Below are 288,358 nucleotides of genomic sequence, written 5' to 3'. Positions count from 1 at the left end.
CTTCTCCAACATGTGGAGGAGTTGTCTATTCCCCCCAATGCCCTCCTGGTGGAAGCCCTTTATAGCTCCATCCCCCACCGGCAGGGCATTGGAGTAAGACATACTCTGTCACAGTCTCTTCTGTCACAGTCCCATAGAGACAATTGGACGTTTGACGATTTCATGGTCTCGGCTCTGGAATAATGTCTTAACACGTAATGTGTTCTTTCGATGGTTCCCACTACCTCCAGGTACAAGGCGTAGCGATGGGGACTTCATGTGCCCCATCCTACGCCAATTGTACCTGGGGGAGTGGGAAGAAGGGTTCCTGTCCGAGAAGACTTTTTTTACAACTGACCATATTATCAACTGGAGTCCTTACATCGACGACATCTTTATGGTCTGGACGGGTGCCCCTGAAACGTTGCTGTCCTGCCTTGCAGCCATGAACAACAATACGTACAACTTAAAATTTACAATGACGTATAGTGATGTCTCAACTTTCTAGATGTGACCATTCTAAAAGACAAGAGTGGCAAACTTACAAGTGCACTTTATAGAAAAGATACAGCATGCAATTCCATACTACATGCAGAAAGTGCACATCCGATGCCTTTAATTAAATCCATCCCCTTTGGCCAATATTTGCGGCTACGCCGCAACTGTGCGTTAGATACCTTCCAAAGGGAAGCCAACGCACTCAGAGATCGTCTTTTGAAACGTGGCTACTCTCCAACATGCTTTAAAAAGGCCTTTAGAAGAGCCACTGTCAAACCGAGAAGTGAATTGTTGATTAAAAAGCAACAACCCAATAAAGCATTGACTGATGCAGGCTTAAGTGCTCTACAGATCATTACTAGATTCAATAGACAGCGCAAACATATTAGCAGGATTATTTCCAAGCATTGGCACCTGCTGAGTGTCGACCCATCACTTGCTCCCTATGTACCATCCAAACCCTTAATTACTTATCGCAAGACGAGATCACTCAAAGATAGCCTAACTCAAAGTGAATATATGGGAGAATCCTGTATGGACCCCTGTAAAAGACCTGGCACCTTTAGATGTGGTGGCTGTAATCTTTGCCAATATATGAATATTGAGAATAATATCTTATTGCCAAATGGTAAACCCTTTAGACCAACTCATTTTGCAAACTGCAAAACAGCGGGAGTGGTCTACCTACTCTCCTGCCACTGCGGGGCTTTTTATATTGGCAAGACCAAACAGCCATTTCACAAGAGGGCTTCCAGACACATCACCTGTATGAAAAAAGCAGATCCTAATCTTCCGTTGGGTCGCCACATTTGTGACGCCCACAGAAATAAGATTCCAAAAATTAAATTCCTAATTCTTAATAGAATACATCCAACAACAGAGGAGGAGATTGGAACAGAACCCTGTTACAAAGAGAAACGAGATGGATAGCCACCCTTAACGCTACCATAAAGCCTGGACTGAATGAAATGATCAGTTACCGCCCCCTTCCTACAGGGTTTCTCCTCTGGGGGGTGGGAGGAATAGCATTTGTGTATCCATGTTTGCCATACATTTATGGCTCCTCTACTACATTGGGTTGGATGACCATTTGTCTCAGCTTGACATGCTGATAAACAATATACTTTTCCTGTATCACTGGTTTGGATATTTTAGCTTCCACCCGACGCACGGGGGGGGGGGCATGCACACCATCAGATATCTGATGTCGGGGGTGTGTAATGCTCCCCTTATTTAATGTAGTTTTTCTACACTCATGCGTCGGCGCACACTCTATGCCGACCGCAGTCACTTTGGGGCAGCGTTCGACATTGTCTGCGAAGGGCCTCTCCCTCCCCCCCTTTTTCCATTCCCTCTTCCCCCCCCCTTTTTTTTTTTACAAATCGTCACTTAATGCTCTATTGCTAGATTAACTTTGGGGCACCTGTCCCGTGTATCTTATTTATTTAGCCGCTGCTGTTCTGCCATTCAACCACATTGGCAACTATATTGTGGCTTAAGTGGTTTGGTCTGCACTTGTACCTATTTTTTTTTTTTTTTTCGCATTGAGCAAAGTTTTTCCAGTTCAAGGATATTTTTTATGTCAGGATTGTTGTCACCACAAATATATATGTCTATTCCAGAGATCACTGCGATAGTGAAGATAACCTACTTCCCTGTGTCAGAGGATTACTGTGAAGGCTGTTTATATCTCAGTGATACCCTCTTTGGAACTTCTTTTTGGTATCCCACGTTGAATTTCCTTTCGTGGTAGGTTATTTGAGATAATTTTCTCTTGGCTACTTTCTGGACTGCGGGAGGAGCGTGCTCTTACCTCCCGTGACATCCTTAATGACGTCATCCAGTGAGGCTCCAAATAGCCTCCCTCCCCGGAAATGGCAAATCCACTAGGGCCTTCTTAGAAGTCTGGTCTGCGGACCAGCATTTTATCCAGATCAGGTGCCGCAAAACCAACCATGAATACCGAGGCTCTGGAAATCAAAGGAGCTGCATTGCAGACATATTTGAGGCCATGCACCAACTGGTCAGCTAGTTCCACACAGCCCAGGAGGACATGATGCTCCTCCAATTTCCGCTGCAATAACTTTGCCCACTCTGTCAAAGTCTGATGCTAGTGCCGTGGCCAAAATGGGCCGCAATGCCAATCCCAGCATGGTGAATATGGACTGACCCAGTGGCTCAGATTTATCAGCAGGGTCCTTAAATGCAGGGGTCCCCTCTACTGGAATCGTAGTTACTTTGTTTAACCTAGACACCAGGGGGTTCACGACCAGGGAGATGCCCATTTTTTTCAGCAGGCTCTCCTCAAAAGGGTAACGCACCGCCATGCGTTTAGGGACCGAAAAGTTCCTCTGCGGTCGCTCCCATTACTCGTCTGTGAACTTATCAAAATAAGTCGCATAAGAAAAACACCTTAGCAGTGCAGGTCGGCTTGTGGGACCCAAAAGGGACCGACGCCTGTGCATATCTGCGCCAAAGTGCGGCTACAAGAGAATGGCCACCAGCCGTTTTTACAACAGCAGCGCGGCTACAAGAAAATGGCGCAGTTTCAAATGGAAAAACAGCACCGAGAGAAGAGGCGGACGAGAAGGCCAAAAATGCAGTGGCCCCCCAGAGAGCAGACTCAAGACACCCCTGCAGCCCCCAGCCAGGACACTGAAAAAACCCCAGTACACCAGGTCAGTAACGGCGGGCCCATGCATGGGGAGGGAAGGGACAGGGGAGAGTATAAAAGACCCCTAAATCGACCCCTCCTAGGAAAGCTCAGCTGATCCATCATGCCAAGACAGGAGGAAAAGTACGTACCCGTCCCTACGAGGACTACTGGCGCGTTCCTGACAGACCCACTTTCGAGCAGTACGGAGTAGCCGTCGGCCACGACTCGCTGTGACAGACAGCAGTAGCTCGGTCATATGCGAGCACCGGAGCATTAGCTCACCGGCCACCTCTGGAGCAAAACGGGGTATGACGTGGCCAGCCCAGCACGTGGCTAAGGCTTGCTCTCGCTCAATGGGCGTACTGGGGAGACTACCAGGATCTATATTATCCAGCCCGTCACCCAGCCGGCAGTTGATAGAAGATCTCAGGATCAAAAAATAAATAAAAATTCTGTAGGACCATGGGCCCAAAGGGAGCCGGGTCCTTCTCTACTGGGCATAAAAAAAAACTAAGCTGCTCACTGCAGTGAGAGGGGTTATGACCAGACGGACCGCCCCCTGGGCAGGGCTATTCAGCTTTGCCATTAACATGTCTGCCTAGTCCTCTCCTGATAGACGGAATATAACCCTACAGTCAAGAGTATAAGGAAGCAGTGTCCGTCCATGGACAAAAGGGGGTTTCACTTACCCGTCCAGGCGCAGGGCAGCTTAGAAACCAAGAGCCCAATCTTCACCCTTCATGGTGGGTTCCTGTTAAGTGGACCGTCAAGGACTGTGTACCCTTTTCATGTTTAGGGTCAAGTCCCTTGGACCTGTACAGCAGGAAATGCCTTAGCGCTGTAGTGTCCAGGATTTCCACTCTGCAGGGTCCAGCACCTGGAGGCCACATTACATGCAACACCTTGCACGATCTCAAATCTTTGCAAGGCTCGGGTGCCATTTATCCAAGCATAAAAGCCTGTGTTCAAATGGATCCCATCAGTCAATCCATTGATTTTTTTTGGAACCGTTCATGGGAATAGAGACCTGGAGCTCAGAGCGCACACCATGCCATTCACCTTGCAGACACTGGTAAACTGATGTGCTTCCTGTATGGAAAGTTGTTATATAGGGGATCACTTTTTGTCTAACGACCTTTGGTCTACCAATGTCTATTCACCTGGAGTATTACCCAGCATGTAATGATTAGTTTGATTTTCCCATGATGTATGAAAAAAAATATGGTTTTGAGGGGGTAGGGAGCCTTTTACAAACTCTGAAACCTGTAAGTGAAACTCAAACCTCCAGATTTTTAAATACATTTTTGCATATTTTCAATTTCCACCATTTTGCAGAAAAGGCACAATTCAAAATGTACAAAATGTTTAACTACGATTACTTTTATATTTAGCAGGAATTTTGTAAAAATCAGTATCTGCCAATGCTTAGTGCGTTTTTAGCGAAAATATTGTTTTGATAAACATTTGCGCAAATATAAAAACAATTGCATTTTTCTTCTACAGGTAATGAATGCGCTTTCAGAAAAAAAAACAAAGGCTTCTGGGGTCTTTTGCAAACTGAAAGCTGTAAGGGGAGAAAAAAAAAAAATGGAAAAATTGCAAAAATGGTCTGGCCATTTAGAAAGGGCACAGAGCCTGGCAGCAAAAAAGTTAAGGCTTAAATGCACGTAATTAAAACAGCAATATTTAAAAGAAAAAGAAGAAAAAAAAAAAAGGACCAGTCACTTACTGCTTCAAAGTGTTTATTATGTGCCAAAACAAAAAAAACAAAAAACAAAGAAAACACCACATCTGTAGGATAAGTGCATTTTTCTGCTTGCATAACTACAATGAGGTAGAGACTTTACACACAGCTTTACAGAAAATACCCGCACAGGGCAGCTAGTGCAGAATTAGCTCAGCATGTACTGGAAAGAGGGAACATTACAGACAGTGGAATCTTTGGCACAGAGCTTCCAAAAAGGAGGGGACAGAAATAAAACACATGGACATAGTTCAAAACGGCTAGCAATAGTTTTCATAGGTCAGCTTCTTCCTATAACAAAACTCAACCTAAGAGCATGGGCATATCCCCTCCAGGAGAAAGGTCTCATCTCTCTAGCCTCTACCCCATTCTTAAAAAGAAAATATACATTACAGCCCTTTACTGTCCAGCCAAATATTAAGTGTTTAAAAACTACCATCCCCTGAAGTGCAAATTAAAAAAGTGCATAAACATCCTTAAAACTATATACACACACACACACACAAAGTCATCATCTGTTTCAGCCAAGGCCTCAAGTCTGTCTTTTGTTGGAAGTTCAGTTGTACAAATATATTCATGTTTAATCTCTTAAACTAGCAGCTCCCAGAAACAGAAAAGTTGCAATAATGTTAAAAGCTGCCAGGAAAAAAAAATTGACTTAAAAACCATCTAAGAGTGTAAAAAGGAACCGGTAAAAATCCCACAGAGGGTAAAATATGAAATATGATTTGATTTTAAATAAAGAGCAGATACTGCCATTGTTGTTCCAGTAAAAATTCCAACTGAACAACCAGTTTATGCAGTTCAGATGGGAGATTAAAGAAATTGGAAGGCATCGAAAGGCACTGTATGGCGACGGCAAAAAACTGGGCAACTGTCAATGAATACCTGCAGTATTTGCAAGGAATGTAAAAGAAGCGCCTGCAATAAAAAAAAAACCCAAAAAAACTGAGGCATTAATAGTCAAACCTTCAGACAACTGTCCCCACACTGCTTACATTCAGCAAGTGTTGGAGGACTAGAATGGGAACTGCAAAACATTAGGAGGCAAAATATGCACCTCCTTAACCATAAAAGAAAATCCTCTATCCCTGGCAAGACCTCACTGTGCACAAGTGCAAAAATTACAATGTACAGCAAGTGCCAAAACACTATCACGTGACTTCCCCACTATCCACTGACTCCTGTCAACAAAAAGTTATAAGTGCTCCATGTGCTGCCTAGAGGGGCACAGGACCTAATCCTCTCTTCAGCATATTTGCTCTGAAGCATATTTTCTATTGGCACGATTAGCTGGAATCACGGCTCTTCTGGTTGCGCATGAGCGGGCGGTGATGACGGAGGATCTCCATTGAGTGCTGCCAGTGCCAGCAGGAACGGCAGAAATACTTGAAGCAAACCTTGAAGAAAAGGGTAAAGATTACATTTGGCACCACTGGAATCTTAAGAGTCTTTACCTGCAAACAAATGTGCTTTTTTTTTTTTTAAACAGTGCTGTGGTAGTTCATAAACTACAAGCCAACAGCCTCTAAGGATATTGGGGCTTGTAGTTCATTCAGACAGCTGTATGAATGACACAGCTGTGTGGGCCGAGTATGGAGGCTTTCCCACAAACTTCAAAAAAAAGCAGATGATTATGAATAGAAAACACACTGATGTGCATTATTAAATAGCATGTGCTGTACCACTAAAGTAGAAAAAGGGCATGTCTAGAATGCTCAGCCATTCCACCCTGTCCCAGCACAGGACTAGTACAGATGTTTTTATTTCCCCCTTTAAAATAAGGCCATAATACTTAAATTTTCAAGACAGACAAAATGACAGAAGTATTATGTAATTTTAAGAGATCAATTCCAGACATTGGCACATAGTTACGTAAAGCTTGGACCAAGACAGACCAACATAACCATGTACGACATACTGGCCGATTCCATGGCATAATTACTAAAGCAGATACTGCTACTTCAGTGATCTAGACTTTCTTCTGGGTCCTGTGCTGAGCGGCCAGTCTGACACCTTTTGAATACAGGAGGCAAGCCCAGGCACCATTCAGAGAATGCTTTGCATTTTCTAAAATTAATGCAAAGTGCCCTGTTTGGATGAGGTGGATAGGTAAGGCAGTGTCCTTGCTCTCCACCGCGCCCAATCAGAAAACGCTTACCAGTCATAAGTCTCTACCTGCAGCATACTATATAAAATGCGTTTAATTTCTGGTCGCTTATCTATACTGTATTATCAGTTCCTACCATATGGGAACATCTAAACTTGTAACGCATGCATGAATAACATTTGTCAATTGAATGTGAAAGTTCACCCCCACTAAATCACTTCTATAAACTTGGGGGGGCGACTGATCCGATTCATGTCCGAACTGACAGTTCGCACTGCAATATGCGAACCAATTATTTTATTAACACATGCAGCAGTTTGCATATGGCAGTGTGAACTGCCTGCAAGTCGAGCGCGATGCAGGAACCCGTGCTCGATTCTCATCACACCAGAGTGAATCGAGCCTTACACCATTTTTCTTTTATCAGCCAACATTTTAACAGCCCAAGGGTATGGATACATGCACTTTGGCTATACATTTGGCTCAGCAAGGCTCTAAAGACAAAGCCTGCCAGGCCTTGTGGCCCTCCCACCACCCAGTTATGCAGTCGGAACCTCCAGCTCACCCTCCCCGCTGCGACTTGTAAACAAAGAAGCCTTCTGTGTTTAGGGGACATTTGCTCACCATCTTCTGGATCCAACTGATCCCTCTGCATGTGCTCACGGCAGAAACAAATCTCCAGAGAGAACCTACCTACAACTGTGTGACATCTACACAAAGAGGCAACTAAATTCAGGCCACTAGTACCTCCCTGGAGGTACTAGAGCACTGAACAAACAATGCAGGTCCAAACAAATCTAGTGGATTTAGAATTACCTGGTCTCTGCAGAAAAATGGACCAGGCTGAGAATTGCAAGCCTGGCACACCGAATCTTCAAGATAAGGATCAATCTGAACCTAGAAAGAAAAAAAGGAATTCCACTATAACATGAAAACAATCATGGCAACAATGCTCGACCAATTCCAGAATCATCTACTGTGGACAATCTCAGTCTTGCCTGAAGCTGACAAGAGCCATGGTCTGAAAAGGTTTGCTGCGCCACATTTCAGACCTTTGGACATGCAGTACCAAGTTGTTTCCAAAGAGAAGGCAAATTTATTAAAGGAGTTGAGAATCTACATTTAATTTTAATTGAGTGAAGACCAGGGCTTTCTGCTGAGGACATTATGTAGATCAGGTTCAATGGATTACCAATACATGCTACTGCATGCTGGTGTACACAGCCAGTCCTTCAAAACACTGCATCCTTACAGACCTTCCATGTTTTCTAGCAAGTTATATACTCTAGGTGTGCCTATTCGGCACTAGGATCATTTATGAAAGAGCAAGAACTTCAGTTAGTGTCTCAGAACATTTCATGCTAGTTACCCCAAAGGACCCCCTTACTGGGAAGGATAAAGTTAAAGGCCGATGTCAGGCCATAGGCTTTTTTGCAGCAAGCCCATTTATGCAATGTAGCACTTATGATAGTTACACCTGGGGATACAGACTTAATTTGCACGCTATGGGCAAGGACTCTTTGCAGACATGATGGAATTTGAGGCCAATCTTATTTAAAATCCTAGGCTTTATATCACCTCAGAGCACTTTCCCCAAGAGGAAAGTGCAACACTTACCTTCTTGGTAAACTTGGCAGTTTTTATTTCCACAAAAGCTGCACTCACAGCCTTTAGGTAACTGCGTTGGTTGTTGAAAGTGACGCGCCCAGAACCTGTAGAAGCAAAAAAAAGGAAGAGTACAAGACATATGCAAAAAAAGTAGTCAGCCCAGATTTGCTGTTTATACAATATAAAAATAGTTGTCTTAGAAGGGTACGGTACAAACTGACAAGTTAATTTTTATCTATGCTGGTGAACAGCACTGTTGCCTGAGTTTATGAGTAATCTCCATTAGCAACTGGGGAAACATATATATATATACACATATATATATATATACACATATATATATATATATATACACATATATATATATACACACATATATATATATACACACACATACACACATATACACACACACACACACACATACACACACATTTAGGATAAGAAATGTGTATATAAAAATTGCTTCTGTAAGGATTAACTTGACCAAGTTAATTCCTGCATACGACAGGCTATGCCCATCATACAATCTATTTAACAGTCCCCTTTTTACATGGAGGGATGCTGTTGACTAAGGTGTTGTGGAGACGCTCCGTCTGTGTTCCTAACTTAAGGGTTGTAAAGGTAAAACATTCTCCTAAATAGCCTTTTTTATCTTAGTGCGGTCCTCCTTCACTTAACATTTCGTCTGAGAAATCCTCACATCCTGTTCTGTCTAACTCCACACAGTAATGCAAGGCTTTCTCCCTGGTGTGGAGTGTCGCGCATGCCCCCTCCTTTGAGGGGGAGGGGCGAGCAGGAGAGTCAGGACGCCGACTAACACAGCTCCTTTCTCCATCTGCAATGTAGAGAGTGTCCTGACTCTCCTGCTCACCCCCTCAAGGGAGGGGGCGAGCACGACACTCCACACCAGGGAGAAAGCCTTGCATTACTGTGTGGAGTTACAGACAGAACAGAAAGTGAGTATTTCTCAGAAGAAATGAGGACATTTAAAAGCAAAATCGATGGAGGTAAGTTAAGAAAGACTGCACTAAGGTAAAGGAAGCTATTTAGGGAAAACATTTACCTTTACAACCCCTTTAATATTCAAAACGGCCAGAAAGATCACATCTGAATGTGTAGTCAGTATGAGGGGCCGCCTTCATTAGCTAAAGTCTATTGTATTCTTCCAAGATAACAAACCAGATACCCATTCAAGAGACAATTTGCCTCAGCTAGTTCCATGCATAGCCAAGTGTCCCATTCAAGAGATGTTAACGACCTTCGGTTTAATTTCTCTTCAAATCGAATTACTAACCCAAGTAGGAAGGGGCTAGTGAAGGGGGGGGGGGGGGGGGGGGGGGAGTTAATAAAGGAGATTGCCCATATTTGGAAGAGATACGCCCAGAGGGAGGAGAGAGCCAACAGAAAAAACAGTCATAGTGGCCCTGTGTTTGTCAATGAGAGAGGGTTCTATATCAGGAGAGCTCCAATCAGTAGTCAGAGATGAGATGACCTGGGCCCGGAGTCATTACAATTATCAGACCATCTCCCAGCACTAAAGTATACTTGCGTTGTCATATGTTTGATATTTGTAGTGTGATGTACATACTTTGTATTTGAAACTAATATTTACTTCCTTGCTTAAGACTATAAATGTTTGCAGTGTATTAGACCAATAACAATTCTCTAATAAATGATTATATTGAAGCTTTCACTTCTGGTCAAAATAACCCTTATTTAACCCATATCATATGTTTGGGGACAGTCTGACCCTTTCCCCACACTAAAGCAAAAGTCAGTCAGAATGTTCAGTTAATAAATATTGTTGCTTACCAATTGGGTACTTGTGCTTATCGGTATCAATGCCAGCGTAGACCACACCACCGAAAAGGTCATTCATTATGGAGGCAAGGGCTTCAGCATTTAGCATGCCATGCAAAGCACCAACAAATACAGTCTTACTGGGATCCAGGCGCTGTGAAGGACTGCGTACAAAGTTGCTGTCTGCAAGCACCCAAGGAATGACCTGCACCTAGAGTTTACACAAATACAGTCTGAATAAAATTGGCACAACAGTAAAAATAAGATTTTTTTGTACTCTCCATAAAATTATTTTCTCTGACGTCCATGGACGGACACAGCTCCTTAAGTCTTGACAAGTGTTTACAGGAGAGCACTAGGCAAACAGGTTTGTTAATGTAACATGTATTTAATGATCTGAGTTGAACAGCCCCGCCCAGGGGGTGGTCCCTCTAAACATAACCCTCCTCACTGCAGCTGCAACCTCAGTTCGTAACAAGCAGTACAAACCTAAAAAGGAGGGATGGGAGCGGTGTCCGTCCATTGACGTCAGAGAAAAGGATTTTACGGTGAGTACAAAAAATCCTATTTTCTCTTATCGTCCATGGAAGGACACATCTCCTTAAGTCTTGACAAGTGGGACTTCCCCAAGCAGTGTCAAAATGAGGGGTGGGAAATATCAGTAAAACCAATCTTAACTTCACCCCAAAACAAGCAGCGCTCTTGAAAAGAGGTGAAACTTTAAACAGCCGCCTGCAAAAACCTAGCGGCCGAAAGAAGCATCAGAAGATGCACTCACAGCAACCATGTAAATTCTGGAAAGAATGTGAACGGATGACCAAGTCGCCGCCTCGCACACCTGAGACCGACGCGTGCTGTCGGACCGGAAAAGGGGGACCCGCCCCTTAAGAACATAGGTCTGTATGACAGCCTACCTGATCCACCGAGAAATGGTGGGCAACGAGATTGCCAGTCCCTTTTGTGGACCAGACACCGACACAAAAGAGTCAGATCTTCCGAAAACAGAGCCGTAGCAGGCTGGTACACCCGCAAAGCGTGTACCACGCCTAAAGTATGAAAGACAACCTCCGTAGGATGCGGCAGCCGAGGACAGAAAAATGTGAGAAACAATGTCCTTATTCCGGCGAAAAAGCCAAAACCACCTTCGGAAGAAGGAAGGTTGCGGACACACCACCTAAGGCTCAAACATGGCGGCTTGAAAGACAAGAGCACCAACTCAGAGACCCCAATAACAGAGGTAAAGGCCACTTAAAGGGGCCACTTCTGAGATGGTGTCAAGAGAAAATCTGTTTCCAAAAAGGAAGATTCCTGAAGAACCGAGGAGTCAAAACTCATGGGGGAAGAGATGGGCACCTTTTTTGTGGAGGGGGCTTGTCCTATACCCCCCCCCCTTTGACCCACCAGGTAACGGCCGCAAAAAGGCCACTGAAAGAACACAGCCAAGGCTGAAATCTGCCACCAAACGGTGCTTTAAGCTAATTTTTGATCCACCAAGCTGTAAAAACAGCAGGCCGATGGACCCCGAGTACGTCACTCCATCTCTTCGCACCAAGAGATGTAGGTCCGCCAGACGCGACGGTAGGTCCACCGGAAGTAGACTACCGTGCCCTCAGTATTGTTGAGGTGACCGAGTTGGACAGACCCTGGTCCCTTAAAGTCTGGCTTCCAATAGCCCTGTTGAGCGACTGTACAACAGGAGGAAGTATGGGACCTCGAGACAGAAGGACCTCGTGCCCTGGCAAACGCCAGGGTACCTCCGCCTCCAGGCGCCCGAAATCGGCGCACCAAGGATCTGGAGCTATTAAAATAATCGGGATTCCTCAGCCTCCACTCTGTGGAGCAGCCGGGGAAGCCACTACAATGGGGGAAAGGCATAAAGTAGCCGAGACAGACCACACAGGGCCACCAGCGCAAGTTGCGCGTCTGTACCAGATCGCTAGATCTGGCCACGAACCTTGAAACCCCTGCGGCTGAGACGAGTGGCTAGGAGATCCATGCCCTGCGAGGCTCACCTCCTGCAAGGGAGTTGACTCCGTGTGACAAGACCAGTTGTCCTGGTTCAACATCAGGCGACTCCAGCAGCCCACCGGTATACCTGATGGTAGCCCGAAGCCACCGGCGTGGCGTTGTCAGATTGAATCAAGATCGGACAACCTTGCAACTCCCTCGACCACGAGGAGAGGCATAGCCTGACCGCCCACAGTACTAGGGCAAGTAACGGTAGACAAGGTCTACGGCACCTGGTATTTCCAGGCAGACTCCCACCCAGGTACTAACCAGGCCTGAGCTTGGGTAGTTACCGAGATCCGACGAGAACGAGCGCATATAGGGCTGTGTGGCCGTAGGTCCACTCAAGTCCAGCGACTCTGGACCGACCGGACCCCCCAGGCGCCCTCACAACCCTAGAGGTTGGCGTCCGTTGTAATCTCCACAGAAAGGAAGAAACCACCTCCCGAACCGAAAAGTCAGGGATCTCAGCCACCAATTCAGAGAGACACTGACAAGGTGACGAATCTGATGATTCAGAGACCAGAGATTCGTACCACTCGGACAGCATTTCCCTCTGGAAAAAAACACGAACGTGGAACTGGGTATACGGTACCGCCTCGGAGGAGGCTACCCACAGACCTAGAATTTGCTTGCAAACGGAGAGACCGATTGCGTGATGTCAATAATCACCGCCGACTGAAGAGTCTGCAAGTTCTCCAGGGGGAAAAAAAGACCTTCGCCACCGAGGAGTCCGGAAGTCGTAGGTACTCCAAACTGAGTCGGAACCAGGACCGACTCCAAATGTTTAACACCCACCCGAATTCACGAAGGGTACAAAAAGCCAGACACAACCTCTGAGTCAGGAAGTCGCCTAAGTAGCCACGATGGCAAAGCCTCGCTGTCGCGACAAGGTTAGGATAAGTGCAAAACTCCTTGGGTGAAAACCATTGGTGCTGGCGCCAGTTCAAAAAGGACCACAACTGACCGTGGGCATCCCCATCGCGAGGCACAGAAAACCTGTGACTTGCGCAAAGTGCAACATGCATGCATCCTTAATGTCTAAGGACGCCAGAAAGTCCCCCGGATGGAGCGCAGCTAAAAGCTATACAGGTAGCAGCCCCATGGTGGTTCGTACCTATGACCTTCTGCACCGAAGTGCAAGTGGCTACCCCATCGAAGGAATGGATTCCGTGTGGACCTACTTCTCATTCACAAAAGCCTTTTAGGCCCTTGAAGCCCAAAATCAGATGAACCATGCCCATCCTTGGAACCGAGAGCAGATTTGGATAGAATCCCTCAAACCACTAGTCCTGCGGAAAAGATAAAATCACACCACAGCTTAGCAAGTCCCACACTGCCCAAAGGCAGACACTGTTCGGTGGATCGGAAGGGACCCTATCTAGTACTCTGAAGATACCACCTCGCAGACCCACTGTCGGAGAGCAGGGAGGTTCCCTGAGCTGTTAACAGCAAAGGCGACCCCCCACCTCAGAGACGGGCAAGGGGAAGCTACATACATTGGCGGGTTCGGGTGCCGGAGCGATTGGCTTATGCACCCAGGGACGGATCAGCCCCCAGCTGAGCCCTTGACGGCCCGGGAGGTTCGCACGCGGACCCCGATTGACGAAAAGAGACCGCTTTGGTGTGGAAAAAGGACCCGGCCCACGGCGGGGCCCCTTCCCCCTGGAGGCCTGAGGGAGGAGAGCGCTCTTCCCTCCAGTGACATCCTTGATAATGTCGTCCAGCGAGAACCCAAAGGTCTCCCACCCAAAAAGGGTAAATCTGTCAGGGCGTATGTTAGAGGCCTGGCCAGCAGACCAGCATTCCAACCAGAGAAGGCGCCATCTCTGAAACCAAAGCCCTGGATATCAAGGGCGCAGCATCCAGTAAAACATCAGACATATACAAGGCCCTGGACCCGCAGGTCCGTTAGCCTAATAACTTCGGGAGAGAGTCGGCGCTCCTCCACTTTATGGTGCAACATGCTTACTCTGAGCGACTGGGATTCCAGAGTAGTGGCCACAATAGACCGCAAAACAGACCCCAGCATGATAGACATGGAACGGGTCAGAACTTTGGATCTTCTCAGTCAAATGCATACAAGCAGGGGTGTCCCGCAATAGGGAGGGTTGTCACCTATACATGACCCACGGAGGGTCCACCACCGCAGGAGAAGCCCACTCTTTTAAAAAGGCTCCCCTCTACAAAAGCCCTCAGTGGCTTTTCTCAATCCGCATCTTAAAATTTAGCAAGGAAGGGCACAGAAGGAAAACCTACACAGAGCGTTCCGATTTGTGTGATCCCAAAAAAGACTGAGCTTTCAGCGGAAACCCAGCTACACTAACCAGCTACAGGGAGTCCTGTACAGCAGTAAGAAGCGCACCTCTAAGTGCCTTATCCTGCACCCCCAGGTATCTGGTCCATGCTCCATTTTGAGAGCATTCCCCAGGGGATAACGGGGGGCACTGCTTTGACCCCCGCCCGTCCGCAGTCCTCCACCCTGGCACCAAGGTGTCCAGGACAAACAGTAAAAAAAAAAAAAAAAAAAAACACATCTGTGGGGTCCCAGGTATTAGGCACCCGCTGCCATCACAAATATGTAGGGGGAAGGACCAGATAGTGACCCCAAATAGAGCAACACATACACCTAGTGTGTATGTATAAAACGAAATTGTGTTTTACCACAAAACAGAAGCTCCAATGCCCTATTCAGGGCAACTCACCCATCATTGCGCTGGTCGGGGTATCCCAGGGGACTCACCGAGGAGGAGACGGCACAGCGCGCCATCCGCCCACAGCACACGGAGTGTGGGGAGAAAAACACTGAGGAGACATGTGGCATCCGAGGGACCTGTGTGCACCGTAGGATTCAGCACTAGGGGTCAGCCAAGATGGGCGCCGAACGTCCTCGGAGCACGGCTATGGCAAAATGGCCACCAATGGGAGTTTAATGCAATTGAAAACCACCCCAAAAATGGCGGCAAAACGCAGCATTTAAACAGCAAAAGCCTAAGGCTTTTTTACTTTTAAAAGAACAAACAGAAACCTCACAAAAAAACTTAGGCCAGACAGTCGCCTCAGGCCTGAGCCCCCCCCCCCCCCCCCAACAGCGGCAAATGTTTGCAATGCAGCAGAGGGAAAGGGGCAGGGAAGGGAGGAGAAGAGGACCCCCAAACCCCAGCTGTACCAACCCACCTAAGCGGGAGGGACTGTAGTTACCTGCGAGCGAGGACTCGCTGACGCATTCCTGACAGACCTACAACCGCAATGGAGGTAGCGGTTGGCCCGGTCCACTGTGAGTGAAACACCACAGCCCAGTCATATGTGGACCTCAGAGCAAAGCTCACCGGCCCCCCCAAGGAGTCATGGGGTATGGCGTGGCAGACCAAGCCTCTTTGCAAAGGTGTGCCCACGCTTGCTGGTCGGACTGAGAAGACTACAAGGATCTAAAATATCCAGCCTGTCTCAGACAGTTGAAAAAGATTTAAGAAAACATTTAAAGAAAATAAAATTTCTCCTGTGGCGCTGGGCCCAAAGGGAGCCATACGTCCGTCTCCTTTGCTAGGCAGAACGAAGCTGAAGCTGCAGTGAGGAGGGTTATGTCTCGAGGGACCGCCCCCTGGGCGGGGCTGTTTAACATGTATTTAATGATCCAACATGTTTCTGCCTAGTCCTCTCCTGTAAACAGGGAACATAACCCACTTGTCAAGACTTAAGGAGCTGTGTCTGTCCATGGATAAGAGAAAGGCATTTTTAAGCTTCAAGAATTGTCACTTTAACCACTTCCGGCCAAGGCACGTCATGACATCCTGGACTTCGAGTGGGGATATTTGAATGCCTGCAGCTACAGGCATCATCCAGATATCTTTCAGTCAGCGATTCTGTGCAAACAGTTCAGCCGTTTGATCGTTTTTACAGACAGTCGCCCCATGTGATCGGCGAACCAGAAAATGAACCAGTTGCTGCCAGATGGTCCCCAGACATCCATGACCCTTGGAGGCCCAGGTGCGACGTTATGTCACATCCGGGCTGGCAGATGTAAAAGCAGATTATGCAGCTGCAAAGACCCAGAGATTGTTTTTATATCTCAACCTTTCTAGCCTGGAGGAGAGATGTGGGATCTTCTTGACCCAACATCTCTCCATGAAGAGGACCTGTCACACACTCCCTTTTACAAGGGATGTTTACATTCCTTGTTATAGGAATAAAAGTGATAAAAAATAAATTTGATCAAGAGAAAGTGTAAAAATAGGATTCTTGCATCATACTTTCCTGTAAAATCCTTTTAAGTACCATCATGGACAGTCAGGCCAATATCCATTACCTGCCGAGTTATACTTCATCAGGTGAATGAACGCTGGTAGATCAAAGTCTTTAGACAGGAAGTGCCCATCCCTTTATAACCCCTACCATACAGGAAGCAAATCAGTTTTGTAACAAGCATGGAGTCCTCATAAAAAGAGGGGAGGGACCTGTGTCTCATGATGTACTGAAAAAAAGGATTTTAGGCAAATATGATGTAAAAAAATCACTTATTTTCCCCATACACCACAGGACAGTCAAGCTAATATTCATTACCTGCTGGGACGTCCTAGAGCAATAGCCTTGAGGGGGAAGGATACACCCTGCCAAAATAATAGCCATCAGAACTTTATACGGCAGCCTGCAGTACACTGCGGCCGAAAGCCAAATCCTTGGCTGCTTGAACATCCACTTGATAAAATATTGTGAACATAACCAATGACCAGGTAGCAGCCTTACAAATCTGAGACAGATACCTGATGGCAAAAAGCCCAGGGAGGTTCCTACACCCCTGGTAGAATGAGCCCTCACCCTAAAGGGAGGAGCTTTATGTTTCACCCAGTAGGCCTGAATGACCAATTGACGGCCTCAATTGCCAATGGAAGCTGCCTGGCCCTTCTTGGGTCCCTTTGGTAAAAACAAACAAAAAAATGCATATCTAGATAAATATACCTTGACTGCCTGGACAACATCCAAAGAATGCAGTAGTCTCTTCTGCCGAACAAGGCCGAGAGGAAAAAAAGGCAAAATAATGTCTCAATTTAAAATAAAAGGGCGACACCACTTTTGGCAAAAAGGATGGAACGGTTCGTAACACGACCCCATCGTGGTGAAGGATCAAATATGGTTCCCGGCACGAAAGGGCCGCCAACTCAGACACCCTTCTAGCCAAGGCGATAGCCACCAGGAAGGCTAGCTTGCTTGACCGCAAGTCTGATGGAATTTCTTTAATAGGTTCAAATGGTTGTTTTTGCAACACAGACAGCACCAAAGTCCCAAGGACACATAGGTGACCTAATAGGGGGAAGCAATAGAGTTGCCCTCTGCATAAAGGTTTGGATCAGTGAATGGGAGGCTAAAGGCCTTTGAAAGAATACTATAGGGCTGAAACTTGACCTCCGATTGTACTCAAAGCCAATTTGATTTCTACAGCCGACTGTAGAAAAGAGAATTCTCCCAATCAAGTACTTCCATGGATGCCATTTTTGGCTTCACACCAAGCAATACAAGTCTTTCAGACTTTGATAGATCTCTCTAGTGACAGCTTTTCTAGCATTCACGTGAAGACACTACTGGTCCCGAGATGCCTTGGTCCTTTAACATCTTGGCTTCAATAACCATGCCATCAAATTTAGAGATCGCAAATTGGGGTGGAATATAGGACCTTGAAAAGTAGATATGGGCAATGTGGAAGCGTCCATGGCCCATCTATTGATAGTCTCATTACCTCCGGGAACCAGGGCCTTCTGGGCCCCCCTCTTTTCGAATCCTTCGCAACAAGTGTGGGAGGAGAAGGATCGGAAGGAAAGCATAAACCAGGGAGTACTGGCTCCATGGAACCATCAGAGCATCTTCAATTGCCAGAGGATCTCTTGTTCGAGAGACAAACTGCTGTAGTTTGTTGAACCTGGATGCCAGTTGGTTGACCTTTGGCCATCCCCAACGTTGGCAAATTTCCTGGAACACCTCTGGGTGTAGGGACCATTCCCCCAGGCAGATCTGCTGGTGGCTGAGATAATCTGCCTTCCAGTTCTCTACTCCCGGGATATGGACAGGCGATATAATTGGCACATATTTTTCTGCCCAGGCAAGTATGCAGTTCACCTCTTACAGAGCTGGACTCCTGGTACCGCCTTGGTGGTTTATATAGGCCACTGCTATGGCATTGTCAACTGGTCCCTGATAGGGTAGTCCTGAAGCTCTACCATCCAGGAGTGTAGGGCCAGACATACTGCCTGTAAATCCAGGACATTGATGGGCAGGATCTGTTCTATTCCTGACCATCTTCCCTGGGCTGAGAGCCTGTCTAGGGTCGCTCCCCAGCCAAAGACTGGCATCTGTGGTCAGTACTCTCCAAGTTACTGGGAGAAAGGATTTTCCTTTTCGCAGCTTCTGTTCCTGCAGCCACCAATTTAGGCTTAAGTACGCCTGAGGTGATAAGCACATTGGATAATCCAGGGCTTTTCTTCCCGTTCCAAGCCAAGATGGGTTGAAAGGGCCTGGAATGGAACTGGCATAGGGCACCGCCTCGAAGGATGATACCATCATCCCTAGAAGGCTCATACAGAGCCGAATGGAGGGTTGTCTGGTGCCCCTTATCTAACACACCTAATCCCTCAGGACACAAATCCTTATGGGTGGCATGAAAAAAACTCTTGCTTTGACTGGGTTTAGGATCAACCTAGATACTTTAGACTTTGAGCTGGATTTAAAGCCGATTTTGGCATTTATGATTTAGCCCAAGCTTTTCAGATACTATACTGTGTATATTATGCTCTGTTCTAGAGCCTGAACTGAGTGATCTGAGCAGGAGGTTGTCCAGATGCCTGAGCACCAGAATCTCTTGGGCCCTTAAAAGACCCAGTACTGGTGCTAGAACCTTCGTGAACACCCGGGAAGCTGTAGCTAGCCCGAAGGGTAGAGCCACAAACAGAATGAAGTTCCTCTACTGCAAAACGTAGGAACCTCCGATGAGGCTGAAAGAAAAATGGATGTATGTAAATATGGGGTTTTTATATTGGAGGCTAGAGAGTCTCCCCTCTGGAGTGAGGTTACTACTGAGCAGACAGACTCCATTCAAAGGACTTGCTAGATACTTGTTCAGGGATCTTTAGGTCCAAAATGGGCCTGGTGTCCGTTTCTGTACTGTAAACAGGAGCAAAACCCTGAGCCCCTTTCGAGTATCGGAACCTTTACAATTACTTTGATGCACTAGATCAGTAATGGCGAACCTTGGCACCCCAGATGTTTTGGAACTATATTTCCCATTATGCTCAACTACACTGCAGAGTGCATCATCATGGGAAATTTAGCTCCAAAACATCCTGGGTGCCAATTTTCACCATCACTGCACTAGACGTAGTGTTTGAAGCAATATGTTTTTTAGAGGATCTGAGGGAATGCTGGATCTTAACCTCTGGGGGGGGGGGGGCATTCCCTGCGACTCCAGCCTTTAACTGCAATATAACTGAGGTGACCCATTCGTCCTTCCTGAATAATTGTTTTTTTCAAATTCGCGCAAAGTGCAGCAACCTTCCCCAGCAAGCCAATGGCGTGGAGGCATCCCCTCAAGAGGAGGGCTTGGTTTAACAATTTTGAACCCAGGGCCTTTAGTGACCCTGCAAGTTTTCCACGGGCCCTAGCATCCTGTTGGCAGCAGAACCGCCTTGATGCCGAGACATTTGGGGGAAGTAGTCCGAGGTTTTATACAAGGGACGTCTGGTGCTTTACTTCACAGAAAGTAGAGAACTACTCTCTCTAGAAATCTTTTGGGTATATTTATTCAAATAATCACAGAACAAACATTCCCCATAAGTGGAACCTGCCAATAACTTTATAAGGAATCTCAGCTGACCAGTTCTTAAAGGGGTTGTAAAGGTTTGTTTTTTATTTTCTAAATCGGTTCTTTTAACCACTTAACCCCCGGACCATATTGCTGCCCAAAGACCAGAGTACTTTTTGTGATTCTGGACTGCGTTCCTTTTAACTGACAATTGCGCGGTCGTGCGACGTGGCTCCCAAACAAAATTGGCGTCCTTTTTTTCCCACAAATAGAGCTTTCTTTTGGTGGTATTTGATCACCTCTGCGGTTTTTATTTTTTGCGCTATAAACAAAAATAGAGCGACAATTTTGAAAAAAAAAAATATTTTTTACTTTTTGCTGTAATAAATATCCCCCAAAAATATATAAAAAAACATTTTTTTTCCTCAGTTTAGGCCGATACGTATTCTACCTATTTTTCGTAAAAAAAATCGCAATAAGCGTTTATTGATTGGTTTGCGCAAAAGTTATAGCGTTTACAAAATAGGGGGTATTTATGTAATTTTTCTTAATATATTTTTTTTACTAGTAATGGCGGCGATCAGCGATTTTTTTTCGGTACTGCGACATTATGGCGGACACTTGAGACATTTTTGGGGCCATTGGCATTTTTATAGCGATCAGTGCTATAAAAATGCATTGTATTACTATAAAAATGCCACTGGCAGGGAAGGGGTTAACACTAGGGGGCGGGGAAGGGGTTAAGTATGTTCCCTCTGTGTGTTCTTACTGTAGGGTGGGGGGGGACTCACTAGGGGAAACACTGATCCTCGGTTCATACATTGTATGAACGGAAGATCAGCATTTCCCCCGCTGACAGGACCGGGAGCTGTGTGTTTACACACACAGCTCCCGTTCCCTGCTCTGTACCGAGCGATCGCATGTGCCCGGCGGCGATCGCGCCCGCCGGGCACACGCACGGGAGTCGGGGGCGAGCAGGGGGCGCGCGCCTCCGGTGGCGCGCACGCGCCCCCTAGTGGCGGCTAAAAGAGAGGACGTATAGCTACGGGCTCTCGCCTAGGAGAGCCGACCTGCCGCCGTATAATGACGGTGGCTGGTCGGCTAGTAGTTAAGCTAGTTGACTCACTTACCTTTTTCTTTCAATTTCGCTTCTAAACTTTTTTTTTTTTGTCTGAATTTCTCACTTCCTGTTTGAGGAAGAAGCAGAAGTGATAAATTCAAAGGAACACACACACACACACACACGAAACAGGAAGAGCCGCTGACCGGCTCTTCCTCACTCTCGCCTGACAGACGCGTGTAAAGAGCCGATTGGCGGCTTTCCTGACGGGGTGGGGGGGGTTTTGGGGTTCACGCCGTTTATCAGCGCAGCCCCCCCTCGGATGCCCACACTGGACCACCAGGGAAGGGGGCAACATGTGGATGGCCGGGGGCAACATGTGGATGGCCAGGTACATCCCCCATGGCCATCCACATGTAAAAAAAGCACAATAGATGCCAATCAGTGCCCACAAACAGGCACCGACTCATAAATTAGTAAACAAGTGATGCCCATTAGTGCCACCCATGAGTGCCGCATACCAGTGCCACGTCGGTGCTTATCAGTGCGACAGTGCCTGGTATGGAAGTGGTTAAAAAGGAACCCATTTATTTAGAAAAATTAATAAAATAAAAAACCACCTTTACAACCCTTTTAAGCCAAAAGTCTGTATATGTACAGACGAGAGCCAACAAGAGACCTGCTGTGTTGACGCCTTAAAAAGGATTTAATAGCAACACGCAGCGCTCAAGGAATAAGTCTTTATTTCAGGCAGACCATCCTCTTGGTTTAGGCCCATCAGGCCGTTTAACCTGATCCTTTATGGAGTGGAAAATACCAATTGCTGCAACAGCTGGCTGGCTGAACTGGCCAAACAAAAAGGGAGCCTTTAATAACTAAAATTTCTTGTCCACCGGGTCTTTTATAGGCCCTGTGCGTCATTTACCAGACAAGTTCTTATTTAAGGAAGAGACAGCTGCATCCACGGCTGGCCTGCTCCGTTTAACAACCTTTTGATCCATTGGATAAAAAAAGGCAAACCCTCTTCAGAGGAACAAAAGGTTACCAGGATATTCCCAATCCGCATACACTGCCTGTTCCAACAGGGGGTGTAGGGGGAAAGACATTGCGGCCTGAAAAAGGCCTCAGTGGTCTTAGAGGACCAGGGGGGCTCTGTTTTTTTACAGAGGCAACTTAAAGGCAGAACAAACCATTTTGGTCAAGATCTGGATGAAAGGCCTCTGCGACAGAGGCAGACATCAGCTGGATGTCTTGTCCAGATTGCTTGGAAGGAGACTCATCTGCCGGACACTCCACCAAATCCTGAGCTTTATGCTCTTACCCATTCTTGACCCATTCCTGCTCCAAACTTGGAGGCTCCAGGGAGAGGGATCTGTCACGCCACCCTGCGGGATGGTGGCAATCCTGTGCCCTTAACCCAATAGGGCAGAGGACAGTTAATCCTTTGTGAAAAAGGGTGGAACAGCAGCATTGACTGTAGGCACAATATTAGATAGGCGCAGCAGCTCAGATTGCCTGGAAGCCTCTGGCTATCAGGGGGATACAACACTAGGGAGATGACCAAGTTCAACAGGAACTACTGATGTGATATGTTTGCCCCTTCATTGTAGTGTTTAGTCCCACTCCTTTTTGGACGACATTTAGTCCACAAAGTACTTTGGGGTGTGTATAAAAAAATAACACCCTTTTTTAGAAGGGAGACCCTTTAATAGGGCTCACCAAGCCCCTATGCAACAATCCTGCCAAGCACCTTTAGCCTGGCAACACCTGGCGAGTCATGTGACCCAGGTAAGAAATTAATCACTGCAAGTGTTTGTTCAGAGCCTGCTGTGTCCCACAGCTTCATTCTGGAAGCACCACATGCTTGGCTTACACAGCTTAAATGAGCTGGGTGTGCACCAGAATTGATGCGTACGTATTCACGTACGACGCAAATCTTTGTTCGCCTGAATAAAAGACCACTGCGCATTTGCGGCGAAGTCGCGTGCTCCATGGCCGCCAAACTGTAGACTACTGCGGTGCACCATGGTGACCCAGGCAAAAAAGTGCACCTCATGTGCCATCATAAAGGTAAATATCAGACAAGCAGAGAGGAAAAAAAACTAACAAAAAAAACAAAAACTTTGCAACACAGTTAGCCCAAAACTCCCAGGTGTCCAGCCCTTATCTAGCTTGACTAATTGTTACAATTATTGGGACACCCCAAAATAAAATCACTTACCCATCCAGGCGCAGGGCCACTTAGAAACCAAGGGCCTAATCTTCACCCTTAATGGTGGGTTCCTGTCACAGGGGACCTTTAAGGACTGGGTACCCTTTCATGTTTAGGGTCCACTCCCTTGGACTTGTAGAGCACCCTGCAGGAAATACCTTAGCCTTGTAGTGTCCAGGATTTCCACTCCACAGGGTTCGAGGCACGGAGGCTGCATTACAGGCAAAACCTTGCAGGATCTTGAGTAATACGTTTTTAATCCCTTTTGCAAGGCTCGAGTACCATTTATTCAAGCCTAAAATCTTGTGTTAAATGGATCCGGTCAATCCCTCGATTCTTTTTTGGAACCGTTTGTGGGACTATAGACCTGGAGCTCAGAGCTCAAACAAACCTTGTAGACACTGGTGAAAAATTGAAGGGCTTCCTGTATGGGAGGGGCACTTCCTGTTTAAAGACTTTGATCTACCATTGTGCTTTTACCTGATGAAGTATAATCCAGCAGGTAATTAGCCCGACTGTCCCATAATGTATGAAGAATAAAATAAAGTGTGCTCACACGCAGAAGCAAACGCAAGTCACGTCCACATATGTAAACGGCATTCAAATCACACGTCAGGTATCTATATACGTTAGCGCAAAAAGAAACCATTCTAGCCCAAGGAAAGAGAAAGTGTGGGGTGGATCCGTGCAGCGGAGTTCAAACACAAGACAGAAAATAAAAAGATAAAGATGCTGGTGAAAAAAGAAGAACTGCTGCCCCTACTATTTACTACCACTAGGTGGAGTAAAAGGATGAGGAGAGAAGGGAGTGTAGGTATAGCGCTGTTCTAGTGGGAGGAGAGTCAGCCCAAAGCTGACAGTGCAACAAAGTCAAAAATGACTGCAAACAAAAATGGTGTTACCCCCAGCTGGGTATAGGCTGTGAGAAACTTCAATAAGAGATGTGAAGCGTGAGATGTAAATAACTTAAATGATATTGGTCCCTCGGCCGGGTGTTTGCTTCTATAAAGTGCCCTCAACCGGGTCCTAAAATAAAATGGTGCTAGTTAAAAGTGAAACATCAACCTTAGTGGACAGAGTACAACATAAAACCAGTCAATAAATGCCCCGGTCGGGTGTTTATTATTGCACTCTCGGCCGGGTGTTAGATAAGTGAAAAAAAATTGTATTCAAATGAAGAAAACATGAAAAAAACACAAAGTCCATGGGAAAACCATAAACAGAAATAAAAGTAGTAATAGGTGACTTTTGTGCTTAAAACTTCAACGTTGCTGGCTGAAATTTTCAGTTCTTGCTCTGTGCGTGACAACCCATGCTCTTTACAAAAATGCACTCGCCAGATACTTCTTCCCCTCCAGGGGTATGGCGCGATCACAGTATAAGTGCCCGGTGTAGCAACCCGAGGACAGATGGGGCCAGCTCCAGACACCGATTGCGATCCTCCAAGGCGTTTTATGCAGGAGAAGAAAGGATGCCCATAGTGTGAATCCGTTTAAAATAAAGTTTAATGTGAAAGACGTTTGAATACTCACATTGACATGAACAAATTTAGGCAAAATAAGAAAACAAGCTGGCGCTGCACACCCGGTCTGGGCTGTACACACTGAATGTGCAGCGCCAGCTTGTTTTCTTATTTTGCCTAAATTTGTTCATGTCAATGTGAGTATTCAAACGTCTTTCACATTAAACTTTATTTTAAATGGATTCACACTATGGGCATCCTTTCTTCTCCTGCATAAAACGCCTTGGAAGATCGCAATCGGTGTCTGGAGCTGGCCCCATCTGTCCTCAGGTTGCTACACCGTGGCACTTATACTGTGATCGCGCCATACCCCTGGAGGGGAAGTAGTATACGGCGAGTGCATTTTTGTAAAGAGCATGGGTTGTCACGCAAGAACAATTTCAGCCAGCAACGTTGAAGTTTTAAGCACAAAAGTCACCCATTACTACTTTTATTTCTATTTATGGTTTTCCCATGGACTTTACATGGACTTGATTTATGTGTTTTTTCATGTTTTCTTCACATTTAAATACAAGTTTTTTTCACTTATCCAACACCCGGCAGAGAGTGCAATAGTAAACACCCGACCGGGGGTTTATTTATTTACTGTGGTTTGATGTTATACTCTGTCCACTAAGGTTGATGTTTCACTTTTAACTAGCACCATTTTATTTTAGAACCCACTTATACCTGGTTGAGGGCATGTTATAGTAGCAAACACCCGGCCGAGGGTATTTCTGCATCAGCAAACACCCGGCCGAGGGACCATCATTTAAGTTATTTACATCTCACGCTTCACATCTTATTGAAGTTTCTCACTGCCTATACCCAGCTGGGGGTAACACCATTTTTGTTTGCCGTGATTTCTGACTTTGTTGCACTGTCAGCGTCAGGCCGACTCTCCTCCCACTAGAACAGCGCCATATTTACACTCCCTTCTCTCCTCATTCTAGCTCAAGACCTCTGACTAAAAAATGTAACCTGTAAAAGGAAAAAAAAAACTGCAAATACTGTGACATAAAATTTGCAACTGCCATTTTATTCCCCATGGTTGCTGCTAAAAAAAAAAAAAAAAAAAAAAAAAAAAAAAATATATAGGAGTAAAGTGCTATAATTGTCCTGGACAGGAAGTAGTTAACCCACTGGTACTTCTATCATAATAAATTAATCGGCCGTTACCTCCTTGCAGCGCATTCTGCGACTTGACATTTTGAAGTAGTGTTCACTTAGTCCATCTTGATTTAGTAAATCCTGTGTGCAGGCCTGGAGTAGTGCGCGCACCGACTTCTCAGACTCAAAAACCAGATATACATAGCCTAAAATATTGGGACAACACATTACAGGTATGCATTCAGACAGATATTTACATCATTTTGGCATTCATTTAAATATTTGAGTGACTAACTGAAAAACATGCAAACCCGAAATTGTGATTTCATGGACATTCTAGACTGCATGCAACCCGAGTCACATGACTCACAGCTTTGAGGCCAGAGACAGCAAGGCAATGAGCACTCAACATGATAAACATCAGCAGCCTCAGTACAGTAGAACCTTGGTTTGCGAGCATAATGTGTTCCAGAAACATGCTTGCAATCCAAAGCACTTCTATACCCTGTGTAAAAAAAAAAAAAATAAGAAAAAAAAGTTTTGATATATGAGCGGCACCTTCAAGTGTGCAGAATACTTTATTATGACAGGACGTCATATGACGTCCTGTCATTTAAAGCCTCTAGGGGGGGCGCGCGCACCCGTTGTGTCACTGGGAACACAATGCGCGTGCACGGCGGCCGCGATGGCTGCCGGGCACCCGCGATTGCCCAGTAACTGAGCAGGGACGTGGAGCTCTGTGTGTAAACAGAGCTCCATGTCCTGTCAGGGAGAGAGGAGACCGAAGTGTCCTTTGTACATAGGGACACAGATCGGTCACCCCCCTACAGTTAGAACACTCAATAGGCTACACATTTAACCCCTTCCCTGCCCCCTAGTGGTTAACCCCTTCCCTGCCAGTCACATGTATACAGTAATCATGCATATTTATAGCACTGTTCACTGTATAAATGTGAATGGTACCAAAAATGTGTCAAAAGTGTCCGATGTGTCCGCTATGTTGCAGTCCCGAAAAAAAACGCAGATCGCCGCCAATCCTAGTAAAAAATAAATAAATAAAAACATTGTCCTCTATTTTGTAGGCAATATAACTTTTGTTTTTTTTACAAAAATATGTAGAATACGTATCAGCCTAAACTGAGAAAAATATATATATATTTTTTAAAAAAATGGGATATTATAGCAAAAAGCAAAATAGTGTTTTTTTTAAATTTACGCTCTTAATTTATAGCTCAAAAAATTAGAAACCGCACAGGCGATCAAACGCCACCAAAAGAAAGCTCTATTTGTGGGGGGGGGGGGGGAAAAACGTCTATTTTGTTTGGGAGCCACGTTGCACGACCGCGCAATTGTCAGTTAAAGCGACGCAGTGCCGGAAGCTAAAATCTCGTCTGGGCAGGAAAGGGGTGTATGTGCACTGTAGGCAAGTGGTTAAAGATTCCTAGCTGTGTTTACCCAGGAGACACTTTATTTCAGCATTTTCATCATGTATATCCCTGCATTAGTGAATTTCTCTTTTGTCGTTATGTATTCCAATTGGATGCATTTAGTACAAATTTTGTATATATGTATTAAAATCCTTGTTATTTAAGTGGTGCCTATAAAGTCATTTTTTTCCTCGATCCTCCATGTACCTTCATTAAATTTAACTATATTGCTACACTTGGAGGCACCTTTTATACTCGGTTGTGACATGACGCTACTCTTATATCAAGATAACGCATGTATATAAAGGCAAAATGTATGAAAACATTTTGTTTGTCTTGCAAAACGCTCCCAAACCAAGTTACACTGTATTTTAGTACAGTTCTTACTACATACACATTTGTATTGATAACCCAACTACCACTCAGCTGTTAAAGTCTTTACAAATACAGTATTGCATAATTAATTCTGTGGTCCTTTAACCTATGGGTAGCATAACTTATTTTTTATCCCAAACAACCTTTAATATAGTAGAGAGCAGGACAAGCATGTGGCTTGCCAAAGATGCTGGAAGAAAATTGGAACACTAATGTATAAAATGGATTAAGTTAAAACCCTTATTCCTTTCTACTTTAAAGGGGGGGGGGGGTGGAGTTCAGCTCCCCTTCATATATTTACCTGACCCAGATTGCAATTAGCACTGTGCCCGAGTGCGCCTCTTCCCAGTGGAGCCATTGGCTACAGCCAACCACTGCCAGTGAGAAGGGCTGACCCGTCAATGGGCCGCACAGGCTCAGGGTCGAGCCCTCTTAGCAAGCCGCTTTCTATAGGGGCACTCAGAAGGGGAGGAGCCAGGAGCACTGGTAAGGGACCATTGCACAGGAAAAGTGTAACGTCATGTTAAAAAAAAAAAAAAAAAAAAAAAAAAATCACAGCACAAGAGTACTGTAGATGTAAACTTGTGCAATTGGCTCTTGTGTAAAGCTCCCAGTGTTTCCAACATGCTAAATCCCCCCCCAAAAAAAATCATGTTTGAGAAATGCAAGGGTTAAACACACACACACACACACACACACACACACACACACACACACACACACTAAAGAGCATCAGCATTTAGACAGGTAAAAATTGCATGACCTCTACAGCCATAAACCCGTAGCTTACTTGGCAGGTGAAAATGAAGAGTTTTACATTAGAGCCCTTTGCCTGCAAACATCTGTGTGCATGTACCCCAATACCAAACGTATTTACAATATGCAGTACAACTGTTGTATATGCCCTAAAATGATCCAACCACTTTTGTCAAATGTCAGAAAGCACACCAAGTCCACACCACTGCTTGTACACACCTACTCAAAATTCTGGCTTCAATTATTAACCAACAATCACAGCCCATTTGTAGGACAAGCATATCTAGTCTATTGCTAGAGGTTGACTAAATTGTGGCTTTTAAAAAATAAAAAATCTTTAGCATTAATAACACCTTCCAGCTGTGTTCAGGTTAGAGGTTACGTTTAAATCCTTTACAAGTGCTGTAGGATTTGAATTTAGCCAAGTGGCGATGCCATGAGTGGTTTAGTAAAATTACCGATTTGCTACTGAAGACAATAAAACTGGTGGCTAAAAACACTAAAAAGCTGATTTTATTGGTTAATATTGAAAACGTAATCCCATCACCGTGTCCTAGAGGTTCCATATGTGAACTCTTGTGCAGCACCACAATGTGCTCAAATAAAGTAAGCTCCTACCGCTTTGGCATTACCTTTAGGCATATTACCTTTAGGAGGACAACGTGGATGCTTTCCATCCTTACCAGGCCACTCAACACTCAGAGCACCAAACACTCGGAATGTGTTTATCAGGCCAGCTGTGAAGAAAAGAGGCAAGACATCAAACACAATCTAAAGGGCAATTTTTCCATCTAGGCTTGAAAGAATGGTTAATATTTTAGGAAAAGCTTTTTTCATTAACAATTTACATTAGAATAGGAGGATGTTGACCTAGGCCAGCATCCCAATTGCCACAAAACCGCTTTGCATAAAGTACATGATTTAATTCTCGTCTTGTACAGGTGAATTATGCTCCACGTCCTGTTTGAAGGCAACAAGAGAAAATCTTTACATTGGGGAGTAATCGCCCTATGACATGCTTAATAAGTGCACTCTTCACCTCTTAGCCAGTGCCAATTTAAATTTTTGCATGCCCATCACTTTGGCTTAGGGATGCTGGTTACAGGGCAAAAATGGTATGACTATTTCTCAGCAAGGATCAATGGCCAGAGATATCAAGTCTGACAAATGGGATCCAACCCTTCCATACTCCATCCAAAACGAGAAAGTATTTACAGTTGTGCTCACAAGATTACATACCCTGGCAGAATATATGATTTCTTGGCCATTTTTCAGGGAATATGTACACAAACATTTTGCTCATGGTTAGTGTTTGGCTGAAGCAATTATCAACAGTTTATGCTTTTTAAATCATAACAGACTACCCAAATGACCCTGATCAAAAGTTTCCATACCCTAGTTCATAATGCCATGTATTACCCCCTTTAACATAAATGATAGCTTAAAGTCTTTGTGGATGAGGCTCTTTAGCTACTCAAATGGTAAAGTTGCCCATTACACTTGGCAAAAAGCCTCCAGTTCCTGCAAATTCTAGGGCAGTCTTGCATGAACTGCACATTTGAGATCTCCCCAGAGAGAATCGATATTGAGGTCAGGACACAGGTAGCCACTCCAAAACCTTCACCTTATTCTGCTGCAGCAAATGACAGATGTTGCGTTTTGGAACATTGTACGTCCCATGCGCAGCTTCCCGGCCGATAAATGCAAATGTTCCTCCAGTATTTTGAGAACATACTGCATTCATCTTGCCATAAATCTTGCCATAAATTTGACCAAGTTTCCTGTGCCTTTGTAGCTCACACATCCTTGCTCCCCTTTTTATCCAAACTCCTTGAACGTCTAGTCTACAACCAACTGAGCGTCCACCTTGCTCATAATAACCTCCTTGATCCCCTTCAGTCTGAATTTCGTCCTCAACATTCCACAGAAACTGCTCTCCTAAAACTAACGGCCAAAACTAAGGGACACTATTCTGTGCTCTACTCCTAGACCTCTCTCCCACCTTCAATACGGTTGACCACCCACTCCTCAAAAAAAAACTTCACTATTTGACTGTACTCTTCGCTGGTTTTCTACCTACTTATCCAACCGCACCTTCAGCGTTGCTTACAACTCTTCCTCCTCTCCCATTCTCTGTTGGGGTCCCCCAAGGTTCTTGTACCTCTCCTATTTTCTATCTACACCTCCTCCCTGGGTCAGCCGATAGCCTCCCACGGATTCCAATACCATCTTTACGCTGATGACACTCAAATCTATTTCTCTACCCCTCAACTCACTCCTTCATTCTCCTCGCGTATCACTAATTTACTATCAGATATATCAGTTTGGATGTCGCACCACTTTCTCAAACTCAATCTATCCAAAACGGAACTTATAATTTTCCCTCCCCCACGTGCCTCTACCCTTGATCTGACAAAATTAATGGCACAACTATCAGCCCATCCCCACATGTCAAGATCCCAGGAGTAGTCCTGGACTCTGAACTGTCCTTTAAGCCTCATGTTCAATCACTGTCCAAATCCTGTCGCCGCAACCTTCGCAACATCTCCAAAATACACCCCTTTCTATGTGGAGCTGCGGTGGCTCAACGCGATTGGCACTGCTCTGACAAGCCATTCACCTCTGCAGCTAGGGGTTCGGATCACGCTCTCGGCTACATGTGAATTGAGTTTGGTGGTCTCAGCCCGGCTCCCGGTGGGTGTGCTATGCGAGGTAAGCCTGCGCTTAGTACGCCCACCCCCCTCCCACAAAAACCACCGCACTTACACGCACTCGAAATTGGGTTAACATCACGCACTTTGACCACGCGTTCTCTAAAAAGAGAGGAGAAGGACCAACGGGGCTGGTTGAGCGGGCTAATCCTCACTCCCTTATAGGGAGTCCCTATGCCCCGTTGGGCTTCAAAGCGGAGCAGGTAGGGCGGGCTGTGTGGGAGGACCCCCTCACACACCTGCCATTGCCACCCGGGGCATGGAGAAAGGTGGCAGATTGCCTCTGGGGGAGGCCTGCCTACTCCCAACTCCTGCAGTCCGGCTCCTCTCTCGAGTACACGCACAAAATACACTTAAAAAAAAAAAAAAAAAAAAACACACCCCTTTCTAACCAATGACACCACAAAACTCTTAATTCACTTCCTGGTCATCTCTCGCCTCGATTACTGCAACTCCCTCATTGGCTTACCTCTGCACACTCTAACCCCCCTTCAGTCCATCATGAATGCTGCTGCCAGACTCATCCACCTTACCAATCGTTGTGTCTGCTACTCCCCTCTGTCAATCCCTCCACTGGCTTCCGCTCACCCAACAAATTAAATTCGAACTACTAACAATTACCTACAAAGCCATCCATAACTCTTCCCCCAGCTACATCAATGACCTAGTTTCTAAATACCAACCTAATCGTTTTTTGTTCGTCTCAAGACCTCCTACTCTCTAGCTCCATCACCTGCTCCCATGCTAGTCTCCAGGACTTTTCCAGAGCCTCTCCAAGCCTATGGAATTCCTTACCCCAACCTCTCCGTCCTTCTCATAAGCTTTTAGAGGATCCCTGAAAACCCTCCTATTCAGAGAAGCCTATCCTACCCACACCTAACCATTTGAGTCCATATGGTCAGCCCCCACAGCCAACTACCCTTTGTTCCACTTGACCCTTCCTTCTAGATTGTAAGCTCTAACGAGCAGGGCCCTCTTATCCCTCCTGTATTGATTTGTATTGTGACTGTACTGTCTTCCCTGATGTAAAGCGCTGCGCAAACTGTTGGCGCTATATAAATCCTGTATAATAATAATACTAATACAACACATATGCGATCCACCTCCGTGTTTTACAATAGCAATGTGCAACTTTTTATCATAAGCCTTGTTGACTCTTTAAATGTAGCGTTTATGGTTGTGGCCAAAAAGCTCAATTTTGGTCACATCACTCAAAATTACTTTGTGGCAGGTTTGAGGCTTGTCCGTGCTGTTTGGCATATTGTGGCATTTGCGTAGTAATGGCTTTCTAGCAACTTGACCATGCAGCCCATCTTTCTTCAAGTGCCTCCTCATTGTGCATCTTGAAACAGCCACACCACATGTTTTCAGAGAGTCCTGTATTTCATCTGAACAGTTTTTATGGCAGTTGTGGCTGAAATTTTAGTTTGTCTACCCGACTGGGGTTTAGTTTCAACAGAACCCCTCATTTTTAACTTTATTAGAGTTTGAACACTAGAGATTGGAATTTAATTCCTTGGATATTTTTATATCCTTTCCTTTTATACAGTCCAACTACTTTTCTGCAGATCCTTTGGCAATTCTTTTGCTTGCCCCATGACTCAATCCAGAAACCTCAGGGCAGCACTGACTGAAAGCCACTCACTTTTACAGTCTGGAAGCCCCCCTGCAGCCTTGGAGGTTTTAGATAAAACCCCACCCAAAACTTCTGCAACATTACTGCCACTACAAATCCATGTGTTGGTTAGCCCATGCAAGAAAAAAACATTAAGTATTGCTAAATTTGGCATTTAACCATTACTGAAAATAAGGGTTTGATGAATCATTGCACTAATGTAAAAACATTTTGGTTTAACTGTAAAATAATTTTCTAGGATTACATCACAAGACACAGGGGAAGCTTTAAATCCATTATGATGGTGTTGTGCTGCCATCTTCAGATCTTCAGATGACTGGACACTGGTGAAGAGATCGTGTTTCATTAAAAAAAAAAAAATCCTACCTGCCTGGAGTTTGTTCTCCCTGTGCGAGTTTCCTCCAGGTACTCAAATTTTCTTCCCAAAGACATGCTGGTAGGTTAATTGGATCCTGTCCAAATTGGCCCAGTATGTGGATGAATGAGTTAGGGGACCTTAGATTGTAAGCTCCTTGAGGGCAGGGACTGATGTGAATGTACATTTATACAGTCCAGATCAAAAGTTTAAGACCACTTGAAAAATGGCAAAAAAATCATATTTTACATTGTTGGATTTTAACAAGGTTCCAAGTAGAGCTTCAACATGCAAAAAGAAGAAACGAGAGTGAGACAAAACATGTTTTTTGAGCATTAAATTTAATGAAAACGAATAAACTGAAACAGGCTTTTTTCAGCTGATCAAAAGTTAGGACCACATGCCTTTAACCACTTAAGGACCGCCTTCTGCACATTTACGTCGGCAGAATGGCACATGCATGTACAGGTACTCGCTCCTGCGACCCAGTCCGAAGCTGCGGGACCCGATCGCCGCTTGAGTCCCGCGATTGGTCCCCGGAGCTGAAGAACGGGGGGGGGGGAGCTGTGTGTAAACACAGCTTCCCTGTTCTTCACTGTGGCGGTGTCATCGATTGTGTATCCCTATAAAAGGGAACACACAATCGATGACATCACACCTACAGTTAGAAACACATATTAGGTCATACATAACCCCTTCAGCACCCCCTTGTGGTCAACTCCCAAAAATGTGTCAAAATTGTCCAAAGTGTCTGCCATAATGTCGCAGTCACGAAAAAAAAAAAAAAAAGCTGATCGCCTATTAGTAAAAAAATTTTTTTTATAAAAATGCAATAAAAACTATCCCCTATTTTGTAAAAGCTATAAATTTTGCGCAAACCAACCGCTAAATGCTTATTGCGATTTTTACCAAAAATAGGTAGAAGAATATGTATCGGCCTAAACAGAAAGAAAAAAAAAAAAAAAAAAAAAAAAAACATTTTTGGGGGATATTATAGCAAAAAAAAAAAAACATTTTTCAAAATTGCTCTACTTTTGTTTATAGCGCAAAAAATAAAAACCGCAGAGGTGATCAAATGCCACCAAAAGAAAGCTCTATTTATGGGAAAAAAGCACGCCAATTTTGTTTGGGAGCCACGTCGCACGACCGCGCAATTGTCTGTTAAACCGACGCAGTGCCGAATCGCAAAACCTGGCCGGGTCCTTTAGCTGCCTAAAGGTCCGGGTCTTAAGTGGTTAAAAGGTTAAATCTGTGCAAAGATGTGGATTCATTGTCATTTTCTGTCAGGTAGTCACACGTTGTGATGGCAAAGACAAAAAAACTCTACCCTTTTTGAACGTGGTCGGGTTGCTGAACTGCATAAGCAGGGTCTCAGCAAGACACTGTGGAGGATCCTCGACCCAAATTAAGGCCCTTACTGGTGCTGACTGCAGCCCCATAACCATCAGACGGCATCTGAGACTGAAGGGCTTCATAAAAAAAAAAAAAAAAAAAAAAAAAGTTTTCAAACACACCTCGTCTCCTTGAATGCCACAGAACTGCTTGTTTGGACTTTGCAAGGGAGCACCAAACATGGGACATTCAAAAAGGTGGAAGAAAGTTTTATTCTACGATGAGAAAAAAATGTAACCTTGATGGTCCTGATGGTTTCCAACATTACTGGCATGACAAGCAGATCCCACCCGAGATGTTTTCTACGCGCCACAGTGGAGGGGGCGCCATAATGGTCTGGGGTGCTTTTCCTTCAGTGGAACAATGGAGCTTCCGGAAGTTGCAGGGGCGTCAAACGGCCGCTGGCTGTGTCCAGATGTTGCAGAGAGCATTCCTCATGACTGAGGGCCCTCGTCTGTGTGGTAACGACTGGGTTTTTCAACAGGACAGCGCTACAGTACACAATGCCCGCAGGACAAGGGACTTCTTCCAGGAGAACAACATCACTCTTTTGGCCCATCCTGCGTGTTCCCCTGATCTAAATCCAATTGAGAACCTTTGGGGGATGGATGGCAAGGGAAGTTTACAAAAATGAACAGTTCCAGACAGTAGATGGCCTTCGTGCGGCTGCCTTACCACTTGGAGAAATGTTCCCACCACTCACCTCATGGAAACGCTTGCATCAAGCATGCTAACATTTTTTTTTGAAGTGATCAACAATATTGGCGGAGCTACTCATTACCGAGTTCATGTTTGGAAGTTGGATTTCTGTTTTGGGGGGGTGGGGTTCGTTTTTTGGAGGTGTGGTCCTACACTTTTGATCAGCTGAAAAACAGTTTCAGTTTATTCGTTGTTTTCATTAAATTGAATGCTCAAAAAATGTTTTGTCTCACTCTCATTTCTTCTTGTTGCATGTTGAAGTTCTACTTGGAACCTTGTTAAAGCGGGAGTTCACCCTTAAAAAAATTTACCCTTAGATTGATGCCCATTTTGTCTAGGGGAATCGGCTTTTTTTTCCCTTAAATCGAAGCTGTACTTACCGTTTTAGAGAGCGATCTTCTCCGCCGCTTCCGGGTATGGTATTCGGGACTGGGCGTTCCTATTTTGATTGACAGTCTTCCGACAGGCTTCCGACGGTCGCATCCATCGCGTTACGAGTAGCCGAAAGAAGCCGAACGTCGGTGCGGCGAACCGCCCACTCCACCCCCCAAAAAATGACATGCCAAATGTGGCATGCAAGGGGGGCAAAGAGTGCTAAAACAGAAGTTCTACTTTCAAAGGCTTTCATTATGGTAGATGTACATGGGTCAAGCAATTTGTTTTCCCATTCCTCAATTGTGCCAATACTATGACATTTCTGTAAATACATATTTTCCCAAAGAATACATTTCAGTGACTCCTGTAACCCAATCACTTAACAGCCTTCCATACTTCACCATTAAAAAGGAGTAGGGCATTTCTGCCTCCATTTGGGTTTGATGTCTGGTACATGTCAGCATATCCCTACAGAGATCAATACCCGCCACCGATTCACACTTCCTACAGCGCTGTAGCTGCACAGCAAGAGCAACTCCATGTGTGGTAAAACAAGCCAATCCCATATTCCTTGGCAATTGTAAAGTACATGACATATTCTGGCCAAGCCCTTCCACACCAACGCCCTAAACCTTGTATCCATCTTCTGAAACCACCGTTTGGGAATAGATATTAGTGACTTGTGCAACACGATACAAAAGATATGGCATCCAGATCCTTCAAGTCGCACAGCCTACAACTGATAGTGTACAATCAAAGGTTAGATTTTGGCCACCAGGTCAGACTGGTCAGCTAGACTAGAGAAATGCTTGTATGCAGCAATGACAGGGGTGAGGTCCCCAAACCTCAGACCAGGCTAAAGACTTTAAAGTCCTATGGTAAACCTTGAAGTCGCCTTTCTAGCCTTCGGCAGGGTAGAAAAGACCAAAGCAGACATTGATCTCTGCAACCGAATGGAAGATTGGACCTCGCAACAGGAGATCAGGTTGATCCGCAGTCAAGTTCACAATGTCCTCCTGGACCAGGCTGAACTAATCAAAGGATTCATGTGGAAGACATGCTGAAGACTCTGAAGTAAAAGCTGTAGCAAGGGTATAAGTTAGGGAGCATTGATACAGCATCCACTGTTAATGCTCAGGGGGTGGCTAGTCCTAGTGTGAAATCTGTCCAGCTTCTCATTGACCCTGGATGACAGAAGATCCAAAACCTTGGTTGCTTACCTTCTGTGGCGTTCCTAGAAACATGGGTAAAGAGCCCACTCCACTAGAGTAACAACTAAAAATCTAACTATGGACTACTCTAGGGAGAAGTGCACTATTCAACCAGATATAAGCAATGGACACTGCAGCAGGTTTGTGTAACCACTGCAGGACCATGTGGGGGTCATGAAATTACCCTCTGGAAAGGATGAAATCTGCTTCATAAGCAGCCCAACTTCTTGTGCCTCCAAAATTGATATTAGCCACAGCTGACTGAAACTTTACCAAGGCCCTCTAGCTGTACTGACCAATGCAGTAGGGCAAGGCAAATCTCCCTCTATTGCAGCATGTTGATGGGCAAAATCCTCTTAAGTGGCCAAGGTACCTGGACCGAGAGACTGTTCAGAATGTGACCACAGCCTCCCCCCCCCCCCCAACAGAAGACAGCTGCATAACCATATCTTAATGGATATGAAAAGGTGCCCTGGGACATTTTGCTAAAGAACCAAGTCCAGCATTACAGCTAGTTTCAAAAGCCACATAGAAATACATGTACTGTAATATAACAAAATTATGTGAAGTAGTGATCGCTCTAACCTCTACTGGGCATTTTTTTATTTTACACACAATCTGTTTTAGGAGCAATTACTTTAAAACCCCACATATTGAAAGTGATTTATAGGTCACATTTCAGAGAATATCATATTTGCTCTTGAGGGTGAGATCAGAAAAATAGGATTTTTGTACTCATTGTAAAATCCATTTCTCCGAGTTCATGGACGGACACAGCAGCATTGACCTTGGGGTTATATACCTTCCTTTCAGGAGAGACTAGGCCGAAAAACAGCACTTTAAGTGTTAAAAACACTAAGTACAGCACCTCCCAGGGGGCGTGTCCCCCGGGTACATCCCACCCTCTGGAACATCCAGCCTCAGTTCGTAGACCAGCAGTACAAAGGAGGGGTGGGTGCCATGTCCGTCTGAACTCAGAGAAAGATTTTACGGTGAGTACAAAAATCCTATTTTCTCTTCCGTTCAGCATTGACCTTAGGGACGTCCCCAAGCAGTGTCAGGGGTGGGAAAAACACAGCAAACCAAGCTTCACCCCAAACAAACCAGAGTTCCTCAACAGAGGAACTTCAACCTTAAACTGCCACCTGTAAAACCTTGCGGCCAAAGGAGGCATCCGAAGATGCACTCATATCCCCCTTGTAAAATTTTGAGAAGGTGTAGATTGACGACCAGGTCGCCGCCTTACATACCTGCAAGACAGACGCTTGATGGCGGAAAGCCCAAGAGGCACCAATCGCCCTGGTCGAGTGCGCCGTAACCGTAAAGGGAGGCGCCCGCCATTTTAGGGCATAGGCCTGGAGCACGACCTGTCTGATCCACCTAGATGGTGGCCGATGAGACAGCCAGACCTTTCTTAGGACCAGTCACCGACACGAACAGCGAGTCCGACTTCCAAAACGGAGCCGTAGCAGACAAGTACACCCGTAGGGCCCGAACCACGTTTAAGGAATGCAAAGTGGCCTCCTTCGGGTTTTTTGGCCGAGGACATAAGAATGACAAAACTATGTCCTCATTAATGTGAAAAGCCGAAACAACCTTTGGAAGGAATGATGGCTGCGGCCGCAGCACCAGTTCAGATACCTGTCTGACCGAAGTAATTGCCACCAGAAAAACCACCTTCTGGGACAAAGTCAACAAAGGAATCTTCCGAATGTCCTCAAACGGAGCTTCTTGAAGCACCGAAAGAACTAAATTCAAGTCCCATGAAGGCAGTAGAGGAGGCACAGAAGGGGCCACATGCCGGACCCCCTGCACAAACGTACGCACCAAGGAGTGCGCCGCCAAGGGTCGCTGAATGTAGACAGTTAGAGACGAAATCTGACTCTAAACCATATTTAAGGCGGGAGCCTGATCCACTCCACGCTGCAAAAACAGCAGAATCCGTGACATCACGTGCCATTTCATCTCTTCACACAGATGTAGGCCTTCCACGTACGATGGTAAATCTTTCGTGAAGTGGACTTCCGACAGGCCTGGCTCTCAGCCACGCCGTTAAAGCCAGCGACTGTAAAGCAGGGTGAAAGATAGGACCTTGCAAAAGAAGGTCTTCTCTCAGGGGTAGACGCCAGGGGACGTCTGCCACCAGGTCCGCGTACCAGGGACGGTGCGGCCAATCCGGAGGGATCAGGATTGTTGGTATCCCCTCGGCTTCCACCCTGCGCAGCAGGCGAGGAAGAAGCTGCAGGGGAGGGAAGGCGTACATTAGGCGATAGTGTCCCCAGCGTCCGACGCTGCCGCAGCAGGGCGAGCACCTTGGTGAAAACCCGCAGTGCTGAGGCCAGGCCGAACGGGAGGGCCACAAATTGAAAGTGGTCCTCTCCGACTGCAAAACGCAGAAACCTCTGGTGTTTTGCGCATATGGGGATATGCAGGTACGCGTCCTTGATATCCAAGGATGCTAGGAAATCCCCCTGATGGAGCGCTGCTATTACTGAGCGAATCGACTCCATCCTGAAATTTTGCACTTTGACAAAGCAATTGAGGGCCTTGAGGTCCAGGATTGGACGGACCCCATCCTTCTTGGGGACTACAGATTGGAGTAAAACCCCTGAAACCGTTCCGTTGAGGGAACCGGCACAATCACTCCCCTGACCAGAAGATCTTGGACAGCCCCCGACAGATCCTTCAGGTGATCCGGAGGTTGGAGGGAAAAAAATCTGTTTGGTGGACAAGAGAGAAATTCTATCTTGTACCCCGAGGAAACTACTTCGCAAACCCAACGGTCGGAAAGAAGAGACCTCCAGCGATCCGCGAAGCCGGCCCCCCACCCGAGATGTGGGCGGGGCAGACCTTCATGCAGAGGCAGGCTTGAGGTACCAGGGGCGCTTTTGCCCTTCAGTGGACGCTTTAGCTCCCTGAAAACATTTCCCTGGCGGGCGAAAAAAACGCTTGGGGGTAGTAAATGAGGGCCCTTGCTTACAGCGAGGCTCCTTACCCTTCCCAGATTGCGGGAGCAGAGTGCTATTACCGCCTGTGGCATCTTTTATGATGTCATCCAGGGACGCCCCAAAAAGCCGTTCACCCTTAAAGGGTAAGTCCACCAGGGCCTTCTTGGAGGACTGGTCCGCAGACCAACACTTTAGCCACACAAGGCGGCGTAGTACCACCGCGGAGGCCCTGGAGAGCAAGGGAAGCGTATCCAGGGCCAACTCACAGGCAAATTTTAGGCCTTGCACCAACTGGTCGGCCAGGTCCATGCAGGTCTCGGAAGAATTCTGCGCCTCCAGCTCCTGCACCAGGGACTTAGCCGTTCGGTAAGTGTCTGCGACACCAGAGCCCCGGCCAAAACCGGTCTCACTGCTGACCCCACCACTGAATATGGAGCGGGCCACAGCCTCAGCTCTCCTATCTGCGGGGTCCTTAAATGCAGGAGCCCCTTCCACAGGCAACTAGATGGCCTTGTTTAGCCTGAACACCAGAGGGTCCACTGACGGAGGAAAAGCCCACTTTTTTAGGAAATCCTCCCCAAACGGGTAACGGACCGCAAAGTATTTTGGTACTGCAAAAACTTTCTGCGGCTGTTCCCATTCCTTGTATAACAGTTTGTCCAGATATGGGAACACAAGGAAACACTTTCGCGATGCGGCTTGCGGAACCCAAAAGGGACCGGCGTGTCTGATGCCTCCGCCAAATCCTCAAGTTTTTGAGTGTCCCGCACGCAAGTGATAAGAGCTCCAACAAATTCCTTATCATGCTTTGACCCTGAAGCAGAGTCATCCTCACTGTCTGTGTGGGCCAAGTCTGCATCTGACATGACAACCAGGGCCAGATGCAGTAGCGGGGCCCGATTCCGCGTCAGACATCCCCAGAAGCAGGCGCAGGGAGGGGGCGCTTTTTACCCCCCTTCTTGCCACTTGCAAACGCCTCAAGGACTGCCGTCATCCGAGGTCGCAGGGGCACTAAGGGTTAACTCTGGCATGGTTGGGGTAGAAGCCTCTGGTTCAGACTCCATGCTGACCCACCTATATATGCCGCCTTAGTACTGCAGAAAACAGGACCCACAGGCCACCCTCCCGGCTGTCACAGAGCAGGCGACCCCCAGGGGACTCACCACCCAAAAACAGGCTGTACTACTGTGCAGAGCTGAGAGCGCTGTCCGTGCTGTGCCATCCCTCAGGAAGAATGCTGCGGCTTTGGCGCCGTTATTCCAGACACTAGAGGCCAAAACGTTTCCAAGATGGCCGCCGACATGCAGAAAAACAGCATGTGGGCTACAAGAAAATGGCCGCCGATATATAGAACCGCGTCACTGGTAAAATGGCAGCCGTTCACGCGTTTAAAAACCCAGCAACACAGCAGACACTGTCCAGCATACACAGCACATAAGCACAATAAAAAAACAGCACCCCACAGCAGCACAGCCCCCCCCCCCCCCGGTGGACCCCCCACCTCACAGCCACCACCCAGAACGGGGGAGGGAGAGAGGAAAGCAAGGCGGACCCTCAATCGACCTCCCCAGGAATGCACCAGCCGAACCACCCTGCCGAGGCAAGGGGATACTACTTACCCATCCTGCGACCACCGGCTGGAGGCATTCCAGACAAACCCAACGTCCGCAGGTAGATACGACATGGCTGTCGGCCCGGCACACTGTGACAAAGCCATAGAGACCGGTCATATGTGCGCCCTGTAGCATACAGCTCACCGGCCGCCCCTGGAGCAACGGGGCATGTAGTGGACGGCCTAGCTAAAGGCCGGCACACGCTCGATGGCCGAACATGGGGGTACTACAAGGATCAAGATCCAGCCTTTCACCCAGTCGGCAGTTGATGGTAGATCCCAGTATCCAACAATGCAGGGGAAAAAAAAAGTCAAATAAAGGCAAAAAAAATAAAAATAAAAAAAAAAAAAAGCAAAAAAATCTCCAGAGCACATGGGCTCCAGAAAGGCAATGTCTTCTAACGCTAGGCAGAAAAAACTGGGGCTGGATGTTCCAGAGAGTGGGATGTACCCAGGGGACACACCCCCTGGGAGGTGCTGTACTGAGAGAAGTGTTTTAAACACTTAAAGTGCTGTTTTTTCTGCCTAGTCTCTCCTGAAAGGAAGGTATATAACCCTAAGGTCAATGCTGCTGTGTCCGTCCATGAACGGAAGAGAAATAGTTTTCCCCCCCTGCTGAAGCAAAACAGTACTGCTCATCACTGCATGGGGATCATGGAGATCTCCTGTCGTGACAGCTTCGATCTGAAATGCCGGCCGCTTGCAGAGTCCTGCCTCCTGAACTGGCCTCTATGATGGACATCACATTAAGCTTTTAAGCAATGGACCAGTGTGCTGTTGGAACTGGTCCAGGACTTTAGCGGCTGGCGTTTACAGATCCAAGCTGTCACAGCAGGAAATTTTGAGGGAGGGTATAGGATTGTGTATAGAGGTTTTCAATCTGCTTTTTTTCTGTGGGGTTAACTATATGGACTTGCCAGATTAACTATGTAACAAAGACAATTTATGTTGCACAATAGTTGCAGAGTCATTAAAATAGAGTAAAAGGAACCATTAAAATAGAGTAAAAGGGATTGCCTTGAGTAGAACCGAGCGCAAAAATGTCAGGTCTTAACTTCAAAAATCTTGGTACCCAGGTCCCCATAGATGGCGCTTTAAAAGCATTTGCAGGTCATTAGTTTAGCATTAATGCAGCACCAAAGGCAACATTTTTCCTTATTTTGGATAGTGCAAGTGTTATGGGAAAAAACAGTAAAGCTCATGCTAAACTTGTAAAGCATAGCACTACACAAATCCCTGAAAGTGTAGTAAAGTCTTACTATGGATAGGATTTTAGGCACTAAAAATTAAACATTATAAACTTTGATGCAAAACAGTTAAACACAAATGCATCTCATTAAGGGTGGGTTCATACTGCGTTCCTTACTGCACTGAATCCTGCACTTGCAATCACACTGCTCTGGCAAGATGCGCAAGGCTGCCACACATCTCAGCCAGCAGTGCATTTATGGGTACTGCAGGGAAACTGCAAGGTCAAAGACCATGCGGGTTTCCCAGCAGACAGGATTTTAAAAAGGCGCATGCACTTTGTGCAGTTCACAAAGCGCAGCAGCATTTTCAAATAAATGGGCTGCAGTGTCCAAGCAAACACAGAACACAGCCTGCACCAATGTGAACCCAAACTAAAATTCAGACCAGACCGCTTATCTTGTAGTAATGACAAATGGCATATACAAAAGTTTCTCCGCCAACTGCATATCCCTGGTATAGAGCATGAAGCTCCCGACATGTTTCAAATCAAAAGCCTTCATCAGGGACAAACCTGTTGAATGCCAAAATCCAATCATAGGATCAAAGATTAGTATACACAAATTGCATGAAATATTTCATAATATATAATCATAGAAATAGTGAAGACAAATGAAACCAGAGCTCTCAAAGGCCACCCCCCACAGAATATTCTGATATAAATGCATTTATATCAGTATACGATGTGAGGGGGCCTCCTTTGGAGGAGCTCTGGTTTCATTTGTTTTCAACAATTTAGATTATTATAAGAGGTTTCATGCAATTTGTGTACTCATCTTTGATGCTACACTTACATATTTTAGAATGTAACATGTTTGTCCGATGAGGACAAAGTTTACAGGAGTTGGGACCTTCATGCTCTAAACAAATTGTTATAAATGCCATGATTTTTGTCATAGGACTACAAATTTAGTGGTCAGATATAGCAAATGATACATCTGATTAAAATCTGTTTAATTGCCTTGCATCAATAAAATGAAAGGATTTGTTGGTTTTGGTGCCCAAGAAAAATGCCATCCAAATTTAAGAATTTACTGCAAGAGGGTTATACAACCCTGGTTAGTTGTGCCATTTGAGTCCAATTGAGGACATTTCCCTTCATTTCCCATCCATTAGCCAAAACAGGAGGAAACACCAAACCCCCCCCCTTCAAAAGTGAGGGAATTCCAGGGCGTCACCAGAATTGTCCACATTGATGGACTTTACTGTCAATCCAAACATGGGTTTTTAACTTTCAAATAACTAAACTGGACAAAATCAAGGCAAATCTCCCTAATAGACCAATAAAATTGACAAGTTTTCTAAACCCTCTACTCTCAAATCACAAAAGTTGTGCCTTTAGGTATACGTAAACCATTGTGACCCTAGAATCATTGCTCTCATTCAGAACCGCAATACCTCACATGCATAGCACAATTTAGGTTTATGTACACTGCAATTTTTTGAATTGGGGTGGTCTTAGGAGGGTGCTTCTAAAATGTAACTTTATTGGATCTTATGTGATTGAATAGTCAGGTGACAAGCAGTGGTAATTTTGGCAAATGTCAATATCGTTTTAATCATTTGGTAGACTAAAATGTCCAGTACATTTTATTTGACTAAAATCTAACAAATTTTGTGTCCAATGCATTTACACATTTATCTAGAATTTTTTAACTCGTATGCTCCTGAACAAATCTAATGAGGAGCTCAGAGGAGGCCTGTACTGCTTGCACACAGTGCCAAGCACACCAGTTGCTTTCTGGGAGGATAAACTCACTGGCTTTACAGGCAGAGCTTTAAAGGAACACTAAAAGGTACAATTTTTTTTTTTTTTAAATAACATACATGTTATACTTACCTCCACTGTGCAGATCGTTTTGCACAGAGTGACCCGGATCCGTGTCTTCTGGGGTCCCTCGGCGGCTGTCTCGGCTCCTCCTCGCAAAAGCTTTCCACGTTCATGCGAGCTCCCTCGCATGGTGGAAAGCTTTTGCGAGCGCGCTCCCGTGATACAGCAGCGGCCATAGCCGCCGACTGTATCACTCGGCCCCGCCCCCCGGCGCGCCGCTTCATCCGCTGTGATTGACAGCAGCGCCAGCCAATGGCTGCGCTGCTATCAATCCGCCCAGCCAATCAACGGCCAGGCTGGGAACCGAGCAGGATGACAAGCACGCGCCCGGGACTTTCGAACGGTGAGGTAAGTAAAACGGGGGCTCGGGGGGGGGCGGTGCTGTCAGATGTTTTTTTACCTTAATGCATAGGATGCATTAAGGTAAAAAAACTTTTACCTTTACAAACCCTTTAAGAAAAGCAGAAATTCACATGGGTAAACATCCCTCCCTAACATTTGTTCCCCAACACTTGTTCCATTCATTGATGAAAATGGAAGGTGTCAGTTTGTCACTGAAAATATGCCGCTGAGGAAAATGAAAGTAAACACTGGCGAAAGGCCCTCTTTATGGAAAGATCAGGTGTCCATTAGAAAAAAAAGTCCGAAATCTTGCTTTCATCATAAGGATTTTGTACATGACAAAGTCAATGTACACATAGGTTTTAAGCAGTTAGGAGCTGCCGTGGTTAGGGGAGTCTCAACCTCCTGAATGCTTAATTGCATTCAGGATAGAAATATTTAAACCGCCGGCCATGGGAAACGCAAACCACAGCTAATCCGTGCCATTTAGCCGCGATCAATGAAAGCAGGGTGTCCATGGAGCCTTTTTTTTCCTGCGGTCCCAAGCTCCCTGGAGAACACAAGAGCCCAGAAGTCTCTGGGCAATGGGGGTACTGTACCCTTTACAGTACCACAAGCAGGGCTGTGGAGTCGGTAGATAAATGTTCCGACTCAGACTCCTCAGTTTTATGTACTTCCGACTCCTCCTCTGTATTAATATGCGAATGTATTTTATACATTCCTTGAGGGAAAGAAACGCAACCTACCACCAGTGTCATCTTAAGAGCATTATAGGCCCCCGGGCAATACAGTGCACTGGGGCCCTGTCTACACAATTACGCACGAGAATTACTGACAAAAATCATAACATTTACTGGCAGAGCCACATTTTTTACTGCCACTGCAAAAAAAGTACCTAAAATTACAGTTTTCAGTGCCCAACAATGCAAATGTCAGTATTTAAACATATAGCTAGTGCTATTAGAAATGTGTTTAAGTTAAACAAAAGTAAAAAAAAAAAAAAATGTCTTCATTGACATGAAGGTCAGGTTACTATAACCCAGCCAGCACAGAGTTTCCTCTTACATCAGAGTCTGCAGGATTCCCCCTTACAGTGAAAGGGAACTCTTATGTAAAGGGGAACGCTGCAGATCATGATCTAAGGGGGGAACTCCGATGTGGAGGGGGGCTATGGTGACCAGACAACCTTATATCAGAGTCCACTGCTTTCTCTTTCCCACTTACATCAGGGTCCGCAGACTGAGTTCCCCCTTGCATTGTAAGGGGGGATCCTGCAGACTCTGATGTGGGGGGTACTCTGGTGACCAGAGACCACCTTCCTTAGATTAAATACACGAAGGTAAGGGGGGGTCACCAATATAGGAGGGGAACCTTTATATCAGTTCCCCCTTACATTTTTGCATTCACTCCCCCCTTACATCAGCAACCCCCCGCACTCGTGGAGGACCGGATCTTCTCTGTGATTTCCGCGAACTGGGCATGGGCAGTTCTAACCCGTCACTCTCCATAATTTTTTACTGGGGTTGCTGGGCAGCCGGTGGGGCCCCCCAGGCAAGCGGGGCCCCCGGGCAACTGCCCAGCGTGCCCAATGGAAAAGATGGCCCTGCCTACCACAGGACTACTGGCTGGGAAGCCAACAGTCTACTGTATTGCACAGTTTAAGCAAAAGACAAACACAATGAAAACAACGTTTTATAAAAAATATTAATCAAGTGGCTGGATAGTAGCAGCAGGCATAAACATCAGGAACAGGATCTTTACCAGTTCAAAAATACAAACCACATTATTTGGTTGTTTTAGAACAAAGCTTATCTATAATGAACCAAAAACAAAATCTGTAAAACCTAGAAATGGTTTATATTAATCTTGAAATGTAGTTATAGGCTTAGCAAATGCAAATCAATTCAATGTAGAGTTCTAAGGAAGAGAATTTCCTCTGCCAGATCCTCTTTCATAGAGGCTCTTAAGTCAGACTTTATTATTTTTAGGGCTGAAAATAATCTTTCGACACCGACTTGGGTGGGTGGCATTGCAGTAACTATTCTGGCCACATCACTAACGATCTCTGGATAAACAAGGATGGCTTCAACAGTAAGTTTTGATGAGCGATCATACTTTTCAACTTCTTTTAGTGCTTTATAAAACTCCTGTTGGAATTTTTTTTTTAATTCCAATCTAAATTTAGTAGGAGTCGGAGCATTGTTTGCCGACTCCAGGTACCCAAAATTTCCCCCGACTCCACAGCCCTGACCACAAGTGTGATCAGATGGCTCTAGAGCCATCCTGATCATTTGTATCTGAAAGCCCATCACTGGTTTTAAAGCTGTTAAAAAGCTCATATGCGCAGGAGCAGCCATGAGCTTGCTGTTACCCCTTGAATACCGAGATTTATAAACATAACTTTGTACAAAAATGGCTCTGGCAGCAAAAAGGTTATAGCTACAAATGTGAAAACCAAGTCTGGAAACAAAAAAAACTGCATACACCAAGAATATAAGTGAAAAGAACATTTGGTACTCACTTTCTGTGATATCCCAGGGAACGCCACCTAAAAAAACCTTGCAGGAATAAACTGGATTCTTGTAGTTTCGGGGAGGCAGCTGACCACTCCATGTGCAAGTTGCTTCATTTACAGCTGATAAAATGAGCAGATATGGCATTAGCTCCTGCCTTAAAAAACACCCAAGTGCTAAAACTTATGGACAATGACAGAATTCAATATTAAGCTTTTGACATGCATGCAAAACTAGTGCAAAGTAAGGTACCTCTTTTGCAAACAACCAGTCTGGCAAGTGGAGATCCATCCTATACGCACTACACCCCTGGAGGGGTGATTGGATCTGGTGAGTGGGGACCCGTGGGGGAGCACCGCTAACACTTCAAGAGCACCTGTATTCACCTCAAGATCACTTGCTGCGTTTCACTATTAATTTGCATTGTGAGACTTTCACTGGCTTTTGGATATTGACGAAAGGAATCCCAAAAGTGTGACTATATACACCCGTGATGGGACTTTCACTTATATTTTTTACTTTGTTCACACATTTTTTTTATAGACATTTTTTTTATACATCTTTGCTTTATATACTTGATTCACGTGCACATATATGACCATAACATTGTTTCAACCACTTGAGGCACTAGTCAGCAGCTTTGGTCATATTTATTTTATTCTCATTCTATTTATTCACCATATTCTAAGGAGGCATGACCAGAGATCTCACTCTTTATGAATACTAAATAGACATTCAGGCACCCCAGTATTTAGTTATACAGGTGCACATTTGGTCCCTGGTATCTATTCACACGGATGGTGAGGGATCATCACTTAAGCTTAGGACACAGCACGGTTAACCCTTTGTAGGTCCCCGTAGCTATTGTGTACCGGTTAGGCAGCGCCACTACCCCCACTTACCCTTTCCTTCTATCACAGGTTCCCCTTTGTATGAAAGGCTGCTGCCCCCCTATTAAAATTCCCCAAACATCTTAAGCGCAGGACACAAATTTTTTTATACACTCCATGTGCAAGTTGCTTCATTTATAGCTGATAAAATGAGCAGATATGGCATTAGCTCCTGCCTTAAAAACCATCCAAGTGCTAAAACTTATGGACAGTGACATAATTCAATATTAAAGGGGTGGTTCCCCCTAAAACAAAATTCTAACAATACATTCGGATGTCTGCTTACACTGCGGGTAGGCTGGCTTTTGTTTTTTTGTTTTAGTACATACCTCGATATCGCCGTTTCCTCGCTTGGCGGTGGGCGTTCCTAGTTGATTGACGTTCCTCAGACGGGCGCATACTGCGCGTCACGACTTTCCGACAGAAGCCGAACGTCATTGCGCAGGCGCCGTATAGAGTCGGCTCTATACGGCGCCTGCGCAGCGACGTTCGGCTTCTTTCGGAAAGTCGTGACGCGCAGTATGCGCCCGTCTGAGGAACGTCAATCAACTAGGAACACCCACCGCCAAACGAGGAAACGGCGATATCGAGGTATGTACTAAAACAAAAAAACAAAAGCCAGCCTACCCGCAGTGTAAGCAGACATCCGAATGTATTGTTAGAATTTTGTTTTAGGGGGAACCACCCCTTTAAGCTTTTGACATGCATGCAATTAGTGCAAAGTAATGTGATAAACATGCACTGTCCTAGAACAGCAACATGGAAATAGTGCCAACCATACTATAACTGCCACCTTGTCTCACTGAAAAGCCAATGCGCCCCAATGCTCCTGGCACAACACTCCTCAGCTCTCTCATTCCTCTTCTAAAGAAACAAGCAACCAGCTTTGCTAGCTGAAACTTGCACTAGAATTTTTTTTTTTTTATATAATATTAAGGCATGATTGTTTGGATTGCAAAGGATTCCAGAGTCAGTCATTGGAACCTTACAGCAAGTTTGGGAGCTTGAAAGAATCCACTCTGAGACTAGACAGAAGAGATCTATATACTATTGGAAGCTGAATCTGGTACATAGACTGATCAGAATGGTCAATAAAAAATTAAGACCCTTAAACAGTTTTGCAGATTTTTCAGACAGGACTGTATGCAATATGTTATGGATGACAGACTTTGACGTCAGGCAGGTGCCTGCCATCATTAAAACATTGGGTAGCAGCATGCTTTTCATATTACCTGCAACGTTGGGGCTAAAAACAAAATAGCCCTTTACAACAAACAGCAGCTAGACAGGGGTATTTTAAAAGCCACTTGCCAACCAGCCGCCGTTAATGCGAACAGTCGTAGCTGTAAGGACTGTACAGTGGGATAACAGGTGCGCCGCTGAAGGCGTGCACGCCTGCTTGCATCACAGGGGTGCCAATGCTAGTGACTGGTGGTCGCAAGCAATCGTGGGCACGTGCGTGTAAACACAAATCCCTGTTTTGAGATGACAGATTGAGTTTTAAAATGCTAGGAACCATGATCTGTCATTTCCTCTAGGTCAGACCCCTCCACCCACAGTTAGAACACACTAGGGAACAGTTAACCCCTTGATTGCCCCCTAGTGTTAACCCCTTGCCTGCCAGTGAAATTCTTACAGCACTGATCGCTGTCAATGGTCCAAGTGTCAAAAGTGTATAATGTATCCGCCATAATGTTGCAGTCCCAATTAAAAAAAAAAAAAAAAAAAAAGCCTAGTTAGACTTACCGGTGACGGTATTTCTAAGAGCCTTTCAGGACAACCCTGGAGAGAGCGCAGCTCCGCCTCTTTTTCAGGAAGCACATGTGATCCTTTAAAGTCCCTCTTCCACCATGGCCTCAGTTATTGTGGTCTCCGACAAACTGGAAAACAAAGCACAGAAGAACCACAATAAACCATGAAGACATTTAAAACATACTTAAAATACCTAGGGAGGGAAAATATCGGTTGTCCTGAAAGGCTCTTAGAAATACCGTCAACGGTAAGTCTAACTAGGCCTTTCTTAAATCGCCTTTCAGGACAACCCTGGAGAGGATAACCGAGTAACTTACCCTAGGGTGGGACCACTGCCTGCAGTACCTTCCTGCCGAAGGCTTGCTCTGCAGCGGATAGTAAATCTAATCTGTAATGCCGAAGAAAAGTTGAATAGCTGGACCATGTGGCAGCCTTACAAATCTGGTCAGGCATGGCACCGGCCCTTTTGGCCCAGGAAACTGCCGTTGCTCTCGTTGAATGGTAAACACCTGAAGGAGGCACTTTTCCTTTAGCTTGATAGCTTTCCATAATGGCTTGTCTTAACCATCTACCTAATGTACTCTTGGAAGCCTTCTCCCCCTTACGGGGCCCTGAGAATACTATGAACAGGGTGTTCGATTCCTAAATTCTTTAGTGACTGGATGTGAGAAGATGTTTACTTAATTTCCTTTCAGAGTATGGAAGGCTTCCTTTCCTGCGTTAGAAGGCATTGATGAAAAAGGTAGGAAGAATTATCTCCTGAGACCGATGGAAAGTCGAAGAAACTTTTGGTAAAAAGGCTGAATCCATACGGAGGACTATCCTATCTGGAAAAAGTCTCAGAAAAGGCTCCGATTGCCAGTGCTTGAAGCTCGCTGACTCTTCTTGCCGTTGTGATAGCCACTAAGAAAATAGTTTTGAGCACCAAATTTTTCAAAGAAATGTCTTGCAAGGGTTCAAACGGAGCTCCCGTGAGACCCTGCAACACAATGGATAAGTCCCAACTGGGAAAAACTTTAAGGGCTACAGGTCTACTTCGAACAAGTGCCCTAAAAAACCTTGAAATTAAATCTTCTCTGAATAGAGGTTTTTTAAGTAAACTGAAAGAGCCGCCACCTGTGTTTTCAGGGTGCTGGCTGCCAACCCTTTCTCCATGCCTGCATGGAAAAATTTTAAAACAAATGACATTTTTGACCTGAAGACTTTTGGAAGAGCACCAGGAGTTGTATTTTTTCCAAACCTTGAGGTAAATGGCCCTAGTTACCCCCATTTCTGCTAGATAGTAGGGTCTTTACCACCTTATCAGAAAGTCCTTTGGCTTTTTAGAGATCTTCAGAAAACAGGCTGTTAAGTGTAACCTGACCGCTTCCGGATGGTTCACAGGACCCTGAGAAAGAAGGTCTTTCCTGAAAGGTAGTTTCCACTGTGGTTTTGTGGCTAAATTTAGAAGTATCGCAAACCAAGGTCTTTTTGGCCAGTAGGGAGTGACTAGGATCAGGTTGGTTCTTTCTTCCCTGAACTTCCTCAGAACTAATGGAATTAGTGAAAAGGGGGAAAAGCGTAGCACAGCTGGTAACGCCATGGGTGTGCCAGCGCATCTATGCCCACCACCTGATCCTCCCTGTGAAGAGAGAAGAACTCCTGAACTTTTGCATTTTCCTGACTGGCAAACAGATCTATTTGTGGTCACCCCCATTCCTGGGAGATTGCTGTGAAGACTTCCTGATTCAAGCTCCACTCTGCCTCCACTATGCTTCTGCTTAAGAGGTCTGCCAAAAGGTTCTGAGACCCTTTCAGATGGACTGCTGACAGAGATGCTACGTTCAGTTCTGCCCAGGACAACAGGTGATTGGCTAACTCCATGAGGCCTTTGCTCCTGGTTCCCCCTTGTTTGAGAACATGCGCCACTGCTGTCGTGTTGTCCATTAGGATTTGTATGTGGCGACCCCTTACTGCTTTTTGGAAAGCAAGGAGACCCAGGAAGATGGCTTTTAATTCCCTCCAGTTCAATGACTTCCTGGCTTCTGATTTGGACCAGGTGCCCTGCGCGGTCTGACAGTCTAGATGGGCTCCCCAGCCCCAGGAGCTTGTGTCTGTTAGACGTTTGTCTATAGGAAAGACCCAGGGAAGACCTTTTGTCAGGTTGTTTGGGTTTCTCCACATTAGTCTGAAGCGTTTTTTTAGCGACTCTTGGTGCGACCAGGTCTGAAGGATGTTTATCTGAAGAGGACGGGAATGCAACCTTTCCCATTGGACTGCCGGGATCGAGGCCGTGAGCAGACCTAACACTGCCATAGCTGACCTGACAGAAATCCAGAGACTTGTCTGAACCTGAGCTACAGCGGAGACTACCTTCTCTATTTTTTCCTGAGGAAGAACCGAGTTTATGGTGTAACCCAGAAACTTTGTTTCCTGTGTTGGATCTAGCTTTGATTTTTCCAGATTTAACAACCAGCCTAGATTCCTGAGATGAGCCTGCGATACTTGAAGGTTCGTCGCTCCCTGGAATCCGCAAAAAACAGCAGGTCGTACAAATATGGAATAACCAAGATCCCTTCAGTTTCAGAGGTTCCAATGCCTCTGCCATGATCTTTGTAAAGAGTGCTAGCCCCTTCATCCCCAGAGTCCCCTTCCGTTTGCCTAGATACGGAGACTCTTGGGCTGGTTGGTGGTTGCTGAGGCTCTGCTTGACTTACAGGACCTTGTGTCAGAAAGGTTTTAACTGAGCTTAAAGAACTTGTGAGTTCCTGCACTGAGGAAAATAAGTCCTTGTACTGCTGTGAGGTTTCCTCTTCAACCAAACTCTTAATGCAAGACCTGCACATCGCCTTATGCCATGAATCTCTCAAAGGATTCTTGCAGGAAGGACACTTTCTTGGTGGTTCTAGGTGCTTAGATTTGCCTACAGATTTTTCCTGCAACGAGATAAAAAAACATTTTTTTTTTTTTATCTATTAACACCCTGTGACTTAAACCACCACCAGAAAGTGTCCAAACAACCGCCCCTTTAAGGTTATCAGGACTGAAGATATAGGCCTCTGTCCGGTACCACAGGCTCCCTCAGGGAGGATCAAGAAAAACAAAACAAGCCCATAAGGTATAGAATAAAGGCACCGCTGTACCACTCTTACCTGGGCCTGACCGGTGCTTGCAGCGCCTGTATCCGCCATCGCTGTCTGTCTCTTCCATATTGCAGAGCATGCAGCTCCAGAAAAACGCTGGGTTTTTAAATTTTCCCGGTCCCTGCGTCATCGACGAGGGCCGGAAACGGAAGCGCCGGTCGAAAGACCCGCCCCCTGGTCGCTGCGTTCCAGGCGATGGGAACCACTAGCGCCACGCCCCCACAGTAAGCCGCGTCACCGTGCGTGAAGTTCCCCGCCAGCCGGGACCCGGAAGCCGACATGCGGAGTAAGCCGCTGACCTGCAGCGCCCACCGCGGCTTCCAGGCGCTCAGAAGCGGCTACCTGAGGGTCCATAGCTCCACTGAGCAGGAACGACTGGGGACTCCGGAGCACCCCCTCCACGGCTGAGAGAGGCTGGGATGGTCGCTGCACTCCAATCAGAAATAAAGGTAAGCCCAATCCCTCCACCCTGGAGAGAGCTCAGCTCCTTGGTTCCTCATGCTGCTTCCACCATGGCGGAGGAAACAATAACTGATGCCATGGTGGAAGAGGGACTTTAAAGGATCACATGTGTTTCCTGAAAAGAGGCGGAGCTGCGCTCTCTCCAGGGTTGTCCTGAAAGGCGATTTGAGAAAAAGTTGCCATTAGTAAAAAAAAAATCTGCTAGACTTACCAGCAACTATTTCCAGGACAGCTATGAGAGACGATTGCTCTGCCCTCTACAGGAAACACAAATCAGATACACATTAATAGGCCCCTCCCTTTCCTGATCCTCCGATCAAGTAAACCACCAAAAGTGCACTCGGCAGAGGAAAAAAACAAAAACACAGAAACTCATAAAAACCACCAGGTAAACAAAGTCGACCAGTGAAAAACAGAATAGGGTGGGAATATAGACACCGTCCTGGAAATAGCCATTACTGGCAAGTTTAACGGGGGTTTTCCCCCTTACCTTGCAGGACAGCTACTTATAAGATTCTATACCTTAAGATTCTATACCTTAAGAAGGGATGACAGCCTGAAGCACTTTCCTAACAAAGGAGAGGTCCTGGCTGGAAAGCATCTGAACTCTATGAGAGAGTCGGACCAGACTGCAGTTTTAGAAATTTCTTCCCATGTGGCCATGGATCTCAAATGAGCCCAAACGCTTTGTATGCTTCACAAATGGCTCCCCTAATCCACCTAGCAATAGAACTGACGCTTTGGACCCTTTCTTGGTGCCACTGAACACCAACAGTTGGGAGGAACTACTAAAACCACTGGATTTTTCTAGATAAAGCAGAAGACATCTCAACGTCTAAGGAGACTAAACCTTTCCTCCACATTCTTGGGAGAGGTACAGAAACTAGGAAGGACTACTTCCCAGGACCTATGAAAGCACGAAGATACTTCGGGTAAATAGAAAGGATCAGGCCCAATCTCTACCCTGCCCTCTAGAATCCTTAGGAATGGGGGATATACAGTACAGACTATCAAAAATTCTTCTCCCTGCCGTAATAGCCAAAAGGAAATAAATTAATTTTAGGGAAGCCTCACGCAAAGGTTCAAAAGGAGCCCTTGTTAGAGCATTTAAACACCAATGACAGATCCTAGGGAGGAACATGTTTGATGACCTTGGGAGCATGTCTAGATCTGACTGAAATGAACCTCCTGACTAAAGGATCTTCTGCTAGTCTTTCTAGAAACAAAGATAGGGCAGTAACCTGAAGCCTAAGGATGCTGACAGTCCTTTTCTACTCTGCAAAAAGTCCAATATACAGGGAGTGGAAAAAAAAACCTAAACCAGTTTCCTTAAACAGAAAATAAAGTTTTTCCGAACTTTCCCCATAGATTCTTCTTGTGACCAACTTACGACTGTCCAGGATAGTTTGAATAACCCTCTGAACCCCCCCTCAACTGAAGGATGCACAGCTCAGCCTCCAGGCCATCAAATGGAAGGTCTGAGGGTTTGGATACAACACTGGTCCCTGATGGAGCAGATCCTTCCGATCTGGTAGGGGCCATTGAGGATCTACAGAGGGTCTTCAGAGAGGAAAACCAACTCCTCCTGGCCCCCCTTGGCAGCTGTACCAGCTAATCTATAGAATTCTTCCTGCAATCCCAATGGAGTAAAAAATGCCTAAAGGGGTCTGGTGTGTAATTGGGTCCAAGGCAACCCTGGCATAGCCACACTCAACCCTAATAACTGCATGATCCACCAAAGGAAGGTCTGCATGGAGAGAATCATTTTCAAAATCTTTAAGAAAAATCTAAGTCTATTAGATAACCCAGGAAAAGTATGCTCTGGGAGGGCACCAGGCACAACTTTTGCCGTTTGATTTTTTCCACCCCAGTTTCTGAAAGGTCCTTAAAACGGCAGATCCTGAACAAGGGTCTCTGTCTCGAACAAAGATCAAAAAATAGTCTAGATATGGGACAATCGATACACACTATCTGAAAAAAGGCCAAGACTGAAAAGATTCTGGGTGCTGTCGAGACCAAAAAGGGCATTGAAACGCCAATGACTTGGCCCATTTTTCAAGAGAATCGCAAATCTGAGGAACCTTCAGTGACTGCCAGAATGGTACATGAAGATAAGCGTCCTGGAGATCCAGGGTTATCATGAAGTCCCCTAGCAACAGATTCCAGAAACATCTGTAGACTGAATTTTTCAGGATGCTTCAATTGATGACCATACAAAAGCCGCCAGAAGCTTTTCTGACCAGAAAGACGTGTGAATAATAACCCCGGAATTTTTGAATTTACGGCACAGGAGAACTCTGGTTTCCCCACAGAAATTGGATCCATCATAGCTTGCCGTCTCTTGCATGGGCAAGAAAAAATAAATCTTGCCTACCCCAATTCTGGCGTCACTGGGGATTTTTGGAAAGGGCTGAAAGAGCAAAGAGTCCCCCTTTTGCTTGCCTTTGTTAAAAGACCACTTCACATGTTGCCTGTTGGTTTTAAAATTAACCTAGTTTTGGAAGCTGTGAAAATGCCTCTTATTCTGGGGCTTAGTCCTTTGGGAGGGGGGACCATTTACTCTTCTCAGAGGAATGAGCTAGGACGTCCACCAAGGAGGAACCGAAGAGCTTACCTTCAAAGGGTATGCCGCAGAGTTTCTTGGAGGCAAGATCACCTTTCCAAGATTTAAGCCACATAGCGTGCCTAGCTGAATTAATGAGAGCAGAAGACCTGGCTGCAGCTTTCATAGAAACTGTTGCTGCATCAGCTAAAAAGGCAACCGACTTGGCAATGAGTGGGAGAGACTCCGGTACCTCCTCTTTGGGGGTGTCGGATGAAAGATCATTTCCCATACGTCCAAATTCCTAGCTACACAGGTGGATGCTACCGCCAGACCCAAAGAAAAAGCTGAAGCATCCCAGGCCTTACGTAGCAATACGTCATCTTTTCTGTTCATTTGATCCTTAAGGACCCCCAGAGTCTTCAAAAGATCTGATCTCTTGGACACCTGCGACATAGGGGCATCTAATCAAGGACACGCAAAAAAAAAAAAAAACCCTCCTCGAACTCAGACTGAAAAATTAAACCTTTTGTGCCCTCTAGACTGGAGCCACCTTTTTTCAGGTTCGTTCCACTAAGAATCATGTCCTTAAAGTGACTGGTGTACCGGAAAAGATCGACTTCCGCCCTGTAGACCTAAACATTTTATCCTGTACAGAAGGGGCTTGCTGTGGCATCTTAATCTGCTCCGAGCTACCCGTATCTTCCTCTGATGCAGATTCCTCATCAAAGAATCAGGTTTCTCACCTTCCAGATCAGAAGAATTGCATAAATTAATAGTCTCAGACACCAGAGGAAGGGATCTAGCCAAGGCTGAAGGCTCTTGAGCTATGGGTCTAGACGAGGAAGGCCCCAGTACAGCTACTGTCATTAAAGGACCGAAAGGAGACCACTACCTCCTTCATAGAAGACATCAACTCCTTAAAAAAAAAAAAAAGAAGGGGGGGAAGTCTCTGAATTAGCTCTGGATGGAATACAATCCTCAAAATTGTTATAACTATCAGAAAGTATGGCCCTACAGTTTCCACATTTCTGCACCGGCTTGGCCTAGGGGAAAAAAAAAATTAAATAAAAAAAAAAAAAGCAGCAGAACCATAAACAAAAAAAACATACAAAAAGTCCCTTGCTGTAGAAGCTATCCACAGACAAAGGCTTACCTTGGGGCAGTATGGGATGTGGATGCTGCCGCTGGTTCAATCCGAGCAGGCACTCCCTCCCCAGATCTGTTCTCAAGCTCCATAAGGCAAGTGGAGATCGGCTGCTGCTGTACCGCTAAATGCACCTGTCCAGTGTTCAGCAGACTGTTCCCCTAGGCAGCATGTCCTCAGTGTATGACATTGTGCTTCCATTAAAAACGGCACCTGGAAGTGCATCACATGACTTCCAGCGCCATTTTGCCGCGTCACCAGAAAAGGGGGGGGTCCAACCAGTTACCAGACCCAAGAAAACAAACATGTCAGTGCTCCTGGAGGGTCTGGAAACACAAAACAGGGTCAGAGGAGAGGGACCTTTTAACTTGTATCCGATTTGTGTTTCCTGTAGAGGAAAGAGCCAATCTCTAGTAGCTGCCCTGGAAGGGGACAAGCTAAAAGATCTATCCCCTATTTTGTAGATGCTATAACTTTTGCACAAACCAAATATACACTTATTGCAAGATTACCAAAAATATGTAGAAGCATATTGGCCTAAACTGAGAAAAAAAAGCAGTACACAAGTTTACTGCATGAAGGTGAAAGCCTTTACAACCACTTTAAGTTACAGAAAACACAAACTGGACCATACTAGTTGTAACTGGGAGATATTGCTAAAAAGTGTAAAAACTGTCTCCCATTTAGGAAATGGATCTGGTGACTGCTTCAGAATGGAAATGGTTAGGAAAGCAAAGATGGGGCAGCTCTGTGCAAAGAGCAGGATTTTTTTAATGTTTACAATCGATTTAAGGGCTCTGTGCAGGCAAAAAATCAGCATCTGAATCCAGAGAAGATGGAGACCGACAGACTAAAGGTAATCAAGTCATTACAATAAAATTTCAAGTTTAACAGTATTGTGCATTATATCCATGTAAAAAAGCTGTAGCTGCTGACTTAATATTCAGAAACGTACCCGTCAAGGGAGTCCACAATGTTGGCTCTTGGTTTCTGCTGCCAAGTGGCATCCGTTAACCCCCCCCCCCCACCAGTGCCACATTTGCTGCCTTTTAGGTGAGGGGGGAGAAAGGAACCACTTTTGGGTGGAACTGAACTTTAATGTCCGACAGTAACAGGGAGCTTGAAATCCAGCTACCAGCCTATGACAAGGGAGTCTGTCATGCACATTACATACAACCCTGTCTGAAAATCTGCAAAATAATGTTTGATTTTTTTAATGTTTGATTTGAGCAATATGCAGCAGATTAAACATTTATATATTTTGTCATTAAGTGGATTAAGCTTTTTTGTTCACCAACCATATAGCTGATTTAGATTACTATATATAAACGTTCAAGAATTCTTAAGCTTTACATAAAATTAAAGCACATATTTTCTCTCATGTAAACCATAAATCTCAAATGAAAAATGGTTGCAGTCCAAGTGATTATAACTACAGAGCTTAGACCACAAGTTTTGTTCCATTGGCTTACTCCTTGGAGCTGGTGCCTCCTGGCCCTTTAAGGGATTTAGGATGCCGGGGCTTTGCTTATGATCATGTGACCATGATTGGCAGTCACATGATCAGAAAGCTCCTGATCTCAGCACATTGTATTCCACCAATTCCCTTAAATATGCAACCACTTGGCACCAAGGCCTACCCCGCTGAGAGGCTGCATATCTGCACGCGGCCGGCACCAACGGGTTAATGCCAGGACTGATGCAATGCTACCACATGAAATTTCTGCTGCCAAAGACACTAAATTTTCAGTGTAAACATACAGCAGTAAGCCTCAACTATGGAAAGGGCACAGACAACTTGACATAAACATGAATAACCAAGGGCATTTTGAAAACTGCATATCAAAACCAGGTCCAGAATTAGACTAGCTGTAGATTACTGAAGTGGGCGTCTTGTCAGTTTAATATGTTCCTAGTCTATGCCAACTCTTGAACCTCCCCCATTTCAGGCTACCTACCACAAACCAACCAAGAGGCTTTTGTAAGCCTGACTTGATTTAGTTTCGTGCTCCTACTGTAGCAAAACTAGTAACAAGGGATAAAATACTTCCTACACATGCACCATGACTGGATTTTCTCAGCACCCCAGTAATTTAGTCTTTACCAAAATGGTATTTACAGCATGGCACAGCCCATACATTTCTTACCTGCAGCCTGTCTATGCAGCCGAGCCTCCCTTTCAATGGAAAATGGATCTTCTGCAGATTCTAAAAGGTCCCAGGAGGGCCAGACTGAAGCACCCGGCCATCTCTTGGACATCCCCATGGGGGAAGCTGTTGCAGCTGCTAAAGCAGCATGATCTGGATCCAGTCTTGAGCCAATGCCCAACTTCAAGGGGTCTCGAGACATGCCACCTCCCAAAGATAGAAATGGTAGGGGAGGAGAAATCCGCAGACTAGACTGGGGTGACAAACATCCAATTAGTGAACTTATCAAAAATATAGCAAGCAACACTTTAACAGGTCATGACCAGTAAAATTAGATTTTAACTAGGGTTGTACCAATACCACTTTGACACCGAGGACAAGTACCAATACTTTCTCATGTGACAGCAACACTAAACTGTAGCACCGATGGAGGCGTTAGCCATCAGGAAAACACCATTTTGAAAAAAAAAAAAAAAAAAAGTATGTATGCATGTATATATATTATATTATTATATATTACACACACAAAATTTTCCTTCCCCCCCCCTCAACCCTGTTGAGGGCGTTGCACTAAAGATTATGTACCGATGAGCCTCCGTCTCCTGTCCATTAAACGGAAGCATCGTAAACAGTTTACGATGCTCAGTTATGCATGGACTGTCAGATAACCGTCTACATTCAGAAAAGGATCCACTCCATCCTGACAGATCTGGGGAGCGGAGGAGGACATGGACAGGAAGGGAAGGAGTGCAGGAGGACACGGAGTGGAGGGAGACCAGATGGGGACTGGAAAAGGACCACAAGAGCACAGAGGAGAAGGACATAGGAGACAGTTAGGGATGATTGGTGCGGCGAGTTACAAGCTCCAATCTCAGAGTATTGATTTCAGTAAAGCTGCTGAAAGCCAAGGGGGGTGTGGCTGTCAGGCTTTACTGAAATCTACACAGGGAGATTCAGTGCTTGCAACTCCCACCGATCATCCGTGACTGCCCAGATAGATTAGATCAGAGCATTTGCACGGGTACAAGTATTAATGCAAATGCTCAGGGGGCCATTTACTAAAATTGGAGTACCGAATCTGGTGCAGCTATGCATAAACCAATAAGCTTCCAAGTTTTATCAAAGCTTAGCTGATGTTATAAGCCGATTGGCTAACATACACAGCTGCACTAGATCGAGAGCTCCAGGGGTTTAATAAATCCCCCCCTCTGATGTTTAGCATCGATACAACCCCAATTTTAACTTGCCAGTAAAATCAGTTTTCTGGAGTACAGTATAGGACACCAGCCAGCTTGACATTAAAGAAGCCCTACAGAACAGCCAAGTGATTCTTCCCCTCCCCAACAAAACTACAAGATTCCTCCATCCACCCTATACAGGGTGGATGGAGGAATCTCCTGTTGTGGCTGTGTTTAACAGTTGGCATCTGATTGGATGATTTTAATCCTTTTTTTAGAGGGGCTGTGGTGCAAGAAACAGACAGGACCACTCGTGAAGTTGGAACAGTATGACCAGCTTACAACTGGGTTATATGCAGCTACAGTCATGTGACTGGACACTCAAAAAAAAAAAATCTGCCCAGACATTTTCTATAACCCAACTAGCCTCAGTTTTGTAGCAAACACGCAGGGAAATCAAGGTGGAGGGTCCTGTGACCTGCACTCCAGGAAATTGCTTTTGCCGGCAAGTCAGAAATCCTATTTTCCTGATCATAGTGCAGGTCACAGGCTACTAATCCTTACAGCTATGGCCAAAAGCATGCCAACTAAAGGGTAAGCAACATGGCAAATACTGTTAACAGGTCCACACAAGCCTGAGAAAGCTCAGACCACCACAGTCTAGCTCTAGCACCTTATGCCTGAAACTTAAGCACTGTCAGATCTGAAAGATAAACACTCCTATAGCCACATCTGTATAAAGTATTGTATAAAGAAAAAAAGAATAAACCAATGACAGACTTTTGTCTCCACTGCTCATTGTGTCTTTACAGTCGTTCGTATTGAATTTAATTATTCAAAGTACAAAACACAGGAGAATTAAAAAGGGTATGTATAAATTACAATAAATAGAAGTCCCTGCGCGTCAACGCATTTCACTGTTAAGCTTCATCAGGACACATGCAGGGATCATTGGAAATTGAAAACCGGTCTCAGTCTTGTCCTATCCTTGAACAAGTCCCTGGTGAAACATGTCCGATTTGGCATTACGACAGAGATGCCCTATGCATCTTGGATGCTGCATCTCATTGTGCATGCGCAGTAGATTGAAGCCATTGGCGATCATCTCGGCTGAGACAAGCAGACTGTGGCCCAGAGGACCTGGCACCTATATAGCGCTGACAGCAAACTGCCCACTGGAGCCCCACGAACCTCGCTCAAATGGAACATACAGGACGGCACATACAGCCCCCCGGACTGTAGAAAGATAGTACAGGACTGTGAATATATTGCTCCATGTATGGTCGGGTGAGCGGACCATAAGTCCTTTAACTGCCTCTTAGTTTCCTACCTCTCAGCCAGCTTAACAGCGTCATTGAGCTATTGTTTTTCCAACAGTTAAACATTAATGCATGCAATTCCACTCTGGGAAAACTGTATATCTGTGCCTCTGGACTGGATACTAACTGGACTATCACCTCTCCACACTGACGGCCATGCTCCGTCTGTGGGATTAGCAATTTGACTCAACCACCCCTAACAGGGGACTGGTTTTGCAAAAAGAGGTTTCCAATTAAACCTAGTGACAGGATGGACTTTATGTATGGTATATGCCACTGAGATCAGAAGTCTAATACGCAAATATTACCTACGCTTTATTAACAATAGCCTTGTTATAAGTGTGTGCATGCATGGTTTGAGCATGATGCAGCTGCTCTTAGACAACATTGTCTACATTTAATATGATCTTGGTGGTGGGTACTTGGCCCCCTTTTTGTAGAAATACATTTCTAATAAAATGTATCCCTTATTAAGCAGCATGGTCCACCTGTCTCTTCAGTGGGAATCTTTCCCCTGTAACACCTCTTTAGTATTTAGGCACAGAGACAGCACCCATTACTGGCGAGTCTGCAAATTTTGGTACACCACACAGGTATACGGCACACCTAGTATGGTGGTAAATAGTGAGTATTGATCTCCAACTAATTTTTCTCACAGTCTTGTAACAGAATGGAGTCCATGGGAGGGGGGGTTTATCTTATCCATAAAATTTAGATTGTATATCAAAAATGCTGGGTGTTCAATGAGCCAGCTATTGGCTCAGGTGCCCCATATAACACAATTTTGGAATAATCTTAACACAATTTTGTTATATGTGGTGCCTGAGCCAATAGCTGGCTCCTTGAACACCCAGAATTTGATATACTATCTACATTTTATGGGTAAGACTATCACCCCCCCCCCCCCCCCGAACTTCTGTCACAAGGCAGATCAGTTTTCCCTTTTAACGATCCCTGAATGTGTCATGACGAAGCTTAATAGCAATATGCATTGACACAGGGGCTCACTTATGTATTCACCTTTTTTTGTGTTTTGTACTGTGTATTGTATTTTATAATTATTCTAACAAGTCTATATTCTCCACTGCCAATTGTGCCTTTGAAGTCCAGCATTGGGCTATTCTTGTCTTTTTTCTATATACAAACACTGTCACATCTTGAGGAATGTGCCCCTACAGGGAAAGGAAACCTATCCTTCAGAACATAGGCCTTGCCAACTCCTCTAACCCAGGGTTCCCCAACCCCCGGCCCACTGCCGGGCCGTGAAGGCTGCACTGTGAGAGGTGCAGCGGCGGGCAAACAGACGACGTCTCACCGCCCGGATCCTGCCACTTCCACCCACACAGCGGGGCTGCTACACTGGTGAGGCGTGGGAGCAGAGAGATGAGAACTCTTGCCGCCCGCCCCGCATTACTGCTGTTCTCACTGGCCTGTGCTGTCAGTGGCAGGTGGCAAACCACATCAGGTGATGTGGCAATCCACACCTGGTGGCAGGTGACATGGCAAGCAGCAATCCACACCTGGTGGCAGGTTATTTAAAAATGCAATGACACATAATGCACTTCAATCATCCCAACACCGTATCAGCCATTGTTCTGTGATGTTTGAAGCACCAACACCAGCCATTTCACCGACAAATTGCATGCCAAAAGCTACATAACAACCCACCCCGCCCCCCCTTTGGGCCTTGACCGGAATCTATTCACCACGCCGTCCACGGTGCCAAAAAAGGTTGGGGATCACTGCTCCAACCCACCTAGATGCAAGAGACCTTTGCGTGGGCCCTCAGGCAGAACAAAGGGAATAACAGTAGTGGAAAGGCAAAGCCACAGATCACCCACATCTAGGCAGCAAGGCAGTGTAGGGCTAGATCTGTTGGATAATTGGAGGCCAGACATAAGGACAATACCCTGCATAATGTGGAAAGCAGAATCTTAAGAGGCCATGGCTCCAAAACAACTTGTCACAGTTGCCAAGAAAGGTTCTTTACAACAAAGGGCTGCAAATTCAGAGACTCTCCTTGAAGGCGTGGTAGCAACCAGAAAGGCCACCTTGCATGAAAGATGGAATATCCTGGATAGTGACTTATTGTAAACACATTTTCGGGTGGTGCCGTTCTGAAAGACTCCTGGAAAAGACGCTACAGGTACAAAACTGATTTTCCCTAATCATCTTTCAGGACAGCCACTTTTCAGAGGATAAAACAAGCACTACACCTTAGGGTGGGACCACCACTTGCAGGACCCTCCCCCCTAAAGGCCTGATCCTTAGATAACAGGTTCAACATGTAGTGTTTGACAAAGGCGCTGCGACCTTTTAACATCCAACTTATGAAAATTACATTCCTGGTCACCCAAAAGATTCTAACAAAGTTGGCAAAATAATTTATTGGTCTTTGAAACTTAAAAGCTGGGACAGTCTTAAAAATCGCCTGGTGCGGAAATATTTGTAGAAAGGTGGAGCCTGATTGAGAGCCTGGTAGAAGCAGTGGGTTTCCTCCTTCCTGCTACTTTGCAGCACCACCAACCGATCCAAGACAATCTTGCTATTTAGTCATTCTTCCTTGGAAGCCACGCCGCTGGGGACAGCAGAACGGACCAAGAAGGTCCTTCCGGATTGGCAGACTCCAGGGAGGTTAAGCGTCAGATCCTTCTGGAGCACGCACAATGGCCTCCTGGGCTAATGCAGTGCAATGAGAATAAAAGACCCAACCTTGGTTTGAAGACAAATAGGAGCAGCTCGTCCAGATTAAAATGCCCAAGTCGCAATACATTGACCTTGGTAAAATTGCAGGGAGGAAATAGGATAGGACAAAAGGGGAGGGCCTGAAACTGGTTCTACTGCAAAGCCAGGAGAAACTTTTGAAGTCTCCATGGTGGGACTGTGCAAATAAGCATCCCTCAGGTCTATGAATGTCATTAAGCAGTTTGGGGGCCCCTTACTGAGAAGGCTGAGTCCATACAGTGCCTCTGCAAGTTCTGTTCCCCCAGGCCCTGGTACCTCTGATCATGGAGTAATAGCCGCTTTTCCTGGATTCCCAGGGTGGTATAGATAGCTTCCAAGAAATCTTTCTCTGGGGAAAGCTTGCAACAAGAGGGTCTAGAGGACTTGCTGTCCAATCCCTCTACCTCCGACTCCACCTGGGAGCCTAAAGTGCCAACTGGCTACTCCCCTTAAGACACCTTTCACACTTTCAGGCACTTTGGTGTTAAAAGAGCCTGTATAGCCTCATCTGCAATCCCAATGTGAAAGCCTGCGTGCTTTCAGAGCACTTTCACACTGCCAGCGCCCAAAAAACACTGGTAAAGCGCCGCTAAGACACCTTTCACACTGGGGCATCTTTCCGTCACTTTGGCATTAAAGCTCCCTCAATGGGAAGGGGGCTTTAGGAGCAGTGTATTCAACGCTCCTAAAGCGCTGCAAAGAAGCTGCTTGCGGAGCAGCCGAGGAAGCAACTTCAATGGGGGAAGGCATAAATCAGCTAATCCTGACCCCACAGGGCCACCAATGCGTCTGCCCAGGGATCTCTGGACCTGGCCACAAACGTCTTACCTTGCAGTTGAGATGCAAGGCCAGGAGTGCCCCACCTCTGCCTGCAAAGGAGTTGAAACACCTCCAGATGCAACAACCATTCTCCCTGGTCCAGCATCTGGCGACTCAGGTAGTCTGCCTGCCAGTTTTCCACACCCAGAATGTAGACGACCGACAGAGCTGGCACGCTTCTTCCCGCCCACCTTAGGATGTGAACGACCTCGGACACTGCAGCAGAGCTCTGCGATCCCCCATGAAAGGAATGGTTTCCTCTCCAGATCTTGCTATTCTTTGATGGCTTCCATCAGAACTTCATGGACCAGCAACACCTTCTGTTCCTCAGGCCATGATGCATCTGGCCATGGAGTGATAGTGGCTTCTCCTGGGTGGTATGGATGGCTCCCAAGAGCGCCTCCACCTTGTCCAGGGAAAGCTTGTAGCAAGAGGGTCTAGAGCAGTGTTTCTCAACTCCAGTCCTCGGGGCGCACCAACAGGTCATGTTTTCAGGATTTCCCTCAGATCAAACTGCTGTGGTAATTACTAAGGCAGTGAAACTGATAAAATCACCTGTGCACAATAATGGAAAGCCTGAAAACATGACCTGTTGGTGCGCCCCGAGGACTGGAGTTGAGAAACACTGGTCTAGAGGACTCTTTGTCCAAACCTGCTCCCTCCAACTCTACCCGAGAGCCTGAAAACTGGCTCCTCAGGTTCTCACTAGTGCCCTCCCCAGGGTCCCTCCATTAGCACAGGGTACAGTGGCTGGTGCAATACTTTGCTAGCTGAGGGCTAGCCTGGGGCTGCGGATCTGAAGGGTTATGAAACTTCACACATTTAAGACAAACCCGCTCTGAGAGGTCATCTAGGTGATAAGAGTTCTTCATATAAAATGCACATCATGTCAATGACAATGACCATTAAAGCCCCACTTTGGGAATGAACACTTCTTAGGACAACCTAGTAGCCCCAGGTTTCCCTGAAGCCACCATATTATACTGAACTTGGTGTTGACACTCCCAACAGTGCAGGATAGACCAGAACTCCTGGACTCAATTCAACAGCCTCAGAATTAGCTGGGATTACAGACACCATGGTACTCATCCCTCAGGCTTGTTTGGAGGCCCTGGATATCTGCAGAGTTTAGTAGACAATAGGTGGCCTACTGTGCTAGAAGGTGCCTTCACTGCACCAAGTCTACCCTTGACATACTCTCACCAGGGCTTTTGACCCCTGTGAATGCTCCTACACCTGTCCAAATAGCTGGCTGTGCTCCTATGTGGAAGACACCTGCATATTTTTATTTTTTTGGATCACCTGCATATTTGATGCAAGAACCTGCGACTATGAATGAGCTGTAGAAAGTTTGTACAATGGACTTAAATACGCATGGATGAGTTTCATGCTCACTATATACTTAGATTTTTATAGAATTTTCCTCTATTAATCTCCTGAAGCAGTAATAGTAACAACATTTGTTTAGTCAAGGTCCCCCATTAGTATCTGGAAGCAGATACAAATATGCCTTTAAGTAGCTATAAAACAGATATATTGATATGTTGGGGATGCTTGTGATTGAGGATATGCATTATGTTCAACTTGAGAATGTACATCTTTTGGATGCTCCTTGACAAGTTCCACATTTTTAAAGCTTATGGACTGTAAAATATTTTTAAGTGTATATTTTATGATTTCAGATGTGGCACCCTGTCAAAATGGTTAAAATATATAGTAGCACCACAAGCATGACTAGCCCATGGCCTCAATATGGCCCAAAAACACCTTCCATTAACTCTTTACAAGCAGTTAGAAAGGGAGGGAGAAGGCAGAACAGTCCTGCAGAATTACCCAAGGAAGGCTGGGGAAAAAGGGTGCAGCCATCTCGAGAGGGTACCAGGACCCTGACACCTCAAAAGGGAGTCAAGGCTGAGCCTGAACTGCCAAGACCCTTGTATCTGATTATAACCTGCCATGCCTGCACAGAATTGCCCCCAAGGGGCACTCATGATCCACAGCCCTAGTGGAGTAAAAAGGTAATCCCTCAAATGCTACACCTGTAGGCCACCATCCAGGCTAGGATTGTCACCACTACTAGGCGATGCTTCCTGGTCAGCATCCTTCCTGGTCCGCATCCAGCATACAAAGGCAGATCTAGGCTGTGCAACAGTCTCCAAATTGAGAAGGCGTGTGTGGCATAGGCTAGGCATGTGCAGTGGTGCCCTGGCACACTAGAGTGCCATGGTGAAATAGGCAGAACCATGCTATATTGAAGTATATTCAAGCACCAATACATGAACGCAAAATCTCACCAACAAATGTATATAAAACCCAATAGTGTATACATGACTGGGTTAAAACAGCTACATCAGGGTTTCATGTTGGGGTGGTGTGCAATAGATTGTCCCCCTCCATTATTGAAACAGTGCTTTTGTGCTACTACAAGTATTCTTTGGAACTACACCCTTCTGGATAAAGGGAACCAAAAGCACCCAATTTCTGTCATAATTCACCTGCCAGAAACAACCCCAAAAGAAAAAAAATGCACAGAACATCCAGGGGGGGGGGGGGGGGGGGGGATTAAAGGGCTTACACTCTACACTGTCAGATGCAGAAACAACCCCTTTCCTGGCTTTGCTCTACCAGATAGGCATACCCTGCAGTGGTTTCCAGAACTTGGGCTCCATAGAGCACCCTGTGAGCTTACTCTGCATGTTGCACGGTTGTGTAAAGGGATCACTCACAGCAGGATTCAGGGCAGACACACAGTGCTGCAGGGCTCCAGGTAGGGTCCAATGGACCAGCTGATAAGTCAGCCAATGCAGAGGCTTTAGGAAAAGCAGCAGCTATGGTGCAGCCACATTACAAGAAGATTCAGTAAATGGAAAGCAAAAATCTTTATGAAAAGGTTTAGATATTTCAGTGCCATTTTCACTTGTGTCCGATCACCACACCTGAAGGTAGCTGCATATAACAGTTGTAAGGATAAAGAAATCTGTCAATACGTTTCAAATACTTAAACCTTGCTTCTGGAGATACAGTTTTAATGGTCAGGAGAAGCAAAAAATATGCACATTCAGTAAGCTTGGTTCTATCTGAGAAGAAAGAAAAGTTTGTTACCAGGAAAGCTACTGTCAACTTACAATCAAATCAGAAAGGTGATCCGAACCAGAGCTGAATCCACTAGTATCAGAATCTGAGGGGCTGCTGGAACGGGAGTCTAAAATCGAACGGCTATCCAGTCGGGAGCCACGCAGCAGGGGGGAGGGATATTTCTCTACAAAATCTGAGCCAATGGGATCCAGTGGCAAGAAGCCAAGAGGTGGTGGTTTTCCAAGAGGGTTGTTGAGCATGTTGAAAACTAAGAAAAAAAAAAGCCACATTAGGTTAGGACTAAAAACATTAACACAATCCAATGGCAAAACCACAAAATCATGTTTTTTTTCAATAAACAGCATTATATTAAAATTGTCAAATCAAAAACTGTCAATACATGCTATATTACATTGTGTTCATACACCAAGACCCCTTTCACACCGAGTGAGTTTTGCAGGCGCTATAGTGTTAATGGCGCCTGCAATCCGCCCTTAAACAGATGCTCCTCACACCAATGTGAAAGCCCGAGGGCTTTCACACTGGAACGGTGCGCTGGCAGGGCGTCAGAAATTCCTGCCAGCAGCTTCTTTGGAGCGCATTAGCAGCAGTGAACTCACCGCTGCCAATGCGCTCCTGCCCGTGATACACACCTGGCCCTGGGACATGCTTGACGTCTTACCAGAGCGCAAGCTGCTTAACAATCTCTGCTGCTAACACATGCTAATCTGTCATCCACAGTTTCCTGTGCAGCCTTGATCATTTGCTGCCATTTGCCATTAAGGTCCCAGGGCCCCCCTTACTTTAAATTAATATAATAATTTCACACAGCCAATACAGGTTTCCCATTGTCGCTGGGCCCCCTCTTTTTCCATCTCGATGTGCCCCCTCGTGTGAGATTTCTCCCCGATGGGCCCTTGGCTGCTCAGCAAGTGGCTTCTCCTGTACAGAAATTCTCTTGACGAAGCAACCATCGTTGCGAAACTAGTAGAGATCTGACTTGTATGACCCCCTTCATCTCACCGCCATTCCTTGTTTAGGGTCTACACCATCTCGCTGACTCGGACGGCTGGTCATACAAATGCCCACTATTTTATACTAGTGCTTTTGATGCATTTTGTATGTTTTAATCATTTGTGTCTCCTATTTGCTGATATTTTGTTAAATTGTTCCAATTTTTACCTCTACTACATTCTTCTTAAATTTCTCTACCTAGTACCGCTTTAGTCCCTTTGCCCCTATTTGCTACAAGGGTTATTTTTGGGCCTTGGGGTCCCATTAACCCTTATTCTATCTAAAATCGATTGTTAGGATGGTACTATAATTTTATGTCTACGCTTTATACTAAGAGGCTTTCATAAAAATCATCCTTCCCATTGAAATCAATGGGCAGTGCTGCTGTACCGCCGGCAATACGCCGCTGTAGCGGTGCATTGTGTATATACAGCCTGCTTGCATTACAGTAAACCATCAAGTGTTACATGGGCTGCAAATTAAGTGACAAATTAAATCCAACCAAAAACAGTATTGTTACAGCAAATTTGACTGGATAAAAGGGTTTTGAACAGCCGACTGCTCTAAGCACTCCCCACAGCATTACATGGCTTGTTCCAACCTGTAGCCATCGATTCAATGATACCACTTATCTGCATATGTGGAGGCAAGTTATCCAGCCTGCACTCATTAAAAACAATTGATACTGAATTCAAACTACAGTGCAGTTCCATATGTATCTGCATAATTCTCTTCAGTTTTGCAGATTTCACGAACTGAAACAGTTTAGGTCTATTGAAAATGTATTACTCGCTGTTCTCTTCTGGTCTACGGTTTAATCCAGGGAGCTCTGGAGCTGGGCATAAAAGGTAGTCGGAGATGGAGGCACTTCTTTATGCTATAAAGTACCATACATTTGTGTTTACATAATGTAGATTATAGCGGTCAACTGTTTGTACTGGCTTTTGATAGGTTTATGCTCCAATAAACAATTACTATTACATAAAAAGTTTGACAGTACCGCCCTTTACCCCATGACAGTTTGATCCCATTTGGGTGTCTGGAAGTGCCAGGTGGTAGCCCTGCTACAACATCAGAATTGATACTATATTCAATGCATACAATCCTTAGTTATTGGTCACTTGTTATAATGAACCGAATGCTTAATGTTTGCCATTTCTTTTTGAATTTTTTTTACAAATAAAATATTTTTGCACATTTTATTTTGCATTCTTTATATGAGACACTTAGTGTCCTTATACGTTATATTACTGGCCCAAATTTCACCTAGATTTGCATATATTAGGTGTTTGACACCCAGTGGTCACACTTGTTACAGCTGACCCTCACAATTGGGAGGCCAGCTTCCATTTATATGCACATACACTTCTTACAAGTGTGAGTCTTGGTTGTTTTGTACCTAGTCTGTTTATACACACTTATTTACTGTTGAGTTTTAGTTAGCACCACTAGCCCATTCATTTTTATATTGCTTTTATGTTTGTAATAAAATATTTTACCACTAATAATGCACAAGGTCCCTCTTATTTCTAAAGAATAACCATTGTTCCAAGGAGGGCTGCAAGACTATAGGCTTTGCCTAAATCCAAAGAGTGGATCACACCACCCTTGTATAGCCAAAACACTGCAGGAGATTGATATTGTTTTGATGCTGTATTGATGCTGTATATGAAACCGCTGAATATTTTCATACCTCCCACCAACATTTCTGAACCTCATTAATGTTGGACAGAAGTGCTTTATCTCCATCAGTCAAAGGCTCACTTTAATGCAGATCCTTAGCACTTACAGATGAGGACACCATTCCATAAAGGAAAAAGCCATTCTTGGAGCAAACAACCTGTTTTGTGCATCCCAGAATAAGCACCCTTATCAAAAAACTTTAGAACCCTAGACATTTAACTGAAATTCATATTTTTGACATATTCATATGAAATTTCTATTTAGATGTACCAATGCAAATGACATCTGGTTTAGGCTGAAAACCAAGACAGACCCTGAGACAGAACTGCATCCCTTATTTCCCTGCAATATCTATTTTAGAACTTGGCACATAAGACAGAGCATGGGGTGCATTCTGCTGAATCACACCCTTTATTGCAGAAGTATATGCAGGGATCAGATCCAGGACCAGTCAATCTTTTAAAGAACACAGCCTCCTGTTATTAGAAGCATCCCTGGAACACAGCAGACTTGGTTGTAGCAATTAAAATTAACACCAATAATCACTAAATGAGTACAGTTGAAGACTCAATAGGATTTGTTTTAACAAATTTAAAATTAACTAAAATGGAAACAAAATGAATCTGCTTTTGTAGGCAAGGGAAGCAACTTTGCAGAACACTAGTAAACTGCAAAAACCCCAAACTAGGCTCTGCAAAGCTCAGACAGACAATACTTGAAGCAGCATTAACCACTTCCATACCAGGTACTTACGCAGCTTCCCGCCCAAGCCAATTTTCAGCTTTCAGCACTGTCGCACTTTGAATGGCAATTGCGCGGTCATGCTACACTGTACCCAAACAAAATTGGCGTCCTTTTTTCCCCACAAATAGAGCTTTCTTTTGGTGGTATTCGATCACCTCTGCGATTTTTTTTTTTTGCGCAACAACTAAAAAAAGGCTGAAAATTTGGAAAAAAAATTACGTTTTTATTTTTTTCTGTTAATTTTTTTGTAAATAAGTTTTCTCTTTCAATTACGGGCACTGATATGGCGGCACTAATGGGCACTGATGAGATGGCACTGACGGGCACAGATGAGATGGCACTGACGGGCACAGATGAGGTGGCACTGATTGGCGGCGCTGGTATGCGACACTGATGGGCACACATAGGCGGCACTGATGGGCACACATAGGCGGCACTGATGGGCACACATAGGCGGCACTGATGGGCACACATAGGCGGCACTGATGGGCACACATAGGCGGCACTGATGGGCACACATAGGCGGCACTGATGGGCACACATAGGCGGCACTGATGGGCACACATAGGCGGCACTGATGGGCACACATAGGCGGCACTGATGGGCACACATAGGCGGCACTGATGGGCACACATAGGCGGCACTGATGGATACTTATGGGTGGCACAGATGGGCACTGGGCATGGATGGGCACTGTGGGGTGGCACTGGGGTGGCACTGATGGACACTGGGGTGGCGCTGATGGACACTGGGGTGGCAGCACTGATTTTTGCCAGGTTGCCAGTCAGTGCCCATTTGTGGGCACTGACTGGCATCTTTTTTTTTTTCTTTATGCTTTTTTTTTTTTTTTTTCTGTCATTTTTTTTTGTCATTTTTTTTTTTTTGCCCACCCTGGTGCTCCAGGGTGGGCATCCCTGGTGGTCCAGTGTGGCGATCCGAGGGGGGGCTGCGCTGATAAACAATCAGCGCTAACCCCCCCTGTCAGGAGAGCCGCCGATCGGCTATCCTCTCCTCGCGTCTGTCAGACGCGAGTGAGGAAGAGCCATCGGCGGCTCTTCCTGTTTACATCGTGATCAGCCGTGGTTGGACACGGCTGATCACGTGGTAAAGAGTCTCCGCCGGAGGCTCTTTACCGAGATCGGAGATGCAGGGTGTCAGACTGACACCCCGCATCACCGATCGCCGCGATGCGCGCCCCCACGGGCGCGCGCGGCATGAAATCCTGCAGGACGTTCTGGAACGTCCTGTCAGGATTTCATAACCACTTCCCGGACGTAAATCGGCCATAGGCCGGGCGGGAAGTGGTTAAAAGCCTGAAGTGTAATTTATTGCACCTTACCAATCATGTGGTGGCTGTATTTGTTCTTGGGCCTCAGTTTTCGTCTGGTGATCTGGCCAGAAACACCTCCCTTTATTAGAGTGCCATTACTCTGGATGAAAGCACAGAGGTGCCTTTGGACAGAAGCATGGTCAGTAGGGAGGGGAATGCAAGGATGGTCATACACTACAATTTTCCTTTAGATTTACCAAAACCATAAAATTAGGTCAAATCTAAACACTTTCAATGGGTATGCAATCAGGCAGGCCCTTGCACTACATAGTTGAAGGTAAACAGGATGAATTTGATTTAACTCAAGTCGATTTAAATCGCTAGTAAAAACTGCTGGATTTAAATTAATTTTTAAAGAGCAAACGTCATCTATTCCGCAGCAGCTCCTTGACCCACCGACAGTCCCATTCACTTTAATGGGACAGCTGGTGATGCAGCAGTGGCAAGGTGAGGGATGTGGCGGCAGCAGAGGATGCCTGCCAACAGGCACTGCCATAAAGGATTTTAAATGACAGGTGCTCTTTAACCCTCACTGCCAAGTCTGTACAGACCTACAGAAGTGCCTGCTGATGGCCAAGTCAGTACGGATCCAATTTCTCTCCTATAAGCTTATGGTTACTTTAAAGAGGAGTTCCACCCAAAAATGGAACTTCCTTTTAACCCACTCCTCTCCCCCTTACATGCCACATTTGGCATGTAATTTTTTTTTTGGGGGGGGGGGGGGGGGGGGGGGGGGGGAGGGTTGGGGGCTTCAGGAGAAGGGGACTTCCTGTCCCACTTCCTCCTTCCGCCGAGGGGCTGCAAAGGCGATACATCATATCGCCTTTTGGCAGCCCCTCTCTGTAGGCGATCGCCTGGGACACGTGACAGGTCCCAGGCGATTGCCTGTCCAATCAAATGGCGCAGCGCCGGGCCGCGCCTGCGCAGTGGGTGCCCGGCCGTGAAGCCGAAAGCTGTCACGGCCGGGTGCCCACAGTGACAATGAAGACGCCGTCCGGGAGGGGAGGAGAGGAGCGGACCCCCGGCCGGCGCGTCGCTGGAGCAGTTAAGTGTCAGTTTATTAAAAGCCAGCAGCTACACTTTTTGTAGCTGCTGACTTTTAATAAACTTAAAAAATGGGTGGAAAACCCCTTTAATGACTATAAGCCTATATCAGAATTCAGCAGACTGAACAATTCTATAACTGATTGGTGACTTGCAACCCGCTGATCAGAGTTAAACCCCTAATGCCACTGTCTATTTCCCCCAGCACCCCCCACACAGTGGCTGCTTTCCTGTGGCACTCCACTGCTGCAAAATTTTACTTGAGGAAAAAACTGCCCCCTCCCATTCCGACCATCACGCAGCCATCATAATTAGCTGGCATTCCTCCACTGACGAAAGCTTCAGGTGCTGCTTGGGGCAGGGGGGACCCATCTGGGTCCCACCCAGCTGTCAGATCTCCCACCAACTGCCACCCCAGCAGAAAAATCACTACTATATGACAGCTGATCATTGTAACTGCGAGTGTTACAATGTATCACTCATTTTCTGAGTGAAACCTCTATACAGATTACTCATTCAAGTAAAGTGCTACAGAGGGGAGAAAAAAAAAAAAAAAAAAAATGGATCTTCAGTCCATCCATCTCAGAAATAGAGATTAGCGGTCTGTTTAGATTTGATATCTCAAAGAATTTTGTAAAATTAGATGTGTTTATCTGCCAATAATAGTTTGTGGTTTTTTTTTAACATACATATTGGTTTGACAAATATTCGCGCAAAAAACGCGGGGTCTAAAGAGAAAATAAAAATGAATTCGTAGCACCTATTTTAGAGGTCATAAACATTAATGGGGGTCTTTCACTAATTCTTGAAGCTATAAGGGAAAACATTTTTTACACGTTCGCATCTGTTCAATTTTCATTTCGCAAAAAGACTCAATTTAGAAAATATTTGTTATTCTGCCTGGCAGAAAAAAGGGTTAAATGCAAGGACTTCTTGCTGGTAGTTAAAAATCTAATATTTGCAAGCAAAATAAGGTTTCCCCATTTAGAATAAGCTGTCAGGTTAGTAAAACAGTTTTCAGAAGCAGTTTTAGATTAACATAGTTGGAGAGCTACTCAAATTTCTTTATATTAACACATTACATATTCTTGTATTTGCTTAAACAATGTTTAGTAACTGAAGTGCAAACAAAATATCTTTGAACACACACAACTTAAAAGCGGAGTTCCACCCAAAAATGGAACTCGCTTTTCAGAATCCTCCCCCCCTCTGGTGTCACATTTGGCAACTTTCAGGGGGGAGGGGAGCAGATACCTGTCTAATACAGGTAGTTTGCTCCCACTTCCGGGCATAGAAAGCCGAGCCACCCACATCAATGCCTTGTCTGGTGCCTCAACTTTGCCCCCCCACCCGTGCTGTCTTCTGGGAGACAGGTCCCAGAACACAGCAGGGACTAGTGGGGTCGCGCAGTAGGGAACCATAAAGTAAAGCCGCAAGGCTTCCCTTAGCGAAAATGGCGGCGCCTCCACCCAATGTCAGGTGCCAACATTGCGGGTGCCCTGGACAGGCAAGTGTTCTCATTTTAAAAGTCGGCAGCTGCAGTATTTATAGCTGCTGGGTCACCATCACAACACGTCTTGTCATGATTTAAATTTCAGGCCATGCATCAAATGGGATCCAGATGGGATAGTGCAGGGTTTGACAAATTTGCTCGGAATCTAGGAGCCAGCAAAAAAAAGTTAGGAGCCAGAAAACGCAACCCCGTCCCGCCAAACTCGCGCGCAGAAGCGAACACATACTTGAGTAGCGCCCGCATATGTAAACAGTATTCAAGCCACACAAGCGAGGTATCGCCGCGATTGTTAGAGCAATAATTTTAGCTCTAGGCCTTCTCTAACTCAAAACATGCAACCTGTAGAATTTTTTAAAAGTCGCCTATGAAGATTTTAAAGGGTAAAAGTTTGTCGGCATTCCATGAGCGGATGCAATTTTGAAGCGTGACAGCTTGGGTATCAATTTACTTGGCGTAACTATCTTTCACACTATAAAAAAAATTGGGAGAGAGATAAATGTTTGGGGGTTCTGATTAGAGGGAGTGAAAACACATTAGAACTGCCGTTTTACTTGTAATGCCAACGGCCACCACCAGATGGCGCCAGGTCACAGAAGGATGCTTGGGCCTTCACAAGGCGGCCGCCGCGATCTCGCACGGAGACACAGGATGCTGTGCCTCTGTGCGCACCCACCTCTGCCGCGCGATGGCGGCCGGGAATTGAGGCCGCGGCTTTGTAGGCTACAAAGCAGTGGCCTCAATTACCGGCGAGTGCCAGGTCACAATTTGTCGTAATTGCGACCTGGCGCCTGGATTTTGTTGAGCCCTGGGCTAGTGGAATGGCTCTGTAGGCATGCTTAATATTGGAATACAGCCAATGTATTTTCACCTTTAGTAGCACATTTTACGAACTGATGTCGTTTTGGTTGCTTTATTGAAATCACCTGAAACTAGCAAAACCCCATCAGGATGTGCAGGTTGATGTTTGCCTATGGCCGCTTTCACACTGGGGTTGTGCCAGTGGTAAAGCACCATTAAGGTCATTTTTGGAGGTGTTCGGCCGCAAGCCGGGCGCTTTTAACCCTCTTAAGAAAAGGGTCACAACCACCCTGAAAAGTGCTGCAGCAGCATTTTTTAGCCTGAAACATCCGTGTGAAAGGGGTCTACGAGATTGACAATATCCAGAGCCACTGCAGTATCCGCATCTGGCGGCATACACACACCAATAATGACCACCACTTAATTCTCTGGGTAAATAAAAGTCTACACATGATTCACCAGCATAAATTCCAAATCTGGTGAATAAGGGTCCTGAAGTTTACCATCAGAACACCACTCTTTTAAAAAACGCCTCCTTTGCCCTTCCCCGATCTGCCTTTTCTATCCTGGCGATACAGTGCAGTCAGATATATGCATAATAGTGTGGTACAAGAGGCTGAATCCACATTTCAGCTAACAGACAGCACTTTAAAGTGGATGTAAACCCTCCATACACCCAGTGAAGTGAGCAGCCTCAGATACAAATCTCCCTACATAGGTTTTACATGTATATCTGCTGTCTTCACATTTATATACCGATTGGAAAGCTCAGATCATTTTAGGAAATCCTCTTCTTTTTAACACTAAAAAATTGCCGATTGGAGGAAAGGCACACAGCCCCTGACATAGGCAGAGACTCTCAGGAGGCGTTTTGCAATAGGGCCAGCTCCCTATTCATTTTAGCAACCTACCCTGACAGGAATTTCAGGCTGCTTTTATCTTCTGTGTCAGAATTTGTCAGGAGTTATCAGGCTGATAATAGAACAGTTCAGGAGAGAGCTAAAGGACTTTAAAGAGAGATCGCAAAATACTGCAGCTGTCTGCCCGGCCTAAATTTCATGAATTTGGTTTACATCCACTTTAACCAAACTGCATGTAGCGATCGGCAACTCATCCATTTTAGGGATTTTGAAGCTAGCATTGGTTAGAAAGGCTGGGCAGTGGGGGTCTGTGGGCCTGCCTTGTCAGCACACCTGCCCGAAAGCCTCGCTTGAGCTTCCTTTCCGCCTTTTATGAAATGTGCCAATTAAAGGGATCCTAGATTTGGGATCTCATAACCCCCAGGGGGTACATTCCTATCTAATGTGCAATAAGTATTTTCCACTATATAGCAGTTTAGCATCTGCTTCAAGTGTCACAAGAACCAATCCAAAAACCACCACATTAAAATAAAGTAACACTATTTAAACAGACCATCGTATTTGCCGGCGTATAAGACGACCCCCAACTAAAATGTTGGCTTTGGGATATACTCACCGTATAAGACGACCCCCCACTGTGCCATTACTACATGCCCCACTGTGCCATTACTACATGCCCCACTGTGCCATTACTACATGCCCCACTGTGCCATTACTACATGCCCCACTGTGCCATTACTACATGCCCCACTGTGCCATTACTACATGCCCCACTGTGCCATTGTCGACCTCACTGCCATTCCATTCACTGCCTCGACTATCTCCCTACCTTCTGTTTGCAGAGCATGTCAGACGGCGGCCATCCATTATTCAAAAGCCACGCTGCCTCCTCAGGTGTTCCGTGATAGGCGGAACACTAATTTTCCCAGCAGAGTCTCTGTTCAGTGTTCCGCCTATAATGGATGTCCTCTCATCTGAGGATGAGAAGGCATCCGTGATAGGCGGAACACTGAACAGAGGCTCTGCTGGGAAAATCAGTGTTCCGCCTATCACAGAAAAGCCTGAAGAGGTGCAGCTTTTGAATAATGGATGGCCGCCGTCTGACACACAGGTACCCGGCGTATAAGACGACCCCCGACTTTTGGGGCATTTTAGATGCAAAAGGTCGTCTTATACGGCGGAAAATACGGCAGTTCTGCAAAACACATTGTGGCCGTTTACCACAGACAATCCAGGACCTATGCTGTAATAACAGATTTAGGCTCAGTCAATAATCAGTTTTTTAAATGCAGATTTCCTCATCCTTTGTCAACAATGCTTGGAGCCACTTACCAGGGACAATTGCCGAACTGAGGTTCTGGTCAATGACCAAAAGTACCGAAGACCGCTAGCATTTCAGGGTCAAAAAAGGCAAACCTGTATATTACCATCGTAACAGGTTCACTAATACTCCCACAATTCAGGCATCGATGGGGCCATTGATCGCACATTGATCATTATTGCATTGCAAGATCACTTTAACTTGTGTCGATATGCAAGTAATATACTAGCAAACATTTTACTGAAGCATAATGAAGTCACAGAAAGTGCAATTTTTTCTAGAAACACGTCCTTGAGTCCTGTAATTCCAAACATTGAACTTTTGATCATTACACTTCAGCGAGTTTTCCACTAGGCCACTCACTGGTTGCTATAGACCAGGGGTATTGAATTATAACTCGTAGGTCCAGTCAGTAAAAAGTTTCTTCCAACAAACTCACATTTATGCCAAGAGTCAGATCCTTCACATCACAGCCTCCCTCTCAGTGCAATATAAAAAAATAAAAAAAAACTGAATCAAGCCTTAATCGTATTCTTGCATCAGCATCCAGTTTGTTCTGCACTCCTGTGACTTGCATCACAGAGCCAGTTGAGGCTCAGAAAAGATTCAGAAGCCTGGACCAGCAGATGCTCAGGCTCTCAGCAAGCTGAGAGCCAGCAGCTCCCACCCTCGCAACAGCTCAGCGCTCCAGTGAGTGCTGGAGAGCCAGCGATTGACAAGTCACCAGCTCCCTGCTCACGGAACACTGAGAATTGAGTGTTTAGCAGTCTGACGGCTCAGTTTGATTTTAGAGCTGGTAAGCAGCCATGCAGTATACTCCTGCATCTACCCAGATTATAATTTTATCCCATACTTTTAAAGTCAATTTATACATTTAAACTGCATTTACCTGTAATGCTTTTCATGTGCATCATTGATTTGCTGCAAGCCAAACTTCCTAATGGCTTAATATTGTATCACATCAACCATGTTCAGCTGTCATTTTCAAATATTCAGATGTTTGAGAGACATGAGATAAACCTTAACATTGATTCTCCAGGAGGCCCTAGGCACTAAAGGTGTACGATTTGAAAGGTACCATTTTAACACCTGTGTATGGCCAGTTAACATGCACGGTGCAAATTTCGGCCTCCGTTTTCACCGCAAAATTTCCTAAGCAGCTGTTCAGGGACGATTTAGATGGCAATTTTTGGAGCTGGCAACCACTTACATCTTTAACATTAGCTAGTTAAGGATTAGCCACCATGTCCTTAATGGATGACTCAGGGTTCCCTGCTGACAACCAAATGTAAAAACATCACTGGCAATATAACTGAGTAAATGTCCATTTCGGGTCGGATTTTGAGGGGAACCCAACTTTAGAAAAATGTTAAAACCAGTGTGATTCTCCCCCATATCTATGACATATCAGGCCCTTCTATAATCATGCAGCTTGGCACACCAGAGAGGGGGGCAATCTCATACCAGGCCATGTGCCCTCAATATGGGTGTGCTCTGCCATGTAACACTTAAATAGCCCAGCAGGCAAAGTACCACCCTATGCTGGGTTTCCAACATCTGGTGGCACTGCCTGTGACATTGGGTGCTCCCACCCCTTAGCTATCCGTCACAGTGGACCAGGAAGATGGCAGGAGCCTTTGGTGGAGGCAGAGCTTTATTTCTTTTCAGGTCTGGCGGTGGGCATCATGATTCACGATGGATCTACACCAGGGGACATTTTTTTAAAAACTTGTTAAACGGGTTTTATTCTTTTGGTGAATGGGTAGGGGTTACCATGTAGTCCATTACTCATTCACATATTGGGGCCAGGATTTGGGGACTCCCTTGTTCCAGATTCCGATAAGCTCCCTGGCAGCAGGTTCCCCCCCCCCCCCACACAACCACTGGCCAAAGTTGTGTGGAAGAGGCCCTTGTTTTAAACAACATGGGATAAGGTGCTTTTGGGTTGGAGGGCAGAGCACCGCCCCCACATTGAAGGCATGTGGCCTGGTATGGTTCAGTAGGGGGCATGAATCTCCTGGCCTGTCAGGCTGCATGCTTGGATAAAAGTCTGGTATGAACTTTGGGGGGACCCACACCAAAAAATGTTTTATGGTGTGGAGTTACCCTTAAAATCTGTACCAGACCCGCAAGGGCCTGGTATGAATTGTGAGACCCTCACTTTTTTCAGATCAAATTGGTGTTCACAACTGACATGTGCAATTCAGATGAGTTGCTATAGAAGGCAATAGCTAGCGATACGCATCTGAACCGCACCAGTGCTCAGAAATTCAGAAGTTGTACAGGACTTTCAATTCGCAGCAAATTTGCACTGCTGCTGCATTGCATATATGTGAACCAGCTCTATAGAGAAGGCTGCTGGTTCAGGTCATACAAATTGGATGCAGTTCAAAACACTTTCCCTTCCAATATATGGGAATTGGGTCTTAAGCATTCAGAACAAGATCATAATCCTACTATAAATTAAGAGACTAAACAGCTTTGGTAGGCCAACATTTTGCCTTAATTATAGCCAACACATAACAGATACTTAGTGTTAAACTGGCATGTTAAGTCACAATCCTGCAAACTTTTGACTGGTCCTTTCAAGAGCTGCCTTTCTGGCCTGAACAGGCTATGGCCTGTTCAAAGCACAGGAACCACACAAGCTGAGTCACATTCAAAGCTGCACAAGCAGTTTATGCCGATATTCAAGATGGCACGAATATTTGTGCGGATAGAACACAAACTTAGCAACTTGCTTTAAATCAAATTTCCCTTAACCTCATAGGCGACAGAAAACACACATCAAGCATCGCAACAGTGTAAGCTGCAAAAGTTTTTTATTTTAATACACAGACCCGACATCTCTTCACATGCCTTTGGTATCAATATACTTAAATACATTCTGTAATACCTTATGCAATATTAAAATTTGCTATGTGATCAAGATTAGAACACAAAAGTTATGGTTACCAAGTCTAACAACTCACAAACCATTAGGGTAATCATGCATTTGAGCAGCCCACCCAACCTGATCCTAGTTCAAGCTGCCCAAGCCAACAGCATTTGGTCAAGCTAGCATGGACAGGTGCAAGTCCTCACAATGAGACTCAAAAGCACAGCCAGCCTGGCATAGGCCAAAATTATCAAAAATACAATTTCTTGCACAGTTTGTAGCATTACAATTCTCTAGATTAAGCCGAATTATGAGCACTTACCTTTTCTTAATATAGAGGTTTTACAGCAGCCTGCCTCCAAAGCAGCGCTACTATACACCGTCAGCCTCATACAAGTATTTTGCCAACCACCTACAGATTGTTAGGCCATCAGGGTCCCTGAAACAGGGAAATGGATGGCAATACACTTTTCACCCCACTCTAGAAATTTCTAGAGCATTTTAATACAATGCTGCAAACAGCATCAGCTGCACTGTTGCAAACACTAGGGAGAGGAAAATTGGACCGGCTAACTGGCTTTATCTTTTTTTTTTTTTTTTTTTAAACAGCCTACAGTCAGTTTTCAGTTTTACAATAAATGCAGGGAACAAAAGATACGTTTTAGAATATAATGCCTAAGTTCAGTGTCACTTATACAGACAACATCTTACCTGACTGGGCTGCCGATTGTGTGCTAGACTGCCCGGAAACATCAGAGTCCTGAGTGCTCCACGGTCTGTCCCAGCCAGTCAGGCTGAGAGACTGCAGACCAAGGCACAAGTCGTTTGTGTCAGGAAGGCCACGAGGGTATGGATCATGGGATGTAGGGAAAAGCATCCTGCTTGCTGTAGCTCCCTCTGTATCTGGGTAGTCTGTTTAGAAAGGAAGAATATAAATCAGAATTCTTCAGGATGATTCTAGTAAACATAAGAAATCTTCACCTGCAGCAGGTAGCATCCACTGTCATGCAACGGAATCAATACCCACACCCTGGTGTTCTGCCTTGCCTGCTATGGTGAGAGCTCAGCAATCATTGTCTTATATTATGCGATCCTGAGGCTAGGAGAAGGAAAACTTTCATAGATTTTTGCAGCTATCCGAGTAATAAGCAGTCTCCTGCGCACATAAACGCAGACACTTTGCTTCAAGTGGCCCTGCCTTCATCCCTCTCCCCAGCACCCCTCCCACACATTGTTCTGGATTGACTCCAAGCCTGAATCAGCAGCAGTAATGCTGGGCTTCATCATTGTGCTAGCATAATCTGTTTGCTTGGAATACAGACAGGAACTTGGTGTATGTAGCACTGTTTACCAGGGAATAGCAAGGCAAGCCTTTACAGAAATACTCAAATTCAATCAGATGGTCCACCATTAATACTTATTTTAAAGCAAAAGATTTACTATGTCAGCTCCCATGCATGGTCTGAATATTTTATCTACCCCACTTCTGCTGTAAACTCTGAATATCTAGTCCCAGCTTGTCTAGACAGCCCCTTATGTTAAAATTTAAGCACAAATATTCCTTTCCACTCTGCTCATGGTCAGCACAAGATCTGACACAACTGGACTGTCAATTGAAATTACTTTATTTAGAAGCTGCCCAGGGGTCCCTTTACTGACAGAGTGGCAAGAGCTGGTGAAAATATATTGGAGCAATTTATCCTGTAGCCATAGCCTTCATTTTCTAGGCCAAAATTCTAAGAGAAATGGAGAAGTCAAGGTCAATGACAGTCAGCCTGAAGTCAAAAAATGAATTGCTTTGGCAATGAAACACTAGAGATAATCAAATGTGCAAGTAGACCTGTTGGGGTCCTTTCACATAGGAGTCAAGTCACAGTTTTTACATAAAGATTCAGTTCACATCAGTCTAAATCTGTTTATGCATCCGTTTTAGTTATTGCAGGAACCATTTGCATGCAAAGTATACACAAATGACCATTAAGAATGGGGTGGATTCTAACTTTGTAGTTCTGGCCTGTGCCGGATCAGCTCTACTGTAACTGGGTCACAGGCGTGCAAAATGAACTGCACTCCTGTGATCCAAAGGACAGGTACAACCAAAGCATTGGCTGTACTTCAGATCTAGGTAGATGTAAACAGACTATCAAATTTGCATCTGCCCATGGGCATACTTTAAGGGGTTGTAAAGTAAAAAAAAAAAAAAAAATCCTAAATAGTTTCATTTACCTTAGTGCAGTCCTTCACTTAGCTCATCCTTCGATCTTGCTTTTAAATGTCCTTATTTCTTCTGAGAAATCCTCACTTCCTGTTCTGTCTAACTCCACACAATAATGTGAGGCACCCTTGTGTGGAGTGTCGTGCTCGCCCCCTCCCTTGAACAGGAGAGTCAGGACGCCCACTAACCGCTCCTTTATCTGCAATGTAGAGCGTCCCGACTCTCCTGTATTCCAAGGGAGGGGGCGAGCACGACACTCCACACCAAGGAGAAAGCCTTGCATTACTGTGTAGAGTTACAGACAGAACAGGAAGTGTGGATTTCTCAGAAGAAATAAGGACATTTAACAGCAAAATCAAAAGATTAAGTGAAGGACTGCACTAAGGTAAAGGAAGCTATTTAGGAAAAACATTTACTTTACAACCTATTTTAGTCTGGATCCATCTGAAAAAGCTGACAGGCAGATCTAGACTGAATGCCCGTGTGAAAGGGCCCTAAAAACATTTGATGTTCATGGCCATCTTGAAATAGGACTTTTGCACTCACCGTAAAATCCATTTCTCTGAGTTCATGGACGGACACAGCAGCCTTTGACTGTAGGGTTATGCACCTTCCTTCCAGGAGAGTTTAGGCAGAATTACAGAATTACAGCACTTAAAGCGTTAACCTCTTTAGTGCAGCTCCTCGGGCACAACTCACACCCTGCTCTAGAAGCCTCAGTTTGTAACAAGCAGTACAAACAAAAGGGGGGTGGGTGCTGTGTCTGTCCATGAAGAGTACAAAAATCCTATTTTCTCTTCCGTTCATGGATGGACACAGCAGCCTTGGACTGTAGTGACGTCCCCAAGCAGTGTCAAAAACTTCGAGGGGTGGGAGAAAAACACAGCAAACCAAGCTTCACCCCCAAACAAAACAGGAGTTACTCAACGGAGGAACTCCAACCTTAAACTGCCGCCTGTAACACCCTGCGGCCGAAGGAGGCATCAGAAGATGCACTCACATCCACCTTGTAAAACTTGGAAAAAGTGTGGACCGACAACCAGGTCGCTGCCTTACACACCTGTAACAGAGGCTTGATGTCGGTCGAATGCGCCGTGACCCGAAAAGGAGGCGCCCGTCCAGGGCATAGGCCTGAAGCACAACCTGTCGGATCCACCTGGAAATGGTGGCCGACGAGACTGCCAGGCCCTTTCTGGGACCAGACATGACAAAGGGAGTCCGACTTCCGGAACGGAGCAGTCGCCGATAAGTATACTCTAAGGGCCCGAACCACATCCAGGGAATGCAAAATGGCCTCCTTCGGGTTCTTCGGCTGAGGACATAAGGATGGAAGAACAATGTCCTCATTAATGTGAAAGGCCGAAACAACCTTAGGAAGAAAAGAAGGCTGCGGACGCAGCACCACCTTATCCTGATGGATGACCAAGTAGGGGGCTTTGCAGGACAAGGCCGCCAGTTCAGACACCCGTCCGAGGTAATAGCTACCAGAAAAAACACCTTTTGTGACAGTCAACAAAGGGAGCTTGTTGAAGCACCAAGAGGACCAAATTCAAGTCCCATGTGGGCAGTGGACAGGGATGGACTGGCCATCAGGACTACCGGGAGTTTCCCGATGGGCCGATGGCTCAGTGGGCTGGTTTGAGCGACAACCTGTCAAAGTAATGGCTGCGCGGCTTGCACAGCCATTACTTTGAGCACCGCTGTACTGCCCAGGGAGGGACTGACCACTTGGATGGTGATGTTCTCAATGAATTGCGGTGAAGGAATCGGAAGTTTTCCCCCACTCAGAGAAGCACACCTACAGTACCCTCCGGCGGTCTCGCTCCTCTCCGATCTGTGTGCTCGGCGCTGCGGCACAGCACGTTGTGCCCTGTGTCTGTCCGCTCACTGCGATTAGAAGCAGTGGGAGTGGAGCGGGTTGTGGCAGTGCCCGGGTCTATGGAGGCAGCTTAGAGTTCGTTCTGGGACAGGACAACGGATGTGTGGAGGGAGGTGAGCCGGCCGCTTTGTGGGAAAACTTGTGTGTCGGGACTTGAGATTGGGGAGGGGGAAGTCAGTGAGAGCCGTGTCTGCAGCAAGGTGGGAAACCAATTCTGATGCTGTGCTGCGAACTTCAGTTGTTCCATACATGTCACTGCAAGGTGGTCTCTGCCGTGATGGAGCAAAAAATTAGGCTCATTCACACCATATACCACTTTTCTACCATGTGCACCCCTCTCACATACATACTACCCCCCACTATACACTCCGCACCCCTCTCATATACATACTAACCCCTACACTCCACACCCCTCATATACATACTACCCCCCACTATACACTCCGCACCCCTCTCATATACATACTAACCCCCACTATACACTCCACACCCCTCTCATATACATACTACCCCCCACCCCTCATATACATAATACCCCCCACCCTACACTCCGCACCCCTCTCACATACATACCCCCACAATACACTCCGCACCCCTCATACATACTACCCCCACACCCCTCTCATACATACTACCCCACACCCTTCTCATATACATACTACCCCCCCCCCCACAATACACTCCGGACCCCACTCATACATATTACCCCCCCCACAATACACTCCGCACCCCTCTCATATACATACTACCCCCACACCTCATACATACTACGCCCCCCACACCCTTCTCATATGCATACTACCCCCCCACTATACACTCCGCACCCCTCTCATATACATACTACCCCCACACCTCATACATACTACGCCCCCCACACCCTTCTCATATACATACTACCCCCCCACTATACACTCCGCACCCCTCATATACATACTACCCCCACTATACACTCCGCACCCCTCATATACATACTACCCCCACTATACACTCCGCACCCCTCATATACATACTACCCCCACTATACACTCCGCACCCCTCATATACATACTACCCCCACTATACACTCCGCACCCCTCATATACATACTACCCCCACTATACACTCCGCACCCCTCTCATATACATACTACCCCCACACCCCTCATACATACTACCCGCACACCCCTCATACATACTACCCGCACACCCCTCATACATACTACCCGCACACCCCTCATACATACTACCCGCACACCCCTCATACATACTACCCGCACACCCCTCATACATACTACCCGCACACCCCTCATACATACTACCCGCACACCCCTCATACATACTACCCGCACACCCCTCATACATACTACCCGCACACCCCTCATACATACTACCCGCACACCCCTCATACATACTACCCGCACACCCCTCATACATACTACCCGCACACCCCTCATACATACTACCCGCACACCCCTCATACATACTACCCGCACACCCCTCATACATACTACCCCCACCCTACACACCCCTCTCATATACATAATACCCCCCGACCCTCCACACCTCTCATATACATTCTTCCCCCCCCCACCCTACACTCCACACCTCACTCATGTACATACCACCATACACCTGTACATCCCCATGCTTCTAACATGGCCTTCACACTTTAGTACATACCATGTGAATGAGGCCTTAGTAGAAATGTAATGTTTGTACACTGTTTTTGTGCGTGTTTCCAAAATAAAGTGGGCCGGTCTGGATGAAGTCCAGGGCCAAGTTTTTGTCCCAGTCCAGCCCTGGCAGTGGAGGGCACACCGGAGGAGCCACATGGCGGACCCCCTGCACAAACGTGCGTATCAAGGAGTGTGCTGCCAAGGGACGCTGAAAGTAAACAGCCAGAACAGATATCTGGCTCTTGACCGTGCTCAAGGCGAGAGCCTGATCTACTCCCCGCTGTAACCGCAGAATCTGGGACACCACGTATGTACGAGGGTGCCACTTCATCTCACAGAGATGTAGGCTTTCCACGTACAATGTTAAATATTTCGTGAAGTAGAATTCTGTGCACGTAGCATGGTAGAGATCACCGAGCCCGACATGCCCCGGTCCTTCAGTATCTGGCTCTCAACTCCCAAAAGCCAGCGACTAAAGCAGGATGGAAGATCGGACCCTGCGACAGAATCTCTCTCAGGGGTAGACGCCAGGTGACGTCTGCCACCAGGTCCGTGTACCAGGAGCGGCGCGGCCAATCTGGGCTGATCAGGATTGTTGGGATCCCATCGGCTTCCACTCTGCGCAGAAGGCGAGGAAGAAGCTTCAGAGGGAAGGCGTAAATTAGGCTATAGTGACCAAGGGGCCACCAACGCGTCCGCCCACGGGTCTCTCGACCTGGCCACGAACCGTGGCACCTTCCGCTTGAGGCGGGACGCTAGAAGGTCCATGTCTGGAGTGCCCCATTTTCGGCACAGACCCTAAAAATACCTCCGGGTGGAGAGACCACTCCCCTTAATCCAGAGTTGTGCGACTTAGGAAGTTGGCTTGCCAATTCTGAACTCCTGGAATGTACACGGCCGACAGAGCCGGAACGGACCTTTCAGTCCACCGAAGGATGTGTGCAACCTCCGTCGCTGCAGCCGAGCTCCTTGTGCCTCCCTGATGATTGACGTACGCCACGGCCGTGGTGTTGTCGGACTGGATCCTGACCGGTCGGCCATGCAGCTCCAGGGACCACCTGGCAAGGCACAGCTTGATTGCTCGAAGTTCCAGAATATTGATCGGCAGACGGGACTCCTCCGAGTCCAGCGCCCCAAACGCCCCAGCCGGAGAGGCAGACATCCGTCGTGACCACCGTCCAGCGGCACGGCAGAAAAGACTTCCCGGTCTGAAGCACCGGAGACGTCAGCCACCACACCAGGGAAGACTCGACCAAATGGCTCAACTGAATCTGGTAATCCAGATAAGACGGGAGCTTGTCCCAACGTGACAGAATCTCCTTCTGTAGTTCCCTGGTGTGGAATTGGGCATACGGAACCGCCTCGAAGGAGGCCACCATCAGACCCAGAAGCCTCATGCAGAAGCGAAGAGACGACCACTTCTGGGTCGACAACTGCTTCACTGCAGATTGCAGGGTCTTCAGTTTCTCCGTCAGGAGGAACTCTCACCTCCGGAGTCCAGGACTAGTCCCAGGTATTCCAGCCTCTGGGACGGAACACTGACTGACTGACTGAGCCTGAGGAAGCTCTCAGGAGAAGGTCATCCAGATGTCCCACGATATCGATCCCTCGCTGCCTCAGCAGGGCTAGTATTGGGGCGAGCACCTTGGTGAAAACCCGCGGTGCCAAGCCGAACGGAAGGGCCACAAATTGAAAGTGATCCTCCCCGAACGTAAAGCGCAGAAACCACTGGTGCTTTGTGCATATGGAAACATGTAGGTATGCGTCCATGATATCCAAGGACGCCAAGAAGTCCCCCTGATGGAGTGCCGCCATCACCAAGCAGATCGACGTCCATCCTGAATTTTTTCACCTTGACAAAGCAATTGAGGGCCTTGAGGTCCAGGATAGGGTGGACCCCGTCCTTGGGGACCACGAACAGATTGGAGTAAAACCCCTGAAACCGTTCCTGCGAGGGAACTGGCACAATCACCCCCATGTACAGTAGATCCTGGACAGCCCCTGACAGGGCCTGCCGGCAAACCGGAGGAAGGAAAAAAATCTGTTTGGGGACAAGAGAGAAACTCTTGTACCCCGAGGCAACCACTTCGCAAACCCAACGGTCGGACAGAAGAGACCTCCACCGAGCTGCGAAGCCGGCCCCCCACCCGAGACCCGGGCGGGGGCAGACCTTAATGCGGAAGCAGGTTTGTCCGCAGGCTTGCGGTACCAGGTGTGCTTCTGCCCCACAGCGGGGGCTTTAGCACCTTGCGAACCTTTTCCCGCCACGCTGGGCGCACGGAAAAAACGCTTTGGGGGAGTAAAGGAGGGTCCTTGCTTGCGGCGAGGCTCCTTAACTCTTCCCAGACTGTGGGATCAGCGTGCTCTTACCACGTGGCATCCTTGATGTCATCCAGGGACGCCCCAAAAAGCCGTTTACCCTTAAAGGGCAAACCCACCAAAGCCTTCTTAGACTGGTCAGCCGACCTGCATTTAAGCCACACAATGCGGCTCAATACCACCGCATAGGCGGAAGCCCTGGAAAGCAGGGCCGACTCAGACAAATTTTAGACCCTGAACCAATTGTTCAGGCCAGGTCCTTACAGGACTCGGAAGCGTCCCGTTCCTCCAGCTCCGTGGTGGCCTTGCTCAGTCTGGACACAGGAGGGTCCACCAACGGAGGAGAGACCCACTTTTTTTTTTTAAAAAGTCCTCCTCAAGGGCCCCCTGCAGTGAACTCAGCCCCCCCTACGCACACAGGCCCAGGTGTAATAAGACCCCAGAAAGCCCCCCCCTCACAGCCGCTACCCAAATGGGAAAGGAGAGAGAGGAAATAAGGGAGAGGAAAGCAGGGCAAGCTCTCAGTCGACCTTCCAGGGGAAAATTCCAGCTATACCACCTTACCTGAGCAAGGGGCCACTACTTACCCGTCCTGCGACCACCGGCTGAAGGTATCCCAGACAGATCCAACGTCCGCTAAAGGGCATGGCTGTCGGCCAGACACTCACAAAGCCATAAAAGACCGGTCATGTGTGCCCTAGAGCAAGATGTTCCCCGGCCGCCCCTAGAGCAACGGGGCCTGTCGTGGACGTCCCAAAGCTGAGCTGAGGGCCGGCACACGCTCGATGACCGAACATGGAGGGACTACAAGAGTAAAGACCCAGCCTGTCACCCAGTCGGCTGTTGATAGAAGAATCACAGGATTCAAAATAATAAAAAGCGAGAAAAATCGCAAGAAGAAAATGCTTGACCTCTCCTGTCGTTAGGCAGAGAAAAAAAAACTGAGGCTGCTAGAGCAGGGTGTGAGTTATGCCCGGGGAACCACGCCCCCTGAGAGGAGCTGCACTAAAGAAAGGTTGTTAACACTTTAAGTGCTGCAATTCTGCCTAAACTCTCCTGGAAGGAAGGTGCATAACCCTACAGTCAAAGGCTGCTGTGTCCGTCCATGAATGGAAGAGAAATAACCCTAGTTACCCAGTTGTGTGTGCGTACATTGTATGAAGTCTGGTATAAAGGTGCAGGAACAAGACACTTTGTGATCAGAACCAAGGACCACCACTTTATCTTCAATTCCTTGTTTTGTGCTAGTTTAAATTTATAACCTTTTATTCATTTGTCACCAACCCAAACAGCTGGATCGCAGCAATGCAATTAAAAAACTTTAACTTGTAAACAAATCTCATAAAGGAGGCTCAGTCCTTAAGTGGTTAAAGTGATATACAATGGTTGCTTTGATATATAAAAAAAAAAAATCTTACCTGCTCTGTGCAAAAACATTGCAGAGTAGACTATTACTTCTTTGGTGGCTCATTGCTGGCACCGAGCCCTCCTTCAGCTGTTCCCCTTAGAACAAGCTGGGTTTTAATGGTGCACCTATGCATGTGCTCCCAAGCTAGGATGTGTGCACCCATAGACCGAAGAGTTAAGCCACACTTGCTACCTCCCCACAGGCGTTTGACAGCAGCAGGAGCCCAAGCAAGGCTTGTGGAGTTTGTGGTGTTTAGAGATTGGGTGGGTATTCAATGCAGAGAATGTTTTAAAGTGATAAAAAATAAATAAATTGTATACCTACCTGCTCTGTGCAAAATGTTTTGAACTGAGCAGCCCTGAATCTTTTCTGGTTTCCCCGTCTGTCCTCCTGGCTCCTCCCTGCCAAGTGCCCCCTTGCAAAGCCACTTGAAATGGGGCACGTGTGCAGGCTCAATTCTGAGCTGGGCTGTGTGAGGCTACTTAGTACGGTACAGCCCCAGCTGACACGTTTTGACTTACAGCACCAATTGAGAGGGAAGTCTACCATTAAAACCACTTTAAAGGAGTTGTAAAGGAAAATGTTTTCACCTTAATGCAATCTATGCATTAAGGTGAAAACATCTGCTGCTACCGGCCCCCCTGAGACCCTGTTATAATTACCTGACCCCTCGAAAGTCCCGATATCCTCTTCGCCGCTCAGCCTGGCCGCTGATTGGCTAGAGCGGATGGATTGAGAGCAGCGCAGCCATTGGCTGGCGCTGCTGTCAATCACATTCAGTGATGCGGCGAGGGGCGGGGCCGAGTGATACAGTGAGCGGCTATGGCCGCTCACTATCACGGGAGCGTGCCCGCAATTAGTGACCACCATGCAAGCTCTTGCATGACTGTGGTGACCAATTGCAGGGAGGACCAGAGACAGCCGCCGAGGGACCCCAAAAGACATGGATCGGGGCACTCTGTGCAAAACAAACTGCACAGTGGAAGTATAACATGTTTGTTATTTTAAAAGAAGAAAAATTTCCTTTAGTAACCCTTTAAGGCAACACATTGACTTTAGAACTACTTTGAAATAACCACTTAAGTTTGTCTCAAGCCCAGTTTTAAAGCAAGCCTGTGTGCCGACAATAGCTTTTGCCCCGAGAACATACAGCGAGTATAATCAAGAATAAAATCTGCACTCCTGAATTGCTGCTGGCATTTTGAGGTCCAATATGATAGCCCTTGTATTTTCAGTACATGTTCCCATTAAAGCTGCACTTCAAAGCATTTTTTTTTATAGAAAAATAAATAAATTGCAGCTCAACATCCAGTTAGGTGTAAACACTTAAGTTCAGAAACTGGCAAATTTTGATAAAGTTAATGATTGATCTTTTCTAAATGTGTCCGTCCAAAATGCCATCAGAGTGGAAATTTTCCTGGCAGTGGGAGTAATCGCCACTTTTTTTATTTTATTTTATTTTTTGGGGGGGGGGGGGTTGTGTCCCATTGTCAGAATATGGTCTTTGGGCACTATTCTTGACACTGGTACAAAGGGACAGATAAAGCCAAGCAAAGGGTTGCATCTGGTCCCTGGGCTGCAGTTTGAGACCACTGCTTTAGAGCATTAGCAGTACCTACTTAAATCTGAAGTGCTATACAACTTCTACTGCAATCTTTCAATTAAAAATAAAAAGACAACACCTTGTTACGCAGAAAATTGGCAGCACCAAAACCTTCACTGCTCCAGTCTTCAAGTGAAAAAGAACCCTCAAACCCCACTGGCAGACAACCCATACTGAAGTATTTCGGGGGCTGATCCTTTGCACACAATACAGGCATACCCCACTTTTAAGTACACAATGGGACCAGAGCATGTATGTAAAACGAAAATGTACTTAAAGTGAAACAATACATTTTTTCACTTCTAGGGTGTAGTGGGGGGCCAGAGACTGTAGTGGGGGTGTCAGGAGCTGTAGTTGAGGTCTCAGGGGCTGTAGTGAGGGTGTCAGGGGCACACTGGAACAGGGCGGGCTATGCTCTCTGAGCTTCAGCTCCTTCTACTGCGACTGCAAAATCTCTGTACAGTACTTGTAAGGCACTTTACATACACTCGCAGCAGGTATGTCCTTACTCGCGAGTGTATGTAAAGTGAGTGTACTTAAAGCGGGGTATGCCTGTAGTCACTTTACATGGCATATCTAGGTTTTATATTACATCCACACGTACGGAAGCAGAGCAGTAATACCCACATAAAAGTGTACCTTGCAGGTGGTCACATTTACCCTTGGCATTGGGAGTGGTACAAACACCAGTGAAGTCTAGAGAGTTGTCCAACATGGCATTTATCCTTCTGAAAATATCAGCGTTGCTGCATGTAGAAAGTGCTGGCGTGTCAGAAGGGCATCCCCAACAATCCTTTGTTCTTCCTAGATCATCCTTCTGCAAGTAAAAAAAAAAGCTTTAATATGCCAAACCATATGGGAAATTAAACTCCTCTACAGTCAATGCACCTTACTCTTTAACATTGTGCTCTCATAAGAATTTAACCCCAGTCTAGAAACACTAACCCTAGTAAATATAAAGCAGCAAAAGGGATTCGCATCAGGCTGTAAATTGTGCAAACGGTTTAGGTTTATATATGAAAACGGTGCTGGTTTAATTTTGATACTTTCCAAACCTCATGGGATTAGTGCAATTAGAAGAGACTAGACAGGCACTGGAAGGCAACACAAAAACAAGTTTTTTATTTAGGCACCCTTCACAGGCATGATGTTTATGCATACAAAACAAGATTGAGTTTACATCAGTTTCTCATTCCTGCTGTCAGCAGGGATTACCCACTGACAGCAGAACATAAGGATTTAAAATAAAAATCCTGCATGCAGGTCTGAGTGGTATGAATTTTAACAACCTGAAGACCAGGCCCATTTCTGACATGTGTTGCTTACAAGTTAAACTCAGTATTTACTAAACAATTACCTAGAAGCCCCAAACTTAGCAGAGACCCTAGAGAATAAAATTGTGGTCGTTAAAATATTGTGTCACTATTTACGCAGCGGACTTTCAAACACAATTTTGGAAAAAAAAAACTTCAACAGGAAAGTTAGCCCAATTTGTGTGAAAAATTAGCCTAGCAAATAGATACCCAATATGTCATGCTTTGAAATTGCACTCGTGTAATGGCGACAAAAGCTACTTAAAATTATTTTTAAAGCCTCGCCTATGGAGATGGCTTCCTGATGACGCAATTATGTTTGTGAAACATGTAGAGGCTGCTGGGAGACAATTTACGCCACTTCCTGACAAAACGAGAGCGAGGCCTGGAACGCATGCCAACATACAGGGGCATACACAGCTGGATTAGCTTGGTGCCGGTTTAGGGGCACATAAAAAAATGAGTGCAATAGTCTTATTTTTCATAATTTTGAAGAGTAGAGATACTACATGGATGGCTATCCATTTTCTACGAGCACTGATATAGCAAGAGAAACTAAATAGCATTTTCTGCTTGGAAAGGCTACAGTCTGACCCATTGAACAGGAGTAGTTATCCAAAATTAATGAACCAAGGGCGCATATAAAGTTGTATCTGGTGAGTGGCCATTTTGTAAGGTGGTGTAGTCACGAAAACTGAAAATTGGTGCACTTTAAACCAGGGGTTGACAAATTTGCTTGGAATCTAGGAGCCAGGTAAAAAAGTTAGGAGCCAGAAAACGCGCCCCGTCCCGACGAGCTTGCGCGCAGAAGCGAACACATACGTGAGCAGCGCCCGCATATGTAAACGGTGTTCAAACCACATGTGAGGTATCGCTGCGATTGGTAGAGCGAGAGCAATAATTCTAGCCCTAGACCTCCTCTGTAACTCAAAACATGCAAACTGTAGATTTTTTTTAAACGTTGCCTATGAAGATTTTAAAGGGTAAAAGTTTGTCGGCATTCCACGAGCGGACGCAATTTTGAAGCGTGACATGTTGGGTATGAATTTACTCGGCGCAACATTATCTTTCATAATATAAAAAAAAAATGGGGATAACTTTACTGGTGTCTTTTTTTAATTAAATTTTAAATTGTAATTTTTTCACAAAAAAAGTGCGCTTGTAAGACCGCTGCTCAAATACGGCGTGACAGAAAGTATTGCAACGATTGCCATTTTATTCTCTAGGGTGTTAGGATAAAAAATATATATAATGTTTGGGGGTTCTAATTCGAGGGAAGAAGATGGCAGTGAAAAACAACATTAGAATTGCTGTTTAACTTGTAATGCTTAACTTGTAATACCAACGGCCACCACCAGATGGCGCCAGCTCACATCTGGTGGTAATAACTTGTAATACCAACGGCTCACCACCAGATGGCCCCAGCTCAAAAAAAAAAAAAAATTATTTTTTTTGCCCCCTTCCAATTCAAGTCGCCAGGACCCTATTTCTAGTCGCCATGGCGACCTGGCGCCCGGGATTTGTCGAGCCCTGCTTTAAACCATGGATAAGGAACGAAATGATCACTCACTGGGACCATTATGATTTTTTTTTTTTTTTGCAGCTGCACTTTGATTTATGAACTTATGTACAAGTCAATCGACTTATTCTAATATCAGCATTTGCACTTTTTCCATTGGGACTTGTTTAATATTTGGATCTAGGCCTGAAACAACTAATCGATTAATCGACAACTAATCGATTATGACAGGGTTTGACAAATTTGCTTGGCATCTAGGAGCCAGCTAAAAAAGTTAGGAGAAAACGTGCCCCCGTCCCGACGAGCTCGCGCGCAGAAGCGAACACATACGTGAGTAGCGCCCGCATATGTAAACGGTATTTAAACCACACATGTGAGCATCGCCGCGATCGTTAAGCGAGAGCAATAATTCTAGCTCTAGACCTCCTCTGTAACTCAAAACATGCAACCTGTAGAATTTTTAAAACGTCGCCTATGGAGATTTTAAAGGGTAAAAGTTTGTCGGCATTCCACGAGCGGACGCAATTTTGAAGTGTGACATGTTGGGTATCAATTTACTCGGCATAACATTATCTTTCACAATATAAATTAAAATTGGGATAACTTTACTGTAGTCTTATTTAATTAAAAAAAATATTTTTCCCCCAAAAAAGTGCACTTGTAAGACCACTGTGCAAATACTGTGTGACAGAAAGTATTGCAACGATGTTTCGGGGTTCGAATTAGAGGGAAGGAGATGGCAGTGAAAACATTGGAAAATTACACATTAGAATTGCTTTTTTTCTTGTAATGCCAACGGCCACCACCAGATGGCGCCAGGCCACAAAAGGAAGCTTGGTACTTCACAAGGCTGCAGAGCCGCGGCCTCAATTACTGGCCATCGCACGGTGGGGGCGCACGGAGACACAGGATCCTGTGCCTCCGTGCACCCCCACCTCGCGATCGCGGCGGGTCCACGACGGCCGGTAATTGAGGCAGCGGCTTTGCAGGCCGCAAAGCCGCGGCCTCAATTACCGGCGGGCGCCAGGTCACAATTTCTTGTCGCAATTGCGACCTGGTGCCCGGATTTTGTCAAGCCCTGGATTATGAAAATAGTTGTCAACTATTTTCATAATCGATTAATCGGCCAGTTGATTAGTTGGCCTGCATATAGAATGCATTATTTGTTTACATATCAGGAAATACAGTGCAGCACACATACAGCTCAGTACACCATCCATACATGTCACTAAGTGCCTGAGAATATGTGAAAGTGTGAGGAGCAATGCCTCATGGGACATGTAGTCCTGGGCAGGAAGTGAGTGGTTCTAAAAGGCAGAAGTTTTTTTACCTTGCTATAGCGGGCGCTCTATACTATACTTTGCAGCTTGCTATTGAGGCACTCTGAAGGCAGGAGGAGCCAGAAGCATCAATGAGGGACCCCAGAAGTGGAGGATCTGGGCTGCCCTGTGCAAAACCATTACACAGAGCAGGTAAGTATAACAAGTTTGTTTTAAAAAAATAATAAAAATCACTTTAAAGACTCTGTGCAGGGAAGATCAGCATCTGAACCCAGAGAAAGTGGAGGTAATAGAAGGCATTACAATTACTGTAGATGGTTATTTATATTTACTACTGCATATGGATATTTAAGAATAAATTGCCTTTTCTTTTTTATTCACATATTAACTAAATTGTACACCACACTTTAAGATTATCCGATTAGTCGATTAATCGAAACAATCGGGCAACTAATCGATTATGAAAATAATCGTTAGTTGCAGCCCTATTTGGATCATTTGCTTAACTATATCTACACAAATAACCTGTATATCTATGGATATTAACAGTTACTTGTTTAGTAAAGTTACAGGTGGTTTTATACTAGAATTATTGCTTATTGCTCCATTGATAGCAGCAATACCCCATGTGGTTTGAAGACTTTACATTTGCAGGCATGACTTACGTATGCATTTACCTTGGTGTGTGATCAGAGGTATGGGGCGCTTTACATTTTTAAACTGTCCCTTTATTTTGATCCCTTATGGCAGCAGCAATGTACACATCCCTAATGGCAGCAGCAATGTACACATCCCTTATGGCAGCAGCAATGTACACATCCCTTATGGCAGCAGCAATGTACACATCCCTTATGGCAGCAGCAATGTACACATCCCTTATGGCAGCAGCAATGTACACATCCCTTATGGCAGCAGCAATGTACACATCCCTTATGGCAGCAGCAATGTACACATCCCTTATGGCAGCAGCAATGTACACATCAGGTATTTGTTTTGATTACTGACTTAAAAATCTGGTGCCTTTAAGCCAGGGCTCTTTAAAATCCGGGCGCCCGGTCGCAACTGCGACAAGAAATTGTGACCTGGCGCCCAGGGAAACTTAAGCCTGCAGAAGGCCGCAAAGCCGTGGCCTCATTTACCGGCTGGCAATTGAGGCCGCGGCTTTGCAGCCTTCTGCAGGCCTAAGCTTCCTTCTGTGATCTGGTGCCATCTTGTGGTGGCTGTTGGAATTACTAGTAGTAATATTACAAGTAGAAAATTAGCAGTTCTAATGTGTTTTTCACTGTTTTCACTGCCATCTCCTTCCCTCCAATTAGAACGCAGAAACATATATATATTTTTTATTCCAACACCCTAGAGAATAAAATGGCGGTCGTTGCAATACTCTGTCACACCATAATTGCGCAGCGGTCTTACAAGCGCACTTTTTTTGGGGGGAAAAAAAAAATATATGATTTTTTGTACTTGGAAAAACCTTTTCTCTGACGTCCATGGACAGACACAGCTCCCTAAATCTTGACAAGTGGGTTATGTTCCCTGTTTACAGGAGAGGACTAGGCAGAAACATGTTAGATAATTAAATACATGTTACATTAACAGAGTTGAACAGCCCCGCCCAGGGGGCGGTGCCCTGCACACCTGTGAGACCAAAGCATGATGTCGGAAAAAAAAAACAGGAAGCACCAATTACCCTGGTCGAAAGTGCCGTGACCGGAAAGGGGGGCCCGCCCCTTAAGAGCATAGGCCTGTATGATGGCCTGCCTGATCCATCGAGAAATGGTGGCTGACGAGACCGCCAGGCCTTTTTGTGGACCAGACACCGACACAAAAAGAGTCAGAACTCTGAAACGGAGCCGTAGTAGGCTGGTACACCCGCAAAGCATGTACAATGCCTAAAGTATGAAAGGCTTACCTCCTTCGGAGGAAGGGAAGTCGCACCATCATCTAATCCTTATGGAGGATCAAGCATGGAGGATCAAGCATGGCGGCTTGCAAGACAGGACCGCCAACTCAAACCCCTCTAACAGAGGTAAAGGCCACTAAAGGGGCCACCTTCTGAGATGGTGTCAAGAGAAAATCTGAGGTTTCCAAAAGGAAGGTTCCTGAAGAACCAAGAGCACCAGAGTCAAAACGCATGGGGGAAGAGATGGGCCAAGAGGGGAACGTATATGACAAACCCCCTGCATACAAAAAAGGGGCCCACCAGGGAACAGGCCGCAAAAAGGCCACTGAAAGAACACAGCCAAGGCTGAAATCTGCCCCTAAACGGTGCTTTAAGCAATTTTTAGATCCACTCCAAGCTTTAAAAACAGCAGGACCATGGCTACCGAGTATGTCCGTGGACGTCAATCCATCCCTTCGCACCAAGAGATGTAGGCCTGCCAGGTGTGACGGTAGATCCTCCGGAAGACTACGGTGCCCTCAGCATTGTTATGACCGAGTCAGACAGACCCCGGTCACCTAAAGTCTGGCTTCCAATTACCATGTTGAGCAAGTCAGTGACTGTACAACAGGAGGAAGTATGGGACCTCAAGACAGAGGGACCTCCTGCCCTGGCAAACGCCAGGGTACCTCCGCTACCACCCGCCCGATATCGGCATACCAAGGACACTGAGGTCAATCTGGAGCGATTAGAATCATCAGGATCCCCTCAGCCTCCACTCTGGAGCAGCTGAGGAAGCAACTACCATGGAGGAACGGCAAAAAGTAGCCGATACAGACCCCACAGGGCCACCAGCGCGACTGATGCGTCTGTACCAGATCACTAGACTTGGCCACCAACTTTGACACCCTTGCGGCAGAGACGAGCGGCCAGGAGATCCATGCCCTGTGAGGCTCACCTCCTGCAAGGGAGCCGAAACACCCCAAGCACAAAGACCAGTCGCCCTGGTCCAGCATCTGGAGACTCCAGTAGTCCGTCTGCCGGTATACCTGATGGTAGACCGAAGCCACGGCCGTGGCGTTGTCCAGCTGAAACCAGATCAGTCGACCACGAGGAGAAGCATAGCCTGATCACCTAAAATATGAACAGTAGATAGCACCTGGTATTCCCAGGCGGTCTCCCACCCAGGCACTAGCCAGGCCCGACCCTGGGTAGCTACCGAGACCAGACACTCAGGGAGGTGTGGCCGTAGGTCCACGCAAGTGCAGCGACTGGACCCCCAGGTTTATGAACCCCCCGGTTCACAACCCGTGAGCTGGCATCCGTCGTAAACACCGACCACTGGAAGGAAGAAAACCTCCTGGACCAAAGAGTCGGGATCTCCGTCACCAACTCAGAGAGACCGACTAGGTGGCGCACCAGAATCTGATGATTTCAGAGACAAGAGATTTTTTACCACCTGGACAGTATTTCCCCTAGAAAACCAGAGTGTGGAACTGGACATACAGTACCGCCTTGGAGGCTACCCACAGGCCCCGAACCAGCGGGCGCCCAGAGTCAAGATTGCTTGCATGATGCCAATACCTTCACCGCAGACTGAAGAGTCTGCAATTTCTCCAGGGGAAGGACCTTCGCCACCAAGGAGTCTGGATCAACACTAGATACTCCAACGCTGAGCCGGAACCTAGCATGCCCAGGATTTGAACCCTGGGTTGCACACATGGAGGGTAGGCTTGCTGCCACTGATCTACACCTTCTGTCCTAAACGTTTAACACCCACCCAAATCTTCGGAGAGTCTGAATGGGAATAACACATCCACTAGGTCGGAGACAGAAGCTGCTCTCAAAAGAAAGTTGTCCAAGTAGCCAATGAGGCAAAGCCTCGCTGTCCCAACAAAGTTAGGATAAGTGCGAGCTCCTAGCTGAAAACCCATGGTGATGACGCCAGATCAAAAGGGAGGGCCACAGGCTGACAGAGACCCTCTCTCATCACGAAGCACAGAAAAAAACACTGACATGCGCAAAACGGGACATGCATGTATGCGTCCCTAATGTCCGATGACGCCAGGTCGTCCCCCGGATGGAGTGCAGCTACCACCGAACAAATGGATTCCATGCGGAACTACCCAACGTTCAAAGGTATTTAGGACCTGAGGCCCATAGAAAACCCCAAACCTCTCGTCCTGCAGGAAAGGTAAAATTACACCGCAGCTTAGCAAATCCCACACTGCCCAAGGCAGACCGACGGGAGAGGAAGACACGAGGAAAGAACTTTGTTCTGTGGATAGGAGGAAACCCTATCTAGTACTCCGAAGAGACCACCTCGCAGACCAACTGGTCGGAGAGCAGGGAGGTTTCACCGAATTGTGAACCTGCAAGCCGCCCCTCCCACCTAGAGACAGGGAGGGAAGGCTACATACATTGGCAGGATTTGGGTGCCGGCGTGATCGGCTTACGCACCCAGGGATGGATCAGTCCCCCAGCTGTGCCTTTGACGGCCTGGGAGGGTTGCCCCTAAATAATACACACATAGTGTGTATGTATATTATGTAGGTGTATGCACACATGTCTTTGGAGGAAACCGGAGTACCCGGAGGAAACCCATGCAGACACAGAGAGTCCCTTGCAGCAGTAAAAAAGCGCACCAATAAATGCCTTATCCTGCTTTTTTTTTTTTACTACCCAGGTACCTGGTCCATGGCTCCATAACAGCATTCCCCAGGGGATAACGGGGGAAGGGGGCACTCTTTTACCACCGGTCCACAGTCCACCCCCATCCTGGCACAAACGTGTCCAGGACCAACAATAAAACCTCTGTGGGAATCCCAGGTGCCAACACCTGCTGCCACCACCAGCATGTGGGGAAGGACCCAGATACTGACTCCGGATATTAATAATATTTACATAGTGTGTATTATAATATGCACACCTGTCCTTACAAAGGAACAAAAGCTCCTAGAGCCCTATTCAGGGCCTCTCACCCACTTGCTGCACTGACCAGGGCACTCACCTCAGGAGACTGCCCAGCGCTGCCATCCGCTCTCAGCACACAGCGTGTGAGGAAAAGAACCGTGAGGTAACTGTGCGGCATCTGCAGGGACCTGTGTGCCAAGTGGCAGCAAAATGCTGCGTTTAAACAGGAAAAGCCTCCTAGGGCTTTTTTAATCTTTTATTTAAGGATAAGACACAGATACATTGCAATGAGCATATGAGCTATGACCATACAAAACCGTTACAGGTGGGTAAGGATCACCAATCAGTCAGCGTCCAACTACTCGCTGAAGTATAATACAGGGTAATCATAAACATCTGTGCTCACAGGGCTTTTTAACAGTGAAAAAACACAGGCCAGATAACACAGTCCCCTCAGGAAGGCCGCCTCCCCCCTGACAGCGGCAATGTTAGCAATGCAGCAAGGGAAAAGGAGCAGGGAAGGGAGAAGAGGACCCCAGAACCCCAGGAATGCCCAGCCATATCAACCTACCGAAGCAGGAGGGACTGTACTTACCCGTCCGAGCGAGGACTTCCTGACGCATTCCTGACAGAACTACAACCGCAATGGAGGTAGCTGTCGGCTCGGTCCACTGTGAGTGAGACAACACCACAGCCCAGTCATATGTGGACCTCGGAGCAAAGCACCGGCCACCCCAGGAGTCATGAGGTATGGCGTGGCAGACCCAGCCTCTTTGCAAAGGTGTGCCCATGCTTGCTGGTCGGACTGAGTAGAGTAGACTACAAGGATCTATATTATCCAGCCTGTCTCAGCCGACAGTTGAAAGATTCTTCAAGAAAAAATAAAATTTCTCCTCAGGGCGCTGGGCCCAAAGGGGAGCCATACATCCTCCTTGCTAGGCAGAACGAAACCGAGGCTGCAGTGAGGGTTATGTCTGGAGGGACCGCCCCCTGGGCGGGGCAGTTCAACTCTGTTAATGTAACATGTATTTAATTATCTAACATGTTTCTGCCTAGTCCTCTCCTGTAAACAAGGAACATAACCCACTTGTCAAGATTTAAGGAGCCGTGTCCGTCCATGAACGATAAGAGAAAATACACTTTTTAATTAAAAAATAAAGTTAGCCCAATTTTGTTTTATCTTGTGAAAGATAATGTTACGCCAAGTAAATTGATACCCAACATGTCACGCTTCAAAATTGCATCCGCTCGTGGAATGGCGACAAACTTTTACCCTTTAAAATCTCCATAGGCGACGTTTAAAAAATTCTACAGGTTGCATGTTTTGAGTTAGAGGTGGTATAGGGCTAGAATTATTGCTCTCGCCCTTCCAATTGTGGCTATACCTCACGTGTGGTTTGAATACGGTTTACATATGCGGGTGCTACTCACGTATGCGTTTGCTTCTGCGCGCGATCTTGGCAGGACAGGGTGCGTTTTTTGGCTCTAACTTTTTTAGCTGGCTCCTAGATTCCAAGCAAATTTGTCAAACCCTGGATTACTGTCATGTCACTTGAAGCCCAGCCGTTAGTGGCAGGGATCAGCATCACTGCACCACTCTGCATTCAAAAAGTCTTCTGCAACCCCAGCCCTCTTGATCCCCCCCCCCCCCCCATTGCCATGTCCTCGAGCCCATCATCTCTCATAGTACCATACTCCCCTGGCCCCCCAACCCATTATAGCTTGCCCTCCCTGTACCATGCCCTCCCATCCACCTCTGTACACCTACCTACCAACCTACTACTTGCACTGGCCAGAAATCAGAGCAGATAGCCAGGCCTAAAATTATTTAAGAAAGTCAGCCTGCAGTTCCGCTTTCATGACAAACTCAGGCATCAGACCTGTGGGGAGGGACCAATTGCTCACCAGACATGAAGAAAAAAAAAGAAAAAGTGAATGAAAGCAAATGCAGAGTTTCACTGAAGCCAACATTTAAAGGGTTTGTAAAGGTAAAAAAAAAAATCTTTAAATAGCTTCCTTTACCTTAGTGCAGTCCTTCACTTACCTCCTTCCATTTTGCTTTTAAATGTACTTATTTCTTCTGAGGAATCCTCACTTCCTGTTCTGTCTGTAACCAAACCGTAATGCAAGGCTTTCTCCCTGGTGTGGCGAAAGCCTCTCGAGGGGGCGAGCAGGAGTGTCAGGACACTACTTTGCAGAGAAAGGAGCTGTGTGTTAGTGGGCGTCCTGACACTCCTGCTCGCCCACTCCCCCCCCAAGAGGCTTTCTCCACACCAGGGAGAAAGCCTTGCATCACTGTGTAGTTACAGACAGAACAGGAAGTGAGCATTACTCAAAGGATGAGCTAAGTGAAAGAGGACTGCACCAAGGTAAAGAAAGTAGGGCTGCAACTAACGATTATTTTCATAATCGATTAGTTGGTCGATTATTGTTTTGATTAATCGGATAATCAAAAAAAAAAAAAAAAAAAAGTGTACAATTTAGTTAATATGTAAATAAAAGGCAATTTATTCTTAAATATCCATATGCAATGGTAAATATAAATAACCAACTACAGTAATAGTAATGCCTTCCATTACCTCCACTTTCTCTGGGTTCAGATGCTGATCTTCCCTGCACAGAGTCTTTAAAGTTGTTTTCTTTTAAACAAACTTGTTCTACTTACCTGCTCTGTGTAATGGTTTTGTACAGAGCATCCCAGATCCTCCACTTCTGGGGTCCCTCACCGATGCTTCTGGCTCCTCCTGCCTTCAGAGTGCCTCAATAGCAAGCTGCAAAGTATAGTATAGAGTGCCCGCTATAGCAAGGTTTAAAAAAAAAAAAAAAAAACTTCTGCCTTTAGAACCACTCACTTCCTGCCCAGGACTACATGTCCCATGAGGCATTGCTCTTCACACTTGCACATTCACAAATTCTCAGGCACTTGGCAAGTATAGATGGTGTACTGAGCTGTATGTATGCTGCACTGTATTTCCTGATATGAAAACAATGTATTCTATATGCAGGCCAACTAATCAATTGGCTGATTAATCGTTTATGAAAATAGTTGACAACTATTTTCATAATCGATTAGTAGTCGATTGATTCATTTCAGCCCTAAAATGAAGCCATTTAGGGGGGGGGGGGATTACCTTTACAAACCCTTTAAATGTTGGCTTCAGTGAGAAACTCGGCATTCGCTTTCATATTAACATTTTTTTCTTTTCATGTTTTACCTTTAAGGTAGGCAAAGTTTATATTTTTACAGTGACAGTTTAAGACCCCTTTCACACTGAAGCATTTTTACAGCGTTTTAGCGTTAAAACTAGCGCTATTAAAACGCTCATAAAACACTCTCCATGCATCTCAATGGACCCTTTCACACTGAGTCCTGCAAGCAGCATCTTTGGAGCAGCATTTGGGCACTGAAAAAATGCTCCAAAAACACCCCTCTCCATTGAAATGAATTGAAAGCACTGTAAAAACGCCTCACCCTTTCACACTGAGGCACTGCAAAAACACCCCAAAACATTAGGGTCTTAGCGGTGCTTTAGGCCCCTTGCACACTGGGCCGTTTTTCATGAGGTACAGCGCTAAAAATAGCGCTGCTATACCGCATGAAAAATCATGCCCTGTAGTGTACAATGTGAAAGCCCGAAGGCTTTCACATTGAAGCGGTGCGCTAGCAGGAGCGCACCAAAAGTCCTGCTAGCCGCATCTTTACCGCGGTATAGGAGCGGTGTGTTCACCGCTCCTTCCCATTGAAATCAATGGGAAAGCGCGGTAATACCGCATTAACCCTTTTTCGGCCGCTAGCGGGGGTTAAAACCTCACCGCTAGTGCCCGAATATCGCGGTAAACACAACGGTATAGCCGCGCTACAAATAGCGCGGCTATACCGTCACCGCGGCTCCACGCTGCAATGTGAAAGCAGCCTTACCAGCACATTGGGATTGCAGATGAGGCTTCGCTCAAATAACTCCATTGTAAAGGGGCCTTAGTAGATTTTTCTAGGTTTTTAATGCTGTCTACTTTTATTGGGGAGGCTTGCTAGTTAATTTCTTTAAAAGGGGGGGCTATTCTCCACTGATCTTTGATCCCCTCAATATTGTCCAGGTAGATCTCTCAAAGGTTGCCTACCCCTGGTCTAAGCAGTACTGCTTAGACCTTGAAGGGAAAACTAAAGGCTTTTCCTGAAAAGTTACATTAGTGTAGTACTCAATCGTTTATCACAAGTGCACTAATAGGGCTACGATCACCTCAAGCACTTTTTTGCATAATTGTTTTTTAAATAAAAACCCCAATTTATGCTCTAGGGTAGGGCCCAGCCAAAACAAATACTAAAAATAAAATACTAAATAATAATAATTATTATACTAAATAATAATAATAATAATAATTATTATACTAAATAATAATAATACTAAATAATAATAATAATAATAATAATAATAATAATAATAATAATAATAATAATATACTAAATAATAATAATTATACTAAATAATAATAATTATACTAAATAATAATAATTATACTAAATAATAATAATTATACTAAATAATAATAATTATACTAAATAATAATAATAATAATAATAATAATAATAATAATAATAATAATAATAATAATAATAATAATTATACTAAATAATAATAATAATAATAATAAATAATAATAATTTAGTATTATTAAGTATTATAAATACTACCACTAAATACTACCACTAAATACTACCACTAAATACTACCACTAAATACTACCACTAAATACTACCACTAAATACTACCACTAAATACTACCACTAAATACTAAATACTAATTAAAAAAAAATTCTAAATAATAAAAAAAAAATTCTAATAGTAACACTAAAACAATAGTAATAATTCTAATAAAAATAGTAATAATAATACAATAGTAATAATGCTAAATAAAATAAATAATTCTAAATAAAATAAATAAATTCTAAATAAAAATAAATAAATAAATAATTCTAAATAAAATAAATAAATAAATAATTCTAAATAAAATAAATAATCTTTACAAAAAATACTGATTGCTACATGTGAACAAAAAAAAAAAAAATGGCAGAAAATTATTCTTTAAAACCACATTTCCAAGCAGTAGACTCGCCACACACTGAGGTTCCTACCAGCTGTGCCATAGAAGTGAGCAGTGTGTGGAGATATGGGGGACACAGCATGACCCCTCCCGCCCTCACCAATGTGCTGGTCCTGGTGGAGGAATTCCGTGTACTGTCACTTTAACACCCCCTCACCCATTTATAAATACAACACCTCCCTTCTCTACACACCGCGCGGGAACTCCGGCTGCTCCTCGGGGGCCGTGCAAGACAAATGTCGGCGTCTAGCTCACAAGGCCCGCCGGCCCCCACACAGCGGATAATCCCCCCACCACCCCCGTACTACACACATGCTTCACCTGCAGCGCCCACATGTCTTCCCGCCAGCTCCAACCCTCACCTTGCCGCCTGTGATAAGCTCAGTCATGCTGGACACATTAATAACCAATTAGATGCTTCGTGTTCTAACTATAGGCTGCTACACCCCGCTCCATACTCACGCTGTACTCAGGAGCTCATAATACTGCCCGCGGCCTGCCTAGCGCTCCTACCCCCGCCATCACATGCATCTAATACAACACATAATTGGCGGCCAACGTTGTCCATTACAATCCGCTTCATCTCCAATGTTCCCGGCCTAACAACACCCGCTCCTTACCAGTGGGAAGGCCATGGCTGAGTCCTCCTCGGGATGGAGGAACGTTCTATGTAAATTAAAAAAATAGCTTCCAGTTGCCTCTACTTTTTTTAACTTTTCTTTACGTTTTGTTTTTGCAACCCGTTGCACGTGTCCAGTCCGCTCTTTTATATGTCCCGCCCTCCAATAACGGGAGCCGCCCGGTGATTGGCTGCACCTGTCCGCGGGGAGAGCTGTGCGCCGCGCTCTGCGTGTTGGGGCGGAGCCAGCGGCGGAGGGGTGTGGCCTGTGTACGGTGACGGCAGAGGAGACACTGAGTCCGATACATAAACCTGCCCCAATGTGCTACAAAGACACAAATATGTTGGATGTAATATAACTTTGAAAAGAAGAACTTTTTTTTTTTTTAAACCAAAGCTGACATTGGAAAGTGTTTTATTCCAGGTAGTGGATGCATGGCACTGACTTCCAGCAGAGGTAGTAAAGTCAGTAACCACTTGAAGACCAGGAATTTTCTGCCACACTCACATGTGACAATCAGTATTTTTTGCTAGAAAATCAATTAGAAGTCCCAAACATATATTATTTTTAAAAGCAGAGGCCCTAGTCCTAGAGAATAAATTGGTGGGTTTTGCAAGCGGTAGTAAACCCGCAGGTTTATTTTTTATTTTTTTAAACCTGTAAGGCAAAAGGCATAATGAGCTAGTATGCACTGCACACTAGCTCATTAGGAAATACTTACCTTAGAACGCGGCGTCGGCAGGTGATCTCGGTACTTGCCGAGGGAGCTGACATTTTCCCTTGGCGTGTGAGTGGCCAGAGCCGCGATTCTGTCACTTTCGCTCATGCGCACGGGCATAGCTCCCAACTGTCCCTGATTTGGAGCAATGTCCCTCATTCTTCCTCATTTTGGTCTGATCTATATAGATTAGAGGTCGACCGATATGGGTTTTTCTCTGGGCGATGCCGATATTTGGAAATCGGGGCGGCCGATGGCCGATATGTGTTGCCGATTTTTGCGGCCGATATTTTAGGCCGATTATTTTTTTCCCCTCATCTCAAAAAACCTAGGGTGGAGAGGTGGGGAGGAGATAATTGTTTAGGGTGGAGAGGTGGGGTGCAGCCTATCAGTGCCCACCAGTGCAACCCATCGGTGCCACCTCATTAGTGCCCACCAGTGCAGCCTATCAGTGTCCATCAGTGCCACCTCATTGGTGTCTATCAGTGCCCACCAGTGCCACTTCAGTGCAGCCCATCAGTGCCACCTTATCAATGCACCAGTGCATCCCATCATTGCCCACCAGCGCATAGCACCAGTGCATCACATTAGTGCCAACCAGTGCGTTACATTAGTGCCAACCAGTGCGTCACCTCAGTGCCAACCAGTGCGTCACCTCAGTGCCAACCAGTGCGTCACATTAGTGCCAACCAGTGCGTCACCTCAGTGCCAACCAGTGCGTCACCTCAGTGCCAACCAGTGCGTCACCTCAGTGCCAACCAGTGCGTCACCTCTGTGCCAACCAGTGCGTCACATTAGTGCCAACCAGTGCGTCACCTCAGTGCCAACCAGTGCATCAACCTCAGTGCCAACCAGTGCGTCACATTAGTGCCAACCAGTGCGTCACATTAGTGCCAACCAGTGCATGACCTCAGTGCCAACCAGTGCATCACCTCAGTGCCAACCAGTGCATCACCTCAGTGCCAACCAGTCCATCACCTCAGTGCCAACCAGTCCATCACCTTAGTGCCAACCAGTCCCCACCAGTACAGCCCAATGTCATTCACTCATCAATGCCCACCAGCCTAGCACAAGACTTTATTCGTCCCTGGCCCTGACGTGCCGCTGCCCCGCCTCTGCCTACAATCCCCAGAATGCAGAGCAGGCCGGTAGCAGCCAATCGGCGGCCGCCGCTGCCGACATCATCCACTGTAAAAAAAAAGTCCCCTGACTGCTTGCGCGCCCTGCCTACAAACCCCAGAATGCAGCGCGGGCCAGCATTTACCGGCCCGCGCTGCAATCTGGGGCTTGTAGGCAGGGCGCGCAGCAGTCAGGGGACGTTTTTTTTCCAGAGTGGAGGATGTCGGCAGCGGCGGCCGCCGATTGGCGGTTACAGAGGGGAGGGCCGCCGCGCTGGGTGTACCAAGATGGCCGCGGCTCCGGAGCTAGGCCGTAGCCGCGGCCTTTCCTGATGCTGTGACCGCAGCGGCAATCCAGGGATCTGCGGATTGCATCCGCGGTCACAGCATCAGGAAAGGCCTCGGCCTAGCTCCGGAGCTGAGGCACCGCCAACGGCCATGTTAAATATCGGCCTAATTTGGATGAAAATCGTCCGATGCCGATTTCTTCAAAACGGCCACCGATATATCGGTCGACCTCTAATATAGATGTATATAAAATGCATGTTTTATCTACCAAAAAGTGTTTTCCAGTGCTAAACCTTTCATCTGATTTTTAAATTGTGGGTTTAACCAATCTTGTTTTTTTGTACAATTCTCCTTTAAGGGGGCGTGGCAAGGGGCGTGTCCTATGCCTGCATACTTTTGCTTATAGGTGTCCTTCATTCCCATCTCCGCTATCTTCTTGCAGCTCTTTTACTAGCGGGGGCCGGTCTTCTGCACAGTCTTCTTCCCTCTTCTCTTCTTCGATGTTGACACATCGCTTCCTCCCGCTGTAATGCCGGGTGCGCAGTGGGAGCGGTGCGCAGCGATTTATTTAGGCCTCTTATGATGTCACAGTCCCATCATGCTCCGGGTGGTGATGACATAAGGGGGCGGGGTCACCTGATGATATACGAAGATAGCAGAGAAGCCCGGCAGAAGGAAGAAGGCCCTGGAGAGCAGAAGAGACCACTGAAGTTGGAAGAAGACCCCCGAAGTCGGAAGAAGACCCCAGGAGCTGCCTAATAAATGACTTTTAAAACCTGTGTAGTGTGGGTTTTTTTTTACATTTTTTTCCTCCAGGTGAATGGGTAGGGGTAGGATGTACCCTATTCTCATTCACCTAGGGTAGGGGGCCCCCTTATCAAAGGGGGCTCCCGGATTCTGATAAGCTCCCCGCCCGCAAACCCCGACAACCAACCGCCAGGGTTGTTGGGAAGAGGCCCTTGTCCCTATCAACATGGGGACACGGTGCTGTGGGGTGGGGGGGGCCGCAGGGCGCCCCAAAGCACCCACCCCCCCATGTTGAGGGCATGCAGCCTGGTACGGTTCAGGAGAGTGGGCGCTCGCTCATCCCCACCCCCTTTCCTGACCGACCAGGCTGCGTGCTCGGATAATGGTCTGGTATGGATTTTTGAGTGAACCCCACGCCGTTTTTTTCGGCATACGGTGTTCCCCTTAAAATCCATAGCAGACCTAAGGGGCTGGTATGCGCTTGGAGGAAGAACCCATGCCAGTTTTTTATTTAAAATTTGGCGTGGAGTTCCCCCTCAAGATTCATACCAAACGCAGCTGACACAGTGCACTGCGATTACCTGCGGTTATGTGTAGATAGGTGCGCCAAATCGCACCTGGACGCATTCAATTCTATTTTTTCTATTCGCACCGAACCGCAGGTAAACGCTGTGTGTGAAGGGTGTCATAGGAAAGCATTGTGTGCTTCTAGCTGCGGTAGAATCTGCAGCTAAAAGCACCATTCTATCCGTCTGTGTGAAAGGGGCCTAATGTTGCCCTGTGGACTTCATCCGTTTTGCTGTGCCATACAGATATTCCAACCTGCAAAAACAAGTTTCAGGGCGGTGGCAAACTCATGGCAGTACAATGTCAGTGCATATTTTTAGCACTGATCACTGTAATAATGTCACTGGTTCCCGAAAAAAGTGTCAAAAATATCAGTTAGGTGTCCGATCTGTCTGCCGCGATGTCGCATTCCCGCTAAATATCACTGATCGCTGCCATTACAGGTAAAAAAATATAAAATAATAAAAATGCCGTAAATCTATCCCCTATTTTGTAGATGCTATAACTTTTGCACAAACCAATCAATTTATGCTTATTGGGTTTTGTTTTTTGTTTTGTCAAAAATATGTAGCAGAATACATATTGGTCTAAATTGATGAAGAAATTAGATTTTTTTTTTTTAACCACTTAAGCCCTGGACCAATATGCTGCTAAATGCCCAAAGGCGTTTTTACAATTCGGCACTGCGTCGCTTTAACAGACAATTGCGCGCTCGTGCAACGTGGCTTCCAAACAAAATTGGCGTCCTTTTTTTCCCACAAATAGAGCTTTCTTTTGGTGGTATTTGATCACCTCTGCGGTTTTTATTTTTTGCGCTATAAACAAAAATAGAGCGTCAATTTTGAAAAAAATGCAATATTTTTTACTTTTTGCTATAATAAATATCCCCCAAAAACATATATAACATTTTTTTTTCCTCAGTTTAGGCCGATACGTATTCTTCTACCTATTTTTGGTAAAACAAATCACAATAAGCGTTTATCGGTTGGTTTGCGCAAAATTTATAGCGTTTACAAAATATGGGATAGTTTTATTGCATTTTTATTAATTTTTTTTTTTTTACTACTATTGGCGGCGATCAGCGATTATTTTCGTGACTGCGACATTATGGCGGACACTTCCGACAATTTTGACACATTTTTGGGACCATTGTCATTTTTACAGCAAAAAATGCATTTAAATTGCATTGTTTATTGTGAAAATGACAGTTGCAGTTTGGGAGTTAACCACAGGGGGCGCTGTAGGAGTTAGGGTTCACCTAGTGTGTGTTTACAACTGTAGGGGGGTGTGGCTGTAGGACTGACGTCATCGATCGAGTCTCCCTATAAAAGGGATCACTCGAGCGATGCAGCCGTCACAGTGAAGCACGGGGAAGCCGTGTTTACATACAGCTCTCCCCGTTCTTCAGCTCCAGGGAGCGATCGCGACGGAGCGGCTATAAACGAATAGCCGCGCCGTCGTCCCGGATCACTCTCCGCGGGAATCCGACCGCCGCATGTAGCGGAGGGGGTCCCGATCGGACCCCCGACCCGCGGAAAGGCAAGGACGTACCTGTACGCCCATTTTCCTGTACATGCCATTCTGTGGACGTACATATACATGCGGTGGTCGGGAAGTGGTTAAATGTATTGGGTATGTTTTATAGCAGAAAATAAAGAATATTGTTTTTTATTTCAAAATTGACGGTCTTTTTTTGTTTATTGCACACAGGGTTTTTTTTCTCAGACAATAGGTGCAGCAACTCCCCCTTTCCAAGTCACCCCTTTTCTCCACCCCTATCCACCTCCAGTACCTCCCCTTTTAGACGATATAGAGCCATGGATAATTGTGTTGTGCTAACTGCTAAGTAAATTGTATGGAATTTGGTAATGATATCAAGAAAAACAGTAAAATAGATCCCCTGCTTTCAGCAACAATAGATCCCCTTCACAACAATGGACCACCCACAACAAAAACCCCCCCCCCCCCCCCCCAGCAACATTAGACTACCGGCTGCAACGACAGCATTAAAAAAACTCTCTGGCTGCCATCAACAATAGACCCCTCTCCCAACAGTAGATCTCTTTCACCAACAACTGACCCCTGCAGCAACAATAGACCCCCTGCAAAAATAGATCCCGAGCAGTGAGCATTAATACCCTGCAGCACACCCCAGCACCCCTTGCCATTACATACAGTCAGTCCAGGAGGTGCCGGAACTGCGTTCCCCGCTGAAAAATAGTCCTGATTCCGCAAAAAATAAAAACAGCAGAGGTGATCAAATGCCATCAAAAGAAAGCTCTATTTGTAGGGAAGAAAAGACATACATTTTTTGGGTACAGCATCACACGACCAAACAATTGTCAGCAAAAAATGGCCTGGTCATTAAGGGGGTAAAACCTTCCAGGGCTGAAGTGGTTAAAGAGGAGCTTCCCCCCCCCCCCAAAGTTTTAAATAAGGACACTTACCTGCCCAGGGATCCAGCGATATCCTCACCCTAGCCAATTCTTTAATTGGCTTTGGGTGCAGGTGCCAGCATCACAAGTAATGAAACAGGTAGTGAAGCCTTCACAGCCGGATTTCTTCTGTGAATGCGAGAGCCGCACTGTGCCTTGTGAATGGTGATGGTCCTGTAGTCTTCTGGGACCTGTAATGTGTCCCAGAAGACTGCAAGGGGAAGGAGAGGGGGCAGAACAGAACTGGCTCAGATCGCCTTGGCAATCTGAGCCAGAAGTGGGAATGGCTACCTGTCAAAACCAGGTACCTGCTCCCTCCCACAAAGTGGCAAGCGTGACAGTGGGGGGAGGATGCAAACAAGCAGGACTTTTCCTTTTGGGCGAAGTTTCGCTTTACCTTTGCTGTGCCTTTCTCCTGCCCTGAGGATCATCTCCACTTGCTGGGCCATATAGCTACCTGTGAACTGTTTATCCGTTTTGTGCCCATTGCTACTCCATGGGCTGTGCTGTGTCCTAACGCCATTCCTCCCCTACACCCCAATTTCTTAACCACTTAAAGCGGGAGTTCACCCAAAAATCAACTTTCTGCAGTTAGTTCCAGCATACTGCTGACAGCTGCAGTATGCTGGTCTTTTTTTCTTTTGGTACTTATCGTTTTAGCAGTATTTCTTCTATGGCTCCGAGCGGGGAATCCTGCGGGGAATGGGCGTTCCCGAAGGCAAGCAAGTTGATTGACGACCTTCGATAGCGCGTCACGGCTTCCGAAAATAGCCGAGGTGACACTTGGCTGTTTACGGCGCCTGCGCCTGCCGTGTAGAGCTGACTGCGCAAGCGCCGTAAATTGCCAAGTGTCACTCGTGTGTATTTTCGGAAGCCGTGACGTGCTATCGAAGGCTGTCAATCAACTTGCTTGTCTTCGGGAACGCCTATACCAGGAAGTAATCCCCGCTCGGAGCCATAAAAGAAATACTGCTAAAACGATAAGTACCAAAAAAAAAAAGACCAGCATACTGCAGATGTCAGCAGTATGCTGGATCTAACTGCAGAAAGTTGATTTTTGGGTGAACTCCCGCTTTAAGCCCCGGACTTTTTGCGATTCGGCACTGCGTCACTTTAACTGACATTTGCGCGGTCGTGCGACGTGGCTCCCAAACAAAATTGACGTCCTTTTTTTCCCCACAAATAGAGCTTTCTTTTGGTGGTATTTTCTCACCTCTGCGGTTTTTATTTTTTGCGCTATAAACAAAAATAGAGCGACAATTTTGAAAAAAAGCAATATTTAAATAATAAATAAATAAATAAATATATATAAAAAAAATTTTTTCCACAGTTTAGGCCGATACGTATTCTTCTACATATTTTTGTTAAAAAAATCGCAAGAAGCGTATATTGATTGGTTTGCGCAAAAGTTATAGCATCTACAAAATAGGGGACCCCGGGATGGCTGAGGCTCTACACAGCTCAGTGAACTTTCAGGCTGCATCATTACCTTGATGCACCGTTGGGACAAGGTTTTATCCCCTTCAACAACGTACACCCATTCACGTGGCACAGTTGTACCCCAATATGTGCCCTGCTCCCGGGACCCATTTACTCACCATTACCTTTCTTACCAACAAGGTATCTATACACCACACACCGTGGGGGTTTTGTTTGGCCCCGCCTGCTGTACCCCATCGGCAGACCTGCTTGAGATCTTCTCCTGACGAAGCGGGTTAACCCGCGAAACTAGTTGAGATTTCGCCACAACCCTCAACTCATCGCAATGTTTTCCCCTACCGGGGACCTCTGTTTTGGTGTTGTTCGGTTGTGACTATTTTAATTTTGTAATTGTTTGTCATGTTCATGTTGTGTGGAATAAAAACGTATAATATCTCTATCTTGATTTGTAATTCTACACCGGTACCGCAATAGTCCTAACTGGCCCCTTTTGCTCCCTCTTGGCTCTTTGGTTCGGGGACCTTAGACCCAAGTACCCTAAATACAAAATAGGGGTAGTTTTATGGCATTTTACTAGTAATGGCGGCGATCTCCGATTTTTATCGTGACTGCGACTTTTTTGGCAGACACATCGGACACTTTTGACACATTTTTGGGACCATTGTCATTTTTACAGCGATCAGTGCTATAAAAATGCACTGATTACTGTGAAAATTACACTGGCAGTGAAGGGGTTAACCACTAGGTGGCGTTGAAGGGGTTAAGTGTGTCCTAGGGATTGATTCTAACTGTTAGGGGGCGTGGCTACGAGTGGCACGTCACTGATCGCTGCTCCCGATGAGAGGGAGCAGACGATCAGTGACAGTGTCACTAGGCAGAATGGGAAGATGCATGTTTACACTTGCCTCTCCTTGTTCTGCAGCTCTGTGACCCGATCGCGGGACACCGGCGGACAACGAGTCCACGCGCCCGCATGGCGTGAATTTTAAAGTGACGTAAATATACGTCACTTTGCCCAGCCGTGCCATTCTGCCGACGTAAATGTGCAGGAGTCAGTCGTTAAGCGGTTAATAAACACCTGTGTGCCGAGTTCCCTGTGATGTGCTTCCATGTGCTCTCTCTCTGCGTCCTAATGATTATCTTTGATTTGATAAAAAAATAAATACAAATAAACAACCAAAAAATGTAATTAGCAAAACAATAGTAAGTGTATTTATCCAAATATACACAACATGAATAGGTTACTGCAACAAAATATACTTCATTAGCTGGATTCACGTAGGGTGGCATAATTTTGAGCCGTTGTATTGTCACAGTTTGCTGCCTATCCTAGAATGTCTCGGAAGTCACGTGGCAGCCAACTGCGCATGCGCGATGCGTTCCAAACGCAAATGCGATGCGTTCCAATCGATTCACGACAGTACACACCAGTAAAACCTCGGTCGGCATCCAGGCTCTTTCCTTAACATCCCCGTGGATTGGAGGATGTTAAGCCCTGAATGCTGGGTTCGCTGGTGTGTACTGTCGTAAATCCATTGGAACGCATCGCACTTGCGTTTGGAACGCATCTCGCATGCGCAGTTGGCCGCCACGTGACTTCCGCAGCATTCTACGATAGGCAGCAAACTGTGACACTACACCGGCGTAGCGTATCGTATTTACGCTACGCCACCGTAAGTCAGAGAGGCAAGTGCTGTATTCACAAAGCACTTGCCTCCTAAGTTACGGTGGCGTAGCGTAAATGGGCCGGCGTAAGCGCGCCTAATTCAAATTGTGAAGAGGTGGGCGTGTTTTATGTAAATAAACCATGACCCGACGTGATTGACGTTTTTAACGAATGGCGCATGCGCCATCCGTGGACATATCCCAGTGTGCATTGCTCCAAAGTACGCCGCAAGGACTTATTGGTTTTGACGTGAACGTAAATTACGTCCAGCCCCATTCACGGACGACTTACGCAAACAACGTAAAATTTTTCAAATTAGACGCGGGAACGACGTCCATACTTGGCTAGGCCAGCTTTTTGTTCGACTAACTTTACGCCTGAAAACGCCTTACGTAAACGGCGTATCTTTACTGCGACGGGCAAGCGTACGTTCGTAAATAGGCGTATCTCGCTGATTTACGCATTCTAGGCGTAAATCAGCGTTCACGCCCCCTAGCGGCCGGCGGAACTAGACAGCTAAGATACGGCGGCGCAGGCAGTCGTATCTTAGCTACATTTAAGTGTATCTCAATTTGAGAATACACTTAAATGTACGACGGCGCAGATTCAGAGTTACGACGGCGTATCTACTGATACACCGGCCTAACTCTTTCTGAATCTAGCTACATGTATTTTTTTAATGCACTAAACTACAGCTTGGTGAATGGTGATATTACCATGTTCCATAAGAATAACGGGCTTCTGGAAATGCTATGGATGTAAATGGGTATTTTTCAATGTACGGTTCATGCTTTCCTAAACTGTTTTGTATGCTGACAGTCACATGCACATGGGAAAAGCAGAGTTGTGTGGGTTTGAATCCATTTCACTGGTTACATAACAAGTAAATATCAATCAAGAAATAATTTCCATATTTATAAACACATTATTATCCCAGGAGAAAGTGGGATATTTTCCGAGGAGATTTTAACCACTTTAGCTTCGGAAGCTTTTACTCCCTTCATGACCAGGCCATTTTTTGCTATTTGTCACTGCGCTACTTTAACTTTGCACAGTCATGCAACGCTGTACCCAAACAAAATTTGTACAATTTTTTTTTTCACACAAATAGAGCTTTCTTTTGTTAGTATTTAATCACAGCTGGGAGTTTTTATTTATTTTTCAATATAAAGGAAAAAAGGTTCAATATTTTGAAAAAAATATATATATTTTTTACTTTCTGCTATAAAATATATTCAATAAATAAAAAATAAAAAATTGTATTCTCTTCATAAATTTTGGCCAAAATGTATTCTGCTACATGTTTTAGATGAAAAACAAAAATCCCAATAAGTGTAGATTTATTGGTTTGTGTGAAAGTTATAGCATCTACAAACTATAGTATATACAGTATACTGGAATTGTAATTTTTTAATACTACTAATGGTGGCAATCAGCGACTTATAATGGGAGATCTGACACTAACTGACGCTGGGGGGAACTGACTAACTGCCACTGGCATCACCAGTGACATTAATCCAGTGTTCAGTGCTAATACTATACATGGTCACTGTACTAACGAAACTGGTTGGGAAGGGGTTAACACCTGGGGAAATCAGGGGATTGCAGGGATGAGAAACTGACAGATCACTCCCTCTGTACAGAGCTCTGTATTGTTTACCAAAACAGAGCTCTGGGCTGTGATCGTATACAGGCGATGAGCAGGTGTACTGAAATAAAAGGTTTTGTTTTAGAAATACTTTAGCACTAAAAGTCGGTTCACACAGGGGCAGCACGGCTTGCCCATACCTCTCAACTTTTAAAAATGTAACTGCGGGACATTAAAGTTGTTGAGGGGGGGGGGGGTGCTACCGCAGGACTGTTGGGGATGGTGCAGCGGGATTTTTGTCACCGATCGGACGACATTAGAGTTTATAAGTGGGGGAGGGGGGCAATCACCCGACAATAGTTCATAAAGGGAGGAGTGCCGCCCGACATTATAGTTAATATTAGGTCATAGGGCGTGGCTGACCCACCCCCACCAAAGTGTATCGCCTACCCCAACTAAGTCGGGGAATGAACAAGTCGGGTTAAGGGACGCAAAATTTTGGGTTCAGACGCAAACGTTTTTGCGTTCCAAAACTTTGGGAGGGTCTACAATGTCTTTGTTATGAACGCTGATAGCCGCAAACGCGGTAAAACGCCGCTAAACGTGGCAAAACGCTGCGAAATTCGCGGCAAAAACTGTTGTTTTAAACGCCGGTTTTTGCCTTTAAAAACTTCTCGTGTGCATGGAGCCTAAAAAGCTGGTTAATTAGTGTTAAAACAAACCCCTGCTATTGAAACAGATGTAATAGCGCAGTCATATCTGCAGTGACTTCCGATATGAATTGACATTGAAAAATTGTATACAGGTTAATAGATCTGATTCCCAAAGCCGGCCATAGACAGTCTGAAAATCGGCTGGTTCAGCAGAGACCAGCCAAGATTCCAACCATATATGGGCAGGCTGATTGTACCCAATTTAATCGATCAACTTTGGTACAACCAGCCTGTCGGATTTAACATGTGATTATTGCTAGCAGCTATTATAGCCACTAGCAGTAATCACTATGTTCTCCCGGTGGGGATGTGCCCCCCCCTATCTTAATGGGAAAACACAAAGGCTCTGGGGGAAGGATTCCCCCATCAACACACCTGTGGTTGCAGGAAAGAAAATCGCTCTATCTATGGCCATCTTTCGTGAATCAATCTTAGTGAACAGATTGATCCTAGTCTCCCAGAGAAGATTGCATCTTTTTTGTGTGGGTGAAAGGCACAAGTGCGCCGTCCAGCTTCGGGACCAGCAGCCTGTGAAATTCTAAGAGAAGTGATGCCAACTTTTACGTCCATATGTGCCCAGGGATGAATGCCCAAAAAGCGCACATACATCCTTAACCACTTAAGCCCCGGACCATTATGCAGCTAAAGGACCAGGCCCTTTTTGCGATTCGGCACTGCGTCGCTTTAACTGACAATTGCGCGGTCGTGCCGCATAGTTTCCAAACAAAATTTACATCCTTTTTTCCCCACAAATAGAGCTTTCTTTTGGTGGTATTTGATCACCTCTGCAGTTTTAATTTTTTTGCGCTATAAACAAAAATAGAGCGACAATTTTGAAAACAAATCTATATTTTTTACTTTTTCCTATAATAAATATCCCCCAAAATATATAAAAAAAAAAATTTTCCTCAGTTTAGGCCGATACGTATTCTTCTACATATTTTTGGTAAAAAAAATTCCAATAAGCGTTTATTGATTGGTTTGCACAAAAGTAATAGCGTCTACAAAATAGGGGGTCGTTTTATGGCATTTTTATTAATATTTTTTTTTACTAGTAATGGCGGCGATCAGCGATTTTTATCGTGATTGCGACATTATTTAGCGGACACATCGGACACTTTTGACACTATTTTAGGACCATTGTCATTTTTACAGCTATCAAAGCTATAAAAATGCACTGATTACTGTGAAAATGGCACTGGCAGTGAAGGGGTTAACCTGTAGGGGCGCTAAAGGGGTTAACTGTTCCCTAATGTGTGTTTCTTACTGTAGGGGGGAGTGGCTGGGCATGTGACATCACTGATCGTCGTTCCCTATGACAGGGAACAGACGATCAGTGACAGGCTCACTAGGAAGCACGGGGAGAGGTTTGTTTACACTTACCTCCCCCCGTTCTTCAGCTCTGTGACCCGATTGCGGGACACTGGTGGCGATTGGGTCCGCGGGTCCAGCGGGTGCGGTCACGGAGCACAGGACCGGGTCGCGTGCGCGCCGCTGCTGGCGGGATATTTATTATAGCAAAAAGTAAAAAATATTGAATTTTTTTCAAAATTGTCGCTCTATTTTAATTTATAGCACAAAAAATAAAAACCGCAGAAGTGATCAAATACCACCAAAAGAAAGCTCTATTTGTGGGAAAAAAAGGATGTACATTTTGTTTGGGTGCCACGTCGCACAACCGCGCAATTGTCAGTTAAAGCGACACAGTGCCGAATCGCAAAAAGTGCTCTGGTAAGGAAGGGGGTAAATTCTTCTGGGGCTGAAGTGGTTAAAGCGGGATTTCACCCGCAAATTTTTTTTTTTAAAAGTCAGCAGCTACTAACAGTGTAGCTGCTGACTTTTAATAAGGACACTTACCTGTCCTACTTGCCCGCGCTGATGGCCCCCCCCCCCCCCGATGTCGATCCCACGATCGATGCAGGTCCCGCGCCGCCATTCACACTAGGGGAAACAGGCAGTAAAGCCTTACGGCTTCACTGCCCTTTTCCTACTGCGCATGCGCGAGTCTCGCGCCGACTTGTGAATGGGCGGCTGCTCTCTGAGAACACACACAGTTCCCAGAAAGCAGCGCGCCCCATTCACTAGGAGAAGATGAAGAATAAGACGGACCGCGGCTACGGAAGAGGCAGATTACGAACTTCCGCATAGCAACAGGTATTTCGGGTGAGTATAATTTTTTTTTTCACATTTTTTTTTTCAATTTTTTTTATGATTTTTGGGCAAATGTTTTTTTCCTGGGTGGAACTCCACTTTAAAGCGTTACTAAAGCTATTATATAATGATTATATTGATTGTTAAGATTTGGGAAACTACCTCTTCAAGGCCTTTAGATATTAAAGTTTAGTCTTAATCCAGACCTGATGAGAACATACTACTTGATTTGATCATATAATATAACTTTCAATTGCATTATATAACAGCTATATGTTCAGTGGAAAATCATTGAACAGCCTAGGCCAGCACAATGAAACAAGAGAGCACTCATAACAGTAATAAATATAGAGTGAAGTACTAATGTATGTAGGAGTATAACACTTGCTGAGAACTTCCCTGCCAATAAAATAATGTAAAAGTATAATGGACCTCAAAGATGACTTGCAGTATGTTAATAGTGTTCCTTAGGGGTGTCCTTATCCATAAAAATACAAATAAGATGGATTATAAACATTTTCTCATGACTGTATACAGCATACTGGTTTTAGATTTGATACTGGAAATCATTAAGAACAGTTAGACATTACATTGAATTCCTAATCTTGCTTCACTGCATTCAGTAATTAAAGATAAGCATGCTAGTTATTCAGTCTTTATGTAATGTTTAGAAGATAAAAAAAATGGAGGTTGCTACGGGCTCCTTGCACGGTGAGCAGTGGCAGATGGACCACCTGCCTGATGATGCCTCATTCCAGGGCTGAGGTCATACAGCAGAACCATTGGCGCGTGATCACTGGTTCTGCTGTCTGTAAAGATGCCACTTTTCCAGCTGATCATCAATGTAAGGGGCATTCTCCCCACTGTCCACCAATGTAAGGGGCATTCTCCATAATGTCCACCAATGTAAGGGGCATTCTCCCCACTGTCCACCAATGTAAGGGGCATTCTCCCCACTGATCACCAATGTAAGGGGCATTCTCCCCACTGTCCACCAATGTAAGGGGCATTCTCCCCACTGTCCACCAATATAAGGGGCATTCTCCCCACTGTCCACCAATGTAAAGGACATTCTCCCCACTGTCCACCAATGTAAGGGGCATTCTCCCCACTGTCCACCAATGTAAGGGGCATTCTCCCCACTGTCCACCAATGTAAAGGACATTCTCCCCACTGTCCACCAATGTAAGGGGCATTCTCCCCACTGTCCACCAATGTAAGGGGCATTCTCCCCACTGTCCACCAATGTAAAGGACATACTAACCATTGACTATCAATGTAAAGGGCATATTTCCTACTAACCATGAATATAACACTGTATAGTATATCTGACTGCGGTGGTCCCACTTCTTCAGGACTTATGCCTAGTACACAGGGCCATTTGAAGGAATTTGGGGGCCCCAAGCAAAATGGGGGCCCCCAAGCACCCCCCTCGCACGCAAAGCCAACGTTAGCGCTACACAAATTTTTTACACCCATGTTCTTACTCCTCCCCCCCTCCCTAGTCGATATGTTTTTCTATTCTCACCTCCCCTTCTTCCCTGTAGGCTGTCGCTGTAGCGTGGCCGAGCTCCTCTTCCTCCTGTCAGTCTGGTGTTCTATCATTATGGGTCCCAAGTCCCCTATCAGATAGTGCCCGGGCCAGGCCGGGTACAGTGCGGTACATGAGATTCAGTTTCCTGTGTTCCCGGCCAGACTGAAAGGAAGTGAGCACTCAGTGTGCACTTCATGTCAGGACCGACAGGACTCCAGGAGGAAGGAAGAGGTGCTCGGCCACGCTACAGTCTGGGAAGGGGAAGTTGGGGGCCCCATGTTAGCTCAGGGCCCCAAGCAATTGTTTGTTTTGCCTGTCCTGTAGCGACGGGCTTGCTAGTACACACGGTCGGACTTTCCGAGAAAAAAAGTCAGATAGACTTTTTTTCTCCTAAAGTCTGGCCGTGTGTAACCTCTATCTGACTTTTTTTGTCGGAAGTCTGAAGGACCTAAGATAGAGAACCTGTTCTCTTTCTTTCCGTCGGACTCACGGCGGACATTTGCACGGTCAAATGTCCGACCGTGTGTACGAGGCATTAAAGCGATTGTCCGCTGAAAAAAAAAAACATTCAAAGTCAGCAGCTACAAATACTGCAGCTGCTGACTTTTAATATCGGCACACTTACCTGTCCTGGAGTCCAGCGCCGTCTGCAGCAGAGGACGAGCGATCGCTTGTCACTCTGCTGCTCCCCCCGCCATCCTCGGTGAGGGAACCAGGAAGTGAAGCGCTCCGTCTTCACTGCCCGGTTCCCTACGGCGCATGCGCGAGTCGCGCTGCGACTGCTGATTGCCTCCTGCTGTGCTCTGGGAGGCGAGTGTTCTCAGAACACAATGGGGGGAAGGGCGGTGGACAGGAGGGCGGTGGACAGGAGGTGACGTCCTGCCCGCAGTTTCCCAGCAGACTGGTATCTGCACCCCCCTCCCTCCTGAAAGGTGTCAAATGTGACACCGGAGGGGGGGAGGGTTCCGATCAGTGGGAGTTCCACTTTAGGGTGGAGCTCCGCTTTAAAGTGTGCTTTCATATGGGTTTTAATAATGAATCAAGATCCATCTACAAATACTAATATGACTATAAAATACATACTGTATATGTAATAAAGAAATAATATAATAAAGAAATAATAAAAAAATAACATACAGTATCTCACAAAAGTGAGTACACCCCTCACATTTTTATAAATATTTTATTATCTTTTCATGTGATAACACTGAAGAAATGACACTTTGTAGTGAGTGTACAGCTTGTATAACAGTGTAAATTTGTTGTCCCCTCAAAATAACTCAACACGCAGCCATTAATGTCTAAACCGCTGGCAAAAAAAGTGAGTACACCCCTAAGTGAAAATGTCCAAATTGGGCCCAAAGTGTCAATATTTTTTGTGGCCACCATTATTTTCTAGCACTGACTTAACAATCTTGGACATTGAGGTCACCAGAGATTCACAGGTTGCCACTGGAGTTCTCTTCCACTCCTCCATGACGACATCACGGAGCTGGTGGATGTTAGAGACTTTGCGCTCCCCAACCTACCGTTTGAGGATGCCCCACAGATGCTCAACAGGGTTTAGGTCTGGAGACATAATTGGCTAGTCCATCCCCTTTACCCTCAGTTTCTTTAGCAAGGCATCGGTCATCTTGGAGGTGTGTTTCGGGTCATTATCATGTTGGAATACTGCCCTGTGTCCCAGTCTCCGAAGGGAGGAGATCATGCTCTGCTTCAGTATGTCACAGTACATGTTGGCATTTATGGTTCCCTCAATGAACTGTAGCTCCCCAGTGCCGACAGCACTCATGCAGCCCCAGACCATGACACTCCCACCATCATGCTTGACTGTGGGCAAGACACACTTGTCTTTGTATTCCTCACCTCGTTGCCACCACACAAGCTTGACACCATCTGAACCAAATAAGTTTAACCACAGGACTTGGTTCCAGTAATCCATGTCCTCAGTCTGCTTGTCTTCAGGAAACTGTTTGTGGGCTTTCTTGTGCATCATCTTGAGAAGAGGCTTCCTTCTTGGATGACAGCCATGCAGACCAATTTAATGCAGTGTGCGGTGTATGGTCTGAGCACTGACAGGCTGACCCCCAACCCTTCAACCTCTGCAGCAATGCTGGCAGCACTCATATCTCTATTTCATAAAGACAACCTCTGGATATGACGCTGAGCACATGCACTCAACTTCTTTGGTCGACCATGGCAAGGCCTGTTCTGAGTGGAACCTGTCCTGTTAAACCGCTGTATGGTCTTGGCCACCGTGCTGCAGCTTCAGGGTCTTGGCAATCTTCTTATAGTCTAGGCCATCTTTATGTAGAACAACAATTCTTTTTTTCAGATCCTCAGAGAGTTCTTTGCCATGAGGTGCCATGTTGAACTTCCAGTGACCAGTATGAAAGAGTGAGAGCGATAACACCACCGATAACAACACCTGCTCCCGTTTCAAACCTGAGACCTTGTAACACTAATGAGTCACAAGACCCAATTTGGACATTTTCACTGGGGTGTACTCAATTTTGTTGCCAGCGGTTTAGACATTATTGGCTGCGTGTTGAGTTATTTTGAGGGGACAGCAAATTTACACTGTTATACAAGCTGTACACTCACTACTTTACATTGTAGCAAAGTGTCATTTCCTCAGTGTTGTCACATGAAAAGATAGAATAAAATATTTACAAAAATGTGAGAGGTGTACAAATGTGTAAAAATTAGAGGCTATATACACAGTGCCTTGAAAAAGTATTCATACCCCTTGATATTTTCCACATTTTGTCATGTTACAACCAAAAACGAAAATGTATTTCATTGGGATTCTATGTGATAGACCAACACAAAGTGGCACATAATTGTGAAGTGGAAGGAAAATGATAAATGGTTTTCCATTTCTAGTGGAACCAATTGCCTTAAGAAGTCAACGAATTAGTAAATAGAGTCCACCTGTGTGTAATTTAATCTCAGTATAAAGTATAAAAGTACTTAGTATAAAACAGCTGTTCTGTGAACCCTTTAGAGGTTTGTTAGAGAATGTTAGTGAACAAACAGCACCGTCACCGGCGATTCTCAGAACACTTACCTGTAAACTTGCGGCGGTGTATCGTTAATTCGCTCGGCGCAAGCCCGCCCAATTCAAATGGGGCGGGCACCATTTAAATTAGGCACGCTCCCGCGCCGAGCGTACTGCGCATGCTCCATCGGGTAAATTACCCGACGTGCATTGCGCTAAATGACGTCGCCCCGACGTCATTTGATTAGACGTTTACGTAAATGGCGTCCAGCGCCATTCACGGACGTCATACGCAAACAACGTATTTTTTTTAAACTTTGACGCGGGAACGACGGCCATAGTTAACATTGGTTGCCCCTGCTAATAGCAGGGGCAACCTTACGCGTTGCGTACGCTACGGAAACGACGTAAATTCTCAGCGTCAGACACGCGTAGGTTCGGGAATCTCGCGTACTTACCTCATTTGCATAGACGACGGGGAAAACGACGATGCGACACCTAGCGGCGGGAAAGAAATTTACTTTTAAGATCTGACAGCGTAACAGCCTTACGCATGTCAGATCTAATGGGTATCTATGCGCAACTGATTCTAAGAATCAGTCGCATAGATACCCGGGGCCAGATGAGGAGTTACGACGGCGCTAATGGTGTTGCGCCGTCGTAACGCCTTTGAGAATCTGGCCCAATAAGTGCTAGTATTGTGAAACACTTGTTAACAGCGTTAATCGCAATCCGAGGTTCCATTGTATAACTGGGTACTAACATTTGTACTAAAGTTGATCCAGGGAAAAATCTCTCAGGCCCCGTACACACGAGAGGATCCATCCGCTGGAATTGATCCGCGGACCGGCTCCAGCGGATAGATCCCCTGGTGTGTACAATCCGGCGGATCTGTTTCCGCGGATTTTTATCCCCTAGGATGGATTTCAAGCGGATAAAAATTGGAAGACATGCTTTCAAATCTATCCACTTGAATCCATCCCAACGGATTGATCCGCTGGTCTGTACAGACTCACCGGATCAATCCGTCCGAATGGATCCCCCGCATGCGTCGTAATGATTCGGCGCATGCGTGGAATTCCTTTTATAACAGCGTCGCGCACGTCGCCGCGTCATCATCGCGGCGACGTCGCGACACGTCATCGCAAGGGGATTTCGGCGCGGATTTCGATCCGATGGTGAGCACACTCCATCGGATCCAAATCCTCGCAAAACCTTCGAGAGGATTTATCCGCGGAAACGGTCCGGTATCCGCGGATAAATCCTTTCGTGTGTACTAGGCCTCATGGGATCAGGAATTTATTTTTTCCCCTGCTGAAGCAAATTGGATCATGCTTTGCTGTTTTTTTTTGCCTTGAAGGATTGTGTAGATGGGATTGTATGTTTTTTTTTGGGTTGAACTGGATGGACTTGTGTCTTTTTTCAACCTGACTAACTATGTAATAATTAAGTCAGTCCTGAAGGCAAAAGGGGGTCCAGCCCGGTACAAGCAAGGTGTACCTAATAAAATGTCCGGTGACTTTATACAGTATATACCGTATTTTCCGGCGTATAATTTTATTATACGCCGGAATATATTTTTAACTCCTTAAAATCTTCTTAAAAGTCGGGGGTCGTCTTATACGTCGGTAACCTAACATCCCTTACCTTATCCTAAGACATGCAGAATCGCGGCCGTCCATTTTTCAAAGCCGCGCCTTCTACTTCTTCTGTTCCGTGATAGGCGGAACACTCAGCTTCCCAGGAGACACTGGGGTAGATTCACGTACCTCGGCGCATTAATACGCTGGGTGCAGCGTATCTAAGATACACTACGCCCCACAACTTTTTTTTTTTTCCGAATCCTCAAAGAATTTGCGCTGTAAGTTACAGAGGTTTGGGGTATCTTTGGCGGCATAAGGGCGCGGGATTCAAATGGATGTAATGGGGGCGTGTTTTATGTAAATACGTCGTGACCTGACGTAAACGACGTTTGACGTAAACGATGTTTTTTTTAACTGCGCATGCGCCGTCCGTGGGGGTATGCCAGTGCGTATGCTCGAAATTAACCCGGAACAAGCCAAAGCTCACGACGGTGACGTCATCCTACGCAAATCCCTATTCGCGGACAACTTACGCAAACGATGTAAAAATGTCAAAATTGTACGCGGGAACGCCGGCCATACTTAACATTGAGTACGCCACCATATAGCAGGTTTAACTATACGCCGGAAAAAGCCGAACGCAAACGACGTATACATAATGCGCCGGCCATACGGATGTTCGTGGATCACCGTAACTAGCTAATTTGCATACTCGACGCGGAATTCGACGGAAACGCCACCTAGCGGCCGCCGAAAAATTGCAGCTTAGATCCGACGGCGTACTAAGCCGTACGCCTGTCGGATCTAGCCGAGATGCCGTCGTATCTTGTTTTGTGGATACAAAACAAAGATATGACGAGCAAAATTTGAAATTACGCGGCGTATCAAGAGATACGCCGGCGTAATACCTTTGTGGATCTGCCCCACTGTGTTTAGTGTCCGCCTATCACGGAGGCCCTCTCGTCCTCGGACGAGAGGGCCTCCGTGATAGGTGAACACTGGACACAGTGCCTCCTTGGAAGCTGAGTGTTCCGCCTATCACGGAACAAAAGAAGTAGGAGGCGCGGCTTTTGAAAAATGGACGGCCGCGATTCTGCATGTCTTAGGATAAGGTAAGGGATAGTCAAGACACAGTCAGGCATGTCATAAGGGAACAGCGAATCTGGCATGTAATGGGGCACAGTGAGGCATGTAATGGGGCACAGTGAGTCTGGCATGTAATGGGGCATAGTGAGTCTGGCATGTAATGGGGCACAGTGAGTCTGGCATGTAATGGGGCACAGTGAGTCTGGCATGTAATGGGGCACAGTGAGTCTGGCATGTAATGGGGCACAGTGAGTCTGGCATGTAATGGGGCACAGTGAGGCATGTAGTGGCACAGTCTGGCATGTAATGGTGGCACCGTGAGGCGAGGCATGACTAGTAGAAAGGGGGTAGTCTTATACGGTGAGTATATCCCAAAACCAACATTTTAGCTGGAAAATTGGGGGGTCGTCTTATACGCCAGCAAATACGGTACATCATATAGTTCAAAGTATTGGGACGCCTGCCTTTACATGCACATGAACTTTAATGGCACTCCAGTCTTAGTCCATAGGGTTCAATATGGAGTTGGCCCACCCTTTACAGCTATAACAGCTTCAACTTTTCTGGGAAAGCTGTCCACAAGGTTTAGGAGTGTGTCTATAGGAATGTTTGATCATTCTTCCAGAAGCGCATTTGTAAGGTCTGGCACTGATGTTGGACGAGAAGGCCTGGCTCTCAGTCTCCGCTCCAATTCATCCCAAAGGTGTTCGATTAGGTTGAGGCCAGGACTCTGTGCAGGCCAGTCAAGTTCCTCCACCCCAAACTCGCTCATCCATGTCTTTATGGACCTTGCTTTGTGCACCTGGTACACAGTCATGTTGGAACAGAAAGGGGCCATCCCCAAACTGTTCCCACAAAGTTGCGGGCATGAAATTGTCCAAACTGTCTTGGTATGCTGACGCCTTAAAGCGGTTGTAAACCCAACCACACAACTTGCACCTACAGGTAAGCCTCGATTAAGGCTTACCTATAGGTGCAAGAAATCTCTCCTTAACCCACACGGTTAAGGAGATATTTTCACAAAAACAGGCACCAATATCACAATGGCGCAGGTGCCCTGAGCATGCTGTTTTTGTGAATGGGACAATCCTGGGTTAATGCCGTATTTCCATGCATGCGTGGGGATCTGCGCGGGAGTGACGTCATCACCGCTCCGGCCAATCACAGCACCGGAGCGGCGATAACAGGAAGAAGCTCAGAGGGGACATGGCGGGAGAGGGGAACGAGGAACACTTCGGGGGCTTCGATTCAAGGTAAGTGCCACATAATGAGCTAGTATGCTATGCATACTAGCTCATTATGTCTTTCTCTTGCAGGTGTTTTTTTTTTTAATTAATTTTACTTCCTCTTTAAGAGTTCCCTTCACTGGAACTAAAGGGCAAAGCTCAACCCCACACCATAATCCCCCCCTCCAGAGAATGATTTGGACCAGTGCACAAAGCAAGGTCCATAAGGACATGGATGAGCGAGTTTGGGGTGGAGGAACTTGACTGTAATCATTGTTAAAGTGGAGGTTCACCCGGAAATGTTAATTTTTAACATTAGATTGATGCTCATTTTGTCTGGGGAATCAGGTAGTTTTTTAAAAAACGAAGCAGTACTTACCGTTTTAGAGAGCGATCTTCTCCACCGCTTCCGGGTATGGGCTGCGGGACTGGGCGTTCCTATTTGATTGACAGTCTTCCGACAGGCTTCCGACGGTCGCATCTATCGCGTCACGATTTTCCAAAAGTAGCCGAACGTCGATGCGCAGGCGCCGTATAGAGCCGCACCGACGTTCGGCTTCTTTCGGCTACTCGTGACGCGATAGATGCGACTGTCGGAAGCCTGTTGGAAGACAATCAAGAAGGAACGCCCAGTCCCGAAGACCATACCCGGAAGCGGCGGAGAAGATCGCTCTCTAAAACGGTAAGTACTGCTTCGTTTTTAAAAAAACTACCCGATTCCCCTAGACAAAATGAGCATCAATCTAATGTTAAAAAAAAAAATTTCGGTTAACTCCCGCTTTAATTACATATCAATTATTCCTTGTACAGAACATTTCGTATTCAACCGATCACTATATATTGAATAAGCGGAAATCTAGGGCCAGATTCACGTAGCTCAGCGGATCTATAGATCCGCTCGTTCTACGTGAATTAAGATCCGCTCCCGCAAGTTTAGGAGGCAAGTGGCTAATTCACAAACCACTTACCTCCAAACTTGCGACGGCGGATCCTAAATCCCCCAGCGGAATTCAAATTCCGCGGCTAGGGGAGTGTCATATTTAAATCAGGCGCGCTCCCGCGCCGATTTAAATACGCATGCGTCGTCCGGGGAATTTCCCGGCGTGCATTGCTCCCACTGACGTCAATAGGACGTCAGTGGTTTCGATGCGTACGCAAACTACGTAGTTCCGTATTCGAGAACGACTTACGGAAACTACGTAAAAAAATACAAATCGACGCGGGAACGACGGCCATACTTAACAATACTTACCCCTGCTTTTAGCATGGGTAAGTATACGACGGGTACCGCGCTACGGAAACGACGTAAGAACACAGCGTCGGGTCCGCGTACGTTCGTGAATTTCGCGTATCTCGCTGATTTACATATTATTCAGTGTAAATCAGCGGGAACGCCCCCGGCGCCATTTTTAATTCAAAAAAAAGATCCGACAGTGTAACACAGTGTGACACTGTCGGATCTCAGCCCTATCTATGCGTATCTGATTCTATGAATCAGGTGCATAGATAGGACTAGAAAAAATCCGAGATACGATGGTGTATCTGAGATACACCGTCGTATCTGCTTCGTGAATCTGGCCCCTAGACAGTACACATAATTGTTTTCACAATGTACTTTAATGCTACAATTTCAATAAATAAAGCTCTATTGCTGACACTGGAAATAATACAATACATGAGGTGGGAAATACACCACACAAGTCATAGTAATATCAGTGTACACACATCAATCACGGGATTGGTTTATTACCATGACCATAGGTGTTTGAAGATAGCACAGAGGCCACACACTCTCACTTAAATGGGATCTGAATATGATCATTTCTTCTTCTTGATCAAGCACACTTTCACTTTTATTCAGCTTCACTAGAGATCTATAAAACTGTTGCTTCCCTTCAAAAGATAAATATAACACACACATATATAATCTCTACCAATAATTACCCTCTACAGACTTACATCTTGTAGGAAATTTACACAATTATTATTGGGCATGAAGGTTTTTACGCTATAAGGCCATTTTGTAGACATGTGCGTTTTGTTTGCAAATTAAAATTTGGACAAATTAAATTTTTTTGGAAATTCAAAAGTATCCGAATTTCTGAATTACAATTGTACCAATTTTAAACAAATCCGAAATAACGTAAAACATTTTTGGACAAAATTCAAATAGTTTTCAAATTCAAATAGTTTTCCAATTTTCAAAGAGAATCAAATAGAATAGAAAATAAAGGAATAGAATAAAAAAAAATAATATAAATAAATAAATAAAAATAGAATACAACAGAAAATAAAAGAATAGAAGATGATATAGTAAAACAGAAGAAAATAGAAAATAAAAGAATAGACTAGACTACAATATAATAGAATATAATAACATAGAAAGTATATAACCATCTTCTGAAATTCAAATTTCAAATAGAATGAATACATAAGAAAATAATAGATTAGAAAATAATAGAATAGAAAAAAAGAATAGAATAGACTATAATAGAATAGAATAAAAAAATATAATAGAATAGACCAGAATAGAAAGAATATAACCATTTCCCAAAATTGAAATAGATAAAATTTAAATTTGAATAGAAAATAACAGAATAGTATAGAAAAAAAACGACAGAATAGAATAGAAAGAATAGAACCATCTTCCGAAAATCAAATTTTGCAAAGAATATAATAGAAAAAAATAGAATAGAGGGGCAGATCCACAGAGAGAGTACGCCGGCGTATCTACTGATACGCCGGCGTACTTTCAAATTTCCCACGTCGTATCGTTGTTTTGAATCCTCAAAACAAGATACGACGGCATCTGGGTTAGATCCGACAGGCGTACGGCTTTGTACACCTTCGGATCTAAGATGCAATTCTTCGGTGTCCGCTGGGTGGCGTTCCCTTCGTTTTCCGCGTCGAGTATGCAAATTAGCTATTTCCGACGATCCACGAACGTACGAGCGGCCGGCGCATTCCTTTACGTCGTCTCTAGTCGGCTTTTTTCGGCGTATAGTTAAAGCTGCTATTTCGTGGCGTACTCAATGTTAAGTATGGCCGTCGTTCCTGTGTATAATTTCAAAAAAAAATTTTTTTTTTTTCCGTAAGTCGTTCGTGAATCGGGATGGACGTAATTTACGTCCAGGTCAAAACCAATGACGTCCTTGCGACGTCATTTCGCGCAATGCACGGCGGAAAATTTAGGGACGGCGCATGCGCAGTTCGTTCGGCGTGGGGACGCGCTTCATTTAAATGAAACACGTCCCCTACTCGCCCAATTTGAATTCCGCGCCGTTAGGCCGATTGAGATACACTACGCCGCCGTAACTTATGGCGCAAAATCTTTATGGATTCGAACCAAAGCCAGGTAAGGTACAGCGGCGTAGCGTATCTCAGATACGATGCGCCGGGGCAGATCTTTGTGGATCTGCCCCAGAAAATATAATAATGGAATAGAAATAAATACAATGGAATAAACAAATAAAAAAGAGTATAATTAAAAAAAAACAATAAAATAGCAAGAATGAAACCATTTACCAAAATTCCAATAGAATCAATTTGAATTTGAATAGAATAGAAAATAATAGATTAGAATAGGAAGATGGTTATATTTATTCTATTCTATTGTTTTTTTCTATCCTATTGTGTTATTTTCTATTCTTTTCTATTCTATTCAAAATCAAATTGATTCTATTTGTATTTTGGAAAATGGTTATATTATTTCTATTCTAATCTATTGTTTTTTTAATTATATTCTTTTTGAATTTTCAGAAGATGGTTATAATCTTTCTATTTTATTCTATTCCTTTCTATTCTGTTCTTTTATTTTCTATCCTATTTTGTTCTGTTTTACTCAATTATATTATATTCTTTTAGTCTGTTATATTCTTTTCTATTCTATTATTTTTCTTTCTATTCTATGCCTTTATTTTTTTCTATCCTATTTTATTCTACTTGAAAATTGGAAAACTATTTGAATACGATTCGAATTTGAAAAAATTGTGAATTCTAAAACTTTTCGAAATTGATTTGAAAACGTTTCGAATCAATCCGAATTGGAATCGATTCAAAAAACGAATAAATGAAACTAATTCTGAAAACGAATTAAACGAATGGAACAACTTGAAATAAAATAGTTTATGTATATAACGAATCGAAACAAAAAATTTTTTTTTGTTCTGCACATGTCTACCATTTTCCTCTATAATCTACCAATCGTATCAAAGGCCAAAAGAATGATACAGAATTCACCAGGGCACTTGACTGAAATTTTTTTTTGCCTAATTCTGGGAATTTGGACACAATTACCCTTTTGGATCCATTCTGTGTGTGACCATGTTCTGGGATCGGATCCTCTAGACTAGCCTATTCAATTACGGGGAGTCATTTTTAGCATTGGTCTTCATTTCCATGGACGTTTTTACAGCCACTTTTTTTAGCCTTTTTTACAGCTTAAAAATGCCTGTCCATGTTTTTTTTTTGTAAACATTTTTTTTTTTTGAGCTGGAGCTCAAAAACGCAGCGGTAGAGTTTTTTTGCGTTTTGCGCGTTTTTGGGCGTTTTTACAGCTCTTTACGCACTGGTCCTGGTTTTTTTTTTGCAGCTTAAAAACGGCTCAGCCATCTACAGCTGAAAAACGTCATGGTGGGCATGAGGCCATAGACCAACATGGAGAGCTGTTTTTAAGCTGCAAAAAAAGCTCAAAAAAGTGGCTGTTAAAACGTCCAAAAACGTCCATGGAAATGAAGCCCTCTTTGTAGATAATGGTTGTGGTGATGGTCATTCCAAGTCTGACTGTATATGCAAAATGTGGGATGACTCATTGTGTCACCAAGCTTACAACACTTGGCGCATACAAAAGTCCTCTGACGTGGTGACTGTTCAGGATTTTCTATTGGCCGGGATGGATTCTGCGGAGACAAACCATCTTGTTGAGTGTGATTGTGTTAGCAGCAATGATAAGACTGCAAGAGGTCACATCTGATCTTCATACATCAACATATCGATCTCTTGATGCTGTATCCGGGATTAAAACCAAGTCTTGGGGTCGCCATATTACAAACATCACTGAGTCAATGCTTGCACAATGTCCTTTGCCAACATCGTTGCAATCACCATTTTTTCACTATTAATAGTCAGCAGTGCAGGAGAAGCGTCTTTCATAGTCAGCGTCACCAGGACAAGCGTTCCACTGGTTACTGTCTTGGCTGCGAATCTAAAATGGTAAAGCAGGAAGCTGAGTTAGCTATTGTGAGAAAACAGTTATTTTATTATTCAAAATTTCGATGGTTTAGAGAAAAGCTGTATTGTGAGATATAGATAATGCTTTGCAAAAGGACTGGTGTAAAAATCACGAGTGTGTTATAGTGTCACTAAACCTACATCATAAAAAACGATCGATAAATGCTGTATTACATGCTGTTCATACTCACTATGAGATTTGTTTTCGGTATTCTGCAAATAAAATGATTGATACTACTTGTGACAGACTCACCTGGGACAGAGGCTTTTGGAGGGGACTGAATGCTCGCCTCTTGCCTTGGGATCATGGGCCCTGGCATTTGGGGGAACGGTGCTCTTTGTGAGCTGTATCCCTGGGGACCCTGTATATGCCATATTAGAGTGACTGATTCATACTGTTGTGACATACAGTGTAAGGAGATGCTAATGGCGTCACCTCCAGCCATCTGTCGGTTCTCTGTGCTAATTGACCTTGCTACTGTGTGAAGATGTCCTGTGTTTACACTTATGATAATGTGTATTGTATCGCAGGTGAGAGAGGAGACGTAAAGCCTTGTACACACGACCGAGGAACTCGACGGGCGAAACACATCGTTTTCCTCATCGAGTTCCTTGTTAGGTTGTCGAGGAACTTGACAAGCCAATTTTCTCCATTCCCGTCAAGGAAATAGAGAACATGCTCTCTTTTTGGCTCGTCGAGTTTCTCGACAGTTTCCTCGACGAAAATGTACACACGACCGGTTTCCTCGGCAAAAAAATATCTCCCAGCAAGTTTCTTGCTGGTTTTTGCAGAGAAACTCGGTCGTGTGTACGAGGCCTGAAAGGTCACATCTATGAGTCGCCTAGTCTGGGTAAATGATTAGTTAATTAGCTCATGTTAATTTATGTTCTGGTTGCCTCTTTAACTGTATATAAGGTTGTATTCTTGGTTCTATTAAACACTCCATGTTCAGCAGACAAACAAGTCTCGTCTCGTTGTGTGCTTGTGAGCAGCTGGAATATCTGATATCTATATCCAGACTTATAGGAAGTGGTATATGATGGAAGCACTCAAGCGGAGTGTGGGACGTTCCGTTACACTACTGTTTTCTATCTCCACCTTCTGTCCACAATTCAGCTAGGGATTTTTCAGCTGTGGTGGCAACTCTGCACATGCTCAGTTTTCAGTGCGTTTCTATGCTGAGCATTTCCTACCTATCACATCTGAGCAGCCCATGCGACTATAAAGTCACACATGTGGGTGTATACACAGTGGTAAACGACAGCCCACTCCCTCCTCCTCCATGCCCACTAACCAGCTAAACACATGATATTACATGTCGATTATTGGAGTCTTCACCTCCCTCCTATTTCAGGAGGGGCGAGACACAGCCAAAAAAATAATAAAGATTTGATTTCAAATACATATTTGTATGACAATTTAAAACTGTTTATTAAAAATAATTATTTATTTTTACTCTGTAATCTTTAAGGCTGTTTTTTTTTTTTGAACATGTGACCAGCAGCAGAGGACTAGAAGATCCTCCTGCTTATGTTTCCCTGCAGAAAAGCTGGGAAAGATCTGGGTCATGTGACAGCTGTATATGGATTAGGAAAAAGGTACTTAGAAGTTAAAATAATTGCAGTGCCATCATCCATAAAGAGAAATAGAATGTAAATGAAAGTGTGTGTTTGGTATCAGACATCAGTCCTGAATAACATTTAAGGGGATGTAAACCCAATTCATGAAATTTGAGCTGGGCACATGTATCTGCAGTGTTTTGTTATCTCTCTTCAAAGAGCCAAGTCCCATAGCTCTCTCCTGACCCGTTCCTCTGTTATCAGCCTGAAAACTCCTGACAAATTCTCGGACACATCAGATAAAAACAGCCTAACATTTCTTATTGTATAGAATTGTAATGATTGAAAGGATGTGCAGGACAAGTAACATATAAACTTAAAGTGGGTGTAAACCCTCCATACACCCAGTGAAGTGAACAGCCCCAGATGATACACAGAGATTAACCAAATCTCCCAACATATGTTTTAAATGTATATCTGCTGTCTTCACATTTATATACTGTTTAGAAAGTTCAGATTATGTTAGGAAATGTTCTCTTCCTGTTTAACACAGAGTGTGATGTCTGGGCATACAGCCAAGATAGATAAAATTGCTGATTGGAGGAAAGGCACACCCCCTCTTCACATAGGCAGAGACTCTGAGAGGTGTTTTGTAACAGGACCAGCTCCCTACTAATCTATTTTTATTGCTAGAACTATGTTTATTCTATTATATTTATATATATTTAAATATTAATTCCTGTACTCTGTTTTGGTTACGTTTATTAATTGTTTATTTAATTTAATTTAGCAATTTTCGCATCTGTAATAAATAAGCCTGATTGGACAATTGCATCCCTGACATTGTACAGGAACTTAATAACAAAAACGGCAGGCATTATGAGATGCCCGAGAGACATCAACCTGTAAGATTAGGCCCAGTAATTAATTTGGAGCCTGAACGCTTTCAAACCTCAGCAAATAAGACATAATTACAACTTTAGATATGGTTTGCGTTAACAGCAGTAAGCTTTGATCTTGTTAGAACACAGCATTGTTAAGTATATCAGGATCTGCTCTGTACAAATCCTGTGTTATAGGGTAATTACTTACTAGTCCTTATGCTGCTTACACGTGACCATTTTTAATGTCATGGGAAAAACGACGTTTTTCTCGACGTGATTCTTGTCAAGCCTGCCTTGCATACACACGATCGAGCAAAGCGCGGTGACGTACAACACATACGACAGCACTGTAAAGGGGAAGTACCATTCGGATGGCGCCACCCTTTGGGCTGCTTTTGCTGATTTCATGTTAGTAAAAGTTTGGTGAGAGACGATTCGCGCTTTTCAGTCTTCGTGCTTTTCAGTCTGTTACAGCGTGACGAATGTACTATCTCCATTACAAACGCTAGTTTTACCAGAGCGAGCGCTCCCGTCTCATAACTTGCTTCTAAACATGCACGTTTTTTCCCCGTCCTTAAAGCCCACACACGACCGTTTTTAATGACCAATTTAAATTTTTTTATTTTTCTCGTCATGAAAAACGGTTGTGTGTACGCGGCATAATGGTCCATTTTGACAGGATGACACAAGACTTCCTGTAGGATCTCAGGCTATGAGTGATGCCAGCAAGGCCTCCTTCTCACTGGACATTTAATCTAAATTAGCAGTAGATCAGTAGCTCCGGATTAGTCAGATTAAAGCGGAACGTCAGTCATTTTTTCATCTTTCCATCTATTTAACCACTTAAGGACCGCCTCATGTACATATACGTCAGCAGAATGGCACAGGCAGGCACATCAACGTATATATAAGTCCTCTGCTTGACTTGGGCCCGATCGGGACACCCCCCGGTACATGCGGCGGTCCCTGTGGCTTCAGGAGCGATACGGGACGACGGCGCGGCTATTCGTTTATAGCCGCTCCGTCGCGATTGCTCCCCGGAGCTGAAGAACGGGGAGAGCCGTGTGTAAACACGGCTTCCCCGTGCTTCACTGTGTCGGCACATCGATCGCGTCATCCCCTTTATAGGGAAGACACGATCGATGACGTCATTCCTACAGCCACACCCCCCTACACTAGTAAACACATACACAGTGATCCCTAAATGTTACAGCGCCCCCTGTGTTTAACTCCCAAACTGCAACTGTCATTTTCACAATAAAGAATGCAATTTAAATGCATTTTTTGCTGTGAAAATGACAATTGTCCCAAAAATGTGTCAAAATTGTCCGAAGTGTCCGCCATAATGTCGCAGTCACGAAAAAAATCGCTGATCGCCGCCATTAGTAGTAAAAAAAATAAAATAAATAAAAATGCAAAAAAACTATCCCCTATTTTGTAAACACTATAAATTTTGCGCAAACCAACCGATAAACGATTATTGCGATTTTTTTTACCAAAAATAGGTAGAAGAATACGTATCGGCCTAAACTGAGGAAAAAAAATGTTATATATGTTTTTGGGGGATATTTATTATAGCAAAAAGTAAAAAATATTGCATTTTTTTCAAAATTGTCGCTCTATTTTTGTTTATAGCGCAAACAATAAAAACCGCAGAGGTGATGAAATACCACCAAAAGAAATTGAAAAGGGTGTATATATGTCTGCGCTGTGAATTACACTAGTGTTGGGGGGAGGGGAGGGGGGGGGGGGAGGGGAAAGGGTGGGGTATTGTGGACCTGGGAGGTGAAAAACTATACAGACAAAAAATAGAAGGGACCTACGTGGCAGTCTCTAGGTGCAGTCCTAACTGGACTGTGTTAAAAGTCTATAGTGGAAATTCTTCAGTGAAAAGCCAAATATATACATAAAAAAGAAAATGTAAAATAATAGGAAAAGTCCCGGATTAATCCAAGTAGATACAAAACATTTCCAAGTGGAGTAAATGGAATGGGTGGATGATTGAAAGTGAAAATAAAATCCAAATGTAAGTGGGTGGAAATGTGCAGTCTGAACAGATCCACAAAAGCATGCAGCCCACACCACAAGTGATCTGGTCAGCTTACCTCCCAGCTGTCACTTAAAACCAAAGACAGTTACCAATGTTCCAGATTCCTGTTGGGTACGTATCACTCTGTATAATCTCGGTGATTGGTCATACATAAGGGAGAGAAAATATAAGGTGTAACCTGGTCCTCCTGTCACATATAATAAAAAAGGTTGTAGCCAAGGTGGGTAAGTATACACTTACACTACTTACACAACGTGTAAGAAAAGGGAGCCTATCTCCACGAGCGCCGAGCTCGTCTCTCTAACTTCTCTCCGTCTCAGCCTCTTAGTCCCTCAGTGTCCTCCAAGCCGATTACTCGTGGTGAAATGGAAGAAACCGGGGTAGGGAGAAGTGAGAGAGGGGGGGGCACATCGCGTAAATGGTACAAAAAGGAGTCAATGAAAGCGCTCGTGGATTTGCGATCGTTTCCTCACTGCTCCATGTGAGTTTTTACAGTTTTTTTGTGCTTTCATTGACTCCTTTTTGTACCATTTACGCGATGTGCCCCCCCCTCTCTCACTTCTCCCTACCCCGGTTTCTTCCATTTCACCACGAGTAATCGGCTTGGAGGACACTGAGGGACTAAGAGGCTGAGACGGAGAGAAGTTAGAGAGACGAGCTCGGCGCTCGTGGAGATAGGCTCCCTTTTCTTACACGTTGTGTAAGTAGTGTAAGTGTATACTTACCCACCTTGGCTACAACCTTTTTTATTATATGTGACAGGAGGACCAGGTTACACCTTATATTTTCTCTCCCTTATGTATGACCAATCACCGAGATTATACAGAGTGATACGTACCCAACAGGAATCTGGAACATTGGTAACTGTCTTTGGTTTTAAGTGACAGCTGGGAGGTAAGCTGACCAGATCACTTGTGGTGTGGGCTGCATGCTTTTGTGGATCTGTTCAGACTGCACATTTCCACCCACTTACATTTGGATTTTATTTTCACTTTCAATCATCCACCCATTCCATTTACTCCACTTGGAAATGTTTTGTATCTACTTGGATTAATCCGGGACTTTTCCTATTATTTTACATTTTCTTTTTTATGTATATATTTGGCTTTTCACTGAAGAATTTCCACTATAGACTTTTAACACAGTCCAGTTAGGACTGCACCTAGAGACTGCCACGTAGGTCCCTTCTATTTTTTGTCTGTATAGTTTTTCACCTCCCAGGTCCACAATACCCCACCCTTTCCCCTCCCCCCAACACTAGTGTAATTCACAGCGCAGACATATATACACCCTTTTCAAACACTTTCACTGTCTGTATTGGACAGATTTTCTTTGTTTGCTGCAGTGTCCACTTTCACCCACTGGCCCCCCATCACCTCCCTCCCTTTCCCATCTATCCAACACAGCGCAGGAGGTTCACCTAGTTTTAACCACCAAAAGAAAGCTCTATTTGTGGGGGAAAAAAGACGCCAATTTTGTTTGGGAGCCACGTCGCACGACCGCGCAATTGTCTGTTAAAGCGACGCAGTCCCGAACTGTAAAAACCCCTTGGGTCTTTAGGCAGCATTTTGGTCCGGGGCTTAAGTGGTTAATCTTCTGCCCTTGTTGTCTTAAAGGGGTTGTAAAGGTAAAAAATGTTTTCCCTAAATGGCTTCCTTTACTTTAGTGCAGTCCTCATTCACTTACCTCATCCTTCCATTTTGCTTTTAAATGTCCTTATTTCTTCTGAGAAATCCTCACTTCCTGTTCTTCTGTCTGTAACTACACACCGTAATGCAAGGCTTTCTTCCTGGTGTGGAGAAAGCCTCTTGAGGGGGAGAGCAGGAGTGTCAGGACGCCCACTAACACACAGCTCCTTTCTCTATCTGAAAAGTAGAGAGCATCCTGACTTGCCTGCTCGCCCCCTCAAGAGGCTTTCTCCACACCAGGGAGAAAGCCTTGCATTACTGTGTGGAGTTACAGACAGAAGAACAGGAAGTGAGGATTTCTCAGAAGAAATAAGGACATTTAAAAGCAAAATGGAAGGATGAGGTAAGTGAAGAAGGACTGCACTAAGGTAAAGGAAGCTATTTAGGGAAAAAAAACTTTACCTTTACAACCCCTTTGGATAGTAAAATTTTTTTTTTTCTGCCAGTAAATACCTTATACAGCCCACTTCCTGTTTCTTGTCTGGTAAATAGCCTAGGCTTATGACATCATGCACAGCTCTCTCTCTAGCCTCATACACACGATCGGACTTCCATCTGACTTTTCCGTGGATTTTGGTCCAAATGGGCGTTGGCCGTGAACTTGTTCTGCATACACATGCCAGGACGTTTTCAGCCAACATTCACCAAATCACGTGGTTTTTCAGCTCTTTACCGCCACCCTTTGGGCAACTTCTGCTATTGTTGTCTGATCTTTAGCATTGGTTCTGAGCATGCGTGTTTGTACTTTGGACTTTAGTCCGATGGAACTTGTGTACACACGATCGGATAATCCTCCATCGGACATTTGTTGCCGAAAAGTTTGAGAGCATTCACAGCAAACATTTGTCAAATGAAAAACCGAAAACAATTGTCCGATGGAGCATACAGACGGTTGGATTGTCCGATAAAACAGGTCCGTCGGACATTTGTTGTCAAAAAGTCCGATCCTGTGTATGGGCCTTAAAGCCTCGTACACACGATCGGATTATCAAACGAGAATTGTGTGATGGCAGGCTGTTTGTATGCTCCATCGGACAAATGTCGGATTTTCTGCGGACAAATGTGGCATCGCGTTCTTTAAAATTGTCTGCCAACTATTGTGTGTTGTTGGATTATTGTCCGTCAGACAAAACTCGAAAGTACAAATGTGCATGTTAAGAAGCAATTCTCACCATAACACTACATTAGCAGAAGTTGCCCAAAGGGTGGCGCTAAACGCTGAAAAACAACGCAGTTTCGTGTTTGGTGGCCGACAATTCTTTGCCGTTTGTATGCAATACAAGTTCCTGGCCAACGCCCATCGGACATAAGTCCTACGATTTGTCCGCAGAAAATCCGATCGTGTGTACCAGGCTTAACTCTTCTGAGAGTTTGCCAGGAAGGGAGGGGGGGATGAGTCATAAAAGGGCCAATGAGAGCTGCAGAGCTGGAGGTGTGTCTCTTTGTGAAGCCAGGAAGTGAACAGGCAGCAGCTTCAGCTGCCCACAGTTAAAATGACTGCAGCCAGACTCAGTGGAGGGAGATTTCTGCGGCATATCTGGCAAGTACAGAATCACAGTACAGTGGAACCTCAGACTGCGAGTAACGCGGTTAACGAGCGTTTCACAATACGAGCGCTGTATTTTTACAAATCCTGACTCGGTTTGCGAGTGTTGTTTCGCAAAACAAGCAGGATTCAAGCCACAGGGCCGGATTCAGATACATTGGTCCATGGGTGCTCAACCTGTGGCTCTCCAGCTGTTGCAAAACTACAATTCCCATAATGCCTCAGCCTTTGGGAGACATGCTTGTACCTGTCAGCGGCTTGCAATGCCTCATGGGAATTGTAGTTCCGCAACAGCTGGAGAGCCACAGGTTGAGCACCCATGCATTGGTGTATCTTTCCGGGTGGCGTAACGTATCTAAGATAAGTTACGCCGCTGTAACTTTGGGCGCAGGTTCCGTATGCAGAAAGAACTTGCGCCCTTAGTTACGGCGGCGTAACGTATGTGTGGCGGCGTAAGCCTGCCTAATTCAAATGGGGATGTTGTGGGCGTGTTTTATTTAAATTTAAGATGACCCCGCGTATTTTACGTTTTTTGTGAACTGCGCATGCGCCGTCCGTGAAATATCCCAGTGTGCATTGCTCCAAAGTACGCCGCAAGGACGTATTGGATTCGACGTGAACGTAAATGATGAACGACTTACGCAAACGACGTAAAATTTTCAAAACTGGGCGCGGGAACGACGTCCATACTTAACATTAGCTACGCCTCATATAGCAGGGGTAACTGAACGCTGAAAAAAGCCTAACGTAAACGAAGTAAAAAAATGCGCCGGCGGGACGTACGTTTCTGAATCGGCGTAAATACCTAATTAGCATATTCCTTGCGTAACTATACGGAAGCGCCACCTAGCGGCAAGCGTAAATATGCAGCCTAAGATACGACGGTGTAAGACACTTACACCAGTCGGATCTTAGGGAAATCTATGCGTAACTGATTCTCTGAATCAGTCGCATAGATACGACGGCCCGCACTCAGAGATACCACGGCGTATCTGGATATACGCCGTCGTATCTTGTATCTGAATCCGGCCCACAGTGTGCAGTACCGCATTTGGCCTGAGGTGGGGGGGCGCCTGGAGCCAAGCGGAGACGATCAGAGCCGTTCGGAAAACCTTGGAAATACTCCATTCCCGAGCCTTTCTGAGGTTTTCCGTGCTGTCCTCTGGCCTTTCCAATCGTTTCCGTGGCTCTCCGGCGCCCCCCACCTCTGGCCACATGCGGTATTGCATGCCATTGAAGTCAATGCGGAACTATTATTTTCGTTTCCATTGACTTTTATGGGGAAACTCGCTTTGATATGCAAGTACTTTGGATTACGAGCATTCTTCTACGAATTATGCTTGTAATCCAAGGTTCCACTGTATATATATATATATATACATATATATAATAATATGCAAAGTGGTTGGAGGGCTGATCACGATGTAAACAGGAAGAGCCGTTGATGGCACTTCCTCACCCGCGTCTGACAGATGCGAGTAGAGGAGAGCCGATCGGCGGCTCTCCTGACAGGGGGGGTTCGCGCTGATTGTTTATCATCGCAGCCGCCCCTCGGATCGCCACATGGACCACCAGGGAAGGGCAAAAAAAAAAAAAAAGTGGGCAAAAAATAAAAATAAAAAGTCAGTGAAAAAAAAAAAAGCAGTAAAAAAAAAAAAAGATGCCAATCAGTGCCCACAAATGGGCACTGACTGGCAACATGGATAAATCAGTGCCACCCCACAGTGTCCATCAGTGCCACCTCACAGTGTCCATCAGTGCCACCCCACAGTGCCCATCTATGCCCAGTGCCCACCTATCAGTGCCCATCTGTGCCACCCATAATTATCCATCAGTGCCACCCATAAGTGCCGCCCATGAGTGCCCATCAGTGCCGCCCATGAGTGCCCATCAGTGCCGCCCATGAGTGCCGCCCATGAGTGCCCATCAGTGATGCCTAAAAGTGCCCATCAGTGCCACATATGTGTGCCCATTAGTGCCGCCTATGAGTGCCCATCAGTGCCGCATGCCAGCGCCGCCAATCAGTGCCACCTCATCTGTGCCCATCAGTACTACCTCATCAATGTCCATCAGTGCCATCTCATCTGTGCCCATCAGTGCCGCCATATCAGTGCCCGTAATTGAAAGAGAAAACTTACTTTTTTACAAAAAAAATAACAGAAAAAAATAAAAACTTAATTTTTTTTCAAAATTTTCTGTCTTTTTTTAGTTGTTGCGCAAAAAATAATAATCGCAGAGGTGATCAAATACCACCAAAAGAAAGCTCTATTTGTGGGGAAAAAGGACGCCAATTTTGTTTGGGTACAGTGTAGCATGACCGCGCAATTGTCATTCAAAGTGCGACAGCGCTGAAAGCTAAAAATTGGCTTGGGCGGGAAGGTGCGTAAGTGCCCTGTATGGAAGTGGTTAAAGTAAGTACCAGTGGCTGTGCCATCATCTTTGAACTGCTGACCAAACATCTCTATGAAACCATACCCTTCCGGTCAATTCCATTACATCGATAATGATGCCAGAACAATTTATAGGCTATGAGTTCTATTTCTATGACTCAACATCTCACAAGAAATGCATATATGTGAGACATTATTGGAGCCTCTGTAGCTACCAAAGAGCTTCGTAGGTTAAAACAAAGCTATTCAATCCACATCTAAAGATTTAACATCATTTAAAATGAATAATTGCCTCTTGTTTCTGGATCACCATATAAAACATCCTTCAGATAATTGGCCACAAGCCTCTAGATGAGTATGTTTATAGCTAAAATATAGATGCAACCTGCTCTTGTGTAACCGTCAGCTCTGTATATTGCTTAGCAACATAAAACCATATGATTGTCATTGACTTGTTCCAGACAGAAGGTAACACAGCAGTTATAAATATATCTCTATCTGCAGTTTAAGGGTGGTGCAAAGAGGCAGTGTGCGACGTCAGTATACATCTCACATCATAAAAGGCATCAGCTGAGGATAGCGAGAATAACTGCTATAGGCTAAAGTATTAGATCTGCATTCTGGCAGATTCACAGGACTGCCAATGGCAAAGCATAGATAGTGCACACATCATGCCTTTCATATTAGGAAAGCAAGATCAAGAGAAGCAGGAGAGAGGCACAGTAAGGAGCCACTACCTTGTACAGGGGGATTCTGCCTCTGGGGCTTCTGTGTTACTGGATCAAAAAACAGCAGGTTAGCATAAAATTATCTTAAAATAAAGAGAAATGTCATTTTTAAACATGCACCTGTACTTAAAGTGTTTGTTAACCCCCCAAAAAATATATACAGATTCTGGTCCCTTAAAGCAGATTGTATAGCATAGTGCTTGTGCTGTGTAATCTGACCACTCTAAACTGTAAAAAAAAAAAAACCCGAACCTGGCACTTCCTGTATGCCCTCTCTGCGCTGACCACGAAAATTAGGGCTGCTCTGCTCTGACCACCGTGGTCAAGGTATGTCCCGCCATCATACATATCTGTCCTCTCAGCTCTCCTCTCTCCCCCCTCAGCCCCTCCTTCCTGCCATCTCCCTCCGTGTCTGTCTCCGGCCCCACCCCCCACCGCTATTCTTGTAAAATTAAAACGTTAAATTGTCACTGCCAGCATCTCTATTGGAAGAAAAAAAACCGGAACCTGGCACTTCCTGTATGCCCTCTCTGTGCTGACCACGAAAATCAGGGCTGCTCCGCCCTGACCACCATGGTTAAAGTATGTCCATCTGGTAAGATAGCACAGGGGGCTAATGCTCCTTTGCAGCAGTCTGTGATTGCCTGTGCCCCAAGGGTTGCAGGTTCGATCCCGGCAGGTATATAGCCCCTTTCATCCTTCCGAGGTTGGTAAAATGAGTACCATTGAGTTGGGTAATAATGACAACCATTATCAGCGCTTAGACACAGCGGCATCGCTGTAATTGGCGCTATATAAGTGTAAACATTATTATTATTATATGTATCTGTCCTCTCAGCTCTCCTCTCTCCCCCCTCAGCCCCTCCTTCCTGCCTGTCATCTCCCTCCGTGTCTGTCTCCGGCCCGGCCCTGCCCCCCACCGCTATTCTTGTAAAATAAAAACGTTAAATTGTCACTGCCAGCCTCTCTATTGGAAAAAAAAAAAAAAACTGAACCTGGCACTTCCTCTATGCCCTCTCTGTGCTGACCACGAAAATCAGGGCTGTTCCGCCCTGACCACCATGGTTAAAGTATGTCCCTCTGTCATATGTATCTGTCCTCTCAGCTCTCCTCTCTCCCCCCTCAGCCCTTCCTTCCTGCCTGTCATCTCCCTCTGTGTCTGTCTCCGGCCCCGCCCCACCACTATTCTTGTAAAATAAAAACGTTAAATTGTCACTGCCAGCCTCTCTATTAGAAAAAAAAAAACCTGAACCTGGCACTTCCTCTATGCCCTCTCTGTGCCGACCACGAAAATCAGGGCTGCTCCGCCCTGACCACCATGGTTAAAGTATGTCCCTCTGTCATATGTATCTGTCCTCTCAGCTCTCCTCTCTCCCCCCTCAGCACCTCCTTCCTTACTGTCATCATCCTCTGTGTCTGTCTCCAGCCCCGCCCCACCCCCCACCGCTATTCTTGTAAAATAAAAACGTTAAATTGTCACTGCCAGCCTCTCAATTAGAGGCTGGCATAGCACACTGTCAGTAGTTTTCAAAAACGAGCATTCTAAATACCAAATTTGAGCTGTCTTCAGGCCGGTCACGTGACTCACGGCCGCTTTACAGCTACGATACATTGCTAGTTTTTGAAAATTACTGACATAGTGTGCTATGCCAGCCTCTAATAGAAGGGCTGGCGTAGTCTTAAATTTAGGGTTAACAAACCCTTTAAGGCCTCAGCGATCAGAACTAAAAATAGCCACTAATTACTGTATAAATGTCACTGGCAGGGAAGGGGTTAACACTAGGCGGCGATCAAGGGGTTAAGTGTTCCCTAGGGAGGTGTTTCTAACTGTGGGGGGAGTGTACTCACTAGAGGAGGAGAGAGATCGCTGTTCCTGATCACGAAGAACAGGAGATCTCTCTCTACTCTCTAGTTCAAGAGCTGAGTGATCAGTGGTCATGTGACTGCTCAGGTTCTCGGCCTTGGAGCTTTTTTCTTCCTGCCTCTAAACGCCCCTGCATGGAAATTTAGCGGTCCTAAGTCCCTCCACTCGTACACTATTAAAACCTCATATGGTACATTTTAGGATGTAGCACTCTATCTCTTTGTTCTCCTTTCTTTCCCTTTTATCTCTCGCTATCCAAATTTCTTGTTTTTCCCCATCTCTTTCCAGCCATCTTTTTTTTTTCTCTTATTCTTTCTCTCCCTTTTTCTTTCTTCCTCCCCTATTTTCCTCTCCCTTCCATGCATTCTCTATTTGTATTCCTCCTCTTACTCCTTGGTAGGGGGGGGGGGGTGGTTGTGAGTGGCAATGCTTGGGGGTTGTTCTGATCACCCTTAGGTACTCTTGATCATGGTCATCTGCTCATCCGAGAACTGTAGTGGGGACTTTTAGTGGCAACTAGAATCACAGGTAGTGTTACCCACTGTCTCTGACTTTGTGGTTTCTCGTAGCAGTGACACCTATGCAGAAATCAGGAGATAGGGTCTCCTCCAGCCCCTCCCACCTCACAAGTCAGTGGACCTCTGTGCTGTGCTGTGCTCCACCCCCCACATCTCCCACCCCATCCACCTTCATTTGGTATAAAATCTGAAAGCGGTGCTCCACCCAAAAGGGGAAGTTCCGCTTTAAGCACTCCTCCCCCTCCTATGCCACATTTGGCATGTCATTTTTTGAGGGGGGGGGGTTACCTAGTTTTGACAGGTAACCGCTCCCTCTTTATGCTCGGATTACCTAGGCAATCTGAGGGAAAGTTCTCCTCTCCCCCTCCCTCCCTGCAATCTTCTGGGACATGTCACAGGTTCCAGAAGATTGCCCGACCATTCAGGAGGCACACCCGGCTGGGAAGCCGCAAGCTGTCACAACTTGTAATGCCGGCGCCAGGGAGAGGAGAGGGAGAGAACCGAGGGTTCAGGTGGCCGCATCGCTGGATCCTGGGACATGTGAGTGAGTGTTTATTAAAAGTCAGCTGCTACACTTTTTGTAAAATGACTGGAGCTCCACTTTAAGGCTCCATGCACACTGGAGCTCATAAACTGATGTTTTTTGGAGTTTGGGCTTTTTTTTAAAAGCCAATAAACTCCACTCTATGTTATCCCATGTGTCCATGTGCATATGGATGTTTATCATCAGTGGAGTTTATGGGCTGTTTTCTGAATGCCCTAAAATCACGTTGGGCTGTTTTCTGACCACAAAAAATGCCAAACGCTCATAAACATCAATAAACGCTTAAAAACGTGGCTCTCCAGCATTTAACGTTTTTGATCCATTGAAAAAAAAAGGAAAAATAAACCACTAAAAAAACGCTATTGCAAAAACTTTAAAAAATGTTGAAATACTCACTGCAAAGCTACTGGCGTTTTTATAACATTATTTTAGCGTCCAGTGTGCATGGAGCCTAAAGAATTATTTCCCTGCAACCACATTGGACACCACTGAAGATATAGATATTGTGTATATATAGCATGTACAGGTTCTTACCTATATTCTTTATCAGCACCGCAGGGAACTCTATTCATGTTGGCTGCAGATATGACTCGCTGCACAATAACGTGATCACTGTGATATTTCCCAGACAATGACAGTTTCTCTGTGATCTCATTCATGCCAGTGAGTTTACCTACATTACAAGAAGGGAGCGTTACTCACAATGTATGCTACTGTACTATGTTCAAGCAAACAAATACAGCAGCACTGTGTTCATTTCACTCAAGCATACATAGATGACTATTGCAGAAAACCCCCATTCGAATGATACATTTTCAGTGACAGATTAGGAAATAGATACATGATGTATTTATTTTTGCACAAATTGCATCCTAGGCAATCCATTGCAGTGTATGTTAAAGTGGGGTCCCACCCAAAAGTGGAACTGTCACTTATCTGATTACCCCCCCCCCCCTCCAGTGCCACATTTGGCACCTTTCGGGGGAAGTAAAGGGGACCCCACTGTCAGAATACAATAGCACAGCGGAGAGGATTCCTCTATCCATCTCACTTGGTTGGGGGAAATCCGTATTTTTTTTACAATCAGTCCATGGACCGGTCTGAAAAAAAAAAGAGATGCATCTATGGGCAGCCTATGGCTGTTTTTTGGTACAATCATTTTTATTATAAATAAGTATTAAATCTTGACAAACATTCCCCCGCGCAGGGGTGCAGTTCAGTGAGCATGACAATCAAACAACTTTTATAGGTACTAACTGGCTACTGGGCGACCTTATGGGGTAACCCAAAGGTCCCTATAAATCCCCAGAGCCTATGGCTGGTTTCATATGGGTGTTCTCCGTAGTCTGCAGAGGATCTCCCTGTTGAGCAGGCGGATGACAGCCCTGCTGTTCTCTATGGGGCTGTCAGATGGAAACAGACCTCCTGTCCGTTTCAATCTGAGTGTTATCTGTTCCGCGTTTTTGATGGACAAGATCGGATCAGATGCCAGCGGATGTCAGAAGACACAACCGCTGCTCCATAGAGAGCTATGGATGGTCCGATCAGGTCCGTCTGAAAAACTGACAGGTGGACCTGATTGGACAGCTGGCATGAAACCAGGTACATTTTTGTACATGCATTTCGACAATGCCGAATTATCTTTTTATTGAGAAGAAACCAACACGCTATATAACAATTGCAAGATGTAATTCTGAACATATTAAAATACTGTTTGATTGTTGAGTGTTTAAAGTGTCTGTATAAAAATTATGTCAACTCTCTTTCTTCCACTCCTTTGTCTTTAATCTGCCTGTCTCTTTGTTGTCTATAATCTCCTCTCCCACGCTCGCCATCACTCACCCTGTTCCCTCTTGAACTCATTCTCACTCATGAACATAGGCTCCATTAGTTCCCCTACAGGTGGCTGGATGGACACGTAGAATTGGCGGGTGTGGGAGCTGCAAAGAAAGCGCATCATATTATTCATGTTTCCACATGATCACCAGAGACATAACAGTATGTAATACAGTTTCTCTATAAATGCTTTTAGGAACCTAAAACAAAAATCTGCAAATCTGCGTATGTAATAAATAATGTACCAACCAGAGCTGGAAATTTGCAGCCTGAGTAGAATCACAGAAATCAATGCCCATTATTACAGTGGTGCTATCTCCAGCAGGCAGAGATTCTGTGGGAAGAAAAAAAACATTATAGAAAGACAGAGATTAAATCATCAAGCTAAAATATTATTTATAACAAGTGTAGTAGTGCTAAAGAATATGAACACATATAGCTGGATTCACGTAGGGCGGCGTATGTTTCAGCTGGCGTAGCGTATCGTATTTACGCTACGCCGCTGTAAGTCAGAGAGGCAAGTGCTGTATTCACAGAGCACTTGCCTCCTAAGTTACGGCGGCGTAGCGTAAATGGGCCAGCGTAAGCGTGCCTAATTTAAATTGTGAAGAGGTGGGCGTGTTTTATGTAAATAAACCATGACCCCACGTAAATGACGTTTTGAACGAACGTCGCATGCGCCGTCCGTGGACGTATCCCAGTGCGCATTCTCCAAATTACGCCGCAAGGACTTACGCAAACGACGTAAACATTTCCAAATTCGACGCGGGAACGACGTCCATACTTAACATTGGCTAGGCCAGCTTTTTGTTCGACTAACTTTACGCCGGAAAACGCCTTACGTAAACGGCGTATCCTTACTGCGACGGGCAAGCGTTTGTTCGTGAATAGGCGTATCTCGCTGATTTAGGCATTCTAGGCGTAAATTCACGCCCCTAGCGGCCGGCCTAAGTAGAAAGCTAAGATACGACGGAGCAGGCCGTCGTATCTTAGCTAGATTTAAGTGTATCTCATTTTGAGAATACACTTAAAGATACAACGGCTTAGATTCAGAGTTACAACGCCGTATCTACTGATACGCCGGCGTAACACTACCTGAATCTGGCTAATATGATTTTATTACGAAAAGCGGTATAAAACACAAAATCAAAAATGTAATATATTGCAGCTTAGCAATCATGAGATGTGGTGGCTGCATTGGTTTTCTTTTTAGGCATTTTGTCCCTCTGATTTCACCTGGTGATGGGCTTTACTGATTACTTGAATGTGTAGCATGTGTAGCATTCGGCCGCCAACCGATCACTACAAGTTAGGTCAACTTTGCAGTGAGCGCGAAGTATCACGGCCACGGCGTGAAGAAGCTCACATTCTGCAGAGTAAGCAATTTCAGTATAGGAGAGAGCCTGTACAATCGGGCAAGAGTTAGTAACTTTTTTAGAGTAAATTTAGGGTCGGAGATCAGGTTTAAGTTACATTCCCCCATTCTCATCAGTACCAGTAAAGCCACCATTTACCTATCTCCTTGAACTCTTTTATCCTCATGCCAGATTGCAGCTTGGGTTCATTGATATGGATATTGCGAACATCACTCTCAGAGTTGTTATATATTTGCATCTGTACAGACACCATGCGAGGATCAGGCGTAAAAGGCTGGCGACTGAATATGTATTCCACAGACAGACCCTCCCCTGTCATGCGATGCAGCAGCTCAAAGGTCCGCACAGAAGAGAACATTGGACTAATTACCTAGCAAGAAAAATATGCAAAAGATTAAGATCATGAATTAATATATATATATCATTTTTTAATTGCTTAAATAATATAAGACTACACTCACTGTGGGAGACAGAGAAGTATCTGTTAAAGACAAACCCTCCAGATCAGTCACCAGGCTGGAAGATACAATGTTTCCTGATGTTACCACTGGAGCAGACGGGGAAGAGACTGTAAAAAATGGAAAACACTGATAGTAATTCTTGTTTTTCTACATCTTTTTGCAAAAGCAGTATAGTGAACATAAAAAAAAAAAAAACTAGCCCAGATCAGTTATAAATAAAAAGAGCAGCATTTGCTAGAATATTCACATTTAATCCAGTGCTGTCTCCAGCAGAAAGTCTGCTTCTCTGTTAGATGGTCATTCTCTACCGGGTCACAGTCAACGTCATGCAACCCACTTCTTGCCCCCATCTCCTAAGGTCTATTATTACAATGACCTGAGCTCACAGTATTGCTGCTCTGAACAGTGCATACCTGTCATTAAAGCGGAGTTCCGGCCACAATTTCACTTTTTAAATATAAATACCCCTGTAATACACAAGCTTAATGTATTCTAGTAAAGTTAGTCTGTAAACTAAGGTCCTTTTTGTTAGGTTGTTACAGCATTTAGACACTTTATAAAATAGAAATTGACTGGGGCCATCTTAAGTGTGGGCATCATGAAGCCAGACTGTATGACTTCCTGGATTTCAGCCTTGGAGATCTCGCACATGCTTAGTGCTGCACAAGCAGTGTCAGATCAGGTTTCAGCACCTGTGCTGTCCAAGTCACATGATTCTTCGAGACTGGGGAGTGCACAGACTCCTGGAAAGTTACACCCACTACATTCCCAGGAGTCTGTGTGGTGTAGGTTAGGAAGCATTAAGCACCTGGGTGCAGGAAGTGGGAAGATTAACTATTCTGCCTAGCAACAACACTTTGAAGGCATCTAAAAAAAAAAAGATTTTTTCGTAAAGGACTAATGACATTTTTTTAAAACTACTGATGTATTGTTATATTTATGGGTGGAACTCCACTTTAAATGATTGATTTTTAGTATATCAATAAGAATTGCCCACCTCCACTGCTGGAAAGAAGAGAAAATGACTTGTGATGTCACTGCATTGGCCAGAATACTACTGGAATGAAAGCCGAACTCCATGTTTATTGTCCCTCCAAATAGTTTGTGTGAGCCAAGCTAGTCCAAATAATCTATTTACTGCACAAAACAGATTTGGGCGGAGTGCTGCAAAGTCATTCACAGGATGCTTTGTATTCAATTAATGTCAATCAGACAGTTTTGTGTCCATTTATAGAATACAAAGCTTTCTGTGAATGGCTGAGCTGCACTCAGGGCTGGGAAAAAATGGATTTGATTTAAAAATCGAGTTGGTGGGTTAAATCGATTCATATTTTCAAAAAATCGATTTGTTAAATTATTTTTCCCCAGGACCGGCGCTGACACCGCGCCAGTCCTGAGGAGCTGCGGGCAGGAGTTTTTAAGCAAGGCCGCAGCTTCAGGCTAGTAAAAAAAAAAAAAATCGCAGATTTTTTTATGGGAAACAATCGCCCAGTTCTAGCACAACCCGATTATATTTTGTTCTGGGTGTGGGACGGGAATTCTCTGTCCCACTGTCAGAACATAGTGCTACAGTCAAGGAAAACAGGTGTATAGGCGCTGCAAACTTCCCACATAAAAGCTTTGCCCGATGCTCAGACCTTGTGGCTGCTTACACCTCCAATGTACTAGAATAAAGAAAAGGAACAGTCAATGAAGTTCTACTATATGCAACTTAGCCATGCAGTGAAAGCCCAAAGCAGATCTTCGGAGTGGGTTCCCTCCCCTACCCCTTTGTTTAATTTGGTTGCTAGAGCTGCTTATATTGGGATTTATATCACAATGTTACAATATGCTGCTGCAAAGCTTTCTGACTAAACACTCGTTGCGGATGAGGGCCAAGTGGGAGGGAGAAGTGGGCCCGATGGATGGTGAGCAGTGGGAGGAGGAGCTACAGGCGGTACCAGTCTGCTCTCTGAATGTCTCCCATAAAGTGTCGCAATTGTATTTACTGTTCAGGGTGTATTACACCCCCCATAGGCTGTTTGCTATGGGGCTAAGGCCCACCCCACTCTGCACCAGGTGTAAAAGGGACCACGGTGACTTGATCCACCTACTGTGGAGATGCCCGAAGGCTTCACCCATATTGGAAAGGGGGTGGTGGACACCATTAACAGGGTGTTCCAGGTCTCATTGCCTACAGATCCAAAACAATGTTTACTCCTTATATTGGAAGAGCTAGGATGGGGAGAGGGCACTAGAGTGGCAGAAATTAGGTCTCTGTTTTTGGCTCGCAAGCTTATAATGTCTCATTGAATATCAGAGGAGCATCCTAGTCTGAAGGAATGGATTAATACAATGGGGCATATGCTCCGGAAGGAGAAAGTGATATACCAACAAAGGGGTTGCGCCCAGAAGTTTGAGAAGCTTTGGGGGCCGTGGCTTGATGTACCGGGCTTGGCACCGGTGGATCTGGTCACTGGCAGATTGCTAGGTCTCGGTACTTGAACAGGATGTTTGTAATGCGATTGGGTCTCATCTGTGGGATCTGGTAGCACTTCAAGGTGGGAGGTGGAGGTTGGGCAAAGCCGGGAATGGCTAATGACTTGTGCGTAGGTGGTGCAGTTTTTTGGGTCATTTTGTTTGAATTTTGTATCAGACTGTTTATGTAGCTTCGATGTATGTTTTTTACTTGTGCTTCAATAAACTTTTTTTCTGGATAAAAAAAAAAAGAATAAAGAAAAGGAATGGTCGGCACTCAGGATGAAGTCATGATTAAGGACTAACGTCCGAAACGCGTAGGCTGTTTTACAGCTTTGTACATGCATTTAATAAAGAAATACTATTTTGGATGTCATCAAGAGTGCCGACCATCTCTTTCCTTTACTATAATGCTACTTGTGCCGAAAGCGTCTGCCTGTCCTTGTTATATTATTCATGATACAATAAAGATCACAGATGTTATATCCAGCAGTGCCGGCTCTTCCTTCAGTACAACCAAAAACGTAAATGTATTTATTGGGATTTTATGTGATAGACCGACATAAAGTGGCACATTTTCAAGTGGAAGAAAAATGATAAATAATTTTCATTTTCTTTACAAATAAATATGTGAAAAGTGTGTCATGCATTTGTATTCAGCCCCCTAAGTCAATACTTTCTAGAACCACCTTTCACTGCAATTACAGCTGCAAGTCTTTTGGGTATGTCTGTACCAGCTTTGCACATCTAGAGAGTGGCATTTTTGCTCAAGCTTTGTCAGATTGGATGGAGAGCTTCTGTGACCAGCAATTTTCAAGTCTTTACCAAGTGAAGACAAAAATGGTGTGGGACTTATGTACTGTGCAGGGTCTAATTAATACAGATGCCAAAAACACTTAAAAAGTAAACAAATCTTTATTTTCCATATACAAATGGTTACATTTAAAAATGTTAAATACAACTAGTTAAAACCACAGTTACTATAAAACTGTCTAGGATGTGCTGGTCCTGGTTGGAGAGTCGAGCAAAGTTTCCTACGCGTTTTGCGGGAAATCCCGCTTCATAAGGGCCTTAGATCGAAGCAGAATTTTGTACATATACTGCAATGATATACAAGCATATTATTATTAATAAACAATATATGTAAACATTAACAAATGATTTTATTATTACCAACGAACATTAAATATTAAAAACTTTGGATCAACTGAGTCACATTATTTTAAACATCTTATGTCATAGTATCTTAGTAAACCTTGTTACATGCACCACAGCACATCGTGGGCAGAGAAGGTGGGTGAGGAGGATATCTCAAATGGAATATGAATTTAAACTACCGTATTTTTCTCTCTATAAGACACACCTGACCATAAGACGCACCTAGGTTTTAGAGGAGGAAAACAAGAAAAAAATATTCTGAACCAAATGGTGTACAAAAATATTTGCTATGGACATGGACAGGGGCTGCGGATATGGACAGGGGCTGCGGACAGGGACAAGGGCTGCGGACATGGACAGGGGCTGCAGATATGGACAGGGACAGGGATTGCGGACATGGACAGGAAAAGGGACTGCGGACATGGACAGGAACAGGGACTGCGGACAGGAACAGGGACTGCGGACATGGACAGGGGCTGCGGACATAGTGAGCATCCGTCTTCTAATACATTTGCCGTTCAGGGCTTACATGTTATGTGAGCATACAGTGAATGTCCTGGGCGGTCCCCATTTACCTGGGCTCGGCTTAGTTTCCTCGGGCGGGAGGGGTGGGTCCCTGCACAGCTGGGCTCGAATATGCTGCACAGGAAGAGGGGCAGTCCCTGCTCAGCTGGGCTCGGCCATACTCGGGGGGGAAAGGGGTCGGTCCCTGCTCAGTTCACTTCGGCTGTGCTCTTCCACGCTCAGCTCACTTCGGCTGTTCTCGACTATCAAGACCGACCGCCCGAGCATAGCCAAGAACAGCCGAAGTGAGCTGAGCAGGGAAGAGCACAGCCGAATGTGAACTGAGCGGGGACCGCCCCCTTCCCCCCCGAGTATGGCCGAGCCCAGCTGAGCATGGACCGCCCCTCCTCCTGTGCAGCATATCCGAGCCCAGCTGAGCCGGGACCCACCCCTCCCGCCCGAGGAAACTAAGCCGAGCCCAGGTAAATGGGGACCGCCCAGGACATTCACTGTATGCGGCATAATAGGGGACTCTGTGTGGCCTTCGGAACATGTAAGGGGGGCTTTTTTTTTGTGCGGGGGGGGCGGCTTTCTTGCAGTGGCCGGGGGGAGTTACCAGTGGTGGCGGGGGGTGGTTCCGGCAGTGACAGGGGGGTGTTGCCAGCGTATATTCGGACTATAAGACGCAGACACATTTTCACCCATATTTTTTTGGAGAGAAAAGTGCGTCTTATGGTCCGAAAAATACGGTATGTTTTAATATCTACTAGAGGTCGACCGATATGGGTTTTTCTCTGGCCGATGCCAATGCCGATATTTAGAAATCGCAGCGGCCGATAGCCGATTTATGATGCCGATTTTTTTGGGCCGATATGTTAGGTCGATTTTTCAGGCGCTTTTGGGCTAAACAATAAAGTTAGCCCATATTTTGTTTTTCGTCCAAAATGTTTCATTACCTGTTTTTGTGTATTACATTTTGTATATATATATATATATATATATATATATATATATATATATATATATATATATATATATATATATATATATATATAATGTAATACACAAAAACAGGTAATGAAAACTTTTGGACGAAAAAAAAAATATGGGCTAACTTTACTGTTATTTTTTATTTTATTTGTTAGAGTATATTTTTTCCCCAAAAAAGTGTTTGAAAGACTGCTGCGCAAATACCGTGTAACATTAAATATTGCAGCAATCGCTATTTTATTTCCTAGGGTCTCTGCTAAAAAAAAATATATAATGTTTGGGGGTTCCAAGTAATTTTCTAGCAGAAAATACAGGATTTTTACTTGTAAGCAAAAAGTGTCAAAAAAGATTTAGCCTTTAAATGATTAAACTGATAACTCTCCTACACGGAGTTCAGTTCATTGATAAGTAGCAACATTGTATATCTTTTCTCAAAACTTGGCAGTCTGCCCAGGAGAGTGAAGTCTTCTACGGCAAACTTCAGGCAACTTGCATTGACTTCTATTACAGAAGCTTTTTGCAAGTCGCGGTGCTGAAGTTTAAATCGGCTTTTTTAAAGCACAAATCGGCCGATGCCGATTAATTAAAAAACGCCAAATATCGGCCGATATATCGGCCAGCCGATATATCGGTCGACCTCTAATATCTACATCTATACCCCAAAGCATATAGGGAACCACACAGAGACAACTACTAATTCATCTGTGTAATTTTTGTCAATTCTCAATTGGATTTAGGTCTGGGCTTTGACTGAGCCATTCTAACACATGAATATTCTTTGATCTAAACTATTCCATTGTAGCTCTGGCTGTATGTTTAGGGTTGTTGTCCTGCTGGAAGGTGAACCTCTGCCCCAGTCCCAAGTCTTTTGCAAACTCTAATGCTGCGTACACACGGTCGGAATTTCCGACAACAAATGTTTAATGTGAGCTTGTTGTCGGAAAATCCGACCGTGTGTATGCTCCATCGGACATTTGCTGTCGGAATTTTGACGACAAATGTTTAAGAGCTGGTTCTCAATTTTTCCGACAACAAAAGTTCTTTTTGGAAATTCCGATCGTCTGTAGCCAATTCCGACGCATGCTCGAAATCATTGAACTTAACTTTTCTCGGCTCGTCGTAGTGTTGTACATGACCGCGTTTTTGACGTTCGGAATTTCCGGCAACATTTGTGTGACCGTGTGTATGCAAGACAAGTTTGAGCGAACAATCCATCAGAAAAAAAAAATCCACGGTTTTGATGTCAGAATGTCCGATCGTGTGAACACGGCATTACAGGTTTTCTTCTAAGATTGTCCTGTATTTGGCCTCATTAATTTTTCCATCAACTCTGACCAGCTTCCCTGTCCCTGCTGAAGAAGAAAAACATCCCCACAACATGATGCTGCCACCACCATGTTTCACGGTGGGGATGGTGTGTTCAGGGTGATGTGCAGTGTTAGTTTTTAGCCACACAAAGCTTTTAGGCCAAAAAGTTCAAATATGGTCTCATCTGACCAGAGCACCTTCTTCCACATGTTTGCCGTGTCCTCCACATGACTTCTCGCAAAATTAAAATGGGAATTCTTATGGCTTTCTTTCAACAATGACTTTTTTCTTGCCACTCTTTCATAGGCCAGATTTGTGAAGTGCACGACTAATAGTTGTCCTGTGGACAGATTCTCCCACTTGAGCTGTGGATCTCTGCAGCTGCTCCAGCATTACCATGGGCCTCTTGGCTGCTTCTCTGATCAATGCTCTCCTTGCCCAGCCTGTCAGTTTAGGTGGACCGCCATGTCTTGGTAGGTTTGCAGTTGTGCCATACTCTTGAACAGCAGATTGAACAGTGCTCCGGGAGATGTTCAAAGCTTGGTACATATTTTTAAAACCTAACCCTGCTCTAAACTTCTTCAACTTTATCCCTGACTATTAAAACCATTTATCATTTTCCTTCCACTTCACAATTATGTGCCACTTTGTGTTGGTCTATCACATAAAATCAAAACAAATAACATTTACGTTTTTGGTTGTAACATGCTAAAATTTGGAAAATTTCAAGGGTATGAATACTTTTTCAAGGCATTGTATATACTGTATATAAAAGATGACAAATCAGCGCAAAATGACAAATAACCCAAATGAAAGCTGCTGAACACCAGGGTCAAATTTCAGATCCCTCAAATAAATATAAAACAGATGGTGCAGCGCTAAAAGGACAAGTCCATATTATAAAGCACCCTCCGTGGGATCTTCAGTGCAAATAATGGAACATGCAGAGATCTTCGTGATATGTGTAACACCTCCACCAATATGAATCAAATGGCCGCTCACCTCACAGCATGGACCCCACAATGAAAAAGGGTCAAAACAGCCTTCCCTTACAGGTATGATAGGTGATGTGATGAATCCAAATCCTTTTTAGATAAGAAGCAATGTCACAGACGATGAGAACCTCTCAGTATGGCATAGATCATGTAATACAAGTAACAATATCATAGTGCTCTCCGGAATGAAAGATCATTTAATGAGTAAAAACAGTGAAAAACTGTGGGGTCCATGCTGCGAGGTGAGCGGCCATTTGATTCATATTGGTGGAGGTGTTACAAGTAACACGAGGATCTCTGCATGTTCCATTATTTGCACTGAAGGTCCCACGGAGGGTGCTTTATTGTTTTATATTATGGACTTGTGCTTTTAGCGCTGCACCATCTGTTTTATATATACTATATGTACCTGTATACTGTATGTCCGAATGCTACATACAGAACGCCCAGCAAGTGCACTTGTTAGTACAGTAAATAGTTATTTGGGCCAGCTTAGCCTAAACAACCTATTTAAAAGGAACATAAGCATGAGTTAGGCTTTAAGGTATGTGTAAAGTGTTTTATTTCATGCAGGGGTGGATCTTTATAAAATAGTAAAGATGAGCTTTAAGTGCGCGATACACTGTTATTTTACATAAGAGATTATTACTTGTGATAGCTAATGGCTAGTCCACTCAAATCCCCTTTAAAAGAGAAGTATGTTTTTTTTTCCCTAAACATACTTACCTCGGTGGATGCAGCATCAGACCGATACGGTATCTGTCCCCCGGCGTCTCTGTACTGAGAACCGAGCCACCGAACACCGCCGATGGCTCGGTTCTTACTCCTCTCCGAGCAGAGCGATGCTGACTAGCAGTCAGCATCGCTTCTGCTCTTCTTAGCGCTCATTGGAGGGCTGAGCCGTGGAGGGGCGCTGAGACTGCCATGAATCAAGGCAGCTGGCGGATCCAGACTAGAAAGTCGTGATGACGTGCTGCGCCGACTGATGGCAGTGACGTCAGCGGAGGGTGGACTTCAGGCTGCTCTCCACTGAAAATGGGTCACAAGAGTGCAAAACGAATTGCACTCCTGTGACCCAGAGGAAAAGCCCAGCCTAAAAAGCTCAGGCTGGACTTCTCCTTTAAGTGAACAGTAGGCTCAATGGCCCCGCTAGAGTCCGGAACCTACAGGATAAAGACTTGCTCCAGAAGAAAGAATAATAATTAACACCAAGGTATAAGTATAGATACATAGTTAGATTCAGGTAGCTTTACGCCGACGTAACTCTGAATCTACGCCGTCCTAAATTTAAGCGTATTCTGGAAACCAGATACGCTTAAATTAGGCTAAGATACGAGCGGCGTAAGTCTCCTACGCCGTCGTATCTTAGGGTGCAATATTCATGCTGGCCGCTAGGTGTCGCTTCCGTTGAGTTTGGCGTAGAATATGCAAATGACTAGATACGCCGATTCAGAAACGTACGTGCGCCCGGCCCATTTTTTTTACGTCGTTTACGTACGGCTCTTTCCGGTGTAAAGTTAGTCAAACAAATAGCTGGCTTAGTCAATGTTAAGTATGGCCGTCGTTCCCGCCTCGAAATTTGAAATTTTTACGTCGTTTGCGTAAGTCGTCCGTGAATGGGGCTGGACGTAATTTACGTTCACGTCGAAACCAATACGTCCTTGCGGCGTACTTTGGAGCAATGCACACTGGGATATGTACACGGACGGCGCATCACGTCGGGTCACCAATCATTTACATAAAACACGCCCCCCTCATTTGAATTAGGCGCGCTTACGCCGGCCCCATTTACGCTACGCCGCCGTAACTTAGGAGGCAAGTACTTTGTGAATACAGCACTTGCCTCTCTGACTTACGGCGGCGTAGCGTAAATACGATACGCTATGCCGCCGTAAAAATGCGCGCATCTACCTGAATCCAGCTAACAGTATTTTATTTTTGTGAATATGGTTTGCCAGCAAAAAAAGATTTTTTCATGGCAAGTTAGGTATAAAATAGAACAGCAAAGTTGCACTTACAGTCATCCAGATCTAGCAATGACATCTCCTTGGTTTGCTTGGGCTGTTTTGATACTGGCTTAGTAGCTGTTGGCTATGAAGGACAAGAAATAATCAGTAAAGTAAGAAAAAAACGCACCTTTTTTAGATGATCAGATACATTATGCCCGATAACGAGGATATTTTAGATTACATGTAATCTCTTGAACACGGTTATATATGGTTTCTATTTATATGGGCTCAAAAAGAAAATAGGTTATCTGAGCCCTAATATTTTTGACAAACTTCACATACAGTAAGTCACCCCATATTGCTAAATCTAAAATGCATTGAAAAGCAAGAAAATACATCACAATGTGCCAAAACCAAGTAGAAGCTTTAAAAATATGTTTAAAAGCATGTGTCATGAAATAATAATCTACAAGTGGGCCATAACAATTACATAGTTATTAAAAAAGCAAATGGTTCAGAACAGGAATATATTGGGGCTGCACAACTAATTTCAGTTGGATGTGCTCTACTAGTACAGATATATGATATATTAAGATGCTCACAGTTTTCTTCCTTTTAGGTTCAGGTGTGGGTTCCTCTTTCTCCTCCTCTTCATCATCATCTTCTTCTGATGAAGATTCACTCTCAGACTGACTGCTCTCAGAGCTGCTGCCCTCAGAGGCTGACTTCTGGCTGCTTTTTGTAGGTGTTTTCTTCCCTTTTGTTGTCACTTTCTGGTCCCTATCACTTTCATCACTGTCAAGTTTAAGAAAGGAATTACTGAATTCTATGTCTTATAATTAACTATACTATTATGTCAAAATAGATCTTATAGTTTATGAAAAAATCACAAGGGGTAATTATTTTGAAAGATAATTTTATTTTAAAGCTGAACTCCAACTTACTTTCCATTAGAACTGAATGGGATGATCAATCCCAGCATAAATCAAAACTGTACTATGTTGCACTGTTATCTACAGATCCCCTGATATTCTGGCTTTAGTTGTGGCTTTGTATCATGTGACACTCTGTATAGCCTGCTATAGACCACATTCCTTTCCATTGCCACATCTTGCAGCAGCTAGAGCCTAAAATACGCCCCTTTGTAATCTTTCAGATTGTGCAAATGATGTAACTGACTTCACAGCTCTGATGGTGGGTGGGATGGATAACATCCTAATTATTATTCAATCTCACCCAGTCACATGTACAGGAAGAGTACAAACCTCCCAAGTCCCACCTCACAGATCACAGCATTATTCAAAAAGAATAGCTCGCTGTGCTGATTCTTGGGCCCCGTACACACGACCGGACCGATCCGCTAGGATTGATCCGCGGATCAGTTCCAGCAGATAGATCAAGTCGTGTGTACGGCCTAGCGGACATTTCCCAGCGGATAAAAATCCAGCCGACGGATTCCCAGCGGATAAAAATTTCTTAGCATGCCAAGAAATCTATCCGCTGGAATCCTGTCCAGCGGACTGATCCGGTCGTCTGTACAGACTCACCGGATCAGTCCGTCCGCTCCCATCCCTCGCATGCGTCGTAATGATTCGACAAATGCGTGGAAGTATTTACCTTCCAGAGTCGCGCACGTCGCCACGTCATTGGCGCGGCCACGTCACTGCGGATGTATTCTGCGGGGATTTCGATCTGATGGTGTGTACAGCCATCAGATCCAAATCCGCCAGAGGATTTATCCGCTGGAAACGGTCTGGCGGACCGTTTCCAGCGGATATCCTCTCGTGTGTACAAGGCCTTAGAGGGATTGAATAGACAGCCCTGGTTCACACTTGCACCACATAAAAGTCACGTGACTTCCAGCACGACTATCTTTACTGTGCAACTTTGAAGGATCAGTGTTATTTTTAACCCTCACCTCTCCTCCATGGTCATTCATGCAGGTTGCCATGCATTTAGAAACACGCAGATACGAACCCAGCCTAAATGACACTGTGGGAGCAATGCGTGTTTGGTGGGCGTAGCCATGCATTTTCTGTGTGGGTTGTGTGAGGAAGCATGCATGAGTGCCCTCTTAGCAAGCGGCAGTGGGGCAAGAGGAGGATCGGGGCTGTTCTGTACAAAACCATTATGCCGCGTACACACGATCGGTCAAACCGATGACAACGGTCTGATGGACCGTTTTCATCAGACCAAACCGATCGTGTGTAGGCCCCATTGGTTATTTATCCATCGGTTAAGAAAATTCAATCTTGTTTTAAATTTAACCGATGGATACCTAGCCGATGGACCGATCGTGTGTACGCGGCATTACACAGAGCATTGAAGTATGACATGTTTGTTATTTAAAAAAAATTAAAAATTGTCTTGAGAATCACTTTAATTTTCTGACTAAAGTGCCACTTTCTGTTTGTTCCTTCTTCACTGCACAGAGGAATGGAGTGTGGGCGGGAAAAACACAATTGCATTCCTCTCCTTTCACCATCCACATGAAGGCCCAGAAACACCCACAGTAACCCTTAGACCCGCCCACATCAACTCCCACAGCTGCTACAAGTGACTCCCATAGCCCACCCTGAAACTACAGAGGCTCAAAGGATGATGGGACATGTAGTATGAAGACCGAAACAGGAAAACTTTGAAATTCAGCCAGGAGGAGGAGTGACATCACAGACACAGAAACTTGCTTTATACAGCTAAATGAGGTACATTACACACAAACCGACACTGGGATTGTGATTCATTTACAATCACAATGCATCTGTTTTGGGGAGGAAAGGCTGGAGTTCTTCTTTAAATTAAATTGACAACATTGTTTTAATAGAAATGTCAGTATCCTTCCAAACAGAAAAACGATTTCGTCAGCCAGTTAAAGAGGTTGTAACCCTAAAGAAAAAGGGCTGGCTGGTCCTGCCTTTTCCTGTCTTCCCCTCTGTAAACTGACCACGTTTATAATGGCTGCTGATCTCTGATAGCGTGGTAAGTTTATGTGCCTCCGTCATTCCAGCTTTCTCTTTTAGCATCTCTGTTTCCCCCCTCCCTCTCTGCCTGTCAGCTCCATAACCTGTGTGTGAGCCGATTCCCCCTTCCCTATCATATCTGTGTAATTCCATTCCCTGCAGCTGCTCCAGTGCTTGTAAGGTAAAGAAACGTGTATTAATTGCTTTGATCCACTCTGTTTTAGGTCCCTGTTCAGTACATTGTGTGTGTTCCTAAAATCATAATGCTAAATACCTTATTTGCAGAGCCCTGCTGTGCAGACATGTGACCTCCCTCTGCTAGCTTCCATTTATCAGAGGGGAATCTCAGCCCCTCCCAGTATACCCACTTACTCTGGAAGGAAGTAAAGGTAGGTCACATGACAGGACAGAAGGACTCTCTAAATAAGGTGTTTATAATGTTAAATACCTTATTTAGAGAGTCCTTCTGTCCTGTCATGTGACCTACCTTTACTTCCTTCCAGAGAGAATCAAAGTAATTAATACATGTGACGTTACAACAATATCTGTCAGGATATCCCCAGAGAATCGCTTTGTGCTCTTTAGGGTAACCCAGTGTTATTTCTAATTATAGACTATCATAAATACTCAGTAGTCTTTTATTTGCTGCAAAGAGTTGTGGTAACAAGAATGCCTCGTACACACGATCGGATTTCCATCGGACAAATCCGTGGAATTTTGTCCGAAGGGCGTTGGCCGTGAACTTGGTATGCATACAGACGGCAGCCAACATACACAAGTTTTTTCAGCTCTTTAGCGCCACCCTTTAGGCAACTTCTGCTAATGTTGTGCTATGGTTAGCATTGGTTCGGAGCATGCGTGTTTGTACTTTGTTTTTTTTTCCAACGGACATGTGTACACACGATCGGATAATCCGACAAGACACATTTGTTGTCAGACAGTTTTAAAGCATTCTATAAAACATTTGTTGTCGGAAAATCCGACAACAATTGTCCGATGAAGCGTACAAAGGTCGGATTATCCGACAAAACCCTGCCATCAAACATTTGTTGTTGTAAAATCTGATCGTGTGTATGGGCCTTTACTCACACATGTGCTTAAATAAAAATATAATAGTGTGAAGGGCGTATCTTACATACGCTGCACCCGGCGCAGATGTATGTGGATCTGCCCCACAAACTGCACCATTTACATTGTCTTTACCAGCATAGCCCCTTCAGACACCATCTACCTACAGTGGGTATAGAAAAGATTTGCCCACCTTTAAAATAATCCCATTTTGTTGTTTAGCCAGCCTGAAATGAAGAAAGACACAGTTTTTTTTTATCCAGCTGTATTTATTAGTGCAACTTATAACATCCAAGGGAAATATATAACACCACCATGTCAGAAAAAAAAAAATCAAAAACAGAATTACTGAGTTGGAAAAAGGATCACCCTCTTGTGTCAGTATTTTGTTGGACCACCTTTTGCCTTAATTACAGCCTTTAATCTGTTAGGATATGTCTCCACTAACTTTGCACAACTAAACTTTGTAATGTTTGCCCATTCTTCTTTGCAGAACTGCTTAAGTTCAGTTAAATTTGATGGGGAACTTTTGTGGACTGCGGTCTTCAAGTCATTCCACAGATTTTCAATGGGGTTTAAGTCTGGGCTCGGACTAAGCCATGCACGACATTCACTGTATGGTAATTATTGCTGTGTGCTTTGGGTCATTGTCACTTTGGAAGGTAAACCGTCTTCATATTGACAACTTTTTGGCAGAGAGCAGCAGATTTTCCTCTAGAATTTCATGGTATTTTGCCCCATCCATTGTTCTGCACAATAGTTGAAGGAGAAAAAGGTGAATGTCTTTGCATGGCCTAGTCAGAGCCCAGACTTAAACCCCATTGAAAATCTGTGGAACGACTTGAAGACTGCAGTCCACAAAGAGTCACCATCAAATATAACTGAACTTGAGCAGTTCTGCAAAGAAGAGTGGGCAAATGTTGCAAAGTCTACAGTGTAGCCAACCATCAGTATTTTTACTGGCAGCCAGTAAAAAATGGGCACTTTTCTTCTGCCAGTAAATGCCAGTAAGAGGAAAAAGTTGCCAGTAAAAAATATGGCTGTGACACTTGGCTCACAACTGGGCATGAGCAGCTCAGTTCCCGCATTCCCCAGGCTTTTGTTGTTATCTGGCCGAGACCATCCAAGTGCCTGCTACAGTGTGTTTGGGTGATACTGGTGGGGGGGCGGATCTGGTGGAGGCGGTGCCTGAGCGTGTTGTGTGATGTCATGGTACAAGGGAGCCGAGTGGAGCTGCCAGAGCCTTGTGTGCGGGTCTGTGAGACGGGAGCCAGGCAAGCTGAGAGTGGGACTGTCAGTGCTGTTTAGACTGGAGGGGACTGAAGGGACCACCTGCCGTGGAGACAGACTATCACTGTGACTCAGGAGGGGACATGTCATGTCGGTGATCAGTGCTGCTGCACACTGCTGTCAGTGTCACTGTGAGTCAATTTCATGTATGTGTGCCTGCCCATTCTAATTTCCTGCCCGCTGTCCCTGAGCCACTTACTATATTGAATATAAAATAAGAAATATGTTTTTTGCCTGAATATCTACCTTAAATCACATTGCAAATTGCATATTGTACTTGTTTGTAGCCTAAATACTGACATTTGCACTTGAAACTGTAATTTTGTATCTTTTGAAAATGGCAGTAAAAACTTGACAGTGCCAGTAAATTTTGGGTGTCGTAGGTTGGCAACACTGAAAGTCTAGGGGGCAGATCCACAAAAGGATTACGCCGGCGTATCTATTGATACGCCGGCGTAATTTTAAAATTCCCGCGTTGTATCTTTGTTTTGTATCTACAAAACAAGATACAATGGCATCTCGGAGGGATCCGACAGGCGTACGTCTTACGCCGTCGGATATTAAGTTGCAACATTTCGGCGGCCGCTAGGTGGCGTTTCCGTAGAATTCCGCGTCGAGTATGCAAATTAGCTATTTACGGCGATCCACGAACGTACGTCCGGCCGGCGCATTTTTTTACGCCGTTTTCGTTCTGTTTTTTCCGTCGTATAGTTAAAGCTGCTATATGGTGGCGTACTCAATGTTAAGTATGGCCGTCGTTCCTGCGTACACTTTTGAATTTTTTACGTCATTTGCGTAAGTCGTTCGCAAATAGGGATTTGCGTAGAATGACGTCACAGTCGTAAGCATTGGCTGGTTCCGGTTTAATTTGGAGCATGCGCACTGGGATACCCCCACGAACGGCGCATGCGCAGTTAAAAAAAAACGTTGTTTACGGCGGGTCACAACGTATTTACATAAAACACGCCCCCATTACATCCATTTGAATTCCGCGCCCTAACGCCGCCAAAGATACACTACGCCGCCGTAACTTACGGCGCAAATTCGTTGAGGATTCGAAAAAAAAAAAAAATAATAAGTTGCGGCGGCGTAGTGTATCTTAGATACGCTGCGCCCGGTGGATTCTTACGCGCAGGTACGTGGATCTGCCCCTAGATGTGCAAAGTTAAAAGAAAAGGTGGTCCAAGAAAATACTGACATAAGGGGGGGTGATCCTTTTTTCAACTCAGTGATTCTGTTTTTAAATTTGACATGTTGGTGTTATATCTCTCACTTGGATGTTATAAGTTGCACTAGCTGGATAAAACAAAAACCGTGTCTGTCCTCATTTCAGGCGGCAAAGCAACAAAATGTGATTATTTTAAGGAGGGGTGATTCTTTTCTATACCCACTGTATACGTGTATCTTCCCCTGTGAAGTGACAGGCAAGGTACACAGCTTTGACCAATGTTGCTATTCTCCTGGTCTACTGCTGGAGCATGAAGGTTGATGTTGGGCCCCCTGGACTACCACGGGACCCTAGACCCCTGTTTAAGTTTCCCTGTGGATAATCCATAATCCATCTCTGTAATAGATCGTCTTACCTTCCCTCGCTCTGGGGTTCTTTCTTCTTTTCCTTCTTTTTCTCCTCCTTTTCAGACTCTTCCTCCTCTTCACTTTCTTCTTCCTCTTCACTCTCTGACCCAGACCCGCTGCCACTGCTGCTTTCACCACTCTCTGATTCACTCACTGACTCCGGCTCTGTGGAACAGAAATACCATAGAGTGAATGAGAAAATGACTAGCAGAATCTAGGCCCAGCTCAGGATATCATCATTTTATTACATTTAAAGGGCTTAGGAGGAGTTTACTATTTCTAATTATTTAATGTTTGTTTTACTCAAACAGCTTGGAAAGATGTCTTTTAGTTTTACTGAATAGTACATCTCCTGTGGTACTTTCACTGCCCCTACAGTAGCATCAGCACTGGCAACTTGTCTCCATCCCTGTCTACGCTTGTCTAATCACAAAAAGCATTGCCACAGCTCCATCATAGGTAGTATTTTGTGAATGGCCAGGTATATATGAGGGTGGAGACACCAACGTTGGCATTATACCTGCAGTGCTGATGTTGGGGGGGGGGGGGGGGGGCAGATGTACAGTGGAAGCACTTTTAAAGCTGTTTGAACAAAACAGACACTAAGGGCCCTGTCATACCAAGGCATTGGTGTGCGTTGCAATAAATTGATGCAAGCATATGTTTTATTGTAACGCAGCTAATAGCAACTCGCTGTAAAGGTTTGGAACGCGCTGCCATTCATGGAGTTACCTTAAAGTGGAAATTCAGTCAAATCCTTTACCATACTTAAACCTGCGCCTACTCCCATTCTAAGCCTATCCTAACTACCCTGTAGAGCAGTGGTCTCCAGACTGCAGCCCGGGGGCCAGATGTGGCCCTTTGCTTGCATTTATCTCGCCCTTGGGCTGCTATTTTATTCACTGACACCAATGAAGGGCATAATTTCTCCCAATTACAACAATGATGGGGCACATTGAAAGGAGTAGTAATATGGGTAGGTGACAATGTCAAAAATAGGCACCAACATCCCGGAATAAGATGATGGGGCACAGTTCCTCTCAATGACATCAACAAAGGGGCCCAATTACACCAATGTTGGGGCACAATTCCTCCAAATGACACCATCAATGCGGTCCAATGACATCAATGTCAGGGCATAATTCCTCACACTGACACCAACGATGGGAGATTGTTTATTCCCACTGACGCTGGGACATTTTTAACTCCCGATGGCCACATTTCAACCCCCCTAAAATCTGAAGAACGGTAAACTGGCCCTTTGTTAATAGTTTGGAGACCCCTGCTGAAGAGGAAAGATGTCTATACTTAGCTGTTCTAAGCGTGCTCTGGTCCAGTCACACGATCTGGTCCCAACAACCGCTTCAGTGTAGAGGAGGGACAGCCAACAACAGATGTCCCATAGTAAGTCTATGGGTGACATCACTGCCTAGGCTCCTCAGCTGCTGTTGGCGATCTCTCCTCTTTACTGAAGCTGGCCGCTGGGGAGATCATGTGACCGAAGCGCCCTCAGTATAGGTAAGAGTGATTTGACTGAGCTTCTACTTTAAGTGTACAGTTAAAAAAAAAGAAACCACTGCAATGCGTTATAACAACATATTGGAGCGTGCATGCACAACACATACTACCGCGTGCATTATGGTAATAAACGATGATGTCTGGAGTTGGGCTTCAATAAATTGTATGAGCTGGAAGGGCAGATAGCCCTACACACACACACACACACACACACACACACACACAAGTACAAGCAACTCACAAACATACACACAACTCAGTTCCACAATGATAACATAACTGCTTTTGCCTAGTTTCTTACCACTATCTGCAGATTCTGTTGGTCCCGATTCTCCTTCTGAATCTGAATAAAATGGTTTTTCCTCCCTCTCCTTGCGCTTTTCTCTGCTTGGGCACTTTGTCCATTCAGGCACCTGAAAAGTTCAAGATACAAAGCACAGAGAATAAGTCAAGAATAGGATTAATACAATAAATATAACTGGTGATCGGCATACATACTTAGGGATCCAGCCATACAGTGTCCAAACCGAATTTCTCGGTTGCAAACGGGGCCAGTTTCAGGGAAACTGTTAAATAGATTGCCAGACACTTTCAGATGCATTAACTGTACTGCTCAATATCCATTGGTATGGGGTTGTGTTTACAGTATTTGCATGGTGAGAATACTGGAAGATCCCATCCTTGGTTTCTTTGAGCCATAATGAAAATAACAGTTTGTAAATCCTGTAATAGTATCATCAGGCACTCTTGTTTCTCTCTCCAGATGCTTCCCAATCTAAATACATTTACTGTCCAGATTTACAGGACAAGCTTTAGTCTCTGTTCACACATATGCAAATTGGATGCGTTTTGAACCACATCCAATTGGTATGACATGTGAACCAAACCATCTTTTATTGGAGCCAGTTGACATATCTGCGGTGCAGCAGCAGTGAGAATTCAGTGCGTTTTTAAAGAGCCCTGTGCGTTTTCTGAGTTTTCAGTTCAGATGTGAATCCTAGGCTCATTGCATTCTATATGAATGCTTCTAAATTGCACGTCATCAATTTTCAAACTTAAATTGAGAAAAAAAAACCCAGGGTGGGCCCCCCTCAATCCATACCAGCCCCTTCAGGGGAAAAGTGGGTAGCCGCACACTGTAACAAGAACTAAAATAAATATATCCACCTTTGGGCGGAACTCTGCTTTAATAAAGGAATTGTCAAAAACGGTCTCTGTGTTTTTATTTATTTTTGACAATGTATCCCCTACTCATTCATATGGGGGTGGGGGCTGGGATCTAGGGGCCCTTCTTGATAAAGGGAGTTTCCAGATTCCGATAAGCCCCCACCCACAGACCCCCACGACCACTGGCCAGTGTTGTGGGGAGGAGGCCCTTGTCCCAATCAACAAAGCACCCCTGCCATGTTGAGGGCACGTGGCCTGGTATTGTTCAGAAGAACTTTCCTGGTCTGCCAGGCTACATGCTCGCCTTTTTTTTTTTTTGGCATGAGGATTCCCTTAAAATCCATATCAGACCCGAACTATTAACCAATAGTTCCAGATTAAAACATCACAGCACCACAACCAGGGTGATGTACATGTTGATGTGTTTCACACTCTGTTATGGATAAGTGCCTTAACATGTGCATATCACTGGCTGTGGTGCTGTGATGTTTTTATCTGGAATTATTTGTGAAATACATGATTGGAGTTCTTGCTACAGTGTGCAGCTACCCACCTTTCTGCTTAAAGCTTTCCTCTGTTAAAAGCTGGGCTGGCATGCAAGATAACTGAGGGGGTGTATTGGGCAGACCGACCTGGAGCGGTGCTTTTATAATGTTTGTCATCACAGCCCTTCACATGGATGTACACTTAATTATGCCCATATGAAGAGGCCTTATTCGGGTGTATGTGTGTGTTTGTGTTTGAGCTTGAGCTACTGGGCTCTTTAAACAACAGAACTTTTTTCAATAGGGCACTTATAACTAACAGCCTGACTAGTATGAGAAATAGAGCCTACAGCTCCACCTGCCGGCTGGAATATATACAGTATATGAAATATTCATATGCAATATTTAGTATTTACTTGACTAAAAAATTGAATTGTTATTATTTTTTGACATACATTAATAAACAAAATATTTTCAAAGCATTATATATTAAAAAAGTATAGAGCTGGTTGCTGCAAGCAGCTAGGTAGTTGCTAGAGGGAGAGCGCTGGTAAAAAGCATTACGCTCCAGTCAGAAAACAGAACTTATAGCAACTCTAGAGTAGATTTGAAAACAATGCATTTACATGGAGGAAGCAAGAAGGGTAAAGAAGGTAAGTAAATAGCTTTCTGCTTTCAGGGATTTTGTAACTGTAGCAGGACAGACATTTACTAGGAGCCATTAGTTGGGTGGAGAGGTTGTGAGCAGATACTAGAGAAGTTGTAGTAAGTGATTCACAGTATTAACACACCACTTATACTGCCAGACTTGCATGCCTTAGAAGTCTGGGTTCACATGATATTTTCCACCAAATATTTTGGCACGGATTGTTACATTTTGGGCAATTTGTTATAGTACTTGTGAACCCAGAACAAAGAAAGGTAGTGATCTGAAAACAGAAAACACTGCAAACTGCAAACGTATTCGATATTCACACACGCAAGAGGTAACCTCTTTCCATTCCCCCAGGAGTCCGATGTGACTGTCTATGGGTCCACTGTCTTCCTCTTCCTGAGGACAAGGGGAGAATGTTGGTCTGTGGCATGTTTTTATGATTCACTAGCACTTATTTCTTCCCTATAAACTGCAGAGATGGAAAAGCTGAGCGTAATCAGAACAGGAGGTATGATAGCAGTAGAAAATAAAGCCATTGTGCATTAGCTTAGGTTGGGAAGGGTAAAGGTAAGCGCCTAATGGTAAAAGGAACAAAGGAGAGCGCAGACAAGGAAGACATGTAGTCTTGCAGAGCAAGGGTAGTTCAGCTGGGCACAGCGGTGGGCAATCCCATATCCCTATATACTCATGTTATAGCACGCACAGCTTCCTTCACCTCCACGTTGCGCACAGATGGATCAGGAGCCTCCTCCGGCCAGTCTGGAAGTTCCTGATAGCCAACAGCTTTGGCATTGAGAAGGTGAGAGAGAGAGCCCAACTGAAAGTGATCCCGATCTGTGTGGGCAACAAAGCAGTAGATAAATTTCTTTTTCACAAATATAACCTTTACAGAATTTTTCTTATGATGCAATTAAACTCATTCTTAGCAATAAATCTCTTGTAGACAGTACAGTGATACGTTGGTTCACGAACGCTTCTGTTCACGAACAACTCGGTTTGCGAACAGAAGAGTTCACAAAAATTAACGTCAGTACGCAAACTCCGCTTCGGTTCACAAACACGAGCTGCGGCCATCTTCTCTGCTCTGACACATTCATATTGAGAATAGCAGTGCTAGATGAGAGTCTGATGCCTCGTACACACGACCAGTTTTCCCGTCGGGAAAATTGGCATGACAGCTTTTGGCCGGGAAAACTGGGCGTGTGTATGCTCCATGGCAGTTTTCCCGACAGGAAAACCGCCGGGAATCGCGGCAGGAAAAATGTTCTTTTTTTTACTACCGCGATTCCCGGCGGTCTTTTTACCGGCATTTTCCCTATGGGAAACACTGCGGTGTAGCATACACACGGCCGGGATTCCTGGGCAAAGCTCTCACCACAGTTTTCCCGACTGGAAAACCTCTGGTGTGTACAGGGGGAAAGTGACTGAGCAGGTTCTTGGTTTTCCCCCCGGGATTCCCGGCTGACTTTTTACCGCTGGGAATCCCGATCGTGTGCACAGGGCATTAGGCTGGATTCACACCTATACATTCTTAGTGCTATTTTTGCATTTTGCAGATTAGATTTGCACTACAGAACATGTTCCATGGGAATAAAGTTAGTTAAATGAACTGCAGTGGAAATATGCAAAATGCAAAAAGCACTAAAAATGCCAGGTGTGAATCCAGCCTTAGGAGAACCTGTCCACTCAGATAGGGGTTTCTGCCCCCCGACTACCATGAGGGTGGGCTCACTTGATTGGGAATCATGGAAAAACAGTTCATATGAATTCTATAACCATATCATGCCCTCAGATGATCTTTTCCTGAATGCAAAGTGCTGTTTACTGGCCCCTAGATTAGTCATTTAATTTGGGGTTTGGGATTGTTTCAAACAAGGATTAAAGGGGAGCCATATTTTTTTTTTCTTTTTAGATGTACACATTAAAGAGGTCAGCTTAATGTAAAAGACTGTATGTAATATAAGTTTAAAATCCTTTTTTTGTACTGTTCATACATTACATAATTGTATATATAAACAAATTAACAGTTTAGAACGAATTAACCTGATTGAACCCTATGGGAAAATTTGCCTCGGTTTGCGACCAGAGTACAGTGCCTGCCGCCGAGAATGTGTTTTTAGCACGACAGCATCGCGCCGATTCTCGGCGACATGGTGCCGACATCTCGCACTCGCTGGAATAGTAAAAGCACATTCCAGCGAGCGCGTCATAGAAGCGACGGGGATCCGACTTGGATTCCCGCCAATTCTACACGTGTGCGGCGTTTAGTATGCATTCTAAGGGAGAACTCCCCGCCGGATTTTAAATAAAAATCCGGCATGGGTTCCCCCCTCAGGAGCATACCAGGCCCTTAGGTCTGGTATGGGATGTAAGGAGACCCCCCTACGCCAAAAAAACGGCTTAGGGGTCCCCCTACAATCCATACCAGACCCGTATCCAAAGCACGCTACCCGGCCGGCCAGGAAAGGAGTGGGGACGAGCGAGCGCCCCCCCCTCCTGAGCCGTACCAGGCTGCATGCCCTCAACATGGGGGGGTCGGGTGCTCTGGGGCAGGGGGGCGCACTGCGGGCCCCCCCCACCCCAGAGCACCCTGTCCCCATGTTGATAAGGACAGGGCCTCTTCCAGACAACCCTGGCCGTTGGTTGTCGGGGTCTGCGGGCAGGGGGCTTATCGGAATCTGGGAGCCCCCTCAAATAAGGGGGCCCCCAGATACCGGCCCCCCCACCCTAAGTGAATGAGTATGGGGTACATCGTACCCCTACCCATTCACCTGCAAGAAAAGTGTTAACACAAATAAACAACACAAGGTATTAAAATATTTTATTAGTCTGCTCCGGAGGCTCCCCCTGTCTTCTTTAGCTCTTTCAGCAGGGGGGGCTTCTTCCTTCACCGCCGTCTGGGTCTCTTCCGCTCTCCGGGGGGGGCTTCTTCTTCTTCCGCTGTCCGGGGGTCTCCTCCTCCTACCCACGTGGGTAGGTAACATGTGGGTAGGTACCACGTGGGTAGGTACCGGAGCATGATGGGACTGTGAGGCCTATGTAAGTCGGATGCAAGCCGCGCACCCGTCATTGCAGCGAGAAGAGCCGGCGTGTCAACATCGGGAGAAGGCTGAAGAAGAGAAGTTAAGAAGATGACGTCACAGAAAGCGGGCTGGCCGCCTGCTAGTATAGCGGCGGCCAGCCCTGAAGGAGAAGGCACCGGACAGCGGGAGGAAGAACCGGGGTGCGCCGAGTCAACAGCGGAGAGCGGCGAAAATAGAAGAAGACTCCTGGAGAGCGGAGAAGACCCCCAGAGAGCAGAAGGAGAGCGGAGGAGACCCCCGGACAGCGGAAGAAGAAGAAGCCCGCCCCGGAGAGCGGAAGAGAACCAGACAGCGGTGAAGAAGCCCCCCCCTGCTGAAAGAGCTAAAGAAGACAGGGGGAGCCTCCGGAGCAGACTAATAAAATATTTTAATACCCTGTGTTGTTTATTTGTGTTAACACTTTTCTTGCAGGTGAATGGGTAGGGGTACGATGTACCCCATACTCATTCACTTAGGGTGGGGGGGCCGGTATCTGGGGGCCCCCTTATTTGAGGGGGCTCCCAGATTCCGATAAGCCCCCCGCCCGCAGACCCCGACAACCAACAGCCAGGGTTGTCGGGAAGTGCGCCCCCCTGCCCCAGAGCACCCGACCCCCCCATGTTGAGGGCATGCAGCCTGGTACAGCTCAGGAGGGGGGGGGCACTCGCTCGTCCCCACTCCCTTGCTGGCCGACCGGGTAGCGTGCTTTGGATACGGGTCTGGTATGGATTGTAGGGGGACCCCCTACGTCGTTTTTTCGGCGTAGGGGGGGGTTTTCCTACAACCCATACCAGACCTAAGGGCCTGGTATGCTCCTGGGGGGGGGGGGACCCATGCCGGTTTTTTATTTAAAAATTGGCGTGGAGTTCTCCCTCTCGGGAATGCATACCAAATGCCGACGCTAGAATTGGCGGGAATCCAAGTCGGATGTCCCGTCGCTTCTATGACGGCCTTGTCTCCATCGCGGCAAGCCAGCTCGGCGCTGGCTCCCGCGATGGGGCTCGTAGGTGCTCAATCTCGCCGAGAAAGGGAGCGAGATTGACACAATATCGCGGTCACCCACTGTAGTTTCACGAATTAAGTTCGTGAACCGAGGTATCACTGAAAATTTAGTATATTAGAGGGAAAAATTTGAAACGTAACCTAATTCATTCTGAGCAATTAGTCTATTTTGTAGACAACATATACATGCACGAACACTTAAAGAAGCACTGAACCAAAAAAGTAAAGATTTGCTATATTATAGAGAAAATTTTGAAATGGTAATTAAGCCTAAAAAGTAACCTGAAAAATGTATTGAATACATTTTTCCCCAAAAATAGCAGTGCATTTCCTGGTATTTAAATAAGCATAGAGACTACTATGCTTTTAGCCTAATAGCTGTATATCTACAGTGTGAGATCTAAGGCACTACTGCCTCTGACTGCCTCTGACTGCAAGTCTCAGGAGATTTGGAGTGAGATTTGATAATGCCACTACTGTGATGCTTACTGTTGGTCTTCCTGTAGCTATGACATACAGAAACTCTGCCTCTACCAAGATGGCCACCTCCATGGTAACGGGGAAAAAATCAGCCGCAGGGTGAGCACAGGCAATACCGGTAACTAGTAATTTGACCTATTCCTGTCTTTTTGGGCACAGTTTTCAGAATTCAGTTCCTCCATATTAAATAATTCCAAGTATGGATATTTTATACAGTACAGAGTTACACTGAATAAGCTGTCTATACAGCTTCAAGAATTGTGCTACTACCCCAAAACAGCCCTTAATAATAGACAGGATAAGATAGAGACTCATGTTACTCATAATAGCCCCAGTACTCAGGCATTTAAACGTCCAATATAACAGAAAAAAAAATCCGGCACCATTAGAGCTGCACGATTCTGGATAAATTGAGAATCAATTATTTTTTTGCTTAGACCCCTTTCACACTGAGGCGGTTTGCAGGCGCTATTAAGCTAAAAATAATGCCTGTAAACCGGCCTGAAACAGCGGCTGCTGTTTCTCCAGTGTAAAAGCCCGAGGGCTTTCATACTGGAGCAGTGCGCTAGCAGGACCGCTCCAAAAGTCCTCATAGTCGCATCTTTGGAGCGGTGAAGAAGCGGTGTATTTACCGCTCCTTTCCACTGAAAGCAATGGGAAACTGCGGCTATACCACCGGCAAGGCACATTGTGGGCGGTATTAACCCTTTTTCGGCCGCTAGCGGGGGTAAAACCGGACTGCTAGCGGCTGAATACCGCCGCAATTCTGACAGTAAAGCAGAGGCGCATTGCCGATGGTATTACCGCGGTTTCCCATTGATTTCAATGGGAATGAGCGGTATAAGAGCGGTAAACACCCCGCTCCTATACCGCTCCAAAGATGCGGCTAGCAAGACTTTGGTCCTACTAGCGCACTGCTTCAGTGTGAAAGCACTCACATTGAAGACTGCAGGGCACGATTTTTTCAGGCGGTATAGCAGTGCTATACTTAGCTCTAAACCGCCTGAAAAAAGTGTCATTATGAAAGGGACCTTACACACTGAAGTTCATTCCTTTGATCTAAAGAACCTAGAGATACATTGTATATTTTCTCTATCTCTCTACGCTTAGGAATGCCTTTTTTTTTTTTGACAGCTCTGGATCTGCACTGTTTATATAGAATCTGGGAAACATCAGTTCAGATGGAGAGGGGGTTGAATCCAGATCTTTATTTAACGATTAATCCTGCAGCTCTAGTATGCCTGTGTATGTGGGGGTGGGGAGGTTCAATTTATTATTATTTTTTTACCCCTAGGCGACTATTGGGTGCCAAAAGCAAAGGTTTTAGAAAGTCCTGTGTAAGCTCCAAGTTACAAAAGAGGGTAAGATGTTCTTCAAGCCCCCATGTGTCACCATGGGTTGGCACCATTATTTCTGTGCAGTTATTGTACATAGGTGAAAGGGAAGTAAGTCACATTTATCCTATACCCGGAATTTCACTATTGCTGGCTGTAACAAAGCAAAGAAAGGAAAGGATGTGTATCTGAGGAGGGAAGCAGTGAAAGCTGAACTCCAGGCAAACCACTAAATATAAATGTGAAATACATGTATGGAAAGTATTTTACCTACCAAAGTGTCTGTATTTCTCTCCACTCAATTCTGAAATTTAGACTCGTTTCACATCTATGCAGTTTGCGACTGGTGCGTTCTACATTTTGCATGTTTACAGTGATTTTCCCACAATTAGTGTTTTGCTTTGCATGCATGCTTTTCTGCAGCTTCTCCACTGAAGTCCATGGAACCGAAAATGCAAAAAGCAGTTTTGCGTTTAACTAGTTATGGACCACCCGCTGCAGTTGTACTGCAGCAGGTTGGCTCCCCTGCGTGAATCGCCAGCATTTACGAGCGCGTACATAGTGATTTGTGGGCGGGGGAGCCAACCGGCTGGTACCGGCGGACTTGATGTCTGCCGGCCACCAGCGATTGCTCCAGAAACAGACAATTCGGGCATCTATCGGTATAAAAAAAAGATCCCCATTTTGACAGGGGAGGAGAGAGAGATGTCTGTTCCTAGTGATTAGAAGCAGTTATCTCTCTCCTCCTCCAGTCAGCCCAGTCCCCATACAGTTAGCAACACCTCCCAGGGAACACACTTAACCCCTTGATCGCCCCCTAGTGTTAACCTCTTCCCTGACAGTGACATTTATACAGTAAACAGTAGCTATTTTTAACTCTGATCGCTGTATAAATGGTCCCAAAAAAGTGTCAAAAGTGTCTGATCTGTCCGCCAGAATGTCGCAGTCCCGCTAAAAATTGCAGATCACCGCCATTACTAGAAAAAAAAAAGTGGGAATATTAAAAATGCCATAAACCTATCATAATAGACACTATCATTTTTGCGCAAACCAATCAATATACGCTTATTGCAATTTTTTTGCCAAAAATATGTAGCAGATTGCATATTAGCCTAAACTAAGGAAGACATTTTTTTTTTGTTTTTAGCAAAAAGTAAAAAACATTTTTTTTTTCAAAATTGTTGCTCTTTTTTTTGTTTATAGAGCAAAAAAATAAAAACCGCAGAGGTGAACAAATACCACCAAAAGAAAGCTCTATTTGTGGGGAAAAAGGACGTCAATTTTGTTTTGGCACAGCGTCGCACGACGGCGCGATTGTTATTTAATGCGACGCAGTGCCGTTTCGCAAAAAATGGCCTGGCCATTTAGGGGGCCAATCCTTCCGGTTCTTAAGTGGTTAAAAAGGTCCCTGACCCTTTCCAAAAATGCAGCGGCTGAAAAAAGCATTGATGTGAACGTGTCCGATAGGAAACCATGTTAAATGGACTGTAGTGCGTTTCTTCAAAAAGCACCAAAAATGCATAGGTGTGAACCAGGCCTTATACAGCTCTTTCACACAGCACAGGCATGAATGGCAGACCTGGGACCTGTTTTTTCTGTGCTGCAGTAATGCTTAGGCTGGATTCACACCTATGCATTTTTTGCGCTTTTTGCATTTTGCAGATTTCCACTACAGTCCATTTAACATGGTTTCCTATGGAACACGTTCTGTAGTGCAAATCTGCAACATGCATAGGTGTGAATCTAGCCTTAAAGCCAATAACAGGACAGTGAAAGGAGTAGCAGCAGACTGATGAGCTTACCTCTCTGTCATTCTGCTCTCTACTCTAATGTTTCTTGCTAATCCATGAGCACTAAAGCACAGATAATTCACTACTTGTGCTGTTTCTCTGTCTTCAATCTGAGCTCAGCTGTACCACGGATTGCAAGAGGCTGATATCAGAGCAAATTCAGGTACTTACACCACCTGCATTTAAAACGAAATGTAATGCTGTATTAATGAATACAGAGCTGCAATAATTTGTATCTTTTCTATTTATCTGGAGTTCAGCTTTAAAGTGGAGGCACCCAAAAACCTTTTTTTTTAACATTAGATTGATGCTCATTTTGTCAAGGGGAATCGGGTGTTTTTTTTTTACAATCGAAGCAGTACTTACTGTTTTAGAGATGCATCTTCTCCGCCGCTTCCGGGTATGGGCTGCGGGACTGGGCGTTCCTATTTGATTGACAGGCTTCCGACAGGCTTCTGACGGTCGCATACACCGCGTCACGATTTTCCGAAAGTAGCCGAACGTCGGTGCGCAGGCGCCGTATAGAGCCGCACCGATGTTCGGCTTCTTTCGGCTACTCGTGACGCAATGTATGCGACCGTCGGAAGCCTGTCGGAAGCCTGTCAATCAAATAGGAACGCCCAGTCCCGAAGACCATACCCGGAAGCGGCGGAGAAGATCGCTCTCAAAAACGGTAAGTACTGCTTCGATTTTAAAAAAACTACCCGATTCCCCTTGACAAAATGAGCATCAATCTAATGTTAAAAAAATTTTTTCGGGTGAACTCCCGCTTTAAGCTGACCTGTTGCTTTGCCTTGAACTGGGAGTGTAAAGTGGCTTTCCTAGTAGTTTGGAAGATAAAATACAGAATTACCTTTAAAAGGAGACTCTAGTATAGGTGCAGGCTTCTGTGCCAGGAACAGTTTTTTAGCATGTTTACTAAGCGCTCCACCTTTATCCAAAGGGACGACCAGCTGTCGAATGAATCTTGTTCGATCTCTGATGTCATAGTTTTGGTCATACTTGGCAAGGTTCAGAACATACTGAGTGAGGAGCTTTGTCTAGACACAGAGGGGAAATTATATTACAGTTATGATAAACAAGGAACGAAAAAATTTGAAATAATCAATAAAAGAGAAAAACAATAAAAAAATATCACACATGACTTTTTAGAGGGATTTTGAGGTTCATCAACTGGATTGGTGGGTTTTAAAGGCTTGTCAACTAGATTGGTGGAGGTAAGTGCTTTTAGGGCTCTTTGAAATAGGCGTTGAATACCAAAGCAGCCCTATAGCGTATTAAAGCATCTCTAGCATTATTGAGTATTTTGGATGTGTTGTACAGGCACTGGGGGTTATTTACGAAAGTGCAAAGTGCGCTTAAAATTGCACTAAAAGTGCACTTGGAAGTGCAGTCGCTGTAAATCTGAGGGGTAGATCTGAAATTAGGGGAAGCTCTGCTGATTTTATCATCCAATCATGTGCAAGCTAAAATGCTGTTTTTTATTTCCCTTGCGTGCCCCCCTCGGATCTACAGCAACTGCACTTCAAAGTGCACTTTCAGTGCAATTTCAAGTGTGGATTTGCCAAAGTGTATTTTACTTTAGTAAATAACCCCCATTGTGTAGGGCAACACTCCTCATACGCCCTGTGAGATGTGTTTTTTTTTCTATTTTGTACAAGGCTAAAATGGGAAATGATCACTTTTGACACTTTGCAACTACACCTTAAGGCTAGGTTCACACATGTGAGGTGCGAATTTTAGGTCCGTTTTCACTACAAATTTCCAAAGTAGCTGATTTAGATACAGTTCAGATGTGAATTTTAGAAGCAGGGGGCCACCGGCATCTTTAAAAGAGAAGTCAAGGATTTTTTTTTTAATATCATATTTACCTTGGTGGATGCAGCATCGGTCTGATGCTGCATCTGTCCCCTGCGCCTCTGCACTGAGAACCGAGAGATTGAACATCGCCAATCACTTGTTTTTCAGAGCTCCTTGAACAGTGTCAGTCACAGCTCTCTGCTCTGCTCCCTCCTTGGTCATTGGAGCGCTGTGGAGGGGAGCGAGGGCTGCCAGCTCAGTCTCTCAGTGGCTTGCTGATAGGCTGAGATGGGTGTGAGTCCAGGCAGCTGGCGGATCCCGACTTTTTTGTTGTGAAGAATCAGTGCCTGGACTGACATCCGTGATATCAGAAGAGAGCGGACATCAGCCCAGGATGAACTGCATTGACTTCAGCCAAGAATGAACTGCACTCCTGTGATCCATAGGAGAAGTACAGCCAAACAAGCTTTGGTTATTCATCTCTCTTAACAACAAGCTGGCTGCAAAGGAGTGGGCGGGAAGCTGGCCGCGATGTCCTTAACAACTGTTGACTTTGAGGTCGCCGCCCTTTAGTTATTTAGGAACCGTCAGACAGAGGGGCCAGTAACAGCTACAGATGTATACTTATTCACAAAGGGGGTATCTGGGAGCCCCCTTGTTAAAAGGGGCTTCCAGATTATGATAAACCCCCTGCCCACGGACCCCCACAACCACCAACCAGGGTTGTGGGGAAGAGGCCCTTGTCCCCATCAACAAAGCACATCACCCCCCCCCCCCATGTTGAGGGCATGTGGCCTGGTATGGTTCAGGAGGGGGGGTGCTGGCTCACCCCCCTTTTCTTGGCCTGCCAGGGTGCATGCTTGGATAAGGGTCTGGATTTCACGGGGGACCCCCACACGATTTTTTTTTTTTTTTACATTTTTGCGTGGTGTTTCCCTCAAAATCCACACCAGACCTAAAGGTCTTGGTATTTCATTTTGATTTTGGCGTGGGGTTCCCATTAAAATTCATACTGGACCCGAAAGGCCTGGTATAAATTTATTTTGGAATTTCCGACAGCAAAAATTTGAGAGCTGGTTCTTGTCGGAAATTCTGATCATCTGTATGCAAGTCCGACGCGCAAAAAAAAACACGCATGCTCAGAATCATTGAACTTAATTTTTCTCGGCTTGTTGTAGTGTTGTACGTCACAACGTTCTTGACGGTCGGAATTTTGTGTTTGAGCCAAAATTCCGTTGGAAGAAAAATCCACGGTTTTCTTGTCGAAAATTTCCGATCGTGTGGACGCGGCATTAGGGAGAGCTGTGCATGATGTCATAAGCCTAGGCTAATGACCAGACATGAAACAGGAAGTGGGTTGTATAAGGTATTTACTGGCAGAAAAAATAAATGACTATCCAAAGTTAAAACAACAAGGGCAGAAGATTTAATAGGTGGAACGATGAAAAAATTACTGAAGTTCCGCTTTAAGGGACCACAATATGTCTGTACAGCGGAAATCTTCCTAGGCCCCCTTTGGCAGCATCTCTTCTTTTTCCGCTGCAATAAAATCTGGAGGGGGATCTGATTGGAGTCAGGGAGGGAGACAAGCTGTAACAGGGGGAGTCATTTAATCTGCAAAGGATTTCTAGGGGGTCTAACTGGACTTGTTCTGTCAGAATGTATTGTGGACTGTACATCAGGTAACATGAACCCCTCCTGTACTCTGTCTGCTTTTACTGGTAAAAGACAGACCCTGTAATATCGAAGAACTTTTTCATCTACGTTCCAACATGTAATCTATAAAAGAGTATAATGATCACATAGCTGCTGAAAGTACTGCCTTTTATCTTGGTAATTCAACTGTATGCACTGTTGCAACATCTTTCTATGAACCTTAATGGCATCTATAGAAGTATCCATCCTTTCTGATCTTTTGTTTTACCATTTCTCTAATGTGGTAATCTTTAACCTTTTTATGACCAGAGTTTTTTGAAGCTTAGATGCCCGGACAAAGCTAAGAAGTGTTTGTTTTGTGTCAATCAAAGTAATGTCACCAGCACACCAGGATCTCCAAAATGGGTCCAAAACTTTAATCAGCGATCACATATTTACAGCAGAAAGCTAATATTACATTGGAAGTTTTGAACTAGTTATGTGTCAATTAACTTGACAATATCTTTGAATATTTTTTATGATTGACAAGGGGTCTGGGAAATAGGAACACACACAGTTACACATTTTCAGTTTTCTTCTGCAAGTTTAATAATGTTCATACAGCAAATTACTTTTTACATTGGACTTATAAAATTGTATTGCGGTCAAAAATGGGTTAAACTATATTGAAACGCGTTGAGCTAATTAGATGCTTTTCCCTGCTATCTTTTTATCTAAGCTACCATTACCACAGTATACTGGAATATGCCAATTTACAATCTACAGTGGAAATACGTTGCAACTAGTCTGGTGTGTTTGTAATATGTTACTACTGTGGCTCTAGGCCAGCATGCTATCATTGTGTCATTATGCTATTTTTGTTTTTTATTACTATGTATCATGTCATGGAATAAAAGTTTTTATTACTTTACTATGATGGCTATTATATGTTTATGCATTTATTATATGACACTATTGATGGCCCTATCACCAGACAGTATTATAGTACTATGCAATGCTATTTCCCTGGTTGCACGTTTCATTAAAAAGTCCCAAAATGTAGTTCTTTTTCTCAAATTTATCGGGGATGGAGGTACATCTAGCTGGCCTCGTAAAAAAGTCCCACTTTCTTCTCATTTATATATTGATATGATAATAAGGGCTTATAAAAAAAACACACCAAGAGGTCCATTTATAAAACATTTATTGGCCATATTTTAGAAACATTCGGACAAGCTGAACACAATGGGCCAGATTCAGATAGATCAGCGGATCTTTAGATCCGCGTAATCTATCTGATTTAAGATCCGCCGCCGCAAGTTTTAGAGGCAAGTGGGTAATTCACAAAACAGTTTCCTCCAAACTTGCGGCGGCGGATCGTAAATCCCCCGGCGGAATTCAAATTCTGCGGCTAGGGGGAGTGTAGTATTTAAATCAGGCGCGTCCCCGCGCCGATTCAAATGCGCATGCGCCATCCGTGAATTTTCCCGGCGTGCATTGCTCCCAATGACGTCGCTAGGACGTCATTGGTTTCGGCGTGAGCGTAACTTGCGTCCAGCGCTTTTGTGAATCGACGTACGCAAACGACGTAAAAAAAAAATTAGACGCGGGAACGACGGCCATACTTAACGTTGGCTGCGCCTCATAGAAGCAGGGGTAAGTATACGCCGGGAAAACGCTTGCGTAAACTACGTAAAGTGACTGCGTCGGGCCCGCGTACGTTCGTGAATTGGCATATCTCGCTGATTTACATATCTTCGCCGTAAATCAGCGAGAACGTCCCCAGCGGCCATTTTAAAATTGCAGTTAAAGTGGAGTTCCACCCATAAATATAACATTACATCAGTAGTTTTATTAGTCCTTTAAGAACATTTTTTTTTTTGTTAGATGCCTTCAAAGTGTTGTTGCTAGGCAGAATAGTTAATCTTCCCTCTTCCTGCACCTAGGTGCTTAAGCTTCCTACCCTACACCACACAGACTCCTGGGAATGTAGTGGGTGTAACTTTCCAGGAGTCTGTGCACTCCCCAATCTCGAAGAATCATGTGACTTGGACAGTACAGGTGCTGAAACCTGATCTGAAACCTATTACACTGCTTGTGCAGCACTGAGCATGTGCGAGATCTGCAAGGCTGAAATCCAGGAAGTCATACAGTCTGGCTTCATGATGCCCACACTTAAGATGGCCCCAGTCAATTTCTATTTTATAAAGTGTCTAAATGCTGTAACAACCTAACAAAACGGACCTTAGTTTACAGACTAACTTTACTAGAATACATTAAGCTTGTGTATTACAGGGGTATTTATATTTAAAAAGTGAAATTGTGGCCGGAACTCAGCTTTAAGATCCGACGGTGTAACACAGTTACACCTGTTGGATCTTAGGCATATCTATGCGTAACTGATTCTATGAATCAGTCGCATAGATACGACCGGCCTAACTCTGAGATACGACGGTGTATCAGGAGATACACCGTTGTATCTCTCTCTGAATCTGGCCCAATTTTCCCTTATTTTTTCTAATAGAACAATTCCTGTATCATCAGCTCCATCTAATGGCCACAATGCAGTATATTCTTTTCGTTCGGGTATTTCAGAAAACTATACTGCATTTTGGCCACTAGATGGTGTAGATAAAGAAATAAATCTATTAAAAAACATACAAAAGTTTTATAAATAGTCCCCCAACTGTTCTAACGCTATGTAAAATAAATAGACTTTATAGAAATGTGTTTTTAACTTTAAAGCTATTGATAATATCCATCAACAATGTACCTGCTTGGAGTTGGTCAGATACAGCTTTGCAGCCAAGTTGATGATCTGGAGTTTCACAATATCTTCCTCATTAGTGAAAGTTTTGGCCATCTTCCTTAGTACATCAGGAGCAATTTTAGGGACATGTTCACAGTACTCCCCAATGAGCCACAGGATACTGGCTCGCGCCATAGGCACCTACAAACAAAAGAACCAGAGGATAATAAGTGATCAGAGGACATTAATTAAAGTGGCTGTAAACCTCAGACATGAAGTATGAACAAAGCATATCCCTCTATATTGTGTACTTGTCCCAATCCAGGGCACTGAGTGTCATTTCAGTCTTCTGCCTTGTTCCTCTGCTATCAGCCTGAGTCACATCGGACGAGTTTTCCTGACACCATAAGAAAAATGGTGACATGGGAGGGACCTCCAGCAGTGACAGCCTCTGCTCTGTTCCTGTGTGCTGTATGGATGGGTGTGTGTCCCTTCCCTCCAATCAGCTCTCAGAACTCTCCTTGTTTCTTTTCAGAGCTGAGGGGTCCTTTGTAAATTTTACACTTAATGGATGTACAAGTTATGTAGGAGGATTTGTTTCATCTCTGTGCATCACCTGAGGCCAGTCACTTCACTAGGTATATGTAAGGATTTACAACCACTTAAAGATGTGTACAAGTAACTACAGGAGAGATGGCTATAAAAATGTACTATCAAAGAGAAAGTTCCCCCAAAACAGCAAACATTTGATTTGTTATAGGTGTTGTCATCACATGACAAGATTTGAAGGTCCTTCTTATAGAGCGACAACACTTGGCCACTGTCTCCCAGCTGTGTTCCTGCTTTGTCACCCTGGTCACATGGGCTTCTGATGCAGACTACAGGTGGCATTATGCATGCCCACTATCGTCACCATCAGGAAACATACAATGAGAAATGCTATTCAACCATTGTTGGATTGCATGAATGTAAACAGAAAGCTACCGTAAAGAGGCTGCAGGAGATCAGCATCACTGAAATATAACTATGGGTGAAAATATTGAAAATACATATTTTAATATAAACAAAAAAAAAAAAACATCAAAAATGTGTCTATATTATGCATCAGGAAACTCAGGAAACAGTGTGAGCGAATAGGGAATAAAAAGAACAATAAGAAAGTGTAATAAGAAGGACAAATTCCGAGAATATATATAATGATGAAGTTGTGTGAATGTGTGTGTGTTCATAATGAAGCTCAAATAGTGAGCTGTGATGAAATAAAGTGTATGGTTCGTTTGCCTATTTGCTAGAAACAGTGAGATTATAAATATGTTATTCTTACAGTGATAATAATGTGTATAATTACAGAGGTGTGGGTGACCAATATGTGTGTATCCATACATCGAAAGAGCGCAATGGAAATCTGAGGTGTATGGGGAATGGAGACACGAGCAAGAGTGTGTATTCCATGCTTTCGGCCTCCAACCACACTACCCTAAATCCCCACCGTGCACTCATATTCATAATGTTCATGATAATCAGAAAAGCCTAAAGCATTAAAAATATTAAAACCTACAAAGTGTTCAGTCATAAGTCTATTGGGAAAATTGGGCTGAGGCTAATTGTGTGTATAGCATAAAGACGTCAACATGTGAAAAACAGGAGTGACGTGTTTGTCACTCTCAAGAAGACGTGGATATACTGGTGCGTATATAGACCAAAATATGTCCATATATGGCAAAAATCCAAACAATAAAAAAGGACATATGTATGCACCCGATTGAAATAAATGCTATGTGGGAAAGACCCGAAAAATTGGCCGATCCCACATATGTAGTCATGAGTGAAAATCACTCAAAGCTCTATGAAGCCGACAGCAGAGAATAATGATAATAGATGTATTTGATACAATGTATTAAAATGTATTGAGAACAGTGCATGTTACAATTTTCTATATTCAATTTTCACGTTTTCTTAACATTTTTTACTAATTTTCTTATTTTTACTTGGGTTTCATATGTGTGTGTGATATGACCATTAATGTGGTCCACGCCTCCAGGTGACCACCATCGCTCGTTACTCATTATTTGAGTATACACCATTAGCGATGGTTGGCCACAGGTGATGGTGGATCACGTGACTGGTCTGGTATAGGTGTATATATTTGAGTTGTGTACCATTTTGTTTTAGCTATGACTAAGCACTGACATTACAGTGCGAAACGCGTCAGATATACACCCCACTGCCTGCTGTGTTTTGTAGTGCTCCATTTCTTTTATTATTAAAGGCCACCTTTTAAAGGATTTTGTGGAAGTGCGGCTGTCCAATTTTTTCTTTCCAAGTTTTGCTCCATGCATTGCCTGCACCCACGCTTCTGAGAGGACATTGATTGCATAGTACACTCAACTGGAGCGGAAGTTCCTTTCTTCTCTACTAGGAAGGCTGTTAGTGGAGAGAATGTGGTGGCTGGAGAGTTGTAGAAGGAAAATATGTGGAAGTAGGAGAGTTGTTGGAGGACAAAGTGGTGAGGTAGGAAAGTTGTTGGTGGACAGAAAGCAGAAGTAGGAGGGCTGTTAGTGGACAGAATGTGGGGGCTGGAGAGTTGTTGGAAGAGTATGGAAGTAGAATAGTTAGGGGACAAGGATGAGGAGTGTGGGTGTTAGAGAGCTCTTGGGCCTTGTACACACGACCGAACATGTCCGCTGAAACTGGTCCGTCGGACCAGTTTCCGCGGACATGTCCGACCGTGTGTAGGGCCTACCGGACAGTTTTCCGGCCTAGCGGACAGGTTTCCAGCGGACAAAAGGTTCTTAGCATGCTAAGAAACTTGTCCGCTGGAAGCCTGTCCATCCGACATGTCCGCTGGTTAGTACGCTTAACCAGCGGACCGAAATCTCCCGCATGCGCCGAATGGATTCGACGCATGCGTGGAAGCATTTTACTTCCTGGTTTGCGGACGTGGCGGCGTCAACGTCACCGCGCTGTCTGTCCGCGGGGATTTTGGTTTGATGGTGTGTACAAACATTAGACCAAAATCCCCTAGCAGACATGTCCGATGAAAACGGTCCACGGACCGTTTTCATCGGACATGTTCGATCGTGTGTACTTAAAGGACACATTTTCAGTATTGGAGGACAAAGAATAGGGTTTGGGGAGTAGTTGAAGGTCTAAGTGTGGGTGTATGGAGACAGCTCAGCTCAAGGAGGAGACCAGAGTTCATGTACCCTAGATCAGTGTTTCTCACCTTCAGTCCTCAAGGCGCCCCAACAGGTCATGTTTTCAGGATTTCCCTCCGACGAAACAGCTGTAGTAACTACTAAAGCTGTGAAACTGATCAAATCACCTGTGCAAAATAATGGAAAGCCTGAAAACATGACCTGTTGGGGCGCCTTGAGGACTGGAGTTGAGAAACACTGCCCTAGATGACAAATTTGTGTGTACAGAAGATGAGGGGGATAGGTAACAGATATGTCTCCTTGTGGCAGATTTCCCTTTAAATATATGTGTTTTCAAAGCCCATTCACTGTTTAAAAAATAAGTAAATCCATATACTGTACATTACAGAAATGAATAAGAAGAGAAGTAATGTCTCTGCACATGTATTTTTACAATTCTGCACGTGGACTGTACACAATTTCCTGACAGATTTGGAAGAAATAATAAACTGACTTTCCATGTCTGCTCTGTAAATCTTACATACCTGAATATTATCTGTAAGCTTCGCCATGTGTTTGATAATCTCACTATGCTGTGCCGGCTGCATTTGTAGCAGTTTCTTGATAACTACGACTGATTCGGCCACAACAAGTTCTGCAATAGAAATAAAAAGAGAGCATAGAGTAAAACATGTAACTATATGGTTGATTTGCTAAAGTCATTTTTACACAGACTTTTGCTCCTTTTATCAGGGTTATTAAGCCTCGTACACACGACCGAGGAACTCGACGGGCGAAACACATCATTTTGCTCGTCGAGTTCCTTGTCAGGCTGTCGAGGAACTCGAAAAGGCAAGTTTCTCCATTCCCGTCGAGGAAATAGAGAACTTGCTCTCTTTTTGGCTCGTCGAGTTTCTCGACAGTTTCCTCGACGAAAATGTACACACGACCGATTTCCTCTGCAAAAAAATATCTCCCAGCAAGTTTCTTGCTGGTTTTTGCCGAGAAACTCGGTCGTGTGTACAAGGCCTAACATGTACAGGCGGTCCCCGGGTTACAAACATCCGACTTAAAAAACAACTTCTACTTAAAAACGAAGGGAGACAACAGGAAGTTATAGGAAATCTACCCTAGGAAGGGAAATTTACTCCTGTAAGCATTATCCTGGGAAAAAGATGTCTCCACTGAAGCTTTATCACCAACCCTTGTTTCCACAACAACCCAAATTTTTCAAAATCCAATTGTCACAGGGACAGAAAGCGAGGTGAAATCTTCTGTACAGCCAGAGACAGCAAAACAAATGTTACAGGGGTGGTAACCCTTCCCTATGCTACCCAAAAAAACATTTAAAATAATTTTTTGGGTTGGAGCTACACTTTAAAAATGTACCTGTTCCGACTTACAAACTTACACTCCTGCTGGGGACCTTTTTGGGATGTTTTGTAGGTTTTATATTTGTATGATATTAGGAAATCATTTGATATTGTCCTCTGGCCATACTTACATTTACTTCTTAAAAAATGGGTCTTCGGTCCTCACTTTTGCAATTGGATTAATTCTCTCTACGATAAACCAAAAGCATTTGTACAATACGCTGGATTTCGATCGCTCCCCTTTGCGATCCAAAGAGGCACTAGACAGGGATGCCCTTTATCAAGGGCTGTATCCTGGCCTAGGGCAGCACGTTGCAGGAGGGCAGCATGGAAAGAGTCTCCGTCGGCTTGCGCTACACTGTTAGTGTAGCGCCAGTCTTATGGGGTGTACTGGACAGAGAGACAAATTAGCAGCCGCAACTGTGGGGGGGGGGGGAGCTTCTATTTTGACTGTCCTATTATCCTGAACCACAAACCTTCCTCACTGTGCTATGTATTTTCTGCTGCACCATTGGCATGGTTATATCTTCTTAGTCCTCTCCATAAAATTTGCATAATTTCGTGCCTAAAGTAGAACTATAGGCAACACTTTGTTTTAGTGAAGGGCGGGTCTTAAACAGCAAGGGGTGTGGCCTTGACAGGAAGGGGTGGGTCATATTTAAATTAGGGGGTACACAAGTTTAGTCAGGCCTAGGGCAGCACAATACCTAAATACACCCCTGCCTTTATCCCCACTAATGTTTCCATTAGCGATTGAACCTCTTGCAATTTTGATGAAAAATAACATATTAAAGGTTTAGATATTGCAAGTTATTATCATAAAATCGGCCTTTTTGCTTTACCCAATCTAAATCTAGAACTAGTTGCCTTTGAAAAAAATTCTGGTCTTTACATAAATGATTTTAAATCTAAAGCCCTGAACATTAATATGTCAAATGCCAATATTATTCATCAAAACACATTTTCCTTTTCCCTGGGAAGACTTTGCCTTGTCTTATTTAGGCATTAATATTATCGCTTCTTACGATTCCCTTAATAATGCTAATATTCCATCTATTATTTGTTACTTGAAGTCTCTTCTTGAAACATAGAAAAACCATCAAATTTCATGGTTAGGACGCATAGCATCTATCAAAATGTTTTTTTTTTACCATGTTTCTAAAGCCTTGTGTATGCTCCTCAAAGTTTTTCCGACGGGAAAACTGTCCAAAAACCGCCGGACAAAAAAAAGAGAACCAGCTCTCTTTATTCCCGCCGGCGGACTTTTGGCCAGTGGTTTTTGGCAGTTTTCCTATGTCGGGAAAACCGGCCGTGTGTAGGGGGAAAGACTGACCCAGCAGGTTCTCGGCTTTCCCCTCGAGATTTCCGATGGGAGCTTTTCCTGTCGGAAATCCTGCACGTGTGTATGGGGCATTACTGTGTTTTTCTGCCTCCATGTAATATCCTCTGTGAACTTCTGAACCTCTCTTTTTCCTCCTCACTTCCTTTAGGGCACTTTCACACTGAGGTGGTGGGGGCGGTAGCGGTAAAGCGTTTAGAAATGGTATATTTTTTTTCTGCACTCAGGTTTTCACACTGGAGTGACAGGAGAGGCGCTTTACAGGCACTTTGCAGGTGTAATTTTTTAGCACTAAAATGCCCATAAAGCACCTCAATATGAAAGTGGCCTTAGTCTGGAATGAGCAGTGTACATTAGTTGCAGTCATATACACTGCTCTATTGACACTACAAATCCCATAGTCCATCTCAAGAGTGAGGAAGAGAGGGTGGCTACACTCTTATATACAGTGAGACCATAGAGAATAATAGAAAGTCAAATCACAGCAGCAAAAAAAAAGGATTTTGGAGATTTGGAGGAGCAGAAAATACTTTTTGAATTAAGAATACATACTTGAAAAGAATTTCTTTAAAAAACAAAGATTAGCATCACTTTAATTTGTGGCTCTGCACGGTAGTGAATCTAACTTTCAGCAAACATTCTCTGCAGGTGAATTTTCCAGGTACATGTGTTTTGAATGATTGATTCCCCACCTGAGAACATCTGGTGAAAGTGACATTCATTGCTTTAAAAATAGACCCCTAAGGGCAGTGCCGATCCTGACCTACCTGGGGCCCTAAGCAAAATGACATGGCACATTAAAAATGAGAAGCAGGGGGCGCTGACGACAGTGACATGTCACATTAAAGAAAGTTGAGAAGCGGGGGGAGGGGGTGTTCTGCTGTCGGAAATTACATCTTACATTAAATTGAGAAGCGGGGGGTGCTGACTTCTTACCTCTTCTCCCATGCAGCCAGCGAGTTGAGAAGCGGGGTGAGGGGGCGAAATGACTTCTCACCAGGCGGGGCCTCTAGTAATTTGGGGAACCCTTACCAGCTTTGCGGGGCCCTAAGCGCCTTGCATAGTGAGTCTATAGGGCGGATCGGCCCTGCCTAAGGGTTAATGAATTAAAATTCATGGAGGTCCAGCAAGTAAAGTTTTCTTCCAGCAAAGGTCCGAATCTCCATGCGCTATGGCTCAGATGCTTCACATCAAAGAAGATCCTACAGAATCCAACACTTTCCCAGAGGTTCAAATGCCTGCTCCCATGCAAGGTGTACTACCTTCTACCAGCTCCTACCTGAATCTATAGCAACTGATCAGAATTCATCCTGCTATAGTCAGACCAGTACAAAATGGACTTTGATTGGTTGCTGCACCTAAAAGTTAGCACTTAAGAATAAGAACCTTTTACTGAACAATAACCAATTATCATTTGGGACAAAAACATATTTCTTACAGCCGATTAGCATAATAAATGTTTCTTTTATCTTACCATCCCGGTTTGAGAGAAGTTGAACAAGTCCATTGAGGCAGGTGTCTCGAACTTTACCAATATTAGTGGCGCATCGACCAATAGCCTGTATCGTTGCAGCCACAAAATCTTTGTCCATACTGCGGATGTATGTCTGCAATAATAAAAGGGTGAAAATAATCAAGATCTATGAATCTCAGAGCTAATTACAGAACTGCCACTCTTTATCTGCATAGGCGATGTATACTTGTTTATGTCAAGATCAAGATTCGGCCGCTTCAGCAGGGACTGATTGAATTTCAATCCATGTGTGGGCTAGCTGGCCTATCAATCGACTTGTGCACAACCAACCTGTCAAGTTTTTCCTGTCAAACATTCCCATAGACACACTCCTAGACCTTGTGGACAGCCTTACCAGAGGAGTTGAAGCTGTTATAACTGCAAAGGGTGGGCAAACACAAAATATTGAACCCTGTGGATTAAGACTGGGATGCCATTAAAGTTTGTGAGTGTAAAGGCAGGCACCCCACTACTTTTGGTAATATAGTTTATTTTTTATAAGTAGGGATAATTTCCAGCCTTGTAAAAAACAGTAGATTGTACTACCTGGGGTGTTAAGGTCCACCTTACTGGAAAATGGATGTGCTAGTAGAGGACATGAACAGGTTAATGATGGCATTCAGCTCATCTAATACTTTGATACTGAATTCACTATTTGTACTACACTTACACACATACTACATGCATAGAAATAGCACATCTGCTGATGTTTCAGATTCACACAATGGCCACACATATTGCACTTCCCAATCTCTTAAATAATGTGTTATCCTTACAAACCATGCTCATACTGATGTTGTTTTTTAAATATATATACTCAAATGTGACCTGAAAGTGTGCTGCAATCACTGATTTGTGTTCCCACAAGAACCCTGATAAGGTCACATGTGAAGTGACGTAACGCATATGGAGAGAGGTTTTTAAGGAGGAGCCATATCCACATACTGCATATTAAGGAGGAGTAATCTAGAGAGGGACACCAGTGAATAGGAGAAGAAAGAGATGCCTATTTAAAGAATAGGGAATACAATATATCGTTATAAGGTCTAATTGATATGTGGTTAAAGTGAAGGTTCACCCGGAAATGAAAATGTTTAAGATTAGATTGAGGCTCATTTTGTCGAGGGGAATCGGGTAGTATTTTTAAAATCGAAGTCGTACTTACCGTTTTAGAGATACATCTTCTACGCTGCTTCCGGGTATGGGCTGCGGGACTGGGCGTTCCTATTTGATTGACAGTCATCTGACAGGCTTCCGACGGTCGCATCTATCGAGTCACGATTTTCCGAAAGTACCTGAACGTCGGTGCGCAGGCGCCGTATAGAGCCGCGCCGACGTTCGGCTTCTCGTGACGCGATAGATTCGACCGTCGGAAGCCTGTCGTTAGACTGTCAATAGGAACGCCCAGTCCCTAAGACCATACCCGGAAGCGGCGGAGAAGATCGTTCTCTAAAACGGTAAGTACTGCTTCGTTTTTAAAAAAACTACCCGATTCCCCTAGACAAAATGAGCATGAATCTAATGTTAACATTTTTTTTTTAGGGTGAACTCCCACTTTAAAGTGGAGTTCTACCCAAAAGTGGAACCTCCGCTTATTTGCTTCCTCTTCCCCCTCCGGTGCCACATTTGGCACCTTGCAGGGGGGAGGAGGGAACAGGGACCTGTTTTTGACAGGTTCCCCTCCCCAATTCCAGGAGACAGCGCCGTGGTGCCATCTATTCGAAGTTCCGCCCCCTCCTCCGCCGCCGGGCCAATTAGAAAGCGCAGTAAGCTTCGCGCATGCGCAGTAGGGAACCAGCCGGTTGGGGTGCTGACACTGCGGTCTCCCTGGACAGGTAAGTGTCCAAAAATTAAAAGTCAGCAGCTACAGTATTTGTAGCTGCTGACTTTTAATTTTTTTTCCCTAGGCGGAACTCCTTTTTAGGTGAGAGTTCTGTGAGCCTTGAACACGTGGTGTGGTGACGCGGTTTTGGAATAGGAGGTTATCTGTGACAGGTGAAGGGATAAGCAGAGTATTTCAACACAGGAAATAATTGTGGATTATTTATGGACTTTTAATTATTATATGAGCTAATAGCACCTTATTGAAGAATAAGAGATCACTATTTAAAAGGGAAGCTCTGTTTGAGCACTTTAATATTCATCACTGTACACAAACACGTCTGTTTGAACATTATTTGGATATATACATACATGTATGACAATATTCCTTCATTAGTCAGGCCAAAGCCTCATACACTCGATTGGACTTCCATGGTACTTTTCCTTGGATTTTTGTCCGAAGGGGCGTCGGCCGTGAACTTGTTCTGCATACACACGGCAGAACATTTTCTGCCAACATTCACCAAATCACGTGTTTTTTAAGCTCTTTATCGCCACCCTTTGGGCATCTTCTGCTATTGTTGTCTGATGTTTAGCATTGGTTTGGAGAATGCGTGTTTGTACTTTGGATTGTAGTCCGATGGACTTGTGTACACACGATCGGATAATCCGACGCAACACATTTGTTGTAGGAAAGTTTGAGAGCATGCACAGCGAACATTTGTCCGTGGAAATTCCGACAACAATTGTCCGATGGAGCATACAGACGGTCGGATTGTCTGAAAAAACATGTCCGTCAGACCGTTGTTGTCGGAAAGTCCGATCGTGTGTATGGACCTTTTGAACAGTGTTCAATGTGCAGTAAACCATAGGAAACAATTAGATAGGATCCAACACAAATGTGAATGGTGCAAAGTGATTGGTAGGCAGACATGATTGCTATGGATTACAGCACTTTCTCCATCACCTTTGCCGTTTGTACTACTTTACACTGTGTATAGCTTTTCCAGCTTTAGAAAAGACATCAGACACAATTTTCTGTAATAATTCTGCACTTACTTGAAACTCTCGTAGTATGGTGGAAATGTTGGTTTCGCTTGCCAGATTTGTCAACACCTCCAGCTGCACAGGAACAGAAATAGAGATTGTATTCTTATTAGTGCCAATTATATTTGTCATTTCACTTTTGTGATACTTAAATATTTACCATTGTTATTTACTGTACCCGTATTTTTAATCATAATATCTCTCAATAGTATAGTATCGTTGAATAAAACAGGTCACACTTAACACCTTCAGTGCCCCCTACAGATTAACCCCTTCACTGCCAGTGTCATTTTTACAGTAATCATTGCATTTTTATAGCACTGATCGCTGTAAAAATCACAATGGTCCCAAAATGGTGTCAAAAGTGTCCATTGTGTCCGCCATAATGTTGCACTCACGATAAAAATCGCTGATCGCCGCCATTACTAAAAAAAAAAAAATTTTTTTATAAAAATGACATAAAACAGTCCCCTATTTTGTAGACGCTATAACTTTTGCTGACAGACCACGCACGACCTACACATACAGACCTACACATACAGACCTACACAGCAACCAACCAGAGTCTGTTTCATTTACAAAAAAATGACTCTTTTTATGCAATTGTCTCTTCGTGTTTCTCAGGCCTCATTCACACCATACAGGCAGCAAAACTGATGGAAACTGACACACAGATTTCACTTGCAGAGACACGAGTTTACATCATATTCCATGCGTTTCAGTGAATTTTATACATGTTTCAGATTCCTGCACAGAAAAGATCTGCACGTGATACGTGTCGTGGTGTGATCAGGGCACATAGAGAACAGTTGTTTTACAATTACCTTTAAAATCTTAATTTGTGTCGGGTCAGTAGATCGAATGTAGAAACTTTTCAAATATGGTTCAAACATCCCCTGTGAAAAGGCATCAGAACATGAATGAGCACTATAGTATAAAGTATAGATTACAAGCTATCATATCACACTATGTATCACATGCACTTTTAGGTAAATATATGAACTAACAACACACAATTTAAATACATTATAATTCAATTACATAGAGGAAATAATTTAAATTTAAATTATAACTAGACTCAGACATTACAGTATATCCATCCAACAACTCACAGATCTATACAGTCATTAAAGTGGACATGGCTGCTTTTACACTGAGGCATTGGCGGCGTTGGCGGTAAAGCGCCGCTATCGAAAATTTGAAGGTTCAAAATGGAAAACTTTTTTCAACCAAACAAATTTTCAGACAGCGTATGTGGTTTTCGTTCAGAAATTACATTTGTTTTAAAAACTGAATGTTAAAAGCAAGAGAAATTTTAGAAAGATATTCGTCAATTCATTGAATATACAAAGAATTTTTGTAGGAATATTCTCTTTGGAAATTCTACTAGTGTATGGCCAGCATAACCCTGTCAGGTTTTTCTTTTTAGTCTGTGTCCCTTAAGGCTGGATTCACACCTATGCAGTTTTAGGTCATAGGTTGTATGTTAGCTCTCCATTTCAAAGAAAACAGTCAATGTACTAATTGCTTATACTTAGGCCCCGTACACACGATAGAATCCATCCGCTGAAAAATCTCAGCGGATCGGTTTCAGCGGATAGATTCTATGGTGTGTACATTCCTGCGGATATTTATCCGCGAAAATTTCCCAATTCCAGCAGATAAAATTTGTAGACATGTCTACAAATCTATCCGCTTGAATTGTCTCCCGCGGATCAATCCGGTGGTCTGTACAGACTCACCGGATCGATCCGTCCGAAGGGATCCCCCGCATGCGTCGTAATGATTCGACGCATGCGTGGAATTCCTTTTATGACAGCGTCGCGCACGTCGCCGCGTCATCATCGCGGCGATGGCGCGACACGTCATCGCGAGGGGATTTCGGCGCGGATTTCGATCCGATGGTGAGTACACTCCATCGGATCCAAATCCGTGGAAATCCTCGAGAGGATTTATCCGCGGATACTGTCCGGTGGACCGTATCCGCGGATAAATCCTCTCGTGTGTACTAGGCCTTAGATTATTTTACCAGCTCTTCTGTGAGACCAGAGCTCTCATTGAAAATACTGCCATACATTCAAAAAAGTGTGACTACTATCTCAAAATGAACTACACAGAGACCATAGATTAGTTAGATGTTCATTCAAAATACAATGCATTTTTTTTTCTGCATCAAAAATGCATGGAAAGTAGGTTATATGGGTAAAAATAAAAAAATGATTTAGGTTTGAAAATAAGTCACAAAGTTATGGTCAAGTTAACTGATGCATGCTGACACTGCAAAATGTGTCCTTAGCATCTAGGCATCAAATACCTCTGGTCATGCAAAGGTAATGAATAATAAGGATATAATGAGACTCACTTACCCTTCTTTTGATGGACATGGTTGCCACATTCTGCAGTACCACATACTGTACCTCACTAGCAGGAAAATGACAAAAATATTTATTGTGAAATTCAACAAATTTGCAGTGAAAATACAGAACATAGCATGAATATTTGAAATTTAGGCAAAACAAATAAGATAATACTGAGAACAAGCTATTAAATTTAAAAATGTATAGGAAATATATCAGGGATATGACTGTCTACCATGTTTCATATCTTGGTGAACTGATGCCCCTCGATATTCAGTCGGTGTGTATGGCCCTTTAGATTGTAAGCTCCTCGAGGGCAGGGACTGATGTCATAGTACAATATATATATATATATAGCACTGAGTATATTGGCACTATATAAGTACCTGTAATGATAATAATGATAATAATAATAATCTTAAGATTTAAAGTTGGTCAGATCAGCAACATTCTATACTGAATCTAGTACAGATATTAAAGAGGAAGTAAACTTCCTTTGCAGACTTTTACCTATAGGTAAGCCTATAATAAGCCTTACCTATAGGTAGTGAAAATATCTCCTAAACCTGTACTGTTTAGGAGATATTTCCAATGCATGCAGCCTTTGACCTCACTGGTGCATGTGTTCTGAAGGAACGGCCCATGGGTGCCGCTCCTTTCGAGCTGGTCCCGCACGCATGCACAGAAGTGACGTAATCGCGGCTCCGGCCAATTACAGCGTCGGAGCCTGCGAACATGGAAGCTCTGGGAAAGATGACAGCCGTGACAGCGGTGTGCCGAGACCGCTGCAACAGCTTTTTTCTAAGGTAAGTATTTAATAATGAGCTGGGGGCGATTCCCATTTAAATGAGGCGCGCTCCCGCGCCGGCCGTACTGCGCATGCTCGTGACGTCATTTTCCCGACGTGCATAGCGCGAAATTACGTTTACGCCGGGCTTTGTGGATTGCGACGGGTCAATAAAGTTGCGTCGAAAAAAATAAAAGATACGGCGCGAAAAAAAAATTCAAATTCGAAAAAAAAACGCGTCGCGAGACAGAAGGGTCTGCTTTTACATGGTGTACTAACTTTACACCATGTAAAAGCAGCCCTAATTTTGCGTATGCAACTTAATACTTACGGAGAAAAAACAAAGCAGAAAAGCTTTGTGGATCTCCGTAAGTCCTAATTTGCATACCCGAGGCGGCATTTCAAAGCGAAATGCCCCCAGCGGCGGATGCGGTACTGCATCCTAAGATCCGACAGTGTAATTCAATTACACATGCCGGATCTTCTCCCTAACTATGGAAAACTGATTCTGTGGATCAGTTCCATAGTTAGGACCAGGGATACGACGGAGTAACAGCAGTTACTCCGTCGTATCTCTTTTGAGGATTTGGCCCAATATTTCTAAGAATAGTAAAAATTCTTGGCATAAATTACACATAAATGTGAACATTCCTTCTCAATCTTATGACAGTAGCTTTGGGCCCTCTCTATATTGCTATAGAAAAAAAAATATGTTGCCCTAAAGATTTTATAAACTGTTTAACTTTCTTCCAAATTATTAAAATATAAAATGATCACAGTTGGAATGATTTGTATATATAGGGGCAGATTCACAAACAATTGCATGGGCGCAGCGTATGTGAGATACGCTACGCCGCTGTAACTTACTTTTCCCAGCTTCGAATCCCCAAAGAATTTGCGCCGTAAGTTACGGCGGCGTAGTGTATCTCTCGCGGCGTAATGGCGCGCAATTCAAATGCGGTGAGTAGGGGGCGTGTTTCATTTAAATGAAGCGCGTCATGCGCGCATGCGCCGTCCCTAAATTTCCCACCGTGCATTGCGCTAAATGACGTCACAAGGACGTCATTGTTTTGACGTGGACGTAAATTACAACCGGCCCGATTCACAGACGACTTATGCAAACAAAATAAAATTTTTAAAATTATACGCGGGAACTTAACATTGCGTACGCCACCAGATAGCAGCTTTAACTATACGCCGAAAAAAGCCGACTAGAGACGATGTAAAAGAATGCGACGGCCGCTCGTACGTTCGTGGATCGTTGGAAATAGCTAATTTGCATACTCGGCGCGGAAAACTACGGGAACGCCACCCAGCGAACGCCGAAGAATTGCATCTAAAAACCGAAGGCGTACGCCTGTCGGATCTAACCCAAATGCCGTCGTATCTTGTTTTGAGGATTCAAAACAAAGATACGACGCGGGAAATTTGAAAGTACGCCGGCGTATCAGTAGATACGCCGGCGTACTCTCTTTGTGGATCTGCCCCATAATCTTCTTCTTGCACCACACACTCCCAGTAGTGTACAGATTCACACGTCAACACTTGCAGGCAGTGCTTTAACTGGGCTGGAACGCGGCGGTACTCAGTACCGCCACTTCCAAAAATGGCCCTGGAGAGTACCAGCACCTCTCCGTGCGTCCAGTACGTGGGTTTCCCGTACCGGAACGCAGCCCCAGGCCAGGAATATGATGATACGGCCCGACAGACCTTTTAATCAGGCCCCCGGGCGTTGAGCTAGCTACAGCATTGTAGTGGCTGGCCGCTGGGCGAATTAAATTGCGCACCGTCTCCTCCATAAAAGTCATTGGCTGGGCCGGCCATCAGCTAGTGGAGGGGGGCGGGCCGTGTGCAGAGTACGGCTTGAGCCGTACATGCAGGCGCAGGCAGGGAGTTGACCTCACGTTAGATGACGTCAACTCCTTTCCGCGCACCTGTGAGGAGCGATCAGTGCGGCGTGGTGGATGTGAGCGGGTGACTGGCCCTCCTAGGACGGTGCAGCAAAGTGAAAAATCAGTCATCGGACTTTGCTTTGGATCTGAAGTACAGATTCTTTACTAATGGTGAGTGATGTTTTGTTGCTATGGCTGCTCACAGACTGATATGTATATTCTATACTTCTCCTATCTATTTTCTGTGGTGTCTGTCCCTTGTCATGCTTTGTGCCCATTTTATCTTCTCTTTTTTTAGTTTCTGACATCATCAGCTGGTTTATGTAATTTTAGCAGCAAAATCAAATGTTAAGTTTCGTCTAAGAGAGGGTTTGTAAAATATATATATTTTCATGTTCAGTATTGGGGGGGGGGGGGGGGAGCACCGGCGCTTAAAATAGAGTACCGGCACCTCTTTTGGCCCACTTAAAGCACTGCTTGCAGGTTTAAACTTTACAATCAGACATTATATATGCTTAGAAATGCAATGAAGAAATGAACACCAGCTTAGTTTCATGCAGATCTCCAAGCTGCTGGATCCCCTCTTTGTCCTGATTTGACTGACAGCTGTCACTGTAGCACAGCATCTTGTTTCCCTTTCCAGATCAGTGAAAGATGATCAGCAGCTTGGAAACCTGCAACTTTAACAGGAAACCCAACAGTCCAAGTGATAGCAGACTAGTGACAGTTCTATGTCTGGGTGATTCCCCGGCAAATAATCAGTTTACAGCGGACAGTGCAGCAATCACAAGACTGTGCTATCAGCAAGATGCTATGGGCGTTCCTTCATTGCTCTGTTTTCTGCATAGACGTGTTTATTATCTAACAGAGCAGGCGGTAAATCCAACACATACAGAACAGGTTTATTTATATCAGCGACAACAGAACTGTTAACACCCAAAGGTGCCAAAAAAACATACAGATTGCATATCTCTATGTAGCGACCAAAGAAGCAAAGTGTCACAAGCACACTATGCAACATCATATTTGGACATTTTTTGTCATAAACAACAATGCGACAATTCAAGGCCACTCAGGACCCTTTCCTTAAGCCTCGTACACACGCCTTGATTTTCAGACGAACAAATGTTGGCAGACAACTCGTCGTATGAATTTTTCCATCTGATTTTCATATTGTGTGTGTAGCGCTACCCCCTCAGGAGCCGTTGGTTAGATTGGGACGGCATAATTAGGTTACCTCTGTCATGTGTCTAGGGATGATGATACAGATGATGGAGCAGTAACGAAATGTCAAAACAGCAGGGTGTCGTTTTCTGTGCTTTATTTACTTGCCCAACATGGCAAACAGTCAACTTGAGGTAGATAGAGATAGGTTGGTGAAAGGAGAATTTGCAGTTTCAGGCCTATAGATAGTCCTGCCTCCAATAGGACTTTAACTCACGTCGCCACTCCAGCCGGAGTGGGTAAAGTGTACCTGGACAGCCCTCTCTAACTGACCTGGCAGCCAGAGTATCACTTAGAACTTCTGAAGCCTCGTACACACGACCGAGGAACTCGACGGGCGAAACACATCGTTTTCCTCGTCGAGTTCCTTGTTAGGCTGTCGAGGAACTCGACAAGGCAAGTTTCTCCATTCCCGTCGAGGAAATAGAGAACTTGCTCTCTTTTTGGCTCGTCGAGTTTCTCCACAGTTTCCTCGATGAAAATGTACACACGACCGGTTTCCTCGGCAAAAAAATATCTCCCAGCATGTTTCTTGCTGGTTTTTGCCGGGGAAACTCGGTCGTGTGTACGAGGCCTGAGAAGGAACAAGTCTCTGCCACTGACTTGGCTCTAGTAGAATTAGGATTAGGAGCGGACCTCTGCCACAGGCCAGTACTCAGGAACATGGATGGTAGAGCGAATCCTCTCAGTAAATACAATTTGCCTGAATCTCCCACTGGTAGCTTTTCCGTATGGTCACCGACTAACAGGTTGCCATCGAGCAAACTGTCAGTGTACAGTCACCGTGATCCCTGATGGATTGTCTAGGCCCTGTTGGCTTGCCTGCCTCCGGGCTCACCTCAGACCGACTCCCTACCGAACAGCACAAGTCACTTGGGATCTTCCTCATGAAGTGTTCGGACCCAGTAAGTCATTAGGGCCCCTTTGCAGCTTTAGGTGCTCCGGGCCTTGAGGGCCCAGAACTGGGAACTCCGCGTAGCACGTGCGCTCCGGCCTGGTAGGCCATCTCGCCGGGGCCCGTGATGTGCGCACACCCTAAAGGTGGGTGCCGCACCCGGGACCAGGAACAAGCGAAGACCCCACAAAATGGCGTCCGCCCTAGAAGTACCCTCCCCCAGCATGCCCCGCGAGGGAGAAACTCCTCTGATTGGCTGCTGGCAAGAGGCGTCTCTTCCCTGGACCCCTCTGGCGCCACCTGCTATCCAAAGATGGAACAGTACCTTTAGAACACAAAATGAACCCACAGGACAGTACAGCCGGACAGAAACCTAATTTAACGAATCATAATGAATGAGAGCAAAATAACTCTCTTATTCCCCTTTAAATTTGACATAGCACCTGTACTGAAAGTACACAGGCGCTACATGTGTACGGGCCTTTAGACTGCTGCCTGAGAAGAGAGTCCTCAGTGGCCCTGAAATGTCAGTTTGTTGTCTGTGACAAATAAAAGTTCCACATTTGGTTTTACATGGTGTACTGGTGACACTTCTTTGCCTCTATGTAAGTCAGTACATATACTCTATATACTGCAATCAACATGCTTTAGCATCGCCCTCTCATCTCATGATAGTGTCACTCATTATTTCTCCACCATAGTACCCACTGCTATGAAGGTTTGAAAAGCTGGCGTGCACTGGACAATACAGACTTTTGGGGTTATTTACAAAAGGCAAATTCACTTTGCACTACAAGTGCACTGCAAGTTCCATTGCGGTCGGCGTAGAATATGTAAATCACTAGATACGCCTATTCACGAACGTACGCCCGGCCGACGCAGTACAGATACGCCGTTTACGTAAGGCATTTTCAGGCGTATAGTTATTCCATTAAATAGTTGGAATAGTAATGTTAAAGTATGGCCGCCGTTCCCACTTCGAAATTCGAAAATTTTACGTCGTTTGCGTAAGTCATCTGTGAATAGGGATTTACGGGCCAGATCCACAAAAACCTGACGTAACTTAAAAAATCCAATTTAAGTTACACTGCCTTAAAGTTTCTACCTAAGTGCCTGATCCACAAAGCACTTATCTAGAAATTTCAGGCTGTGTAACTAAAATTCCGCCGGCGCAAGGCGTTCCTATTCAAATGGGGCGAGTCCCATTTAAATGAGGCGCGCTCCCGCGCCGGCCGTACTGCGCATGCGCGAAGTTACGTTACGCCGAGTTTTGAGGATCGCGGCGGCTTAAAGTTGCGTCGGGGAAAAAAAAAAATGACAGCGGCATGCATTCCTGAGGGAGAACTCCATGCCAATTTTCAAAGAAAAAACCGGCATGGGTTCCCCCCCCAGGAGCATACCAGGCCCTTAGGTCTGGCATGGGTTGTAAGGAGACCCCCCCACGCCGAAAAATTGACGTAGGGGGTCCCCCTACAATCCATACCAGACCCGTATCCAAAGCACGCTACCCGGCCGGCCAGGAAGGGAGTGGGGACGAGCGAGCGCCCCCCCTCCTGAGCCGTGCCAGGCCGCGTGCCCTCAACATGGGGGGGTTGGGTGCTCTGGGGCAGGGGGGCGCACTGCGGGCCCCCCCACCCCAGAGCACCCTGTCCCCATGTTGATGAGGACAGGACCTCTTCCCGACAACCCTTGCCATTGGTTGTCGGGGTCTGCGGGCGGAGGCTTATCGGAATCTGGGAGTCCCCTTTAGTAAGGGGGCCCCCAGATACCGGCCCCCCACCCTAAGTGAATGGATATGGGGTACATCGTACCCCTATCCATTCACCTGGAGGCAAAAAGTAAAAGTTAATAAACACACAACACAAGGCTTTTTAAAATATTTTATTATTCTGCTCCGGACGCCCCCCCTGTCTTCGTTATTAGCTCTTTTACCAGGGGGGGCTTCTTCTTCCACTCTCCGGGGGTCTTCTCCGCTCTCCGGGGGGGGTTTCTTCTTCCGCTCTCCGGGGGGGGGCTTCTCCGGACTCCGGGGGGCTTCTTCCATCTTCTCCCCTCTTCCGCTCTTGACTCGGCGAACCCCGGTTCTTCTGCAGCTCTCCGGTGCCTTCTTCTTCAGCGCTGGCTGCCTGCTATGTTTGTGTGTTAGCTCGATTTCAAACAGGCAGCCGGCGCGGTCTTCTGTGGCGTCAGGGTCTTCTGGTCTTCTGTTCTTCCGATGTTGCCTCGTCGCCTGTTGTCGCTGTAATGATGGAAGCGCGCCTTGCATCCCATTTATATAGGCATCACCGTCCCATCATGCTCCGGTAGGTACCCACGTGGTGGGTGCACGTGGGTAGGCACCCACCACGTGGGTACCTACCGGAGCATGATGGGACGGTGATGCCTATATAAATGGGATGCAAGGCGCGCTTCCATCATTACAGCGACAACAGGCGACGAGGCAACATCGGAAGAACAGAAGACCAGAAGACCCTGACGCCACAGAAGACCGCGCCGGCTGCCTGTTTGAAATCGAGCTAACACACAAACATAGCAGGCAGCCAGCGCTGAAGAAGAAGGCACCGGAGAGCTGCAGAAGAACCGGGGTTCGCCGAGTCAAGAGCGGAAGAGGGGAGAAGATGGAAGAAGCCCCCCGGAGTCCGGAGAAGCCCCCCCCCGGAGAGCGGAAGAAGAAACCCCCCCCGGAGAGCGGAGAAGACCCCCGGAGAGTGGAAGAAGAAGCCCCCCCTGGTAAAAGAGCTAATAACGAAGACAGGGGGGGCGTCCGGAGCAGAATAATAAAATATTTTAAAAAGCCTTGTGTTGTGTGTTTATTAACTTTTACTTTTTGCCTCCAGGTGAATGGATAGGGGTACGATGTACCCCATATCCATTCACTTAGGGTGGGGGGCCGGTATCTGGGGGCCCCCTTATTAAAGGGGACTCCCAGATTCCGATAAGCCCCCGCCCGCAGACCCCGACAACCAATGGCAAGGGTTGTCGGGAAGAGGTCCTGTCCTCATCAACATGGGGACAGGGTGCTCTGGGGTGGGGGGGCCCGCAGTGCGCCCCCCTGCCCCAGAGCACCCAACCCCCCCATGTTGAGGGCACGCGGCCTGGCACGGCTCAGGAGGGGGGGGGGGGCGCTCGCTCGTCCCCACTCCCTTCCTGGCCGGCCGGGTAGCGTGCTTTGGATACGGGTCTGGTATAGATTGTAGGGGGACCCCTACGTCGATTTTTCGGCGTAGGGGGGGTCCCCTTACAACCCATACCAGACCTAAGGGCCTGGTATGCTCCTGGGGGGGAACCCATGCCGGTTTTGTTTTTACAAATTGACGTGGAGTTCTCCCTCGGGAAAGCATACCAAATGCCGTCGCTGGAATGGGCCTTTACAAGGTGTGACTAACTTTACACTTTGTAGAACGAGCCCTAATTTTACACTTGCAAAATAACACTTACGGCGCAAAAAGGAAGCTAGAAAGCTTTGTGGATCGCCTTAAGTGCTAATTTGCATACTAGCAACGGCATTTCGACTCGAAATGCCCCCAGCGGCGGATGCGGTACTGCATCCTAAGATTCGGCAGTGTAATTCAATTACACATGCCGGATCTTCTGTCTAACTTTGGAAAAAGCCTTTTGAGGATCGTTTCCAAAGTTACACACAGACTGAACAGCAGTTAAGTCGGAGTATCTCTTTTGAGGATAACCCCCTACACAATTTACGTCCACGTCGAAATCAATAGGACCGTGCGACTTAGCCGCAATGCACACTGGGAAATGTAGGCGGACGGCGAATGTGCCGTTCCAAAAAAACGTCAATCACGTCAGGTCAAAGCAAATTATCATAAAACACGCCCCCTCAGCCTATTTTGAATTAGGCGCGCTTGCGCCCGCCGCATTTTCCGCTACATCGCCGTAAGTTAGGAGGCAAGTACTTTGAGAATACAGTACTTGCCTCTCTGACTTAAGGCGGCGTATCGTAAATACACTACGCCGCCTTACAGTTGCGCGCCCCTACCTGAATCTAGCTATGTGTGACACGATCGCATGGTACTATTGTACCATGCGATCTGGTGCAGGCAAACAGACTGCATTTGGGGTGTTGTTAACTTATGTGACCACAAATGTAAGGAGCGCTCTTCCCCCTGACCATCATGGTAATGTACCATGAGCTGTAATGATATTAATTATTATCGGGTGGTTCCTGGGACCAAAACTTTATTTTAAGGGTTCCTCCATGTTAAAAAGGTTGAGAAGACTGCTCTAAAGTGTGGTTGACTCCCACATAGTGTGCAGTCACCCAAAGTCTAAAGCCTCATACACACGATCGGACTTCCATCTGACTTTTCCGTGGATTTTTGTCCGAAGGGGAGTTGGCCGTAAACTTGGTATGCATACACACACCAGAACATTTTTAGCCAACTTTTACCAAATCATGTGGTTTTTCAGCTCTTTACCGCCACCCTTTGGGCAACTTCTGCTATTGTTGGCTGATGTTTAGTATTGGTTCTGAGCATACGTGTTTGTACTTTGGACTTTAGTCCGATGGAACTTGTGTACACACGATCGGATTATCCTCCATCAGACATTTGCTGTCGAAAAAAGTTTGAAAGCATTCACAGTGAACATTTGTCCGATGAAAAACCAACAACAATTGTCCGATGGAGCATACAGACGGTCGGATTGTCAGATAAAACATGTCCGTCGGACCGTTGATGTCGAAAAGTCAGATCGCGTATATGGGCCTTAAGGGTAAGTGGTCCTGTTAGAATGAAATGTTGATCCAAAAAAGTTAAATGCAGCAATACATAATACAGACATGCATCTTACAGGTAAGTACTGACATAAAATAGAAAAAAAAGCAGGATTCATTGTTAAGCGTATCATTGACCAAATTTGCTCTAATACCTGTGACTACGTAGCAATCGAACCAAAGCCTTTGCTATCACTCCAACTTCTGCTTTCGGTGCAAGATGAAAATATAGCTGAGCCACTGCCATGACAACCTGCAAAACATTATTAGAACTTTGTTGAAACTCTCAATTACTAAACATTACATTTGACATATAATGTACCGGCAGCCCCCGGGTTATGAACAAGATAGATTCTGATGGCTTGTTCTTCAATTGAATTTGTATGTAAGTTGGAACAGGTAAATTTTTTAGGAGTAACTCCAGCCCCAATTTTTTTTTACATTTTGGATAGCATAGGGAAGGGCCATGCAGTGATGTGGGATTGCTGACAGGTCCGCCAGACAGTAAGTGGCAGCATATGGTGAGCAGCAAGATGGCCACCTGGCTGTTTCCCGGGACCAGCGTGACGTCACGCTGCCTCTGTTCTTTTTTTTTTCACAAGAAAACGCTGCCTCTGTTCTTAAGTATGAGTCGTATGTAAGTTGGCAGGGCCGCCATCAGGGGGGGTACAGGTAGTACACCTGTAAGGGGCCCAGAGGTCCCCAGGGGCCCGGATGACAACCCCCTTAAAAAAAAAAAAGAAAAACATTTTTTTTTTTAGGGGTCCGGAGGTTGCCAGGGCCTCAGATGGAAACCCCCCCTTTTTAAAATGTATTTTTATAAAAAAATCTATATTTTTTTTAATATATTTTTATTTTATTTTTTATTAAAGGGCCAATTTTTTTTTTAAAGGTCCGGAGGTCCCCAGGGGCCCGGAGAATCTTTTTTTTTTTATATTTTTTTTTATTTCTTTTATTTTTTATATATATAATATTATTATTATTAATAATAAAGGGACCAGAGGTCCTCAGGGGACCCCCCCCCCCCCGGTGCTCATGCCTGAAGCTGTGTAAGGGGCCCCATAATTCCTGATGGTGGCCCTGTAAGTTGGATGTTTGTAACTCAGGGAGGTAGCAGGTAGTTCTAGGCAGAGTGGGTTAGTAATTCTTTCAGCTTTTTATTGTTTGATTTTCCACACTCTTAAGCCTCGTACACACGGTACGATTGTTGGCCAACTGAGCATCTGTTTTTTGTCAAAAGGGCGTGTGCCAGGATCTTGTTTTGCATACTAACGTTACACAATTGTCGTGCCACAAACACGAACGTAGTGACATACTACGAGGAATTTCAGCTCTTGAGCGCCACCCTTTGGGCCCCTTCTGCTAATATCTTGTTTGGTGAGTATTGATTCCGAGCATACGTGTTTGTACTGTCCACTTTTGTGTGACGGATTTGTGTACTGACCATACGAAAATCAGACATGGAGCCGTAGGCTGCTGAAGATTTACTAGCATGTCATCTAACATTTGTTGGTCGAAAATTGTACAACAATAGTCAAAAGGCGCGAACGGTAAGTATTTAGGACAAAAGTCTGTCAACAGACAATCTCCTTCCAACAATCATACCGTGTGTACGAGGCTTAAGTCTATTTAAAGTGGTTGTAAACCCTTACAGACCACTTTATGCTACAGGTAAGCCTATAATAAGGCTTACCTGTAGCTACTCAGGATATCTCCTATCTCCTGTCCCCTGCATGTCATCGGCACATGCGCACTGGGGCAAACTGAAGCAATGGCACTATGTGCCTTTGCTTCAGTCCGTGTGCTGTTACCGGCGACGTCATCGCGGCTCCAGCCAATCACAGACCCAGAGCCGCGATACCCGGAAGTAACCTTGTGGAAAGATGTCGCCGCTGGAGGGGGGACGAGGACCGCTGAGGGGGCTTCGATGTAAGGTAAGTAATTCATAATGAACTAGTATGCTATGCATACTAGCTCATTATGCCTTTGTCTTGCAGGGTTTTTTTTTTTTTATCAAGGGCTTACAACCACTTTAAAGTGGAGGTTCACCCGGAAATGACAATTTTTAAGATTAGATTCCTGCTCATTTTGTCAAGGGGAATCGGGAAGTTTTTTTTAAATCGAAGCAGTACTTACCGTTTTAGAGATACATCTTCTCCGCTGCTTCCGGGTATGGGCTGCGGGACTGGGCGTTCCTTCTTGATTGACAGTCTTCCGACAGGCTTCCGACGGTCGCATCTATCGCGTCACGATTTTCCGAAAGTAGCCGAACGTCGGTGCGCAGGCGCAGTATAGAGCCACACCGACGTTCGGCTTCTTTCGGCTACTCGTGACGCGATGTATGCGACCGTCAGAAGCCTGTCAATCAAGAAGGAACGCCCAGTCCCGAAGACCATACCCGGAAGCGGCGGAGAAGATCGCTCTCTAAAACGGTAAGTACTGCTTCATTTTTAAAAAAACTACCCGATTCCCCTAGACAAAATGAGCATGAATCTAATCTTACATTTTTTTTAGGGTGAACTCCCGCTTTAAGTAGTATAGGAAAACTCCCCATTTCCTGTCTATTTAATGGTCAGAAAGAACAGGAAGTGAGGAGAAAAAAGATTGTATTGTCATCTTTGTCCCCATGAGAGTAATTTTTTCACTTCCTGCCCAGGCGATGGGTGTCAGAACAGGGAGAGAAGAGACATTTCCTCTATGGAGACACAGACAGGATACTAAATCTGATTGAAAAATTTCCCCAGCGGGACAGAGACAATACTAAAAACCAAAGAGATGTTCTAAACTTTCCCCCTTCTATCCAACACTAATGTTTTGCCTGGAGATAGGCTTGAATTACTTGGTTACATTATATCCCCACATATTCTCTTTACAGCAGGTCACAAACTTTCAAATACAGTGGAAACTCGGATTGCGAGTAACGTGGTTAACAAGCGTTTTGCAATACGAGCGCTGTATTTAAAAAAAATCCTGACTCGGTTTGCGAGTGTTGTCTTGCAAAACGAGCAGGATTCAAGCCACAGTGGTGAGGGGGGCGCTGGAGCCGAACGGTGCCGATCGGCGCAATGCACGGAAAGACTCGGAAATAGTCTGTTCCCGAGCCTTTCAGAGGTTTGCCGAGGTCAGTCGAGCTGTCGTCGGGTCTTTCCGTGTGTTTCCGAAGCTCTCCGGCGCCCCCCCCCACCTTTGGCCACATGTGGTATTGCATGCCATTGAAGTCAATGTGGAACAAATTATTTTCGTTTCCATTGACTTCAATGGGGAAGTTCGCTTTGATATGCAAGTACTTTGGATTACGAGCATTCTCCTGGAAAAGATTATGCTCGTAATCCGAGGTTCCACTGTACTGCAAACATGAAATAAACAGCAATGTAATACAGGAGGTCTGTGCAGTCGTTTTCTTCTCTGCTTTTGTTAAATAAGCAATGAGTAAGTAATTTCTTACCGCTGCATTGCGGCTCTGAAGTAGAGGTTTGGTGTTACGGAGCAGGAGACGGTGGTCTGGGTCCATAACATATGGCTTGCGTTTCGCTAGAGAAGATTGTTCTGCTTTGTCTTCTTTTCCTGCTTCATCATCATCTGAACCATAGAAGGCTTTCTCAGGATTTTCCTCAAGGAGAGATTCCTAAGAGCACACAGCAAGATAAGTATATGTACAGCTCAAACCTTTTTTTTTTTTTTAAGATTTGGATACAGTAGGCAAGGGTTAGAACCCCAGTTAAGTTTTTTTGCTCTCTATGTTTGTGATTGGTAGGATCGCTGTCTGAATTTGTCATGGTGACCTGTGTCAGGAACCCATCAACAGGGAATGCAAAAATCACCAGAACAAGAGCTGAGGGCAACTTTTTATGATGAGGACACTTGTAACCATCGATTTAAGAGGGGATAGCCAGGGGCGGACTGACCATTGAGTCACTCAGGGACTGCCCGAGGGCCCCATGCCACTAGGGGGCCCCATCAGGGTTGCCAGGCTCAATAAAACCAGGGACAGTATGTAAAAATCTGTGTTTATTTTTAGATCTGTCCCTGATATGTCTGAAAACGACATGCTTTTGATGTGAAAATCCTGAGATTTTAGCTGCCCCGCCTCTGCACTGCCTCCTGGCGTGGTGGCCATCTGTAAGCCCAGGGGCCCCATAATCTTCTATTGCCCGGGGGCCCCATGAGTTGTCAGTCCACCCCTGGGGATAGCCCTTGTTTTCAAGGGTTTTCCTTTCACTTCTTCTTTGATACCTAGGACATTATAGTTTCTCCTAACCCAAAACAAAATATTTAGGCTGGGTTCACACCATCACGCATCCTTCTCACAGCAGTTGTCCGGTGCGTCCTGGTTCACCGCTTCAGGTTCCATTTCAGCTGAAATCTGAATTTGGACGTGAAACGGACCAAAAGTTGCACCGGACCCGCTGCTGAGATATGTGAACCGGCTCCATAGAGACCGGTCAAAATCTCCTGCTATTGCGAATTGGAAGCGGATGCTGAAGTGTACCACTGCTATAGAGTGGTACACTTCAGCACCTGGAAGATGTTAGTACTCAGATTGATGTTTTATAAATAAACTCAGTTTTTATACGATAAAACACAATTTAGACCTTATTTTTATATATGCCCGCCGATCATCTCTCCCTGTCAGTGTGAACTGAGGAATGCCATTTACTGGCACTGACTGGTTCACGCTGTGATCAGCTGTGATTGGTCACAGCTGATCACGTGGTAAGTAGCCTCCGTCGTGGCTCCTTACCATGATCAGAGTGACACACAGCACCACTGATCACCACACTGCACGTCCCAGCGGGTGCGCACCGCCATGTTATCCTGCTGGACGTCATACAGGGGCAGACTGACCATTTGGGCACTGCTCGAGGGCCTCATGTCACTAGGGGGCCCCCATCAGGGTTGCCAGCCTCAGTAAAACCAGGGACAGTATGTAAAAATCTGTGTTTTTTACATCTGTCCCTGAAACGTCTCTTACTGACATTCTTTTGATCTAAAAATCCCAAGATTATAGCTGCCCCGCCTTTCTAGTGTGTGTATGTATACTGTGTGTGTGTGTGTACTGTGTGTCTGTATGTGTATTCTGTGTGTATGTATACTGTGTGTGTATATTGTGTGTCTGTGTGTGTATACTGTGTATGTATACTGTATGTGTGTGTGTATACAGTACTGTGTGGCCCCATAATCTATTGCCTGGGGGGCCCCATAATCTCCTATTGCCCAGGGGCCCCATAATCCCCTATTGCCCGGGGGCCCCGTATTCCCCTATTGCCCGGGGGCCCCATAATTTCCTATTGCCCGGGGGCCTCATAATCTCCTATTGCCCGGGGGCCCCATAATCTCCTATTGCCCGGAGGGGTCCCATAATCTTCTATTGCCCGGGGGGGTCCCATAATCTTCTATTGCCCGGAGGGGTCCCATAATCTTCTATTGCCCGGGGGGGTCCCATAATCTTCTATTGCCCGGGGGCCCCATAATCTCCTATTGCCCGAGGGCCCCGTGAGTTGTCAGTCCAACCCCGACGTCATATGATGCCCAGTCACGATAACTCACCCACCGCCCGGCTGTCATTCTGCTATAGGCCGGGTGGGAAGTGGTTAAATAGCCTTGCAGTATTTAAATGTCATTTTTGTATGTGTGAGCCATAATATTTTTTTCTGTTTGTATGGTCTTATAGCAGCACCATCTTTAATGTAATGCATTGTTAGGGTGTGCCCACCAAATTTATTTCAATGGTCACACAGAGTCGCAGCTCGGGAGCGAGCCTGTGCTTGGGTGACCTCATTGGAAGCTTCTTGCCCTGGGGCACTTGGCAGGAGGGAGGGGCCAAAAGTTGCAGCGGGGGACCTGAGAAGAGGAGGATCCGGGCTGCTCTGTGCAAAACTGCTGCACAGAGCAGGTAAGTATAACATGTTTTTTTGTTTATTATTATTTAAGTTAATATCACTTTAAGGTTAAAAATATCTTGCTTTTACAACGGCTTTAAACAACAAAATCATCTGTAGTTCATTCTAGTATATTGGAGCAGTGAACAGGTAACATGGTCTGTAATGTGAGTTGTCTATAAGGTACTTACATTTTGGTTGGGGTTCAAAAACTGGGTCCTTGCGTAGCGTGTAAGCATGTTGATGATTACCACTTGCCCCCATTCCTCCACATCGATCAGCAAGTTGCACAGCTTACGGTAGTTCTTATGGATCAAATCAATGCGTTCAGGGCAGACCTCTTCAAATGCCATCACAACACTTCCTGCAACCAACTTGGGGAAGAAATAAATAAAAGGTCAGGCCTAGAAAAGCACTTAGTCACCTACAATAATTACATCAATCTAAATTCCTGAAAAAATGATCTCCCTGTACAATCCGCTAATGATAATGGCAGTAAATGTTTTGAGCAATGTCACTGAAAGCATCGTGATCTGCCAAGATCTGAGGCCACAGCATCCAAAATCCCATCTGCTTCATTTGTTGTTTATGAAGGTCCATTACTGTATGTTGGATGTGAAGAGGTTTCATCACATTCTTCTGCTTTTTGTGGATCAGTGCTCATTCGCTTCTAGCTGTCGCAGGCCCATTAACCCATTCCTCCCTGTGGGATGCTTCGAAATACAGTCGTTTTCTGTTTATTTGCAGCAAATCTGGTTGATTGTGCTGCTATCTATCTCCCCCTTCTGTTCAATTATGCCAATATGTAGTCTGCGACATAGTTTTGGTAAAAAAACTAAAATCACTATAAGCGCATATTGATTGGTTTGCGCAAAAGTTATTGGCCCGGATTCAGAAAGACTTACGCCGACGTATCTACTGATAAGGCGCGTAAGTGCACGGATGCGCCATCGTATCTCTGCGCCTGATTCTGCAAGTAAGATACGCCTGAAATTTGGCTTCCTCCGACCGACGTAAGTTTCCTACGCCGTCGTATCTTGGGCGCATATTTACGCTGGCCGCAAGGGGCGCTTCCATGGATTTACGCGTCGAATATGTAAATGACCTAGATACGCCGATTCACGAACGTACTTGCGCCCCCCGTCGCATGAGTATATGCCGTTTACGTAAGGCATACATCCGGCGTAAAGTTATTCCACCTATAAGGAGGCGCATCCCATGCAAAGGTATGGACGTCGGAACAGCAGTCGTATTTTACGTTGTTTACGTAAGTCGTACGTGAATGGGGCTGGGCGTAGGTTACGTTCACGTCGTAGGCATTGAGCCGTCGTATCTTAGGGAGTAAATTCAACATTTGCATGGGGTCAAGCTTCATTTAAATGGATCACGCCCACTTCCTTCCTACTTTAAATTAGGCGGGCTTACGCCGGACAATTTACGTTACGCCGACACAACGTTGGGAGCGAGTGCTTTGTGAATACTGTTCTTGCCTCTCAATGTTACGTCGGCGTAGTGCATATGAGATGCGCTACGCCCACACAAATATACGCTGCTCTACGTGAATCTGGGCCATTGTGTCTACAAAATAGGGAATAGATTTATGGTATTTTTTTTATTTTTTTTTACTAGTAATGGCGGCGATCAGTGATTTTTAGCGTGACTGTGACATTGTGGCGGACAGATTGGACACCTAACTGACATTTTTTACACTTTTTTTGTACAATAACAGTGCATTAGTACAATAACAGTGCATATTTTTAGCACTGATCACTGTAATAATGTCACTGGTTCCCAGTGACATTATTACAGTGATCAGTGCAAAAAATATGCACTGTTATTGTACTAATGACACTGGCAGGGAAGGGGGTTCCCCCTCACAGGCAGATTCCCATCCTGTCACTGCGGGGAACGATTGCAGGTGGCTGGCAGACATCGAGTCCACCGGACCCACTGATTGGCTGGCCAATAGGAGCTTGTGCGTGCCTCTGGTGGCGCGTGCCACCCACGAAAGAGAGTTCCTGCACTGATGTACAGCTACCGCAATTTGCGGGAACAAGCCGCCTTGCCGCAGTATAGTTACGGTGGCTGGTCGGGAAGCGGTTAAAGTGGATGTAAACCCTCTCCTATACCCAGATGATACCCAGAGAAACAAATCTCCCTACACAAGTTTTACATGTATATCTTTCTTTCCCGTTCTACACTCTTTAGAAAGTGCATATCATGTTACAAATCTTTCTTTCTCTTCCAGCAGTGGGTGTGGAGTCTGGGCTTACACTGTGTGTGAGCCGATTGGTGGAAAGGCACACACTCCACCCCCACTCCAGATAGGCAGAGGAAGGAAGGAACATGCAGGTGCTGTACTGTGAATAGACAAGCTCTCTGCTTATCTCCCTCTAAGTTCTCTCCCTGACATAAATTTTCAGCTGCTGTTATCTACTGTGTTTGAGAGCTTGTCAGAAGTGACTCTGCTGATAACAGAGGAACAGAGCAGGAGAAAAACACAGCACTTAGTGCTTTGGAGAGAGATAAGTAAACCCTACAGATAAATGTGCCTAGGTCAAATTTTATGAATGTGGTTTACAACCACTTTAACTGTGTATACATGCCAATATTCTCAGCAATTTCGAACCTCTGTGTGTAATAATGAGCAATTCCAACATGCCAATAAGTTAAGCTGATAAGTTTCAATGTATAAAATACATCTATTAACCACTTACCGACCACCGCACAACTATGTACGTCGAAAACATGGCAACATGGCACAGGCCACGGGTCCCGGGAACTCGGTGTTCCCGGGAGTCCCGTGATTGCGGTTAGCTATGACACTGTCACTGATGACCATTCCCTGTGATCGGGAACGGTCATCAGTGATATGTCACGTGTAGCCATGCCCCCTAACAGTTAAAATAACTCCATAGGGAACACATAACCCCTACAGCGCCACCTAGAGGTTAACCCCTTCACTGCCAGTGTCAGTTTTACAGTAATCAGTGCATTTATACAGCACTGATTGCTGTAAAAATCACAATGGTCCCAAAATGATGTCAAAAGTGTCCAATGTGTCCGCCATAATGTCGCAGTCAAGATAAAAATCGCTGATCGCCGCCATTACTAGTAAGAAAATATATATTAATAAAAATGTCATAAAATAGTCCCCTATTTTGTAGAAGCTATAACTTTTGCGCAAACCAATCAATAAACGCTTATTGTGATTTTTTTAACCAAAAATATGAAGAATACGTATCGGCCTAAACTGTGGAAATTTTTTTTTTTTATATATTTCTGGGGGATATTTATTATAGTAAAAAGTAAAAATAATAGATTTTTTTTCAAAATTGTCGCTATTTTTTTGTTTCTAGCGCAAAAAAAAAAAATCATAGAGGTGATCAAATACCACCAAAAGAAAGCTCTATTTGTGGGAAAAAAAGGAGGCAAATTTTGTTTGGGAGCCACGTCACACAACCGCGCAATTGTCAGTTAAAGCCACGCAGTGCCAAATCGCAAAACGTGGCCTGGTCTTTGACCGCCAAAATGGTCCGGGGCTGAAGCGATTAATAAAGGCGAATATACTTTCAACCATATAAAGATGTTATACTTACTGTTGTTTTATCTGATAACAGTTTCTCGATTACTTCAATAAGCTGGTCTTTCTGGTCTGAGTCCAAGCTGCAAACAGGAGAAAATGATAAAAAATCTAAGTAAGGCTTAATGTACACGAGACGTTTTAAAACCTCCCCTGTACGATTTAATTTGACAGATAGTAAACGATGTTTAAAAACATCAGTTTTGCCGTGTTTAGCTGCGTTTACGTTTTAAAAAAAATATATATTATTTTTCAAATAGACTAAAAAGGGATCTCCATTAAAAACGCCTATAAACGAAACACGGCCACAAGCTGTTACAGGCATTGGGCGTTTCAAATGCGTCTCAAAATCCATTTTTTTTCTTTCCAAAAAATGCTTCTAAACTCAACTATTTAAAAACGACTATAAATGACCCTGTGTACATGTACTGAACTGAAAAGATAATATAGAGGGAGTCCAGGGGCAGCTGAAAAAAATGCCCAACTGCTACTAAATATCCGTTTACCAGCAGCAGTGTACATGAGGCCTTGGGCGTCTTGCACACGATACTCCTGCTTGAACATGTATTTGCGTGCAGTCTCGTGCATGCGCGTTTGCGAAAATTTGCACAAATTTTCGTGCAAACTTATTCTCGCGTTCTGCAGTATTGATTTGCGCACATTTGCATGCATTCCGATGAACAAAAATATATATTGCATGCTCCATCGCAGTTTTTCCGACGGGAAAACTGCCGAAAAAAAAAAAAAAACAGGATCTCTTTTATTTTGTGTGACCGTGTGAATGCAACACAAGTTTGAGCCAAAATTCAGTCAGAAGAAAATCCACGGTTTTCTTGTCGGAATTTCCGATCGTGTGTACGCGGCATAACTGAAACATGCCGATCTGATCCATGACCAGCTTCTGCGCTCAGCTCTGCATTTTTCCTGTGCCCTAAGTATTTAGCCTTAATCTGTCCAATCTATTGTCCTTCTGTTCCAATGCAAGCCCTCTGATTGCTTCTGTCGTTGTGTGGTTGCTCCCAGCATCCTTCTGGTCTATTTTTATTTTGAGTGTCTGTCTGCTTTTCTGGCAACCTTCTAATCCCACGCTATTTGCTAAATTTACTTCAGAGTCTTTTTTTTTTAACAACTTTCCAAGAACGTATCTGTTGTCTCATCTGGAGTCTGCTTCTGTTGGTCCCTAAGTATCTATCTTTCAGCTGTACATCATCAAGGGATGCAGCCTGAAAATGTCAGCTACGCAACTCGATCTCTACTGGTACCGTGTTTCCCCCAAAAATAAGCCTGGGTCTTATATTAATTATGCCAACAAAAGACACAGTAGGGCTTATTTTCAGGGTAGGTCTTACTATGTAATGTGATGTCTTCTCTCCCCCTCTCCCTCCCTGCCTGTCAGGAATCCCCAGTGTGAACCGAGTTAAAATGCTTGTAAAATCCTATAATCCACTCTATTACAGTATTATATAATGTACAATGTGTGTGTTTCTGTAATATAATTGTGCCAAATACCTTTGTTATAGAGCCGCTCTCTGCTTCTGTTACCCGCCGGAGCTCTCTTCCCCCGCAATTATATTACAGAAACACACACATTGTACATTATATACAACTGTAATAGAGTGGATTATAGGATTTTACAAGCATTTTTAACTAGGGCTTATTTTCAGGGTAGGCCTTCTATTGCAGCCCTCCTTGAAAATAACGCTAGGTCTTATTTTCAGGGTAGGTCTTATTTTTGGGGAAACAGGGTAGGAGTTTTTGGGGGTTATTGGTAAGTGTTCTAGAGAAATCCAGGTATTATCAGGTCCTACTTCCTCCTAATGGTGAGCCATTGCCACCCACTAGTGACACAATCTCTAATCTATGGCTTTTTCTCTATGTATCCTAGTTATCTTGTTTCACAATTATCACATGGGTTTGATCCCTGGTCCTGACTGGCTTCCCTCAACTGGCATTTGACTCTCCACTCTTCCTTGGATCCGGCACTAGTGTCACAGCCCCCTAAACCAGCTATTTCTTACAGGTTCTGACATCAGTACTAGCCAGAACAGTGGTGCAGTCTGTAGCAACCACTCAATGTTTGCTTAAAAAAAACTGCTGATATAACATAACATCCCCTTTGAAAGGCCTTACATAGATGGTTACATAGTTGGTGAGGTTAAATAAATACACCTGTCCATCCAGTTTAACCTGATGGTTGTGTGTGCAAATGTGTGTGTTTATGTCACTAACTTTTTCCATATCCCTGTACACTGAATTCGCTAAGTAACATATCTAAACTTTTTTTGAATTTATCTATATGCCCTGCTGACACCACCAACTGTGGAAGGGAGTTCCACATCCTTACAGCTCTAACTGTAAAGAATGCCTTAAGATTGAATCACCTCTCCTCTAACTTCATTGTGTGCCCCCATGTCTTCTTTAAGTTAAATAGTTTCCTCTCAATCCTAGAGTACAAGTTTATGGAGTTTTATATTGCAATCATATGCCCCCCTTAAAGGGGTTGTAAAGGTTAATTTTTTAGTTTCTAAATAGGTTCCCTTAAGCTAGTGCATTGTTGGTTCACTTACCTTTTCCTTCTATTTCCCTTCTAAATGTTATTTTTCTTTGTCTGAATTTCTCACTTCCTATTTCACCTCAGTAAGCTTGCCCCCATCATCCGAGCCGTTCGCAGCATCTCCCCGCAGGGATGTAGTCCCAAGGGAGGGGGCGAGCGCGCTGACTAAACCCTAGCCAGAACGGCTCGGATGATGGTGGAAAGCTTACTGAGGAGGAACAGGAAGTGAGAAATTCAGACAAAGAAAATAAATATTTAGAAGGGAAATCGAAGGAAAAGGTAAGTGAACCAACAATGCACTAGCTTAAAGCGGGAATTCACCCGAAACATTTTTTTTAACATTAGATTGAGGCTCATTTTGTCAAGGGGAATCGGGTAGTTTTTTTAAAATCGATACAGTACTTACCGTTTTTTTTTTTAACAGAGATTACTTACCGTTTTAGAGAGCGATCTTCTCCGCCGCTTCCGGGTATGGTCTTCGGGACTGGGCGTTCCTATTTGATTGACAGGCTTCCGACGGTCGCATACATCGCGTCACGAGTAGCCGAAAGAAGCCGAACGTAGGTGCGGGTCTATACGGCGCCTGCGCACCGACGTTCGGCTACTTTCGGAAAATCATGACGCGATAGATGCGACCGTCGGAAGCCTGTCAATCAAGTAGGAACGCCCAGTCCCGCAGCCCATACCCGGAAGCGGCGGAGAAGATCGCTCTCTAAAACGGTAAGTACTGCTTCGATTGTTAAAAAACAACCCGATTCCCCTAGACAAAATGAGCCTCAATCTAATGTTAAAAAAAAAAGGTTTTTGGGTGAACCTCCACTTTAAAGGAACCTATTTAGAAAATAAAAAACAAACCTTTACAACCCCCAGGGAGAATAAAGTTTAATATTTGTAATTGTTCCTCATAACTGAGGTCCTCCAGACCCCCCGAATAGCTTTGTTGACCTTGATGTGTTTGTAACATATGGAAATACAGATTAGGTTAGCGTAGATTGATTGCATGCAATAACAATAATCGCGTTACCTATACAGCTTGGGTATAGCATGTGCTGCTGTTTTGCGCACATAGGGAGACATGTCAGAAGCTGCCTCTTTTATTGCAAGCATCATAATGGGTACAATGATTGGCACACGGATACTGGAGAGAACACGAAGAGCACTGGCTCGGATCAGTTGGTTGGGGTCCTGCAAAAGAAAACAATGTTTATCTCATTACTAATTTCTCTTTTTATCAGTACAAATATTGCATAACAATAAAAATATGAAAACGGTTTTAGCAGTAACACAAGGTCACAGTTCCTGATAATCAGACATTTGTCTCATGACATTTAAATTATTAATTAATGTCAGCTTGTAAGCAGAAGGGATAGGCTTGATTCCAGACCCATTTTCTTTCCAACAATGAACCCCCCCACCCCCCCCCCCCCCCCCCCCCTTCAGAATGTAATTAGGGAAATTACAGGGAAATCTGATCGTCTTGTTACAAAATGTCTTAATTACATGGAAAAAAGTATTCAATATCCTTTCAACTTATCCTTTCAACTATTTTTTGTAAGCACAAAGGTGCCCATAATGCGTGGATTGGGCTACCTGACCTGGCTTAGGCTGTACCACCAAAATCTTTGTTAGTCAAATGTGAAAGATTGAGCTTCAAAGCAGAGGTTTTGAGCTGAAGAAAAACCAACAGTCAATCATCATTAGTTGATCACGTTCTCTGAAAGCTGTTGTAATTTTAAAGGGGTTGTAAAGGTACAATTTTTTTCCCTAAATAGCTTCCTTTACCTTAGTGCAGTTCTCCTTCACTTACCTCATCCTTCGATTTTGCTTTTAAATGTCCTTATTTCTTCTGAGAAATCCTCACTTCCTGTTCTTCTGTCTGTAACTACACACGGTAATGCAAGGCTTCCTTCCTGGTGTGGAGTGTCGTGCTCTCCCCCTCGCTTGGACTACTGGAGAGTCAGGACGCCCACTAACACACAGCTCCTTTCTCTATCTGCAACGTAGAGAGCGTCCTGACCCTCCTGTAGTCCAAGGGAGGGGGCAAGCACGACACTCCACACCAGGGAGAAAGCCTTGCATTACTGTGTGGAGTTACAGACAGAAGAACAGGACAGAAGAAATAAGGACATTTAAAAGCAAAATGGAAGGATGAGGTAAGTGAAGGAGGATTGCACTAAGGTAAAGGAAGCTATTTAGGAAAAAAAAATTGTACCTTTACAACCCCTTTAATGTTTATATTTTGCTCCAATGCTGTATTCAAATTATAAACTTCCTAACACAAAACAATTATGTATAAAATCCTGTAATTTGCCTGATTGATGGACTATAAAGTTAGGTCGATATATATTTGGACACAGACACAATTTTAGTTGATTCAAGTCCGAATCCGACCCGTCGTATCTATGCGCCTGATTCTTAGAATCAGTTACGCATAGATATTCATTAGATCCGACAGGCGTAAGTCTCTTACGCCGTCGGATCTTAACTGCATTTTTTTTTTGAACGCTAGGTGGCGCCTCCGTCGAATTCCGCGTCGAGTATGCAAATTAGCTAGATACGCAAATTCCCGAACGTACGCGCGGCCGACGCAGTAAAGTTACGACGTTTACGTTAGGCTTTTCCCGGCGTATAGTTGCCCCTGCTATATGAGGCATAAGTGCGGCGTAACAATGTTAAGTATGGCCGTCGTTCCCGCGTCGAAATTTGAAAAAGTTACGTCGTTTGCGTAAGTCGTCCGTGAATGGAGCTGGACGTCATTTACGTTCACGTCGAAACCAATGACGTCCTTGTGGCGTACTTTGGAGCAATGCACACTGGGAAATTCCACGGACGGCGCATGCGCCATTCCGCAAAAACGTCAATCACGTCGGGTCACAGTAGTTTTACATAAAACACTCCCCCCTGATCCAAATTTGAATTAGGTGGGCTTACACCGGCCGATTTATGCTACGCCGCCGCAACTTACGGAGCAAGTGCTTTGAGAATACAGCACTTGCCCGTGTAAGTTGCAGAGGCGTAACGTAAATCAGATACATTACGCCCGCACAATTTTACGCGGCTGTACGTGAATCCGGCCCTTAATCTACAAAGGAAAAAGCAACTGCAAGAGCGTACGCAAAAACATGCTAGTAAAGATTAAAGAAGTTCAGAACTGAGTCCTGATGTTGGTGCCATTATTGATGCTTAACCAACCTTTAAGCCTCTCTGAAAGGTGGAAATGGAGAGAAGAGCCAGATCCTGTTGCTCCTCAGCATAACGAACCAAATAGACGTAAACCAGTTTCTTCACCTAAAAAACAAGACATATAAGCTCTTAATTTAGGGTGTGATTGTCTAGACTCTTTTAAACAGCTTAATAGGACATTCAGATAGTCAGATAGATTCGGAAAATGGTTTAATTTACAATGATATGCCCTTGGTATCAGAGGAAGAAATAATGAAAAAGCAATATTATTTAGGGATTACAATAACAAAAGTACAGTATTTATCGCAGTATAACGCGCTCCCGTGTATACCGCGCACCCCTAAAGTTGCCCCGAATCCTGTGGAAAAAAAGTTTTTTTCTGTACTTACAGTTTTGGTGTCTTGCGTGGCGTCCATCGGCGGCCTCGTCGGGTCTGGCGTCCGCCTGCGGCTTCGGGTGTCCTCTTCGTCGGGTCCGGCGTCCTTCTGTGGCTTTGGGTGTCCTCTTCGTCGGGTCCGGCGTCCGTCTGCGGCTACGGGTGTCCTCTTCGTCGGGTCCGGCGTCCTCCCCGATCGATTCCCGCGCCGAGTTTGAATACTGCGCGGACATATACAGAGCGCAGTACACTCTAGTATTGTTGGCAATGCTCGGCTACCCGCGCTGACGTTCTGTACGTCCAGGACGTCAGCGCGGGAGGAGCAGAGACTGCCCGACAATACACGAGTGTACTGCGCTCGGTATATGTCGGCGCAGTATTCAAACTCGGCGCGGGAAAGCGGGTATCAGCGTATACCGCGCACCCACGATTTTGCCCTGATTTTCAGGGCAAAAAAGTGCGCGGTATACGCCGATAAATACGGTAATACAAGTAAGCTTACAGGTGAGAATTTTTTATATGTTGTACTCCTTGCCTCAAGTCTACAGCCACAGGATATGTTTTTGTGCAGCTGTCACTTTTCGCACTAAGTTGATGTTCTCGTCTTCTCCATGGTGTCCAAACATCTGTGAGCATACGCTGACTATCCCTGTACTGCTGTGTATTGTCATTGTGTGACATCTGTCAGTAAGTGCCTTCTGGCTTAGTTCGCGCTCTCTCATGGGGTCTCCCTTCGGGGGAGCCCCACCTAGTACCTGGGTGGGTCTGTTTCGGCAGACCCTCCAGAGAAAGGGGCCCGTCTAGTTTTGGCTTGTGTACACTCGTTGCACGTTTTTGTGTCACCTCTTTATGTGTGTGCACATTTTTTTGGCACCGGGTGAAGTTTTTGAGTGTGTTTCACACACCATGGGCTTTCTATAAACAAAAATAAGTGCCACCATAACCTTTTTCACCTCACCTCAATATTCTTACAGGCCACGTTTTTCACAACAGCTGGAAATAAATCAGATGTATTCTTTCCTCGTGCTATCATCTGTGAAAGATAAGAAGATAGTATTATTTTGCCAGTCTCAGCACATGATATACCGTATGTTGTCACACAGATGAAGAAATGAATTACTCACAGCAACAATTCTTTTCATGGCCTCCAACTTCAGGGAGTCCTTATTACTGTCCAACATTTCCTTCAAGTCATCGTGTCTGCAGAATGAAGCATAAACCATTTTACACACATTTTTTATATATATAATGTTTTATGTATAGTGTTAATGCAAACATTTTTGTGTACAAGAAGTGATATTTGTGGATTTCTAGGGAGCGACTTATAAAATAACGACAGCAGCTATATCTTCCTGGTGCAAACATTGATTCACCTGCAGATGTGGTATTACAGATTAATTGCCATAATCAATCAATATATATAGATGACGTTCTAGTGAACGAAACGCGTCGGGAGACAACACTGACCCCACTGCCAGGCTTGTTTTAAGCTCTTGTTTTATTCTACTTAAATGTGAGTGTAAAACCTTTTTTTATTAAATACTGTCAAGTATTAATTACAGAATTACGCTATGTGCACCTTTATTTCTTTTTTCCCATTCTGCACAATTTGAAACCTCTGATGTTTTAACATCATTGCATGGGAGCATTTATTGGTACCACTCAATTGGTCTCTGTGAATTCGCTTCATATCAAGTATTATACATAGGGATGTTCTAGGAGGCCCATTGGTTTTCCATCATTGGAGTTCATTTGGATCCTTGGTATTACTCAAGCTTGATTGACCTGATAAGTATATACTTATTTGGGTCCAATCCCTCTGGTAAGCCTCATAATTATCATCAATTGGTGGCGGATCGTCTATCAATCACTGTGTATCACATAAGTCACTATCATTTGATGAATTGGAGTTTGTCACGGACTTAGGTTCACTCACCTTATTGTTCACCTGAACATTTTTGGTATCATTGTACCACTTTTTAAAGACTCATTCACAGGGTTTTTTCCTTTTTAGCGCTACACTTTATTTCTCTGTTTTTACTTTACAAAATTGATCTATTTTTGTGGTGTTGGCTGCTATTTACCACTTTATTGAGCAGCGCGGTAATCATATATACGTCTGTATATATTACTTTTTATATATACCGTATTTATCGGCGTATATCGCGCACTTTTTTGCCCTAAAAATCAGGGCAAAATCGTGGGTGCGCGATATACGCCGATACCCGCGCCGAGTTTTGAATACTGCGCCGACATATACCGAGCGCAGTACACTCGGGTATAGTCGGCCAGTCTCGGCTTCTTCCGCGGTCACGTCCTGGACGTACAGGACGTGAGCGCGACAGTTGCCGAGCCTGCCCGAGTGTATTGCGCTCGGTATATGCTGGCGCAGTATTCAAAACTCGGCGCGGGAAACGAGCGGGGAGGACGCGAGGATGCTGCAGGACGCCGGACCCGCCGAAGAGGACACCGGACCGGCCGAAGAGGACACCGGACCCGCCGCAGAAGGACACCCGAAACCGCAGAAGGACGCCGGACCTGCCGAGGAGGACACCCGAAGCCGCAGAAGGACGCCGGACCCGACGAGGCCGCCGATGGACGCTGCGCAAGACACCAAAACTGTAAGTACAAAAATAACTTTTTTTCCACAGGATTGGGGGTCACTTTAGGGGTGCGTGGTATACGCGGGAGCGCGTTATACCGCGATAAATACGGTATATATATCCTACCTTCTCAATTTCTACATAAAAAAGCATGAACTGTTTTTACTCAACATAAAAGATAAAGACCACCCCGAGTCTCATCTTCCCTACTATTGCTTTAGTAGGCCATCAGCAGCTTGCTCTACTGCTTTCTCTATTGTTCAGACAAATCCCTTCTGTCCTCAGTATATTCTTAGCACTATAGTATGTACAATATTGGTTTGTAAATATCATCATGAAAATTTCCATTTCAGAGTCTGCAGTAGTATTTGCAAAGATTTACAAAGATATAAAGGCAGCTAAACCAGTCAGACTTCTAGTATAATACTTGGCTTAAAAAGTAACCATGTTTTTAAAAGGTAGTCCTAAAGTCCATAATAACACAGAGTTAAAGTGGTTTTAGAGCCAAAATCTTTTTCTACCTTAAAGTGACACTAATGCCGCGTACACACGATCGGTTTGTCTGATAAAAACGGTCTGATAGACCGTTTTCATCAGACTAAACGATCGTGTGTGGGCCCCATCGGTTTTTTATCCATCGGTGAAAAAACTAGGAACTTGTTTTAAAATTATCTGATGGTTAAAAAACCGATAGAAAAAAACGATCGTCTGTGGGCACGTCCATCGGTTAAAAATCCACGCATGCTCAGAATCAAGTCGACGCATGCTTGGAAGCATTGAACTTCATTTTTCTCAGCACGTCGTTGTGTTTTACGTCACCGTTTTCAGACACGATCGTTTTTTTAACCGATGGTGTGTAGGCAGAACTGGTCATCAGTCAGCTTCATCGGATAACTGATGAAAAAATCCATCAGTCCGTTTTCATCGGATGGACCGATCGTGTGTACAGGGCATTAAGGTTCGAAATAAAAAAATAACAAACATGTCATACTTACCTCCGCTTTGCACAGAGTGGCCCTGAACCTCCTCTTCTGGGGTCCCTCGGCAGCTGTCTCTGCTCCTCCCCGCATCTGATAACCCCCTCTGGGAAGCGCTTTGCCAAGGGGGTCACCTTGCGGGCGCGCTCCCAAGTCCAACATTTGCGTCCATAGACACGAATGCCGGACTCGGCCCCGCCCCCCCCCCAGCGCCTGCATCATTGGATTTGATTGACAGTAGTGGGAGCCAATGGCTGCGCTGCTATCAATCTATCCAATGAAGAGCCGAGAAGCCAGTGCGTTCTCGACGTGGGACTTTCGAGGGCCCAGGTAAGTAAACCGGGGGGCTGGGGGGCCTGTAATCATCGGATGTTTTTTCACCAGAAGGTTTACAACCCCTTTAATGTATTCTCTGCATTAAGGTAAAACAATGTTTTACAGCCCCCCCACCTTCCTAACCTCTTATCTGAGTCCTCACTCAATCCAACGCTGTGCATGGCTGGATCTCTTCTCTTATCTCTTCATACAGGCACTCGGCAGTGCCAATGGCTCTTGCTGCTGTCAGTCAAATGCTGTGAGGAGTTAGTGGGGGGGCAGGGCCAAGCCACACTGTGTGTGTGTCTATGGTGTGCGGCTCCATAGACATACACAGCTTGGGAGCAAGCACACGTATGTGCCCCACCGCAGCAAGCCACTTGCACACAGAGAAGAGGAGGGGCCAAGATCATCTGTGTTGGACCCCAGAAGAGGAGATTTAGGGCTGCTCTGTGCAATGCCATTACACAGAGCAGGTGAGTATACCATGTTTATTATTTTAATAAAAAAATGCCTTTAGTAACACTTTAAGGCTGCATTCACACCTGTGCGTTTTGAATCGAAGGGAGAATCGCTGTGATTCTGCCCGCAATTTCAAAACGCTCTGCTAAAATGACACATTGCATAACACGAATTTCAAATGCCATTAATTTTAATGGCACCTAAAAACTCGGTGCCGTACTGCCGTGATAAATTTTGCTACAAACCGCATGGTGTGAAGCTTATTGCTCAAAAAGAATCAGGAGCTTCACAGCCGGTTTCCTACTGCGAATCCTGCTGCATTTTCTCAATGGGCCGGCTGCAGCGAGGGCCAAACTCCCGGCTGATTTCGCCACAGTGAACACAGCAGGAATGGGAGCAGGTACCCGTCAAAACCAGGTACCCACTCTCCCTCCCCCCCAGAAGGTGGCAAATGTCACACCGGAGGGGTGGGGGGAGAGGCAGACAAGCAGAGCTTCCACTTTAGGGTGGAGCTCCGCTTTAATATTAATTCTCCTTTATATTGATGTTTAGTGGGCAGTTAAGGTAGCCAGGATTAGCAAATAATACTCACTCTCACTCCTAGACCGCATATTGTTTAGTACAGCGGTACAGGCAAGGCTGAGACTCTCCAGTAGGAGCTGCTGCCATTTCTATGTGCTATACAGGGGGTCCCCGGGTTACAAACAAGAGCTCCACCCTAAAGTGGAACTCACGCTGATCGGAACCCTCCCCCCCTTCGGTGTCACATTTGACACCTTTCAGGGGGGAGGGGGGTGCAGATACCTGTCTAAAGACAGATATTTGCACCCACTTCCGGCCAGACAGTCTCGGGCAGACTGCGGGCAGAACGTCACTTCCCGTCCTCCCCCCGTTGTGCTCTGGGAACACTCGGCTTCCAGAGCACAGCGGGAGCCAATCAGCGGCGCAGCGCAACTCGCGCTGTAGGGAACCGGGTAGTGAAGACGGAGCGCTTCACTTCCTGGTTCCCTCACTGAGGATGGTGGGGGGGGGCAGCAGAGCGACGAGCGATCGCTCGTCCTCTGCTGCGGACGGCGCTGGACTCCAGGACAAGTAAGTGTCCTAATATTAAAAGTCAGCAGCTGCAGTATTTGTAGCTGCTGGCTTTTAAGATTTTTTTTTCATGGCACAGCTTTAAGTTGAATCTGTTTGTAAGTTGGAACAGGTATATTTTTTAAGTGTAGCTACAGCCCAAAAAAAAACATTTTTAAGCTTTTTGGATAGCATAGGGAAGGGTTAATACCCCTGTAACATTTGTTTTGCTGTCTGTGCCCCTGTTCAGAAGATATTTAACCTCACTTACTGTCCCAATGACAAATGGATTTTGAAAATGTTGGGTTGTTGTGGAAACAAGGATTGGTGATAAAGCTTCCGTGGAGACACCTTTTTCCCATAATACCTCTTATAGGAGTGAATTTCCCTTCCTAGGGGTAGATTTCCTTTCACTTCCTGTTGTCTCCTTCCGTTTGTAAGTCGAATGTTTGTAACTAGGGGACCCCATGTATGGCTTTGGATCCTCTCTTGTTTCATATCAATTGCAACTAAGCCTACTTGAGCAGGTAAAGTAATGTGAGGAAAACTACCCTACACTTCTTAATGCCCGAGCCAGCAACTGGTGGCCCCGTAACAGCGTGGTAGAAGGCAGACAAAAAGAAAGAGTATACATTTTCAAGTCACCCTTACTAAGACCCTTTTCTTTGTCCTTTGCCCCAAGTGCAACTACAGGGGTTGCATTGGTGGCAACTACATCCTTGCTGGCAGCTAGCATTTACAGGTGGAGAGGTCAGTAATAGATAAATACTTTCCTAAAAAAGTTTCCTCTAAATTGCCTGTGTGGTTCTTAGATATCTAATTTCACTGAATTGTCTGCTCTGCTGTTCTTCCTAGAGCAGCCAAGGTTCCATGGGACCCTAGGGCTCCTTCAAAGGTTGCTTTCTTGAGCAATAAGCAATTTCTGCCTCTTAGATAAGTAACAGCTGACAATAATGTTTTTTTTACATCATTGGTGTCAGTGGTTACCAATCTAATGCCTTGTATACACGACCGGTTTTCCTGGCAGGAAAACTGCCATTAGCGCTTTTGGCCGGGAATCCCGGCCGTGTGTATGCTCCATCGCAGTTTTCCCCACACGAAAACCGCCGGGAATCCTGGCGGGAAAAAAGAGAACATGGGATTCCCGGCGGTTTTTAAGCCGGCAGTTTCCCTATGGGGAAAACCTGCGGTGGAGCATACACACGGCCGGGTTTCCCGACCAAAGCTCTCGTGGCAGTTTTCCTGTCAGGAAATACGGCCGTGTGTAGGGGGAAAAAGCTATCGAGCAGGTTCTCGGTTTTCCCCTTGGTTTTCCCAGCAGACTTTATACAGCCGGGAAAACTGATCGTTTGCACAAGGCATTAGAGAACAAAAATGCTCACTGGTCAATAAAAACCCTAGCAACCAATGACCACATGAGTCTTCCCTGTGACCATCTCACAAATGTACAGTGAGCTATAGATATAGTAATTATAAACGGGGGTTCCCTGAGACTGGAAAGTTATTTCAAGGGTTCACCCATGTTAGAAAGTTTAACTACTTGCCGACCAGCCACCGTCATTTTACTGCGGCGAGAGCCCGTAGCTATACGTCGGCTGTCGCGCAGGCCCGACAGCGGCGCGCGCCCCCGTGCCTGGCAGGTACGATCGCTGCCGGGCACACGCGATCGCTCGTTACAGAGCGGGGACCGGGAGCTGTGTGTGTAAACACACAGCTCCCGGTCCTGTCAGGGGGGGAAATGCTGATCTTCTGTTCATACAATGTATGAACGGAAGATCAGTCATTTCCCCTAGTGAGGCCACCCCCCCTACAGTTAGAACACACCCAGGGAACATACTTAACCCCTTTACCGCCCCTAGTGTTAACCCCTTCACTGCCAGTGGCATTTTTATAGTTATCCAATGCATTTTTATAGCACTGATCGTTATAAAAATGCCAATGGTCCCAAAAATGTGTCAAAAGTGTCCGCCATAATGTCGCAGTACCGGAAAAAAAACGCTGATCGCCGCCATTACTAGTAAAAAAAAAATATTAATAAAAATGCCATAAATATACCCCCTATTTTGTAAACGCTATAACTTTTGCGCAAACCAATCAATAAACGCTTATTGCGATTTTTATAGCACTGATCGTTATAAAAATGCCAATGGTCCCAAAAGAGTGTCAAAAGTGTCCGAAGTGTCCGCCATAATGTCGCAGTACTGAAAAAAAATCGCTGATCTCCACCATTACTAGTAAAAAAAAAATATTAATAAAAATGCCATAAAACTACCCCCTATTTTGTAACCGCTATAACTTTTGCGCAAACCAATCAATAAACGCTTATTGCGATTTTTTTTTACAAAAAATATGTAGAAAAATATGCATCGGCCTAAACTGAGGAAAAACATTTTTTTTATATATTTTGGGGGATATTTATTATAGCAAAAAGTCAAAAGTATAAATTTTTTTAAAAATTGTCACTCTATTTTTGTTTATAGCGCAAAAACTAAAAACTGCAGAGGTGATCAAATACCACCAAAAGAAAGCTCTATTTGTGGGGAAAAAAGGACGCCAATACTGTTTGGGAGCTACGTCGCACGACCGCGCAATTGTCAGTTAAAGCGACGCAGTGCCGAATCGCAAAAAGTGCTCTGGTCTTTGACCAGCAATATGGTCCGGGCGTTAAGTGGTTAAGAAAGGCTACCCTAGGGAGTGTCTAGGTTGGATTCAAATGAAAAAAGAATTTGGATGAATCTATAAAAACTTCAGACATCCAGAATCAAAATTATTTGGTAAGAACTTCAGTTCATAAGTATTCACCACATACTGTAATAAATGTTTTAGTGGACTTCGGCATGAATTGTGCAACTTTTTTCCTGTGTATTTACAGTAACTTTTTTTTTTTTACTATACATTGCATGTGATATAAACCAGTTTGGAACTGAAAGTGTTAACAGCCTTCACCCTGTTGTCACTATTTAATTTGACACTTATGCGTGAAATATTCATCAATGGTCTCTGGTTGCACCAGGGTGAAAAAGAATGCCAAGCTGCTGATGGTAACCGCAGCAACCCTTGATTTAGCTTTTCGTCAAAGTGACTCTGTTCACATCTGGTGACCCCATGTATTTGTCTAATTATTGATGCTGAATATCTCTTGTAATGGACCACGCACATTAAAACAGAAAAAAACACACTTGGTAAAGACTAGCGTGACTGTAACCATATGAACAAAGCAAGATGGGGAATGCAACAATCATTCTCTATTAAAGTCCCATTATTTCTAATGCTTTATATACTGACTCTCAGGATTCCAAACTAAATATATAGTCTTTTTTTTGTTTATTTGTAAAATACTTATATTATTAGGAACTATCAGTACAGTTAAAGTCTTTGACGGAAGACTTTTAAATTGACATAGGACTCTGGGTTGCTGAGCAGATATGCAACTGTATGGACTGCTATAACTACAGATACATTGACGATTTATTGTTCTGTATTATACTAGTAAGGATGCTAGGAACTAAATAATAAACATAACATAACACTAGCTAAAGCTAAGCTAGATATTATGGAAAGAATACAGTATTAAAGTGGAACTTCACTCTCCCATTTCTCTATATTTCTTCAGTTATTTCCTGGTTTCTTGACTAGGCAAATGATGTCATACATCCCAAGAGTGTTCAGGAGGGAAGGAGAGAAGGGGTTTTCTCAGCTAAGCACACCCTCCTACATGCATGATGACCTAAGGGCAGATGGATTCCAGAAAGGAAATGCCTCATTTGCCCTTTCTCAAGATGTTTTTTTTTCAAAGTGAGTTCTCAACAAAATAAAGCATAGAGACATAGATGGAAGGGGGAGGGGGGGTGTTGCTTTGAATATTAACTGCTTCCTGCTGTATAGTGAAATGAAAGACGGGCGGGAGCACTCTCGTTCTGGGAGGACGTCAGATGACTGCAGGCTGAAGCCCGCTGTTGGCTGACATCACAGAGCCGGTCAAGGCTGGAGCAAGATCATTACAATGAAGTCGGGATCCTCCCAGAACCCGGACCGGCACCAGGCTTAGCCTCTTAACGAGCCACTGAGAGCCTGAGCCAGCCGCTCTAGCCCCCTCCACAGCCAAGCTCTCCAGTGACGATCACCAGCTCTGAGAACCAAGCAATCAGCAGTGTTTGATAGCTCGTTTCTTAGACATAGAGCTGCAGGGGGACAGATGCAGCATAGGACCGATGCTGCATCCAACTAGGTAAGTATGATTTAAAAAAAAAAAAAAACTGAACTTCTCTTTTAACTTTCCCTCTTGCTGATAAACAGGACAAATGTAGAAAACACAATGTTAACTAGAAAATGCATTTCCTGCAGAAAATGCGTGGGAATGCTGAATAGCTGAATTGCTAAGCCCACACAAAAGCCATTCACCATAACCACTACACTATCTTTAGGACATACAAGCAGTGTTCCTTCAGTACTTATAAAGCCTCTCTTTGATCATTAATCCCCACACCTAACGAGTGAGAGAACCCTTCAAACAAGCCTTAATAAATCCACAACAGTACATGCTATCAAAACAGCGACTTCACCGTTAGAGACACACGGCATTTGTGAACGTATCGGTATATTTATGTTGATAAACTTAAAAATGTGGGCATGTCAACGATTTAAAAAATAAGTTCACTGTGCGTTTCGTGTAGATCTCTTGTCATTTGGAAGCTCAACCAGCCAAAAGTAAAAGGTGTATCACAAAACTAAGCACATTGCCTGAAACTAGACAAAAATATATACATTGCGTATGACAAGTAGATCTTGTGGGCATGAGAGCAATTTATAGAGAAGAAACTAAGATCATTTTTTTAGAGCTCTGTGCTGTAGCGATGACATCATCCACTCTAGACAACCCCATAGACACTCTGTTAAATCGATAAAATTTCCTGAAATGATCACTAAACTTAAACAGCTTTTTCACAAAAATTATAAAAGATATCAAACTGAAAAGATATAGCCGAATAGCTGAATATTTTGTGAACATTTTAAAGTTTGTTTGGTGTCTGTAGGTGAAAGTATGAAGGAGCTGAAACTTTTGGGAGCGGAACAAGATTTTAAGGATTTGAAGCATGCTCTCATTGACTTCAATGTTAATTGATAAAGTTTCCTGAAATGATCACTAAACTTAAATAGCTTTTTCACAAAAACTATAAAAGATATCAAACTGAAAAGATTTAGCTGGATAGCTGAATAATTTGTGAACATTTTAACCACTTAAGGACCCCTTCACGCCGATATACGTCGGCAGAATGGCACGGCCGGGCACAAGCACGTACCTGTACGTCCTCTTTAAGAGCCCAGCTGTGGGGTCGCCAGCGCGCCGGTCCGAAGCTCCGTGACCGTGCCCGTGGGACCCGATCGCCGCCGGTGTCCCGTGATAGGTCACAGGAGCTTAAGAACGGGGAGAGGTGTGTGTAAAACCCATCCCCTCAAGAAGTCACGTGATGTGACGAATACGCATCGGGAATAGGAGTTACAGAGCCGACACAGACCGACGGCGATGAGACAAGCTCGCCGCTCGTAGGTGTTTTGCTTCTGCCCCCATTTTAAATGTGAGTTTTTACTTTGCTGCTACTTGTACCCTAATAAATTTTATAAGATACTGCACCATGGGCCTTCCTCTCTTTTCTTCCATCTTGTACCCCCTGAGCACTGGCTGATACTACGGACAGGAGGTGGAAGACACAGAGAAAGTAGAAGTAAGAGTTGTTTTGTCTGTCAGTGATCCTCCAGCATACCAGTTCCGGATACGAACGCGGTGTTCGTGGAGATAGGTCCACTATCCACAGCCTCAATGTGAGTGCGTGTATATGTGATATATCATTTCCAAGGTTTCCCACAGGATTATGCTATTATCCATTTATTTTTGCTTCCATGTTTGTATGAACATTTGACGAGGAGCCCCCTTCATCTCAACTTCAATCCGTGTGACTGCACCCCTAGGGAGACATTGTTTGGTACTTTGAGCCATCCGTGCTATGGCTCTGAGGTGAGCATCTAGTACCACAAGAGGTGTGCGCACCGAAGTCTGCCTACTTTCACACTGGACTGTCTTCTGGGATGTCACTATTTTAAATAGACTTTTTTCACGTATTTTTGTTATACACTGTTTCTGTACACAGTTATTTTAGTTTGTATAAGCTACTGTTTGGTTCACATCCGTGCACCTTTACTACTGTGTTTCTGGTTTATCCAGCCTGGTACATTGTGTCACTTTATGTTCACATTATATGTTGTTTATTCACCTCTTTTTCCCTGTAATAGTCACCTAGTATCTATTTATTTATTTATGTATTTCACTTTAGGGTTACCTACCTGTTAGGTATTGAGATCACGCTTCTATTATTAGTTTTCACAGCGCTTCACCATCACTTTCCAGATATATATATATATATATATATATATATATATATATATAGATGTATATTTAGTATACTGTGTGAATAGGAACACATAGCAAACATACAGTAGTGGGGTTTGCTGAAATGAGACTGCAATGCACTGAAATATTAGGTCCTGAGTATTGGCTGAACCATTCAGTTGACATAGTGCTGAGCACTGATAGTATTGTTTACTCCTATCTATCACACACTAGGTCATCTACTTCTTTCAACTTTCTGAAAGAAATGTAAGATTATGCATTTCATCACTTCTATTTACTTTCCAGCTCATGAAGCCCTGCCATGTCCTGTGTTACATGTAATAGGCCGGAAGCGTTATGTTTGAATTTCACAGTCTAGGTATTTCCAGTGCTTCTATGTGTCAAGCCTAGAGCTGGCCACGCACATTATAATCTGATCTTGTAATCATTGTACAATCTAATATACTGTATAAGCCGACCCGAATATAAGCAGAGGCACCTAATTTTACAACAAAAAAATGGGAAAACTTATTGACTCGAGTATAAGCCTAGGGTGTCCATCTGCATGCCTCACTGTGCCTCACTTTGTCCATGTGCATGCCTCACTGTGTCCATGCCTCACTGTGCCATGCCTCACTGTGTCCATGACTAGACTGACGTTTAACATGGGAGTCTATGCAAGGGGTACCCAGCTTTGAAAAATCGGTGCTCCCCAGCAGTAGGTCCCTCAGACAACAAACTTTGCACACTTGAAGAGGAAAAATGGGGCTACATGTGTGCCAAGTTCCGGGTTCAGGGGACCTACGACTGGCCGGTACTGGGTCCCCAAATCAAAGGATAAATGACCCTTTAACTTGGGAGTCTATGAAAGGTATGCCCGGCTTTGAAAAATCGGTGCTCCCCGGTCGTAGGTCCCCTGGACAAAAAAACTTTGTACACTTGTAAAGGAAGAGTGTGGCTACATGTGTGCCAAGTTTAGGGTCCAGGAGACCTACGGTCGGCCAGTACCGGGTCCCCAAATTCCGGGAGGTCAGGCGCAAAAAGGTGACTCGAGTATAAGCCGATGGGGGCATTTTCAGCACAAAAAAATGTGCTGAAAAACTCGGCTTATACTCGAGTATATACGGTATATCAATTTGGTAGGCCTTTGCACTATTAAAGCTGAATTCCAGGTATTTATTTTTCATAGTACATTGGTCCATCTTGGCCCTGGTATTCCATACCTGGTCAATCTCTGTGAAAGGAGATATACTGAAGTAGCCGCTACTACTAAAGTGATCCTTGCTGTACTCTGGGTGCTGTGGCAAGCAGCTGCCCCACTGCCTAATAACCACAGGGCCCATTCCACTGGCACCAGTGGCATTCAAAAAAAGCTTTAAATTTTGTCTAATTGGACAAGATGGCAAGGTGGGTCTGTGATGTCATGATCTCCACCTCCTCTCAGAACACCTTGTCTTCATTACGAAGAATACTAAGCATTCTCTGAATAGTGCCCGCGCCGAGTGGGCGACCCCCTACTTACTATGCATCTGGACAGCAACTCTGCACGTGACAAAGATTATTGTAGTAGTAGATACTACTACAGTGATTCTACTCTTCCATAAGGGTTGATTAGGTATGAAATATGACATAGTGGACCAATATAACTATACAAGAAAAAAATCATACCTGGAATTTAGTTTTTGGTAAGTCTAAAAGTGATTGTACAATCAGATTGTACCATGTTTGGTTTAAATCAGGGGTGCCCAACCAGTGGCCCGGGGACCACATGTGGCCCGCGGAGCCCTCTGAGGTTGCCCGCGACCTCCTGCTCTGGGATGGAATAGAATAGAATACTGTTATTAAAGGTACGTTTAATACTAAAATCACAGTGTATATATGGGCATATCTGTTCTGCAGTGGTTACTGGGCTGCTTTCAATGTAAATGGACTTGTGTCTGCTTACAAACGCCTACCTCCAATCCGATCTGACAAAAAAGTAGAGTGGGCTCTATAGAGTAGAGTGGGCTGCCATGCACCCGCTCCGCTCACTGTGGCCCGCGACTGGTTACCAAGTCGCTTAGGTGGCCCTCGCTCTTCAAAAGTTTGGGCACCCTTGGTTTAAATGGATCACTGCATTTATTGTAATGACACATGTGAATGTTTCTGTCCTTTTTAATAGAAATGCTGTTTGTTTCTGTACTTTGTGCTTTGCTGAATTGCATAATAATAAACTATAAATGTAAATGGTTAACTGCAACCAAATTGCTTGAAGCGTCAAAGCAGATGGGGCAGGTAGAAAAGTAAAGAGGCAAAACATGATACTGATACTGGGAATAAAAATAATTGATTAGACAATAATAATCATTTGTTTTTCCCACAGCTTTTAGCATCTATATCAGCCATTCTCTACCAGGGTTCCTCCAGAGGTTCCCTGAGCTGTGGCTAATAGACTTCCAATTTAATGGTGAATAAGAAGCTCCAGGTCCAACACTACCTTGCCGAGCCAGTGGCATGACAGCTATGATCCTTTTAGCTGTCTGTAAGGGCAACATAATGACCAGCACTGTAAGGGGGTGTGGGATTTTTTTTTTACTGACATTTTCCCAATGACCCCCGATTGACGACCCAAGCAGGGGTTCTTCAAGACCATAAAATTACTTTAAAGTAGTTCTAAAGGCAGAAGTCTTTTTTTTTTTTTACCTTAATACATTTCTGCAATAAGGTAAAAAAAAAAAATCTATTATCAGCTTCCCCCCTCCCCCATACTCACCTGGCTCCCCTTTCTAACCAGTGCTGTTCCTAAGAGCAGCATCCCTGCTCTCTCTCCTCACAGACACAGAGGCAGCAGCAGGAACCATTGGCTCCTGCTGAGGTCAATCAAATCCTGTGAGTATGGGGCAGGTCCAAACCATGATGTGTTTGTCTGTGGACACACATATCCCATTTCGGAAACAAGCCTGTATGTGTGCCACCATAGTAAGCGGATTGCTATGGGAGCAGACACAGAAGAGGAGGACCAAGAGCGCTAGCGGGGACCCCAGAAGAGGAGGTTCGGGAGCTGCACTGTGCAATACCATTGCACAGAGCAAGTAAGTTCAACATCTTTCTTATTTTAATAGAAAATGCCGAGCCTTTACGATCACTTTACGGGTTTCTCTGGGGTAAAAAGTTTCAGGAAAGGTTGGTCTCTATATAGTGAGAACAAAGTGCAATAATTCGCCTTGGCCAAAATCTTGATTTGCTCTGAATTCTCTAAACTGCTGAAAGCTGATGTTACATAGTTACATATAGTTAGTCAGGTTAAAAACAGACACAGGTCCATCCAGTTCAACCACAAAAAAAATAAAAACAATGGCCCAGATTCTCAAAGGGCTTACGACGGCGCAACGCAATGTACGCCGTCGTAAGTCCTAAACTGGGCTGTCTTATCTATGCGACTGATTCTTAGAATCAGTTACACATAGATATCCATTAGATCCGACAGCCGTAAGGCTCTTACGCTGTCGGATCTTAAATGCAATTTTTTTTTTGCCGCTAGGTGTTGCCTCCGTAGTTTTCCCCGTCGAGTATGCAAATTAGCTAAATACGCGAATTCCCGAACGTACGCGCTGACGACGCAGTGCGCGGCGTAAAGTTGCCCCTGCTATATGAGGGGCAACCAATGTTAAGTATGGCCGTTGTTCCCGCATCAAAATCTTTAAATTTACGTTGTTTGCGTAAGTCGTCCGTGAATGGGGCTGGATGCCATTTACGTTCACGTCGAAACCAATGACGTCCTTGCGACGTCATTTGGAGCAATGCACCCTGGGATATTTTCCGGACGGCGCATGCGCAGTACGTTCGGCGCGGAAACACGCTTAATTTAAATGCTCCACGCCCCCTACCCGGCTAATTTGAATTAGGCGGGCCTTCGCCGGGTGATTTACGCTAGGCCGCCGCAACTTTACAGGCAAGTTCTTTGTGAATAAAGCACTTGCCTGTAAAACTTGCGGCGGCGTAACGTAAATCAGATACGTTACGCCCGCACAGTTTTACGCCCATCTACGAGAATCTGGGCCAATAACAATAATAATATCATACAATTCCATATACCCAATTTTGTTTCACAAACCTAATTCTATACCCACAGTTGATCCAGAGGAATGCGAAAAAACCCCAGCAGAGCAAGATCCAATTTGCTACAGCAGGGGAAAAATTCCTTCCTGATCCCCTGAGGCCTCGTACACACGACCGAGGAACTCGACGTGCCAAACACATCGAGTTCCTCGTCGAGTTCAGTGTTGAAGCCGCCGAGGATCTCGGCGGGCCGACTTTTCCCATTGACTAACGAGAAAATAGAGAACATGTTCTCTTTTCGGCCCGACGAGTTCCTCGCTGAAAAGTGTACACACGACCGAGTTTCTCGGCAGAATCCAGCTCCGACCGAGTTTCTCGCTGAATTCTGCCGAGAAACTCGGTCGTGTGTACGGGGCCTGAGAGGCAATCGGATATTCCCCGGATCAACTTTACCTATAAATGTCAGTATCCAGTTATATTTTGTACATCTAGGAAAGTATCCAGGCCTTTCTTAAAGCAATCTACTGAGCTGGTCAGAACCACCTCTGCAGGGGGTCTATTCCACATTTTCACAACTGTGAAGAAACCTTTCCGTATTTGATTGTTTGATTGTTGAGAGTAACAGCACATCACAATCTCTCATTAAATAATCTGCCATGCTTACCCACTGGTACATGTGATTATCCCATATTATTCATTTACATACCATACAGTACATATTGCAAAACTGGAAAAAATAAATAAACGCATCATCTCTACATCCTATCCTTCCTCTAACACTTCTTCAATTAAAAACATTTTTCTGCATAAATTCCTTTTTTCTTTGATGTCAGAAATAGGTCAGTAACAAAGATGACAATGCCTAGCTGTAGAAAGAGGCAAAACTACAAAAAACGCAAATGGAAAATTGGTTATCGCAAAAACCTGGCAGAAATGTTGGTTAATTAAAGTGGATGTAAACCCAAAATGTTTTTTTTTTTTATGTCACAATGTAGAGAATACGATTTCCTATCATCTGTGCCCAGTCTTGCCACACAGAGTTAATCCAGCTCTGAGCAATCCTCTTTTATTGTTCAGTGAAAAATAACAGACTTCCAGAAAAAAACCTGTCTAAATAAAAAGTCCTTTCCTCTCTCCTTGCTTTGAGTGACAGGTTATTTACATATCTAGCTTGGACATGTTTATCATATGTTATGTTATGTTTATTCAAATATGAGGTGATCCACAGTATAAAAAGTGAGAAATCCACCCCTCCCCCCACATAACACATCCTGGTAATATACAATGAACTGTGGATCACCTCATATTATGATAAACATAACATAACATAACATATAATAAACATGTCCAAGCTAGATATGTAAATAACCTGTCACTCAAAGCAAGGAGAGAGGAAAGGACTTTGGGGCAGATCCACAAAAGAATAGATACGCCCGCGTAATTTTAAATTTCCCGCGTCGTATCTTTGTTTTGTATCTACAAAACAAGATACGACGGCATCTGGGATCGATTTGACAGGCGTACGTCTTCGTACGCCATCGGATCTTAGATGCAATTTTTCGGCGGCCGCTAGGTGGCGTTTCCGTCAAATTCCGGGTCGAGTATGTAAATTAGATAGTTACGGCGATCCACGAACGTACGTCCGGCCGGCGCATTTTTTTACGTCGTTTGCGTTCGGCTTTTTCCCGGTGTATAGTTAAAGCTGCTGTTATGAGGCGTACTCAATGTTAAGTATGGCCGGCGTTCCCACGTACAATTTTGAATTTTTTACGTCGTTTGCGTAAGTCGTTGGCGAATAGGGATTTGCGTAGAATGACGTCACCGTCGTGAGCATTGGCTTATTCCGGGTTAATTTTGAGCATGCGCACTGGGATATTCCCAGGGACGGCACATGCGCAGTTAAAAAAAAACGTTGTTTACGTCGGATCACGACGTATTGACATAAAACACGCCCCCATTACATCCATTTGAATTCCGCGCCCTTACGCCGCCAAAGATACACTATGCCGCCGTAACTTACGACGCAAATTCTTTGTCGATTCGAAATAAAAAAAAAGTTGCGGCGGCGTAGTGTATCTTAGATACGCTGCACCCAGCGGAAGATTACGCGCAGGTACGTGGATCTGCCCCTTTGTATTTAGACAGGTTTTTATCTGGAGGTCTGTTAATTTTCACTGAACAATAAAAGAGGATTGCTCAGAGCTGGATTAACTCTGTGTGGCAAGACTGGGCACAGATGATAGGAAATCTTATACTCTACATTGTGACATAAAAAAAAAAACATTTTGGGTTTACATCCACTTTAATCTAAAATTATAAAGTTTATAGCAGCAAATCATGTTCAGTAATACTAATATGGATAATATAATAATAGGATATCAATGGCTTTTGGTAAAACTATTCAGTTTGGTAAAATATCGTGTCAAAGTAAAACCAAAGGGCACTATGGGGTTAATGTATTAAAGGCAAATTGGCTGTTTACTTTGCAAAGGAATTGTCACTTTGTTCCTGAATGCGGCTAAAAGTCACTTTGCAAAGAGTACCCAATCACGTGCAAGGACAGTATGTTTGCTTGCACATGATTGGATGATGGAAGTAGAAGAGCTTCACCCTATTCACTAAGCTAAGGGAAATCGAACTGCCTATTTGCCTTTAGCAATTATATTGGGGTAGATTCAGGTACTGCTGCGCACTTCTTACGGAGGCGCAGCGTTACGTTTTTACGCTACGCCTCCGTAAATTACTTGCGCTACGCTTGATTCAGGAAGCAGTAGCTCCGTAATTTGCGGAGGCGCTCCGTAAAAATGGCCGGCGTAAGCGCGCGTAATTTAAATGATCCCGTAGGGGGCGTGGATCATTTAAATTAGGCGCGTTCCCGCGCCGAACGTAGTGCGCATGCTCCGTCGGGAAACTTTCCCGACGTGCATTGCGGCAAATGACGTCGCAGGGACGTCATTTGCTTTAACGTGAACGTAAATGGCGTCCAGCGCCATTCACGATTCACTTACGCAAACAACGTAATTTTCAAACATCGCGACGCGGGAACGACGGGTATACTTAGCATTGGCTGCCCCTGCTAATAGCAGGAGCAGCCTTACGCGGAACCCGACGAACGCAAACGAAGTAAAATGCATACGCAGGGCGCGCGTAGGGTTGTGAATCGGCGTGAGTATGCAATTTGCATACTCTACGCTGACCACTACGGGAACGCTCCCTAGCGGCCATCGTAAAAATGCAGCCTACGATACGACGGCATAAGAGCCTTATGCCAGTCATATCTTAGGCTGCAGTCGGCGTAACAAGCTTTCTGAATACAGAAAAGTCGTTACGCCGGCGCAACTAAGCAATTGCGCTGCGTAACTATGGATACGCAGACACAATTGCTTACTGAATCCACCCCATTTTTTTAAAATTTAAAGCGGAGACTTTTATTGTTTTATAGTTCCTACTCCGCATTGTTAAATTCTTTAGGTGTATTTACCCAATCCTACAAACCAACTACAAGTTCCGTACTGACTACAGCCAGGGCTACGCTTGTGGAACTGTAAATACCAGCACGCTAACCGGAAAAAAAAACACGTATTTCTAGCTGGCAAGAGTTTGTTCTATCACATGAACATTTTTATGATTGTAGCAATCAAACAATGTTAACAAGCAGCTATGTGTCACGCTCATTCTGAAATACGACACTATCAGTACACTTTATAAAACAGACATCATACCTATGGGAAGTGTAGAGTGCAGCAGGTGTACAAACACTACTGAACACCTGCTGAGACGCTCCTGTGACCTCCATCACTAGAAGCCAAAACCGCACATTCCTCGCACGCTGCTGGCTCGCATCGCAATACAGCGCAAACTTGGCCAGACACCAGTAGAATTTTGTTGGAAAACTTTTGCTTTTGGGACATTGGTTTCTGTTTTCTAGCAGTCAAATCGATGACTGTAGTGACTACGAAATGTGGAGGAGCAGGATGGAAAAAAATTCCTGAACAAACTAAATGATAACTGAAAGTGGATTTCGTTCATGGAAAAAAAAATACATTGGGGGTTATTTACTAAAGGCAAATCCACTTTGCACTACAAGTGCAGACTACGGGCCAGATTCAGGTACATTGGCGTATCTTTGTGCCGGCGTAGCACATCTCATATGCGCTAAGCCGACGTAACATTGAGAGGCAAGCTGAGTATTCACAAAGCACTCGCTCCCATATTTGCGCCGGCGTAACGTAAATGGGCCTAATTCAAAGTAGGCAGGTAGTGGGCGTGATGTATTAAAATTAACCGTGACCCCATGTAAATGAATGGCCGATCGAACGGCGCATGCTCAGAATCACGTCGCATATACTCCCTAAGATACGACGGCTCAATGCGTACGACGTGAACGTAACCTACGCCCAGCCCCATTCACGTACGACTTACGTAAAATAAGACGCTGTTCCCGCGCCCATACCTTAACATGACATACCCCTGCTTTATGAGGGGTAAACTTACGCCGGACGTACGCTTTACGTAAACGGCGTAGCTTACTGCGACGGGCGCAAGTACGTTCGTGAATCTGCGTATCTAGGTCATTTACATATTCGACGCGTAAATCAACGGAAGCGCCCCTAGCGGCCAGCTTAAATATGCACCCAAGATACGACGGCGTAGGGGACTTACGTCGGTCAGATGGAGCCAGAATTCAGGCGTATCTGGTTTCAAGAATACGGCGCATAGATACGACGGCGCATCCTAGAACTTACGCGGCATATCAACAGACACGTCGGCGTAAGTTCTCTCTGAATCTGGCCCTACACGTGCAAAGTACACTTGAAATTGCACTAAAAGTGCACTTGGAATTGCACTGAAAGTGCACTTGGAATTGCAGTCGCTGTAGATCCGAGGGGGACATGCAACGAAAATAAAAAACAACATTTTAACTTGCACATGATTGGATAATAAAATCAGCAGAGCTTCCCTTCATTTCAGATCTACCCGTCAGATTTACAGCGACTGCACTTCCAAGCACACTTTCAGTGCAATTTCAAGTGCACTTTGCACTTGTAGTGCAAAGTGGATTTGTCTTTCGTATATAACCCCCATATTGTAATAAGCAGGTGATAGGCACAAAACAAACCTGTTTAAAAATCTGGGATTTCGTTTTAAGTTGCAGGAACCTATGAAGTTTTCAAATGAAATTAGTTTACTCAATGATGGCAAAATGACAAGCAAGAGAATTTCCGTAAGAACGTTCAAATGAAATTATACTGGTGTATGGCCGGCTTAAAGGGGTTGTAAAGGTTTGTTTTTAATTTTCAAAATAGGTTCCTGTAAGATAGTGCATTGTTGGTTCACTTACCTTTTCCTTAGATTTCCCTTCTAAATGTTTTTTTTTCTTTGTCTGAATTTCTCACTTCCTGTTTCTCCTCAGTAGGCTTGCCCCCATCGTCCGAGCCGTTCTGAATGGGGGTTAGTCAGCATGCCTGCCCCCTCCCTTCCCTGCGGGAAGATTTCCCTTCTAAAAAAATGTCTTTGTCTGAATTTCTCACTTCCTGTTCCTCCTAAGTGAACCACAACGTCTCCACGCAAGGATGTAGTCCAAAGGGAGGGGGCGAGCACGCTGACTAACCCCCAACCAGAACGGCTCGGATGATGGGGGCAAGCTTACTGAGGCGGAACAGGAAGTGAGAAATTCCGACAAAGAAAAAAAACATTTAGAAGGGGAATCGAAGAAAAAGGTAAGTGAACCAACAATGCACTAGCTTAAATGGGTTGTAAAGGTTTGTTTTTTATTTTCTATATAGGTTACTTTAAGCTAGTGCATTGCTGGTTCACTTACCCTTTCCTTCCATTTTCCTTCTAAGGCTTCATTTCCACTGAGCGTTTTTTACAGCCACTTTTCTGAGCGTTTTTTACAGCTTAAAAAAAACTGTCCATGTTATTCTATGGCATCATTCCCACATAGGCATTTTTGAGCTGCAAATGGCATAGGCGTTTTTGAGCTGTAAAAAAAACGCAGGACCAGGGCGTTCTGAAGCTCCAGAGTAGAGCTGTAAAAACTTCAGACGTTAAAAAACGCGCGAAAACGCTCAAAACCGCTACCGCTGCTTTTTTTTTTTTTACAAAATAAACATGGACAGGCGTTTTTAAGCTGTAAAACAGGCTAACAAGAGTGGCTGTAAAAATGCCAGTGGAAATGAAGCCTAAATGTTATTTTCTTTGTCTGAATTTCTCACTTCCTGTTCCTCCTCAGTAAGGTGTTCAGTAAGCTGTTCTAAATGACTTTCCACGGCTCAGATGATGGTGGAAAGCTTTCTGAGGAGAAACAGGAAGTGAGAAATTCAGACAAAGAAAAAAAACATTTAGAAGGGAAATCTTCCCGCAGGGATGTAGTCCCAAGGGAGGGGGCGAGCACGCTGACTAACCCCCAGTCAGAACGGCTCGGATGATGGGGGCAAGCTTTCTGAGGAGAAACAGGAAGTGAGAAATTCAAACACAGAAAAAAAACATTTAGAAGGGAAATGGAAGGAAAAGGTAAGTGAACCAACAATGCACTAGCTTGAAGGAACCAATTTAGAAAATAAAAAACAAACCTTTACAACCCCTTTAAGGCCTCACATTTGATGGCGCATGCTGAGCAGTGCCTAACAAATGTATATTTGTACTGTACGACAAATGAGTACAATAAAATGTGCTGTATCAATGATGGCGTCTACCATTGCTAACCATGCAGGTATTTTTTTTAACTACAAGTGAATAACGTTATCCCAGACTGATCCTACATACACCCAGGTAGTGCAGGGGCTCCATACCGCACGGGCTGACTGGGGTTGCTGCTGGATCCATTGTTTTCCACACTGGGTTCGCTAACTTGGGATTTCAGAAGTCGTAGCTCATCGGCTTGCAGTGCGTTATAAAAAGTTTGGACACCCGCGCCTGGGGACAACACGGGGCTTTTTGCCTCTTGCTTCCTGTGATTTTTTACCATATTCACAGCCGTCAGCGGTAATTGCAAGAATTTCTGTACAGGCTTCATGGCTGGAAAAGTGTAAATAGAGGCACCAAGATGGCTGTACTCAGGACACGATCCACAAGTGTGCTCCTGAATAGGAAAACAAATGTCCGATATAATCACAGGAATGTGTACGGGATGTCCAGATTAAGTAGAAGTATTCAGACCGTGGCCTTGGGGGCTTAGAGGTGGTGGTCCAAGAGATCCGGGAAACTCCTGAAGAAAAATCCTGAAGAATGATCGCAGTCCTGTTACTTCCAAAGGATTGAGGTAGTTCCTATATACCCGTCCCGTGTCAAGTGGTCAGGCTTGTCCAGTAGAGCAATGGTCTCGTATATAGGCTATGCCAAACTAAGCATACGTAACTTTTTCAAGAATGTCGATACATCTACAACAGGGACCAAATACGGCTCCAGGACCATATTAAGGGGCTTCCTATAGGAAACAGGATTTAATATGTCTACCTGTGCTCTGCATAGCACATCCACCATTTATACTGGTGGTCAACTTGTAGACCTCCTCCCTCCTGGTTCTTCCCTGCCCCTCTCCTATCTCATTACATTCACACCTATCACCTCTGCTGTCATTCTATCCATTGCAACCCTGCTTCTTCCTCAAGCTCTTCTCCTATGGATCATCCCAGCCTGTCGCTATCTCGGTGACATGCTCTGTGCCTTGGGCAGACGTTCAGCCATCACATAGTAAGGCGCACTCCCTTTTTTTCCTTTCCTTCAAGCAGCTGGTCCTGTTTCAGTCAGTTTCTGAGCCACGTTTGCAGGTCATTCTCCTCCTCCAGTTCCCCGCTCCTCCCACACTCACACATCTCTGGAGCATATCTCCGACAACATGACTCAGCCTAGAATACAGAATATGTAGATGATGTGCTACACACCCCACTGCCTGCTCTCAGACTCCCACATGCCGCACATCTCCTCCCCTGTCTAGCCCTGCTGCTTCGCTAATGTTTCATTTATTTTTTAGTAGCTGCTAAATTAAAGGGTGCTATTAGGGGGGAGGCGGGGGAGGGGAATGTATTGTGCAAAGACAACTACAGAAAGCTCCCTGTTCTGATGCACACTGCTGGTCCCCCAGCAACTGGGAGCAGTAACATTATCCAGCTTCTGTATAGTGTCATCTTTCTATAAACCCCGGGAGGTGGAGGTGGTACACACTATAGGTCCCGTGGCACGGAAACTTCTAACTTTTTTTATTATGCCACTTTTTATTTTTAAAGGCTGAGGTCACCTTTTCCAGAAAATAGCCTGTGCAGTCAAGGGGCCCCCAGAAGCTATTATAAAACAGTGAAAACAAGTTAAACAGTTTAGTAACATTTTCAGTAAAGCTGGCCAAAGTTGAACGGAAAAAAAAAAATTCAACCAGCAGTTTTTTTTTTTTTCCATTCAACCAGCATCTTCTATGGTTAGATTTAATGAACATTTTACGGCCCTTGGGCCATATTCTTAGATATCTCCGGCGGCGTAACGTATGTCCTTTACGTTACTCCGCCGCAAGTTTAACTGGCAAGTGCCTGATTCCCAAACCACTTACCTGTAAACTTGCGGCGGCGTAGCATAAAGTCCACCCGCGCAAGCACTCCTAATTCAAATGATCCTGGTAGGGGGCGTGGATCATTTAAATTAGGCGATCGTAATGCGCATGCTCCGTCGGGTAAATTACCCGACGTGCATTGCGCTAAATGACGTCTCACGGACGTCATTTGTTTTGACGGTAACGTAAATGGCGTCCATCGCCATTCACGGACGACTTACGCAAACGACGTTAAATTTTCAAATTTCGACGCGGGAACGACGGCCATACTTAACATTGAGTACGCCACCTAGGGGGCATCTTTATCTTTACGCCGCGTATCGCTTACGGAAACGACGTAAAATCACTACGACGGGCAAGCGTACGTTAGAGAATCGGCGTGACTAGTCATTTGCATATTCTACGCTGACCGCAAAGGAAACGCCACCTAGCGGTCAGCGTAGATATTGCAGCCTAAGATACAACGGCGCAGGCCGTCGTATCTTAGGCATGTTTAAGTGTATCTCAGTTTGAGAATACACTCAGGCCCCGTACACACGAGAGGATCGATCTGCTGAAATTGATCCGCGGATCGGTTTCAGCGGATAGATCCGCTGGTGTGTACGATCCAGCGGATATTTATCCGCGGATATATTTCGGGCCGACCGATTTCCAGCGGATAAAAATTTCTTAACATGCTAAGAAATCTATTCGCTGGAATCGGCTCCAGCGGATCGATCCGGTGGTCTGTACAGACTCACCGGATCGATCCGTCCGAACCCATCCCTCGCATGCGTCGTAATGATTCGACGCATGCGTGGAATTCCTTATATGACAGCGTCGTGCACGTCGCCGCGTCATCATCGCGACGACGGCGCGACACGTCATCGCGATGGGAATTCGGCGCGGATTTCGATCCGATGGTGTGTACACTCCTCAGAGGATTTATCTGCGGAAGCGGTCTGGAGGACCGTATCCGCGGATAAATCCTATCGTGTGTACTAGGCATTAAACATAGGACGGCCTTAGAATCTGACTTACGTCGGCGTATCTGCTGATACGCCGGCGTAAATTCTTTAAGAATATGGCCCCTTGACTGCATAGGGCCATTTTCTGGAAAAGGTAAACTGAGCCGTTAGGAAAAAGCTTTCAAGAGTTTCTCCCTTTATTAGGTTAAAGAAATCAGTTTTGAGGTGAATGGATATCTATTTATTACAGGTATTTATATAGCACAGACAATTTACGCAGTGCAATATTTATATATATAGTTACATATTTAGATAGTCATATCAGTCCCTGTTCTCAAGCAGCTTATGCCGCGTACACACCATCACTTTATGTGATGAAAAAAAAAACGACGTTTTTAAAAACGTCACTTTAAATGACCGTGTGTGGGGGAAAACGTTGTTTTATGTCTTGTGAAAACAACAAAAAAAAATTGAAGCATGCTTCAATTTTATGTGTCGTTTTTCAAAACGTCGTTTTTTACTTCACAGAAATTGACCGTGTGTAGCAAAAAAACGACGTTTAAAACAACGTTTTTACACCCGCGCATGCCCAGAAGCTATAGAGTATTTTTTTCCCAAAAAAGTGCGCTTGCAAGACCGCAAATACGGCGTGACAGAAAGTATTGCAACGATCGCCATTTTATTCTCTAGGGTGTTAGAATCAAAAATATATATAATGTTTTGGGGGTTCTAATGTGAGGGAAGGAGATGGCAGTGAAAATAGTGAAAAATGACACAGAATTGCTGTTTAACGTGTAATGCCAACGGCCACCACCAGATGGCGCCAGCTCACAGAACTAAGAGCTTGTGCCTTCACAAGGCCGCGGCCTCAATTACCGGCCGTCGTAGGGGCGCACGAGACACAGGATCCTGTGCCTCCGTGCGCCCCCACCTCCCTCCCCTGCCGCTCGATCGCAGCGGGCCCGCGGCGGCCGGTAATTGAGGCCGCGGCTTCGCGGCCTTGTAGGCCGCAAAAGCCGCGGCCTCAATTACCGGTGGTCACGGGCGCCAGGTCACAATTTCTGGCGCCCGGATATTGTCGACCCCTGCATCAGTCCCACACAGTGACCACCGGTGCTGCTAACCAGTGCCCACCAGTGCCACCTACCAGTGCCTCTCAGTACTGCCAATTAGTGCCCATCAGTGCCACCTATCAGTGCTGCCAATTAGTGCCTCATCATCAGTGCCACCTATCAGTGCCACCTACCAGTGTCTATCCGTGCCACCTATTAGTGCCCATCTGTGCCACCTATCTGTGCCCATCAGAGCCGCCTATCAGTGCCGCCTCTCAGTGCCACCTATCAGTGCCCATTAGTGCCACCTATCAGTGCAGCCTTATCACTTCCTCCTGAACAGTGCTGTCCTCATCAGTGCCCATCATTGCCACCAATCAGTGCCCACCAGTTCCACCTTATCAGTGCTATCAGTGGTCATCGGTGCAGCCTCACCAGCGCACATCAATGAAGGAGAAAAATTACCTGTTTAGAAAATCTTATAACAAACTATGAAAACTGTTTTGTTTTTCAAATTTTTGCTTTTTTGCTTTTTGTTTGTTTATCAAAAAATAAAAAAAACAGCAGTGTTTTAAATACCACCAAAAGAAATAACACAAATTGTATATGGATAGAGTGTATTATGACCGTGCAATTGTCATTCAAAGTGTGACAGCATGACGTGGCGCGCCGGGGGGCGGGGCCGAGTGATACAGCGAATCCCAGAGTGCTGCTTAGGACTAAGGATGAGCTTGGGCGTGTTATTTGGATATACCGTATTTATCGGCGTATAACACGCACGGGCTTACCATTGCCATGAATGCAGCCTCACCATTGCCATGAATGTAGCCTTACCATTGCAACTAATGCAGCCTCACATGTGCCATAAATGCAGCCTTACCATTGCCATCAGTACAGCCTGATCGATGCCCATCTGCAGCCTCGGAGGGCAGAGGGAGGGGGGCGGGACGAGTGCCGACAGATTACAAACAGGAGAATCTCTTGTTTACACTGTGGCCTCTTTAATACAAAGTCCCGCCTCCTATGATAGACAGAACAGTCATCCAATGGCATCCCAGGAGACGGGACTTCCAATACAGACGCTGCTGACTAAACAGGAGATTCTCTTCATGTAATCTGACGGCGCCCGTCCTGCCCCCTCCCTGTCCCCTCCAAGGCAGCGCCAATAAAAACCCTGGGGGCCACAAACAATATATATATCCAAATCCCCAGGGGGGCCATATTAAATCAACAGGGGGGGGCCGCATTTGGCCCGTGGGCCGGACTTTGGACATGCCTGCTCTACAGTCAGTAGTGGCATTTAGAACCAACATTTGTGTGAACATTCCTACAAAAATTTTCATTAGTATTTTTGATGAAATGAGGAATGCCGTTTGAAAGTACTTCAAAAACTTTTTCTTTTAACATTTGATTTTAGAGTAAATAGATTTTCCAAGCAAAAACCACAATCACTGTTAGAATTGTATTCCTTCGAGTCAAACGTCCTGCTCTTTTCAATTTTCTAGTCACTACAGTCAAAAAACAATATTTTAAAGAATGTTTTTAAAATAAAAAATTTCATGGACAGCTTCACTGACCAATAAGGAATGATGGATATTTTACATCTTTTATTGCTCCTAATACAGATCTAAGAAAAGTAACTACAATGTACACATAGAACAGGGATTTGTCCCTGTATGTCTGCACAGCACCATCTTGTGGACAGTTCGAGTTATTGCATTTCATTAAAGGAAAAAATCACTATTTTATATGTAACTTTGGTACACAGCTTAAAGCGTAACTCCACTTTTGCTGAGAAAAAAAAACATTCCTCTCTGGGTGATCTGTGTACATTACAAGGATTTTAACAAAGCTTTTCTATGTAAAGCTTATGGAAGTGCTCATACAGGATTTTTTTTTTGGGTGGTATGTGGAGAAAGAAAATGTCTTGGCATCAGTGAAGTAAACAATTCCACATTATTGGCATCAGTGGGAAGAACAGTGCCCCATTATTAGTGTCAGTGGGAAGAATAGTGCCCTATTATTGGTATCGTTGGGAGGAATAGTGCCCCATCATTGGTGTGACAAGGAGGAATAGCACAGTTTTTATTTTTGCCCCATCATTGCTGTCAATGGAAGGAACGGTGCCCTATCATTGGGTCCGTGGGAGGAATAGTGCCCCATTATTGGTGTCAGTTAGAGGAATAGTGCCCCGTCATTGGTGTCAGTGGGGATAGTGCCCCATCATTGGTATCAGTGGGAGTAATAGAGCCCCATCATTGATATCAATGGAAGGAATAGAGCCCCCCTTAATTGGTGTCAGTTAGAGGAATAGTGCCCTATTGTTGGTATCAGTGGGAGGAATAATAAATCATTCTCCTTTAGGCCACTCCCACTATTAGATGCAATCTGGTCATGCCCATTGCTCTCCTTGGCATGCATAACAGAACTTGTTTTTCACCTGTATGCTGTATCCCAACAGGGTGGCTTATAATTTGTCATGCTGTGTTGACTTTTTAAATGTAAACCAGGCCAATTACTGTTATGGGTAATGTCAGTGTTTACAGATTGTGTTTATACTGTTTAAATATCAATTGTTTTCGTTTCTAATAGGAGTTCTGTCATTATTTCAGGTTGTCAGTAAAAAAATATGTGTAGTCAGTAAATTTTAAATGTTCCGTCTGGTGACTGGGGAAAAAAAATGGGAATCAATCTCACCTTCGTTGAGAACCCTTCACTGGCTGCCAGTAAAGGACAGAATTGCATTTAAAGCACTCTGCCTGACACATAAGTGCATCCATGGGAAGGCTCCGCAATATCTTTGCGACAAGATAGAACCTCACAATTCGAATCGCGTTCTGCGATCCACCGACCAAAATCTGGTCAGGGTACCAAAAACCAAATACAAGTCCAAAGGAGAAAGAAGGTTTGCTTTTCAGGGTCCTAGACTATGGAACGCTTTACCAACCAGCATTCGGTTGGAGGAAAACCACCTGACTTTCAGAAGACAGATCAAAACTCTGCTCTTTTGATGTCATGAGACACGAACAACTAGCGCCCAGAAGCGATTCAGTTCGCATGCGCCGCGCTTTATAAGTTTTTCATTCATTCATTCATAAAAAAAAGTTCCAGGAGGTTGTCAGCCCTGGTACTCAGCATTCCCAGGATATTGTCCGTGGATGTTGATGTCACCCCCTGAATCTGGAGGAAAGGTGATACTTGAGATACAGTCTTTATTTATTTTAATAAAGGAGAAACTTTCTTTCATAAATTTGATTTATACATTTGAGAAAAAACTTCCTTTGACAAGTTTCTGCAGTGTCAGCACTCCTCATTATGTGACAAGGATACTAGGATACATGACAAAAGTAATCCAGTGAAAGCTGAAGTACGGCAAAAATTGATTTCCAGCCATTTGCGCAGTAAAAATAGGTTAGCTCTATCCATGTGTGCCCCTTCTCTGGCTGCCGCAGCGTTTTTTTACTTTTTCCCCAGGCAGCAGTCTCCTTTTGGTGCTTAGACTTGTAGTTCCAGCGCTGAGCACTGTGGGTCACTCAAGAGCTCCTCCATTCATGAAACTACTCTCTTCAATGCAAGGTGTTCTGTGATTGGAGGAGGGAAGATTGTGACGCTTATCCTCATCTCCTCCAATCACAGAGGGCCATATTCTGAGTAAGGATACGATGGAGTATCTCAGGATACTCCATTGTATCTCTCTTTTTTGGCCCGTGTATCTATGAGACTGATTCTTAGAATCATTTTCGCATAGATACACTTACACTGTCGGATCTTAAATATAATTACCCCGGTCACCGCTAGATGGCATTTACGTTCAGGTCTCATTTGTTTATGCAAATGAGCCTGATACGCCGATTTCGCGTCGCGTAACCGTCGCTAACGTCGTTTGCGTAAGCGTAAACTTACCCCTGCTATATGAGGGGTAAATTTCCGCAAGTCCCACGTAGGCCATGTTACGGATGGCGTCGGGTCCGCGTCGTGTTTTTCTGTCGGCTACGTCGTTTCCCTAAGTCGTTCTTGAATACGACTTTACGTCAATGACGCACACGTCGGCGTCATTGACGTTTTACGCCGAGAACTGGAGCATGCGCACTGGGCTATTTTAAGCCCGGCGCATGCGCAGTTCGTTAGAATCGGGGGCGCGCTTAATTTAAATAGAAGCCGCCCCCTTGGAGATACGCGTGGCTACGCCGGGCCATTTACACTCCGCCGCCCCAAACTACGGAGCAAGTGTTTGGGGAATACAGCACTTGCTCCTGTAGGTTGGGGCGGCGGAGTGTAAATGGCTTAGGCGCCGCCCGCGGGAAATCTAGGAGAATATGGCCCAGAGTGCCTTGCATTCACTTAAAAAAAAACACAAGGGGCTAGATTCACGTAGATCGGCGCATCTTTAGAGCGGCGTAGCGCATCTCATATGCGCTACGCCGACGTAACATAGAGAGGCAAGAACAGTATTCACAAAGCACTTGCTCCCTTTGTTGCGCCGGCGCAACGTAAATTGGCTGGCGTAAGCCCGCCTAATTCAAAGTAGGAAGTAAGTGAGCGTCATCTATTAAAATGAAGTGTGACCCCATGTAAATAAAGGGCCGAACGAATGGCGCATGCTCAGAATCACGTCGCATATACTCCCTAAGATACGACGGCTCAATGCCTACGACGTGAACGTTACCTACGCCCAGCCCCATTCACGTACGACTTACGTAAACGACGTAAAATACGACGGCTGTTCCCTGGTCCATACCCTAACATGACTTACACCTGCTTTAAGTGGCTTAACTTTACGCCGGACGTACGCCTTACGTAAACGGCGTAGATTACTGCGACGGGCATATGTACGTTTGTGAATCGGCGTATCTTGCTCATTTACATATTCAACGCGTAAAACAATGGAAGCGCCCCTTGTGGCCAGCGTAAATATGCGCACAAGATACGACGGCGTAGGAGACTTACATCGGTCGGATGGAGCCAAAATTCAGGTGTATCTTATTTTAAGAATCAGGCGCAGAGATACGACGGCGCATCCGTGCACTTACGCGGCGTATCAGAAGATACGTCGGCGTAAGTGCTTTCTGAATCCGGCCCAAGGTTCTTTTTTAATGACTGCAGGAGGTGCAGAGCAAGCGAACCTCTCCCAGGTTTTACTGCTGTCTGTGTCCTGATTGGTACGCTCAGTATTTGTTCTGGTGGACAAAGTAAGGAAAATACTAAATTTTACAGCTGTCACCCAAGGGATATCTTCTACTAAGGACAACAGTGACAAATGTCAACAGCAGGATTTCCATTTATTAGCATGTTTTCTATGCACTTCCTGTAGTGTCTTTGGGACAGGAAATGAAAGAAAATCCCACCAAAGGTGACACATATAACTATAAAAACCTTGCAAAGTATAAACTTTTCTCCACTCTAACCAAAATTAAAAGTTTTACGTGGAGTTCTACTACAAGAACCTTTGCGATATGCAATTAGGTTGACTCCAAAGACATGCTGGTAGGTTAATTAGTTCTTACCTAAATTGGCCCCTAGTTTGTGAGTTAGGGATCTTAGGTGGTAAGCTCCCCAAACTGGTCCTATTTTAAAGCCCAACTCCGGGAAAAGTAAAAGTCTTCCTTGGCAGTGGGGCTGAAAGGGTTACCTGCTTGTTTTTGTCTAGGACAGAGCTTGATAAATCCCGGGTGTCAGGTCACCATGGCGACTAGAAATTGCATCCTGGCGCCTGGGCTTTTGTCAGTCCAATCACTGTCGCAGGAACGTACAGATCTTATTGCCCGACACCTGGGACATGTCGTTTCCGTGCCCCAGGCAGTTAACTTGTCAGGGGCAGATCCACAGAGCGAGTACGCCGGCGTATCTACTGATACGCTGGCGTACTTTCAAATTTCCTGCGTCGTATCTTTGGTTTGAATCCTCAAACCAAGATACGACGGCATCTGGGTTAGATCCGACAAGTGTACGGCTTCGTACGCCTTCGGATCTTAGATGCAATACTTCAGCGTCCGCTGGGTGGAGTTCTCGTCGTTTTCCGTATCGAGTATGCAAATTAGCTATTCCCGACAATCCACGAACGTACGAGCGGCCGTCGCATTCTCTTACGTCGTCTCTAGTCGGCTTTTTCCGGCGTATAGTTAAAGCTGGTGTTTTGCGGCGTATAGTTAGACTTGTTAATGTTAAGTATGGCCGTCGTTCCCGCGTTTCATTTGAATTTTTTTTTTTTTTTGCGTAAGTCGTCTGTGAATCGGGATGGACGTAATTCACGTCTATGTTAAAAAAAATGACGTCCCTGCGACGTCATTTAGCGCAATGCACGGCGGGAAATTTAGGGACTGCGCATGCGCAGTTCATTCGGCGCGGGGACGCGCTTCATTTAAATGAAACGCCCCCTAATCGCCGATTTGAATTACGCCGCCAGAGATAGACTACGCCGCCGTAACTTACGGCGCGAAATCTTTAAGGATTCGAACTAAAGCCAGGTAAGGTACGGTGGCGTAGCGTATCTCTGATACGCTGCGCGGGTGCAGATCTCTGTGGATCTGCCCCTCAGATTGTACCTAGTAGAGGTCCTGCACTTCTGGGTCTGGGGCCGGAATCCCGCTGTGATTAGACACATCGGGAGCCAATCAGTGGGTCCGGCAGACTCGATGTCCACCAGGACCCGCCGATCGTTCAGGACACAAGCAGACTGCCGTTCTGTCAGTAGGGAAGGTATTGATCTTGTGTTTCTGCAAAGCAGGAACACGAATCTCTGCCTTCCCATAGTACAAGCAACTCCCACACAGTAACCAAGCACACATTAGGCACACAGTTAACTCCTTGATCACCCCTTATATTAACCCCTACCATCCAGTGTCATTAGTACAGTGACAGTGCATATTTTTAGCACTGATCACTGTATTGGTGTCACTGGTTCCCAAAAAAGTGTCAAAAGTGTCACATTGTGGTCGATTAGTTAAGAGTTAAATAATGGCAAATAAAATGCAGTAAAATACCGCATGCAGTTAATCAGTTGTAAAAGTTCAATTCACTAAGAATTTACAGTTAAAGACCGAACGCGGTATTCGTTTGATTTAGCGGTAATTACCGCATTGAGCTGGTTGCTAAGGAGCAGACTGGGATTTGTCAAAAAACAGCCTGGAGGTCGGGGGATCCCAGGCTGTTTTTTGCTAATGCTGGTTGCTAGGTAGCGGACCAGGAAGCCGGCCACAGCATCCTTAACAACCGATGACTCATCAGCTGTCAGCAGGCTTCCCCACTGACAGTTTATTGTAAAAAAAAAAAAGCTGACAATTATGTATAAAAATAACACGCCAATTTTTTTTTTAAAAAACAGCGTGAGGGCCCACACAAAATCCATACCAGACCTTTATCATGACTGGCAGGTCAGCAAAAGGGGGGGGTAATGAACGAGACCCCCCTCCACAGAACCATTACAAGCCACATGCCCTCAACACCCCCACAGCACCTTGTCCCCATGTTGCTGGGGAGAGCATGGCGCAAAGCAGCCTGTGGGTAGGTAAACCTGCTTTACCCCATCACCTATCTATAAACAAGCAGTTAATCCTTGCAGTTGGACTGCACCCGGAGGACTTTATTTTCAGCTTTAGGGCCAGATTCTCGTAGAATAGTGTATCTTTGTTCCGGCGTAGCGTATCCTATTTACGCTACGCCTCCGCAACTTAGACGGGCAAGTGCAGTATTCTCAAAGCACTTGCTCCGTAAGTTGCAGCGGCGTAGCGTCAATAGGCCGGCGTAAGCCCGCCTAATTCAAATGTGGAACAGGGGGGCGTGTTTTATGTAAATAACTTGTTACCCGACGTAATTGACGTTTTTCACGAACGGCGCATGCGCCGTCCGTGGAATATCCTAGTGTGCATTGCTCCAAAGTATGCCGCAAGGACGTATTGGATTTGACGTGAACGTAAATGACGTCCAGCCCCATTCACGGACGACTTACGCAAACGACGTAAACTATTCAAAATTCGAAGCGGGAACGACGTCCATACTTAACATTGGTACGCCGCATGTACGCCACCATATAGCAGGGGTAACTTTACGCCGGGAAAAGCCTAACGTAAACGGCGTATCTGTACTGCGTCGGCCGGGCGTACGTTCGTGAATTTGCGTATCTAGCTGATTTACATATTTCTAGGCGTAAATCAGTGTACACGCCCCTAGCGGCCAGCGTAAATATGCAGTTAAGATCCGACGGCGTAAGAGACTTACGCCGGTCGGATCTAATAGAAATCTATGCGTAACTGATTCTATGAATCAGACGCATAGATACGACCGCTCAGACTCAGAGTTACGACGGCGTATCTGGAGATACGCCGTCGTATCTCCTTTGAGAATCTGGGCTTTAATTTTTTTGTAGCAAAGTGTTCTCTATACTAAGGAAAGCTGATGAGATAATTCTTTAAAACACCTTATAAAAGAACAAAACTTTAAAGTGTAACTAAAGGCACATTTTTTGGTTTATTTGAATAGAGTAAGGCTCGGTTCACACTAGCCAACTCCAAAGTCACACGCTTTTCAGTGCAACTTGGAGTCGACTTTGATGTGTATTTTACACTCTCTGGCACTGAAGCCACAATAAAGTCGCTTTAAAGTAGTGCAGGAACCTTTTCTGAAGTCACAGCAACCTGTAAATTGGAACGGCTCATAAAGATGCATGGCATTTGGTCTTACAAGTCGAATCCTAGAAGTGTGAACGGAGCCTAAGAAGAAGTTATATCCCCTGTCAGATTTTTGTTGCCATCTGTATCCCATTGGGGTGATTTTCCTCAGATTTCACTTCCTGGCCCATAGCCAAAACAGGAAGTGAGAGGAAAGTGAGGGAATCCCAGAGTGTCACCAAGGTCACCACAACTAGTGTCCCCATTCCCTGTTCTGGTGTAAACCAAAAATGTGCGATTTTCTCAGCAATAAAAATTGTCAGGGGTTCTAATCCATCTCCACTCTATCTAAAACAAAAAGGTTTTGTCTTTAGTTATACTTTAACGAAGTTCTAAAGTCAAAAAGGTTTTTTACCTTAATGTATTCTATGCACTGAGGTAAAAAAACTTTCCAGTTGCTGTTCATTTCCATCCCCTCCTCATCCTAAATACTTGATACCTCTATTGATCCAGCGCTGTCCCATCTGTGCAGTTCTTCTCTTGGCTCTCACAAGCTTGACTCAGGCCCCGTACACACGACCGAGTTTCTCGGCAGAATTCAGCCAGAAACTCGATCGGAGCTGAATTCTGCCGAGAAACCCGGCCGTGTGTACACTTTCGCCGAGGAAGCCGACGAGTTCCTCGTCGAGCCAAATAGAGAACATGTTCTCTATTTCCTCGTTGTTCAATGAGGAAAGTTGGCTCGCCGAGATCCTCGGCTGCTTCACACAGAACTCGACGAGCAAAACGATTAGTTTTGCCCGTCGAGTTCCTCGGACGTGTGTACGAGGCCTAAGAGTAGTGAGAGCCATTGGCTCTTGCTGCTGTCAGTCAAATCCTGTGAGGAGGGCCACTTTGTGTGTGTCTATAAATGCACACAGCCCAGCCTGGGATTGAGCCTGCATGTGTGCCCCCATAGAAAGCAGCTTCCTCTGGTGGCACACAGAGAAAATGAGGGGCTGAGAACGCCAGCAGGGGACCCTAGAAAAAAAGGGGGCTGCAATACCCTCGCACAGAGCAGGTAAGTATAACATGTTTATTATTTCAGTAGGCCAAGGCATGGAGGAGGTGTCTGTGTGAATCTTCCTCCAGGTACAATCAAATCACAATCTCCAACTGCTCCTGTATGACTTTACTAAGTTAGAGCAGTACTGTCTTTTCTGTCTAGTGGTGTACCCGAGAAAAGCATTGCTGCTCTCTCTTTACAGGTCATGGAAACAGCAGTGGCAGCCATTGGCTGTGAGGAGGGAGCGGGGGGCGGGGCAAAGCCACACTAAGTGTGTCAATAGACACACACATCCTGGCTCGGGATCGAGCCCGCACAAGTGCCCTCATAACAAGTAACTAGCTATGGGGGCACTCGGAATGGGGGAGAAGCCAGGCGTGCCAGTGCGGGATCCCAGAGGAGGAAGCTGCTCTGTGCAAAACAATTGCACAGAGAAGGTACAGTAAGTATGACATGTTTATTATTACAAAAAAAATGAACTTTTAGAATCACGTGCACGTAATGTGCTGTTGATCAATGCTCAGAAAAACTACAGAAGCTGATTGTGGGCACGATGTGTTTGGCTACAATATACTTCAATTGGAAGGCCTGTAAAAAAATGCATGTAACGGGCAGTTTCTGTGCCAATTCCCACCTAAGAACTGTCCCCTCATCCTAGTAACTAGCTTTCCATTGGATAAAACAAAAATGCACAAGCCTAAAACCATGCAAAAACCAGATGTTGGTTTCTACATACAACGTGTGAAGACTTACTGGAGACGCCATCGCTCAGTTTAAAGCTACGCTCTGCGCATTTTAGCGTGAGAGCCCATTGACTTGTGCCATAGAAAATCATGCACCAAATTTTTGGCACTGAGGCGTATATGGCGAAGTGTGTTTTAGCATGTTTTTCACTCACTTTGTCATGTGACAAATGTTCCAAAATCACACCGTGTTTGGGGTGCCACTTATAGATAATGGCACCGCAAGGACGTCACGCAATTTGCCGCATTTCTAAGGGGGTGGGTACAAACGTGCGGTTCCACCAGCGTTTTCAAGGTGTTAGTGAAATTAGAACTATGGGCAAAACTTTATTTTTTATTTTGGATAGAGCAAGGGAGGGTTAACCCCTGTCATATTTTTTTTTTTTGCCATCTGTGTCCCTTTTCAGAGATTTCCCTTTACTTCCTGCCCCATAGCCAAGCAGGAAGTGAGAGGAAATCCCTGTAAATAAAGGGAATTCCTTGGGGACCCCCAGGTCACCAGAACTAGTGTTCCCATTGGATAATTTCCCCTCTATTACTTTTCACTTTCATAATGGTAAACAAGACAAATAGAGAGGGTGAATCTCCACAATAGGGACACAGACAGCAATAAAAAACTGACAGGGGTTCTAATCCATCTCCACCTTATCCAAACCCTTGTTTGGCTTGGCTTTAGTTATACTTGAAGTCCTATTATTAGAGCAACAACAGAGGAAGACGAGCTCACCCATCTGACCTAGGCCTGGCGGTGATTGTACAATAGACTCTTCTTATGTTTAATTGTAGCAACAGAGCTATCATTAGAATACATTATAATCCAGAAATTGTTTCTGTTACCAATTTGTAACATTCTGTGGGACACAATGTATTCCCTTCACTGACTGCAGACCTGCGATGTTATTATGGGGTTGATTTACTAAAGGCAAATAAACTGTGCACTTTTGCAAGTGAAGTTGCCCCAGAACTTAGTAAATGAGCGGGAGCTTTGCTGACTTTTACCGTCCAATCAGGTGCAAGCAAACATTTCGTTTTATTATTTTCCTTGCATGTGATTGGGTGTTCTTTGCAAAGTAAAACTAAGCTCTGGAGCAACTGCACTTGAAAAAGTGCGCAGCCTATTGGTCTTTAGTAAATCAACCCCCTTGTGTTGATTATTTCCCCATTGATTACAGATATCAGTCCCAGCAGTCCCATGACTTCCCATGGAGATCTTCATACTGGTGTAACATGGAGAAACCCTTGTTGTATTGATCAGGCCCATGTCTATCTATGGAGATCCTCATACATATAATGGAGGAAGTGATGGTAACCCTTGCTGTATTGATCAGGCCCATGTCTCTCTATGGAGATCCTCATAATGGAGGAAGTGATGGTAACCCTTGCTGTATTGATCAGGCCCATGTCTCTCTATGGAGATCCTCATAATGGAGGAAGTGATGGTAACCCTTGCTGTATTGATCAGGCCCATGTCTCTCTATGGAGATCCTCATACTTATAATGGAGGAAGTGATGGTAACCCTTGCTGTATTGATCAGGCCCATGTCTCTCTATGGAGATCCTCATAATGGAGGAAGTGATGGTAACCCTTGCTGTATTGATCAGACCCATGTCTCTCTATGGAGATCCTCATACTTATAATGGAGGAAGTGATGGTAACCCTTGCTGTATTGATCAGGCCCATGTCTATCTATGGAGATCCTCATACTTATAATGGAGGAAGTGATGGTAACCCTTGCTGTATTGATCAGGCGGCAGGCCCATGTCTATCTATGGAGATCCTCATACTCATACTGGAGGAAGTGATGGTAACCCTTGCTGTGTTGATCAGGCCCATGTCTGTCTATGGAGATCCTCATACATATAATGGAGGAAGTGATGGTAACCCTTGCTGTGTTGATCAGGCCCATGTCTCTCTATGGAGATCCTCATACATATAATGGAGGAAGTGATGGTAACCCTTGCTGTGTTGATCAGGCCCATGTCTGTCTATGGAGATCCTCATAATGGAGGAAGTGATGGTGACACTTGTTGTATTGATCAGGCCCATGTCTCTCTATGGAGATCCTCATAATGGAGGAAGTGATGGTAACCCTTGCTGTATTGATCAGGCCCATGTCTCTCTATGGAGATCCTCATAATGGAGGAAGTGATGGTAACCCTTGCTGTGTTGATCAGGCCCATGTCTCTCTATGGAGATCCTCATAATGGAGGAAGTGATGGTAACCCTTGCTGTGTTGATCAGGCCCATGTCTCTCTATGGAGATCCTCATAATGGAGGAAGTGATGGTAACCCTTGCTGTATTGATCAGGCCCATGTCTATCTATGGAGATCCTCATAATGGAGGAAGTGATGGTAACCCTTGCTGTATTGATCAGGCCCGTGTCTCTCTATGGAGATCCTCATACTTATAATGGAGGAAGTGATGGTAACCCTTGCTGTATTGATCAGGCCCATGTTGTCTGTATAATAATGGATGTGGTGACTGTCCAATGCCAGGCAGAGGCTCGGTATGATGGAGAGTGGAGTCCCCCTTGAAGAGGTGACATGTGTGTGCCATGATTGGATGTAGCGCTCTCCCTGCCCCCTCTCCTGTGCTCACAGATAACCTCATCCCCCTCCCCCTCCCTCCATCCTTCTATGACAATGGCGGTCCTCTCCGGGCACACAGCCCTCTCTCACCTCTTATAATCGCTGCTGAAGATTCCCCCGCTGGCCGGGTCCTGGCCGTACTCGGGCTCCCCGAGGCTTCCCCCCTTCTCCTCGCTGTATCCCGGACTGGCGGACATGGCTCAGCACCGTGTGTGCGGACAGCGCCTGGCAGTATACAGCCTGTGATGACGTCACGGGAGGAGGTGATTCTGCTCCGTTCTTCAGCCCCCCCTCCACTTAACCCCTGCACTGCCTGTCACTGCACCTCCACTCGGCCACCGTGCGCTCAGCTGTGATCGGGAAATGATGGGAATGTATGATGGGGATATCCAATCATCACAATCCCACATATGGGAAGACAACCAATCACATTTCACAGAACATTTTATATACTGGACACTTCAGCTGGTCAGACCAGCTGAAAGCCTCTCACACTTTCAATCACAATTGCAGCACTGAACCCATTTATCCTTTTTTTGAGACCATAAAGTTTTCTTATAATAACAATAATAATAATAATTATAATAATAATCAAAAAAAAAATTGAAATTTTTTTTTTCTTAGTTTTTGTCATAAAATGTTGCAAATAAGTTTTTAATATTTTTCTCCTTCACTAATGTGCTTAAGAGGCTGCACTGATGAGACTTTACTGATATACGACACTGATGAGGCTTCACTGATATGCAACACTGATGAGGCTTCACTGATATGCGACACTGATGAGGCTTCACTGATATGCAACACTGATGAGGCTTCACTGATATGTGACACTGATGAGGCTTCACTGATATGCGACACTGATGAGGCTTCACTGATATGCAACACTGATGAGGCTTCACTGATATGTGACACTGATGAGGCTTCACTGATATGCAACACTGATGAGGCTTCACTGATATGCGACACTGATGAGGCTTCACTGATATGCAACACTGATGAGGCTTCACTGATATGTGACACTGATGAGGCTTCACTGATATGCAACACTGATGAGGCTTCACTGATATGTGACACTGATGAGGCTTCACTGATATGCGACACTGATGAGGCTTCACTGATATGTGACACTGATGAGGCTTCACTGATATGTGGCACTGATGAGGCGGCATTGATGAGGCTACACGGATGAGGCTGCACCGATGAGGCTACACTGATATGCGGCACTGATGAGGCTACATGGATGAGGCTGCACTGATATGTGACACTGAGGAGGCTGCACTGATGAGGCTACACTGATAGGCTGCACTGATATGCGACACTGATGAGGCTTCACTGATATGTGGCACTGATGAGGCGGCATTGATGAGGCTACTTGGATGAGGCTGCACCGATGAGGCTACACTGATATGCGGCACTGATGAGGCTTCACTGATAAGTGGCACTGATGAGGCGGCATTGATGAGGCTACACGGATGAGGCTGCACTGATGAGGCTACACTGATATGCAGCACTGATATGCGGCACTGGTGAGGCTGCACTGATATGTGACACTGAGGAGGCTGCACTGATGAGGCTGCTCTGATATGCAGGACTGATGAGGCTGCACTGATATGCGGCACTAATGAGGCTGTGCTGATATGTGGCATGATGAGGTTGCACTGATAGGCCGCACTAATGGCACTGATGAGAAGGCACTAATGGGCACTGATATGTGGCACTGATGAGGCAGCACTAATATGTGGCACTGATATACAGCACTAATAGGCACTGGCACTGATGAGGCAGCACTGATGTGCGGCACTAATGGGCACTGATAGGCGGCATTGATGGGCACTAATAAGCGATACTGATAGGCAGCACTAATGGGGCTACACTGATAATCATGGCGCCCCTGTCACACTTGCCAGTTACCTGCTCTCCTCTCCTCTCCTCGGGTTTCCCCATTACAAGATTTCCCCTCTATTTCTGTTCTGATGTCACCCCAAAATGTGTGATTTTCTTTTACATTCACTTTAGATGATAATGGAAAACAGGACAAATAGAGAGGCTGAATCTCCCTAGCGGGGACACCAATAAAAACCTGCCAGGGGGTCGAATCCTGCTCCACTCTATCCAAAACTAAACAAAGGTTTTGCCTTTAGTTTAATGTGACCATATCTAAAAAATGAAATCCGGGGACATATTTTCTTTTAACTAGTAATCAGCGACCAGCGGCGATCAGCGCCGTTCTCTGAATGATAAGAATGATCATAGTGGCAGTTCCGCCGCTTGATCATACTTATAGGCGGCGGGAGGGGAAATCCCCTCCCGCCGCCATCCGGTGCTTCTCCAGGCTCTCCCCTGCCATTGGGGGCCCAGGGAAAGAATCGTCCGGCGCCGGATGGGAAGCATAGAGATGACTGGTGACCAGATGGTCACCTGTCATCTCTATGACATCACGCCCCGGTACCTGGAAGTAAACAAAGCCGCAATTGCGACTAGTTAGCATGAGATCGGTGAATTTTTTTTCATGCTTTCCAGCCTGGAGGAGAGATGTGGGGTCTTACCTCCACTATGCAAAATACAAAATCATACTTGGGGGGCACACCCTAAAAATGCTATACATCTAAGATGGTGCTGCTATAAAACCAAATACAGTACAAAACAAATGATAGCGCACACATGCAAAAATGCCATTTATCCTGCAAGGCTAGTTAAAAACACCTGACCATATTCAAAAATACGGGGGTTTGGTCACACTATATAGTCATATAGTGCTAAGCCCACTTACTGCGACAAAGTCCCCCGAATTAGTGGGTCCTAACCTTTTAATAGAATGGAAGAACCCGGGTCTCAACCTTGGGAGATAAACTCCTCTATATGGGAGAACTGAAGGGATTCTTCCTATGCCTATCAGCCATCCAATCATAGGAGAGGATGGGAGGAGCAGGCAGGAGAAGACATCAAGGAAGACATGGGGGGCAATGGATGCTGCCTGCCAACGTCACCCGCTGCCAATCCGAGACAGGGTAAGTGCCGGGCAGATGGCAGGCAGGGGGGCACAGTGGCAGCATTTGATTGGCACAGTGGCAACATTTGGGGCACAGTGGCAGTTTAATGGGCACAGTGGCAGCATTTGGGGCACAGTGGCCTTGTTTAATGGGCACAGTGGCAGCATTTGGGGCTCAGTGGCAGCGTTTAATGGGCACCGTGGCAACGTTTAATGGGCACATTGGCAGCGTCTGATGGCACAGTGGCTGCGTTTGATGGGCAAAGTGGCGTTTGATGGGCACAGTGGCAGTGTTTGATGGGCACAGTGGCAGCGTTTGATGTGCACAGTGGGTGCATTTGATGGCACAGTGTCTGCGTTTGATGGGCACAGTGGCTACGTTTGATGGTACAGTGGCAGCGTTTGATGGCACAGTGGCTGCGTTGGATGGGCACAGTGGCAGCGTTTGATGGGCACAGTGGCAGTTTGATGGGCACAGCAGCAGTGTTTGATGGGCACAGTGGCAGCGTTTGATGGGCACAGTGGCTGCGTTTGATGGGCACAGTGGCTACGTTTGATGGTACAATGGCTGCCTTTGATGGGCACAGTGGCAGCGTTTTATGGGCACAGTGGCTGCGTTTGATGGGCACAGTGGCAGCATTTGGGGCACAGTGGCAGTGTTTGATGGCACAGTGGCTGCCTTTGATGGGCACAGTGGCAGCGTTTGATGGGCACAGTGGCTGCATTTGATGGCACAGTGGCTGCGTTTGATGGGCACAGTGGCTGCATTTGGTACAGTGGCTGCGTTTGATGGGCACAGTGAGGCTGCAATTGATGTTTTTTTCCCCCCCGAATTTTTCTGTTTGTTTGTGCCCCCCTTAAAATGTTGAGCACCAGCCGCCACTGCCTGAGCCCCTTGATACCCTCACGAAGACGCGCTCTCCCTCCATGCACGGGGTCCCGGCTCTTGATTGGATTGATAGTAGCGCAGCCATTGGCTCCCGCTGCTGTCAATCAAATCCAGTGTTGGGGCCGAGTCCAGCATTCGAGTATATGGATGCAAATGCTGGACTCGGGAGTATGCCTGCATGGTAGCCCCCCGGGAGAGCGCTTCTCCTAGGGGGTTATCTGATGCATGGAGGAGGTGCGAAAGCCGCCAGGGGACCCCAGAAGAAGACGATCGGGGCCACTCTGTGCAAAACGAGCTGCACAGTGAAGGTAAGTATGACATGTTTGTTATTTAAAAAATAAAACACGAAGGTTTAGTGTCACATTAATAAAGAAATATTGAGGAAAACAATTTAGTTTTATTACTCAGATTATCTATATAAATGATTGTTAACTTTTTTGATCTGCCCGACGTTTTCTCCTCATTTGTATTGGTTGGTGTATTTTATGTTTGACCCGAGACAATTCCTCTTCTTCCAATGTGGCCAGGAAAGTCAAAAGTTTGGACACCCCTGCCATAAGGGTGTCCGGTTGTTCAATGACTGCATTTCATATTCAGAATTGTAGACTCTCACTTGACTGTCTCCCTGTTTGTCAAACAAGCCCAATGAATAATGCATGGCATAACAAAACGCTGTAAGGGTTCATGTGCACAGGCGTCAAGCCCAGAAACAAATGAAATGTCATGTTTTCAGGACTGGTGCACACCACACCACAGTTTCTGAGTTCCAGATGTGTTTCTGCATGTGCGGTTTTCATGCGTTACAGTACATTTCTTCCCCTCTTTTTTTTCTTCATCTAAGTTCGGGACATGTGAGATCTGGTGCGTTCTCACCCCTCCCCCCCTCCACAATATAAAGCTGGCATTTTTTGAATAATTCTTTGTTTATTTATCTTTTTTAGGCTTGGTTCACACTATAGCGATGCCAGACATCGCATGTGATTCACACTGCACTGCTGTGCAGATCACATGCGATGTCTGTGTGATGTGAATTCAGCCATACAAATTGGCGCAGGACCCTTTTATTGGTCCACACTGGAATCGGATCACATGGGTGTTCACACCCATGCAATCTGATTCCTGTCCGAATTCACAGTTCGCACTGTGATATGCAAACCAGTTTTGGGGATGTCGTTAACTTTGTATTGTTCGCAAAGGGCAGTGTGAACCAGCGGTGAATTCAGGTGTGATGCATGCGCAAGGGAGTCACATCGCCGTTGGCACAGATAGGGACTGTAAATGTTTGCTATGATGCGCGTGCGCAAGGGAGTCACATCGCCGTGGCACAGATAGGCACTGTAAATGTTCGCTAAGATGCGCGTGCGCAAGGGAGTCACATTGCCGTGGCAAAGATAGGGATTGTAAATGTTCGCTGAGATGCGCATTCGCAAGGGAGTCACATCGCCGTGGCACAGATAGGGACTGTAAATGTTCGCTAATATGCGCAAGGGAGTCACATTACCGTGGCAAAGATAGGGACTGTAAATGTTCGCTGAGATGCGCATGCACAACTCAGTGTACATGATGGCTGACAGGCAGGAGGATGCATTTATGGCACAGTAGACCGATAGGGTTTAATCTATCATAAATACCCCGCCTGTCAGCAAATTTTGGAAAACAGAAGTTTACTTCCACTTTAATATATATGTGGATTCCACCAGCCCCTTGCCTCAATTCTTGCCTAGGTAAGTGTGATGTGCCAATTTCCTCCTGCATCCACATCACAAATCACAGAAGACATCAGCTTCCATAGAGTAGGGATGATGGATCTGGCTCTGTGTGATCAGGGAAGCAGGAAGAGGCAGCCGGCTCCTGATGATGTAGGAAAGAAAGTGAAAAATATAATAATTAAAAGGTGAACTAACACTGTATACCTTCCCCATCCCACTGGTCCCTGATGCACACACTGCCATAGATGATTACTTTTACTGCTGGTGTAAAGTTGCAGGGATTTTAAAACCACAGGGCCAGATCCACAGAACAATTACGCCGGCGTATCTTTTGATACGCCGCGTAATTTCAAATTTTGCGCGTCGTATCTTTGTTTTGTATCTACAAAACAAGATACGACGGCATCTCGGATGGATCCGACAGGCATACGTCTTAGTACGCTGTCGGATCTTAAGGTGCAATTTTTCGGGGGCCGCTAGGTGGCGTTTCCGTCAAATTCCGCGTCGAGTATGCAAATTAGCTAGTTACGGCGATCCACGAACGTACGTCCGGCGCATTTTTTTACGTCGTTTGCGTTCGGCTTTTTCCGGCATATAGTTAAACCTGCTATTATGAGGCGTACTCAATGTTAAGTATGGTCGTCGTTCCCGTGTACAATTTTGAATTTTTTACGTTGTTTGTGTAAGTCGTTCGCGAATAGGAATTTGCGTAGAATGACGTCACCGTCGTAAGCATTGGCTGGTTCCGGTTTAATTTCGAGCATGCGCACTGGGATACCCCCACCGACGGCGCATGCGCAGTTAAAAAAAAACGTTGTTTACGTTGGGTCACAACGTATTTACATAAAACACGCCCCCATCACAGAGATTTGAATGGCGTGCCATTACGCCGCCAAAGATACACTACGCCGCCGTAACTTACGGCGCAAATTCTTTGAGGATTCGAAACAAAAAAAAAAGTTACGGCGGCGTAGTGTATCTTAGATACGCTGCGCCCGGCGGATTCTTACGCGAAGGTACGTGGATCTGCCCCACAGTCTTCTTCCCCCTTCTTTCCTTCGGGACAACAGGAGGGATCAGAGCAATGCTGATTGGTCAAAGTGGTCACGTGACCATTCAGAATCACTGTTAACCATTCCGGAAAAAGACTACAGCTTATAAATCCCTGGACTCATGCTTGCAACAGGGGAGAATGGGGATGTTGGGGAAATGCGTGGAGGGCGTACGGTGTTAGCTAATCTTTTGATTCTGCGTGAAAATCTGAACTTGCACTTTAAAGCAGAGCTCCACTCAAATGGGGAAGCTCCACTTGTTCACACCATCCCTACTTCCACTGCCACATTTGACACTTTTTGTTGGGAGGAGCGGGTACCTGATATTGACAGGTACCCACTCCCACTTGCTGGTAAGATCGCCGCACAACGCCATTATGTCTGGCCCCTCCTCCTTCCCCCCACTGCCTTCTATGACCTGTGTGCGTCCCAGAAGACGACAGGACCATTCAGAAAGCAAAGCACGACTCATGCACGCGCAGTGGGAAACATCTGTGAAGCCTGAACGCTTCACTGCCAGTTTCCCTTACTTGCAATGCCGGTGCCTGCACCCGAAGCTGATGGACGAATCAGCTTGTGGTGCCGACATCGCGGGATCCCTGGACAGGTTAGTGTCCTTATAGTTAAAGTCAGCCGCTACAGTAGTTGTAGCGGCTGACTTTAAAAAACATTTTTTTACAGGCTGCACTACACTTTGTTGCTTATGTAATTCACCCTAAATGCAATAAGAATTGACCGTCAAATTGATAACATGCCACACAATCCTCTTAAAGGTTAAAGGTGTTGTAAATCTTCATGTTTTTTCACCTTAAAGGGGTTGTAAAGGAAACATTTTTTTTTCATAATAAGCATCCTTTACCTGCAGACATTCCTCTTCCTCATTGTTTGTTTTTGCTCTATTTCTTCTCTGTTCTGTTCACTTCCTGCTTGATTGATTGTTAATCACCACCGTGATGGGAGGCTTTACTGCGGTGGTCAGTGACGTGCTCACCCCCTCCTGGGAACTACATTTGTGCGACAGGATGCTCTCTACGTGTTAGAGACTTCAAGGAGGTGTGAATTATTGGGCGTGCCGCAATGCATACTGGGAAATGTAGTTCTTACATGAACGAGCGCCGCAAACCAGGAAGTGAATGAGAGAACAGAAACTAGAATGCCGCAGGTGATATAGATGAAGGAATTTAATAGGTGTTTACTCGTGTTTTTTTTAACAGAATCATTACACTATTTTGTCTGTCTACCTTGCAGACATTAATTTTAGGCAAAACATTTTTTTCCTTTACAACTCCTTTAATGCATCCTACGCATTAAGGTGAAAAAATACCTTGCAGTGTCCAGCCCTCCAGACCCCCCCGTTTCACTTACCTGAGGCTCGAATTTCTGGTGGGCGCATCCCCGCTGTCCTTCTCTCCACTTTGATTGGACAGATTGATAGAGCAGCCACTGGCTCCCGCTGCTGTCAATCAAATCTAATGACGCAGGGGCGGGGCAAAGTCATACACTTGGCATCTATGGATGCCGAATGTATAACTCAGGAACGCGCCTGCAAGGTAACCCCCTCAGGAGACTGATTCTCCTAGGGGGTTATCGAATGTGGGGAGGAGCCGCGAGAGGCCCCAGAAGAGGAGGGTCGGGGCCACTCTCTGTAAAACGAGCGGCACATTGGAGGTAAGTATGATATGTTTGTTATTTAACCACTTCAGCCCCGGAGGATTTGGCTGCCCAATGACTGGGCCACTTCTTGCGATTCGGCACTGCGTCGCTTTAACCGACAATTGTGCGGTCATGCGACGTGGCTCCCAAACAAAATTGATGTCTTTTTTCCTACAAATAGAGCTTTCTTTTGGTGGTATTTGATCACCTCTGCGGTTTTTATTTTTTGTGCTATAAACAAAAATAGAGACAATTTTTGAAAAAATAATTTTTTTTTACTTTTTGCTATAATAAATATCCCCCATAAATATATATATATATATATATATATATATATATATAAAAATTCCTCAGTTTAGGCCGATAAAGACTCTTTAGAAGAATACGTATTTCAGATAACAAAGAGATAGGAGAAACAAAGTGGGAAAGCTGGAGCACAGATAAGCCATGGCATGAGGTTTGCAAGGAGACACAGTGAGGATTTATATCTCACCTGGCTGGAGGGGTAAGAAGACAGAGGGCCAGATTCAGGTAGCTTTGCGCTTTTCTTACGGAGGCGCAGCGTACCGTTTTGCCGCTGCGCCTCCGTAAATTACAGACAAACAGAAACTACGTAAACTGCGTGCGTAGGGTTGTGAATCGGCGTTATTATGCAATTTGCATACTATACGCTGACCACTACGGGAACGCTCCCTAGCGGCCATCGTAAGAATGCAGCCTACGATACAACGGCATAAGGAGCCTTATGCCAGTCATATCTTAGGCTGCAGTCGGCGTATTGAGGTTCCTGAATCAGGAGCATTCGAGACGCCGGCGCAAGTAAGCAATTGCGCTGCGTAACTATGGTTACGCAGACGCAATTGCTACCTGAATCTACCCCAGAATGTACACAGTAGCTGGGTCTGCTGCTGAAGCCACAATCCGAGGGCTCCATCATCCATGTGCACTGGGGTCACAAGTTCCCAACACAGGAAGAGAAACTGACAAGCTCTCTCACTGGTCTCCGTCTTTGCAGAGAGGGGAGGGGGGGGAACTGTCACCACACGCTGTATGAGAGAGAGCTCTCCGAACGCTGCCGCTACCAACTCCAGCTAGTAACTCATCTTCCACATCGCGCTGGGAGAAAATCTCCCAATCAACCCCACCCGCCGACGGTGCTCACCGCCCCCCCCCGTTCTCCCAGGCAGCCCAGCTCCTCGCCAGACCTAATTTTGCACTCGCAAAATGCGAGTGGAAAATTTGAGGGCTGAACATACTGATCAGCATGATCGCAGTTCATTTACAAGTCCGTCTGCTGCGATGGCGGACAGAACTTGTAGTTTTTTCAGTCACATATTCCTGTGAATGAATGATGTGGCTGTGTGGGCGGATACCGATGGGGTGTCCCTTGTACATGGGAACACCGATCGGTCACTGCCCCCTGTCAGTCCCCCCCCCACAGTTAGAATCACTCCCTAGGGAACACATTTAACCCCGTAATCGCCCCCTAGTGTTAACCCCTTCCATGCCAGTCACATTTATACAGTAATCAGTGCATATTTATAGCACTGTTTGCTGTATAAATGTGAATGATCCCAAAATAGTGTCAAAAGTATCTGATCTGTCTGCCGCAATATCGCAGTCCTGACAGAAATTGCAGATAACCGCCATTACTAGTAAAAAAAATAAAAAGTCGTAAATCTAGCCCCTATTTTATAGGCGCTATAACTTTTGCGGAAACCAATCACTATACGCTTATTGTGATTTATTTTACCAAAAAGATGTAGAATACATATCGGCCTAAACCGAGAAGAAAAATCTTTTTTTTTTTTAATTGGGATATTTATTTGAGCAAAAAGTTAAAAATAGTTATTTTTTTCAAAATTGGCAGTAATTTTTTGTTTATAGCGCTAAAAATAAAAACCGCAGAGATGATCAAATACCACCAAAAGAAAGCTCTATTTGTGGGGAAAAAAGGACTTAAATTTTGTTTGGGAGCCACATCACACAACTGCGCAATTGTAATTCAAAGCGTCACAGTGCTGAAAGCTGAAAATTGGCCAGGGCAGGAAGGGGGTGAAAATGCCCGGTATTGAAGTGGTTAAAGTGAGTTCCACCCAAAAGGGAACGTTTTGGGTTCAGCCTGCTCCCTTTTTAATGAAACTGAGCTTTTGGGGAGGAGGGGGAAGCAGGTACCTGATCCCACTTCTGTTCCGGTCGCCTTAGGCTATCGGAAGCGGAGGTTCTCCTTCCCAAAGTCTTCTGGAACCAGTCACAGAGCGCAGCACTGCTCGCCCATGCACAGCGGGCATCTGGCTGTGAAGCCGCAAGCTGTCACAACTGGGTGCCCATAGTGAAGATGCCGGCGCCGCCAAGGGCGGACACGGCTGGGGTGAGTGCACTGCTGGATTGTGCCGACAGGTGATTGGCTGTTTATTAAAAGTCAGCAGCTACAGTTTTTGTAGCTGCTGACTTTTAATAAACACAAAAATGAGTGGAACGCCGCTTTAACTGACATAAATCCATCTCTTGATAGAAAATAGCATTAGAAGTCAGGCTGCACAGTTTGGTGCGTATTGCTGGAGAGTTTTTTTCTTTTTCTTTTCTTAGGATAGTGCATGTGACCAGCACAGAGCCAGTCAGCACCTTCCAGACAGAGGGTCAGGGGAGTTCCCAGCCTCTTTGTGAGTTCTTCATCCTCAGGATCTGCAAAGGCAATCCCCTCTGGTACTTCATCTCAGGCACTACTTTTCCTCCTAGAATCCTTCTTCTGCAAGGCTCCTTGTACCTGGAACCTCATACAGCAGCAGGATGACCCTGTTCAGGAAAGGTTTTATCAGCACACGTTTAGGTTTTGTGCACAGGCACATTCAAAGGCCACAACTTTTCCTTCTTATCTCATATCACAAAGACTTAATGACCCTTATTTATTATGTACCCACAGATATCACCTATGTATAGACTCTTCTTTATTATGTACCCACAGATGCCACCTACCTATACATTTTGCCCTTAATTTTGTGCCCACAGATATCACCTACCTACAGACTTTACTCCTTTATTATGTGCCCACAGATACCACCTACCTATGGACCAGCTCCCCTTTTATGTGCCCACAGATATCACTTTACTATAAATTCTTCTCCTTCATACCTGTAGGCTCTCTTCCTTTATTACATGGCCCCAGTTATCACATATCTATACACTATTCTCCTTTATTACATACCCACAGATACTACCTACCTGTAAATTATTTGCCTTCAGATACTGTACACAAAGTATCTATATTTAAATCTTTTGCAACTTTTGTGCGTTAAAAAAACAAAAGCAAAATTACTTTGCAATGTCTACAATGCCAAAGACTATCATATGAACTTACTTTTTGCTTATTAATTTATTATAGCCTGCACCACTACCCATTTCTTGTTCTATATTACAGACAGCCTTGGCGGCTGACAGTTTGTAGTTTTCAATGAACTAACAAGGCCCTAGTGAGCACTCCAGGTAAGTTATGGAGTCTTCCTGTCATCATGTAACTGCCTGCCCATACAAAACAGCTTAAAAGTGACAGTCTGCAGAAGCCCTGCATTACACCTATGATCTGCTGGTCATGGGTGCAAGGCTTTCCAGGCTCCTACAAAAATAGTAAATGCACATTTTTTTTTTTTTTTTTAACTGTAAAAAAAAAAAAAGTATTTATTTAATTTTTTTTTATAAAAAGGTGAACTTTTTCTTTAAAGCCCTGGCCTTAGAACGAAGTCCCTCAGCGTTGTGCAGTCATCGTTGACAGGGCTTTATCATCACCCATCTTCCTTCCACATTCGCGGGCTCTGGCTATTTGATTGGCCAAGCCAGGATGACTTCACTCCTGCGCAAAAGAGTAACAGTTAACGGCACAGACTGCTGAAGGAACAGCTTAGCATGCCTTTCCTTCAGAACGCATGCGCTGGGGACATCACCGGCTGCTGCTCAGTGGAATATCTCTTAAGCGGTGCGCATTTACGAGATATTCAATTTACCTACAGTTAAGCTTTACTATAAGCTTACCTATCGGTAAAGGGCTGGGATGACTTTTCTACCACTTTAAGCTTTAATATTGCACCCCGAGAGGTAAAGAAAATAAATAAATAATTGGCTTCATCACAAAAAAATAAAAGACTTTTCCAGAAACAAGGCATTCATAATCATTATAGGCAGTTTACATACCAGGCATACATTTCCCAGCGCTTTCCTGTGTCAAAGGGAACACGTAAATGGCGGTATGAGGCCGTTTTCTCTTGTAAAGGCTGAGGGTTATGCGCCTCCAATGTACTTCTGGAATGCAGAAGCCTTGGATTTGGAGAATACTTCATATGCGGGTAAAACGCAGATACAAGGAAGCATCAGCTTTTACAAGATTTTAGCTCGGTATAGCCATTTACTTGCATGACACACTGCATGTAGCACGTGCAGGAATGAACTAGGAAATTATAATACACAGGTCAGTAGGCATGCCCCCCAATACTTACTCAACCTTCTAAAGCCCGATCACATGAACATATAATGTTACTGGTCACAAGGTCTCTGCCAAATGGAGAAGGCGGGAGATTATAGTTAGGCAAAAATTATCTGCCCTTCTCACAGATACCAGAAGGCAAAGGTTTCTGGGTTTTTCTTTTTCTTGCGACGTATCCACTTCAGCAATGGCAAAGAAATTCCGGTTTAGGAACAAGTTTTATCTGGAGACCACGCTGGACCGATTAGAATGGTGACGGGCAGTTATTAGGTGGTTCTGCGGGTGAGTGGTGGTGTTAATCCCCCTTTGGAGAATTGGGCTGCTACGACAAAGGCATTGTTTCAGCACACATTACTTGAAGGAGGAGCGCCCATGTCCAAAATACTGCCACTCCTGATAAGAGAACGGTTATTTTTTTGAAAGTATGAGCGCGCGCACACACACAGATCAAGCTTCTGCATCATACAAGCTGGCATTTGCCACTGCGGAACCTACCCACCTCCGTTAGCGCATACCAACAGCCCTGATAAAGGGGGAGGCAATTTCCCCGAAATGTGTTGGCTCGATCTGTATTCTTTTATACGTTTAATAAAACGATCATATTCTTACATAAAGAGTTGCAATATTCTGGACACTGGGTGGTCCCCCCTCCCTTATTCAACCTTAGTAGTATGTTTTTTAATGCTCTGGGGTTACATTATATTGCATCCGTGTATAGTGAAAAGCATGGTAGTCCAAGAAACAAAAACAATGACAAGTTGGCATTTAAGATAACTATTTTCTCATTTGCAGCTTCAACTACATTCTGAATACATTTTTTTTAAATCACAGATTGCAAGGTGCTTGAGGTTGCTGCTTCCAAACAAAATTGCAGAGAAAGTCAAAAACAACATACATCGTATTCATAAAACTGAAAGAAAGGCCAAAAAAATATCAGTCCATCTCATGGTAACGAGTGCTTCTCCTCCCATGTCCTTGGAAAAGTGCGAGAAATCCCCACCAGCTATTCTTATACACAGAAAATAAAAAGCTATAAGGATCTACATGTCCACTGTGGTCACTCTTCGTCTGAAGAACTCTGGTCAAGAGTGTAAACCATAAACAGAACTTCTGGACGTGCTGGGACGCAGGGATGCCCAGGACGAACAATCTCAAAGCCCAAAAAGCTAAACGTCTTCAGAAGCGGACCTATGAAAAGAACAGAAAGTACAATGAAAAAAATAAAACATGACAAAGACCCCCAACATGACCACTGCACTCTGTTCAATCCAGCTGAGCCTCCGATTGCTAGCCTCAGGATAAACACTGTGCAGAGCAAAGTATGAGAAGTCTAAATGGAGGAAAAGTTATCTACAAGATCACATATAATGGTGTCAAATGTGTCCGACATAATGCCGCAGTCCCAATAAAACAAAACAAAAACAAACATACACCGCAGATCGCCACCATTACTAATTAAAAAAAAAAAAAAAAAAGCTATAAATCTATCCCCCATTTTGTAGATGCTATAACTTTTGCGCAAACCAATCAATATACACTTAGCTATATTATACCTCACGTGTGGTGCGATCACATAAGTGCGGGACTTACGTATGCGTTCACATTTGCATGCAAGCACAGCGGCACTTTAAATTATATCCAATTTTCTTTTTTTTTTTTTTTAACAGTCTAAATTCATTTATTTATGTATTAAAAGTAGAACTACAAGCAAAACTCGCTCAATCATCCATTCCCCCCCCCCCCATTTTGGACAGAGCAAATTTCAGATTTGTGGAGATTTTCCTTCACTTCCTGTCCCATAGCCAAACAGGAAGGGAGGGGATATCTCTTCAAATTAAAGGAATTTTTTGTGTTTTGGGGACCCTGCCAGGTTACAAGAGTGTCCCCCATTGGAAGATTCCCCTGTATTACTTTTCTGGGGACAACCAAAATTGTGGGCAGTTTATTTTACATTCACTTCTAATAATGGTAAACAGGACAGGTACCTGTCTCCACTTTAGGGAGACCTCACCGCAGCGAGATTCCTCTGAAGTTCGCCCCCCTCCACCTTCCTTCATTGCCGGGTCAGTTAGAAAGCACAGCAGGGAACCGGTTGTGAAGCCGATAGGCTTCACTGCCGGTTTCCCTTACCATGAATGGTGGTGGCAGAATGTAGAATTTAGGAGCCAGTTAGTCAATCAAGATGGCCAAAAACCTTGCACCCGGAAGAGGCAAAGAAGATGTTGGCACCTGTGAGAGAGCTTGGGGAGGTAATTGTCTGCAAACTTTAGTTTCACCTTAAGTGTTGAGATTGCAAATAGCAAAATCTGAGTGTGACCCCTGTGTGTCCAGATAAACCTGATGATATTAAAGTACACAAGCGAATTACTTTCAGGAGGTAAGCCATCTAATCCCAAGGGTATTTATAGTCAATTAATTCCTGTAGTTGTACCCAGGTCATGGCATGCCAAGAAACTGTGGGATTAATCTGCTATAAATTACAACAACTTGTGTCTATAGGACTCAGTTAAGACATTTTCTGACCTGGACTTTAAACACAATGGATGAACATACCAGTTGGCCATGAATGACGAACACCATTACATGAGATTCATGCCAGCTTCACCATTGACACTGTACTCCCAAGCATATACATGAAGTTCTTAAGGAAACAAAAGTGTCTGCATATTAAAGCAGACGTTCACAAATTACATGAACCCGTTCTCTTTTGGTCCCTTCCCCCTCCCAATTACAAAACTGGGGGGGGGGGGGGAGATATATACAGTACAGACCAAAAGTTTGGACACACCTTCTCATTCAAAGAGTTTTCTTTATTTTCATGACTATGAAAATTGTAGATTCACACTGAAGGCATCAAAACTATGAATTAACACATGTGGAATTATACAGAACAAAAAAGTGTGAAACAACTGAAAATATATTTAATATTCTAGGTTCTTCAAAGTAGCCACCTTTTGCTTTGATTACTGCTTGGCACACTCTTGGCATTCTCTTGATGAGCTTCAAGAGGTAGTCACCTGGCGCAGCACCCCATCACTCTCCTTCTTGGTCAAATAGCCCTTACACAGCCTGGAGGTGTTTGGGGTCATTGTCCTGTTGAAAAATAAATGATGGTCCAACTAAACGCAAACCGGATGGAATAGGATGCCGCTGCAAGATGCTGTGGTAGCCATGCTGGTTCAGTATGCCTTCAATTTAGAATAAATCCCCAACAGTGTCACCAGCAAAGCACCCCCACACCATCACACCTCCTCCTCCATGTTTCACAGTGGGAACCAGGCATGTAGAGTCCATCCGTTCACCTTTTCTGCGTCGCACAAAGACACGGGGGTTGGAACCAAAGATCTCAAGTTTGGACTCATCAGACCAAAGCACAGATTTCGACTGGTCTAATGTCCATTCCTTGTGTTCTTTAGCCCAAACAAGTCTCTTCTGCTTGTTGCCTTTCTTAAGCAGTGGTTTCCTAGCAGATATTCTACCATGAAGGCCTGATTCACACAGTCTCCTCTTACCAGTTCTAGAGATGTGTCTGCTGCAAAAGGTGGCTACTTTGAAGAACCTAGAATATGAAATATATTTTCAGTTGTTTCACACTTTTTTGTTATGTATAATTCCACATGTGTTAATTCATAGTTTTGATGCTTTCAGTGTGAATCTACAATTTTCATAGTCATGAAAATAAAGAAAACTCTTTGAATGAGAAGGTGTGTCCAAACTTTTGGTCTGTACTGTATGTGTATATATATATATATTTTTTTTTAAAGCGAGACTAAAAACACTATACATTTTTCATGTCACCTGGTTTAACAGAAACCGTCCGATATTTGGCCCGTGTGTACTACAGAACCCAAAGAGGTCTGCCGACTGGCTCTTGATCAGCACTCTCAGCCAATGTTCTGGTGGGGGGGGGAATCCCCGTCAGAACAAAATAGAACAGCAGGCAAGATCACTGTACTGACATTGGAGTGCAAGTACAGAGGCTCTCCCTGAGCTGTCAGCTTTTTTTTTCCGCTCAGCTCACTGGGTTGAACGGAAAAATAAATTGTAGTGTGTACAAGGCTTTATCTGCATACGTGTTACAGCTCAAACTAGCCAGAACATATTCATGGACAAACTGCTTTTTCAAAAGGCGAAGTGAAAATTAAGCATCCATTCTCTTCTCAAAACAGGCAAAAAAAAAAAAAAAAAAGTTAATATTTATATATAAAAAAAACAACACACACACACACACACACACACACACACACACACACACACACACACACGAGAACTCCCCTTTTGAAAAGATTTTAAGCAAACAGCTCAATGAACACAAGAACAATTTCTAAACTTTTGCAAAACTTGAGTTGTATAGAACATTGTTATAGCTCATTGCATGAAGGTAGAGTTAAGAACAGATTCCAAATCTTCAGATTTACTCAAATTAGTGGATGCAAAAATGAATACACCCCACAACAAAAACTACTCCCATTTAGTTTTTTGTATGGACCTCCATGATTTGTAAGGACAGCACCAATCTTCTAGGCATGGAATGAACAAGTTGGCGACATTTTGCAACATCTATCTTTTTCCATTCTTCAAGAACGACCTCTTTTAGAGCCTGAATGCTGGATGGAGAGTGACGCTCGACTTGTCTCTTCAGAATTCCCCATGAGTGTTCGATTATGGGAAACAATCAGCCCAGTTTGGCTTTCTACTTCCTTTGGCAATTTTCTTCATCCCTTATCAGAAGACGCTCCCGTCGAGGTGTTATGTCCAGGCTGTCCACGGAATTTCTCTGCGAGATGGTTGCTGTTCCATCTTTGTAAAATTTTTGTATAACTTGCTACAGTATTCCGACTGATAAGTAAAGCTTTACCTTTCTTGTGTAAATAAATGATTCTCTTTCTCAGGCCTTGTGACGTTTCTCTTCCATGTGGTGCCATTGCTGACGGCATGAAATGGGAGGGGTTTTTGTTACGCAAAGCCCTTTTATAATTAACTGTCTGCTGGACACCTGTTTAACGAATTAGACTCACCTGTAGTTGAATTCTTGTCAATTAGGATTTTGTTGTCTAAAATGTACCTGTACTTCTAAGACTTTCATTGGAGTGTATTCATTTTTGCAACATGGGTTGAATGGATGTTAGAAAAAATAAATAAAAAAATACGGTGTGTGAGCAAATGAGCAAATCTTGGTTGCAATCAATGGCCCACATTCGTAGAAGTATTTGGTAGTATAATGTCCCATAGAAAATGTTGACTCTAAAAAAAAAAACTTAGACACACACACACACACACACACACCTTCAGAGAGCAGCTCTTCCCCTTATACTTACCTCAAATTTGATTCAGCGATGTGCACTAGAGCAGCGGCTCTCTCCACTCATTGAACAGAGGCAGCAGTGAGAACCATTGGCTCCTGCTGCTGCCAGAGCAGACAAGTATAAAACACATTTGCTACATATATACATATATATATATATATATATATATATATATATATATATATATATATATATATATATATATATATATATATATATATATATATATATATATATATATATATATATATATATATATATATATATATATATATATAGTTCCTACAGATTCCTTGCTCAATAAAAGTAGTTAAATAACCAGACAGTATGACTTCTTTCAGAGTTCACTACACATACCTCTGTCTTCCCGACTCTTTCTGAAGCAGATAAAGACGTATCTGACTTTCATCTTTTCTTCTGCATACTCAAGTAGAGCCAGCAACCTGGAGACAGCAGACATTTCACTGATCAGTACTGACCAAGAAAAAGATGTTGCTGAAAGGGCAGCAATGGCATAACTATCAAGTTAGGGGTTAGTGGTTTTACAAATAGAGTTATTTGTTTCAGGGAGATTTGTAAGCATAATAGTTAAAAGTAGTATTCCCCCCCCCCCCCCCCCCTGAATTATACTTACCTAGGTGGATGCTGCATCTGTCCCCCGCCGTCTTTGCACTGAGAGCCAAGTAATCAAAACACTGCCAATGGCTCGGTTCTCATAGCTCCACGAGTAGAGAGCTGCTGACTGTCAATCTGCAGCTCTCCGCTCTGTGTCCCCCCCCTCACTGGAGTGCCAAGCTGTGGAGGGATGGGGAGCGGCCATCTCAGCGGCACGCAGAGACCGGTGTCAGTCAAGGCACCTGGCGGATCCAGGCCTTTGTCGTGATGATGCTGTGCCTGGACCGATTCCTGTGACGTCAGCAGAGAAAACGGGTCACAGGAGTTTAAAACTAATTGCAGAAGAAGCCCAGCCAAAACGAGCTCAGGCTGGACTTCTCCTTTAAATTTAGATAGAACATTGGATGTATATTTGGTCTGCATAATCCAAAAAATTAAGATATCCACATAGGAAACCCATCAATATGATTGGTAAATAGAGTTTTGTTTTGCCTGTGTCAATGGGCTCTGTCTCTGTGTTATTAGCATCAGTTTGAGAAGCTTCGGAGATCATTCAACATTAAACAGATTGGTAGGGGGTCTACTTTAAGTAGTTCTGCATTTCCATAGACATGTATAGTAATGCAAAGCCTGTCTGAAGAAAACAGGCCATTACATCTTAAAAATCTTATCAGGGAGTGTGAATATCTTAAAACATTTGTTTACATTTTAAAGCCAATGTTTTAATTTTTAACTAGATTTGTACATGGGGCAGCCATATAAACTCATCACATATGCAGTTTGTTTCCTGTACAAGTCTATGGGTCAGGCTAGAATGGATTTTACATATATGTTAGACCACTAGAGGGCGCAAATATGTGACAGCGTTCAAATAGAATATACATATATCATGTCACGAATATACACTTATCAGCAATAACATTATGACCACCGAACATAACCCATGGACTCCACTAGATTTCTGAAGGTATGCTGTGCCGGCACCAAGCTATCCGACATGAAATATTGAAAGCAGCACATCATTCTATAGTGTGTACTTGCCTCTCTCCAAAAGCACCAAGTATCATTTCTCTATGCTGCCTCGTTCCTCTCAAAGCGAGTCACTTCTGGCAGCTTTTTGACACAAGAGTTAAAAAGGTGACAGGAGGGAGCTGCAGCACTCAGCCTGCGACTCATTCACAGCTGTGCTTGTTCTTAATTTGTGTGAGAGAGGGATTCCACTTCCCTCCAATCAGAAGCTCAGAGCGGTTAGCTCCAAGACATCAGATCTCCGCACACCCCCCCCCCCCTTAGATCAAAGAAGAAATCTTTTACTCTGTTTTGAGAACTATGTACAGAAGAGTGCTGCAGATACACAGCTACAACTTATATAGGAGGATTGGCTTCACCTCTATCACCTAATGCTGGTCACGTCACTGGGTAGATGTACAGGTCCTTTAAGTCCTGTAAATTGCAAGGTAAAGTCTCCATGAATTGGACTGGTTTTTCCAGCACATCCCACAGATGATTGATTGGACTGAGATCTGGAAAATTTGAAGGCCATGACAACATTTCAAACTCAATGTTCATCTAGATCAGGGATCTTCAAACTACGGCCCGCCAGTTGTTCAGGAACTACAATTCCCATCATGCCTAGTCAGGTCTGTGAATATCAGAGGTTTACAATGCTTCATGGGATGTATAGTTCCGCAACAGCTGGAGGGCCATAGTTTGAGGATCCCTGATCTAGATTCTAGAGTCTTCTCTAGACAAACCACCTTCCATTGCTTTTTGGTCCAGTTCTGATGCCCATTGTAGGAATCCATTGGCAAGTCTTCACTCCCCACACTCATCAGCGAGCCTTGGCCGCCCATGACCTTGCGTCTGTTTTCCTTCCTTGGACCACTTTTCGTCAGTGCTGACCACTGCAAACCAGGAACATCCCACACAAGCTGCAGGAGTTGCTCCGACAGTCATCTAGCCATTAACACGTATCCCTTGTCAAAGTCCCTGAAATCCTTACGCTTAGCCATTTTTTTTTTTGCTTTAGGGCCGGTTCACACTGCTGCATGGCACGAGATTCACACCGCACCGCAGTGCAAATCACATGCAATGTCTGTGCAATACAAATTCAACCATACAGAGATAGTATGGATGAATTTGCATCGCATTCGGACGAAACTCGCACAGGACCCATTTTTTTGTTCGCAGCAGAATCGGATCACATTGGTGTTCACACTCGTTCAATCCGATTCCTGTCCGAAATTGCATATCGCACACCGATTTGGGGGTGACATGCGATGCGGGAAACCACAGTGGATTTGCAGGGTTCCCGCATCACATCAGTGTGAACTGAGCCTTAAACACAGGGACAACATGGTCACTTGCTGTCTAATCTATGTCACCCACTTTCAGATGCCATTGTACTGTGATAAATGTAATTCCCTTTACCTGTAACAGTGATCATAACGTAATTGGCTGATCGGTGTATATTTCTTTCCAGGTATGAAATTCATTAATTTGAAAGGTGTGGTCAACATAAATGCACTGTTTTATTTAGTGTATTAATACATAACATACTGATGAAATCCTGAATGTAAATATATTTACAGGAGCAGCTTATGAACAGAATAGGGGAAACCCGCTTCGGAATGTTGTGACCTAGTCTCTCCATTACATCTAGCTGACAGACAGAGCAGCCTACGTACCCCATAGTAAGGGAAACTTCTATTGCTTAAAAGCAGTTAAAGTGGAACTTCACTCAAATCAACAGGAACTACTTTTAATCCTTATGCTGCTAGCATTAGTACATAGATGGAAAAGCATATCACATGGATTGAAGAAGCGTAAAAAAAATAAAAATAAAAAAGAAGTAGTTACTTCCTGGCCTAGGCAAATGGTGTCATACATCCCAGGAGTCTTCAGGAGCAGAGCAGGGGTTTTCACAGCTAAGCACACCTTCCTGCCTGTATACTTAGGACAAGGACAGATGGATTCCAGGAAGTAAATGTTACACAAATCATCAGTCCTTACTCAAGATGGCCAAGGCCAGAAATGCAAGGAGGCGATTTCTTAGCAAAATAAAGTATGGAGACATGGACGGATAGGTGATTATGCCTTGAATATTAATAAAAAGGTGCCTTTGGTTTGTGGTGCTCAGATGCAGTGTAAATTCCACTTTAAACAAACTTTTTTTTACCTGCTCAGACCTGTAGGAGGTTCAGCTAAACACACAGGAATAAAAAGCCAAAATGCCTGCATATGTGGTTAACAGTTAAAATTATTTGTTTCTAAGTGTTACTCAACAGAGTTGCTGTGTTTCTAATATGCGTTATGTTAGGAGACCATTTTTAAAATAAGGTTAGATGGAATAGTCCATTCACTTTCTCTTATTAGGATATGTAAATGAGAACAAATGTACTCTGACAGACTTCAACATGTTACAGTGGCACAGATACAGTCACGTGCCGCCGTTTTATGGAACATTGTAGAATTAAAAAGGAATTAAGTAAATCCCACTTTTGCAGTCAAATTTGAGAATATCTTACAGTTTGTGTTCTCATTCACACAGCATACCGAAAAACTATTTTACTAAATGTACACATTTTTCATGGTCCCACTGTATGTAGGAACATAGCAACCATCCATTACTCACTCCCGAGATGGACTAGGGACTAAGGAATTATGAACTATGGCATTTGTAATGTGCGTGGAGCAGAGTGCGCATGACTGCAATCATCGTGCACTGCTTGTTAAAAAAAAAAAAAAAAAAAAAAAAAACACAGGGAAAAAAAAAAAAAAAGGAGGAGAGGTTTGGGAGTTCCAAGCAGATCTTATAAAAGGAGGCAAGCACACTAAAACAACATTTCATGAAAAAAGATTATAGGGACATTAAATATTGGATGCGGATGGATTATTTTTTGGAGAATAAGGATATTGTTTAGAGTTTGATTAACTCTGATAGGAAAATGTTCAAATCTAAGTTACTACTGATAATGTGATCTGCCAGCACAGCACAGACAGGAGTAATATTGGTAAAAATCTACTCCCCAGCACCCTCTGCATAGCAGAAGAAAATTTCAGATTTTGGAGCTTTCCTGAAAAGAGCAAGTAAAAAAAATAAGCAACATGATGTCAAGTTATGCTGTGTGAATGAGAACATTTAACAGATATAAAGTAGGAGTTATCCAAACTTGGCTGCCAAAGCGGAACTATGCTTTAAGGCTTATACTCTTGGTGCTTCTGTTGCATCTCCATAATGCAGATAATAAAAAAGGCGTTCAGAGTTGTAGAAGTGTAAACTCATTGCTTACCCCTCTTTGCTTCCATCAGCTAGAATGCCCTCAGGAATTTCCACAAAGAGGCTCTGGTCTGACAGCATAGTCTTCCATGAAGATTCTTTCACGTCGGTGATCTTATAATCAAAATGGATAAGGTGGGGCTTCCCATCATTCCCCGGGAGATCCTGAGAAACTGTAAGCTTCTCATCCTGCAACCAAAGTTAAAAAATAAATAAAAAAGAACCGAGGTTATACAATATAAATCAGATGATCATAAAAAGTTAAAATCATAATTAATGAATTAAACAACAACTTCTTACTGATCAACAAGTCATTACTAAAATCACAGTCAGCAGGTCAATAACTCAGCCATCCTGTAGAAGGCGCTCATGTTACTTACAATAGTTATTTAGCAAACAAGATGATGCAAGTACACTGTAATTAACTGAACAGCACATATGAAGATGAACAAAGATGTAAACCTGAAAACAAACCTAGACATCAAGCTCCATCACACTTCATATACATCAACCTTCAGGCATGACCGATACTTGGTGACATGAATAACCTATTGGCAACAACCTGCAGCTTAGCCACATTATGGGGAAAAAATTAATAGCCATCTATACATCGATTCAGCCATCGAGAAAATCAATGCAACAGTTTTGAACATACCTTGCAACTTCTCAAGCTCTGACTGTTACCTTGTTTATCCCGATACCGGAAATAAATAATTCTTAAAGTGGAAGTAAACTCCCATCTGACATTACCTGTAGGTACAGTAAATATCTCCTAAACTTGCACCGTTAGAAGATATTTACTGTACATGCAGCCAGTGACATCACCGACACAAGGGATCTGAAGGAACGGCAATCCGGGTTGTTCCTTCAGAGTCCCGTGTCATAAAACTGAGGCTTTGGTTCCATGCATAGAAGACTAGTGAGAAATCCTTTGGTTGCATCAACATGCCATCTGTGCTTAACCACTTCCATACCAGGCACTTGCGCACCTTCCCGCCCAAGCCAATTTTGAGCTTTCAGCACTGTTGCACTTTGAATGACAATTGCGCAGTCATGCGACGTGGCTCCCAACTAAAATTGGCGTCCTTTTTTCCCACAAATAGAGCTTTCTTTTGGTGGTATTTGATCACCTCTGCGATTTTTTTTTTTGCGCAACAACTAAAAAAAGACTGAAAATTTTGAAGAAAAAAAAATACGTTTTTATATTTTTTTGTAAATAAGTAAGTTTTCTCTTTCAATTACGGGCACTGATGGACATCGAAGAGGTATTACTGACTGGCACAGATGAGGTATTACTGACTGGCACAGATGAGGTATTACTGACTGGCACAGATGAGGTATTACTGACTGGCACAGATGAGGTATTACTGACTGGCACAGATGAGGTATTACTGACTGGCACAGATGAGGTATTACTGACTGGCACAGATGAGGTATTACTGACTGGCACAGATGAGGTATTACTGACTGGCACAGATGAGGTATTACTGACTGGCACAGATGAGGTATTACTGACTGGCACAGATGAGGTATTACTGACTGGCACAGATGAGGTATTACTGACTGGCACAGATGAGGTATTACTGACTGGCACAGATGAGGTATTACTGACTGGCACAGATGAGGTATTACTGACGGGCACAGATGAGGTATTACTGACGGGCACAGATGAGGTATTACTGACGGGCACTCATGGGCGGCACAGATGGGCACTCATGGGCGGCACAGATGGGCACTCATGGGCGGCACAGATGGGCACTCATGGGCGGCACAGATGGGCACTCATGGGCGGCACAGATGGGCACTCATGGGCGGCACAGATGGGCACTCATGGGCGGCACAGATGGGCACTCATGGGCGGCACAGATGGGCACTCATGGGCGGCACAGATGGGCACTCATGGGCGGCACAGATGGGCACTCATGGGCGGCACAGATGGGCACTCATGGGCGGCACAGATGGGCACTGTGGGGTGGCACCGATCTACCCATGTTGCCAGTCAGTGCCCATTTGTGGGCACTGATTGGCATCTTTTGTTTAAAGACTTTTTTTTTTTAAAGACTTATTTTTGTGCATGCTATTTTTTTTCACCGATCGCTACGGGCGCGCGCGGCATGAAATCCTGCAGGACGTCTATGGACGTCCTGTCAGGATTTCAGAACCACTTCCCGGACGTAAATCGGCCATAGGCCGGGCGGGAAGTGGTTAACCACTTAACACCCGGACCTTTAGGCAGCTAAAGGACCCGGGCAGTTTTTGCGATTCAGCACTGCGTCGCTTTAACTGACA

The 288,358-nt window shown here is 44.9% G+C and overlaps 3 protein-coding genes across 21 annotated transcripts in view; all 3 read right to left on the bottom strand.

The window, feature by feature from the left end:
- Positions 1–4,858: 4,858 nt before the first annotated feature.
- Positions 4,859–107,707, bottom strand: CPEB1 (cytoplasmic polyadenylation element binding protein 1). 6 transcript variants are annotated; one of them, XM_040342911.1, is made up of 12 exons: positions 107,573–107,707; positions 93,573–93,762; positions 82,579–82,779; positions 68,733–68,950; positions 59,568–59,820; positions 47,514–47,627; positions 29,265–29,369; positions 26,144–26,280; positions 10,411–10,609; positions 8,605–8,699; positions 7,804–7,884; positions 4,859–6,277 (listed from the first exon to the last, which is right to left on the bottom strand). In XM_040342911.1, the coding sequence occupies exons 1-12, from the start codon at positions 107,585–107,587 to the stop codon at positions 6,167–6,169; spliced, it is 1,719 nt and encodes a 572-aa protein (XP_040198845.1). In that variant the 5' UTR covers positions 107,588–107,707; the 3' UTR covers positions 4,859–6,166. The 6 variants fall into 6 exon arrangements, with proteins under 6 accessions (XP_040198845.1, XP_040198847.1, XP_040198846.1 ...); XM_040342913.1 differs by having other exon boundaries at positions 29,280–29,369; XM_040342912.1 differs by having other exon boundaries at positions 93,585–93,762.
- A 26,649-nt stretch (positions 107,708–134,356) lies between these two features.
- On the bottom strand, positions 134,357–263,394 carry AP3B2 (adaptor related protein complex 3 subunit beta 2). Of its 14 annotated transcripts, none has more exons than XM_040342904.1 (29): positions 263,194–263,394; positions 224,855–224,930; positions 224,689–224,763; positions 223,364–223,459; positions 221,196–221,356; positions 217,634–217,700; positions 214,226–214,408; positions 211,601–211,780; positions 208,311–208,408; positions 198,635–198,689; positions 197,093–197,164; positions 196,281–196,343; positions 193,362–193,494; positions 189,721–189,830; positions 186,063–186,239; positions 180,708–180,894; positions 172,890–173,020; positions 172,511–172,582; positions 170,181–170,292; positions 168,370–168,526; positions 162,071–162,263; positions 161,538–161,610; positions 152,108–152,214; positions 151,785–152,016; positions 150,520–150,604; positions 150,277–150,374; positions 148,969–149,107; positions 145,518–145,556; positions 134,357–134,636 (listed from the first exon to the last, which is right to left on the bottom strand). In XM_040342904.1, exons 1-29 carry the CDS (start codon positions 263,298–263,300, stop codon positions 134,486–134,488), a joined length of 3,429 nt encoding a protein of 1,142 aa, XP_040198838.1. In that variant the 5' UTR covers positions 263,301–263,394; the 3' UTR covers positions 134,357–134,485. The 14 variants fall into 14 exon arrangements, with proteins under 14 accessions (XP_040198838.1, XP_040198839.1, XP_040198830.1 ...); XM_040342905.1 differs by having other exon boundaries at positions 172,523–172,582; positions 172,902–173,020; XM_040342896.1 differs by lacking the exon at positions 263,194–263,394 and adding an exon at positions 246,376–246,809.
- A 13,233-nt stretch (positions 263,395–276,627) lies between these two features.
- The window catches only part of OAZ2 (ornithine decarboxylase antizyme 2), a 50,840-nt gene continuing 39,109 nt past the window's right edge, over positions 276,628–288,358 (bottom strand). Inside the window, 3 exon segments of the mRNA XM_040342895.1 lie at positions 276,628–277,057; positions 281,533–281,618; positions 286,083–286,258. Of these exon segments, the coding sequence (XP_040198829.1) occupies positions 276,927–277,057; positions 281,533–281,618; positions 286,083–286,258 (393 nt within the window). The 3' untranslated portion in view covers positions 276,628–276,926.

The sequence above is a fragment of the Rana temporaria genome, chromosome 3 (assembly GCF_905171775.1).
Source record: "Rana temporaria chromosome 3, aRanTem1.1, whole genome shotgun sequence".
Lineage (NCBI taxonomy): Eukaryota > Metazoa > Chordata > Amphibia > Anura > Ranidae > Rana > Rana temporaria.
Note: the sequence above shows the minus strand (reverse complement) of the source record. Positions and strands in the feature narration are given on the sequence as shown.

What these genes read in the sequence shown, in the direction of transcription:
- CPEB1 (XM_040342911.1), bottom strand. An exon ending in GCTGCATAGACAGGCTGCAG is followed by an intron (nt 47,628 to 59,567) that starts GTAAGAAATGTA and finishes TCATTTTATCAG; the next exon opens with CTGTAAATGAAGCAACTTGC. An exon ending in CTGCCAAGTTTACCAAGAAG is followed by an intron (nt 7,885 to 8,604) that starts GTAAGTGTTGCA and finishes TTTTCTTTCTAG; the next exon opens with GTTCAGATTGATCCTTATCT.
- AP3B2 (XM_040342896.1), bottom strand. Translation starts at nt 246,599, where the DNA reads ATGAAGCCTGTACAGAAATTCTTGCAATTACCGCTGACGGCTGTGAAT. An exon ending in AACCTAAAAGGAAGAAAACT is followed by an intron (nt 161,611 to 162,070) that starts GTGAGCATCTTA and finishes TGTCCTTCATAG; the next exon opens with CCAACAGCTACTAAGCCAGT. An exon ending in AAAAGAGTTCAAGGAGATAG is followed by an intron (nt 150,605 to 151,784) that starts GTAAATGGTGGC and finishes TTCTTCCCACAG; the next exon opens with AATCTCTGCCTGCTGGAGAT.